Source organism: Bos javanicus, chromosome 19 (assembly GCF_032452875.1).
Source record: "Bos javanicus breed banteng chromosome 19, ARS-OSU_banteng_1.0, whole genome shotgun sequence".
In the NCBI taxonomy this organism is placed as follows: domain Eukaryota; kingdom Metazoa; phylum Chordata; class Mammalia; order Artiodactyla; family Bovidae; genus Bos; species Bos javanicus.
In genome coordinates, this window is record NC_083886.1 from 53,898,391 (window position 1) to 54,180,165 (window position 281,775).

The following is a 281,775-nucleotide window of genomic DNA, read 5'->3' on the forward strand; positions in this document are numbered from 1 at the left end:
GGCCTGGACCCTCACTCTGCTCAGACACTGGCCACGATGGCCTGGGCAGAACACTGGTGGCTCTAGGGCGCCCATCCAGGGCCATCGCACGAGTTCTTTCTCAAACGAAGTCCAGGGGCATAACCTCCTTCAGCTGCGATTTACCGCTAAAAATGATGGAAGTCAAATTCCAAACAGGCAAGTCCGTGTCTAGAGGGTTTGCTAAGTAAATTACGACGCATCTATGGAATAAGATACCATGGAGCCATTGATCATCATGTCTTCTCTATTTATTATCACAACGAATAATTCACAGCAATGACCGCATGAAACTGTGGGTCACAGAGCACCACGGATGAAATGATCCCATTTACATGACTGTAAACACACACCCACATGCTAAGTACACACATGTACATGTACGGTGGAGGTCAGAGGTCAGGAGCTATCGCCAAAGTGGATGGGGGAGGGGAAGATTTCCAGTAGTTTTTACAATAAGCATGTATGGATTTTACAAAAACACCAAAGCTATCAGTTTTTTAAATTTAAAAAACACAACAAAGTTACTTTTCATAGACACTTTTAAGTCTTTTGGCAAACCTTGGTTTTCCTCTCAACAACAGCACTGCCGCCGCCATCAAGAAGGGAACCAACCTGAGAGATGCCCACCCTTCCTGTTTCCCCCAAAATCCAGGAAAGCGCTGGGGCGAGAAGAGGGCTCCTCTCCTAGATCATGCTGAAATCCCCGCCCTTTCCTTTCTCACCTGGTCTGCCATTCTAGAAGGCTCTCTCCTAATCACTCTTTTAAAAAGAGTTCTTATACAGGGAAGAGCAGGGAGGTACCTTTTCGGTCACCTCAGAGGAAGGGGTGAGTCCCACCTGTGGACTCCACACCATTGCCCTCCCCCTCCTCCAGGTCACCTGCTCAAGTTTCTCAGATCCATGTGGAAGGCGGCATCCGGCATCACAGTGACAAGAACCTTCCGGGAGACCCTCTGATGTTGGGCGCCCCTTGGCAGCCCACTCAGGCCTTCAGCAGGGCAATCTTGTGTTCCGGAACAGAGTCTTCGCTGCCATTGTAGGGCTGGGTCCCTGGTTCTTGCTTCAGGTATTTCTCTGCAGAAAACACAAGGTTTTCAAACACTAAAAAAGCAGAGTGAGGATGGGTCAGTTCAGGGAATGGGATTAAAGGCTGGCATTTTGGGGGACCTTGAATGCAGAGAGTTAAGGTCCCTGGGCTGGTGCCCCCAGCCCTGGGCTGGTTTCACCTAAGTCTCCATCATCATCCTCACCACTCTCGGTGCCATGATAACCCTCCTTATTGCCGGGCAGGTTCCTTGGCATGGCTGGGCCCAACCTGCTTATCCAGCTCCTGCAGATCAGCTTCTAGCTGCTTCTAGCAGCAACATGGATGAATCTCACATATACCAGGTTGAGCTAAGGAAGCCAGACACAGAATCCCACTACACGAAGTTCTAGGACAGGCTATGCTGACGGATGATAGAAGAAATCAGAGCAGTACTTACTCCCAGTGGAAGTCAGGGGAATAAGGGAAATTTCTGGAATAATGGAGATGATCTCCACCCTAACTGGACAACCACTGCATTCATCTATCAGGACTCAAACTCATACTTAGCATCTGTGCATTTCACTGTTTGTGAACTATGCCTCACATACAATCCTAAAAGATAAAACCCCAGAGCAGAAAGGGCCCCTGACAACCTGCCCACTGTCTCACTCTCATCAGAGTGCGCCCCACTCTCAGACTCAAGCCCTGACCCTCCTGTCTCCCAGGGTTGCAGTCCTGCTGTCCTGGCCCCCAAGGCATGGGCAGCTGGGCTGCTGAGGCTCTGTGCTGACTGGCCGCACTCACCTGCTTCTTCCAGGGTGCAGAAGTACAGGACTCCCTTCAGGTCAGCAGACAGCAGGACACGGAGGACAGGGACCTGCGGGGCAGATGAGCACTGACTCCAGGCGGGAGCGCTGCCGCCCCAGCACGCCACGCCGCGGGCTGCCTCACAGCTCCGCGAGAGGAACCTGTCTTAAGGGAATACTCTCTGGGGGACAACGAGACGAGTGCTCTGCAAGCACAGGTTATAACGGAAGCGAGCAGAGCTCTGCAGCCTGAGGCCACAAGACAGGAGCCCGGCTACCTTCCTCACTGTGTGTCGCTGGGCAAGTCACTCAGCTTCTTTGGGCCTCAGTAGCCTCATCTTGACACGGGGAAGGTGACAACACAGCCCTCACTAGGCTACTTCCAGAGCAGGTGCCAATACCCACCTGCAGGCCAATGAGGGCAAGGGTGGCACCCCGCTTGTGGAAGTCCTCCAGGAGCTCCCCAAGCCCCAGCACCACCGTGTAGTCGATGCTGCAGATGTGGGTGCAGTCCAGGGCCACGGAGCGCGGCGGGGATGCTGGGGGGAGAAGAGAGGTCACACCGGGTGCAGGCCACCACAGGTGGCCCTGGCCAGGGGCCTGAGGCCATGAGAGGCCATCAGGAGCACGTCCCCAGTGTGAATGGGAAAGGACAAGGACCCGAGCCATTAGCTGTTTGGGGACAGCAGCAACTGTTTCCTTCACACGGCAGACCAACAAGCCCCTTTCTCCCCTAAATATCAACTCCCAGAAGCAGTGTGCCCTTAGGGACACATGGTGGGGACCTGCCACCCTTAGTGCATGCAGACGGCGGGGGTGGGGGTTTCACTGGACACAACTCTGAAATGCCCGAGACCCCCTGGACCCAAGGGCAGGCGAGCTCCTTCCTGACAGTCGAGGGCAGGATCTGGGGTTCAGCAGGAGCCAGGCTGGGTGCAGAGAAGGTGGTGGGGAGCTGGGGATGACCACAGCCCACGTGGCCACGTACTTTCCAGAGCCCGGCTCAGCAATGCCTCTCGGAGGGTCTCGATTGCAGGGAAGTGCAGGCCACTCGCCGGCTGCAGGACTAGCATTGGACCCTCTGACACCTGGAGACAGCAGGGGAAAGTCAGTGAGCCCCGGAGGCCAATTCAACAGGGCAGCTCTGCCAGGCTTAGGGTGGATGCAGAGTGCAGAGCTGGCGGGAGCCTCCACCCATGGCCCCATGCACCACAGGAGGACAGCGTGCGGTTAATGCAGGAGGGTCACACCACCCACCAGGTGAAAGGTCACTCAGCAGTGCCTCGGGCCACAATCACACTGAGAGCCAAAGTGTAAGACAGTGGGATCAAGGGGTCCACCCCATGGCATACTTCACCCCACTGGGCCCCGAGGCCGGTGGGCCCCCCTCAGGGAGGCAGATGGGCTACCTGTATTTTGGGTCTGGCCACGGAGTGCAGGAGAATCAGCACAGAAACCAGGGTGCCTGCCAGGATGCCATACTGGACTTCCCAGAAGCAGAGCAGGAACGTCACGCAGAGGGGCAACAGGTCCAGCCCTGGGAAAGGGGGTCCAGCTGAGAGGGGGATCCTCCTCGGCGAGCTCAGCTCCTAGCTACCTGAGCCCTCCTATGAGGACGCCTCAGGTATGGCTTTCATGTAACAAGTAAAGGTGTCTTGGACCCCAAGCAGCCCCCAAGGGTCCACCTCTCCCTGCAAGGACTTGGGGACTGATGCTGCTGACAGGCCATGTCAGCTCAAGGGTGTCAGAGGCAGGAAGTCCCTCCCTGTCCTGGAACGAGGCCACAGTGGGCACTTCTCAGGGGACCAAGGATAAAGGGATGCAGAAGTCACGTAAATCCCTCAACTCCTTTGAGAAACAAAACAGAGTAAAAACTTGTTATAGTAAATTAACTGCAGGTTCAGGGGACCTGGAGCTCCATTGACGGTGGAGAAGGGAGGCTGTGACGTGGGCCCTGCTGGTCACCCCGAAGCCCCCGCCTTGCCCCAACTGGGCTGGTGCGGGCAGCGGCTGACAGCAGGGGCAGGATCATTGATAAACCTCAGGGCCGACAGACAGGAGACACATACTCTTCACTCGCCAGAGCGTCTTCACGATCTTGGTGTCGAACAGGGGGACCACAGCCATGATGATGACGGCAGCCAGGGCAGACTTGGGGATATAGTAGAAGAGCGAGGTCAGGTAGTCCAGCGACAGCAGCACCAGGGCTCCTGCGGGCGTGTGGGGGCGCCGTGACCTTGTGGCCCTGCCACCCCGACTCCCACCCAGCAAGGAGCCCGTCTAGGGGCACAGAGCTGGGCGCCAGAGCCAACAGCACCCACACCCCGGGTTCCTTCCTCTTCTTTCCTCCCATCTCACTGCCGTGGACACAGGAGAACACAGTGTGTGTGCTCGAGGGGTGCTCACCCGTCATCAGGCCCCCCGCTGGGGTGCACACTCCCGACTGGGCATTCACAGCCGTCCTGGAAGGTGAGAGAAACTCATCAGTGGCTGTCAGTTGGACCAGGAGAGCAGCTGAGGTCCACACAGCTATGGCTGGTCTCCAGGAATGGGGGCTCCCGTGGCGGGAGGGGTGGAGGTGGGGGAAATGGGAGCCCTCAGCAACACTTCCACCTAGTGGAGAGACTTAAGACACTGGTGTACTGGGTCCTCTCACCAGGGAGACTCCTGGGCCTTCTCAACCCCAAATAACAGATGGGCATGTCTGAGAGAGGACTGGTTGTAAATCCAAATGTCCGACGCTGTAATTGTGCTCGATATCAGGGGACACAAAATATGACCTAACTAAACAGGTTCGCAACCCAGTTATGCCAACAAGCACATGTAAAAAGTTAACTTGAAAATTGGTTAGAGGTTTTACCTCACGAATGCTAGTATAGCACCTACCAAGTGACCAGAGATTTTCTTTAAACTCCCTAAATAATTTTCTGAGATAGACAGGGCTGTCATGACTCTACAGACAGAGAGAATGAGATGTGGGAGGCTGGGCCACGTGCCCTATGCCCCCTCAACATGGTGGTCCGGGGTATCAGGAAGGTTTAGTGCTCAGATAGGGTTGGGTTGGGTTCTAGGACTTGGCCTGAGGGCTGGGCACTGACGCCTCCTCTTCTCTTTCCAGCCATGGGCCTCCCTCCCACCCTGCCCTCCTGCTTTTCGGGGGTCCATATGGTGACCCCACCTGACAGTCTTCCCCTTCTTCAGGCAGAGCTGCAGTCTTTCTGCCCCCACTATCTTTCAGGAATTAACTCAAGCAACAAGATGCCAGGAGCATTTCCATGCATGGGCATGAGCATGCTCAGTCACTTCAGTTGTGCCGACCCTTTGCGACCCTATGGACTGTAGCCCACCGGCTTCTCTGTCCATGGGATTCTCCAGGCAAGAAATACTGCAGTGGGCTGCCACGCCCTCCTTCAGGAGATCTTCCAGACCCAGGATGGAAGCCATGTCTCTTACATCTCCTGCACTGGCAGGCAGGTTCTCTACTCCTAGCTATCACCTAGGCAGCCCACAACACTGTGTACTGTTGTAAAAGAAAAGCAGCCAAAGAGGTGGGAAGCAGATGGAGCCCCCCGTCCCGCGTCTGTGTGAACTGTCAGAGCTGACCGATGGGGAGAAGACGGATAGGGAGAACCATGAAAACGGCCTCAGGACATGGGAAGGACCCCACAGGGGAGCCGGTTCTTCAAGTCGGAAGAAGACCTTTTGTCCCAGGCTGGGACCTCCCTGGAGACACAGAGAGGGAGCATGTGGTCACTCACCGTCCAAAGCTGCCTGTAACCGGGTAGGAGGAGAAGAGGGAGCCCAGAATGTTGGTGAAGCCTAGGGAGAAAACAGAAGGAAAAGGTTCATGCAGGGGAAGGACCACGAAACACAGAGGAAAAGGAGATGTAAAGGAAGGACACAGAAACCAAACAGAAACGGAAGACAGGAGGTGAGAGGCTCTACCCAGGGGGGCACCCTGTATCGGGTTATCCCTCCCTCTAGCAAGGACAAAACAAACCACTATCTCTGCCAGTGTGCTGAGGTTGACTCCAGCTATGAAGCAATTCTGACCCTGGCCTTGCCTGTGTGAGTTAGATATGCCTTTTCCTGTGTATAACAGAACAAGAAACCCCACTGCCCAGAAGTGGGGCGGTGGCTGAATAAGGCAAGTGTGCACAGGCCCAAAGTGCCCAGTCCTGCTGGGGTCCCTCATGGTCTGAGTTCCTTCAAAGCCACACTCTTTTCATGAGATGACCAGCCAGAATGAAGCCTTGGATTAACCTGTACTGGACACACCCGTGCCTGGAGCCTGGCTGGGAACTCAGAATGGAGTTAATCAGCCCACATTCATCACCACTGGATTGTCAGCAGCCCCCTCAGTCAGTGGCCTTCACAAAGATGACCAGTCTCCTTGGTTCCGCAAAACCCACAGCAAGTCCATAGGTTCAAGGCCTGCTCTCAAGATAGCACAGATGACACTCAAGATACAGCCCTCCACAGTCAGGAAGGCTGGGGCCAACTTGAGTCCTAACTCATCCACAGGGTGGAGCAAAGGCAGCCAAGATCCTGTAGGATCAGCAGGCTTACCTGAGATCTTACCTGGCCACATTACTCAGCCATCTGATCCTCGCCCTGGAAAGCCCCTACCCCCAGCCCAAGAGGAACATTCCAGGTGTTTCTCGACCCAGAACAGGCCACAGCCCTCAGGGTCAGGTACACAGCAGGTACTCAACGAGCCTCAGTCAGACTGGACACCAGATGTCTGAACCCTACTCCTAGCGATTAAACTGAACCACCTGAGATGGGTGCAAGGCCCCCCGGGCCAGCTGTGCACCCGGCGTGTCAGCCCCACCACCACCCACACCCCGAGAGCGCCCGCTGCTGAGTCTTACCGAGGGCCAGCAGCTCCTGGTTGGAGTTAATTCGGTAATTATTTTGAGACGCTAAAGAGAATGGACAAAACATTGTTACTAGATATATATCACCGGGAAAATGTGAAACGGTAAAACAGGATACCAGTTTCTCCTTACAGCACTATGTTTCATAAATACAAACACAGATAAAATATATCCATATATGCAAAGGTATATGTGTCTCTGTGTTTACAAAAAAAACAACAAAGAGTAGAAAGACATAGAGTGAAATGTTACCAGCAGTTAATTGGGGTAGTGAAGGAGATTATAAGTGATTCATCTTTTCTTTATCCATTTCTGAACTGCCAATATTTTGTGCAACAAATATTGCTTTTATAAGGGAAGGATGTTTTAACTAAAAGCTCTCTGGTTACAGGTTACGATGACTAGAGAGTCTCAGATGAGGCCTAGAGAGATGAACAGAAGATTTAGGGGGAAACCATGGAGGAGCATCAATCTTAAGACAGCAGTTGGCAAACTTTCTGTAAAGTGCCAGACCGTCAATACTTTAGTTCTGTTTTAACATTTACTTATTTGGCAACATCAGGTCTTAGTTGTGGCACATGGGATCTTCTGTTGCAGCGCACAGAATCTCTAGTTGCAGAGTGTGGGTTTAGTTGCCCTGTGGCATGTGGGATCTTAGTTCCCCACCCAGGGATCGAACTCATGTGCCCTATATTGCAAGGCAGACTTTTAACCACTGGACCACCAGGGAAGTCCTCAATACTTTATGTTTTTTTTTCTTTTTTTTTAATCAAAAGAATTTTTTAATGCTTTAGGTTTTGAGGGTCACACCCTCTGTCATGCTGCTCAGCTCCCCACTGTAACACAAAGTACCCACACACCATGAACAACTGAGCGAGACCACCTTAAAGTAAAACCTTATTTGTGAACTCAAATAGGAATTTCATACACTTTTCATGTGTCCCCAAATCCTAATCTTCTTTAGATTTTTTTTCAAACATTTAAAATGCAAAAGCGATTCTTAGGTGATGGGCAGCCAGCCGTGGTTTACTAAGCCTTGATTTAAAAGTGCAACAAGCTTTGCAAATGAGCACAGAAGTCAGCGGACTTGAAAAGAAAACAGGGAGTTTTCTAAGTAATAAACAAGATGAGTAACAGTTGCCACATGCAGATTCCAAGATATGCCCCTCCAAATTAAAAAAAAAAAAAGGATCAGAAAAATAAAAACGAAACAAGAAAGATGTGAGCTGAACAGCTTGCAAACTGAAATGTAGTGTGGTCTTGAGCGATTGTTGGTGTTTGCAAAGGAAAACCCCTTAGAATGAACACTACTTTAGAGTCTCCTTGGAATGGTCTAAGGATCCAGATGCTGGAACTTCAGGGAAAGAAACAGAATCCTGGCACAACCTGGGCTGAGCAGTAAACACAGTTTAGGTAGTCATAATAACAAACATGTCATATATTTGAATTTTAACCTTTAAAGTCAAATTAGATCCAAACAAAGACTTAACCCTGTTACAGAACGGAAAGAGCACGTCATCCTCATGGACAACACAGAGCACAGTCCAAGAACCTAAGACAAACGCAGGGACACGTGAAGGGTTTGGCAGCCCCAGCTCAGGCAGAGGGAATCAGTATTGAGCGGCAAACACGTAAGTAGATTAACATTTCCCAGCCTCTGAGGGGGTGAGGAGGGGACAGACCAGCTGTGTTCAGACACCTGGAAAGGGTACCTTGTTAAATTTTTAGGAATTTTGCTAATAGGTTATCAAATACAGCCATTATTACCAATTAAATGAAAACTTTAAATTAAATCAATTACATTAAAAACAAAGATAATACTTAAAATGTGTCCGTTCTTAATGTACTTTACTAACTTTCATTATGACCAATGAAATTACTTAGCTGTATGCATACAATGGATAGTGGCTATTTCATATCTCATCACAAGACCTGAATGTTCAGACTCCATATTCAGCTTGAAATTAGCTGGCAGTGGAAGGGTGTATACCACACACAGAAAGTTCAACTGACAAAGCCTCAATGCAGGACCTTTTATGTCCAGAGAGTGGACTGTCAAATATTTCCAGCTACTGGAAGAGATTTTTCATTGACAATCCATTTCCACTAATTTTTTTCAAAAAACATAAACATGTGTTACTTGGATAAAAATTCAAAGTTTTAAAAATCAGAGCAGATAAAAGCAAGCAGGAGAGCAGGCAAGCAAGGCAGGCTGAGCTCCGGGTTGAGGTGCCAGGGAGGGCGTGGGTGGTGAGCATCTTACCAAAGGATTTGGCCACTGCGATGCTCTCCAGGAGACCCATCAGGGGTACCACGACCAGCCCGGCCCCCATTCCCTGAGAGAGGAGAGAGGGGTGGTGAGTGACCCTCTGAGGAAGGACAGAACAGGTCTGACCAGGCAGTGACCTGATAAGGCAAGCACTGGCTTGTCCATGTCTGACGGAAGCAAACATAACTCTAGCAGCAGGGCTGTGAGCTCACACTGCAAGGAGCAAGACACGGAGCAGAACACAACAAATTCCTGCTCTGCCAGCATCCATGATGGCAGAAACACCCCTGGGCTCAAGGCAGAAAAAATACCCGCCGTGTCCCTTGAGGCTGTGCCTAATCAGGAAGTCATTCACACCTGTCTCTGTACCAAAGACGCACCTTTCTGAGGATGCAGCAGTCTGAGCTGAGGTCAGAGCTGCCCATCACTAAGCTGATGCATCAGGAGATAGAACCAGGGCCAGGGGCACTGCAGCCTTGGCCAAACTGGCTGGGTTCCGTCCCTACCCACCTGTACCATCTCGGTGAAGGAGACTGTCCCATTGGCAGTGGTCACTGAGAAAGGGGGGATGTGGGCATCGGGGAGTCCCTCAGGTGTCTTCCCAGTTAGAACAAAAGGCTGGTATCCGGTCACCTGGAAGGAGTATGCGACCAAGGCAGCAAAGGAGACCACCAGGGCGTTGCGAGCTAGGATAGACGGTGAGAATGAAGGACATTAGCAGGATAAGGAGGGTCATCTCCAGAGAAAATTATTCCTACATATGTATGTACATACAAAGTTTGTTCTCTGACAATAATGGAGTTATATTAGAAATCAGTAGCAAAATACTAATTAGAAAATCACCAAATATTTGGAAACTAACTCCTAAAAGGCTCCTGGTTCAAAGGAGAAATGAAATAATCCACTCCTAAATAATCCACAATTCAAAGGAGATGTCAAAATGGAAATTAGAAAGCATTTAGAACTAAATGAAAGTGAAACTATAACCTATCAAAATTGTGGGCTGCAGTGCTGAACAGGGAAATTTATTATCCTGAACACTGCATCAGAGAAGGCAGGACTCAAAGACCTCAGCTTCTGCCTTAAGATTTTGAAAAGGAAAGGTATACTTAAGATCAGCCAATGCAAGGAAATAATATCAGAGTAGAATCAATGAACTACACAAAAGCAATGGAGAGATCAATGTTGAGAGAATAGAAAGAATCAAAACTTCTGTGACATAAATAAAACCAATGAACTTCTAGATTAGTCGATAAGGAAAAAGGGCAAGTGACCTGGGAGCAAGTCCTCACTCTGCCTCATCCTTCCTACGTGACCTTGAGAAGTCTTATCTGGTTTGTCTGTTTCATCTTTCAGAGCCTTACTTCCCTCACTGGCAAAACAGGGAAAATAATATCCTATCCTCAAGGCTGTGATGAGAATCCAAAGAAGTGATGTTTGTGAAGTGCTTTCTGAGAGTCTGCATTCCCAACAAGTTTCCAAGCTGCTCTGAGCCCACACTTTCAGTGTCAAACTTCTAGACAATAGAACCTATTTTCATTATCTTACAGATGACTAAAGTGCATAAAATTTTGAAAACAACTCATGCAAGTGCCAAGTGGCTAAGCTAGGACTTGAAGCCAGGAGTTTTTATTTTTTCTTAAACAACTTTTTTTTTTTTAAGTTACCTATAGATGGCTGGAGGAATACAGAAAAAGGTATCTTAGAAGCTCAGAGAGTTTTTTTTTATTTTTTGGCCACACCTTGCAGCATGCAAAATCATAGTTGCCGAATCAGGAACTGAACCTGTGCGCCCTGCAGTTTCCACTGAATCACCAGGTAAGTCCCCAGGAATTTTCAATATAAACCCAGTGCTCTTCCACCCTCCCCACCATCTGGAGTGCTCAACATTTAACCATGGTCTTCAGGCTGCAGAACAGGGTCTGGTGAGTGACTCCAGGGACCAAGAACCAGCTGGAGAATCTGGAAGTGACTCAAGGGCTAAGAATCTAGCCATCCCTTCTTCTCACATGTCTGGATTTCATGGCTGCCAAGGAGTAGGTCCAAGTGGGGTGATTTCTGTTCCCTTCAGCTCTGGGAAGGCCCACTAGATATCAGCACTTCTTGCTTTGCTATACTTGCCATTCTATCTCAGTGTCACCTACTGGTACCTCAGTGGAGAGATTTCTAATAACATCCCACTCCCATCCGTCACCCCCTCTACCCACAGATGGCCCTTCAACCAGCCAACGGTCTCATTAACTCTCATCTGGCAGCCTTTCATTTCAGCCTTTCTTTATAGATCCTCTGGTTGATTCCAGGCCCAAAGCAAAAGCTTTACCCTCTGAAGTGAAAAGAGAAAATCACGCAGTCGTGTCTAACTCTTTGTGACCCCATGGACTATACAGTCCATGGAATTCTCCAGGCCAGAATACTGGAGTGGGTAGCCTTTCCCTTCTCCAGGGGATCTTACCCAGGTCTCCCACATTGCAGGCAGATTCTTTCCAGCTGAGCCACAAGAGAAGCCCAAGAATACTGCAGTGGATAGCCTATCCCTTTTCCAGCAGATCTTCCTGACCCAGGAATCAAACCAGGGTCTCCTGCACTGCAGGTGAATTCTTTAGCAACTGAGCTATTAGGAAAGCCCTTACCCTCTGCAGCTGCAGAGGGACCAGTTTGTCTCAGTGGAACTAGTTTTCTCCCCCAGAGACCTGCCAGGGTTTCTCAGCCTTTGCACTGCTGTTTTGGGTCAGATCATTCTTTGCCACGGGCGACTGTACATTGCAGGATGTTTAGCGATGTCCCTGGTCTCCACCCATCACATGCCAGAAACAGCTCTGCCCTACAGGGCTAACCAAATATGTCTCTGGACATTGGCAAAAGTCCCACAGGTCGAGGGCAGGGGCATGATGTACAAAATCATTCCTGGCTGAGAACTGCTGCTGCTAAACCAGTTTCCAGGCTGGCTGCATATCAGAACCACCTAGTGAGTGACGTGAGAATCTCCAGGGGTGGGATTCCAGTTCCTGGGGTGACTACAACGTGAGCCCAGGTTATTCAAGACAGCTGTGGAAGTGCTCCCTCGGCTGGAAGGCTCCCTCACCTGTGGTGGCAGTCCAAACCAGCCCATGGCTGAGCCGCACTCCGGTGGGCATCTCAGGATGGACAGGAGGCACGTGGTCCCGCATCAGCTTCAGCACCAGCAGCAGCACCATGCAGACCAGCCCCAGCACTGCATCGCCCACCCTGCAGATGGACACCGGTCACCACCCAACCCCACGGACAGCACCGGCCTTCGGCTGCTGGAAAGTTTTCTCTCTCGAATGCTCTTTTTCCTAAGAAATCTGTGTCCCTATTCCACTTCAAATCTTTATTCAAAACTTTTTAGGTATGCAGGCCCTAGGGGTTGAGGGCCAGATCACAGTGGTAGTTGCACTACCTCTCACAGTTTCAGTTTGTAGCTCTCTGGACTACAAATGCCTCGTTGGTTCCAGAAGACTCACTTCTGACCAGTCCATCTCCATCTCCACTGCCCGCTGTGACCCCCACCAGGTATATCCTATGGGCCGGGAACCTCAGCAGCAGACGGGAAGACGACGAGGGTCACAGGGTTTCTCCCCTACTCCCTCCAAGTAGCTCCCCCTACAGCTCCCTCCAGGTCATTTCTTCCTCTTGCCTCTCCAGTCAGGAAAGGGTCCTGACCTGTGGCCAGGAGCATCTCCTATTTGTTCCTTTAACCCACTGGCCCTCTGGGAGACGCAGCTCCACCTGAGGGAGGTGCTTGCTGAGGGAACCACCTCTACCTGCCATCCATCCCTTGGGTACCTGCATATCTGCTGGCCTCGGCCTCTCCCTGCCCTACGTCCTCCTCTTCGCTGAACTATGAATTCTTTGAGTGACAGACTGCCTGCCCTTCCCTTTCGTGGTCTCTTCTTACTTCGACCATCCGAGAAAGCCCCGCATGGGGTCACGCTGACCAGCGCACTGGACTGACTGGAGCAGAGCGTCTCAAGCTTCAATCAATATGCTGGCCAATCACCTGGGGCTCTTGTCAACCTGACCAATTCAGCAGGTCTGGGCAGGCCAGAGTGTGTATATCTTACCAGCTGCCAGGTCATGCCAACGGTACTGCTCATGGGGCCCCTGTTTAAGCAGCAGGGCCCCAGAGGACTGGAATAAATGCCACCTGGGAGGGGAAATGGGGAGGGGACTGGGAGGGGGTCTACAAGGAAGAGCTTACTAATACAGGCGGTAGAAACTCAGCCGACCGAGTACCTGGTCTCTCCGATGTTGTGGAAAGTGTAATACACTTGCAGGAAAAACTGCCTGGGGATGTGCTGCAGTCCCAGCAGGTTCTGTTCAAACAGAGATTGTGGTTAGACAACCTTCTGCGACGTAAACCCTGAGGCCTCTCCCTTGCAGCATCGTAATACCGCTCTAAAGCTGGAGTCCCCTACCCATAACCGCCCTTCCTGAGGGAAAACACTTGCTGGCTCTACCAGGCTTATCTAAGTCCATTTCCAAAGCCCCCCACGGGCAGATGAAAGTCATCCCTCCCCAAGGGAGAGGGGACGCAGAGGGCATGTTACAATGTTCACGTTGTTTCAGGCCTTTGCAAATTATTTTCGTGTCCGAGGAAAATCAGCATGGGCGACCTCAAGCCAAGGAAACTGGTTCAACAAGTGCCCTGGTTAAGGGTCCAGGGTCGGGAGTCCTGGGGCCCAGACCCGCCCGCGCAGACCCAGCTGCCGGAGGCCGGCGGTCTCGTCCATCACCTAGCGGCCCGCCCTCCGCAGCATTGGCCCCGCCGCCATTGGCCCGAGACCGCGTCCGTCACTTGGAGGCCCGCCCTCCGGGAACAGCCCCCTACCGGAAGTAAAAATCTGCGCAGGCAGGCTGAACTGCGCGGGTGGGGCCGCGGGGCCCCTATCAAATCAGCAGTCCTAGTCATGGAGAAGGGGCGCCGCTCTGTGTTTTAGTTCTTTATCTGGCTGGGATCAGAAGGGGCAGTCGAGACCAGACTCCCAGGGTGGTCAGGCTCCAAGGACCCCAAAACCCGCTGTGCACACAGCCATTGAAGAGGAAGGACACTGAGGAGGGTGGACACAGAGAGGGGTCTCTGTCCTGGGCAGGGGACTCCTGTTTGGGCAGATCAAGAGGAACCCCACCCAATCCAGCCTAAAGGCTCTCAGAGGGCTGTCATGATGTAGTGAAGGTTTTGAAGACAGGGCCTAGGGTTGTCGAATAGGAATGCGTAAAGCAGATACCCTCTCACTGTGTTATGAAAAAAAGAGCATTCTTGACACTAAAAATGAAGGATAATGTTTCCAGAATAAAGGACACAGCATCCCACGAAACAGCATTTGCCAAGCTTACCCTGACATATGTGTGTACATAATCTATTCTTTGAATTTACCCACATTGTTCTAGGCTGTTTCCTCCCCTGTAAATGGAGATAATGATAAGCTTACCTCCCAGAGGACTTGTGAGAACTAAATGCAGGGTGCATTCAGTCCCACACCCAAAAGGGTCAGCTACCCTAGTCTCTCTCACATGTACCCCTCTGGGGCTTTGTGTTTTCACTTTCTTGCTTGGCCTCCATCCTTGAAGACTGTCACCGGCCAGACTGAAGCGGAGCCCGACTGTGGGAATCACACCATGGAGAGCCTGGTGTGTGCATGTGTCTGTTGCCCTGAATCTCTACGATTCAGCTCAGTTTCATTCTGCTCAGCACAGCTCGGGACAGCCACGGTGGAAGCAAAACAGTCCCTGCCCTCCAGGCACTCAGAACCCAGTGGAAGGAGAACAAATGATATCCTCAGATGACCAATGATTACTGATTCCAATACTTGCCACAGACGTTTAAATGGAAACATAAAGAAGCATGATACTTGACAAACACTGAATGAGAAGTTGGGGGTGGGGAGACATAAAAATGAAATCACCTAGCTAAATTAGCTTGGGGGAGCAATCTGCTTGTCAAAATTTTGGCAGTATGCTTGTGATCTGTGAAGACCTGATGGCTTAGTGTATATTTGAGGCTGCAGAACTCTGTGAGATGAACCAAGCACTTAGGCACGAAAACTCTGACAAGTGTGGGGGCTGTCATTACTGGTTCCCCAGTACTGGTTTACCTGTGGTAGAACTTGGCCATCACTCAAGATCTCCCCCAAAGGATGGTTTTATTAATGGAGACTCAGGTCAGCACCACAGGCTCTGGACCCTCAAAGAGCAGGTTTGACAGGCCCACACATATCAGGACACGGCCTCAGTCCTGTTAGCCGGTAGGTGCCCCAGGGCCAACTAGTGTGCCTACCTTGATCTGCCCGAAGCCGATGATGATGGCAGCAGCCGAGGTGAAACCTTTAATGACGGGACAGGAGATGAAGTCCAGCAGGAGCCCTGGACAGCCAAGAGGGAACACCACACTGGTTCCAGCCCTACTGGCTCAACATGGGCTGGGAGAGGTGAGGGTTGGACTGGAGCTAAAGACTAGTGGAGGGCATGCCCTGTTCGGGCTGGTTTGGAGAACCGGAGAGACCATGGACTGAGCCCCTGGGCACTTCTCCAAGTGTCCTGGCTGAGCATAATAGGGAAGGGCTGAGAGTCATCCTTCCTTAGACACACACACACACACACACACACACACATGCACACACACTGGGATAGCCCTTGAAATGCAAATAAGGAACTGCTAAAGGCATCGAATCCCCAGGAGGAGAACTGTAGCCCCCCACCCTCATGGCAGCAAAGCCTGAAAATCTTACCTAAGCGCAGGAACCCCATGCCTAACTGGATGCAGCCGGACAGAAAGGCCAGCAGCACAGCATACGCAGGCTCGTGGAAGGTGTAGAAGGAGACCAGGAGGGACATGATGGCCGTGGGGCCCAGAGTCACATCTCGGGAGGTACCCAGAAAGAAATATACGAAGCACCCCATGAAGGCAGAGTAGAGGCCGTACTGTTGGGCAGAGAGAGCAATGAATACCCAGGAGGCTCATGGCACACCCCCAGGGGTCCCTGGCATAGCTGACTGAGCAGAGGAATCTATGTTGTTTGTTGTGTATTCTGGGCACAGCAGTGTATACAGCAGGGCAAACTGCTTACCCTCTGTTATCCAAGGTTGTGGACCTACAGTGATTAGGGGCCTCTTTTCTACCCACACCCACCTGGGGCCTAGTGTTCTTATGTCTGAGTCTGTGAGCCTGAGAAAGGGTTCTTAAAGCCAGGATGAGTCATCTCGCTGGCCCCATCAGGCCATCCAGAACTAGCTTGGTGCCTGTGACAAGAGGGGTTACAGGGGCACGTGTCTGCCCAAGGGCCATCACATGCTCTAGGTTATAAAATAAGGCTTTGTCGGACTGGAGCCCAGGGTGCTCCCTTGTCTGGAGGGGATACTATGCCTTCTACTTTGCTCCTGGACGAGCACTAAGGTCTGGAGTTGGGTCAGGCTGAGGGGAAAGGAGGTGGGGGGTAGCAGGGGCAGCCATCTCACCTGGGGAGGCAGTCCAGCCACCTCGGCGTAGGCCAGCGCCTGGGGAATGACTGTGAGCCCGACTGAGATCCCAGCAATGAAGTCCATCTTCAGGGCGTACCAGGTGTAGTCAGGCAGCCAGCCCAGGAAAGGCAGCCACTTCTGCATGGTCTCAGTGGACCAGCAGCAGGACATAGGGGCAAAGCCCTTGGGTGGCTTCATAGGAGACATAGGAGGCGACATGTCTGGAGCGGGGGTAGGACACAGACCAGCAATCAGTGTCTGGGCTTCAGAAAAACCCAGCAATAAGGGAGGAGGGGGTTGCCCAGAGACATCAAGAGATGCGCCACTGGTCTACTCCCACGTAGGGGGGTGGAGCCAGACGGGTTAAATCTCCCCCACACCTTGCTGATCTGAGACAGGAAACCAACATCTTAGGTAGAGGAGCCCCCAATCGAAGGCGCAGTGCCCACTCCTCACCGACTGCTCTCCCTGAACCCCACCTGCCCAGACCCTAGGTGCCTTCTCTTCCGCCATCAACTCTGGCCCAAGGGGGAAAAAAAAAAAGATTTCTCAATGAGAAGCCTAAATACTAATGAGACTCAAGGTTTCGCTTCCCAGGAAAATTTATTTCCTTTTTTATTTCCCCCTCTCCCTGGAAATTTAACGGGGAGCAGTGCAGAGAAAAGCAGGTCCACGGTGACAGCCACAGCTGTCCGGCGAGTGGGAGGGGTGACTAGACGTGCGAGCGTCCTGAGATTTTCCAAGTGCGCACCATGGAAGGCTCCACCCACTACGGCAGACTGCGGCGCTGTGGTGGGGGGGCTCCCATCCCAAGGCTGCGCCTCACCCCAACCCCCACCTGTGGCGTTTCATCTTTAGAGGCGCCCTAGGTATTCTAGTAGGTTCTGAACGAACGTCAGTGGCTCCCCCACTAATTCGGGTCGCGCATTCTCTGGCGCCCCTGGCGCGCAAAGTCCGTCCTGGCGCCCCTGGCGCAAAGCCCGTCTCAGCCTACCCCCTACTCCCGGTCCCCACGAGGATGTTACGGACAGAACCTGCCCCCCACCCCCAAAGCCTCTTGCCCCGGACGCTGGGGTCTAAGGCGTGGGGATTCCACGCCGGCTGACCGTCTGTGGTCTGCTAGCCCCAGCAAGACGGAGGGTGTAGGGGACCTGGTGGGGATGAAGTGGGTGGGGATGAAGTGGGTGGGAGAGGGGTCCCCGTGGGAGGCGCCCCCACTCTCGGACCCCACGTTGCCCCCCGATTCGGCCGCCCACCACCGATCCCGACCGGTACCCGGGCGGCTCGCTCAACCCGGTCCCGGTCCCAGGACCCGCCGCCGTCCGCCGCTCACTCACCGGACGCCACAGCTCCGGGTCTCCGGTTGTCTCCGCAGCTCCGGGTTTCCCGTCGTCTCCGCAGCGAGTCTGCAGAAACCGGAGAGGGAGGGGGAGCGGGAGCGGGAGCGGGGGCGGGTCCTGGGCGGGCCTGGTGTACACGTGACCGAGGGTGGGGCGGGGCGGCTCTGGTGCTCACATGACCGCGGGGCGGGGAGCCGGGGCGGGGGCCGGGCTGGAGCCGCCACCATGCGAAGCTCTGGGCAGGGCTGCTGGGTGCTGCTGATCTCCGTGGGTCTCTGTTGTGTGCACCGGGCGCGCCCCCGGAACGTGCTGCTGATCCTCGGTAAGTGTTGACCCGCTGGCACCCCTGGTACTGCCCTCCACCGCCGCCGGTTGGCTCTCCCAGAAGCGGCCAGTGCTAACTCTCGGTGCCCTGCAGCCCCCATTTCCATTCTTTCCCCGTCTCCTTTATTTGCTGGCCCCAGACTCTTTGTGGTCAGCTCCTTGGAGAGGCAGGCAGAGGCGGCCCTGCCCACTGGAGGGTCTGGAGGTATCAGCACCAGCGTTCACACTCCTCTCCTGACCCGGGTTCTGACCCTGTACCCCGGAGCAGCCCGGGCTAGCCCTGCGGTCTCCGCCTCCGCAGGGGAGGCTGGGCGATTTTCCAGAGATTACGGAGTGGATGCCAGAAGAGGGGCTGGTGCCCAAGGCCCCAAAGACCAGCCAGGGTGCCCTAGGGCTCTCATCTTCTCTCCAGCAGTGATAACCCCCTGTTTGCCCTTCCTCTTTTAGACCCCAGAGCGCTGTAGCTCAGCTCTCCTCCTCCTGGCTGAGGAGAGCAGCCCCCTACCCACCTTCTCCACTAGCCCCCACCACCCTGAAACCCGAAGTTCCTCTAGCGCCCTGCTGTTCACGAGACTTCCTGTTTGGGTAACCAGGGCCCAGCTCTCACAAGACAACCCGATTCTTTCCGCTTTTGAGGTCTGGCTGTCTGCCAGGGTCTCGCTTTCTGATTAACATTGTGGTCTTGGGCAGGCCCTTCAGCTAATTGTAACACAAACAGCCCTGAGCTGAGGGACTCCCTTCCGCTCCCCCACTCCTAGGGGCATGGGCAGAGAACTTGCGCATTGATCCATATCCTCATGCATGTCTTCAGAACCCAGGACTGCATGGGCATCCCTACCTGGGTCTCAGGGTTACCTGAGTTTTCTCTCTGCCTCCTAACATGTTCACCCACTTTTCATACATGTCTGGTGGCATTCTTACTCAAGTAACAGGCCTGCTGAATATCATGGCCACCTGGGAATCACACCTGCTAGGTATCACACCTGCCCGGGTATCATAACCGCCTAGCCATCACTGGCCCAGGCCACTGCAACAGGACCCAGGTCTTTCTCCCCTATGCTGCTCCTTCTGAGCCCAGCCCACTATGTCCTTTGTTTTCCATCTTCCTCAGCGGACGACGGAGGCTTTGAGAGTGGCGCCTACAACAACAGCGCCATCTCTACCCCTCACCTGGACGCCTTGGCCCGCCGGAGTCTTGTCTTCCGCAATGCCTTCACCTCTGTCAGCAGCTGCTCACCCAGCCGCGCCAGCCTCCTCACTGGCCTGCCCCAGGTGAGGGCGGCAGGGAGGCAGGAGGAGGGAGTGCCCCAATGCCTCTGCTGCTGAGAACACTTCCCTTGTCTCCCTGGGCATTGTCCACCTTCCCTCCCTCACCCCCAGCCAAATAGTCCAAGTGCAGCCCTGCTCCACCACTCTGTGACTGTGAGCAATCACTTACCTCTGTGAGCCTCAGTGTCTTCGCCTGTAAGATGGGGTCATGATAATAGCTCACTCCTGGGATTACTGTAGGATTGGCCAAGTTAACACCCTATGTGTAAAGCTCATAGTAAGATGCCTGGCAGGTATTTGCTCAACCCAGTGTTCATTGTTGTCATGATGTTGTCCCAGGAGCTTGTGTGACAGTAAAAGCTGCCATTTAAGGCACTTACTCTATTTTTATTGAGCCGACACATATATATACACACACACACATATATATATAATGTAAAAGTTTACTATTTTAACTGTTTTAAGGATACAGCTCAGTGGCATTAAGTACATTTACATTGTTGTGTAACCATCACCACCATCCAGGACGTTTTTATCACCCCAGACTGAAACTCTGTCCCCATTAAACAGTAATTCCTTCCCACTGCACCACCAGCCACAACCACTAGTCAACTTTCTGTCTCTGTGAATTTGGTTACTCTTGGTACCTCACGTAAGTGGAATCACACAGTATTTGCCTTTATGTGACTGGCTGGTTTCACTCAGCATAATGTCCCAGAGCTTCACCTGAGTAGTGGCATGTGTCAGTAACTCACTACTTTTCAAGGCTGAGTAATGTTCCATTGTGTGATAGAGCATATTTTGTCTATCGATTCATCTGTTAATGGACACTTGGGTTGATTCCACCTTTCGCTGTTGGAATAATGCTGCTGTGAACCAGGTGTCCATGGGCACTTACTCTTAATGTGTTACCTCACAACATTATTTTATGGGAGCACAGCTGTGGTCCGTGCGTTTCTTTCTGAGAGCCTGAGCCAGTGAGGAGAAGGCCTACATGAAGAGGAGACAGTGACCGGAACACAGAAGCTTCCTGAAAGGTTAATCAGGCAGCTGTAGGCCATGCTCACCTCTGGACAGTAGGCTGCAGGAATAAGGACAGGGATTTACCTACTTGTGTCTCTATAGTGTGAGTTTGTAACATGTATGACAATTTCTTTCATGCTATAAAACGGCTTGCTGGGATGGCTTTCACTCAATAGTATGTGGTCTTGATAGAAAAATCGGAAAGTATAGATATGCAAAAAGAAGAAAATAAAGGCTACTCCTAATTTTGTTATACATCCTCCCAGTCTGTTGTATTTCCTGGGAAATACAAGTCCCAAAGTCCCATGGGAAGGACCTGTGGGCCTGTTCGGCGGGGAGTGAAAGACGGAGAAAACCTCTCCGAGGACGCTAAATCAGGGGCCTGTGAAGGGCCAGGTTGGTGAGCCTGGGAGAGCGGGAGTGTTGCAGGCGGGACGGAGGGCAGGGGTGGTAGGACCAGGTGGCATCCTGCATCACAGCATCTCTGCTTGCAGCATCAGAATGGAATGTACGGCCTGCACCAGGATGTCCACCACTTCAACTCCTTCGACCGAGTGCAGAGCCTGCCACTGCTGCTGGGCCGAGCTGGCATTCACACAGGTGAGGGGCTTCGTGTGGCCCCAGGGGCAAGAGAGCAACTTCCCATCCTGCCCCAGAGATCCTGACTGGGCTTTGGGCACGTGAGAACAAGGGTTCTGCTGCCCTCCTGGAGTCCATAGCAAGACACAGGGTCTGGGGAGCAGAGCAGGGGGCAGAAGGGAATGGGAGACCAAAGGGGCTCTGAATAGGCCTATCTCTCTGGCTCCAGGCATCATTGGGAAGAAGCACGTGGGGCCGGAGATGGTGTATCCATTTGACTTTGCATACACGGAGGAGAATGGCTCTGTCCTCCAGGTCGGGCGGAACATCACTAGAATTAAACTGCTGGTCCGGAAATTCCTGCAGACGCGGGGTGACAGGTGTGCAGAGACTCCCGCCCCCTTACCGCCCTCACCTAGCCAGACCTCTGGGCAGTTAATACTAGATGCAGCTCCCAGAATCTTTGGTTGGGATTCTTGGAGTCCTCAGACAGATGGGGTGTGGGTGGGGGAGAAGATTCCAGATACTCAAGTTGATCTGGTCAGAGGAAGAGGAGACATGGGGAGCCTGAGGTGGCACAGATCACAGGTTATCAGTTGTAGGGGAGTAGGCAAAGCTGAGGGGTGTTCCTTCCTGAAGGATGAGGCTCCCCAGGGTAGAAGTAGGGTGATAGTCAGCCATCTGACCTTGACCTCAACGCTCAAGCCCATCCCTCCACCTGCAGGCCTTTTTTCCTCTATGTTGCCTTCCATGACCCCCACCGCTGCGGGCACTCCCAGCCACAGTATGGGGCGTTCTGTGAGAAGTTTGGCAATGGGGAGAGTGGCATGGGGCGGATTCCAGACTGGACCCCCCAGACCTACAACCCGAAGGATGTGCAGGTAGGAGGGTCCCTCTCCATGTTTTCAAGAACTACTTTTCTTCTTCCGCTTTGTAAATCGGGGGACCTGTGCCCCTCCGGTGGGTTTGCAGCCCTGGCCCCACGTGTGTAAGAAGAGATTCTCTGACTCATTGGAGCCAGGTCCCCATCCATGGGATGGCAGAGAAAAGGGAAAAGACATGGATCATGTTCCCAGAAGCATGGTTCTTCTGGATTAATCCATTCAGGAAGGAAGGTGATTTCAGGCCCTGGGAGCAGGGCTGGCACCTGTATCTCCCACCCCAATTGAAGGACTGACCACTCTGTCTCCTCCCCAGCCCGTCTGTTCTAACCTTGACTTCCCACCCACCTGCCCCATCCCAGGTGCCTTACTTCGTCCCTGACACCCCAGCCGCCCGAGCTGACCTGGCCGCTCAGTACACCACCATTGGCCGGATGGACCAAGGTGGGTTCAGGGAGCCCAGGCGATGGGATAGGGCACATCTCGGGCTCCCGTCTTAGGCCAGAAGCCAGAAGTCCCAATGTTGCGGGGTTGTGTTTCCTTAGGGGCCTCTGAGGGAGAGTTCTTCTTGCCTCTTCCAGCTTCCTATGGCCCCAAGTGTTCCTTGGCTTGTGGCTGCTTCACTCTGATCTCTGCCTCTGTTATCATATGTCTTCCTCCCGTGTCTTTTTTTTAGCCTTTGTCCCTCCTCTTTATATAAAGACACTCATCACTTGATTTAAGGACTGCTTAGGTACTTTAGGATTATGTCATCTCGAGATCCTTGACTTAGGATCTGCTGGGCAGGAGGCCTGGCTGGTGGGAAGGAAGGCAGGGGTGACTGAAGGAATCGATGGTGCAGGGTCTGATGAAGAAATGCAGGAGTGCACACACATTCCCATGACTGCGCGTCTGTCTGTGTCTGAGCTCTGCTCTCCCCTCCACACCCTGCAGGGATTGGACTCGTGCTCCAGGAGCTGCGTGGAGCAGGTGTCCTGAATGACACCCTGGTCATCTTCACGTCCGACAATGGGATCCCCTTCCCCAGTGGCAGGACCAACCTGTACTGGCCAGGCACTGCAGAGCCCATGATGGTATCGTCTCCAGAGCATCCAAAACGCTGGGGCCAGGTCAGTGAGGCCTACGTGAGCCTCTTAGGTAAGACTCTGCATCCCATACAGCAGGGATTGGGTGGTGGGGGGGGTGGGGGAGGAAGTGAATGTTCAGTGGGACCACAATGTCCAGATGTTGCTCCTTACCCACTACCTTATGTGGTTGCTACTCCAGTGAGAAAGGGGTGGTCACCCCCATTCTGCAGTTGCAAAAATGAGGCTCAGAGATGTAAACGAAGAAGCCCAAGGTCACACAGCTTGTAATCACCAAACTTGGATTCTAATTTGGGTTTCACTGCCTTCACGCCTGTCATTTTTCCACTGGACCATTAGGGAGCATCAGTCACCTGGAGCACTTGCTAGGATCCAAATATCCCACTGCATAGAGTCTGATTCAGTAGGTCTGGGATGATGTCCAAGAATTTGCATTTCTGATAAGTTTCCAGGTGATTCTGATGCGCCTTGAACCCACTTTGAGGGGTCAGGGCAGTAACATGCTTGGGCCCCCATGGCTCAGGACTCACATCTCCCTTTGGCTCCAAGGTCAGGGAGTGTTAGGGCTGCAACACAGAGCAGGAATAGGTCCCTAGGGGCCTTCCTCACGGATATTAGAATTCTGGGTGTCACCAAATTGGGGCCTCCTGTTATATTGAAGGCATCATAGCCTGGAGGGTGATGCAGCAGCGATGGGTTGACCATAGCAGCTTCCCCCTGTTGGTGATTTGATGTGCGAGGCGGCCCACCAGCTTCCAGAGTGGTTTGGATTCACCCTTTCCAGGGGGCTGGACCTAGTGCCCTGGAGGGCCCACCCTGCTGAGATGCCATCTCCTTTCCAGATCTCACGCCCACCATCTTGGATTGGTTCTCCATCCCCTACCCTAGCTATGCCATCTTTGGCACAAAGACCGTCCAGCTCACTGGGCGGTCCCTCCTCCCAGTGCTGGAGGCAGAACCCCTCTGGACCACAGTCTTCGGCAGCCAGAGCTACCATGAGGTCACCATGTCCTACCCCATGCGCTCCGTGCACCACCAGAACTTCCACCTGGTGCACAACCTCCACTTCAAGATGCCCTTCCCCATCGACCAGGACTTCTACATCTCGCCGACCTTTCAGGACCTGCTGAATCGCACCACAGCTGGCCAGCCCACGGGCTGGTATAAGGACCTGCATCAGTACTACTACCGGGAGCGCTGGGAGCTCTATGACAGGAACCAGGACCCCCACGAGACCCACAACCTGGCTGCCGACCCCCGCTACACCCAGGTTCTGGAACTGCTTCAGACCCAGCTGGTCAAGTGGCAGTGGGAGACCCATGACCCTTGGGTGTGTGCTCCAGATGGGGTGCTGGAGGAGAAACTGGCTCCCCAGTGCCGGCCGCTCCACAACGAACTGTGAGGCCCTTCCTGCCCCTACAGTAGGGGGCCTGCTGTCCTGAGTCTGAGCCGCGTCCCGGCACATGAATTCCTGGGGGGTACCCAAGATGCTGCAGTATCCCCAACCTGTGACACGTGAGGATGGTCTGGGGACCTGCAGGGAAAAAAGGGGTTGGGACATGGGGCTTAAGACCCTCTTGGTTCTTTGGAAACCACAGACATTCTTGTGCCCCTCACCTGAGAGGAGATGGGTTTCCATATGCCACGAGGGTGGTGGGTAGGTGCAGACCACACTCAGTGTGGGGACAGCATCTGTCAATCCTGGTCTGGACAGGGAGCCTCTAAAGGACCTTTGGGCTTTCTTCTTCCTTCACTTTGCCCATAGTCAGGCTCCCAACCCCTGGGCTGGGTTTCTGTGAGATTGCTGATTCTTGGCAGGCTCCTTGAGTGATGGGTTTCATCCTGGGGTCTGTATGAGCAGAGCTTACCCTTCTTTTTGAGAGGGTCCCGGGATGAAGATGCCACTGCTGAGGCATGAAACTGCCCTATTCACTGGGTAAATCCTGGATGAACATGAGTCTGTAGCACAGACAGCACTCGTGGAGTGCTTCAGACTTTCCCTGCCTCCGCCCACCTGGGAGCAGAAGCTCTGCCTGGGAAAGCCCAGAAAAGGGGTGTTCTCTCAAGTGGATGGGCTCCTGTCACCCTCCCCACCCTTATCATCTCCATCCTGCGGAACGTGGGAGGGAAGCCACTGGCCTGAGCATTTTGTAAAAGCTTTTTATTTTAGTAAAATATATCAAAGCTCATTTTCTGAATTTGTTAATGACACAGGGGCCATCAGCAAGGCCTCTACTCTGTCCACACGACCTTCCTTTGCTCATCCGTGATGGCCAGGCGGACGCAGCCGAGCAGGGCATCCAGGTCACTCCAGCTTTCGGGGGCCAGGCTACTATATAGACAGGGCACTTTATCCAGCTCAGCCTCCTCCTGCCTGGCGGCCTCCAGGAGCTGGTCCTCTGTGGTTCCCAGCCGCTGCAGAGCCTTCCTGCCAGGGCCGGAGATGGGAGGGTGGCTTAGGGAGAGTTTTGCACCTGTCTCCCGACACAGAGCCCCAGAAATCAGCTGCCAGCTTGGAATTCTAGGGGCCTGGGTGGACCGATGATGCAACAGCTGTCTAGATGCCCTAGACATGGGTGGCCTGATTTGAGGTAACCCAGCCCCTCATGAAGAAAATACAGTTGGGGCCCTAGATGATGTTGTACTAATGGAAGGTGGTCTAGTTTACAAGTTCAGTTCTCAAATTATAAAGGAAGCAGCAGGACATCTGGGTTTGTCCCAGTTATGAACCAAGTAGTGTTTTTCAGTCTCTGTCCTCACCTAACATGGTTGGACTGTTAACTGTACCCCAGGAAATGTATGGACTTAGCCGAGGTCAGGTTCTAGGGTCTCACCTTACTGTCCTCTGGGTTACTCCTGGGGGCTGGCTGCAGGACCTTTGTCCTGGATGTTGCGGGGGAACTGATCTGTGACACTCTGGGGCTGGCACAGGGTGAGATCCTGGAAACCCCGACACAGGCTCTGGACATGTTCACCGTGGGCCTCACGGGGAGTTCCAGAGCCTGTTCAAACCCCACCACTGGCCCCCAGGGGTGCACCTACTTGAATTTCTTTGCCACCTTCTCATTGATGGAGACATGGATAATGATGGGGAAAATCTCCATCCTGTGCAGGACACAGACACTGTCCAGCTGGATGTCCAGGAGGGCGTGGGTGTTCTGGGGGACGTGGGGAGAGAAGTGAGCCTTAGCCTCAGAGGACACGAGGGGAGCCCACACTCAGGGGAAACATGGAGAGAAGCATACAGGCAGGACTGAAGTTTGCAAAGGAGATGGGGAAAGAATTTGGGCATGCCCCTTTGTATATGAGCATGTTTCCTGTACAGTTTTAAAAGTTTCCATCCATTTGACTTTTCACTTCTGAATTAAAAATCAGAGGCCACTGGGATTGAGGGAGGCTTTGTGTGGAGCTCAAACCCTAGGAGTTGGTGGCTCCATCAGCCTCTTTGGGGGTTAGAAGGAGATGGGGCCACTGGGCCTCTGGATCATAGCTGTTCCTAACTGCTTTGTATCAACAGAAAATTTTATCATTCTCCGTGAGCTTTTCATATATTTGTCTGAACCTTAAAACATGGAGTGTTATCTCCATTTTATTCATTCATTTAACAAATGTTTATTAAACATCTGTGTCAAGGAAACAGATTCAGGGAAGTTAAGTCTTGCTCAAGGTCACATGGACCTCACATGGCAGAAACAGGGTTTGATCTTTCTGTGATGGAGCCAGAGATGAGCTAAGCACCGATCCTGGGTGCTCCAGGGGTCTCTGGAGGTTGGCCCTTCCTGCCTTCTCCCCCCGCCCTCCTCTGGAGATGGAGTTCCTGCCAACCCCCATCCAACCCCTTACCTTTCCCATGAGGGACTCAACTGCTCTGCGGGTGACACAGTAGAGGCCACCGGATGCCTCTCTTTCCTGGATGATGTCCCCTCTCAGGCTGGAGGTGTCATACTCCTCCTGGCTCAAGTACTCTGAAGGTGACAGTTGATGGGGATGTCACACACCCAGCTGCTCCCTCAAGAGCCCGTGCTGAACACCCCCCACCCCCACAGACCCCTGTGAGCTCTAGGGAAAGCTCTTGCTAGGGTTTCCTCTTTATAAACCTGACCCTGCTCTGTCTGCTTGGAGGAGTCTGTGCCCTGCACATTCACCCTAAACTCAGACACAGCGGGTGCCCAGTCAATGCCAGGATGTGAGTGGATGGATGGAAGGTTGGGTGGAAGGAAGGATGGAGGGAAAGAAGGAAGGATAGACAGATGTAGATAAACCCCTCTCCCATCACTTCCCAAGCCCCAAACTTACATATGCAACTTCTTACACCCAAAAATCCCTTCAAGCCCTTAAATCAGTGGTTCTCAACCAGGGGCAATTTCGCCCCCAAGGGACACTTGGCAATGTCTGGAGACATTTCTGACTGTCACAGCTTTGGGGGAGGGGCTCTGCTCCTGGCATCAAGTGGGTTGAGGCCCAGGTATCTTACCCATCTGTGATGCACAGGACAGCCCACAATAGAGAAGGACCCTGAATGTCATGCCCAGGCTGAGAACTCCTGCCCTGTATAAACATGTTAGAACACACCCCTACATTTCCCTTCTTCCTGAATAGCACCCCTCTCCCAAGTGAGAATCGTATGTGCCATCCTGCTAGCTTCCACCCTCCAGAGCACCACCAGACCCTGCAGACAGCTCTCGGGACTACCCTCTCTTCCCTGCTGTGGCTTTGCTGTACCACCTCCGGCCCGAGTGTTCCCGTGGTCTTTAGCTTCTCCAATCTGTCTTCTATTCTGCTTTCAAAACAGGCATTCAAAGATCAGGCCTGATCCCATCCCCTAGCCCACGGCACTTCCAGGCACCCACCGCCTCCTCCCCGTCCTACTTCAGCACTTTGCACATTCTGCAAGGCAGCCTGGACTGCCTTGTTCTGCTCACAAACGCCTGCCTGTCATCCCCACCCTCACCCCTACCCCTCTCCAAAGAATTCCCCTCTGGGCCACTTGTGGAGCTTAGACAAGTCAGCCTGCCACGTGTTTAGGTGTCTGTCTCCAGAGGCGCAGACTAGACACCCAGGGCCTGCAACCCTCTGCACAGAGCCTGACACACAGCTGGTGCTCACTGGAGGAACTGTGTGGCCCACACTTGCTCCCCTCTGTCCCCTCTGTGAACTCCAGGAGAAAAGAACAGGGCCCTGTTCACCCTCACATTGTAACCCGACTCTCTGGACGGAAGAAAGTGCCAAGGAGCTAACTCCTGCCCTCCAGCCAGCTGAGCCACCTTTCCTGCAGAGCAGGGCCACTGGGACCCAGGATTCCCACTGGCCAGTTCATCTCAATGGCTCTATATTGAGTGGCTTTGGGTAGGTGGATGGAGCCCTTTGGTTGTATGACTCCATGAAGTACAAACCTAGCTGCCAGCAGAGCTGTGCTTTGCCCCACCCCTCCCCCATCCCAAATCCATGTCCATCTGAAACCTCAGATTTTCACCTTATTTGGAAAGAAGATCTTTGCAGATGCTGTTAGTTAAGAGGAGGTTGTACTGGAGTAGGGTGGTCTGAAATTCAATGACTGGCTCCTCATAAGAAAGTAATGTGAAGGCAGAGGGACACACAGATGAGGAGGCAGAGATCAGTGTTAGAGTCACAGGCCACCATCAGCCACCAGAGCAGGCAGAGGCAGGAAGGATGCCCTCCACCGCAGCCTTTGGAGAAAGGGCAGCCTGTGGAGACATTTTAACTTCAGACTTCCAGCCTTCAGAACACTAAGAGAATACATCTCTGCTGTTTTAAGCCCCCTGGTTTGTGGTCCTTTGTTTTGGCCACTCCTCTGTCATCCACCCCCTTGAAAGCAGATACAGCATTCTGCCAAGGCCTCGCCTTGCCACCTGACAGTCAGGTGGGACTCCCAGGTGAGAGCGTACCTGCTGGGCATTTCTTAAACCCTTGGAAGAGGCACAGCTTCTCAATCAGGATCTTCCCGACCACCCTGGGCACGAAGAGCACAGGCCGGGGCCGGCTGGGCCTGTGGGGGTGCACCAGGGTGTAGGGCACCAGGGTGAAGCAGCTCTCGGTCCAAAAGCACACGGTGGAGGGGTCTGTGGGAGGAAGGAGCCGCAAGTGGGCTGGGCGCCGGGCTGCAGCAGCCCCCGCCCCCAGGACGGCCTGTGTCTGCTTTGCTCGCTGCTGCAGCCCAGCCCCTGAAGTAACGCGGGTACACCGGGCTCCTGCACGATGCACCATGGCCTCCACACCTGCCCTGGCTGGTTTCTTTGTACTTGCTGATTAGATGTCCTGCTTCTCTAGGATCACCTTTATAGGCTGCAGCTTAAACTCTTTTCCCTGTCTGGCTCACAGGGAGGATAGAAAACCTGAGTTTATCCTTCCAAACAGTCTGGAAGCTTCCTGTGTCTTCTTCCTTAGCCTCATCCTCAGGGACACATGATCCCAGTCCTTCCCTCCTTCCCTCTCTCCTCTCCTGGTCATTTCAGTAATATTAGATGCAGGTTGGATTGGGAGGATCCCCTGGAAGAGGGCATGGCAACCCAGTCCACTTTTCTTGCCTGTGGACTGAGGAGCCTGGGGGCCATAGAGTCGCAAAGAGTCAGACATGACTGAAGTGACTAAGGACACGGGCACTCAAAGCACTTTTCAAGAAAATAAACTCAAAATGGTTTACCTTTCTCTAAATTCACTTCTGCTTATCTCATCACACAGTTTTACCTGCGCAGGGGTCTGTGCTGTGCTGGCCCCTGTCACAACCACTGTCCCCCACCCCAACTGCTATATTCCCTGGGACTTTTAAAAACAGCAGCTGTCTGAGGGCCCACTGGTTTGTGGAGTGTTGGGCATTTGGAGAGTATTTAGACTTTACTATTCTAAAAGGACTGCTGTCCAGATGACTGTACCAGGGGCTTCGGACCATCTTTTGGGGTAGGTTACAGAAGTAGGAGCATCAGTTAAAGGTCACTAAGAGTGTGTAACAACTGCTTTCCAGAAGGGCACATAGACATCCATTATGATTCTTAAAACAGATTCTGGCCTAGATGAGTGGTGGTATCCTGACCAAGCTGCCCAACCACTGTGGCCCCTGAAGACCCTCCACCAGCTCCACCCACCTCACCTTCTACCCGGCTCGGGTCCGACTGGCTCCCTTCAAAGCTTGACCACAGAGGGCTGGCCTTGGTTCTGTCCATACTGACAATGCGGACCAACTTCTGGGCTCCCCCAGACGACTGCTGGATGAGGGAGAAGGAACGTCAAACAGTGCTGGAGGCCTGCCCCCCCCCAAATTCAGGGTGATCTCTGGCCCCAGGCTGCGCCCACTGAACAATCAGGAGGCCCAGGCCCCATGGCAGAGGATGGGAGATGAGGGGTGGCCAAAGAGAGTCCTCAGGCTGAGCCCTCCCTACGGAAGGCAGGGAGTGGGAGGCAGGAAGGAAGAGTAGGGTTCCCCCAGGCTAGCCCTGCCACGATCCCGGGGGCTGCCCTAGTGCCTTGCTCAGGGGCAGCTGAGTGTTCTGTGTCGGGGCAACCTAATGGTGCCCAGCCTCAGTGGGGAATAAGAGTGGGGTGCACATAGTGGGCAAATGGGGTGACCTGGGAGCAAGAGGCAGGGAGCATACACAATATATCTGCACATAATAGATCTTGCAGGCTGGGCAGTATGCAGACCCAAGTGAAGGTTTGAACGGCGGGGAAGAGACACACCAGGTCAGCCCACCTCAGGTCAGCAGCCTACACTCTCCACGTGGGACCCTCAGTCAGTGCCCACAGTTTTCCAGCCCACCCCAGGTAGGGCTATGATTTTGCAGATGGAAGGAGGGGTTGACTGGGCCCCTCCCTCAGGATGATGTGAGTTGGGAGAGAAGGAAGGCCAGTCGGGGGAGAGGCAGAGCTCACCTAAGGGGGACCCCCTGTCTAGGACCTGGACTGACCGGGTGAGCTCCCCACCTCACCTTGCGGGTCACGGTGCTCTGATGAGCCATGTCCTGGAGGAGGGCGATGAGCAGCTGCTGAGCCCTGTGTGGAGGAGAACAACCCCAGCCCAGCTGCAGGGAGGGCTGGACGGGAGAGGTGGGCCCCTGCACAGTGCTCTGGGACATCCCCACTTCCCCCACCACGGTCATTCACCCCAGCAGCCCAGTAGTCCCCTGGTGTTCTTAAACACCTGCAGAGCCCCAGCCCGCCCCTGGAGATGCTAACTGAATTGTTCTGAGGGAGGGTCCAGGCAACACAGTCTGAGTGGGGTGGAGGCCATCACTCCAGGACCTCACTAGTCCCAGTGTGGCCTGAGGATTTCAGCCTGGCACCACCTAGAGAGGGCCTGGAAATGCAGAGTCTCAGGCCTCTCCCTGCATCTGCTGAGTCTGATCTCCAGGTGGCAGAATTTGCAGTGAGGCTTGAGAGGAGCTGGACGAGACACCATGCTTGGTGCCTTACGGTTGATCTACTACAGAACGTGATTCTGAGCAGGGGAACTGTTGCTCCCAGAAAGGGTGACTGGCTGTCCCAGTTGGCCCGGGACTGAGGGGGTTCCCCAGGACACGGGGCTTTCTGATAGTCCTGGACACACCTGCACGATGGGTCACCTTCCCCCAGGGGACACTGGCAATGTCTGGAGAGATTTTAGGTTGTCAGCACTAGCAGGGGTGGGGCGCCAGGGGCACTACTGGCATCCAGGGGTGGAGGCTGAGATGCTGCTCAGCATTCCAAAGTGCCCAGGACGGTCCCCCACAACAAACGATGAGCCAGCCCCAAACATCCATAGTGCTGAGGATGAGAAACTGGTCCCACATACCCTAGAATGCTCTAGGACTCAGGTCCATCCCTTTTCACAAAGGAAGCCCATCTAAGCAGTGAACCTGGCGGGTCGCACATTGGAGATTCCACTTCTTGGAGGTGCCCCACCCCATATCCCTGGGCAGTGAAGGGAGCCTCGGGAAGGCTGTTTCTCCAGGGCAGGAGGGGACCTCCTGGCTAAGCAAGGCCAGGCAGTGTCCCCTCCTCTCCCCCGGGCAGGTTCCTGGGCTCTCTCTCGGGTGTGGGAGGCCAGGACGACTGCTCACCGTGTGTAGTTGGGGATGGTGCCATGCTTGGTGCCCTTGGTGCTGTAGGGGCCAACACGGTGGGCGTGCCAGCAGCTGCTGCCCTGGAACAGGGTGTCTGTGACATGCAGGATGTCGTTGCAGCGCACCTGAAGCTCTCCCTCCGCCCGCCCCTCCAGGGCCAGATTGACCCGGATATAGAAGGAGTCCCCTGACGTGGCCACTTTGGCCTCCAGGTCCTGGACCAGCTTCTTATAACCTGATCAAAGAGGACATGGGAACAGGTAAGCCCAAGGCCGTGACGCCCCGTGAGGACAGTTCTGCTTTGGGGGCCACTGTGGACTTGGGGCGCAGCCTGGCTCTGCAGTGAGCTGGGAGCGTTGGCATCGGTGGCCTCTGGGGGAGGGTGGAGAGGATAGCGGAGTGTGTACCCTCCATGTTGACCTTCACTGACAGACAGCAGAAGCCATTCACCCTCTGGAGAAGTCCGACGGCCCGCTCCAGGGTCATGCCCTCCAGGACAGCCTTGGACGAGGGCTCAGTTGCCTCGTAATCCACCTGATGGAAGATCATGAGGGTTACTTCTGTTGACCAGGTTTCTGCAGCTGCGGTCTGAGTGCAGGCATGTGCCCTGCAGGAGACTCACTGCTTCCCAGACACCCATCTGCCCCTATCAGAGCCCTGTGTCAGGACACCCTGTTGCAGGGTCTCCAGGCTACACACATTCCCACCCCGGATCAGGTACTTAGATCGCCACTGGGCGCCTAGTTTCCGCTCTCCAATATGCTCCATTCTAGAGCATTCTGGAGCAGAGTCCTCAGCTTGGGACTGAGGACATCTGGGGCTGTCCTGGGCCCTGCAGGATGTTTCGCACCTCTCTGACCTCCACCCACCAGATGCCAGGGCACCCCTCATGTCACCCTTCCCCAGCTGTGAAATCCACAGGGCTCTTATCCACTCTTATCCATTTGTTCCCAGTGTTGTTTTGGTTTAGGAGAGTAGATATGTTTACAATGAGAAAAACAGAGATGTTTTTAATGCTATTAGAACGGAATTGGCCCCATTCAAGTATCAGGACTGTCTCATAAAGGGGATCTGTTGCTTTAACCACAATGTGAGCTGACAATTGAGAATCTCACCAGGACTGTTAGAAGTGTGACGAAGGGCTTTTGTGTTGGGTGGGCTGATGCTTACGTCAGGAGCTCTGTGTGTGATCATTCGAGACAGAGGAGAACTCAGCTCAGCCCATGGATAGTGGGGAGAAGCCGTGGGGTCCATGGAATCCTGATTGACAGTGCAGCCCCTCCCTCCCCCTCTCAGCCCTGCACCCCCTCTACACCCCCCTACCCTGGAAGGAATTGGTGATGCCTGTTTTTCAAATTTCCTGCTAATCTTAAAAGGCCTGATGCTTAATAATTCTGCTTTTGTTGTTGCTGCTGTTCAGTCGCCAAGTCATGTCTGACTCTTTGTGACCCCATGGACTACAGCATGCTGGGCTTTGCTATCCCTCACCATCTCCTGGAGCTTGCCCAAGTTCATGTCCATTGAATCAGTGATGTTTTTAGGTAACATCAAAGTGACCTCCCTGTCCATGTGCTCACTTAATAATAATTAGGTTGTACATTTTTGTTTTCTGCAGTTTAATGGATATTTTATAGTAAAAAAAGTTTTTGTGTGTCCCCAAGGGTTAAAATTGTGAATTTTAGTATGTGTATTTTAACACATACACATGAAGTGACAGTAAGATTATTACAATTAAAAAAAAAAAAAAAGCCCACATCAGAATCTTTCGTAATCTCTATCAGAAGATTCCTGGGCCAAGATTGCTTCATCTCCAAAGCCCGCTCAGCTGGTGCATAGTCCAGCCTTCAACAGCTTGTAGGTCACCCTCGAGTTCAAGGATGTCAGGGTGGAGAAGGGCACAGGGTTTTGATGAGAGTCACCAGGACAGTCTCTCTAGTCATTGTGTTACTCTGTTTTATGTCAGCCCAAGAAAAGAGCGTGGACCAATCCAGTAATCCATTGTCAAGTTGAATCCATGGCTGCCTGGGTTACCTGCCCCTCACGCTGACCCTACCCTCAAGAGGATGCTCGGGGCTCGAGGGGCCGGTGCCACACTCACCATGACAATCTGGGTGCCGGAGCGCAAAGCCATCTCATCTGCCGCAGAGCCCGGGGTGACCCGATGAATGAAGATGCCTGTGAGGTTCCCGCCAATAACACTTATCTGCTCCAGCAGCGCATCCCCCTGGAAGGCCAGCACGGTGACCTGGCTCAGGATCTTGCGGGCCGGCCTCCGCCTCACTGGGAAGCAGCTGCAGGAAGGGAGGGGCCGGAGCTCAGGTGTCCTTGAGCAGGAGCTTAGGTCTCCCCCTGGGTCCCCTCTAGTCCCAGCATTCTGGAATTCTCCTTCCCAAGCCTCAAACAGGCTGACAGTGAGAACACAGTCCTCACTCTGCTCTGCCACCTGCTAGCCCCAGCCCTCTGCTCACCTGGCGGAGAGATAGAGGTCCCCAGAAGACGGCTGCAGGCTGTTCTCAGATTCAGGGAGGTCTAGGAGGAAGCCAGGGGCTCAGGTATGGAGCTGGGCCAGCCCTCAAGGTCACCCCACTTTAGAAGGAGTTTTGGCTCACCCGTGCAACCTCAGTGTCACCTCTGCCCCTGCCGCAGGCACCCCCCCTACTTGTTCTGTGTTTTGCTGAGGCAGAACCTTCTCTTGCCCCTCCCTTCCTTGATGCCCAGAACCTTGATTCACCTCTGCTAAAATAGAGGAGGCTGGTGGGGAGATGCATTTGTCAGGGTTTAATCTACATTGTGTCCTTTTGCAGTATCTGAGTTGCTAGCATTTTACAAAATAGGGAATCTGGAATCTGGATTTCTGTCTTCACTTGAGAAATCAAATCTGGCATAACTCTGGGCCTGTATTTCTGTGTGGCAGCCACCACTGGCACTGGTCATTGGCTGCCTCCTGACTCCCAGGGCACCCTGCTCCCAAGCTGGCCACAGCAGGACTCTGAGTTGGCAATCTGCAGGGCTAAATGTCCTCAGAGTCTCCCCAAGCCCATCTGAGGCAGATGGGCTGCCCCTAGCCCAGGTGTCAGCCTCCCTGCACGTAAGGCTGCCCTTCTTGCCTCCTGAGCTGCTCAGAGAACCAGCGGGCTCTCAGACAGCTAGTGGTCGCCAGTTGCAGGCAGCCTGTGCCCAGCTCACAGATAAACATACACTCGTGCTCACATTCAAAGCCAAGTGAAATTATACACTCCCAATGAATTTGATAAACCAGGACTTGATGCACAGTCATGACAAAAGGAAAAAAAAAGAGCATTGACTCATCCTGTTTGTGATCTCACATCCAGGTTGGTTATATCTGGGGTGGAGCCTCTGTTATAAATAAAAATGGCAATGAATTTGTAAGAGGCAAGGTTTCTGGTCACGTGACCCACAGAAAGCCTGAGGCCATCAGTCCTGAAGGGGCTGCCAGGCGACAGCGTGGGGATACACGCACTCCCTGGAGGCCATGAGGTGAAATTCAGACAAGATGCTAAGCTCCCGCTCTGTGCAAGGCCCAAGGTGGGGGGCAAGGCCCGTGAGGGGCCTGTGCCTTGAGGAGACAGGACCAGTTAAGTGACAAATATGAGGAATAAGCCACAGGAGAAATGGGAATGTCTCAGGTGCCAGCATGCAGCAGAAATGTTCCCAGCAGGCACCTCAGCGAGGAGCAGTGAGGATGGAAGCCGGTTGCCCTCTGGTATCACTGGGAGGCCCAAGTGTCCGTGGGTCAGAGCAGGGAAGGACAGAGAGAGGACGTGTGTGTCTGGAGCTATCTGAACTTTATGCTGAGCTGGATGTGGAGGTGAATGCAACTCCTTTAGCCTCCAGGTGAAAACAAAAGGAAAGTCAGTAAACACAGCACATCTGGACACTGGTTTGAACTGCCAGGCTGTCTGGATTTTCCCAGAAGCTCAGGTTAGGGCAGGAGTCAGGTTCACTCCTCTCTGCCCCTCCCCTGGGGTGTATCACCTGCCTCCCTGAAAATCCCTGTCTTCTCCTTCCTGGCTCTGCCAGCCCAGCTAGGGGTGGTGGGGTGGCTGCAGAGGTTTGGGGGTACACTCACCTGCCCGGTCTACAATCTCAAAATCCAAGTCTGCATTGCTCTTCTTAGCACCCAGGGAGCCTCCCTGGTCCACCTCCAGGATTTCTGGGCAGCCGCTGCAAAGCATAAGAAGATGGAAGCCAATGTCCCAGGGAGCCACGGGCAGCTGGAGCCACCTGATCCTGTCCACAGCCCCACTCTACCTGGAAGAGCATGGGTCTTCCCAGAAGTCCTCTGTGGCCCGCTTGCACAGAGATTGCTGGCTGGGAGGCGCAGGGCTGCTGGAGCGGAAGCTGTCCACCAGCTCTCGGCTGGATGTGGCACTCAGGTCAGACCAGAGCTGAGACTGGGGGAGGACACAGCAGAAGTCACCACGGGGCTCTCATGGGGATCCCCTGGGACGCTATCCCTGTTGCCTCTACTGTGTAGAGTGTAATGATAATAAGCCACAGCCTCCCACTGACAGGGTAGAGGAGGCCAGAGGAGGGGAAGGAGGAGCAAAGAGCCAAGCCACATTACTTGAGCACCTACTCTGTGCTGGGTACTCTATTAGCTACTTCTAGATTTTACGTTGCTTCGTTCTTTATTTTTTAAGTTTTTTGGCCACCCTTTCACATATGGAATCTGAGTCCACACCCCCCTGCAGTGGAAGTGCAGAATCTTAACCACTGGACCATCAAGGAAGTCACCTGTATCACTTAGCTCTTAATGATAAATCTCTCTGGTGGGTAGCACTGTCCCACTTTGGGGTGTCCCAGGTGGTGCTAGTGGTAAGTAATGTGCCTGCCAATGCAGGAGACATAAGAGATACAGGTTTGATCCCTGGGCCGGGAAGATCCCCTAGAGAAGGAAATGGCAATCTATTCCAGTATCCTTGCCTGGTGAATCCCATAGACAGAGGGGTCTGGTGGGCTACAGTCCACGGGGGCCACACAGAGTCAGATGTGACTGAGCATCTGAGCACACGCACTGTCCCACTTTACATATAAAGCAACCGAGGCCAGAGAGGCTAAGTTGTTGGCTAGTGAGGGTCACGTGCTGACGGGGTGGAAACATGCAAGATGCAGAGCGTGGAACTGGAGGATGCAGGTGAAATATGTAGATCCAGCTGCAGCTCCCCTGTTCACTTGATAAGCCTTTAACATCTTTAAGCATCTCCTACGTGTCAGACCCTCTTCTGTCCTGATAGACGAGGTCTGGTCCAGCCCCAGCAGTGGTGGAGGCACCGGCCATACCTCAGAGGAGCTGCCGTTGCTGTCATCCCGCGGGCAGAGGGCAAACATACGCACCAGCCGCTGCTTCCCCTTCGGACAGGGCTCCCTGGCCCCCACCTCCTGCTTGGGCTGCCAAAGACCCAGACAGGCTGGTTAATTCGGGGAATATCCTAGGTTGCTCTTGGAGTTTCTACCGAGTCGCAACCCCTGTATCTCCAGCTTCCTGAGTGGTTTCCTTTCCTGGGCTTCAAGGCAAAACATTTATGTCCCCTTCTCCCAGCCTGGGACACCTGGCGCTGTGGGAGCTGGCCACCAATGGGACATGCAACAACCAGCTTGGTGACCGCATTTTATCCCCTTTGGATAATACATGTTATTCTCTCCTGGTTATACAAATAATAGATACTATATGTATATCTATACATAGTCCACAAAGAACATTGGTGGGGAAGAATAGGCCAATTAGAGAAGAAAGTAAAATTGACCCATCCTCCCACACTCAGAAATAGAGCAGCCAGCAGTTTGCTATCTATTCGTCAGTCTCTTTTCCATGCATATGTATATATTTTTTAACATGTTTGATGTGGCAAGTGGGGGAGGGAAGAACGGCTGGGACCCCTTCTTAGGGAGGGGAGGGTCTGGCTGTGCTTCCCAGGTGTCCCTGGGCACCTCTAGAGTCTTGCCCACCCACCAGGATGTCTGGAACTGGAGCTGCTGGCAAGACCATAATTAGAGGTTTTACAGTAATTTTAGTTCTTTGAGAATGCAGCTTCCTTCGTTTCTATCACTCAGCTCTCAGGTAGTTTACTTTCAAGCATCCCAGGAAGACATCACCCACTAGACCAAGTGACTACCTGCACAGCTTCCTAAGCTTGCTTTCTTCATTGAGTGCCGCACATTCCAGGTTCCAGAACCTTCCACCAAGCTAACCCTTCTATGACTTGCATAGTATTAGCATAAAAAGAGATGCAGAAGCAGACTCAGCCCACCCCACTGGATACCATCAACCTTTGATCACACTACACCTCACAGGAGCCAGCACTGTGGCCAGAGCTGAATCCGGTGGTGCCAGCAGGCCCGTGCAGCCGGCTCGGCTCTGCCCTGACACCTGCATCCTACCCCCAGCAGCGCTCACCCCCGGTGATGAGTCGGCCTGCACCCGCAGCCGCTGGACCTGCTGGCGCAGCTCGCAGACCTGGTCCATCAGCTCAAACACCTTCCTGCGGAGGGCGTCCTTCTCGGTCAGGTTCTGAGAAATCTCCATCTGGGCTCCATCCCTCGCCGAGTAGGCCTGGGAGCCGAGACGGAAGACAGAAAGGATCAATGTCCAGAGGATAAAGAGGGTGTGTCGCAGGAGTCCAGCCAGAGAAAGCCCCTGTTTCTGGCCTGTGTTTACCCTGGACTCTCTGGTGTGCAACACACACAGCTTGTTCTGTGGCTTACCACCATTTATGATTCATGTAAAAGCGAGCAGTTTCAGTAACAGTCAATAAGGGGGTGCACACAAACACCTCCTGCTAGAAATGAAAGGAGGGAAGATGATGTACAGCAGGCATGGCAACAGGTAACAGTGGCGGGGAGCTGAGAAACATCCTGGGGACCAAGGAAAGAGACCTCAAGTCTGGAACCTGCTGCCATTGAGGTCAGGTGACCTGGCTAGCCAGCAATAAGCCACACCCAGAGTGGCCTTCCCAACCCTCCTGAGACCCCTCGGGGACTGCACCTTCGGTCCTCGGAGCCCCTCAGCCCAGCACCCAGGCCAGCCCCTCACTCCTCCCGCCGGGTACCTGGTCTCGTTCCTTCTGCAGCTCGACCACTTGGCTCTGCAGGGCGTTCATCTTCTCCTTGTAGATTTCACAGTCCACCTTGGTTTTCTGGAACTGGAGCAGGGTCTGCTCCTTCTCTTCCCAGTACTGGACGGAGGGGGACAAACATGGCCCACGGAGGTCAGTGACTCCGCGGGTAGGGCTGAGGATGGGGGTGGGGGAGCCTCGGGGAGAAGTGAGGGAGGTGGTTCTCAAGAGGAAATAAGGTGAATTGACGCTCATTTCTTAAGTGCTAGATTTCAGGTGCATCTAGAGTTACTGTGTTGATTATATTTTAATTTGATCATCAAAATATGCATGGGTCATGCATGTCAAATTGTGTTTTGTTTATTCCATGTCCCAAAAGGCATACCTATTTTCCCTCTGCCCACCTCATTCTCTTCCACTGTCTCCTTTCTCTCATCCTCCCCTTGCTTTTTACAGCAACTAAATAAATCCCTGGCTCTCACCCTGGGGCCCCCACGCACTGGAAATCACTCTGTGTTTTAATCGCTTGTTTGCCTGACCTATTTTCTCATCACCCCACAAAGTGGACGTGGCCTTTAGCATTGGATTCTGAACTGGTGTCCAGTCTAGTTTGACAAAGGAATAAGCAAACAGGCCAATGCATTACTTGGGCAAAGTTGGTTTTAAGCTCAGTATAGATTAAAGAATCTGCTTCCTCATCCAAGCAGCCCGGCCCCTAAACACGGCCCAGCAGTGTCACCTGCTTTCGCTGTCTCTCAGCAGCCACCGCCCGCTCCCTCAGAGAGTGGATGCGGTCCACCAGCTCCTGCCTGCTCTCCAAGGCCTCATCCAGATTCTGTTCCAGAATGTCCTTCTCCGCCTGGCACAAAGAGATGTCAGCCCAGGGACCCTGACCTCCCCAAAGGCCCCAGGGAAACATCCCCATCATCTCGTCCCCAGGACAGGAGGCAGGAAGCTTCGAGTCCGGGTGTGGGGACGGATTTAGCTTTATTACTGCACGTCAGGCAGGAAAAAAGGCAAGGTCAGCAATCAAAATGGGGAACATGCATTTCGGGTCCACGTGAGCGTGGCTAGAAGACAAAGTACAGGAAGCTGAAAGCCTCTGAGGGTAGTATAGCGCCTCCTTCTTTTTGGCAGTTTCAGCCTGCTCCCAATAGATCCAAAGGCAGAGGCTTCCAGGAGGGCGAATATCAAGGGCTGAGGCATTCCCTCTTCATGCTCACTTTTCTGAACGATGGCACAGTTCAGGCCGGGTGACCCACACCCCATGAATGTCTGTCGAAGGGCTAGTTCAAAAAATAGGTATTTATTGATCGAAAGGGACTGCAGAGGAGAGGCAGATGATTTGCATAATTTCAGGGTGCTGGCGACACGAACTTCTCTGCATCTTACAGTTCCCCACTCCCCCGTGCCTGCCTGAGCAGGATGGTGGAATATTTTGCAGGCAGAAAGTTCCCCCCTTCCATAACCTTAATGCTAATCTCATTAATTATAATCAGCCTCTATTTACTCCAAAACAACGTAGCAGCAGCAAACGAGCTAAGACTTTTGAATACATGCACAATAGCTTTCAATTTTGCCAGCATACGGGGTCTGGAAAGAACAGGAAGGAGGGGTGTGAGAAGGGGTGGTGAGGACGAGTCACTAGGTTTCATCTCACCCAGACCTTAGCTACACCTCAGTGGAACCACCTGTCAGAAATCCCACAGTCTGGAGGCCACAGGCCAAGGCCAGTGACACTACCTGCTGGCCACCAGGGAAGGAAGCTGAGCCTTGGGGGGAGACCAGGGCAGGAAGTTGAACCTTGGGGGCACCAGGACCCACCAGGCTGAAGGTCAGGGAGCGGAGCCTCTCATTCTCCTCCTTCAGGCGGCTCAGCTCCTCGTCTCCAGGCTCCAGGTCGCTGGCCATCTTCAGGGACCGCTCTCGAAATTCCCGCTCACAGGAAGAAGACATCTTCTCTCGCTGCAGCTCTTGCTTCATCAGATACAGCTGCCAGAGAGGAGAAGGTCACTGCTGTTTCTCCACTAGACCAGGAGCCGGGTGTGGTCCTCAGCCTTTCTCCTTAGTGATGATGCTTTTCATACTCAAAAAGGTCCCTCTCCCAAGATTTCAAAATCCATAAAGGGTTTTACCTAACGAATAGTCCCTGTAGGATGATAAAAGCATTTTAGCTTTATCTTACTGGGAGGCGTAGGGGTTAAATCACTGAGCTGAGGTCCCCAGGAACAGAGAAAGGAGCCCTTGCCATCGGCTCTTGGATCTGACAGCCAGTGCAGCCAGGGATGAATGGCCACTAAGCCTCCTCCAGCATGGCCCTGCTTCTCCGCCTTTCCACATTCCGCTAAACATGTCAGGTGAAGTGGGAGGCAGCAAGAAGAAACCCCGGGGGATCTACCGGAATTAGAGGTTTGGGTGTGAACTCATGATATCTAAACTCTGCACATGTGTGTGTCCATGCATACCTGCATGCATATGTGCCTACGCATGTCTGTAGGTGTGTGTACTTGTGTATCTATGTGCATGTTTCCTAGTCCTCTCTGCTAAAACGGCTGAGGAGCAAAGACACCCCAGTAGCAATGAGCACACCTAGAGCCCAGTGGTCACTGAAAGGAACTGGGGCCCCTTGAAGAAAGGGTTGACTTTGGAGCTGAGGTGGAGTGGGTATGAGATGATCCTGGAATATCTTGTGATGATGCAAAGAAAGTCAGTGCTAAGAAAACTCAACGGCATGTCATGTCCCAGGACACAACATATTGAAGGGGTTCCCACTGCCAAATCTAGGACACTTTGAGCACCAAACCAAAGACAATAACATGTTACAGATTATTGGAGATAGGAATCCACGCATCTGTGCCAATAACAGATGCACAAGTGGGGAAAGGAAAGGCTACCTCTCACAGTCAGGATGCTGAGGGCCAACTGGTCACCAGGGGGAGCACTGGAGATGGGGCTCATCATTTTGCAGCCACCAGAGTAAAGATGTGCTCAGGCAAGAATCACTGGTCAGGCTAAGTCCAGGGGGAGGTGTCAACATGAAGCTAGGGTGCTTGCTGGCCTTAAAACACCTCTCCCATACCCCCCAGCTGCAGGGAGTAATAGTAAGAGTACTTTGTCAATTTTGGTACAATACCTGATCCTGGACTAGAGGGAAAATGCCATAAAGAATGTACTTTAGGTCAACTATAAAACTGGAACACATACAGTAGATTTAAGGATTATATGACTGTAATTTTATGAAGTTGGCAACTGCACCACAATTACATAAGAGAATATCCTATTTTTAGGAAATATACATCAAAATGTTTGGGGGTAAAGGACCATGATGCGTTCAACTCAAGTAGTTCAGGAAAAAGTGTGTGTACGCATGGGGAGAAAAAGAGAGAGAGCACAGTGATAAAGAAAAGGTATGTGGATGTATTTGTATTTGTATGTTTATCTGTATGTTTTTGGGTAAATTCAAAATTCTTTCCAAATAAAATTTAGAAAACTAAATCAAACAATGCCATAGTTAAAAGCAAATGCCAAAATGACAAGGAATGACTATCTTCCATAAAGAACTCTTGTAGATCAATAAGAAGATACAATAATTATCCCCAACAGAAATATGAGTAAAAGACTGTTGGGGTCTGAGGGGGCTTCACTAGTAACATTCCTGTTCTCCCATCTGTATCCAGGACCAGCTGAGAAAGATAAAGGAGACAATAGAAGTCCCTTTGGTTACTGATGCAGTTGGAGGGGAGCAGGGCTGGGTGGTTCCACTATTCCGTAACAGCCACCACTGCCAGAATAGCCAGACAGTCCCCCAGAGGTAGGACGGGGAGGAGGGCTCCCCATCGTGGGCACTTCACAGACCAGGTGATTGCAAGGCAGGGTGGACTTGAGACCACATAGCCTATTCGAGGGGACCCTGGTGGAGAAGTTTCCTGCAGGGGTGTTGCAGGGAGTGGGAGTAGGGGTTCCAGGAGATAGGCCAGCAAGTGCGAAGGCCCAGAGTGGGGAGCAGCAGGTCAGGATGGGCACCCCGAGCTGTTACCTCTTCCTGCAGGCTGCGGCAGCGTGTGGTGGCCAGCTCCTTCTCCTGCAGCGCGTTGCTGTAGTGCAGCGAGAGACTCAGCATCTCGTCCTTCAGCTTCAGCACCTCGTGGAAGTGGGCACTGACCTCGCGCTTCATGCGGCTGTGGTCGGCCTCCAGTTGACGCAGGCCTTCAGCGCGGGCCTCGGCCTGGTCCAGGCGCTCCTGCAGCTGCTGGCACTGCCGAAGCAGTGCCTCCTTCTGCCCCTTTTCCTGGCTCAGCTCCTCCTGCAGGCTCCCAATGGCTCCAGCCAGGCACTCGGTCAGCTTGGACGTCTCCATAAGCCCTGAGGGACAGGGCAGGTAGGCCAAGGGCTCCTCGTCCTGCAGGGTCTTGCTTCCTGCACCCACACTCTCAAGCAGGGCCCCCACCCTAATCTGTGGGTCACCGTAAATGCTTCCAGGCTCAATAGGACTCAATATTTTGGTTAAATAAATAGCATGACAGGTGATTTCTGTCCCCTTTCTTGGCTTCCCTGTGGGACCTGGCTGTTTAAACCTAACTCCCCATCCCCTGCCACCATCAGCTGAACCTTGCTCGATGTTCATTCTCATGTCATCCTAAGGAAAACATAACAAAGAACATGAATCTGTATAACAGAACCCTGAATCCCATAAATAGGGGCTGTGATGACAAATAGGCTGAAACACTTTCTTACCAACAGTTCTGAGTGATGTCGCCCTGCCCCTTCAAATACCTAAATCTCTCAACAGCTCCTCTAGAGAAGCCTAAAATGACTCAGTTAATAAACAAGACTTCGCCTCCCACCTGGCCGGTATAAGTCTTTACTTAGCAGCTCCTCTCCTTTTTCCCACCACTGGCCCCTCCCAAGAGCCAGAGCTGGGCGGGACTGGGCAGGACCGAGTGGGGACCGGTTCCCTTCTGCCTCAAGCACCTCAAGGTAAAGGTTTTCTAGGAAAGGACACACTACCTCTTTGCCTGCGCCTCGCAGATGCAGGTTTCATGCCCTGTGAGGGGTCTGCTCTTGGTGTTGGATAGTTAGAAACAAAGCTTTTCATTTATAACCCAAGGTCATGGACTCTGCCTACCCACCCTGACTAGGGTTAGTGTTTGTGTGGAGGGTCTCCTCACCCCCCACAGTCTGGGGGGTGTGGTTGGAGCACAGGGACAGGAATGTCTGCCCAGTTTGGAACAGCCTACAGTCAAGGAGGGACACCTCCTCACCCCTGGTTATATCACCAGATCTCACCACTGAAGTTTGTGAAGTCCACGCTGGGCTGCAGCCCAGTGACCAGGGTGTAGACATCAGGGTTGTGGAACTTCAGGCTCTCCAGGAAGGCAATGGCCCCATTCTTGCCTCGAGTCTTTAGCAAATCCAGCAAGTACCCTTGGGAGAGAGAACAGTCTTAGCTAGCCAGGTACTGGCTGGGCTTCCCATGAAGGAAGCAGAGTACAGCAGGGTGGTGGTCATCCTTGCACATCTAGGAATCAGGAGGTCAAAGCAGTTTTCCAGGGTCAATTTACTACTTCCATGATGGTGGTCAGACTCGAAAGGGGTCAGGCTGATATTTGTTGAGGAACTGCTACAACCCAAGTGCTAAGAGTTGAGAATAAAAGACTCAAAGGGATAATCGTTGCTCTCCAGACCTCTCCCAGGTGTGTTGTGGACACATGCGTACACACATGTACAAAGCAGGTGGGAGGAAAGAAGCAAGTAGCAGTGCCCAGGGTCCAGTCCCAGAGAGGCTCAGGCCTTCCGAGCCCACCTAGATTCCATCACTCTCAGCTTGAATTAATTTCTCCCGTATGTAATGGTCATTAGGCAACAGGCACAAATACTAGCATATTGATAGCTACCACTTACTGCCTGTTTTTGAAGGCCCAGGCTTTGAGATGAGTATCTGATAAAGAGTAACTCATTCCATTCTCCTAACAACTTCATATGATGAAGCTTTCCTGTTTTTGAACAAATAAACACAGCTAGTCAGACAATCAGAATCAGCTCCAAAGACATCTGGAGTGGGTTGAGTTGTGGCCCCCAAAGTTATGTCCACTTGGAAACTGCCAATGGGACCTTGTTCAGAAAAGGCTTTGCAGATGTAATTAAGGTAAGGATCTCAAGAGGAGGTCCCCCTGAGTTATGCAGGTAGGCCATAAATCCAATCACAAACATTCTTAGACAAAAAAGGAAAAGACAGAAAGAAGGACATGTGATGATAGAGGCAGAGACTGCAGTGATGTAGCCACAAACCAAGGATGCTGGGGCCATCAGAAGCAGAAAAAGGCAACGGTTTTCTCCCCTAGAGCCTTCAGAGGGAGTTCAGCCCTTCTGACACCTTGATTTCAGGCTTTTGGCCTCCACGGTGTGAAAGAAGATGCTTCTGCAGTTTTAAGCCACCCAGGCTGTAGTCATCTGTGGTGGCATTTCTGGGGCACTAACCCAGTCCCATGACCTGACCTCAGGTCACCTCAAGGTCCTTCACCCCCTGCCCTCACACAGGCCTTTCCAGCACCACCTGCGCCAAGCCGGCTCTGCAGTGGGCTGGGACACAGGTCCTCACCGACTCTCATGGCCGTGTTGTTGAACCTGGGGCTGTGCAGCACCTCCTCCTCATCCAGCTGGTCCAGCACCTTGGCCTGGCGCAGGTAGGGGGTGAGACGGCTGGGGAAGATGCTGCGTACAATCCTGCAGCGGTGGTCCTCCATCATCTCCCACAACACCTCCTCATCCAGGGAGGTCAGCGAGGAGTCCGTGCGGCACAGCTCTGCCATGGCCCGGCCTCAGGACCCTGGATGGGAAGGGTGGCCACGGAGGGCTGGGGTCAGAAAGACACAGCTTCCTGTCCAGGAGGTCTTTCCATCCAAACCCTCTTCCCCAAGTTAGCAGTAGGGAGGAAATGACCAATTCAGAGAGGTTATGACACTCGCTCTGGCCCAGGTGTCCTGTGACCAGCAGGAGGATGCTGTCCATCCTTCTTGTTGATATCAAGTCAATCCCTCAACCAGGAGCAGAGCAAGCAGAACGGGGTTTCTTTTGAATTCAGGAGACTGGATTTGCCTTTAAATCTCAGGAAGCTGCCCCTGGCCTGGGGAATGGGTGTACTGAATGAGGGTGACATTACAAACCATATGGATGGGGCTTTCCCTGGCGGTTCAGTGGTTAAGACTCTGTGCTCCCAATGCAGGGGGCCCAGGTTCAATCCCTGGTCAGGGAACTAGATCCCACATGCTACAACTAAAGATCCTGCATACTACAGCTAAGGCCTGGTACAGCCAAATAAACAAAAAATAAAATAAAAATCTGTCTCATTGAAAAAACAAAACAAACCAGATGGATCTAGAACGTGCATTCTTAATAGGTGTGACAGAGCCCCCAAGGGGTCAGAAATCGATTCTTGAGCAAAAATTCTTACTCTTCTGTGTACTAGAGTAGGTTGCCGTTTCCTCCTACAGGGGATCTTTCTGACCCAGGGATCGAACCCAGGTCTCTTACGTCTCTTGCTTTGGCAGGCAAGTTCTTTACCGCTAGCGCCACCTGAGAAGCCCATATAAAGCACAGATGTGCATAAACAGACAGTATATCTGTGAGGTTAATATCTCATGAAAGGGTGATTGGGGAAAGGGGAGACACAATCACATCCAAGCACAAGACCTTATGTTAAGAGGACCTCAGAGGACCCCCTGCCCAGACTGCCAGCCACAGAACCCACTCCAGATGCTCCCTGGCTTTGTAATGAGTCACCTCCACAGGTGTGCCCTCACCTGAGCCCCTCTCCTCCCTCCAACCCTGGCACAAAGTCACTAGCCCACTGATACATCTAAATAAGATGCTTTTAACCTGCAGCCTGTTTTAAGCATCCTAAAAACGTCCTGCAAATGATTTAAAATATCCATATACCAGTCACACAGATTCAACCCATCTTAACACTTTGTACCTGGTCTCCTTTTTAAGGACACACAGTTAGAGACAGCCCAGTTCTGTTGTCTCCAGGTCCTGTCCCTTGCTCTCTTCCCACAGGTAACTTCTGGACCATGTGATGCATATGAATGTGTCCAAAATAACACAGGGCATCTTGTCATATGCCCCCGGGAACCCCATAAACAGTGTGGTACTGGGCATGGCTCTACACTCAGCCTGTTTATTTTTTTGTTGTTTCTTTTTGCCATACCATGTGGCTTGTGGGATCTTAGTTCCCCCACCAGGGATCAGATCCGGGTCCATGGCAGTGACAGCCCAAGTCTTAACCACTGGATAGCCAAGGAAGTTCCTCAGCCTGTTTTTTGAGGTTTAGCAAATGGATACATGCAGCTTGATCTATTTTTAAACTGTGTACTGAATTCAATTATACTAAGAAACCACAGTCGGTGCTCCTGTGGATGGGCCTTAGGTTGTTTCGCCTTTTTCTCCAACACACGCAGTGCCACAGTGACTGTCCGTGTACATCATCTTGAGCACAGGCTGGAGAGTTTCTCTCAGACCTGAGAATTCATATGATTTGGTTCTTTTCATTTGGAATGGCAAGGTGGAACAGCTGGAGTCAAATACCTGTATTTTAAAAAAAGCTTTTGGCTGTACCACACGGCATGTGGGATCTTAGTTTCCCGACCAGGGATTGAACCTGTCCCCCTGCTTGGAAACTCAGAGTCTTAACCACTGGACCACCAGGGCAATCCCTCAAATACCTCTTTAAGAGGTCTATATACGACAAATGCTTGAAAACTACAGCAAATCAACCCTTGTAAACTAAGAAAACAAGGAGATGGTCACTGGAGGGTCCTGTCCCCATGGACAGCCCCCTACAATCCACGCGAGGGGCCCCATCTTTAGCGAGGACTCACCAAAAACTGCTCACATTCGTTTTCGCAGGCACTCCTCGCCGTGGGATGGGATCCCGGGTCCCCTCTGAGGCCAGGTGTGGTGCCGGCAGGACGGGGCTGGGCGAGAATAGCCTGAAAACCCGTGCGAAGATGATCTCATATCTATCTCAAGCCGCATGACTTGCACAGAAACTGAGTTTTGGCACCAAAGACTAATGCAAACTGTTCCAGGAAACAATTCGACAGATCTTTGATCCCTATCGTCTGCTCAGGAACTATAAAAGCTTCCTTGGGGCTTGGAAGCAGGCTTGTAGAAGGAAAGTGAGCTTTGAACCCTAGGAGACCAAGGAGAATGCGCAGGTGCAATAGTCACACAGTATCTTTGTCACCATGGGGCCAGACTCCACTGATACCCTTCCCCTAAGTCTTGTACTCAGAAGGAGGAATCTGCCGACAGTTGTGGGTGGGAAAGGGGCATGGGGATCTCACTGGTTGAGGAAGAAGAGGGAGCAAGCCAAGAATAGGAGTCCTGCCCTTAGGTGGTTCATTCCTGGTTTCTTCAGGGAACAGTTGATGGATGCTTAGGAATCAGGGTTTTATAGGTTGAACTTTGTCCATGAATTAGGGTTTTATATGTTGAAGTCCTCACTCCCAGTACCTATGAATGTGGTTTTATTTGGAAATCATGGCAGATGTGATCAAGATAAAGTTGTTAGGGTGGGGCCTTGAATCCCTTATGACTTGCTGCTGCTGCTGCTGCTAAGTCGCTTCAATCGTGTCCGACTCTGTGCGACCCCACAGACGGCAGCCCATCAGGCTCCCCCATCCCTGGGATTCTCCAGGCAAGAACACTGGAGTGGGTTGCCATTTCCTTATCCGATGCATGAAAGTGAAAAGTGAAAGTGAAGTCGCTCAGTCGTGTCTGACTCTTAGCGACCCCATGGACAGCAGCCCACCAGGCTCCTCCACCCATGGGATTTTCCAGGCAAGAGTACTGGAGTGGGGTGCCATTGCCTTTGCCCTTATGACTTAGTGACCTTATAAGAAGAGAAGCAATCCAGAGACAGACTTACAGGGAGAAGTCATGTGACAACCAAGGCAGAGATCAGAGTGATGCTCATAGAAGCCAAGGGTCACCAAAGATTGCAAGCAATACCTGAGGCTCAGAGAAAGGCATTGAGCAGATTCTCCCTGAGACCTTCAGATGGAGTCTGGACCTGCTGGCACCTGGATTTTGAATTTCTGGTTTTCAGAACTCAGGGCAAATACATTTCTGTCATTTTAAGCCATGCGGTGTGGTAATTTATTATGGCAGCCTTGGAAAACTAATACATATGTGCAAAGGGAATTTGGAAACTGGCTCAAGTCCTGGAGTGCCTGGCCACGTCCAAGCAGTCAACTACACACTTGAATGGAAGGCTCACGAGCTCCTGGGATCTCTACCCAGTAGAAGTCTGCATCTCTTTGGTTTGGCCTTTCAAATCGGGATGACCTACCTTGCATCAGGACCAGCTGTGCAATCCACAGAGCCCAGTACAAAATGAAAACATGGGCCCCTAGTTTTAAAAGTTTCCAGGAGCCCAGAATCCTGCTCCGGCGCCGCCGAGCACCGCCCGCCTCAACCGCCGGGCCCCGTCGGCTCCTGGGACTCACCGAGCCGAGAAGAGGGAAAGGCAGAAGAGGCTGCGTGGAGGCGGCGGGGGCGCGGGCGGAGGCGGCGCGGCCGGCCGCGGCTGCCACTAAAAAAATAAATAAATAAAAATAAAAGTTTCCAGAAGTTCTAGACAGTGACAGCAGAGTGTTAGACCAAGCACAGGGTCCTAGGGACAGGTTACATCCATGAAACTGGCCCTGATTTGCATGATCAAGGGGTCTCCAGGCCCTCATTATGTAATTTATGCCTAAATTCCTATCTCACCCAAGTGATTCTTTTGTGATGATCAATGCCCTTCTGTGAGGTTCTCTTTTAGATGTCACTCGGATAATAAGCATTCACTTCTTGGCACCTAGAGGTGGGTGGGCTTGTCAAGAGATGGAGGGCCAAATGAGACGCTTCTTCTCTATGGCTGCCAGACTGGTGACCTGGGGCCAGGGCAGGCTTTAACTGGTCAACCACCCAAGGACCCAGGACAGAGGATCAATTCCAGGAGCAGTCCTTCCCAGCCCCATCCAGCCCTGCCTCAAAAGGCCATAGTCTTTGTTTTCTCAGGCCCTGCCTATCCTTCTGAAAACCAGGTGTGGCAGCAATAATGTATCAGGTGCCCAGCCCCAGTGCTTGGCCAAAAGAGGCTGAATCTGCAGGCACGTGACAGCCCTTCGCCCCCAGCCAAGCACCCATCCCCTGCTCCGGAGGCCCCGATCCAGCTGAGTGCTTCTGCCCTCAGCCGATTTGTGTTCCCTGCCGGCCTCCTCTGTTCCACCCATGTGTGTGCATGCTTAGTTGCTTTAGTCATGTCCAACTCATTGTGACCCCATGGACTGTAGCCCAACAGGCTGCTCTGTCCATGGGATTTCCCAGGCAAGAATACTGGAGCGGGTTGCCACGCCCCCCTCCGGGGAATCTTCCTGACCCAGAGATCAAAGCTGTGTCTTTGCATCTCCTGCATTGGCAGCATTGGCAGATTCTTTACCACCAGCGCCACCTAGGAAGCCCCCCTACTCCACCCCTACACTGGTTCAGTCCAGCATCCCGTTCCCCTCAGTCAACCCCACTACCACCAGGACTGTGTTACACGGGTGCCAGGGTGCCTAGGCAAGGGGTTCCCCTTGTGCCTTTTCAGAGGACAACCTCGTGGTGCTGCAGCTCTCACCGTGTCCAGGGCAAAGGCTCTGGGTCAGATTCCACACATAGAACCAGTCCAAATGGGAAAGGTGCTGAAGGAAGAAACTCACAATCTCTCTTCGAGAACCTTGCAAAGTGAGTCAAAAAATGTAAACAAACAAACAAGAACAACAAAAAAACCCGCAGCCACAAAACACAAACAACGGAAAGGTAAACAAGTTTCTCCCCAAAGTTTTGAGAAATGTCGGAATATCAGATGAGCCCCAAAACGGATGAAGTGTTGCCAAGAGGCTCAGAACTGCCAGTGACAGAACCGCATCTCCACGGAAGCAGGTAGATTTTAAATAAAGTCTCTACCTTGTCATGGTTTTCGTAATCTCTTAACTTTAGCAGGAATTTTTAAAGAAGTAATTGTTCTTGGAAATGTTTATATTGCATTTAGCAATTCAACCATAATCTTAAATGTAAGTAAAGCTAAAATTTTGCTTTTAAAACAGGTGGGGACTTCCCTGGTGGTTCAGTGGTTAGGATTTTGCCTTCTCATGCAACAGGTTCAGGTTCAATTCCTGGTCAGGAAGCTAAGATCCCACATGCCTCATGGCCAAAAAACCAAAACATAAAACAGAAGCAATATTGTAGCAAATTCAATAAACACTTTAAAAATGGTCCACATTAAAAAAAATGTGTAACATTGTCAGTAATGTTTATGGTCTCATGTTTATGGAATGATGTCCGTGCGTCTGTCTCTCTAGCAGTCCCTCAGTCTATATTTTAGTTCATCCATCCATCTAATCTGTCCATCTTTCTCTCATTTGGTGTGTGTGTGTGTGTGTGTGTGTGTGCGCGCGCGCGAGCACATACGCGCACTCAAATGTGTAGGAGAGAAAGAAAGAGAGAGAAAGATGGAGAGAGAGAAATACAAAGAGACAGAGAGACAGAAACAGAGAAACACAGAAAAAGATAGAGAAAGAGAGCAGGTAGATTTTGGAATGCTGTTCACTGATGCTATTTGTGGTGGTAGAATTTTAGGAAATCAATTTTCTTTAATTGATTAAACTTTTTAGAATGAGTGAGCCTAGGTTCAATAAAAACCATAAACTCATTGTTTCAGAAAATAATCAATTCGGTTGATCAAATAGAGAAGGAAATTATCACAGATAAGGTGCCCATCAGCCCCAGAGCACCCGGGACACTTCTTGCCTAAACGTAATTATTCATGGCAGCCCCTGCCTTTCTCTCTCAAAATGACACAGTTCAGGTGACCAACGATCAGAGACCAGCAGAGGCATCCCCTCTTTTGCTTTCCCTCAGTTCTAGGAGGAAGAGCCAACCCTTGTGTGCCGGGCACAGAGAGAATGGGAGCAGACCAGGATGACAGGCGCTGGCTGAAGTAACTTCTGGAAAAGACAGAGACATGGGGAAAGAAGACTTGGTTGGCCCAGTTTTGCATCAATGAGGAAAGAAACTGCTTCTTAACCCCAAAACAGGATTTCTTAACATGCACTTCATAAAGAAGAGTGGAGCACATTTATAAAATCCTGTGTTTCCCCACAAATTTCTTATAAAATATCCGTCTTAATACAAATCGAGCCTGAGCCTAAAGGTTCAAAAACATGAGAAATAAATACACCAGCCCTGAACAATGACCCTAAATGCCCTCCTTTGATCGGAGTCAGTGGCCTGGATTAGTTAGCTCCAAGGAGACAGTGACCAAAATACTTGGGCTCATGGAATATTGACTTCTATTTTTAGCCAATTACACCCTGGCGTGCTGTCTGATATTATATGATATAGTCGCCAAGGGTTGGGGCCGGGGGCAGGGGGTTGCCTCTCCAGATTGCAACTCAAACTCTGGGAGCTCCAGATACCCAGGTCTCCATGGATGCCCTGTTGACAGGGTCTTGCTGGGAAGCCTTCCCAAGGCTGGGTCATAGTGGGTGACATGCTCCTGTCCTGGGAGCGCCTTCTGGCTCAACTGCCACTCCTGTCCCCTCATGCCCATAGCATTGTAGGACTCCCAAGGACTGCCTGTCTGTTCACAGAATCCCACTTCCACCAAAGGGAACTCGGAAAATCAGGGCCAGCTCAAGCGACAAGCTGCCTTACCAGGACAGCTGAAGACAGACCTCTCTGGGACTCTCAAACCTCAAGCAACTGCCCCTGACTCCTGGGACCTGTCAGCCACCCCAGGGTGTGCGTATAAGTAGGTATAATCGAGTAGAAGCCACGCTAGTCCTTGCTTCATGCAGTGAAGCAGCTTAAGACAGGTCCCCAAATGGGAATTTAAAAGGTGGGAGTTTCCTGGCAACTTAGCCTCAACGTAAGTAGGGGTTAGCTCTAACAGTAAAGAAAATTTAGCCCGGAGATCCTTAAGGATAGTCTAAACTCTATAAAATCCTCTTCTAACCCTACAGTAACTCTAGAGGGAGTCTTAAATCATAAGAGCCCTAAGCCTCTAAGATGTGGGTCCTCCTATTTCCCCATGTCAGTATTCTTCTCATAGCCCAGGGCACAGATTTTTGCCTGCCTGTGAAGTAGGGGAGAAGGAGCAGTGAACACACATATGTACCCACATATACACACGTACACAGAGGCACATGCAAGACTCCAGAATAGGGGGAGTAGGTTACAGGAAGCTTAAGGGAATTGATGACCCACAAATATGGTGAGTGAGGCAGAAGGTCACCAAACACAAATGGGGTGCTCCCTTGCACCCCTCAGCTAACATCCCGCACCAAAGTGTCATCGTAAATGTCTGGCTTTGCCCTTACCACCAACAGGAAGCAGTTGGTTTTATTTTATTGTTGTTGTTGTATAATCGCTGAGTCATGTCCAACTCTTTTATGACCCCATAAAAGAGTCGGGTTGCTTGCCGGGTTCCTCTGTCCATGGGATTTCCCAGGTAAGACTGCTGGAGTGGATTGCCATTTCCTTCTCCAGTGGATTTTCCTGACCCAAAGATTGAACCTGCATCTCCTGCATTGGCAGGAGGATTCTTTACCACTGAGCCACGATGGAAGACCTGGTCTTACTTTACACCTGAACTTAGAAACCTTCCTTTTCTTTCATCCTGGGTAATGATGCTGAGATAAGAGTACTAAACAGAACACTTCTCTCATCCAGCATGGCCTGTACTGTCTTACTTAGCAGCCAGAAGATGTTTGAGTAATTTAACCAAACAAAATGCAACAAGCTGATTTCCCCTCTTGTCCTCAAACCTGGCACACCTCCATGCCTTATAAGGAGGAAGCCAGCCCTTTCCATTCCCCCCTCTTCCCATTCCCCCCTGCCCCACAAACAGCTCTTGGACCCCATGCCTGTCCTGTCCACCCTCCCTGGGTATGCTGACCTGCTCTCCTAGAGGTAGACTCTGTACACTTGCCTTCGTCGTTCCTGAGAAGCAATAGCTGACCGGCTACAGTCTCACCTGAGCAGCAGCAGAAGAGCAGGTTTGACAGGTGCATCTGTCTGGGCCCTGCCTACAGAAGCAGCACCTCACTCAAGCCTCCACACATCACTGAAACTCCAATACATTCCCACAGCAGGGAGGATGGGTATAAAGGGTGTGTTTGCCTTTGCCAGAACCACAGGAACCTTCCGAGAACTGCCTGTGTATCTGGTCAACCCACAGAAGGTGGTGGTTGAGAAAATGATGGAAAATCTTGGGGCAGATGGAATCTTATATATGAATAGTCAGCCCATAATTCTCCAGAAAGATCCTAGGAAGTTTAGGGTAAACTCACATTAGCAATTCTGGGAAGTATCTAAATAGTTCCAATAGATCCATCTAAAATCAACATGGGTACTTACTACTTAGATTTAAATGAAAGTCTTGGTTCTTCTATGTTAAGACGTATCCAGAATCTGATCACTCTTGCCATTTGTACTACTGTGATCTGATCGGCGCCTACCAGGACAGCTGCAATGACCTCCTAGCTGCTTTATCCATGCCCCTTATAGTGAGTTCTCAACACAGCCAGCAGAGCCTCCTGTGTTGCTAGAGGATGAGTCAGGTTGTATCATTTCCTTTGCTCAAATTTCCAATCCTCAAGTCCTCACCCCACCCCACATGCTAGGCCCTGATTTCCTGGTGTTTGCTAATCTCATTAGCATTCACCTGCTCCTCGTATGGGGCCTCCTTGCTAGTCTCGGATGGCTCCAGGCACATGTCAGCCCCAGGGCCTTTGCACCTGCTATTCCTTTGGCCTGCAGTGCTCTTTCTTTCACCTCTTTCAGGACTTCACTCAAGGGCCACCTTCCCAGAGAGGGCTTTGCAGCCACTGTTTAAAATCATAGACTTCCCACACTACTTCCCCTCCCCATTTCCCTGTTTCATTTTTCTCTATTGGCCTCACTGCTCCCTGACATATTATGTATTCTAATTATTTATCTGCTTTTTGCCTGACTCTCTATGACAAGCCTGACCCAGAGGACAATACTTCTTTCCTTTCTTGTTTTCTGCTGTGTCCTCACTCTGAGTGATGCTCCATGAATACAGGTTGGGTGAATAAATAAACATTGGGTGCCTGGTTCGCACTGATGCAGATGATAGACAAGAAAGAAGGGACAACCATAGTTCCAGGACCTATATGAGTAAGAAGGATCTTGAGGATCATCCTTCTGACCAGGCAGGTTCCCAAGGTCACACAGCTAATTGATGGAGAGACAGCAACCAGAACCCAAGACTCCTCCTCCTGGTGAGTATGAGAGCTGGGACTCCAGCCGCTCAGGGCAGAGCAGGTAAGAACACAGATCTGACCTCAGACAAGGACACAAGTTCTTGGATCAGAGTCCCAACCCTGCTGCACAGCAGCTAACCTCTGGGCCAGGCTATTTAAACCCCTAAGTCTCAACTTTTTTATTTTTCCAGTGGAGAAAAATAGCAGTGGCTTCTGCTCATGGTGGGAAAGCACTTCTCTCCATGCCTGGTGCACAGAAAATTCTAGATAGTTATTCAAAAATGTCAAAATGTTGTCCTTCCAAGTAAAAGAGGCAGTCGGCCAATGGAATTAAGGTGGCTAAAGCCTCACTAAACCTCTGTTAAAAACAGAAATTCCTTGAGTTACAAGAACAGAGTTGAGGAAGCCCCAGGCCCCCAAAGACTGTGAGCTTTCTGAAGGCAAAAACCATTTCTGAGTCACTACAGGGGCATCAGGAGGATCCGACTGATAGTTATTCTGTATGACATGAGACCCTAGCTGGGTACACACTTCTAGGGTCAACCAGGTGGTACTTTGGTAACCTGGTTCAGTGGGAAGAGCATCTCCAGAGGAATTCCAAAGGGCTGGGAGGCACCAGGAAAGCCCCACCTGGTGAGCAGGGCCCAGGGCTGCAATCAAGAAAGGAGCACAGGGTGAGAAACAGATGGACATTGTGAATGTCCTGGTAGCTCTGTGGAGGGCCTCTGGGCGTCACCTTATCCACAGAATGTAGGGAGTTGTGGGGGGTGTTGTGGGTTTGCCTTGGAATGGAGATGCTGGAACCAGGTGCTACAGGAAAGGCCCCGTAAGAATAAAGTGCAAGTTCACAGCACAGAGTACCCAAGGACAGGGGTTCAGGTTTAAGATGGGGACCTCTAGCCCAGTACCCTGCATGGGTAGCAGCCAAATGGATGACAAGGGCATCATAAGTGGGGGGAAGAGATGCCTCTTTGCTCTTCAAGCTAATGCTCAGGAGGATCCCAGGGCTTCTGTGGTTTTGGCTGTATCAGGTCTTACTTGTGGCTCAAGAGATCTTTATGGCTGTGTGTGGGATCCAATTCCCTGACCAGGGATCAAACCCAGGCCCCTGCGTTGGGAGTGTGGAGGCTTAGCCACTGGACCACCAGGGAAGTCCTGACCCCAGGATTTCTACTGAGGCATTCTAAACAGGTTTTCAACAGGTGAGCCGGCCACCTGAGCAGGCATCTAGGGCTGGGCTGGGTGTGGCTCAAAGGCCTCTGCGTGGGAGCATGGACCCCTCACTCCAACCCTGGCCTGCATCAGTGCAAAGCGTGGGCCAGGGGAAATCAGGAAGCAGCAATTTCCACAGGAAGAGGTGACACTGCTCATTCCCTGCTTCTGTCTCACATTTGAACATGCAACTGCCTACCTAACAACTCCCTGGATACCTAGGCATCTCAGATTTAACTCAAGGAAATCAAATCATTCTTTTTTTTTTTTTTATCTTACAGTGGGGTCGTGCTAAATTGCCCAGGCTGGAGTGCAGTGGTTATTCACAAGCGCAGTCTCACTATTGATCAGCAGGGGAGTTTTGACCTGCTCTGTTTCTGACCTGGGCCAACTCACCCCTCCTTAGGCAACCAGGTGGTCCTCTGCTCTCAAGAGGTCATGATATTGATGCCAAATTTAGGCATAATATAGGCATATATTATGCCTATATAGGCATAATGTGTTACAGCTCAGAACTCCTGGGCTCAAGCACAGATATATTTTTTAAAAATGTTTGTTAATTGAGGTGAAATTCACATAACATAAAATTAACCATTTTAAAGTGAACAGCTCAGTGGCATTTAGTGCATTCACAATGCTCTGCAACCATCTCCTCTACTGAGTTCTAAAACATTCTTTCACTCAAAAAAAAAAAAAAAAAAAAAAAACCTTGTGTCCATTAAGCAGCTCCTCCCTCATTACCTGGCAACCACCAAATTGCTTTTTGTCTCTATTCAGTTCAGTTCAGTCACTTAGCTGTGTCCAACTATTTGCAACCCCATGGACTGCAGCACACCAGGCCTCCCTGGCCATCACCGGCTCCTGGAGTTTATTCAAACTCATGTCCATTGAGTCGGTGATGCCATCCAACCATCCCATCCTCTGTTGTCCCCTTCTCCTCCCGTCTTCAATCTTTCCCAGAATCAGGGTCTTTTCAAATGAGTCAGTTCTTCACATCAGGTGGCCCAAGTATTGCAGTTTCAGCTTCAGCATCAGTCCTTCCAATGAATATTCAGGACTGATTTCCTTTAGGATGGATTGGTTGGATCTCCTTGCTGTCGAAGGGACTCAAGAGTCTTCTCCAACATGAGTTCAAAAGCCTTAATTCTTCAGCAATTCTTTGGCACTCAGCTTTCTTTATAGTCCAACTCTCACATCCATACATGACTACTGGAAAAACCATAGCTTTGACTAAACAGACCTTTGTTGGCAAAGTAATGTCTCTGCTTTTTGATATGCTGCCTAGATTTGTCATACCTTTTCTTCCAAGGAGCAAGTGTTTTTTAATCTCATGGCTGCAGACATCGTTTGCAGTGATTTCAGAACCCAACAAAATAAAGTCTGTCACTGTTTCCACTTTTCTCCCTTCTATTTGCCATGAAGTGATGGGGCCAGATGTCACGATCTTATTTTTATTTTTTAATGTTGAGTTTTAAGTCAGCTTTTTCACTCTCCTCTCTCACCCCCATCAAGAAGCTCTTTAGATCTTCTTCAATTTCTGTCATTAGAGCGGTATCATCTGCATATCTGAGGTGGTTGATATTTCTCCTGGCAATCTCGATTCCAGCTTGTGATTCATCCAGCCCAGCCTTTTGCATGATGTACTTTGCATACAAGCTAAATAAGCAGGGTGACAATATATAGCCTTGATGTATTTCTTTCCCAATTTTGAACCAGTCCATTGTTTCATGTCCAGTTCTAACTGTTGCTTCTTGACCTGCATACAGGTTTCTCAGGAGGCAGGTAAGGTGTTTTGGTATTTCCATCGCTTTTTAAGAATTTTCCAGTTTGTTGTGATCCACACAAAGGCCTTCGAATAGTCAATGAAGCAGATGTTTTTCTGGAATTCTCTTGCTTTTGCTATGATTCGATGGATATTGGCAATTTGATCTCTGGTTCCTCTGCTTTTTCTAAACCCAGCTTGTACATCACAGTCTGTAAGACCTTTTATGATCTGGCTCAGCTCACTCCTTCTCCCACTCTCCCTCTGGCTCACATTCTGGATTCTGTAACCAGGCTGGCTTTCTGTCCCTTGATTGTGCCAATCCCCTGTTCACCTGGCAGTCTCCACCCTACCTGTCCCTTGTTCCTGGAACCTGGGGTGTTACTGTGGCCACCTCTTCTCACAATTCACGTGGTACCTTCTTCCAGTCACCTGGTAAATCTATCACCCACTAACTCTGCTACTGTGCCTCATTTTATTTGAATCACAGTAATTAAAAAACCTGCAATTGTCTGATTGCCCTTCTCTGGAACACACGCTCTGTGAGAGCAGCACTATCTGTCCTGTTTACTGCTCAATCCAGCCACTGAAACAGTGCCTGCATCAGGAAGGTGAGGCCAAAATGTCAGATGCCAGTCGTGTGGAGTCCCAGGTCTGCCTGGGTGGGGACCGGGTGGTGTTTAGTAGGATGCCCTGCCTGGCTGGGTGGGTTAGAGATGCTTGTGCCTACAATGGAACAGTGTTTGCCATTTCATACCAGGTGATAGATGTGGTTTCTGGTAGGAAATTGCTCTTTGGGGACAGTCCCTAGGATCTGGGACATCAACTCCTGTGGTGATGACTCATGGAAACCTAGCCCAGCCCAGGAGCACTGCACCCAAACCTCCACCTATCCCAGACAAGATAAGCTGCCTTCATCATCTACACCCTGAGTCCAATAAGGGTTCAGGGAAGAGGAAGGCAGGCTCCTCAGGTGCAGCTGTTCCTGTCTTGCCCACCACTCCGGCGTGAGCCACGTGTTTCTGTGTTCCTCCTGCCCTCTTGGTCTGGACATCCAGGCACACCACACTGGAGCCCTGGGGACAAAATAGACACAGGCCAGCCCTCCTTGAGATTAGTCTAATCAGGTGAGATAAATCCCTCTCCCAAATTTGGAGACTGTGGGAAATGAGACAGTGGGCTGAACCCTAACCTAACAGGCAGGTCCACCTGAGTGACCACTAGCCCTGGGACAAAGGGCATGGTAAGCCATATAAATACAGTTTTTCAGGGACTCAGAGTGGGGCAGCTTTTACCCCTTGCTGTGTTGGAGGTTACTTTAACTTAGCAGGCTGGGCCTTAGTTTTCCCAGCAGTAGAACGGTTAAAACAATATATATGACTGCACTCCTTAGTTGAAATGTGATGGAGGTTTCTGATAAGAATTGAAACATTAATCTGGACATGTAAGCAGTGAAATTATGTATTGACAGCTGAGCTGGGCTGTCAATTCCTGCTTTGAAAGTACGGTCTACTCTTAACAGCAGAACTTTAAACTGTGTGGGTAACATCTACAGTGTTTTGGATCATATAAGACAATATTGATGTAGATACCGAGAGACCGATAAGTCACCTTGTAAACCATGTAAACTTGGGCTATCAATAATTACAATACAGTGCTAGTAAATGTATTTTCTCTTCCTTATGATTTTCTTAAAAAAATATTTATTTAGGCTGCACCAAGTCTTAGCTGCAGCACGTGGGATCTTTAGTTGCATCATGTGGGATCTATTTCCCTGATCAGGGCTCTACCTTGGGCCCCTGCATTGGGAGCACAGAGTCTTAGCCACTGGACCACCAGGGAAGTCCCCTGCTGCTGCTGCTGCTAAGTCAATTCAGTCGTGTTTGACTCTTAGCGACCCCATGGACTACAGCCTACCAGGCTCCTCCATCCATGGGATTTTCCAGGCAAGAGTTCTGGAGTGGGGTGCCATTGCCTTCTCCAGGGAAGTCCCCTATGATTTTCTTAATAATATTTTCTTTTGTCTAGCTTACTTTATTGTTAAGAATACAGTGTATAATTCATAGAAATACAATATGTGTTAAAGACTATATTATGGGTAAGGCTTCTGGTCAACAGTAGTTGAGTTTGCAGTAAGTCAAAGGTTATATTCAGATTTTCAAGTATGCAGGGAGTTGGCGCCCCAACCCCCATGTTGCTCAAGGGTCAGCTTGGGTGGAAGCTTCGGTCCAGCATAACATGCCTACACAGAGCAAATATTTTAACAAGCGTGAAGAGCCAGGCTTGTTCCAACACCCTATTGCTTAGGTTATTCTCACCTTCTGGTAACAAAGCAAAGTGTGTTGCAGGGAATTCCCTGGTGGTCCAGTGGCTAGGACTTTGCGCTTATACTGCAGGGAGTGGGTGGTTCCGGCATCCTCATCAGGCACATTTAAAAGATCAATTATACGGACATATTCATACCTCAGGATAAGAGTGTCAGAAGTAAGACCCCCTTTACTTGTTTGCTGTGTGCTGTGCTTAGTTGCTCAGTCATGTCCGACTCTTTGCAAACCCATGGACTGTAGCCCGCCAAGTTCCTCTGTCCACGGAGATTCTCCAGGCAAGAATACTGGAGTGGGTTGCCATGCCTTCCTCCAGGGGATCTTCCCAACCCAGGGATCATTTGCTGTCAACATACTGCAAACCTCTGCTTTCTAATGTGCCTGGTTTAGTGGATAAAATGATTACCTAGTTTTCACTAAATTAACCTTCACAAGAGGCCAGCAGTTCAAGCAGTTCTGGAAAGAGGCTGTGGATTAAAGATATACCTAGTGACTGGAGGGGCTTCCTGGCTGGCTCAGCGAAAAAGAATTCGCCTGCCAACCAAGTTCCATCCCTGAGTTGGGAGAAGATCCTCTGGAGAAGGAAATGGCAGCCCACTCCGGTATTCTTGCCTGGGAAATCTAATGGACAGAGCAATCTGGCTGGCTACAGTTCATGGGGTCGCAGAGTCGGACACGTTAGTGACTAAACCACCACAGTGATGTAAGGCAAGCAAACAATGGTAAAGGACAGAGCTGGCACCTGAGCAGGTTTGTTTCACGAAGTTAAAGACGCTATTCTCTCACGACACAGAGGAACCCGCGGCAGGTAGCGACGGTGGTTCAGAAGCCGATTCTGAGGAGCCGGATTCTTAGAGGCACTTAGAGAAGTTTAGGGTAAGATGCCATAACTGGTAATATTCTACAGGGCAACCGAAAGCCATCACCTCCAGGGCCATCTCTTCTGCAGGGCGGGATTTATTAGCGCCGCCACCAGACACGCGAAATACAGGGACTCAAAGAACAAGGAGACGCAGTCCAAGGTCACGCGACCAGTCCTGGAGGCCCTGGAGCTGGAGACCATCCCAGAAGCCTTACTCTCCCACACTCGACCCCGGGTAGGAGCTTTTCCATTAGCAGGTTAAAAACCGGCCTGGGGGTGGGATTGGGGGGTGGTTAAAATGAGAGCTGAGAAGCAGGCAGTTAGATTCCAGATTTTTCAAAAGCAGACGATGTACAGTGGGGATTTCCATCAGAAGGCAGTGTTAACGAGTAATAACGCGTGTGCCGGTGCCGGGTTGGGGACGTGCGCCCAAGTTCCCACTCGAAGCAGGGCCACCAGGGAGATTTCGCATGGAGCACTGGCGTGGCCTACAATCCCGTCTGCAGGGGCTACAGGTTTAACGGTCCCGCACAGAGAACCCATGAAACGCGGGGCGGGAGGGAAACCAATTCAGCCCCAGAGCCCACCCAACAGGGCCACACGAGGTAGGCTCCTCGGCGCCCCGCTGCCTCCGCACCGATTAATCTTAGGAGTGAGTAGAGTTCGGCCCTGCGAGATCCCAAAAGAGGCCCTCCCGAGCGAGAGCCGCAGTACCCCCAGTCTCTCCGTGGCCAGCCTCCGTTCCCCTTTCACGTGACCAGGAACGCCCCGCCCCTTCCGAGGAGTGGCCCCGACGCACATTCGTACGCACACGCGATGGCGTCACTTCCTGGCGGCGGCGGCGCGGGGCCTTGCTTCCGCTTTCCGCTACGGCGCGCGCTCGGCTCTCAGCCCGTTCGGTATCATGGCGGCTACGGCCACGATGGCGACCTCGGGTTCGGCGCGGAAGCGGCTACTCAAAGAGGAAGACATGACCAAAGTGGAATTCGAGACTAGCGAGGAGGTGGACGTGACCCCCACATTCGACACCATGGGCCTGCGGGAGGACTTGCTGCGCGGCATCTATGCCTACGGTAGGTAGGTGGGCTCGGGCCGCGGACTGGATGCGCCCACGGAGAGAGCAGGGGCCCGGCCGGGGCTGGGGTCCGAGACTGGGAGTCCTGCGGCCCTGGGGGCTGGCGGTCGGAGGTGAGGCCTAGCCCGGGGGCCCTACCCGCGTTTGTGTCGGCTGGTTCAAGTGTTCTCTCGGCAGGGCGTCGTGCTGGGTCCCGCGAGGGCTGCAGGGTTCTCTGTGCACTCCCAAGTCATTCATTCAGTGGATGACTGTCTTGTAACAGATGCTAGAACGTGCGCGGCTGTAGGCACTGAGGGCTTAGCAGTGAACCAGACAGGCCTAGGGAGCTTAAGTTGCATTTGGGAAAAAGTGGTAATGGCTATGAAGAAAATAAAGCGGATTAACTGAATCAAGCATGACTGGGTGAGGAAAGAGTTAATAGGGTAGTTAGGTTTGGGACCTCCCAGGCTGGCATTTGACCTGAGACCTGGAACAAAGCCCGTTATGAGTAGATTATGGTAGAACCGAGCAGAGAGAGAAGCTGGTCCCAGAGCCCTGCAGCCTGAAGCCTTGTGTATTCCTGAAAGAAAAAGAATTCCCCTTGTCCTGGGAACCTAGGGGCAAGATTGGGGCGCGGGGAGGGGTACAGCCAACAAACGTGGTGCCAGATGATGAAGAATTTGAATTTTATTTCTGAGTCCAGTGGGAGGCCTCTGGAGGGTTCTAAACAGGGAAGTGGTGGGATCAGATTTACAGTTACAGAGGTGGTCCTGGGTATCTGAAAACGGGGGGAGGCGAGGCAGGAGAGGAATCAGGGAATGTTAAGAGGCTTTTGTTCCAGTCCAGAGAAACGATGATGGAATTGTGTTGGAAATGGGAGTGCTGACGGGGTTTGATTGTGGGTTGAATGTGAGGCTCAGAGGAAAGTCCTGGGTGTGTGAATAACTGGGTAGGTGATGATGCCCTCTCTTCTGGTGGGGGGCACTGGAGGGAACTCTTACTGGATGAGTGGAGCTTGAGGGACCTGTGAACTATCCAGTGGAACATGTAAGGGAGGCAGCTGGGGAGCCTGAGAAGAGGTAGGGTTGGGGATGCAGATGGGAGTGATCAACACTTGTGCTTAATGCCTGGGACTGGGACAGACATTTTTCTATCCAACAGTCTCTGACACTGTGACAGTTCAGCACAGAGAAAGTGCTGAGGGAATGGGAGTTGGAGAGCCATAGCAGCCAGGCCTGGTAGTGTGGCTGACAGCCCTATCTGCCTCTGGGCACCCAGGACATCGCTGCCCTAAAAACACTGTTTTTAGTTTCCCAGTCCATGTGCTGGGTCATCTTGAGGGGTTTAATTCATCTGTTATATTTGCTTTTGTGTTAGATAGGAAAATGTATTATATTTTAGAAAACTACCAGAAATTGAAGTATGCTATGTTTATTTTCTTGCACTATAGAGGGATGGTGTTGTAGTTCATGTAGCTGCATCAAGCAGGAATGTGATCCAAGCAGTAGATGAAATGGAGTTCTAGGTGATATGAACAACTTGCAGACTTACTACTGGTTGGGAGTGGTGACTACAGTACTGATTGGTTTATCCTCCTTTTTTACCTTAAAAAGTAACGTCACAGAACCCCCAGCAGTGCAGGTTATTGTAATGTAGCCAAACAACACACAAGTAATTGGAGTAAAGTGTGAGCCTCCCTCACCCCCATTCTCCAGGAGTAACCACATTCTTTTTTTAACCTCAGGTCTCTCTGTTTTGCAACAATGTTCCTTAGAGATTGTTTCTGTATAAATAAGATTATGTGTTGGTATGAAAATCCCCTTCAGCTTAGTACTTCATTCAGTAGTTTATTCTGAGCTTAGTATGTTGGACATTGGGTTACGAGTAGGTGGGGAATTTTAAAAAGATACCATCTTCCCCACAAGGAGCTCCAGTTATGGTTTTAAGTATGCTGTCCTAGTGGCTAGAGCTCATTTTTTTGTTTTAATTTACAGGTTTTGAAAAACCATCAGCAATCCAGCAGCGAGCTATTAAGCAGATAATTAAAGGAAGAGATGTCATTGCGCAGTAAGTCTGCTCATGCAATAGGAGTCAAGCTCTAGTCAGCGCAGGAATCTGTAGTTTAGTGCTTCTCCATTCAAACGCTTTTACCAGCTCTTGACTGGACTTCAGCTGTGGGCTGTTTTTATTTTTGTGTCCTCCACTCTAGAAAGCATTCTTTATTTTTCTTTAAGCCAGATTTACTTACTTATTGTTTGGCATATACATTAATACTCTTTTAATAGCTTTGTTTCTGATTTGCCTTATTTTTAAAGACTCATTTACCAAAAAAAAAAAAAAAGTCTGAAATTGTAGAAAAGAGTTATATAAAAAGGTAATCCTTTGCTGCTGCCTGGAACACCCATTCTACAGATTCTGCAGTTCTGTAACCCCCCGATGCAAAGGCCACTTTTACTGTCCTTAACACCTGTGATTTAAAGGTTGTGCCTAAGTCCTGCCCCCTTGTGGTTAAGATGTTGGTTAGGGCATTGGGGTCAGTGAAGGGGGGACTCTCCTTGGAAGAAGCTGCCTAAGTGCTTCTGCAGCCCACCGCCTCAGAGCACTGCTGCAGCAGGGGTTACATGAATGGGAGCAGAGGCATGTAGCCCAGCATTCTACATCCCATTTATCTGTGTTTTCTTTACTAGATCTCAGTCTGGTACAGGCAAAACAGCCACCTTCAGTATTTCTGTCCTCCAGTGTCTGGATATTCAGGTAATCTTAAACTTTAATCCTTGGAAATACTTCCTTTACCTTCTGTAACTACAGTCTTCAAGAAGTACAGTTCTTAAATATATCTAGTTGTACTGAATAAACATATTTTAAGAGAATCTTAATTGTACACTAGTATCTGAGCTAATATCCCATCAGAAATTCCTTTTTATTTAAACCGTTTTTTAAAATTTTATTGAAATGCAGTTGATTTGCAGTGCTACATTAGTTTCAGATGGACAGCAAAGTGGTTCAGATGTGTGTGTGGATATATATACACATATGTATATACTTTTAAAGATTCTTTTCCATTATAAGTTATCTATTTTATATATATAGTAGTGTGTATATTTTAATTCCAAACTCCTAATTTATCCCGCTCCCCAACTTTTCGCATATAATAACCACAGATTGTTTTCTGTGTCGTAAATTGGGAGGCTTTTGTTAACTAGTGGAAATCCTTGTCTGCAAACAAGAATCCTGACTAGTATATCTCATTATTGCTGCTTGTCTGGTTTAAGTAATATTCAGACTTGCTTACCTGAAATCAGATGTGTGGTTAACATGAGGTGATATTCAGAATAGATCTGAGTCTGAATATGTGCGGTCTACCTGGAGAAGGGAATGGCACCCCACTCCAGTATTTTTGCCTGGAGAATTCCATGTACAGAGGAACCTGGTGGGCTGCAGTCCATGGGGATGCAAAGAGTCGGACACAACTGAGCAACTAACACACACACACCCCTCGAAAATACTGAGGTTCTCTATTTTCTGACAAAAATTATTTTCCTAGGTTCGTGAAACCCAAGCTTTGATCTTGGCTCCAACAAGAGAGTTAGCTGTGCAGATCCAGAAGGTGAGGTGGTCAAAGATGGCAGGGTCGCATTTGCAAGTGCACTTGATCCTCGAACCACATGAGTTTGAACTGCATGAATCCCATTTATATGCAGGCTTTTAAAAATGAATGTGTACTACAGAACTGCCTGATCTGAACTTAGGTGGCTCCAAGGGTAGGGAGGGCTGACTGAAGTCGTGTAGATTTCTGACCAAGCTTGGGTTTGGGGTGTCTGGAGTCCGTATATAGGTATATCATCTGTATGTCATCCCTCTCTGCCATTCACACTGGTCAAGCCAACTGATTGACTTAATTGAATCTGTTTTGTCTCTTCTATTGGGTTTTTTCCCCCCTGATTCCTCATGTTTTGCCATAAATCACTGGTTTGTATGAAGTCATCTTTAGTTCTACTTGTATGATTCCCCTTAGTTTTTTGTAATCTTACAATTATAATTTTTTTCAAAAAAAAGTCCATCTTAATAAAAATAATTGTAACTATTTGGTCTTTATAGTGTAAACATTGTGGAAATGGAAATGTGTTTGTTAAGATGTTAATATTGTCTCTGGGTGGTAGGATTGTGAATTTTGCGTGTTTTCTTATTTTTCTATAGTTTCTAATACATACTGCTTTTATAATAAGAAAACAGTAAAACTAACTTCATTCTGGTGCAGAAAAAAATGGAAGGAAGAGACTTAGGCTGTCTGTAGTTTTATGGTAGAAGTAATAGCATGAATAATACCTGATGGTCGTTGTAAATTAGAATAGAAGCAGTCTTCATTTGGGGAGAATGCAGATGTTTCTGACTTTAGAGTGGTCTTGGCGCAGACCTTGGACATGAACCTGTGTTTTAATTCAGGGCCTGCTTGCTTTGGGTGACTACATGAATGTCCAGTGCCATGCCTGCATCGGGGGCACCAATGTGGGGGAGGACATCAGGAAATTGGACTACGGACAGCACGTTGTCGCCGGCACACCTGGGCGTGTCTTTGGTGATTAATTGCTTTTGTCTATAAAAAGAGCTTCAGTGATAGAGGACTATTTTCATTTTGATATGCTACCTGATAACTTTTTGCATTTGAGTAACTTTTAAGAAGTGGAGGGAAGGTCCCTGAAATGCGATGAATACTGGTTGAAATGGCTGGCTCTTTACTTATAACCTGACCTCTACTTATTTGGAAATCTAATTTCATAGATATGATTCGTCGCAGGAGTTTGAGGACACGTGCTATCAAGATGTTGGTTTTGGATGAGGCTGATGAAATGTTGAATAAAGGTATGAATAACAAGAGTTTTCTAGAATTGGGATGTGTTTCATGTATTTCTACTAAAATACATGAGGACAAATATGTGAGGACCCCCAAGCGACAGCAGTTGTGCTCTTAACACAGTGACTGGGAAATGTGTAATGACAGCTGTCACCGTGGCTCAGTAGCAGCTGTGACCAGTGCCTCAGAGTCTTCACGCCTCTGTTCCCTGCACACCCCTCTCCGCGGTCTTACTTCCACGTCAGGGGGCTGGGTGGGTCATCTCTAGATACTCTGGTCGCCCAGTGTAAAGGGAATAGTTTCCTTCTCAGGAGTCACCAGTAACTCGTGGGGTTCTTCCCAGGTGTTTTTCTGATCCCTGGTCCTTGAGCACTTCTCTTAGAACCTAGAGGCTAATGGTGTCCCTTGGAGCTGCCCTCCACCCCACGTCTGTCTGGGGCCCCTTACCTGGAGGTCCTGCTCATCAGCTAAGTTAAAGGTACAGTTACTACAAAGTGAGGTCTCTAGACCAGCAACATCTCTGTCAGTTGGGAATGCACTGGAAATACAGCGTGTGGACCCCTGGTCTCAGCAGTCAGGGCCTCGCAGCTGCCTGCCCCCTTCTTATGTGCTGTCTCCTAACCCCGTCCTGCAGAGATGGTGGTGTGGTGACCCGAGGGTGAGGTCCTGCTTGCCAGCAGATTTTATTCATCCTGTACCCTGTGAAATAATGTAAACTAGTTGCATTCTTTAATAGGGAGGTTTTTTAAGTCAAGATATCACTGACATCTAACATTTTCAGGTGTACAACATGACTCAGTATCTGTGGGAGATTGGTTTTGAATGGGAGGTTTTTAATTGAAGATTTTTTGGTGAAAATCCAGATCTCTGGATTTACTTAAAATATGGCAGGTTTGGCCACCATGGGTGTACATCCTCAGGGCACCAACAGCTGGAACTGAGGTATGACCACCTGGCAGAGGCCCAGGGTTATGGGCTCAGGTTTCTGTTGCTTTTAACTGTTGGCATCCAGGACTCTTGGGTGGGATCATGGTCGCCAGAGCACACCAGGGAGAGAAGAGGGGATGTGAGAATTTGGTCCAGCTCTGTAAGAAGATTCCTTGTGAAATCTCATACCTTAAAACCACAATGCTACACCTAATTAAATGAGCAATTGATGTGCGCCTTATGTCAGAGTGTACAGCCTTAAAAGTTCCTGTGTGTCTCATGCCTCATCCCAGGTTTCAAAGAACAGATCTACGATGTGTACAGGTACTTGCCCCCAGCCACACAGGTGGTGCTCATCAGTGCCACACTGCCCCACGAGATCCTCGAGATGACCAACAAGTTCATGACCGACCCCATCCGCATCTTGGTAAAACGGTGAGGACGCCCTGTTTCTCAAGAGAGACTAAAACATAGCATAGTTGTATCAGGTTTTCAGTTCAGTTCTGTTGTTCAGTCGTGTCCAACTCTTTGCGACCCCATGGACTATAGCATGCCAGGCTTCCGTGTCCATCACCAACTCCTGGAGCTTGCTCAGACTCATGTCCATTGAGCCGGTGATGCCATCCAACCATCTCATCTTCTTTTGTCGCCTTCTGCCCTCAGTCTTTCCTAGCATCAGGGTCTTTTCCAGTGAGTCAGTTCTTTGCCTCAGGTGGCCAGAGTTTTGGAACATTACCATCAGTCTTTCCAATGAATATTCAGAACTGATTTTCTTTAGGATTAACTGGTTTGATCTCCTTGCAGTCCAGGGGACTCTAGAGTCTTCTCCAACACCACAGTTCAAAAGGATCAATTCTTTGGCTCTCAGCTTTCTTTATGGTCCAACTCTCGCATCCGTACAGAACATGAAAATTCTTTTAACTTTTTTCTTTTGAAAAGCAAGCTTTTATATATTCTCCTTTGATTCAGTAATTTCAGGTGTAAAAATTTGCTGATAGTATTTATTTATCAGTGAGATTATTTGTTGCTGGGAATAAAATGTGTATTCTATTAAACAGCCAAACATTTTGTTTAGAACCATATACAGGGTGTGGTTAAAGGTTCAGCCTAACCCTGAGCTTGGGCTCATGCAGTGGAAGTGGTGACTCCTGGGAGGATGTGGCAGGTGGGCGGGGTGGGGATCTAATGACCAGACTCCTGTGCTGCCAGGGTTCAGGTTGGCACCTGGAATGGCACCTGGGCTGTGTGCGCCTCGTTTGTGTTGGAGGGATGAGTTGATAAAATTGTCTTTGTCCTCCAGTGATGAACTGACTCTCGAAGGCATCAAGCAGTTTTTTGTGGCTGTGGAACGGGAAGAGTGGAAGTTTGACACCTTGTGTGACCTCTATGACACGCTGACCATCACACAGGCTGTCATCTTCTGTAACACCAAGAGGAAGGTGCGTGGTTGTCCTGGCTCTTTAATGTCCTTGTGGCAAAACAAAAAACGAAAATCATAGAACTTAGACTTTTTCTGTTGAAGGCCAGAAGTACATGTTTTAGGCTCGTATGGGTACACGGTCTCTGCAGCATACACTTGGCTTTGCCCTTTAAATCAAGTTGCTATATGTGATGGGTGGACAAGCAAGTATGTCCAGAGAACACGTGTACAGGGTGTTGGTCTGGTCCCATGATTGTAGGCTCGGGACCACTAGTGTGGATGGCACCGGAGCCTGCATTCTCTGAGCTCCCAAGTGATGCTGATGTGCAGGTAGAGCTGAGAACCCTGGCAACTTTCCTTGGAAAAGGAGGATTTGGACTACATTCCAAATAAGATTGGAATTTAAATTTCTAATGAACATTGACACACATATATATGAATTTTTTTAAAGAGAATTTTTGCCCCAATATTTGCTGGGCAAATTTAAGTTTTCTACATATCCAGTGAAGATCGGTGTGAGTTTTAAGAACACTTGTTTTGTGAGTATTTGTATTGGTCCTGCAGGTAATTGACATGAAATCCTGAATCCAGTCTCTGGTTTGGTTTGTGAGCTTACGGCAGCACCTGTCTATTCCATCTGTAGGTTGACTGGCTGACGGAGAAGATGAGGGAAGCTAACTTTACCGTGTCATCCATGCACGGGGACATGCCCCAGAAGGAGCGAGAGTCCATCATGAAGGAGTTCCGGTCAGGTGCCAGGTAGGTTGGATGCGCCCTCTGCTCCTGTGCTGAGGCCACTGGCTAGCATTTAAGGGGTGTTACCTGAGCTCAGGGAGGTCGCTGACATGCTTGGTGAGCAGGGCAGCCACTGTGATGTGATAGACTAGGCTGAGGTGAGAACTAACCTTAACTAGAGGATCAGTTGTCTTATTTAGAAGCATATTTTTCTTGTTTCCAAAAAAAAAGGGGGGATTTTCTGTTTATCCTTTTTTATTGGTTTTAGCTTAATCCCACTGCAGCTGGCGAACCCACTTTGTATGATTTCTTTCCCTGAGTGTGTATTCAGAGTTGCCTTGTGGCCCAGCATGGGGTTGGTTCTTTGTGCTCGGACAGGATGGGTTCTGCGTTGTGCTGGCGTCCTGTGTCCTGGCTGTGCCTGTTGGCTTTCAGTGGGTTAATTGTGTTTCTCAGACCTGCATCCTTACCCCTCTCCCCTTGAGTCTGTTCCATCTGTGTTGAGAGTGCTGGTCTTTCTCTTGGGGGTTCTGCTTGTGTGTCCAAGTTCAGAATTACTAGACGTCTGGAGGATTTAGCCGTTACCTTGGAAGTACCTGCCCCGCTTTACTCGGGCCTCCGTCCTGAACCCTGCTCGTCTCCGCCAGCCTCCTTCGTGTACCTTTCTTCCTGCACATCTGGTTTCCAGACTTAAGCTTTGGATGGTTTCATGCAACCAGCATAGAGTTGGGTTTTGTTTTTCCTCTCCTTTAAAAAAAAAAGTTAGTTGGTTTATTTGGCTGCACCAGGTCTTAGTTGCAGCTCATGGAATCTTTAGTTGCGGCTTGTGTGGTCTTGTTCCCCGACCAGGGATTGAACCCAGGCCCCCTGAATTGGGAGCTAAGAGTCTTAGCCCGTGGACCACCAGGGAGGTCCCTGTTTTTCCTTTTCTTTTAATCTGATGATGATTGCTATCTTTTAATTGGAATATTTAGCCCAGTTTTGTTTAATGTAAATACTGCAGTTATTGTTGTTCAGTCACTCAGTTGTGTCTGTCTTTAAGTGTATTTTACGTGTTATTTCTTTAGTTTGGATTTTATTCTTGTTATTCCTTTCTTCACTTTTTATTTTGGAAAATGTTTATATTTTATTTCTTTGTGTTATTTAGCTGCTGATGATGCTGAAGAGTTATCAGCAACTGTGGTTGATGGTACTTTTATCATCTCCCCTGAGGGTATAGAGAACTTGAAATCCTTGACTTCAGTGACCCTCCAGACTTCTGTTGCTGTTTTCATGTGTTTTAATTTACATGTATTTCAACCCCCACAAGACGTTTTTGCTTCATATGATGAAATGGGTATAATTCATATCATAAATGCTTTGTGCCACACTTGTTATTCTTCTCTCTTTCCTTTATCTCTGAGCAGCTTCTGTCAGGGCTGCATTTCCTTCTGCCTGAAGAATGTCTCTGTATTTTGTGTCATCTGGTCTCTGAAAATGTCTGCTGCTGCTGCTAAGTTGCTTCAGTTGTGTCCGACTCTGTGCAACCCCATAGACGGCAGCCCACCAGGCTCCCCCATCCCCGGGATTCTCCAGGCAAAAATACTGGAGTGGGTTGCCATTTCCTTCTCCAATGCATGAAAGTGAAAAGTGAAAGTGAAGTCGCTCAGTCCTGTCTGACTCTCAGCGACCCCATGGACTGCAGCCCACCAGGCTCCTCCATCCATGGGATTTTCCAGGCAAGAGTACTGGAGTGGGGTGCCATTGCCTTCTCCACTGAAAATGTCTACTTCATCTTAAAACATCTCCTGATGTTGAAGGAGGCAGTCCAGCAGGGTTGGTCCCAGGAGTCCCGTGGACATCAGGCTCTGGGCGCTCGCATCCCTTACGTGAAGCACCTGGTGCAGTTGGCCTCCCGTGTTTGGTGTTGTCTTGGTTGCCGTTGTTCCCGTCAAGACTCCACTCCTATGAAAACGGTGTCTCTTCTGCAGGCTGCTCCTTAAGTCTGTTTCATTTGTGTTTTGTTTCAGTGGTTTTCACCCTCACGGGTCCATGTGTGATTCGGTTGTACTCCTCCTGTTTGGAGTTTATATGGCTCTTGGCCTCACCCCTCAGGTGGTGCTGTGGGTCCATTCTTTGCTCTCTCTCCGGGGCTCCAGTTCTGTGTGATTATCTGGTAGCAGCAACACCTCTCCTGTTTTTTTGAACTTTTTTTCCTGTTCTATTGTCCCTTGAAACTTTGAAAGTTTCTATACCAGTGATGTCCAGTAGGAATGTAAATCAAGTAAACGTGTTATTTAATTCTGTATATTATTTCAACATACAGTCAGCATTAAAAATATTAATGAGGTTTTTTTGCCCTCCCCCCCCTTTTTTTGTACTAAGTATCCAAATATAGTGTGAATCTTACAACTTCAGGCAATCTCATTTCAGACCAGCCACTCGGGTGCTTTGTGAGCTGGTGGCCTCAGCATTGGATAGCGTGGGTCTGTGGTGTGTCAGATTCTGTCCTTTGAGAAGGACAGAGTGGTGTGAGTTGCACTTCTAATTAGAAGACACTGTGTGTGTTGTGCACCAGAATCAGTGAGGCTGGTGTACTTGATGTTTTGCTAGACAGAAGTAAAATGTCCTTTCCAAGTAGTGGTGGCTCTAAACAAATTAAATGTAGTAGAGTAAAAGATAGCCTATATATATGTGTGTGTATATATTTTTTATTTTAATGAGATAAACAGATGATTTAAGTAAGTAAACCAAACACGCCTTCTGAATGGGGCTTTCTGGTGCTGTCCTGCACGCTTCAGCCTGCGGAGGGAACAGTATGAGGAGCCCTAGTGTGCTCATAGCTGGTCTGACCCTTTTCTGCTAGGCGATTGTCTCACATGCCTTTCTTTCTGCAGCCGAGTGCTCATCTCTACCGACGTCTGGGCCCGGGGGCTGGACGTGCCCCAGGTGTCCCTCATCATTAACTATGACCTGCCCAACAACAGAGAGCTGTACATACACAGGTACGCCATGCAAGCTTCTCCTTGGTTTCATTCTTGTTGGTGGATGTACTGAAACCTTCTTTGCTATGTTTACTAAAGTGATTTTGCTTTATTCTTAAAGAATTGGGAGATCAGGTCGATATGGCCGAAAGGGTGTGGCTATTAATTTTGTAAAGAATGATGATATCCGCATCCTCAGAGACATCGAGCAGTACTACTCCACTCAGATTGATGAGATGCCCATGAACGGTGAGACCCTAAGTCTGTCTGTGATTGTTGTAGGAAGAACTTCCTGGTTCCTAGTTTGGGGCACTTGAGGTTTTCCCATTTTGCTTTGTTTTTGTGAAGTCTTTTGTGAGCTTTTAGTTAACTTTATAAATTTTCATTTTGTTTGTATTATTTCTTATTGTTTATCTTTCTTCACTTTCAGTTGCTGATCTGATCTGAAAAATCTGCTCACTGGAGCCTCTTCATCTATTTTGTATCCATTTGGAAATATTTAGAGGCGGTTTCTATTTAATGGGGTTTGTGCGAACTCTATTCTCGAAGCACCTCCTTGCCCCCCACCTCACCCCAGAATGAACTCTGGAGATGGGGCCACCTTTTCTTACCCATGTGTAAATAATGCATTGCTTTCTTTTTCATTAAACATTTAAAATTTTTCCCATAAATTCTAATTTGTATTTCTTAAGGTGGACCCAGCTCTTACTGTCTGTATGATCTCCTTTTACTCTGAATTTTGACCTTTAAGATGGTGAAATAGAAATGGTAAGCTGCCTGGCCTCTCCATACTTCCCCAGATTGGTACTCGATCCCATTTCTTAAGGATGGCAGGTGTGGGAGTCAGACCATCAGCACTTTTCTTTGGGTTGGCCTGGGTCTGTGTGCCTGGGTGTAGAGAGCAAGATAGGATCCCTGGGCGGATAACTGTAAGGAACCGTTCACAGCCAGGCTTCTCTGGGTTAATGAGCCCACCTGTCATGGCTGAGGAGGGGCCAACAGGAAACCAGCCACAAGGGAAGACACCTGAGAAACTCAGCCTAAATCAGATGTTGTCAAATAAAGAAACAAATGCAGACGTCCATAGAAGTGTACCCTTGGGGATGATTCAGAAGCAGTATGTGATTTCCAAAGGTTTCATAACCATTAGCCCTGAGTGTTGGTGAAGATGTTGGTGCGTGATGTTCATGTGAGTAGGTACAGACTTTCTGGAAGGCAGCCGGGCTCTTGGGCAGTAGGAGCCGTTGGAATACTCCCCTTTGAGGGAGTCACTGCCATCGGCAGTGGTCTGGAGTGCAGGCTGCACAGGTGTGCTCACCAGTGTCCCCCGGCACCAGGGAAAGGCCTGAAAGGGCTGTGCAGTGCCAGGGGTTGGGGAGGGAAGCGACGTCCTATCTGCACTGATGCACATGGGCGGGGGTTCTTGGGCGAGTGTCTGGGACTGCTAGTGTCACAGGCCAAGTGGGTTCAGTTGCTCCCCATGGTGGCTAAGTGTTGGAGTTGGTGTGGAAATAACCCAAATGCCCACTGAACTGAAAGATGCAAGTACATATGATGGATATTGTTTGGCAACAGGAGGGAATGAAGAGCTGGCACATGTTGCGATTTGAACCTTGAAATAGGCTGAGTAGAACAAGCCAGTCACAAAGAGCCACACAAGTGCTTCTGTTTCTATTAAATGTCCTCAATTGGTAAATCCATAGAGACAGCGGATAACCGGTTTTCTGGGGGCTGAGAGGGAGTGACTGCTAAAGGGTACAGGGCTTCTTTGGGGGTGATGGAAATGTTCTGGAACTATAAGTATGGTTGCACGATTCTATGAATATACTAGAAGGTACAGAATTGTACATTTTAAAGTGGTAAATTGTGTGGTATGTGAACTGTATCAAAAATCAGGTGGGGAATCTAACACTTCCTCTAAATTATTCTTAAAAAGGGCATGAGCAAGAGGGAAAATACTTGTAAAGCATGTACTCGACAAAAGACAAACTGGAAAATACGAAGAATTTTGTGTGTAGGTAGAATGATTGTCCCCCCAGATGTGTGCTCAGTTGCTTAGTCATGTCCAACTTTTTGTGACCCCATGGACTGTAGCCTGCCAGGCTCCTCTGTCCATGGAATTTTCCAGGCAAAAATGCTGGAGTTGATTGCCATTTCCTTCTCCAGGGGCTCTTCCTGACCCAAGGATTGAACCCGTGACTCTTGAGTCTCCTGCATTGGCAGGCAGGTTCTTTATCACTAGCGCCACCTGAAATTGGGTTCTAACATGACAAACTCAGAACTGAGGGCTAAGTATGAGGGCTACTAATTGTCTATCAACTTCCATTTTTTTCTTAGGATCTCAGACAATAGTGAAAATAAACAAGGAATTACTGTCTGTCAGTGCTGTGGGCAAGAATACGTCCTAGATAAGAAGTCTCTGTTAAATCCACCTGAGGGTTTCCCTAATGGCTCAGTGGTAAAGAATCTGCATACTAATGCAGAAAACCGGGGTTTGATCCCTGATCCGGGAGGATCCCACATGGCTCAGAGCAAACTAAGCCTGTGCTCTAGAGCCCAGGAGCTGCAGCTACTACAGCCCATGCTCTCACTCTGAGAAGTCAGAGAAACCCATCCACCCCACCTCCAAATGCCCACATCTTAATCCCTGGAACCTGACTATCCCACATTAAATGGCCAGAGGGGCTTTGCAGGTGAGAATAAGTTAAAGGTTTTGAGATGAAGGGCTACCATGGGTCAGAGAGTGGTGTAATGGAAGAGGCGGAAGAGAGTCTCAGTGGTGAGGATTCAGCTCACCGTCGCTGGATTTGGTGCCCCGAGCTATGATCTGGAGTAGCCCCTAGAAGCTCAGGAGGATGTGTAAGTGACAGCGCACCTCAGACCTGTATGCTCAGGAGACTGGATTCCGGAGAGGAAGCAGTGGCCCTGCTAACACCTGATGTTAGCCCGGTGAGACCAAGTCAGACTTCTGACCTACAGGACTGTGATAGAATAAATCTGTAGTTTTAAGCCACGGAAGATTGTGGTAATTTGTCAGTAGCAATGGAAAAACTATTTTATAACTCGGGGAACAAATCCAAGTAAAAAAATCGGCAAAATACCTGAACAGACACTTCACCAAAGAAAATTTATGAGTTACATAAGTCCAAGAAAAGGTGCTCACCATCTTCAGTCATTAAGAACACAAATCGGACCCATGAGATCCACTGTCACTGGAATGACTGAAATTGAAGAGACTAGACCAAGCCGCAGCAAAGCTGGTAGGAGCACAGAGCGGGTCACCCACTTTGGAAAACAGTTCAATCATACACACACGCCCTCCATATGATCTGACCCTATCATGCTTGGTGTGTGCTCAAGAGAAGTGAAAACATGTCCATTCACACTGGTCCACGACTGCTGACCACATCTTTATTCCTAACAGTAAAAGGCTGAAAACACTCTTAACGCTATTCAGATCTGATAAACCATGTGGCACCTCCATACCACAGAGAACTATTTGGCAATGAAAAAGCACACATACAACACGGATGAATCTCAGAGCAGTTAGATTAATATTAGCACCCCCCCCAAATAAAAAAGCTGTATGATTCCATTTATAGAAAATTCCAAAAAATGTAAACTGATTTATAGTGACCAAAAGCAGACCAGTGGTTGTCTGGGAACGGGTGTGGGTGTAGCAGCTTTAGTCCACAGAGCCCTTGGGCAGGGTTGGGGCGGGCGCGCATCTCCCACCAGGTGATCGACACCAGGCCTGGCTGGCTGTTCTCCAGTCACCTGAGAGCGGATACTGGGGTGTGAGGCGATGGGCTGTGAGGGTGCTGCTCTGAATACACAGTGAAGCGCGCACACTGCCCAGAAATGTCCAGGGCCCATCAAGGATGGAGTCCTCCTGCATCAAGACCTTCAGGCGCATCCTTTTATTGAAAATAACTGCACTTCAGATTGAGGGTTCCCTGAGTCCTATGAACTCTGCTGAGTTGGGGGCAGCGGCCCAGAAAGCAGTCTGCAGCAGCCCCCAGTTCTGTGCTGTCATCGGGTCCCAGCAGCAGGGCCTCCTCCGGAGGTGGGGGGCCTTGCAATGCAGGTACCACCCTGTCCAGGCACCACCTCTGCGTCATAGGCGGGCAGTGGTGGCTGGCTGTGCACACATTGCAGTGACAGGCTACAGAGGAGCAAAGCTTCCAGTAAACATTTCCAGTACAGGGCACCGCTCAGGGCATTGATCTGACTGGCATCTGGGCAGATGACTCAGCCGAGCTGCTGGCCCAGAGCCCGGGAGACAGACTTGCAAGCGGATCTGGGTGTTCAAGGACGTCAGTGCCATGTGACTCAGGGTAAGCACTTCTGACCCAAGGCCCCTACACCGCCGACAGGGTGCAAGTGCTGGGCCACTGGGAGGTCTGTGAAGGAGCAGCACACCGCTGGGCCCCGGGTTAAGACCAGCTGATGACAAACTGCTCTCCCATGGTCAGCGAGACAGGGATGGCCAGAGTCTGGGGACAAGAAATAGGAAAACTGGGTTGGCAACTGAAGTGAGGCAGACGGGAGCCTGCAGTGTGGCTGGGCAGTGGACGTGGGGCCTGGCCCAGCCCTGGGAGTCTCGCTGTGTTCCCTCCCAGCACTCTTGGCAGTGGCCGCCTCAATCTGCTTTGGAAACGAGCTGCCCTTTAACCAGGGGCTGACAACGTGGACACGGGCAGAGGAAAGATGTGAAGTGTAAGGGACTAAACTTCCCACTCCCTGAAGTTCAGCTTCCTTTCTGCCCCTTGTAACACTCAAGTGTCCTCTCCATGCCGGACAGGGAGTCCCATGATGCCAGCTCAGCTGGTATTTCCCACCCCCTCACCCACCCTCGGGGATAGGCCCTCTGGACCCAATTGTGGGCTCTCTTGCCTCTGTGTCAGGGCTGAAGGTGAAGTTGGAGACAGGAACGCTGTTGCAGAGGACCTGCTGGGGGGCTGTGGCCACCCCCAGGACGGTCACATTCCTCAGCTGCAGGCTGGCCCCCTCACTGCTCACGTGCACCAGCTTGTTTACAAAGGTGTTCTGGCCGGAGCAGAGAGATAGGACAGGAGGTGTGAGCAGATGGTCTGGGGCAGCAAGCCCCACTCGGCCACGGTCTCTGGGCAGCACACCCCCTGCAACCCCTGGGATGCTGGCACAGTGCAGGGAACTCTGGTCGAGGGACTTGGCCCATGGGCTCTTCTCCCCTTCAGTCTGGTTGACCCGGAGAGGTGGCTATCCCAGGACCCCAGGCCCAGCTACCCTCACCGAGTCAGGATAGTCACCCCAAGTTGGCCCCCAGCCTGGGCGGATGTGACTCACGTTCTTGGCCAGAAAGATGAGCTGTGTGTAGTCCCCACCATCCAGCACTCCCAGGCTCTCCCCGTCGTCCCAGAACAGCTCCCCTTGGGCCTCCCCACTGGCTGTCAGGGCCACAGCCAGGGCCATGGGCTGCTTGCGGGACTCTGTGGTCGTGAGGGCAGGGCCCTGGGAGAGGGTGGCCCACATCACTGTCCCAAGCCAGGTGGAGGCCTCCAAACCCAGGTATGAGCAATGCAAGGCTAGGACAGTGCCGTAGTGGAAGAAAGCAAGATCTGCAGGACAGTCTATGGCCAAGTAGCCTGGAGGCCCATGGAGACCACTGACCCAGAGGGACACCTCAGAGGACACAAGGCCCATGGAGGTTTGCAGACTGACTGTTTTCTGAGAAGGGCCAATGAATCTCTAGGAGGCCCTCCCCTCTGCCTGGCCTGGGAGCAAGTCAGTGCAGGGATGTGTCCTTCCCCAGTCCAGGTCATCCTCACCCCCAGAAGAAGCATCTCTCCCTGGGGGTGGACCTCCAGCTGGACAGAGGCATGTGGGGGCCCAGCAGCCCCAGGGCTGGATGAATGGGCTCAGGGGCCCGGTCCAGATACCTGCATAGGGATGATGTGCCCGGCCCGGAGGTGGACGTTGATGGTGTCCAGCGGGGCGGACAGCGTCACCCACTGCCCCTTGCTGTGGATGACAGACGTGAGGGGTGCAGGAGGTGGGAGGCTGCCAAAGGCCTCCATTGGTACCTGGAGGGGGATGTCATGTCACAAAGGGTCCTGAGCAGTGCCAAGACCCTGTGCTGTTGTTGGGAGGCAAGATCGGAGACAGTGCCACAGTGGGGACAGAGCAAGAGAGGCTGGAGCCAGGGCTCGGGTGGGGCTGCTCAGAGGATGGGAGAAGGGGCAGGAGTGTGGAAGCAGGAGAACTGGAGTCCTGGCTCAGCTTGGTGGCAAGTCACCTATCCAGCCTCAGTTTCCCCATCTAAAAAATGGGTCCTGCAAGGATTGTACAAGATGATGCTAGTGGAGCAGCTCCAGGTGAGGGCCCTCATGTAGCAAGGACCCCTCCATACCAACAGTGCCAGAGGGAGGACCCCTCCACCATCTCCCCCACCCTCCCAGGCTTCAGGGCCCCAGGACTCACCGTCTGCAGGTCGTACCACGTGCCCTGGGGGAAGTAGCCAGTGACTTCAACCTTCTCAGCCTCGAGCACCGGGGTGATGAGCAGAGCCTCCCCCCACAGGAGCTGGCGGTCCACAGTCCAGGTGCTGGGGTCCTCGGGGAACCTTCAAACAGGAAAAACTGGCAGGGCGGTCTGGCAGCCTCTGAGGTCAGTGGGCTCAGGAGGCCCATGGGGAGGTTTGGAAGGGAGCTGAAGGGCCTGGGTTACACGTGGCAGGGCTGGTTCTGGCTAACTGAAGTCAAGGCAGGAGCCAAGAATAAGCTCTCCTTGCCTGGTTATCCGGGCATGACCTGTCTACATTTCCTACTTGCAAACTGTGCTTTTGCCCACGTGTTTTATTTGGTTCTTGATGTTAGTCTTACACTTGGTCTGAATTTCTGTACATTAGGGAGAGTGTCATTTTATTGACAAGTGAAAGTCACTCAGTCATGTCCAACTCTTTGCGACCCCATGGACTATGCAGTCCATGAAATTCTCCACACTGGAATACTGGAGTGGGTAGCCTTTCCCTTCTCCAGGGGATCTTCCCAACCCAGGGATCGAACCCTGGTCTGCTGCATTGCAGGCAGATTCAACTGAGCCACAAGGGTTTTCTGCTGTTCATTTGCCTTGACAATCTATGTTTAGAGCAGTTTGGTGTTTATTTTTCTGTTTATGTTCAAAGAAATGTTATTTTTTTTTTTTTTCTCTAAGTTAAACCTCCTTCCTTTGGTTTTTGCTTTTGATGCTTAGAAAGTCCTCTCCTGCCAGAGCAGAGGGAAACATGGACTTCTGTTTTCCTGGGGCTTTTTCTACAGTTTAATTTTTGACACTTAATTCACCTGGAATTTAAGTTTGTATGAGATGAGAGGAAAATAGATTTTTGCAAATAGCTGACTAATTACCACACTACTGAAAAATCCTTTAACCCTCTGATTCGAGGAGCCATTTTACAGGATAGTAACTTCTCAGGTATATCGAGTCCTATCTGGGGGATAGCTATTGGATTTCTTTGGTGGTCTTATTATCTTAAGCCCCAAACAGATTCAATCATAGTAGACTTACAACTTGTTTTGCCATCTGGGAGGCCTGGTCTGTACTCAGTGTTCACCATGGGATGTTCTGTTATCGAGGGCTCCCAGCCCTGAAATGGAATCCAGTGGGTGGGGACTGGGGGTGCAGGGGGTACCTCAGTGGGGAGGGCCCAGATTTTGCCACACCTCCTTCCTTTTGGTGCCTGGAACACCCAACGCAGAAGGGTGGCTGCCCTGGGGTCAGTGGGCCTGAGGCCATTGCTCCCAACCCAGGTACTCACTCCAGGAAAAGGGGCCGGGCCACTGTCTCGCCTCTGACGTGGGCCCCGTGGAACAGTGTGTAGAGATAGGGCAGTAGCACGTAGCGCAGGGTGAAGGCCTTCCTCATGGCTTGCTGCGCCGTCTCGCTGAACCTGTACGGTTCCTGTGGCTGCGGTGGAGGGAGTGGCGGAAGCACCTGGGATCTGGGGTGGCAGTGCCCAGTCCCTTCACCCCAGGAGACCTGGCAGTTCGGGGCCAGCCAGGGCTGGCACAGAAAGCAGCGTTCCCCAGGGCACAGCCTCCCCTGCCATCCCCACCCTACCTGGCTGTTCAGGGCATTGTGGTTCCGCATGAAGGGGTAGAAGGCCCCCAGCTGGGTCCAACGCACACACAGCTCCTCTGAGGTATTGCCCAGGAAGCCACAGATGTCAGCCCCTACCAGGGGCACCCCCAGCAGATTGAAAAGCAGGATTTCTGGAGGGCAGAGTCAGACAGGTCTGCAGATGCCACAGCCTGACCAGTCCAGGAGCCTGACAGACATGTCTGTTGAACTGGCGAGGGAGGAGGATCTCTCCCAAAGACCCTCCCACCCAGCCCCCACCCGATGGCTAGTGCATCCTGCACTTATGATTTCAGCAGAACAACCAGCTGTATCTGCTCCTTAACACCTAGAGTGTGCAGGGCAAACTGGATTGGCCAGGGATGAATTGAATCCCCTCCCCTCCCCACAAAGGTTAAGTTCTAGTCCTAACCCCCAGTTGCTGGAAATGTGACCACATTTGGAAATAGGGTCACTGCAGACATAATCAGGTAGAGGACATCAGGGTGGGCACTGATCCACCATGACTCGTTTCCCTATCAGAAGAAGGAATCAGATACAGGAAACCCAGAGGGTCCCAAACAAGATGAACTCAAACAGACCTACACCAAGACACAATTTCAATGGCAAAAGTTAAAGAGGATTCAGGCCTGACCCCCACGTTGGCCCCAGGGTAAAATTCAGAGCCAGTCAGCACCCGTGGGCAGAGCCAGCAGCGGCTTTGTGCAGGAAGAATGGACTCAGTTTGGCAGGACATCATATACAGGATGTCACATACGCATCACACGCGGAAGCAAGCCTGTGACTAGGAAAGCACTTCCAGGCTGGAGGGTTTGGCAGAGGCTCTCTTCAGCTGTGACTTCAGGGGGTCACCTCTACCCTCTCCCCAGGGCTCCTGAGCCATCCCTGGGCCTAATACGTCTGCAGCATCAGAGCTCTTGGAACAAGAATCAAAATTCTCTTTGCAAGGTGGAGCCAGGCACTGAGACAACAGGGGTGGGGGCGCCCTTTGGACTGAGCTCAGATGCAGTTTTCACACAACTCAGAATGTGGTCATCAGAAGGGATGTTCTAACAAAGCATGAATCCAAGATGGGATGCTGTAAAGAGGGGCACCACAGGTGAGCCCACTCGCACAGGTAGCTGACTTGCACAGGTGAGCCCTCTCACAGGACTTGGCGGCAGGCCCCACCCCATCGCAGCAGCATCTCTCTGAGGACCTGGCTCTGGACAAACTCCCCTGGAGGGGGCCCACCCTCTCCTCCTTGCCCCACCTCCTGACAGGTGTGCGCACCTGGCACGGAGTAGGAAAGCTGCTCCCAGTTGCTCCACACATCCCCTGTCCAGTGGCCGGAGTATCGGCCGTGGCCGGCAAAGGTTGAGCGAGAGATCACGAAGGGACGCATCCCTCGAGCCTTCACCAGGGCCCTGGGTGGAGAGAGCTGTGCTGAGCGGGGTCACTGGGAACCCCATCACTGCTGGCAAGAGTGCAGGGCAGTGCAGCAGGGAGGGCAGGCTGGGATCAAGGAGCCGGATAGCTGAGGCCTCCGCCCGTGTCTGCCAGGCAGTCAGCCCTGCCACCCAACTACCCTCAAAATGCATGTGTCCCAGGCTGGACAAACCTCCCTTGAAGCTCAAGGAAGCCAGAGGTCCTGACCAGCCCTGGCTCCCTGTCTTGTCACCATGCCCTTCCTCTGAGGCACCAGGCATGGAGCTGGAGGGCAAGAGGGGTTAGAATGGGGTTGGCAGGGGCCCTGGGGGAACCTGGGCTTCCTTCTCTCCTTCCCCAACCCTGGCCCCTCACCTGTGGGAGGCTAAGGCTTCAGTCAGGCCATACAGGTTGTGCAGGTCATAATGCGTGGACAGGAACTGGTGGCTGGAGGCACAGATGGTGGCTGCCCGGAGGGTCCCGCCAACCACCCCTGGAGAAGAGGGGGCTGTTTCCTTGGAGCCTCTGCCCAGCGGGCTGGTGCCCCCCACATCCTGGAGCCCCTTGGAACCTGGGTACAGTCTCCACTTCTCCAAGGACAGGACAAGGTGGTGCCACAGCCTGACCTCTGCAGACCTAGACTTCACCTCTGCCTGTTCCTAAACCAGCTGCGCCTGGAGCACCCCCTCTGAAGGGTCTCGCCTCAGCAGCACATGCCCGGTCAGCATCACATGGCTGGGGTCTCCCCACACGAACCTCACTCCTGAGGCTTCCCTCCCATGTCCCAGGCTCCTGCTATCCATCAGCTTCTCAGAAACCAGGGCTTCAAGCCTCCCAAACCAGAGAAGGGAAATCCCTTGATTTGAGCTATTAAATCCCCAGCTGACTAGTGCTGGGAATAGGCGGGTGGAGGCAGGCAGGGATCGGGGGACAGCTCACCTGGCAGGTAGGGCGGGTTCTCCAGGCTGTTGTCCGGGCAGCCATCCACCGAGCCCCTCACGAAATTGGATGGCTCGTTCATATCCTGTGAGAAAGCACCAGGGGGTGGACATCCTACGTGGTGCAGGGTGTGGGGCTGGTCCCCAAGGCCACAGGACACCCAGGGGCAGGGCCACACTCACGATCCACATGCCATCGAAGGGCACTTGGGCATGGAACTCGGTCACCATGTCCTGCCACCAGTCAAGAGCTTCGGGGTTGGTGAAGTCGGGGAAGGCGGTGAGTCCGGGCCACACCTGGACAAGAGGTCAGAGGGCAGACGAGGCCCCTGGAGCCTGCACAGAGGCCCTGGGCAAACCAGCTGCGGGCAGGGCTGCAGCCTCACTCATCTCCCCTGGGTGTGGGTGAACTGCAAGGGGGAGGAGCATGGGGAAAGGCCCCGGAAGCCACACTCCTGGGGGCCTTCCTCCTGGTCCTGGGCTTGCCCTCGGGAAGAAGCAGGGACTCTTCTGGATGCACCCCTGCACCCCCCACCACTCCGCCCCAGGAAGCCCCTGGGGACCCAGAGCACGTAGAGGACTCTGAGGTCTCTCTGAGGAGCTTTCGAGCTTGTGTCTGAACTGCCTGCAAACAAGGGCCCCTGACACAAGGATTCTAGGTGCCCTGCCTTGTCAGAAGCCACTATAACCCCCAGCTGTGAACCCCGCCTTCAGTACCACTGGCTGGAGACCACTCTTTCTCCCCCTTGCCCCCCAGGCCCCACTGTACCTGCCCAATCAGTGGCTGCCCAGTCTCATTGGTGATGAAGACCCCCCGCCTCAGACCCTCGTCGTAGGGTCGATAGGTCCCAGCAGGGCCTGAGCTGCTGATGGCAGGATCCTGGAGAGAGAAACCAGTCAGGATGAGAAGGAAATGCCTGAAACCTTGGCCCCATCGCTGGGAAAATGCTGTCCCTAAATGTTAGCAAGGCAGAAATGGATGCGGCTTCACGCAAGTCAACACGCTGTGCGTGGAGGTGCACGTGACCCGCCCCGGATGGCCAAACAGGGAGCGCCTGGATGCAAGTTACTTTTGCTTGAAGGGCCCAGAATTTCACAAATGCTCTACAGTGACCATTTATTTCATTTAGAAATAAAAATAAATGGTCTGGGAGTTTGAACCCCTTGAAAGATTGAAATCATGGCAGGTCCAGAAGCTGATGCCCAGTTCCATTTCACTGGTATCAAAAAATATTTCAACTCTTACACTCTCACAGGGAGAATGAATTGTGTGCTGGCCACATACGGAAGTATTGCTTTGATAGTCTTATACTTCAAGTTAAGGTCTAAAAAAACTCCAGCAATGAAAGCAACATAAACAGATTCTGAACTGTACATTATCTGTTAAGTTCCCATGCCTGAAGAAGCTAATGTCAACTCATCATGTGATACTCAATTTGTACAATAAATTATGAACCTGGAAAAATAAATAAATAAATGGTCTGCACCTGCCCTCCTTACTCTGAGTGAGTGGCCCTGGACACTGTTCCCTTCAGAGGGGCCTTGAGGATGGAAATGACCATCAGTCCAATTCCAAATGGATTTCCTCTTCTGAAGGGCATCCACAATGGCGACCACTTGGTTGTCTCCCCATCCCCACTTCCTCCTCTAGGCACCCCCCCCTCACAAGCTATACCAGCCCGAACCGCACCCCTCTGGCTGAGGGGACTGGCCTAGGGAAGTGCATCTTCGTGCTGAACCACTCAGAGCCTGCCCTGCTCCCCACAAGGCAGAGCTGACCACTGGAAAGAAAAGCAGGGGTCTCATGGAGCATTGCAGCTGCTCCGGCATACAGCTCCACCTGGCCTGCCCACAGCTGAGCGGTGTCAGCCGAGTAATGCCCTCACCACTTGCTTTCAGCGGTTCAAGCAACTTACAGCTGCAAGGATCCTAAGCAAAGACATTTCCAGGGACATCACTGGGTGGCAAAGGCCAAGCCTATAAATCTGACATTCCCTCAATACCAAAGACCCTCAGAAACGTCCTCCGTGCCCACGGCAGGTCAACGATACCACTGAGTTGGCACCACCGGACACTCAGACCCTTGGCTTCCAAAAGAGCCCGCTCCGAGTGGCACAGGACACAAGGGGCACTCACCACGATCATGATGTACCGCCGACCGCCCTGGTGGAGCTCCTGCACCATGGCCGGGAAGTCCCCGAAGTGGTCCTTGTTGAAAGTGAAGTCCCGTCTGGCATCCATGTAGTCGAGGTCATTCCACTGGACGTCCTGCAGCCACGGCACAGGGCGGTCGGGGCCCAGGCTCTCCACCCCCGCCCCCCAACGGGCCCCAGGCCCCTCCCCAGCACTCACCAGGGGGAAGGAGGCCCTGGTCATGTTCTCCACGACCTGGCGGGTGATGGCAGAGGTGGAGTAGCCCCAGCGGCACAGGTGGAAGCCCAGGCCCCAATACGGCGGCATGAACGGGTAGCCTGGGGGCCAAGGTGACCGTGAGTGGGCCCGAGGGGCTGGGGAGGGAGCAGCCGGGGCTGGGGCGAGGCCTACCCACGACGTCCAGGTACTGCTGCACCACGCTCTTGGGCTCCGGGCCCAGGAAGATGTACACGTCCAGGATCCCGCCTGTCGACCTCCAGCTGAGGGCTGGGCTGGGCTGCAGGACCACATCTGGAGGAAGCAGCCTTGGGGCTCAGGGACAAATACTCACCCCCCTTCCCCAGGGCCTTCAGCGCTGCACCAATGGGCCAAACACCTGCTGGAGAGGTCCTCCCGCAGGGAGCCGGGGGACCCAGGACAGTCACTCTGAGCCCAGCTCACTGAGAGACTTGGAGCAGGACAGGAAGGTCCTGAGCAGCCTGAGGCCCCCCTTTTTGGCCTTAGTCCCCCTCCTCACATCAGAGGTCTCACCTTAGGGGCACCGAAGGATAGAGCTGGCAGAGGCCATGGCCCACTGCTCATTTCTCGGAGAATGTACAAGGCCCAATCCTCTGCCCCCTCCTCTGAGACTGCAGCCTGTCAGGCAGGTACAGAGAGCCCCAGCACCCTCAAGGTAGGAGGGGGTGTAGCTGCACCAGGGAAACCCTGGCTGGGGGCTTAGAAGCAGAACTGGCCAGAAGATGTGGAGGGCCCCAGTGCCCCGTGCTTACCCATGGCATTGCTGTTCAGCAGGAAGACCCCGTGAGCCAACCCGCCATCCTCCAGGACCAGGTAGAAAGGGTGAGATCCATACAGGTTCACGTTGGGCTGGGACATGGCAGACACCCCACTTTACGTCCTGGCCCATGAGGCCCCTCTGATCCCAGACCCCCTTCTGCCACCCTTTTACCTCAGGGGCGATGTCCCGGTTCCAGAGGGTGATCTTGGTCCAGTTGGTGCTGAGCATCAGGGACCCAAGGTGTTCGGCAAGGCCTGTGATGTGCTGGGATGGCAGGGAGGTGGACAGCTGCAGAAACTGGTCCGCAAAGAACAGGGGGGCCACCGTGGTGTTCAGCCTGCCAGAAGAGTCCAGGTGGCCTCACATGAGAAGCTGACAGCTCCGTGAGCCCTGACCACAAGCGGCTGCTGCCCAAAACCCTTCCAGTCCTGGGAGTTGTGGCTCTGAGTACCACCTCCCCAGGAGGGCCAAACTGCTCCCAGACTTCATGGAGCTGCCCAGCCAGAGGCAGTTAGGGCACTCCGAGGTTCCACAGGGTCAAGAGAAAGGATGAGACAAGTTAATAACCGCAGTGTCTGGTAAACTGATATGTGCTGTGTGCTGTCCTCAGTCACTCAGTTGTGTCTGACTCTGTGACCCCGTGGACTGTAGCCCGCCAGGCTCCTCTGTCCATGGGGATTTTCCAGGCAAGGATACTGGAGTGGGTTGCCATGTCCTCCTCCAGGGGATCTTCCCGACCCAGGGATCAAACCCAGGTTTCCCACATTGCAGGCAGATTCTTTACTGGCTGAGCTACTAGGGAAGCCCACATTGATATGTACTATGTGCTAAACAAATAAATAATAAAGCAGAGTAGGGGGTATTGCCTGGAGTGGGGCTGCTCCTTTAGACTGGACAGGGTTTCTCAGCCGAGGCACTGCTGACGTTTGGGCCAATCCCTCTGTGTTCTGGGCCGTCCTGGTGCTGTGGGGAACTGGATGGAATCCCTGCTTCCCTGCCTTGGTGGTGACAATGTCTCCAGCTGTTGCCAAGTGTCCCCCGGGGAAAATCACTCCCAATGGGCCTCCCTGGGGTGGACAGTGTGAGTGGGGGGCCTTTGAGAAGGGGCCTTTGAAGGCTTGGGTGCAGGGAACAGTGAGCACCAGGGCCCCCGGGGGCCACGAACAGCAAGGAGGCCAGAGCAGGAGGGTGGACCACAACAGGGTCAGGGACAATGCTCTCCAGCTCCCTGACCCTCCCACCCAGATTGGGGTGGGGGGGGGCACAGAGACTAGGCACTCACAGCACCCGTCCGTCCAGCTTCCGCCGCACGACCACCCCAAAGGGCTCCTCCGAGAACTCCACGCTGTAGAGTGTGAACGGCGCCTGGCTATAGACACGCGGGGTCTCCAAGGGCACTTCATAGCGTCTGTTGGCAGGATCTTTGATCTAGAGGACAAGAAGAGTGTCATGAGGCCCTTGGTGGCTGGCCGCCCCTAACAGCTGTCTACTCCATCCTTCACCCTCCAGAGGAGGGAGGAGTCAGTTCAAGTCCCAGGGCAGCCGCACAGAGCCTGGAGGTGTGGACAGACTAGTCCACATCCCTGAACCTCAGTTTCCTATAGAGCCAGGAGAGCACCTCCTGTGGGCTGCCAGGTAAAATACAGAACACCAGGAAATCTGGGTTTCTGACACACAATTGTTTTTAGTATTAATATGTCCCAGATATTCTATGGGACTTACTTATGCTATAAAAAAAAAAAAGACTAATTCCTTAGTTATCTGAAATTCAAAATTGTATTTTTATTTCCCGAATCTGGCAACGGTTTTCAGCCTGGCATTCCTAGTCACAGGGTGAATGAGAAAACCTAATTCGATCACCCAACCATTGTCTGGGTACACAGTCATCGCTCAGTAATTCACGGCTGTTGTTAATTACTTTGTTAAAATAACTGGGTATTACTGAACTGCGTGCTGCAGGCTCTCTCACCTTTGTGTCTGGACATTCATTCAGTTGACAAGTTTTTACCAAGCGCCTGCTATGTGCCAGACACTGTCCCAGCGGCTGGGAATAAATCGAACAAGAGGCCCTGCCCTCAGTGGCTGGGATCCCACCCCCCACTGCCTGGAATGTCCCCCTTCCTGCCTCCTGCTTTAGGTCCCAGCTGGGATGTCACTTCCTGGGGGGGAACCTAACCTCTCACCACCTCACTTTAAGCCCTCCCCTCTAGAACACTCCTAGAGCCTGCCAGTCACTGTCTTAGTGACCCACTATCCCCTGAATGTAGATGCCAGGTCTGCTCACACCCAGACTCTGGGTGAGGGTACAGTACACATCTATGCATAAATAAACACCCCATAGAGTCCGTCTTCAGGCTTCCCTGGTGGCTCAGATGGTAAAGAATCCACCTGCAATGCAGGAAACCTGGCTTCAGTCCCTGGGTTGGAAGATCCCCTGGAGGAGTGCATGGCAACCCACTCAAGTATTCTTGCCTGGAGAATCCCCATGGACAGACGAGCCTGGCGGGCTACAGTCCATAGGGTCTCAAAGAGTTGGATGTGACTGAGCCACTAAGCACAGCAGAATCCATCTTCATCCACTGTCCACACACTCTCTCTGCCCCTGCCCAGCCCCTGGCCCCCATCCTGCCCACCGTGAAGTGGAGTCGGCTCTCGGTCTCCATCAACATGTCCAGCCTCAAGGTCATGATGTCCTTGGGGAAGAAGGTCGGGATGGCACGGGTCAGGGTGGCTGTGTACCCTGTCTCAGTGGTGGTCAGGTTCTCCAGCCTGTAACTGGGGTAGCTGGGAGGGAAGAAGCACCAGGGCTGCCCCATCTGGGCATCTGGAGGCCACTCTGCAGGCATGTAGCAGCAGCCACGGGCCTCACACTGCTGCGGGGTGATGCCCTTGTCTGGGGCGCAGTCGAAGCGGCTGTTGGGGGGCAGGTCGCACTGTGTAGGTGCTGCCCTGGGGCTGCCACGGCATTCTGGGCTGCTGGCTCCTGGCTGGCAAGCTTGGTGAATCTCGTCTTGGGAGAAGCCTCGTAGTTCTCGGGGGACCACCTCCAAGTCATGAAGCAGGATGTGCCCCAGGAGCGCCAAGGAGAGGAGGGTGCAGACCCCCAGCAGGGGGCGGGAGCATGGTGGCCACCTCATCATGGGTGGACAGTGGATCTAGGAAGCAGGCAGACAGAACAACCAGGCTCAACAGGACAACAGGAGGGAATGCCCAGGACCTCAGGGGACTCTCAAAGCAGCTTCCAGACTTGAACTTGGGGCTGGCCCAACAGCGCCCAGGGCAGAAGTGAGTGAGGGCAGACCTGGGGCAGGGAGGAAAAAGGGAAAGGAGAGAAAAGTCCCAAACAGGGAGTTGCAGAATTCTGCGCATTGTGAAGTCTTCTAATATGTCACAAATTAATGCATCTAGAATGTCTGTCCAAATGACTTAATGATTAACAAAGACAAAATAACAAAATGACCTAACAAAGACCCACGTGACAGATCAAGCGGAACAAGTTCCCACAGTAGATGGAGTAAGTCCCACTCTTGTATGAGGATTGTGGCTGAGGTGATTAGGTCTTGGCCAATGGGGCGGAAGTGCACCCTCTCTCTGTCCCTCTCTGCTGACCTGGATGTGGATACAGTCTCTGAGGGGTCTTGGGCACCACAACCCAGGGCAACACTCAGGGACGGCCAAGCACAGGAGAGAGGCCTGGCCCCCAGGACTTGGCAAGAGGAGCCCCTCCTGGCCCCTGCTGTCAGGTGTGCGAGAAACCTGCCCATGTGGGGTCTGGTTGTGAGTCTCTGCCATAGCCACTGCACTGGAGCCTCGCTCTGGTGACTCTGGTGTTAAGACTGTTATCACCTGCATCTTGCTTATCTTTATGTAAGGAACATTGTTTGTCCAGCTCCTCTGAGGATCAGTAGCCATGGATATGGGACTAAATATGCAAGGATTTTACTCAGAGAATCCTTTTTATCTGCTTGAGACAAAATGGGGAGGTTGGCAGAGAGGCTGAGACCACCCACATGTACCCACCCTTTTGACCCCACAGGAGAGTGGTGGCTCCCAGAGCCCCAGACTGTTATGCAGGTTAAAGAAGGTTGGGCAAGGCCATGGTGCTGGGAGTCCTCAAGCCAAAGCTGGTCCTTAGAGGGGTCCAGTCTCCAAAAAGAAGCCTGCCCTAGTGTTAAGGGCCAGGAGGTGGCCCCTTGCAGAAGATAGCAGTGATGATTTCAGGGCACAGGAGCTGAACCTCTGTCAGCAAAGCTCCTTGTGGCAGGAGGTCTGTAAGCTGCTTTCTCACGGCCTCTGGAAACATGCAGATACTGGTGGGGGTGGGAAGAAGTCACCCACCGCAGAAGTGCACCCACGTCATTGAGAGTCTGAGCCTGTCCCAAACACAGACCAGTTAGTCACCTGGAACATTCTGGCCACCATACTTCACCAGTATGTTAGGTGTAAGAGCAAACACTGCCGACACCAAAAGTATGGGGCTTTTTCACACTCAAGTCAATTCAATTCTGACAAGAACTACTGGATTAGCAAAGACCCTACAGGTTGAGGGCTCAGTCCCATGAACTTCCCCCACCTCAGATGCTAACTGCAAGTTCCAGACTGTCACTTCTGACCATGTGGCTATCAATTTCCAGGGTTCACACAACACCCCTCACCTCAGGTTCAATACCTGGCTAGAACAACTCAGAACAACTCACAGAACTCAGGAAAGTACTTGTTTATTATAAAAGATACAACCTAGGAATACCCAGAGGGCGGTATGGAGAAGGGGTGCTCAGCTTCTATGCCCTCTCTGGGCTGGCCACCCTCTGAGCAACAAAATGTGTTCACCAGCTTGGAAGTTCTCTAAACCCCAACTAGTTTAGGGTTTTATTATGTAGGCACGAAACGATGAGATCACTGACCACTGGTAATTAACTTAATCACCAGCCTCCTGAGGCCAGGTGAAAGTTCCCACCCTGGAATCCTACCTTGGTCCTTCTGGGGACTAGCTCCCATTCTGAAGCTGTTTACAAGCCCCCAGTCATCTCATTAGCATGAAACATACATTCTTATCACCACCAAGATTCTAGGGTTTTTAGGAGTTGTGTGTCAGGAACTGGAGACAAAGACGGGATAAATATAAATTTTTTATACCACACAGTGTACCAGCTCCACTTGACTCTGCCAGACACATCTGTGATGGTGATTATTCAGAAACTTGGGGAATTCAGAGTGGAAGGTCTTGGCCCTTCCCACCCAGACTTCAGAAGTTGAAGAGGTGGCCAGTGACACAGTCAGGGCAGCACCCCATCCCTTCCCTGTTTCCATTTTACAGACAGGGAAGACAGCCTAGAAGAGGGAAGAGATCCTACAATGGGGAAGGGCCACACTCATGGTGCTCGACAATTTAGAGAGAAAAATGGGGAAGGACTGACGGTCAGTAGGTTAAGTGGCGCCCCGGAGGGACTGTCGCCTCGTTTTCTGGGCTATGACTTTGAACCATTGCTCCCCAGGCCACAGTGGTGGTAAGGACAAGCTTGGTTCAGAGCCCAGCTCCACCACCGGCAGAGGCAGCTGAAGGATTTTAAACCTCCCGTGCCTCAGCTTCCTCCCTGTGAACGTGGGCAAGGACAGCCTTCCTCGCCCAGCTCGGGGGCAGGGAGTGGGTACCGTGGAGCTTCCGGGGTCCCCATGTTACCGAGATCACTGTCGTCACTGCTGACCGCTGGCGCGCGGCCCTGGCACGATGACCTCAACTTCTCCAAAAGGAAAGCACTGACAACCAACCCTTCTATCGATCGACCCCTCCCTTCTCGGGCTTGAAGACTTGCTGGATCCGCCAAGCCACCAGTCTGTGGGGTTGCCGCGGACCGCCCCGGCCCCGCCACTCGCTGGGACCACCCGCAGCCCCAATCCAGCTGTCGGGCCGGCTCACCTCCGCGCACGCGCGCCAGCCGCAGCGGCCACCTCGGGATCCAGCGCCCGCGGCGCAGTGGCGGCGAGTCACGTGACAGTTCCCTGCGCAGGCGCCCTTGATGAGTGCTCATCCCCGGTCGTGCGCCCTCTGGTCGTGGGGCGTGCAGGGGCATCCTCGCCCTGTTGGCCTCGGCGCCCCTGGAAAGTGGGAGGGGCCCAGTGGCCATGCACACTGCAGGAGAGAGGGCTCTGGGGAGAGGTCTGGCCTCACCTTTTGCGATCCGGGGAGGGTGCGACGCCCCCGAGTGAGCGAGCTCTCCGCGTTCTAGAGCCCACCAGGCCACTCCAGAGGCCTGACTGTGCGAGTTTATCACCCAGAGGCCGAAAATGTGGAAGCAACTTAAACTTCTTCTGAAAGGAAAATGTCATAACCCATAAAACCGACTGTCATGAAAATGTTCAATGACACGGTACTTTTCGTACAGTGAGAAAAGGCTGTTAGGAGGAGCAAGCTTGTACTGCAAGAAGCTAACACAACATTGTAAAGCAACCATGAGCTAAGTTGCTTCAGTGGTGTCTGATTCCTTGCAACCCCATGGCCCGAGACCACTGGGCTCTTTTGTCCCTGGGATTCTCCAGGCAAGAATACTGGAGTGGGTTTCCATGCCCTGTTCTAGGGCATCTTCCTGACCCAGATATCAAACCTGCATCTCTTCCATCTGCATTGGCAGGCAAGTTCTTTACCGCTAGTACCACCTGAAGTGAAAGTGAAAGTCGCTCAGTCATGTCCCACTCTTTGCAACCCCATGGACTATACAGTTCATAGAATTCTCCAGGCTAGAATACTGGAATGGGTAGCCTTTTCCTTCTCCAGAGGATCTTCCCAACCGAGGGATCCAACCCAGTTCCCCTGCATTGCAGGCGATTCTTTACCAGCTGAGCCACAAGGAAAGCCAAAAAATACTGGAGTGGGTAACCTATCCCTTCTCCAGGGGATCTTCCTGACAAAGGAATCCAATCCAGTGCAGGTCTCCTGCATTGCAGGCAGATTCTTTACCAACTGAGCTGTCAGGGAAACCAGCACTGCCTGGGAAGCCCAAAGCAACTATACTCCAATGGAAATTAATAATAAAAGAGGAGCAAAATTTTCAAGTGAAAAGTTGGATCCTGTGACCCTGTCAGGTGGAACCAGGCACAGAAAGCCCCACACAGCAGTGTCAGAGTGTGATTGAGGGCTTCCCTGCTTCTTTGTGGGGTTTGTGTAGAATAAATACACTTTTTCTCGCACATTCAGAAAAAAAAATTTATTTTCCTCCTGAAACATTTAAAATTATCTTATAGAAAATTTTCCCTTTAAACTGCAGGGAAGGCATAGGTACCAGGTGCTTGGGAGTCAGAGTGTAGGGGGAGGCGCCCTGGGTGGACGAGGACTCTGGAGAAGTGGGTAGACAAAGGGAGGTCTGTGGTCACACACCTGTGTGATCTCACCTCAGGCTTTAGGCCTCCAGATGCAGCCAGGGATTCACATCCCCCTGGACTTGCTCCCATAAGTTGGGAATCTGGATTTAACCCATGCTGGAGGTGGGGGCAGGAGCAGAGGCCTGTATTTCCAGTTTTACTAGGAGAAGTTAGCCCAACGTGGGCATGCAGGTTTGTGTTCACTGACACTGCCTTTGCAAGTGGAAGACTCACCAAAATGGAACCGCAACCGCAGGGATTTCCTACAAAAAATTCCTACAATGCCACCCTGTCTCTCTTAAATGGTGTCATTCTCTGAGGGTAGGAAGATTCCAGTTCTGATGACACACAAGACTGGTCTCCTCCTTGTGGGGGTTGGGGATTGGGGCTCTCTAGGACCCGGATGACTCCAGCCTTTTGTCGATGGACTGGCTGACCTTGAGCAGGGCCTCTTGGAACTGGGGGTACTCTTCCTTCACGTGGTGGAGGATGGTGCCGATGCTGACCAGCCTGTCGTGCAGACGCTTGAGCTCCATCAGCAGTGACTGCTTATTGCGGAGCATGAAGACGTACCGCCCGTCCTTCACGGCCTGCAGGTACTTGAGGCGCGTCTGCAGGGCCACGAGCTCAGAAAGATTCTTGGGAGGGACAAGAGACCCCATGTCAGGCTATGCGTGTTCAAAAGAGGACACCTGCTGGCCTGGCACGAACTCCGACTCAAGGATGCACCAGTGGAGAGCTTGGCAGATCCAGGGGAAGGGGCTGATGGACCCGCCCTCACCCACAGTCCAACCTGCCAGGTGCCCACCACACCCATCTCAGTTGATCGGGCCCAAACACTGCAGCCCTGAGTGACCCTTGCCTTCTGCTCACACCATATTGAATCCAGTAGAAAATCCCAGTGGGGCAGCTTTGAAATGACACACGGAGTCTGATGGCTTCTCACTAGCCTGAGGCTACCCTGGTCCATGCATCCTTCTTAAGAACTATGATGGCCTAAGACAGGTCCTGTCCACTCTTGGCCCTCACATTCCACACTCATCATGAGAACCAAATGATTGCAGTGATCCCAAGCCACTCCTCACCACCCCATCCCTGAGGGAGCAGCCCATGGTCACGGTGCTGCCCCCTCCAAGCCTTGCAAGCCTGGGGCCTTGGGCAGCCTCCACTCCTGCTGTACCTGGGGGTGCTCAATCCCTTGCCTCCCCTTCAAACTTTGACTCAAATGTCACTTTCCCTGTGTGGCCATCTCAGACCACCCTCCTTCCTAGTGCTGCCCCCATCCACCCGACACCCCTTCTGTGCTTCCTGTTTCTCCAGAGTTATCTGTCACCATCAGAAATGAGGTATCATTGTGCTTATTAGTTTGATTATCTGTCCTCCAACCCTCAGAAGGTGACCTCAGGGAGGGCAGGGGTTTTCACCTTTTCTGTTCACTCTACCCCTGGCACCCAGGACAGCGCTGGCCCGTGGAGCCTTCATGAGCAATGTGAGGTGGACGACAGCAGTAGATTGCTGTGATCAGCCTGGGCTTAGCTGGGCCAGAGCAGGCCTTGTTGCTGGGTTCCTGTGGCCCTGGGGCTTGCCTACCTGTCGCTTGAGGGTCGCCAGCCGGTCCAGCTCAACTTCAAGCTCGTCGGCCTCAACCTGCATCCTTGACAACTGCTCCTGTTTCTCCAGGAGGGAGTCACTCATGGATTTTTGAGATTCTTCCAGTTCCAGGATGGTTTGGGTGCACTCCTCGGTGGCCTGGGGCGGCGGCGGGGGGGGGGGGCAGTGGTGAGACAGGAGCATCCTGGGACCCTGCCCCCAGTTATTCAGCGGACAGAGAAGAGTCAGGCAGGGAGGACCCCCAGGACCCTCTATGCACACAATCTGGGAGGATTCCAAAGCTGGGGTGTAGGAGAGTGCCTCAGGTGGGGAGGCCAGCGAGGGAGCCATGGCCGGACCCTCTGTGGCAGTAGGGGGAGGATTCTGTTGCCAACCTGGGCAGAGGAGGCCCCTGGGGAGCAAGGAGGGGTGGAGAGGGGTGGATAAAAGAAAGTCCAGGAGTGGCCAACATGGCAGAGAAATGCACAAACCAGGACCAGAAAAGGCCCCTCTGCACCTCCAGGAACGTTCAAATAAGCAGTTGGATCAAATCCATCATTTTCAGCTACTCTTTCCTCATGCGGGACTCCCCTGACCAGGGCTATTCCAACATTCTCCACCTGGTCCTCTGGGTGACACCACGAGGTGAGGACCCATTTCACAGGTCAGTAAGCCAAGGTACAGAGAGGTTGGACAATATGCATGAGCCACAAGTAGAAGAGCAGGGCTAGGACCCACGGTGGGGCTCCAAGGCCAGGTTCTGTCTTGGACAACCCTTGCCTCTCTGGGAGGGGTCACTGCCCCGTCTCCACTGACAGATGAGGAACTGTGGGGATGGAAGATTTCTCACCCACTGAGATCACATAGCCGGCCAGTGGGGGCCGAGGGAAATCTGAGCTCAGATCCCTGCCTGGTGACGGCAAAAGGAGGCGGCACAGGGGCCATAGCTGGTCCCCTCCCTGGGCAGGCACACACCGAATGGTTGGTCAATGTGGCCAGGTGGACGGGGACACGGGCTCGAGTGGGTGCCCTCCACGTTCCCATCAGCCCATCCCCAGCACCCACTGGGCATGAGTGACACAGGGGCTCACACTCTTCACCAACACTCCGTGTTTCCCTGACGCCGTTTCTGTTAGAAGAGGGGGCAAAAACGGGGCCGCTTCCAGTCCTGAGCTGCACCTGCCTCATGGCTCTTCTGTTAAACCCAAGACAAACTCCCAAGCAAAGGCCTGATCAGAGCAGGGCATCAGGGACACCCAGGAAGCACCTGTGGATCTGGCCGCCACTCTGTCTTGACCCAGAACCAGCATGTGGGGTGTGGGCTCAGACTTTTGTCCCCCAGTCCAGAAGAAAGTGGCCTATCTGACTCAGGAGCTGAGCTCCTTCCATCCCCCAACCCCCAGTGTCTCTTCTCTTTCTCATAAAACAACCCCGACACAGCAGTTGGGATGGCAGCTCCAGGAATGAGGGCTGGGAGAAGAGGCAGTAAGGCGGATGAGCTGGGGAGGGACCCCCCAAGAAGCAGGCTGGAAGGACCAAGTGAAAGCCCAAGTCGGAGAAAGTGCCTCAGAAACTCGGCCCTGGCTGGTCACGCACGGACGCCTGCCAGTGGGGCTGATGACCCAGCTGACCACCCGTGGACAGGTGGCCCGAGGCGGGGCCCCTTCCCCATGGCCCGTCTCCCCTACCTTGTGAATGTCCCTGATCTTCCGTCGGAGCTCGGTCTGCTTGTGGTGGAAGTCTGTCCGGGTGAACAGCTTCTTGTCCATCTTGCTCTGCCCCTCAGCCCTGGTGGAGATGGTATCTCTTCGGGTGACGGCCAGCTCCATGTCCCGGATCATCTTCTCCTGCTGCTTCAGGAGCTGCCCGTGCTTGACCTGGGTGCACAGGGCAGGGGACTGGGCAGGAGAGGGGCCTGCGCCACCTCCCTCCGCACCCAACTGAACCAGAGGGGAACTCGTGAGGGTGATGCCCCAGGGAAAAAAGGAACGTGGGGGCTTTGTCAACTGGTCAGAATGATTTCAGTCCATGTCAAGAATACCAGGTCAGCAGGGCGACACTGAGAAACTGACAGAGACAGGGGTAGATGGGGACACGTGAGGACCACATGCAGCCTGGGGTTGGGTCCTGGAGTAGAAAAAGGACATTAGCCAAAACAACAGTGATCTCTGCTTAGAGTTCGTAGTTTGGTTAACTGTATCACACTGAGGTTAATTGCCTTGTTAGGAAAAAGGCATCGTGGTTTGGTGAGATGGTGGCCTGAAGGGTCTCTGGGGCCTGGGGCTGGGGGCTGGGCTGTGGTGGGAGTGGGACTGTGAGGGGTGTCTGGGAGCTTTCTGCAGAGGAGGGCATGGTCCATGTCTCCACGGGGTGGTGGCCACATTATGCACACTGGACATTTAAAGTAAGTTCACGTTACTGCATGTAAGTTTGTTTATTGTCTAGTCGCTAAGTCGTGGCCAGCTCTTCTGCAACTCTATGAACTGCAGCTCGTCAGGCTCCTCTGTCCATAGGATTCTCGGCACAAGAATACTGGAGTGGGTTGCCATTCCCTTCTCCAGGGGATCTTCCTGACCCTGTGATTGAACCCATGTCTCCTGCATTGCAGGTAGATTCTTTACTGCTGAACCACCAGGGAAGCCCTGTAAATAAACTATTCCTCAATAAAGTTGATTTAAAATAACAAGAGGGGGACTCCCCTGGCAGTCCAGTGGCTAAGACTCTGTGCTCCCAAGGCAGAGGGCCTGGGTTCAGTCCCTGGTCGGGGAACTAGATCCCATATGTTGCAACTAAAGATCCCATGTGTTGCAAAGATGACCCAGTGCAGTCAAATAAATATTTTAAAAAATCAAGATGGTGTGGATTTGGGCTCTTAGATCAGTAGACACAGAAGACAGCCCAGAAAGAGACCCCCAAAAATATGGATGCTGATTTCCATAAGGATGTCATTGTAACATTGTTAGTAGTGACAGACAGCAACAAACTGGAGACAGTCAGCATCTTCACATCCACCTGGGAAGGCTTCGTTAAATTATGTTGTATCCATAGGATATTCTGCAACTATTAAAGAAAGTTCATGTCTGGATCACTAAAAAAAGAATAAGTTGCTGAGTTATATGTACTATTTTGGTGAAGGAAAACAAAACCGAAACACAACTAGGAGGGAGGGGGCTGGCAGCCCATTTGTGTGTGTGTGTGTGTGTGTGTGTGTGTGTGCACCTATGTACGTATGTGCGTCTGTGTGTGTGTGTGTGTAAGCTTTGTGGTACAGTGTTTGACCTGCCGCAGCAACATACATGGCTTCTGTGGTTTGAAAAGTCAGTTAAATGAGTGTTTATTAAACTTATCATAGTGGATGCATTTGATCAGAATTCCTCTGGACTCAGCCAGCAGGGTTATTATGGACCATGTAATTGTAAAAGTGATGTCGTATTTCTTTTTATGACCTGCTGTGATTTGTATCCTTAAGTTCCTGAACCTTTGGCTCAGTGACAGCTTGTGATTTAATTACCAGCCTTTTTTTTTAAGGTAATGAAATCCAGCTAAAGATGACAGTAGAGAGAAAAACATGACTTGACGGGGAAACGTGGGTGTGTTCCTTGCACTCTGTTACGGAGTGAATCTTTTTGGTCCAATGGTGGGACACATCTCACAAGCGGGTCACAAGACTGGGTGGGGACTGGTCACAGTCAGCATTTAGAAATACTGGATGGAGCACGCTGCTTGGAGCGAGGGTAACAGTGCTTCGTGAATACTGTGCAGGTCGTCGTGTCCTGTGACCATTCTGGTGCAGTAAGAACAAGAACTGGACAGGCACTGGTGGAGAAAGTCCGCAGGGGGAACAGCGAGTTTCCTTGGCGTGCTTGGAGTGTAGGCTGCCGCGCCAGAGTGGTTTCTTCCCAGGACCCCAAGCTCCAGGCCCCCCACCTCCCTCCTTCCACCCACCTTCATCCTGTGTATCTCTGCCTTCATGGCCCGGATCTCCATCTGGCCTGTCTCAGAATCCACGGAGGCCCGCATCTCTTTTGCAAGTTGGATTTTTTTCTCCCAAAGCATGATCTGGTGTCTTTAAGGGGAGGGGAGGCAGTGTAAGAGCTGCAGAACAAAGGGGTTTTCTTTCTGACACTTCGGTGAGCATGGTGCACTGTGCTTGGGGGTGTGCTGTGCTTGGAATGGGCTCAGATATCAAAGAGCAGTGTGATGGGCTGGGAGACCCTTGCCTTCCTGATGACAGGGTGCCCTTGCTGAGCAGGTGGCATGCTTAATTTGCAGGCACCCAGGCAAGGGTTTAAATAGAAACTAATGTCCCCCATTTTGGGACCAGAAGGTAAACTCAACCCTAAGGCCCTTCACTCTCACCTAGAAAGGGGGGACGAGGGAGAAAGCAGATATGTAGCTTTAGGAGAAGCTGAGTAAGTCAAGTATAAGTGACAAAAGTTGACATAAGGAGAAGTCAAAAGCCTAAATAGACCAAGAGCCTGAAAACTATTAAAATGTTAGCAAAGACATATGCCCTCCACCCCTGTTGTCTGAATGTTTGTGTCCCCACCCTGCAAATCAACATGTTGGAATCCTCATGCCCGGTCTTTGGTGGTGGTGGTGGGGTGATGAGGTCATGAGAGTGGAGCCCCTATGAATGGGATTAGTGCGCTCATTAAAGAGACCCCAGAGAGCTTCCCTTCTCTTGCCACCCTGTGAGGACACAGTGAGAAGTCTGCAACCCAGAAAAGAGCCCTCACCCGACCTCACAAGTACCCTGATCTCAGACTTCCAGCCTCAACAACTATGAGCAACAAATTCCTGTTGTTTATAAAGCCCCAGCCTGTGGTGTTGAGTTGTAGCAGCCTGCAGGCACTAAGATCCCTTGAAAAAGTTCCAGGTAGTGTTATGTGTCGACTCTGTCAAAACGCAGGGAACGAATGGTCCCTTTGCCGCTCAGCGCCTTGGAGAGCACATGAGCCAATTAGGGCGCACACAGGGCGGCTCAGGGGTCCTCGCAGCTCGGAACGCAGACCCGTGCATCCCGAGGGGGAAGACATCCACAGAGAAATATAATAAAGGCTGCTTCAAAGGCAGACAGAGAAAATCGCACTATGGTTTAAAAGAAAAAAAAAATGAAAGAAACCTACAGAGAAAACCGTAAAGGAAGAGGGCTGGATTAAGTGTGATTCTCCTTTCTACTCTGCACTCATTGCTATGGTTTACAATGCTTACCGTTGGGTCTGGATTACTCTTATAATCAGGCACCAGAAAGATCATACAGTTTTTAAAAGGTCTGTGCGGAAGGAAGCCACTCCACTTCCAATGATCACCATCATGGCTTTGCAGAAGGGTTGCCCGGAGGCACAGAACTCCGCTGTTCCCAGGGATCCGGCTGAGGTGCAGGGCCGCGCCCCCCCGCCCCCTCCCCGCGCACCAACTGGTTTCCGTGAACCGTGAACCGTGGGCAGCGACCCTCCGGACCGGCGCCTGGGCACTCACTCCGCCTCCACCAGGCTGTTGAGCACGGCTGCCTTCTCCTCGCTCAGCTGGTTCAGCTTCTCCTGCATCTCGATGGTCTCCCGCTCTGAGGCCTGCGTGGAGAGGAGAGAGGGGCGGTGGCCGGGGCCGAGGACTGCGCGCACCTGCTTGCCCCGCCCATCCACTCTGAGCCCGGAGCGCACCTTGAGCGAGCGCACGAACTCGCTCTCCGTGGCCAGGTTGTCCTGCTGTAGCTCCTCGGAGCTGCACCGGTTCTGGTTCATCAGCAAGTTGAGCTTCTTCAGATCGTTGTCCAGGTCCTTCATGTGGCGCTCGATCTGTTTCTGCTCCTTCTTCTCCTGGTTGATCTTGTCTGTGGGGAGGGTGACCGGGGGTGGGGAGTGGCCCCCGGGGGTTGAGATCGGGGGTCTGTGCACACTGCACCCTCCTTCCCCGCTGACCTTCGGGCATCCCCACCCAGACAGCGGAGGCAGAAGGGGACGTGGTTGCCGCTCAGACACCGAGTCCCCAGGAAAGGTCAGCAAGCTCCGGGGCAGAGGGTGGAAAGCAACGACCCCGACCTCGCACAAGCAGGTTTGGGAGCCCAGAGGGCCGGACAAGAAGGCGGCAGGACCTCTGGGAAGAAACAGGCACCATGTGTCCAGGCAGAGTGGGCCCCGGACACCCAGCAGCACTTCCTGTGGGGCTGCCCGGCCCAGCTGACCCGGTGGGACCAGATGGCACCAGAAAGCCTCAGCAGGTGCTGTGGAGGGGCTGGGCAGGGGAGCTCACTTTCTATCCGTATTTTCTTCTGCTCCAGGATGTGGATCTCCTTCTTGGACATGTCCAGGGAGACCAGGTGCTCCTCGCGCTCCTGTGTGACCTTCACCATCTCCTGCTGCAGCCGCAGCCAGGTCACCTGGGCCTGCGTCACGTTGGTGTTGTTTTCCTCGATCAGCTTGGTCAACCTCTTGATCTCCAGCTCCAGGGGCCCCACTTCTTCCCCCTGAAAGCGATGTTCGCCAGAAAGCAGACTGAGTCCCTAAAGTCAGGGTGGGCTGCAGAGGGCGGGACACCTGAGATCATGCATCTGTATGCTGAGTAGGGGATCTTTACTCAGAGGGCCTAGGAACCCTGTCATTGTGTCCCCTCTTCTGCGTTCCAAGGCCATATGGCCTGACCTGCTGTGGGAGATTCTGTTCTGGTGATCTGCTGGTCTGCCACCAGCTTCCCTTCCTCCACTGGCCTGGCCCCACCACGCCCCAGTCTTGTGGGGCCTCTGTTACCCAAAAGGGCTTTGCAAATTGTCTTTTCACAACAGACTGTCATAGGTTAGGGTCTTTACTCCCTTGGAATCCATTCAAGTTACAGCTCTGAGACCATGCTCTGGTTGGGGTCTACCTAAGAGCATCCCCACCAACTGCCCCTGCTGCTCTGGGATTTGAGGCTGTTGTGGGGTCCTCAGGTCAGGGACACTGGATAACCTATTGAACTTCAAGCCTCAAACCCATCAGACCACTAAGAGCAGCGGTGAGTAAGATCCTGCCCGCTGCCTGCCTTCACATAGTCCACGGGACACACAAAATAGCAAAAGAAGACAATTTCATGCCAGGTGGAAGTTATATGGAATCCAGACTTCAGGGCCCATAAGTAAGGTTTCATCACACATGGACACACTTGTCTGTTTACCTACTGCAGTGGCTCCTCATAACCGCTAGGGTGAGGGGTTGCAACAGAGACCGTATGGTCTATAACACCTGAAATATTGACTATGTGTCCCCACAGAGAAGGTCTGCAGACAGCCCCTGAGTCAGCATTCTACACAGACATGTGCATTTCACCCGTAAGAGGGGTAGGGTGGGAACGCCTGTGTCCTACATGAGTCTGTCCCTGAACATAAGCAGTTTCGGAAATGGCCAGGCACAGATATCAACCCAAGTGGCCTCTCCTGATCCTGGGGTCCTACCCCAAGTTCAGAAACCATCTGCTCCAGCTGCTTGTTGAAAAAGTTGATGAGGCCTTGCTTTCTTTCAATCAGTATCGTGCGCCTGGAAATTTCATTTTCACTGTTGTTGATGAGGTCGTTGACTTTTTTCACTTCCTTATCCAGCTCAGCCAGTATCTTCTGATGCATGTCCAGCCTGCAGTTGGTGTTCGTGATGTCCAGGGTGGTCTGAGCAATGTCACCGTCAATTTTGGAAAGATGTGTCACCTGAATTAGCAGAAGGAAACAAGTCTGAACTTTTTTCCTCTTTCTGAGAGGCTCCACATGAGTTGGTTGGCTTCTTGTTTTCCTTGATCTGGGTATTCATCTGGAGAAATTCTAAAACAGAGGAGGATGTTGGTTTTTTTCTCCACCTTATGACCTGTCAAAGGACTTACTTGTTTGAACCCTAATGATTCCTCACAAAAAAAGAAAGCTGATATTATTATCTCTTCTTATCAAACAGTAAAATACATGAAATGGGGAAATGTAAAAATACAGATGATCGCCCGTAAATCTGCCACACAGTTAGCCAGCATTACTATTTAGAATCTATTCTGCCTTCTTGACTTTGTATATAAACCCTCTTCCTCCCTGCCCAAAAACAGGGTCACACTGTACATATAGCTTTGTAAGCCATGTTTCAATTTGACACGTCATGTCATGTCATTTTTAATGGTTGTATAATAGTCATATTTGTAACAGACATTGGGAAGCAAGTCACAGCTGTCCCTGGGAATGTCATCTGTTTCATAAGCACAGGGCCCCTGCTCTCAACAGCTCATGTGCTTTTGGTGAAGAAAACCAACATGCCTGCCCTCTTTGAGCTTGTCATCTGTTATCAACATTCCTACTCGAAATAATGCTGTGACAAATGCCAACTTCTAACTTCTATTTTATGGGACAAATGTCCTTTACATTTCACTAAAAAATTGGACACGGTCATGGAGAGAAAAGATTGTACTGTGGGGTGTCATTTACCACCTGGCCAGAGGCTTGTGGTCCTGGAACTTTTGCCAACCATGATTCTGGGGTTGGGAGCTTCAGCCCAGGGCAGAGCTGCCCAGGGCTCCTTGGACCTGCCCTCTGTCCTGAAGGCTGAGCCAGCCCACCCTGCCTCCTCTGCAGGTTTCAGAAGACAGATTTTCTCCATTCTTTCCTACAGTGGAGAGTTGATTGTAAGGACACTTGTGAGAATTAGGGAGGGAGGCAGCTCAGGCTCACTTTGGTATCAGGGCCCTTTTCCCTGGACTGTGGCTATGCCTTGACCTTGCCAGCCAGCCTCTCACTGTTGGCTGCCCAACGGCTCCTGCCCCTGCAAATCCTCAGCTCTCTATCAGCCTGTGGCTCCCACCAACTCCTGCCCATGCTCCAGTCATTTCTTCTCTTCCCCCACATGACCCCAGCTGGCTTTGTCAAACACCCACTCTCTGACCAACTATCATGCGTGGCTTTCCAGGACATCCCTAGGTTTAAAGTCAGACCTTGCCAGCATCTCAAGACACCCAGCTTCCTATGTAACACCTTGGCCCCTTTGGCTCCTCTGAGCTCTGGTTATCCACCCATCCCTTTCTTTGCCAAGATTATCCAAAATTGCCAGGTCTTCACAAGGACTCTGCCCATACTGGAAGGGCTTCAGTTCCTAAGTCTCCTTTCAGCCACCAAACAGGCCAACCAGAGCACCCTGACCTCCCCTCAGCCTCCTCAGGCTGTTTGTCCCGCATGTTGAGACCACCCTGGCCTCCTCCTGGGACATCGGTACCACTCCTTTATTAACTGTGTAGATCTCATGGTTCACCCATGCCTGCAATCCCTCTGAACACAGCTCTGGATGATTCTGTCCCTCTACAACTTCTGCTCCCTGTCCCAGATATCCCCTGTCTGCCACCAGGCCACAGGGGTACTGAGCAGTGGGAGAAGTGCCTCCTTTCAAGAGCTGGATTTGCTGTTGGCTATTGTTGCAACAAATGCTGGCCCAGGACTCTTTATCGCCCTCATGTGGACACGAATAGTAGTACACCTACTGCCCACAAAGCGCTCCAACAAATGCTGGGTTCAGGACTCTTTACTGCCATCCTGTGGACATGGGTGGTAGTACATCTGCCACCCACCAACTGGTCCAACAAATGTTGGCCCAGGACTTTACTGCCCTCGTGTGGACACAAGTGGTAGTACATCTGCCACCCACCAAGAGGTCCAACAAATGCTAGCCCAGAACTTTATTTCCCTCTTGTGAACATGGGTGGTAGTGCACTTTCTGCCCACAAATTTTTGCAATAAATGCTGGTCCAGAACTCTTTATTGCCCCCTTGTGGACATGGGTGGCAGTACACCTGCTGTCCATGAATTTTTGCAATAAATGTTGGTCCAAGTCTCTTTACCGCCCTCCTATGGACATGAGTGGTAATACTCCTACCCCACGAATTTTTGCAATAAACGCTAGCCCAGGACTCTTTACTGCCCTCATGTGGACATGGGTGGCAGTACACCTGCTGTCCATGAATTTTTGCAATAAATGCTGGTCCAAATCTCTTTAGCGCCCTCCTGTGGACATAGGTGGTAGTACACCTATCACCCACCAAGTGTTCCAACAAATGCTGACCCAGGACTTTACTGCCCTCCCGTGGACATGGGTGGTAGCACATGTGTTGTCCACATGGGTGACTGGGAAAGGGGGACACCCGGGAGCATGGGGATCAGCCTCTGTGATATTGCATCAGGGCTGGGCAAGTTTATTTCACACTCACCACACTGCATAACTTTTCCAGTGCACACTTGGGCCCCACTGTTTTGCTCCCAGCAGGTAGTCTTGCCCCCACTTCCTGGAATAAGAACTGGTAGGACTCCACTAGCATCAACCAGGACATCTCAAGGAGACCCAGGCATGCACAGTCTTGGCTCCAGCCCCCTCTCCTCAGTTCCTTGGCACAAGCAAGCCAGGAGCCAGCTCGTCTCCTCCCAGGTATCTGGGAGGCATGAGGTGCCTCAGAGTTCTAGCAAGCCAGGTAGACAGCACCCTAAGGCAGGGGGTCACACAGGAAGAACCAAAGAAGAAAAAACCTAAGTAGCAAATTGCTTTTTTCAGGACATAGGGACCCCTGCTCAGAGAAAGGCAAGACCCCTGGGGGAGCAAAAGAGAGCTCTTTCCAGGGATAGGGGTTGGGTCCTCAGTCCAGGAGGGCCAGTCACACTCACTCAGGACCTTTAGGCACATCGTGGGAAAGCAGAGGGTCGGGCTACTCCATGATTCATTTTCAATGCTCCTACCAATTTGACCAGGGTCTCTGCTGCAGCAATTTATCGTCAGACATGTGGACAAAGATGTGTGAACAAGTATGTTCAGTGCTGAGTTATTTCTAAAGTTTAAAACAACTTTAAGTGTCCGAAAAGAGAATTATTAAAGAAAACATGTATATTTGAAGGATAAAATGTGATGCATAAACCGACATGCACTTTTTCTAATAATATTTATGGAAAATGTTATGTTAAATATGACCAATAATGTAAAATAAAACACTGCACACACAGTGAAAAATTAATGGGCTCCTACACTTGTTTGTGCACTTTTCGCTCTGTGTTGCGTTTCAGTAAAATTAATGAAAATGGATTAGAGTGGTTTAAAGACTGATTATAGTAAGAGTCCTATGTCCTCTCAGGTTGTGTGTGCATATGCATCTTCACATGTCTGTTCATGTATGTGAACATGTTAAACAAATGTGTATGTGTGTGTGTGAATCTGTGTGCTTGTTTTTGCTCATGTGTGCATGTGGGAATGTGTATGTAATGTGTGTTTCTGTGTGTCTTTGTGTGTATGAGTATGACCATGTGTGTTTAGAAAAATTTCCAGAAGGAAATACACCTGAGTTTCAGAAGAGATTGTCTGTGGAAGGTGGGATTGCAGCTGTCTTATTTTCTTCTTATGCCTTTTTGTATTTCCAGGTTTTCCACAATAAAAATGCATTACTTTTACAACTAGACAAAAATGAAAGGTGAATGGACATGCTCCGTGCCCTTCCACCACATGTGGTCTGTTCCCACTAGAGCTGCCCCAATGCTTGAGCACCATGAAAGCATCCACCCATTGTGGCCCAGGTGTGTGCAGCTGGCGTACCAGGTTGGTCTTTTCCTTCTGGAGCTTCAGGATGAGCTGGTGGAAGTATTTGGTCATCTTGTTGGAGGTCATGTGCTCCTTCAGCTTCTCCATGATGGAGGCATCCATCTTCCTCCTCAGCTCCTGCTCATGCTGGATGGCCTGGTGGAGAGTCTGCAATTCTCCCACAGTTGCTGTGTATTCCTAGAAAGAAAGAGTTAGAGGGTGGATACTATGAAGTAGAGTGGGGAGGCTTGCCCTGCTGGTGGGGGACATGACCATACCACATGGGCCTTGCCCAGTGCATCCTCTGTGTCCAGCAGGGTGAGCCTGTAGGTGTTAAACTCATTCTGCAGGGCCTCCTCCTTAGTCAGGCACTGTGAGGTCAGTTTCTGCATCAGGTTGGCTTCTGTCTCTGCCCGGTTCAGGATGCTGGCCAGCTTCTCATTCTTTTCTTCCTCCTTCATGATGGATTTCTTATAGGCTTCAAGCTCAACATCCATGGACTTGACTTGATGCTGGCATTCACTGCCAAAATTGAAAGAGCAAAGCCAGGACATCAGAACACCAATGTGTATGGTGGTACCCTACTGGGAGGAAGCTCATAGAGTGAAGAGAAAGAAATTAGGAAACCAACTCTATTAGTATTAGTTGAATATTAAAAATTTTTTTTGCATGACTTTCAAATATTTATTTTTATAGCCACAGTACACACCATGTAGGATCTTAATTCCCCAACAAGAAATCAAACCCAGCCTCCTGCAGTGGAAGCATGGACTCCTAACCACTGAACCACCAGGGAAGTCCCAACAGTGGTTGAATCTTGACTATTATTTTCTAATGTGTTGGAACTACTACCCTTCTCAAGCCCAAGTCTTAAACTCTTCTAATATTGTGATGATAGGAGGAGGAAGGACAGGAAACTGTTGGCTTGTGCTTGGTGGTGAGGAGTGGTCACTGCCATCCCATCTCCTTTAGTCGTGATAATAATCTTGGAAAGAAAATGCTGCTATCTCAGTTTAGCACTCTTGAACATGATGCTCAGGGCATTTGAGTAAATGGTGTGGCTGGGAAGAACACAGGTGGCTGTCTCTTCAAATTCCCTCAGCATACTGGCCATGGACATGCCCATAAGTAATGTCAAGTTAAAAACTGCAGATCCTGGATAATGGAATTTGAATTTCTGTGTGTCAGACATTTCTTCCCTTAATTCTTTTCAATGACCAGATAGAACTCTAAATACCTCATTGGGATACAATTAGGCTCTATCCAGTTTTGTGGGGTTTTTTTTCCTCATTTCATCAGTGTAGCAGTAAACATCGTTAGTCAGTCAGTTCAGTCGCTCAGTTGTGTCCGACTCTTTGTGACCCCATGGACTGCAGCACAACAGACCTCCCTGTCCATCACCAACTACAGGAGCCTGCTCAAACTCATGTCCATCGCATTGGTGATGCCATCGAACCATCTCATTCTCTGTTGTCCCCTTCTCCTCCCGCCTTCAGTCTTTCCCAGCATCAGGGTCTTTTCAAATGAGTCAGTTCTTTGCATCAGGTGGCCAAAGTATTGGAGTTTCAGCTTCAACATTAGTCCTTTCAATGAATATTCAGGACTGATTTCCTTTAGGATGGACTGGTTGGATCTCCTTGCAGTCCAAGGAACTCTCAAGAGTTTTCTCCAACACCACAGTTCAAAAGCATCAATTCTTGAGCACTCAGCTTTCTTTATAGTCCAACTCTCACATCCATACATGACTACTGGAAAAACCATAGCCTTGACTAGACAGGCCTTTGTTGGCAAGGTAATATCTCTGCTTTTTAACATGCTGTCTAGGTTGGTCATAACTTTTCTTCCAAGGAGTAAGCGTCTTTTAATTTCATGGCTGCAGTCACCATCTGCAGTGATTTTGGAGCCCAAAAAAATAAAGTCTGTCATTATTACACATTAAAAAAAAAAAAAACCTGCACTCTGAAAACTAAAAGATGCTGATGAGAGAAACTGAAGATGACACAAATAGATAGAAAGATATACTGTGTTCTTGGGTTGAAAGAATCAATATTGTTAGGATGGCCATACTACTCAAGGCAATCTACAGATTCAATGTAATCCCTAACAAATCACCAGTGGCATTTTTCACAGAACTGGAACAATAACTTTTAAAATTTATATGAAAACACAAAATATTCTGAATAGCCAAAGCAATCTTGAGAAAGAAGAACAAGCTGGAGAAATCACACTCCCTGACTTCAGACTATACTATGAAGCTACAGTGATCAAAACAGTATGGTACTGGCCCAAACACACACACAAAACAGACACATAGATCAATGGAACAGAACAGAGTCCAGAAATAAACCCACACATGGTCAATTAATCTAAACAAAGGAGACAAGAATATACAATGGAGAACAGACAGTCTCTTCAATAACAAGTGCTGGGAAAACCAGACAGCTACTTGTAAAAGAATGAAATTAAAACATTTTCTAACACCATATACAAAAATAAACTCAAAATGAGTTAAAGACTTAAATATAAGGCCAGATACTGTAAAACTCCTAGAGGAAAATATAAGCTGAGCACTCTTTAACATAAACTGCAGTAATAGTTTTTGATCCATCTCCTAGAATAATGGAAACAAAAGCAAAAATAAACAAATGGGGACTTCCCTGGTGGTCCAGTGGTTGAGAATCCGCCTTGCAGTGCAGGGGACACCAGTTTGATCTCTGGTCGGGAAAGATCCCACGTGCCATGGGACTACTAAGTCTGTGCACCACAACTACTGAGCCTGTGCTCGGAGCCCACCAGCTGCAACAGACGCCTGCACGCCTAGAGCCTGTGCGCCACAGTAAGAGAAGCCATTGCAATGAGAAGCCCGCACACTGCCATTAGAGAGCAGTCCCGACTCTCCACAACCAGAAAGCACACGCACGTCAATAAAGACCCAGCACAGTTAAAACATAAAATCAAATAAAAAATAAACAAATGGGACTGAATTAAAATAAAGTTTAAAAATAAACAAATGGGACTGAAAAGTCCACATTTTTCACAGTGAAGGAAACCATAAACAAAAAAAAGACGACATACAGACTGGGAGGAAATATTTGCAAATGATATGACCGACAAGGGATTAACTTCCAACATATACAAACAGTTCAAATAGCTCAATATCAAAAAAACAAACAACCCAATCAAAAAATAGGCAGAAAATCTAAACATACATTTCTCCAAAGAAGGTATACAGATAGCCAAAGATGCTCAATATGGCTAATAATTAGAGAAATGCAAATCAAAACTACAGTGGCTATCACCACACACCCGTCAGAATGGTCAAAATCAAAGTGAAAGTGAAAGTCGCTCAGTCGTGTCTGACTCTTTGCCACCCCATGGACTATACAGTCCATGGAATTCTCCACACCAGAATACTGGAGTGGGTAGCCTTTCCCTTCTCCAGGGGATTTTCCCAACCCAGGGATCAAACCCAGATCCCCTGCATTGCAGGTGGATTCTTCACCAGCTGAGCCACAAGGGAAGTCCAAGTCTACTGGAGTGGGTCGCCTATTCCTTATCCCTTCTCCAGAGGATCTTCCCAACCCAGGAATCGAACCAGGGTCTCCTGCATTGCAGGTGGATTCTTTACCAACCGAGCTATGAGGGAAGCCCACCAGTCAGAATGGTCATAATCAAAAACTACGAATAATTGGGACTTCCCTGGTGGTCCAGTGGTTAAGAATCTGACTTGCAATGCAGAAGATGTGGGTTCAGTCCCTGGCTGGGGAACTAAAATCCCACATGCCGCAGAGAAACTAAGCCCTCGTGCCAAAACTCCCGGGCCCATGTGCTCCTGGAACCTGTATGCCACAACTAGAGAGCCCGTGTGCTACAAGGAAAGCCCCTACATGATGCAACCAAGACCCAACTTGCCCAAATAAATGAATACTTTAAAAAAAGTACAAACAATAAATGCTGGAGAGGGTGTGAAGAAAAAGGAACCCTCCTACACTGTTGGTAGGAATATAAATTGGTGCAGCCACTACAGAGAACAGTATGAATGTTCCTTAAAAAACTAAAAATAAAGTTACCATGTTATCCAGCAATCCCACTCCTGGGCATATATCTGGAAAAGATGAAAAGTCTAATTCAAAAAGATACATACACCCCAGTGTTTATAGCAGCACTATCTACAATAGCCAAAACATGAAAGCAATCTACATGTCCATTGACAGATGAATGGATAAAGAAGATATGGTGTATATATAAGTGATTCAGTTCAGTTCAGTTCCGTCGCTCAGTCGTGTCCGACTCTTTGCGACCCCATGAATTGCAGCACGCCAGGCCTCCCTGTCCATCACCAACTCCCGGAGTTCACTCAGACTCACGTCCATCGATACAAAAAAAGGATGAAATAGTGCCATTTGCAAGAACATGGATGGACCTAGAGATTATCATATTAAGTGAAGTAAGTCAGAGATCGACAAATGCATGGTATCACTTAAATGAGTAATCTAAAAAAAATGATACATATGAACTTATTTACAAAGTAGAAATAGACTCATAGACAAAAAACAGACTCAAGGTTACCAAGGGGGACAGGGGTTGGAGGGATGCATTGGGAATTTGAGATTAACAGATACACTCTACTATATATGAAATAGATAAACTAGCTCAGAGAACTTGGAGAAGGAAATGGCAACCCGCTCCAGTGTTCTTGCCTGGAGAATCTCAGGGACGGGGGAGCCTGGTGGGCTGCTGTCTATGGGGTTGCACAGAGTCAGACACGACTGAAGCAACTTAGCAGCAGCAGCAGCAGCAGCTCAGAGAACTATATTCAATATCTTACAATAAAATGTAAGATGTATGGAAAAGTGTATGTACTTTTCCATACGTATATGTGGGCTTCCCAAGTGGCTCAGTAGTAAAGAATCCACTTGCCAAGCAGGAGACATGGGTTCAATCCCTGGGTTGGGAAGATCCCCTGGAGAAGGAAATGGCAACCCACTCTAGTATTCTTGCCTGGGAAATCCCATGGACAGAGAAGCCTAGCAGATTACAATCTATAGCATCACGCAAAAAAGTCAGACACGACTTAGTGACTAAACGACAGCAACACAACAACACTATATATATATGTGTGTATTATAGATCTGAGTCACTTTGCTGCTTGGTGTATACCTGAAACACTGTAATCAACTATACTTCAATTTTTTAAAATGAGCAAAATAGACTTCATCAAAGAAGATATGACAAATACTCACATGAAAAAATGCTCACTATCATTAGTCATTAGGGAAATCAAATTAAAATCTCAACAGAACACCGCGACATGTCTGCTAACAACTAACATGAAAACGATGGCACTGCTAAGCATTGGTGAGGATGGGACTGACTGGGAATCTCAGTGCTGTGGAGGTGTTTCCCAGAGCGACCTGTTCCACTTTGCATTCCCACACCAACATCTGCACACAACAGCACTGCAGCTCTGGTCATGCCACCCTCCAGACTGGAAACAACCAGATGTTGATGTATCCACATGAGGGAATATTACTTGGAAACGAGAAGGAACAGACTGCTGACCCTGAAACGCCAGGAAGACTTTCAAAGCACTGTGCAAAGTGAAAAAAAGCCAGACAAGAAAAGCTGTGTATCGTGTGATCCCACTTATATGAGATTCTGGAAATGACAAAACTACAGAAACAGCAGATTAGCATTTGCTAGGGGCTGGAGGCGGGAAGAGGCAATAGATTCGGGGTTGCAGGAAATATGTGGTATCTTGAGCGTGTAATGGTTACTTGCCTCTGTCCATTTGCTAATCTGAATTGTGCTCTGACAAAGGATAACTTCTTACATAATAATAATGGTAATTGACATAATAAATAATTTACCTAACAATAATACTTTACATAATAAATTTTTACATAAGTTATCTTCAATAAACCAAAGTTTTAAAAGTCACTTATTTTCTTATACTTCTTTAGGAAGTAGAAGCCTTATAAGTATCTAGGATTTGACAATAATGATAAGACACCCACATTTTTTGTTTATTGTTTTTTTTGGCTGTACCATGCAGCACACAGAGCCTCCCCGACCAGGGGTTCAGCAGCGCCCCGTGCAGCGGAAGCATGGAGTCTTAACCACTGGACCCCCAGGGAAGTCCAAGATGTCCAGTTTTTACGACAGAAATTAGAACACTCAGTAAGACATGCCCTGGCAAAAAGACACCAGAATGCTAGCTAATAAACTGTCATTGTCACAAAAGGAGAAAGATGGTGGTATTTTAAATCTTTATTTCTGTTTTTCTAATTTCCTGGGATGTGGTCACTTATCCTGAATAAAAATTATTTTTAAAAAAGACACACTTGGGAACTCCTAGTGGCCCAGTGGTTAGGATTCAGTGCTTTCATGCCATGGCCCAGGTTCAATCCCCCAGGGGGAACTAACATCCCACAAGCCACATGGCATGGCCAAAAAGTAAAATAAATAAAAATTTAAAAGACACACTTTAAAATTGTCCTTCATAGAGAACAGACTAGTAGTTGCCGAGCAGGGGAGGTCAGAGGAGAGATGAAGTGGGAGGTTGGGGTCAGCAGATATAAGCTTTTATAGAGAGAATGGATAAACAACAAATCCTAATATATAGCACAGGAAAACTATATTCAATATCCTATAATAAACCATAATGGAAAATAATATTTAAAAAAGAATATATATATGTATGTATAACAGAATCACTTTGCTGTACAGCAGAAATTACTACATTGTATGTAAATCAACTATACTTCAATAAAAATAGATTAAAATGTCCTTGATTAACAGATACCAATAGAAAAAAAAAAAAAACATAAAGAACTGGTGGAGTCTAGAGTATGTCTGAAGCTTGACCCAATCCATCTGAGGATTAAGAGGGAACCTGCTGCAGGAGCTCAAGGCGATGAAGTGACCAGTTAACACCTGACAGAGGTGCTGAGCCCTGCCTGCCCCTGGGTTTCCTATCGGAAAGTATGGCAGAAGCAGAAACCCGGGCACAAGGGGACCAGTTTGTGTCCCTGACCTTGAGAGGGTGTGAATTCTAGGCAGGGTATCCTTCCTAACCCCAGCTGAGCACAGTATAGTCTGAATTTTCTGGCTTGTTCTGAGACGTTTCACATGGGAATGACCGGTTTGCTTCTTAACTTTTATTTTGTATTGGAGTACAGCCGATTAACAATGTTGTGATAGTTTCAGGTGGGCAGTGAAGGGACTCAGCCATACGCATACATATAAGTATCCGTTTCCCCCCGAATGCCCCTCCCATCCAGGCTGCCACATAACATTGAGCAGAGTTCCCTACGCTATGTAGTAGGACCTTGGTGGCTGTCCATTTTAAATGCAGCATTTAATGTGGATCCCAATCTCCCTAACTAGGCTCGTGGGCTTTGCAGGTGTGACTCTCAGTGTTTGCCGCAGCCTCGTCATGATTCTGTGGTTGGGACCCCTCCTGATGGGACTTTGCCACTAATGGTAAAGAGTTGGTGGGAATCTTGTCTTTCACGTCTTGCTGTAGCAGAGACCCATGTGATCTCAGGTCACCCGCTGGGTCCCAATCGACACGATATGCCCAGGAGTCCCAGGGAGCGAGGGCCACTTGGCCTCCCCAAGTGGGAAGGGGGGATGCGACACGGTGTGTCATCAGGGCAACCCCCAAGGGCCCTGCCCATGCCCTGTGTCTGCCCCATGTTAACCAGCTGCTCTCTGTGCCTGTGGCGGCCCCGGGTGTCCAGAGCTGCAGGCCTCCCTGGGCTTGGGGGATGTCGGCGGTGGTGGGGCACCACCTGCCAGACCCCGGGCCTGACGGAGGCCAGCCGGCGCTGAGGAGGCAGTCCCTGCCTCCAAGTCCCACACCACCTTCCACCTCCCTCTCTTCTCCCACAGCTAAGGCACTTCCTCAGCGCCCAGACAGCTCCCAGGAGGGTCGGGGGCAGGGGGATGTCTAGCTTCATGTCCAACAACTGGACCATCAGCCAGGAAATCACCGTTTTTGTTCATTTTCTAAAATGGTCTACACGCTACGAGCTTGTATTTGGTACTTTAGTTCAGCCGCTGACCTGGCCTGGAAGTCCCAAGCGATGCAATGTTCTGTTTTTGCAACGCCTTGACTTTGGTTAAACAGTCTCAGATTCCCTCCTTCACATCTATCCGGATGCAGCGCTGCAATCACAGTTCACAATTCTCACAGCATCCTGTGCAGTCAACAGGTTTGAAAGGAGGCCTCCCTCCTCCATGGCTGACGTATCTGGGGTCGCAGGAAGGCCAGCTGAGCCAGAACTAGTGCCCTATGACTTGTTGCTAGGGGAGGTGTGCGTTGCTAAAATGAACATTCAATGGGTGCCTGTTATAAACACATGATGTCATTTTTCTCATCAGTGAGATCAGCACAGTCCAACATGTGCTCAGTTGTCAGGGAGGGGACTTTGGAACACTGCTGGGGGAAGTGTTATCGTCTCAGCCCTCCTAGGAAATCCCTGTCCAGCCTGCTGAGTGCGTGCCCTGGAATCCAGAACTTCCCGGCTTGATAGGGAACATAATTATACAGAATGATATAGACTATGATAGCCCTGGATGTGACTCTGTACAGCAACACTGTGACGGGAAAGGCATGTGGATAACCTTGAGTCCATCAGAGGGTATGTGGCAGGAAAAGAAGGGACAAACAACCAGTATGTTTTGGAAGATCTCCAGGACACCCAGTGGAATGAAAAGAGCAAGGCACAGAACACGGCACAAAAGGGAAAGTGAAGAAGGTGAATTTGTGTAGTTTCTTTTGCTATTGTGGATGGCCTAGGGATGGAGACCCAGGAAACCAGGAGGAGTGTGTGTGGGGGAAGGGGCAGCAGGTCATGGAGGACACGGGCATATTCACCTCACTGAATATGAGTCTACAGATAGTTTAGACCAAGTCACTGTGTTATCTATTCAAAATACTGAATTTCAAAACAAGAAAAAAGAAAAGGAGTGACCGTCAAGCCATGCCTCAGAGGACAGGTAGGAACAGCCGGTGGGAGTGGAGGGGACAAGGTCAGGAGGAGGGTTGTTGGGGGATATCCAGGTTAGTCCTGGAGACACAGAGTGCTGGCCTAAATGCAGGGTGTCCCCCTGAACTCTGGAGGTCCCTGTGTGGGGGAGTCCACAGGCCATGAGACTCTCAGTCTTGACCTTACTCAAGGTCAGTGTTAGGCAAGAGGCAAAAACTGCTCACTAGCTAAGGCCTCTGCTCACCAAACATGGGGCAGCTCTCAGTCGACAGACACAGCGGAAGCAGGTAGACCAGCAGCCCCGGGGGGCCGGGCAGGGGACAGCCCAAGCCCACAGCCCTGGGACAGTCCAGTCCCTCCCTGCATGTTCAAAGGGAAGGCAGATTTTTAGCCAGACTTTGCCTGGATAATTCTGATTCTCCCTTTGGCTTTCTTTTTTATTTATTTATTTATTTATTTATTTCAGATTTTAAACATGTATTCATTTCATTTTGGCTGTGCTGGAACTTTGTTGCTAAGTGGGTTTTCTCTAGTTGCAGAGTGGGGACTACTCTTTGCTGCAGCACACGGGCTTCTCATTGGGGTGGCTTCTCTTGTTGCGGAGCACGGGCTCTAGGTCACACGGGCATCAGTAGGTGTGGCTCGTGGGCTCTAGAGCACCCGCTAAATAGTTGTGGCACATGGGCTTAGCTGCCTTGAGGCATGTGGGATCTTCCCAGAGCAGAGATCGAACCCATGTCCCCCGCACTGGGAGGCGGATTCTTAACCACTGGACCACCAGGGAAGGCCTCCCTTTGTCTTTCTATCGTCGACTCAGGGAAGTGAAGGAAATAAGTATTTTTAGTCTGGCATTACCCACATAAATGTGGCTTGCTTTAAAAACAGTCATAGGTATATGCCTCCATTTTTGTTTTTCTTAATCACAAGACTGAGAAGGAACGTCTCTCCTAGCTGTTGGGCTACCAGAGGCCATGCCATGGGACTGGCAAAGCAACCCAATCCCTCCTCCCCGTGGTCAGCAGGCCTCTCCTGGGCACAGCTCACTGCCAGGCTGCACGCTGAGGGCTGAGTTGAGCTATGACGCGTTCCCTCTAGGACCTGCTTCCACATCTGGACCCCAAGCATCCTGCTGGTTTGGGGAACTAAGGCAATGGTGGAACCCCCAGGCTCCACCACCCCACCCAGGGTGCATGTCCAGCCCTCGCTAGAAGTGAGAGGGGAATGCCAGGCGGGGCCTCTTCCTTCCCTTTTCGGGGAGATTAAAGCGGGATTTCGATTGGAACTCAGCCCTCGGCAGAACAATAGGTGAAGTTTCTGCACACAGGTGGTGAAACTGCAAATCAAAGGGACACCTTTATCTCTCCAAGATAAATACCCCTTTTTCTTTCCCTCTCTTTCTCACTGTTTCTCCTTAATCCTCCCAGGAAATCTGAGCATGAAAGCTTTGCAGCTCCCGGTGCCACGGAAAGTTTGAAAGGATTTAAGAAACACTGAAATCTGGGTGAACAATAAGGGGGGGTTTCAAGAACGGAAATTGGGGCCGCAGGGCTGCAGGTGCGCCCCTTTGTCCCAGGAGAGCTGGGGACGGGCGCTCCATGCTCGCCTGGGAGGAGGCGGGCATGGAGTCCACTTTGCACCTGCCTCCGAGTTCCCACATGTCACGAGTTCTCCCACCGCTCCATCCAGGGCCCTGCCTGTGGCCCTGAGACGCCTGGCCCACCTCTGTGGCAACCAGCAGGGCCGCCCGCACCTGAGCGCCTCCTGGATGGTCCTGTGAGCCTCGTCGCGATGTTTCATGCCCACCAGGCTGGTGGCCCACTGCTGCAGGATGTGCTTCTTCTCCATGCTGATGGCCTCTATTTCCGTGCAGGCCTGCAGTGGACAGTCGAGGTTACGTGGACGTTGGTCTCACGTCATTAAGCTCAGAGCCCCCAGAAGGACATCGGAGAGCCCCGAGCTTCCCAAATCGCCTTCCTTCCCCGTGACCCTAGCTTTTGTTTATATAGTTGCTGAGGCTACTCTCAGCAACAGAAGGACACACGTGAAATTAAACACGGCTCAAAAGGCCCATCCAGCACTTGCCTGAGCCTTGAGCCCCAGCCGTGACACGGGAACAATAACAGTAGCCACATGCTGGGCCATCAGATCAGGTGGGATGGTGCCTGGAGGCCCAGCACACTCAGCTCGACCCCAAGTGCTGGGTCTCGTGAATGTCCTTGAGTGTCGTTCCAGGGGAATCACTGCACTCCTAGCAGTCTGGCCTCGTGCTGATTCTTGGAAGGGGCACGGAGTGAAGGCTCGGGTGGGACCCTCTTTGGGCCACGAGCATCTTAGTGGAGATGCTGAGTCCGGTCAGCCTCTGCTCTTGCGGGATGTGCATGGCAGACACTGGAGGTCAGAGCGGCCTCGAACACTCACAGGGATGATAAGAGGGCAGAGCTGGATGTGAAAGGAGGCATTACACTGGGGAATCGCACTCCTGTCGTCAGGGCTTTAATAAATCATCTATTCATTACCATTATAGAGCATAAAGTGGTGTGAGTTAATTATACCATGACTGCTGAGACATTTCTGGATCTGGGTAAGTTATTAACTGAGAAGGCCGCTCTGTGCCATGGACCAGCTTGTGCACCCACGGTACCCGGCTGAGGCAGAAGGTGCCAAAACTGCTGGGCTCCTCCCCAGGCTGGGCTGAGTGGGGACGGTCAGCCAGGGGCAGGTGCCCTCCCACGGAACTCCCCAATCTGCCAGACAAGGGCTTGTTGACCAAGGTGCAGGCTGAGAGGTAAAGATTGAGCTGAATTCAGTTTTTAGTCGGACACGACTGAAGTGACTTAGCAGCAGCAGCAGTTTTAAACACAGTCCGCATTAAAAAAAAGTGTTCATTCTATGCAAATTAGAATATGTAAATAAGCAAAAAGAAAATAAAAACCATCCCATTATTTAAAGTTTACCATTCCTATCACCCTGATGTGTGTGTGTTGTGTTTGCCTGTGCGTGTGCAATCACATTCTATTATTGTTTTATAACTTAGTATTTAAAATAGCATATTGTGAATGGGTTTCCATGTTAGCAAATATTTTATTGGTAGTCCTCTACTGTATGGATATATCATAATTTGTTTAGCCAAAGTCCTCTTCTTGGGACTTTCTTTGCTATCACACACAGCACTGTGTCCCCAGGGACTCTCTATTCATTTTGTTCACTGAGTATTTAATGTACAAAAAGTTAATTTGCATGCCCATTTTCCCTGGAATGAAGGCTGAACAGTGATATTTTGGGAGAGTGTGCTAGGGGGTGGGGTGGGTGCCCGTGACACATGGTGCAATATTGTCCTTGAATAAAGATCCTGATGAAGGCACGCTGCACCCCCGCTATCAGTGTAGAAGCCCTGCTTCCCTTGCCTTGCTCACCTTCACCATCTTGGTTAGGAGAACCCCTGTCCTGCCCTTGTCTGTCATCAGTGTCTGTGGTGCACCTGCCATGGCCCCCACCTCCCCCCCGCCCCCTGGTTCTGGGTGCAGAAAGGCAGGAGGAATGAACGTGGGATGGCCCTGTCCTGGCAGGACACAGCCAGCAGGGAGCGGTGGGAGACACAGAAAGACACAATGGAAGGAAAACGACAGTGTCGTGTGTGTGTGTGTGTGTGTGTGTGTGTGTGTGTGTGATCAGCACAGAGCAGAAACGTGCGTGGCAGATTCTGGATTGATTTTCAAAATCTCTTTACACCACCAAACTTAGTGGTATTATGCTTAGAAAGCCCTCTCCAACCCAGGACTCTACAGATATTTCTTTTTCTTTCTTCTGGTATAGCTTCCCTCATTTCAATAGTTGAATTTGTTTTAGTGTGTGGTATGAGGAAAAGATGTGATTTTTTTCCCCAAATGATTAACCAAATGTCCCAACACCTCTGGGCGCATAACTCACTTGCTCACCATTAATTTACAATCCATGAAATTTCTATTCAAACGTTTCCTTGATTCTGGGCTCTCTCACAGGCTCCCACAGCCTACCTGTCTGTCCCTGACTGCAGTAAGTCATTATTTTAGCCACTTGGGCTTCATAGTATTTAATGTTAGGGGGGTACCCACCATCCTGGTTTGTCCTGGACTCCCCTGGTGTTAGCCCAGAAAGTCTCATGTCTCAGGAAACCTGTCATTTCCGGGCAAACAGCCTTCATGAACTTTCCTCCCTGGACAATTCTCTGCTAGTCCTCTGAATTTATATTTTAGGTAAACTTAAGAATTGCTTTGTTAACTAAAGAGCTTCCCTCTGCCAAGATTCTGATGGGCATTCATTCTAGATTAAGTATACTCATGGGTTGGTGAGAACTGGGCACTTTCCCATGTGGACCCACATATGTTTGTTTGTTCGAGCCCACCCATTTGTCTTTCCTTCAGTGAAAGTGTGTTGTTTCTTTCATGCCGTCACTGCATGTATGAAATAGATGGTGATTCACAGATTAAAAAGTGACAGCAATTTTGGTTTCCAGTGCCAGTCACTGAACTTGGCGTCGCATTGAGCCTGGGCTCTCTCTTACTTGCTATGGAATGGAGATGTGGGCACTGCCCAGGTGTGCCAGCAGTCCAGGCTGAGAATGGTTAGGGAAACTTCAGCTCTCCTTGAAAGAGGTCTGCTGTTGCTAAGAAGCTTGCTAAGGATGTCCCAGCAAGCAGGACAGAATGTCCCAGCTTCTGGGACATCTTCTAGTCTGTCACTGCTACGGTGAGAGTAAGAATACCTGCCATCAGTCAGCTGGTATCATCACCGTGGGTCAGTCAGGTGCTCTGAGATGCTTATGAGGACAGACAGATGTGCAGAGGGTGGGCCAGCTAACTGAGGGCTCAGTCAGTCTCTCAGTAGGCATGCAGGCACTTCCCGGGCACTGCCAGATGGCATGGGTGATGCTTACCTCACTCACTGCTTTCCTGAGCATCTGAGTGTCTTTAGCCTGTGCGTGGTACTGGGCCTCGAACAGGGCGGTTTGTTCTTCCAGCTGGTTGGCTCGGGTGGTCAGCTGGTCCACGTGCAGGTCCTAGAAGGGCAGGGATAAGATGCATGGTGAGACAATAAGAGAGAAGACGCATGGTTGGTCCCCACCAACCCAGACCCATGTCAGCGATCCCAGGCTGGACACGGCCCCCCCAGGGCTGCGGTATTCAAACATGGGCAAGGCTGATTGGGAAATCCAAGGGGTAGCTATCGTCACGTGGGCATCGTCTTTGCAGAATACCTGCTGCTTCTTCTCCAGCTCGGCCCGCATGCGCTGGGCTTCTGACTTCTTCACGACTTGTTTCATCACTTGGATGTCGTCACGCACGTCCTGGTCTATGTTCTGCATGTAGAAGAGATGCAGAGCCAGGGTCTCCATCTCAGTTTGCAGAGCTGCCACTGGGAAGAGAAGGGGAGGGTGTCCCAGCATTGCATACAGACCAACATGGACGCGGCACCCCTCCCCCCACTGTGGGATGGGCCTGAGAAACAGCCTTAAAACTACAAAGACCTGGACCATGCCGTCAAAGACCTTACAGTCTATTAATAGGTGGAGAGACAGAATATATGACCAACCTAGACAGCATATTAAATGGCAGAGACATTACTTTGCCAACAAAGGTCCGTCTAGTCAAGGCTGTTTTTTCCAGTGGTCATGTATGGATGTGAGAGTTGGACTATAAAGAAAGCTGAGCACCGAAGAATTGATGCTTTTGACCTGTGGTGTTGGAAAAGACTCTTGAGAGTTCCTTGGACTGCAAGGAGATCCAACCAGTCCATTCTAAAGGAAGTCAGTCCTGAATACTCATTAAAGGACTGATGCTGAAGCTGAAACTCCAATACTTTGGCCACCTGATGCAAAGAACTGACTCTTTGGAAAAGACCCTGATGCTGGGAAAGATTGAAGGCAAAAGGAGAAGGGGATGACACAGAGGATGAGATGGCTGGATGCTATCACCGACTCAATGGACATGAGTTTGAGTAAACTCCAGGAGTTGGTGATGGACAGGGAGGCCTGGCGTGCTGCAGTCCATGAGGTCGCAAAGAGTCGGACATAACTGAGTGACTGAACTGAACTGATGCCTATTAATTGCAACACGCCCTCCAACTCCCAGCACATGTTAGAGATTCTTCATGTCCAAGGATGTTCTGAAACAGTGTCAAGGTGATGAGGCCTTGTGTAAATTTTACAGATTTCTTACCACATGGAGTTGGCAATGTCAGGTTCGGTCCTAAATCCCCTGGGAGAAAAACCAGCCTGAAGGGGGTGCTGAGCACCACTGAAGTATGGGTTCCTTGTAACAAAACTCTCATGAGATGGATTTATAAGCTAAAACATCAGCTTATTTAGGGAGATAAACTTCCACCAGTAAGTAACTGTTCACTGGTGTAGAGCGTTCCTTATTCAGTGTGTAGATCCAAACAGAAAATCGATTTATAGATCAAAAGGCTGCTGGGTGAATATCATATTAGAGTCAGGTGTTTCTGAAGGATGGACTTAAACTTGACAAACACATTTTTTTAACATCCAAGATGATTTAAAAACTCTAACACTAGAGAATTCTTTCAGTCCCCTGTGGATAAGAATTATAGGGGAGAGGAACGGAGCGGGTACAGGGAAAAGACGGGGGAGTTCTGTATAAAGAGTGGTTGCTGGGTGGACTGTAGGAGTGTATCTGGGGAGAGGGTCTTTAAAGAGGTCATTAAGGTAAAATGAGGTCACTAGGGTGGGCCCAACGACTGGTGTCTTTAGGAGAAGAGGCGGTTAGGACACAGACACATAGTGGATGAGCCCCTGTGTGGACACAGGGGAATGATGACTGTCCACAAGCCCAGGAGATTGGCCTCAGGTAGAACCACCCTGCCAACACCTTGATCTTGTACATCTGGCCTCCAGAATTACAAGAAAGCAAACTTCTACTGTTCAAGTCGCCCGGCCTATGGCCCTTCGCTATGGTAGACGGTGCTGAATAACTCCCCTGACCTGAATCAGGGAGCTTGCCCACCCTTCCTCCAGGGCACTCACTTCTTCCCCCTCTTTCCTTCTTTCCTGGCTGAGTGACTGAGAGCCAATATTTCAAATTTTTTTTATTAAAAAAAATTTTTGTTCATTTATTTTATCTTTGTCTGCACTGGGTCTCCGTTGCTTCAAGCAGGCTTTTTCTAGTTGCGGTGAGCGGGGGCTGCATTCTAGCTGCGGTGCTCGGGCTTCTCATCGCAGTGGCTTCTCTGTAGCGGAGCACAGGCTCTAGGGCCTGGGGGTCAGTCGTTGTGGCTCAGGGACTAAGTTGCCCCACGGCATGTGGGATCTCCAGACCAGGGATAGAACCCATGTCGCCTGCATTGACAGGCAGATTCTTTACCGCTAGACCATCAGGGAAGTCCTCAAATATTCTTTTTAATTTGTATTCTTGCAACATTAGTGAAATCAAGTCTGTTTTCACAGTATGAAGACCGGCTGCCCTTTTCCCTTTTGACTTGCCTACTCATACCATCACCCCTCTTCTATAGCAGGATAGTAGTCTCACCTATTAGGCCTTGAAGGGCCCTTCCTGTAATAAGACAGGGTGGGCAGAGTCTTGAAAAGCCCCCGTGAACTCTGCCCCTGGTGTCACTCCTGAGATCAGGTTGTGTTTTGGGGCAAAAAGGGTAATTATCAGACGGGCCTGACCTCAGCAGGTGAGCCCTCTAGAAGCAGAGTTTTCTTGACCTGGTGTCAGAAAAGGATATGCAGGGTCAACAGGCTTTGCTTAGCATGAAATAGGAGTCTAAGTGTTCCTTTTTGGATGGTCAAATGAGCGAAAATATTTAGTGATTTTCAAGTGCAATCTGTACGTTCAATTTGCAATAAACAGATTCCAGATAAACTTCCTGGAACCCCTACTCTGCACCATTGATCTGTTTGCCCGTGTTTTCCCCGTGAGCCATTTCGTTTCTATTGCTGTAGACTGATACAGTGCTTTGATACCTGTTGGGACGATATTCCCTCATTACCCTTCTCTTTCAAAATTTTTTGGATATTCTTACGCATTTAGTATTCCAAGGGATCTTGAAAATCAATTTGTTGAGAATGGAGAGTTTTTAAGGTATTGCTCTGGAATAATTTCTAGCAAGCATTGATAAGGGGGAAAAAGCAGGGAACAGAGTGGTGGGCATAGCATACAGCTACTTGTGTAAAAAATAGAAAAAAATACCACACCTTTATAACTTTGCTTTTATATACAAAAATATCTTTAAAAGAATACACAAGAATCAATCATACCATTGTGACTCTGCAGAGGGGGCTGAACTGGGCCAGAGGGAGACTCCAGAGAGCTTCAAGTTTGTATTATTACTCCTCAAAAATAATAATTAACCATCTTAAATAAATTCAAGCTCACCCAAACATCCCATTGTGGATTTTAACTGGACTTGCAGTGAACTGCTTATTAATTTAGAGAAATAACATTTATATATTCTGCATCTGCCCATCCCATCACATGACTGTTGCATTTATTTAAATGTTTTATATCCTTTAGTAAAGTTTTATTGTTTTTCTTCCGACAGGTTTGCTTGCTTCCTTTTATTTATTTATTTGGCTACGCTGGGTCTTCCTTGCTGTGTGCGGGCCTGTTCTAGTTGCGGTGTGTGGGTTTCTCATTGCGATGGCTTCTCTTATTGCAGAGCACGGGCTTCAGGGCGTGTGGGCTCAGTCACTGTGGCACAGGCTTAGTTGCCCCAATGCATGTGGGATCTTCCAGGGCCAGGGATCTAACCCATGTCTCCTGCCTGGGCAGATGGATTCTTAACCACTGGACCACCAGGGAAGTCTGGTTCACTTGCTTCTTATTAGACTTATTCCTAAGTATTTTATGGCTGTTATAGATATCATGGATGAGATTTTTACAATTACATTAATAATTCATAATTGGATATGACTGGTAGAAAAGAAAATTATAACTCTGGTATTCAGTTACTTTATAGATTTCTTATTACTTTTATTTGCTTCTTTTTCAACAGTAATCTTGAATCTTCTAGGTAAACAATCATACCATTGGTGGAGAATGAGTCTCATGACATCATATCCAGAATCTATACTTTGTTTATATTTCCTGTTTTCTTTCATAGCTGGAACGTCCAAAACAGTGTATCCTCATCTCATTCCTCACGTTAGCTATGATCACTCCAGGGCTTTCCACTGAGTAAAACTGTCTTATCAGTTGCTGATAAACACTTACAAAGAAATTTCCTTCTACCCTAGTTTAGGATGAATAATGAGTTTTATTCAAACATCCACTGGGCATCCACCCAGAAAATCTTTTTGTTCTCTCTCCTTTAAGAAAAAAGTGCAATGAATCAGTAGATTCCTTAATTTCAAATTATTCCAGAATTAAGCCCTCCTTCACTAGGAGCTATTTTTTTCTTTTCATATATTGCTAAACTTAATCTTTTGTTGCTGAGCACAAGTTTAACATTTGCTAATATTTTATTTAGGATTTTCATATCGTGTAAGTAGGATCACTACGTTTTGTACACTGGAAGCTTTTTCCAGTAAGGATTATACTGAGAATTATAAAACAAGCCTGGGAAGCACTTCCCCAAATTTCCACCCTCTGGAGGGTTGAATCACATAGGGAACGTCTGGTTTTGTCCTGTCTGTAATCCTATGGCATTTCCCCCCCTTTACCTTTGGAATTTAAAAATTTCACCAACTATGTCTGGGCATGTTTATTTTTTCTTCCACCCACCTGGCCCTACATGAGTCTTTACACCTGAAAATCCATCTTTCTTGAACTCATGCAAACATTTTCCTCTGATGTCATTGGTTAATGCCCCTAATCTCCTGGAATTTCTATGTTATGGATGCTGACTTTACCAGACCTACATCCATGTCTTTTATCTCTTTCTCAGAATGTCCATCACTTTGGGGGTTTGCTCTGAATTCTGGATAGAATTCCTCACACTGGGCTTTCAGTACACAAACTCAGTTGCTCAATTTTCAGCAGTGCTGATTTATCTATTTTGTACTTTTTTTGGGAGGGGGGATGATGATTCTATTTTTTAATTCTAGTATCCTTTTCTCTAACAGTTGGTTTTCATTTGCCTGGTGAGATAGCCTCTAAAGTCTCACGTCAAACACAAGTTGGCACATGCTCAGTTTCAGAACCCGATGCTCGTCTGTGGAGAGGTCTGCTCTCCTGTCTGGGGATTGCTGCTGTGGACTCACACTTGGGTGTGAAGGTTACTGACTGGTGGGTTTCACCTCCCTCCCAAGTAAGGTGGGCAACCGTAGACACTGTCCAGAAGCAAAGGCCCATGTTTCACCTACAGGACAGGGCAGTGGCAGCACCTGGTGGGCAGGGCTGGGACCATCACCCAAATTGTTTAGCTCAAAGAAGGGAGAAATGGTGCTGTGAGGTGGGTCCTTGCTTGGTGGAACAAGCTCTGCTCCTGCTCCCTGGTGACCTCCAGAAAGGACACAGTGTCCATAAAGACAACTGGATCTTTCCAGAAGCCCATCTGCGCCTTTAGCCTCTGATGGGGGGTGCTGGTGGGCATGATTGCTCCTGTGTGGAGGGAGCAGGGGACCTGTGTCCTCTTTCAAAATGGTCTAACTTCTGTTATAACTGGAGGATGTGGCTCCACTGTTCTAGTGTGAGTGCCCTGCTCTTCTCCTTTTGGTAAAGTGAAGTCTCTCAGTTGTGTCCAACTCTTTGTGACCCCATGGACTGTAGCCTATCAGGCTCCTCTGTCCATGGGATTTTCCAGGCAAGAGTGCTGGAGTGGATTGCCATTTCCTTCTCCAGGGGATCTTCCCGACCCAGGAATTGAACCTGGGTCTCCCGCATTGCAGGCAGACGCTTTACCGTCTGAGCCACTAGCGAAGCCTTCTCTTTTTGGTAGATTCTGTTAACTTGGTGATAATCAGGGAGGAGTGCTCTCTAAGTGAGCACTTCCCCAACTCTGTCTGGAATCCTCTCCTACATTTCTCAGGGTCCAAAATGCTTCTTTCCATTGACAGTTGAGATACAGGTGTGATTCTGTTTTCTTTCAAATTCTTTTAGGTTACTTCCCCCGTTATAATAGTCACACAGAGGTGACAAAGAAAGTCGGAAACATGAAAAACACAAAAACTGAAATAATCTGCTGTGACCATGCTGTTCACTGTGGCCCACTGCCTCTCTCTGTGCAGGGCTTTGCTCTGGTAGGAACAGTGACTAGTCCTAGCCCCGTGGTCTCTTCTGCTCCAGAGTCACCTGCTCCCCTTAACCTGCCGCACAGCCTGGGGCTGCAGGGCTCTGGATCATGGGTCCCTGCACTTTGGGTTGGCCTCACCTATACCTCCCCACCTGTTTAAACCCTGCCCATCCCCACTCTTCCCTGCCTTCTGGAGACCCTATCTTCCACCCCAGCAGCCCAGCAGCCTCTCCCACTTTTGCCTCCATAAACCCAACCTGCCGGCTTTTAGTGTTTGCTGCTTTGCCTAATTAGGTGCATTTTAAGACAGGTCTTTCCTTCCCAAAAAGGATGGGAATGCCTCCAGGACATGAACACATCTTGCCTTTCATGATATCCTACAGTGGCTCAGGGTCATGACAGCACATGGGGACACCCCTTGGGGTCATGATGGCACTTGGGCCACCCCACCAGGTTGCAAAGGTATTCAGGGATTCGATGGCAGGTGAGGATCCCCTTAGGGTCTCTGTGGCATGTGGGGACACCCCCATGGACAGTTGCAAGGACACAGAGCTGCCTTACGCTTTTTGCGCTCCTCGTTGGCGGTCTCACAGGTCTTGGCGTACAGCAAGCGTACCCTCTGCAGCTCCTCCTCCTTCTGCTGCCTCGTGCACGCAGCGATGGAGTGGCGGTCGTGACTCTTCTCAAGCTGCATCTGCAGGCGGGCCAGGTGCTGCTGGACCCCGTAAAGGTTCACCCCCAGCTCCTGCCGCTGGACTCGGCTTTGCTTGGTGGCCACGCTCTGCACCAGAGAGAGAAACTGGGTCATGGAGATGCAGGAGGGAGCACAGCTGAGTGGGAGGTGGGACAGGTACGCACCAGTTCTTGAAGTTCCAGCCTCAGTTTCTCTATCTGCCGGTTAAGATAGCTCTTTAGGGCAGCCTGGAATCTTATCATCAGGGGCTAGAACAATGGAAAAGTATAGCCAGTTACTGTCCTGTCCCCTCCAGGGCTTAACCACAGCTCTTGGTGAGGTGGAGACAGAAATGACTTTCATACTGGGTGCTCCCCACTTCTGCCCAGAATTCTTACTTCAGAAGTCACTTGTGGTCTCACTGTAGGCACTGAAGGACCTGAGTGCATATTTTGACAAAATGACAGGATAAGCTGGGGTGGTGGTACTGGTTTAATCCCCAGAGCTGAAGGGCAGTGATGAGCAGAGCCTTGGATGCCAGCACCAAATGAACCTTGAGCCCCATTTCCCACTGCAACCTTAGCGCCAGTCAAGACCCGTCCTCCCGCCTTGCCAGAGCTGTGGGACATGCCAGGCGATGGCTCTCAGTGGAGGTCACCTTGCCCCCGCCCAAAGTCTGGAGACATTTCTGGCCATCACAACCAAGATGGTGCTGCTGGCATCTGGTAGGCGGAGGCCCCGGGGATGCTCCTCAGCACCCTACAGTGCTCAGGAAGCCCCCACCACGAAGAGAGATCGGCTTCCAGTGACTGAGAAATGCTGAGTCTGAGTGAATGAACCTGAAGGGAGAATACACTTGACAAGGTGGCAGCCCAAACCCTGCAGATAAACTATTCGGGGAGCAGATGAAACAGAGCACAGCATTTGCTGGGTAAAAGGCGGGCCATGGAGGCTCCAGGCAGAACAGGGCAAGTGCAGCAGTGTCTCTAAGTCCATCTTCGTCTGTGTGGGGCAAAAGCAAAACCCGCGAATGTCTTACGTGGTCTGGGTCCAAGACCACCAGCTGGGATCTGTCTTCTTCCGCCTCATCGCTGCCCTCAGATCCCACTGTCTCCACCAGGCCCCCTTCTTCCACCATGCTTAGCTGTTGGATCCTGTCCAGGAAGGAGGACGCGGCTCCCTCCCTGGGGTGGGTGTCGGGTTCTAGGGGGACAAGTAAGGGGGGAACAGCAAATGTTATTGAGGAGTTAATAGAGTGCTTATCTGGGGGAAGTTCATCAGAAAGCTAAATGCCCAGGCTTGTGCAACATGAGGGAAAAGAGAAAGACAAAGCCCCCGTTGGGTTAGGGTTCACAATGCTATTAATAGGGTCTTCTGCTCATGAATTTTCTACTAGCTAATTCAACATATTTTGTAGGAATGATTGAACTTTAAAGGTAGACAAGAAGCAAACACATTTTGTGGATACCTTTTAATACATAAATAATGAACAGAAAGGGGGCTTCTTAATGATGGAATAGATTTTTTTTTTTTTTAAGGAAAACAACTGATACGATTGAAAAGCAATCAGTGAGGCTCCAGTTTCAGCTTTTCTTCCTTCCTGGGCTGGAGAGACCCTGTTTGGTTTCTAACTCATTTAGATGAGTGCTGTCTGCAGGTCACTTGTAGGTGAGGTGAGGTTTTGTTGGCTGGGTCATCCGCACACCACCATCAAATGGAATACTTGTTGTTGCTGTTGTTTCGTCACTAAGCACTATCTCCCAGAGTTTGCTCAAACTCATGTCCATTGAGTCAGTGATGCCATCCGACCATTCATCCTCTGTCATCCCCTTCTCCTCTGGCCCTCAATCTTTCCCAGCATCAGAGTCTTTTCCAATGAGTCAGTTCTTCCCATCAGGTTATATACAGTATAAAACAACCCAATCTGCTTTCTCATGTACTCAACACTGGGATACCAGAACCAAGTGGAAAGATAGGGGTGTGCCTGAAAGCACCTTGGAAAACTCAGCCCACAGGGACATGTTTAGGGCCGAGCTCCCCTCTGAGACCAGAAGGCAGAGAGGGATGTGTAGCCAGGGCCGTGTCACCAGATTTTGGTCCAGGCTTGGTTCTGCCACTTACATGGGTAAGTCACTTAATGACTCTCATGGTCTGTAAAATGGAGAACAGTTCCTACCTCACCAGGTAAGTGAAAGGATTAAATTAGATAAAACAGAACAAATGTTCTACGTGTCTTATCCATTTCTGTTAATGACATTTTTATCTTTAGACTCAGCCCAACAGGAAACGAGGTAACAGGGGGCGAAGGAGTGGGAGCCCTTGCACAGAAGGGGATGGGAAGTGGCTTGTCCCGTAGTACCTGACTCCGGGGCAAAGGGCTCCTCTGTGCCCGGAGGCAGCTCGTCAAGACCCAGGGATGTGTCGCTGCTCCCTGGGCTCTGTCTGAGGTGATGCCCAGCCTCCAGAGGAAAGACCTTCTGCTGGAGTGCTCCCTGGGATTGTATAGAGCAAAAACAACCAAATCTGAATTTCTGAGGGTTTAGTCAGGACTGAGGCATTATTCAAATTTGATTATTACAGTGTTCAAAATTTAACACAGTTGGTAAAGCAATAGAAAATTGCTTGCATATCACTTGGCTTTTGCAATCGTCAAAACAAAAAACACCTACCTCCACCCCAATGAGGGATTTAGGAGTGGTCTCTGCCCATCTGGATCTGTAGCAAAGTGTAAACACTGAGGCATGGGCATGTGCTGGATGTGAGTTTCTTTATTCCCAAATACTGCCCTCCCCGAGGCTGGTAAACAGCATTTCTGAAAGCCTGAGGCCCGGCCAGGGTCTCCCAAGAGAGCTGTTTCTTCTCTTCTTTCAAACAGTTTCACTTTGGGGACATTTGCAGAAGAAAATGTTTTCCCAAACACCTGGCTCCGTTTTAACTCTAAAGGGGACTCTTGCAATGATTATCGTTGACAATAACTACTGCTGCTGCTGAACTGGTGAACATGAGTAAGGGCAGACAATGACCCTGCACGGGACCCTGCAAGGTGGATGCCAGTCGTTTCTGTCTCCTGCAGGGGAAGCAGTTCATGGAAGCTGAAGCCCTTGCTTAAGTTCGCCTAGCCAGCCAAGGGCTGTCTCAACGCCCAGCTCCTGCTCTTTCCAGCTGTTCTTCCTCAGGTGATGCTGCTTCTAGAAATGACTTCTGAGGCATCCAGAACCACAATGACATTCATGGGAGCCCAGAGTCCAAAGCCTACTTACTTCTGGGGGGTCCAGAAAGGGCTTTTCTTAATGACCACACTGGTGACCCAGCAGCTCCCACTCCACAGTTAAGTTACTTGAGCTGGGAGGAGGGAAATAGAGTTCGCTCTTAGGGTTCACTCTTAGAGTTTGTCTCTGCCCTTCTGGTTGATCAAATTTGGAGACTGTTTCCCAGTGAGTTTTCTTTTTCTTGTAAAGTAAGAGGTTTTATTAAGATACCAAGCCATACTGTTTTTTTTCTCTCATACCAATCTTCTTTTTAAAAAGAATTATTTATTTACCTATTTATTTGGTTGCTCTGGGTCTTAGCTGAAGCTTGAGGGTTCTTTAGTTGCAGCATGTGGAATCAACCAGGGATTGAACCCGGGACCCTTGCCTTGGGAAGGCAGAGTCTTAGCCACCGGACCACCAGAGAAGTCCCCCAGGTGAGTTTTCTAGAAACTAGACTTGAGGATGCAAACTGGGTTTACAGCCCAGCAAGCGACCTATACTTTGGTACTCCTGGCTGTGTGTGTTTGTTTTTTCAGGCATGCCATGTGGCTTGTAGGATCTTAGTTCTCTAATCAGGGATTGAACCCAGGCCCTTGGCACTGAAAGTGCAGAGTTCTAACCATTGGACCATCTGGAATTCCTGGTCCTGGCTATCTTATAAAGGAGGGCACTGTTCAGTTGTTAAAATCTTACAAGTGGTTTTGATATCCACTTGTCATTTGTAGTCATAACGCTTAATTGTGGTTCATCAAATATTGAATCATGTGATTCTCCAAAGTTATCTATTTTAGCTTTCACAGGGTGAGGAGGAACTTCACAGTTCAGAGCAAGCATAACTGCCATCATAGCTGCATGCCTCTGGGTAAGGAAGTTCTTTGGCTCCTCAGTTTCCTAATCTGAGCAATGGGGATAATAATAGTTCCCACCTAATGGGGTTGTTGTCACTGAGACAACACATGTAAAGGGCATGGAAGTGTCCAGCCCAGAGTACATGATGAATAAATATAATGTCTTCTCTTCCTGCCCTACCCCTCGCTTTCCTTCTAGAACAATCAAACCTAAAGCCAACAGTGGAGTTGACCCAGTATGGGGTGATGAGTCTAGACAAAATGAGGAAGGTGGGTTCCAGAGACTGTCCCCAAGGTGAGACACAGGCATCAGGCCTGGGCCTGGCGAGGAAGGTCTTGGCATGGAGAGTTACAGTCCAAACATTTGGGGGCTTGCCCATCAGTAATGGACAAGCTGAACTGAGGCACGGCCTGATAGAACACCAGGAAAACATGGCATCCTTCCGTGACATTCTAAACCTGGAGACCTGAAAATACCAGGCAGAACCAAACTGAGGGACCTGCTACAAAATAGCTGGCCTGTGACCTTTAAAAGTGTCAAGGTCGTCAAGGTCGACAGATTGAGAAGACTAAAGAGACGATACAGCTGAAGGCAGCAGGCGATTCTGAAGTGGAGCTCTACTATAAAAGACATCACTTGGTGATGGAAGGACACTTGGTGAAGGAAGCCCGAGGTGTATTTGGTAATGTAACACATTGATTTTGATAATTATCACATGGTCGTTTGCGGACAACATATATGAAAACATTGGGAGGCAACTTACTGTCAAATGCTTTTAAAAAACATTCTTAAAAGTTCTTTAAGGTACTCCAGTTTTCTGTGTGTACTTGATTAAAAAGTAAAAATAAGCCTATAACAATTATTATCCACAGCTGCACTGTCCAGTCTGGTAACCACTTATAACTGTTGGATATATACATTTAAACTAATTAGAATCCTCAAAAGGTTAAAAATTCAGTTTCTCTATCTCCCTGGCCACATTTTAAGTGCTCTATAGTCACATGTGACTAGTAGTTACCATACTGGACAGCGCAGATAAAGAGCCTTTTCATTATCATGTAGAGTTTTACCGGACGGTGTTGCTCTAGAGACTGGACACCTGGATGTCCTTACGTGGAATGTTTCCAACTTGGGTTTGGGAACACAAAGGAGGGTTCAGAAACTCTTGGACTATGACAGTGGCTCCTGAGACTTAAGTTTGCTAAGACATTTCTAACAGGCATTGCCATGTGAATTATTTATAGTGTACCCTGAGTTCCTCACATAGATTTACAAACCTCATGAGCAGTAAAACACTATAGACCTCAGGCTACTCACCTGGTTCATTTGCTCAGACAGGCCTAATACTTGCTGGGAGCTCTTTGTGGTGATGAACCCCATTCCTGTGGATTTGGATGGGTGGGGGGCCTCTCTGTCCTCAAGACCCATTTCCCTCCTTGTTCCTTCATACGGGGGTGTGCGTTCAACTTCATCTTCGGGCCCCTCCCCAAGACTGATGTCTGAGGAAGCCAGATCTAGAGAACTGACTTCCCCTTCAGGGGACGTGGCTTCCAAATCAGATTCTAATTCCTCTTCTAATTCAAATTCCTCTTCCATTTCCATTTCCCCTTGGCTTCCTCCATAGTCCCCCTGGGCTGTGACTTCCCCATCATTTTCAATTTCCCTTTCGGAATGCTCTGTAGCACCCTCAGCTTCTTCACTTCTCTGGTCATTGCTCTTCTCCATTGACGATACCTGTAGTTATGAAGCAGGAAAAAAAAAAATCAGGAGACAAAGTGTAAAGGATCTTATGAGATTTTATCCTTAATAAGGTAATTATACTGATGGGAAAACTGCATCTATACACTCTGAGCATCGCTAGGAGATTATGTTTCATAGTTTAGCTGATCTACTCTGTTTTTTCTTTTTTTGGTAATTATTTTGCATCCTTTGTTACAGAAAATGAGCTCTGAAAAACTCAGGGCGATCTAGGTGTGGGATATCCAAGGCATTCTTGACAAGCCATCAACACTTCAGAAGGAGGTGGAAGGAAATTAGGTTTCTCTGCAACTGAACTGAGTCTGTTCCAGAGCAAGGTCATAGGATCATCGTGCAATTTTCTTAAACAAATCTGAACGCTAATTCCTAGTAAATACAGCCTAGACTAATTTATCCCATAAGGAATTTTACCTTGCCGCCTTCAACATGCTGGTCCTCTTCTCCTTCAGAAGGCGATTTGCCACCCAAGTGAGACCTGGTGGCGGAGAAACAGTTGAACAGTTTCAAATAACATCTTTCTTTTTCTTGGCATTTATCCCCTCCTTACTGTCTGTATATCTAGTTATTATATTTACTTGTTAATTGTCTGCCTTCTCTCTAGGCTGATGGCCATGACTTTGTCACTAACACCAGCACTAGACCATGCCTGTCACATGGCACAAGAGTCACTCCAAGAATGAATGAAAAATGCAATGATTGAAACATTTAAGGAACAGTACAAGTAGATTATGCTAGAAAGTCACTTTAAATACACTTGTGTTTGTGACAAAATGGGGAAAATAGAAAACAAAATAAGAGAAAATTGCGCAAAAAGGACTAGAAACTTTCTAGTTTCCCCGTGATTTGGATAGTACAAGAATGTCACATTCTTAAAATTGCTTTTTTTCTAGTTAAAAGTTAAACTAATACAGCAATATGTGACACAGACAATGAAAATCCCCTGTGACTTCTCTCCTGTTCAAGATAACAAGACGTAATAGTAAGAGATTTAAGGATATTTTTTATGTATTATTTTTTACTTTTTAGATATTTATTTGGCTGTGCCAGGTCTTAGTTGTGGCACGTGGGATCTTTTTAGTTGTGGCATTCCAACCCTTACTTGTGGCATGGTCTAGTTCCCTGACCAGGGATCGAACCCAGGCTCCCTGCTTTGAGAACATAGAGCCTTAACCACTGGACCACAAGGGAAGTCCCAAGGATATCTTCTTTCAAATATTTTTCTGTGCGTTTAAAGCCACCCATCCACCAAATTAGAGATCACACTATATACACTGTTTTGCATTTAATCTTTTCATTTATTGTAATCTGGATTTTTCCATGTCAGTAGACGCAGACCTACCTTAAAAAAAAGAAAGAAACAATACAGCGGTGTCCAATGTGAAAGGTAAATTTTTAAAAATAGTCTCTATCCTTTTAAACAAAGTGTAAGAGAGCAGAGGCCTGGTGGTCCTGGGTTTACCTGACTACAGCCTATCTGTGTGCTCAAGGCATTCACGGTGGGGCTGCCTGGCCATACTGAACCCAGTCCGTCACCTGCCACCTCCAGCCCCGGTGAGGTTGGGCTGGTCTCCCTCTCACTGACCTCGCTGGGCAGCATCCAGCACAGAGACCCCTGCTCTCAGGGCTCTGCAGCAGGGATTACCAAGCATCGTGGTTGCCATGGTTACTGTGGACTGAGCAAGTCCCGGGTTTCAGAGAAAGGAGCGCCCAGAAAAGGGGGAAAAGGGAGGGTACGGGAGAGGACAAAGGGACGCGAGGTGAGAAGGCAGAAGGGCGTGCAGGAATGTGGGGGTGACCGGGGAGGTCAGGAAAGGCTCAGAGAGTGGGGAGGCAGGGGTACAGGAGAGGGGAAAAGGTCATGGAAGGGAAGGGGTGCCTACGGGGCTATGGGAAGGGGGAGGTGTGGGGGCAGCTCCGAGGCCCCAGATCCCTAGGCCCGTTTACCCGCCAGCGCCGCCGTCCGGCTCCGCCATCTCCAGTTGCTATGCGACGCCGTCAACATCCGGCGGGCAAGGACCACGCGCGGGGCTTGCGGGGCAGGAGGCCTTTGTGCCATTTGTGTACACTAGAAACACAGAATATTTAACTCTGTAAATGTATTAAAGGATAAATACGCATCTTCTCCATCTCTAAGTCCGAGCTCTACCCCGCCTGACTCCGTTTCTGTAAAGCGACAACCGTGTCAACGTGTGTCCTGCCGGCCACTCTGGAGCCCCAGGGGCTCGCGCAGGGCACCCGGGAAGCCGGGGACATGGGACGGCCAAGTGTCCTGAGGATGGCAGGAAGAGGCGGGGGCGCGACGGGGTCCGGAGCCGGCCGCACCTTCGGGGACCGAGCCCCCGCCTAGTGCCTGCCTGTCCATCTCCAGACCTGGGGGGCTCAGTACCCCCTTCCCGGGGTTCTTGCGAAGAATTCATGGCAGGAGAGGGATGCCCCGTGGCCTCCTGGTGGGTGTTGTTCTCTTCCTATCTCAAAATAGGAAAAACAAAAGCAGAGGGTGGGACAGAGAGGGCGAGCGCGCAGGTGGGACGTCCCAAGGGTCCTGCCTTCACTCCGGGGGCGTGGGGCTTCCCTCTGGGGCAAAGTCCCGGGGCCGGAGGCCCGGGCAGGCGGCGAGGCCCGGAATAGGAAGGGGTCGTCCGGGCCGGGGCCTGGGATGGGAGAGCGGAAGGTGACTGGGGCAGTTCCGCAACACGGTTGGGGCAGGCTTGGGACTGGGGCTGGCGGGGGTGGGGTGGGCGGCGGGTCTGATTGGGCCGGGGGCCGGGTTGGGCTGGGGGGCGGGCCGGGGGCCGGGCCTCGCCGCGCGTCCCCGCCCCACCAAACCTCACTGGCGGCGGCTGCAGTGGCGGCGGAGGCGGCTCCGGGAGCCGGCGCAAATCCGGCCCCGGGTGCGGGACCCGGGTGGGTATCGGGGACCTGCCGGGGGCCGCGGGGGCGGGGCCTGAGGGGCCGGCGGGGGATCGGGCAGCGCCCCTCGGCGGGACGGGCTGGGGGCGCGCGGGGCGCGTGGGCCTGCAGCCGCGGGGCCCGGGAGGGGCCGGGGTCTGGCCGCAGCGCAGAGAGGTGCAGGGCCAGAGCAGGAGTGGGGCGGCAGGATCACGCGGGGAGCTCCCTGAGGGCCCCATCCGCGGCGGGTTCTGGCGCCCTGGGCAGGGAGTGGGCCTAATTCGAGGAGACTCGGTCTCAGGCTGTCTGAATCTTTGGTCCGGAGAACTTGCGGTCTTTGTCTGGCTGGATCGTCAGAGCACGCGAATGAGAACTTGTAGGGGCCCGCTGTTTGCCGACACAGCCCCCCAAAGTGTGTGTTTCACCCGCACGGGGCGCGCGCTTAACATTCCTGGCCTTGGGGTGGGTGGTCTGGCTGTTTAAGAGCCTCAGGTCATGAAACTCACACCCTTTAGGCCGGAGCTCTTCCTCTTGATCTTTTCTTAAATAATAATAAAAGAAAGGAAGAAAAAATAAAAAGAAAGAAAAGAAAAAAGGAAAAGAAAAAAAACCCCCGGCAATTTAAGATTTCTAAATATAACCTAAGGCACGCTGCCAGAAGCCATGAATCTTGAAATCCTGTTATTCCCACACTCGGAAGTTGGTGTCATATGTTGGCCACAACCTAGTTCAGATTCTATTCAGAAACAGAAAACGACACAATACGTTCACTTTCTTACCATGAAGTTTGTTTTACTGCCTCCTCAAGTTCATAGGAGAAGCCAGGCCAGCCCCTGTGTCTGGTCCCATTGATCCTTCTTTACCACCTGCAGGCACCAATTCCTATGTCTGTAAAGAGGGAACTGGTTCTCAAAAACCAGCCATATGATGGAGCATATTATCAAAGGGCAGGGGCAAAGGCCCAGATTGGAGAATTCCATTCTAAATCTGTCACAGATTGATTAGAAAACTTAAAAAAAAAAAATCTGTGTGTTTGTTTTAGAAATTCCCCCACTGGAAACATCAATATTTAGTTGACTAGCAAACATTAAACACTTTTAAGAACCAGGAAAACTTTTGCAAAGAAAAGATTATTAAAGTGAGAAAGCCTCTTAGTATTAACTGTGAAACTCATTCACCGCCATGTGCTGTTGGTATCGGAAGGCTTGTTCTCTGCTGAGTGCACTTGGCTTGTAGAGCATTTGTGGAGAGCAGAGTCTCAGAATATGACTAAGGAAAGTTCTTGTCAGTGGAATTTTTTAATCCTCCAGCCATGATGATTGTTATGTAAATAGATTCTGATTATTTTGCATGAATTAAACCCATAAAATCAGGAACTGAAGTGATCCCCATTTTACAGGTAGAAACACCGACATTTAAATTCCCAAGTTCATGCATCCCGGAGTGACAGAAATACAGGCCTTGGGCCCAGGATGCTCCAACTCCACTGTACCACACTGTACCACAAAACCACTGTACCACACTGCCTCCCCTCTTGCCCCTACCACTCACATGCGCACATTCTCCCTGCCCTAGGGACTTAGAATAACATGGTTCACTCTGCCAAGTGATTCATAAACATTCGAGAGAGTGGGGACTAACCCATGTCACCACTAGCTGCTAGTATCAATTCAGTTGAGTCTATAAAAAGCCCCCCAGGCCTCAGTGTAAAGGCATCTGAGATGATAGCCGCTGGGTTTGTAGAACCCTACCTACAACTGCTGGTCTCCCTGGCTCAGGTTTTGGGTAGCTCAGGGCATGGGTTTAAAACATGGCCTCCAAATATAGACTGCTGGATTTGAATACCAACCCAGTACATAGGACTGACTTAATGCTACTGTGCCTTGGTTTCTCCATCTGTAAAATGGGAGTAATACAACCTGTCACAAAGTTCTGTTGCAACAGTTATCTAAAGTACCTAGTACCTGGCTCATTCAAAGTTCTTGTTAATTATAAGTGTTTAATTATTATTAATGACCACTGTTTGGATTTTTCACATTTAACTAGATTGGTAAAAATATTTGGTTTTGTTTTTTGGTTCCTTGTATATGTGGTTCATCAGGTGGAAAGCTGATCATAAGCAGAAGTGGAATTCTCCATTTAGATATATTTAGAGTCTTTCTTTTTTTTTTTAGTTTTAAAATGTGGGCATTTATTATTACAAAATCAACTGGTTTGATTTAAAAAACTACTATATTTTAAAATAATACAAATACAAGTTAAAATAATTGTAAACTGTGATTCTTTTGAGTGCAAACAATAGTTACCCAAAGAAGAAATAAAACTTCCTGTGTGCTCAGTTGTTAAGTTGTGTCCAACTCTTTGCGACCCCATGGACTGTATCCCGCCAGGCTCCTCTGTCCATGAGATTTTCCAGGCAAGAATACTGGAATGTGTTGCCATTTCCTTCCCCAGAGATATATTTACACTCTTTATATTGTGGGGTGCTGGGTCCCCCTGGGCCGACCAGGGACCAGGGTGACCAGGTTGCCTGGCCACGCAAATCTGGAGTAGAGATTTTAACTTGTCCCTCCACGTCCGGCCGAGGGTCCCCAGTTTTCTCCACAGGCCTGAATCCTCTCCTATAAAATTAGTGAATTAGCTTCCTACAGTGGTGCAGTTGGGGAGTATGACTTTAAACATGAAGGATCTGTAGCAGTGGAGGTTGGTTTTATTGGTGTACATAGTTATTGTACATTGTTCTATTGTATTTGTATTAGATTGATGAATGTTGATGAGGCCATTGCACAAAGAAAGCACGTACTTCTCCCAGCCCACCCCCACCTCCTCGCAAATGACATAGGGAATCTTTTCCCACTCACTTCCGTGTTGGTGGTTTTGATGCTAGCAACCACCCACGTGTCCTCTGGGCACTTGGTCTTGCATCTCTAATAAATCTGCTTTGATGATATGTGATCTGAAGCATGTCCTTTACTCCATCTTCTGAACCGATATAGCCATCCTCAGAGAGGAGAAATCAGGCACTTAAGACTTGTTAAAAAAAAAAAAAGATCAAGTTCTCCGTCTGCGTGTAGTAACCTCAGTTGTACGGCTAGCACAAGGAAAGAACTGAAAGAACCCAAATGCATTATCCAATCTGAATGGCATGCCCTTCTCTGCCTGAGCCTCCAACGGAGAGTCTTTCCAGGTGTTTAGAGCTGATTGGAGAAGGAAATGGCAACCCACTCCAGTGTTCTTGCCTGGAGAATCCTAGGGACGGGGGAGCCTGGGGGGCTGCCATCTATGGGGTCTCACAGAGTCGGACACAACTGAAGCAACTTAGCAGCAGCAGCAGAGCTGATATACAAGATGAGGGGTCTGTATGGACTCACCTGACTGCATACGGAGATGTGGTAGCCATGCTCATTCTAGATTAGCTCCTATAGAGACCACCATCACCTGGGTGCACCCTGAGCCTGTGTCTGAACCTGCTTGCACACTTTGGTGTTTGCTCTGGTTTTCCACTGAGTGACCCTGAATTCAAGTGGTTGATAAATTGCTTGTTACACTCTCTGGCATTGGAATCAGGACAAAGGACATATCTATCAGATGGCATTTGATACCTTTACGATTTTTCAATTTCTTCTTTTTTTTAATATTCATTTGGCTGTGCTGGGTCATAGTTGCAGCATGTGGGATCTAGTTCCCTGATCCGGGATCGAACCCAGGCCCCCTGCATTAGGAACACAGAATCTTAGCCACTGGACCACCAGGGAAGTCCTGGTTTTTCAGTTTCTAGAGCTAAAATGCTTTCCCTGAGCAAGATCAAGTGTGTTGCATTCCGGGAGTGTTGTCAGTATGTTCTCCCCTAGTTTGATTTCTGTTTTGTGGTGCATTACCTACTCCTTTGCCACAGACACTGAGAACCTCTCTGTGTTAAAGTTTATAGGCGCAATGTACAGGTCAGATGCCCCTCATCCACTTTGTGGTTGGTCAGTGGTTTCCTGGTTGGCTTTACCCTTTTCCTTGCTTTTTGGGTTTAGTCCTTCCTCCGTGTGGATCCTGACTCATCTTTAAGCCTGTTTCTCCTTGCAGGCCCGCCTTCCTTGGCGCGTTGGGGGAGGTGGTTTGAGGGTATTTTCTGTCCAGGGGCATGGGCAGCAGATGGTCTTTCTCTGGACAGGCAGAGGCTTTGGGGTTTTCCAAGGAGTGGGCGATAATCAAAGTGACAACTGGACAGTTGGGAGAGGAAAAACAGCTAAGCAGGCCACCAGATCTTCCCTCACCCTCGTTTCTTTAACTGTCTTCTCCAGTTACGGCCTCTTGAGGGTCCTTTTTCCTTATGGCAGTTGGCCCAGGGCCCCAGCTCTAGGATTTCTGCCCTAAACTTCGTTCCTTCGATTTAACTGCAAGTCGACTGTGTTGTCCTCACTTCAACACAGAGGGCCCCATGCACAGCAGCCCTATTTTTGGGCCACGATCTTTTCCATGTTAATCCTGAATGCAAAATGCAAGTGCAGCAAATATATTTCTCTTCTGCAATGATCCCATAATTTGAACTTAAATGCGAATAAGAAGAGGGGTGATATCAGCTCCCAGGTGTCTTATCTGGGCAATGAGACTGAAGGAGCCCCAACTTCCCCAAACTGTGCACCCCAAAGAAAAGGTTCCTGATCTGCAATATTTATATCACCTATTGAACTGCAAAACTGGATGTTTCCAAAAAGACTGCGGTGCATGTGCCTGGTTCTGGGAGAGAAAATCGGGGCCTCTTGTGAGGTGTATTAGCAGCAGATGTTTTATGAGAGGAAAACATTCCTTGTTTGCATGTGCCTGGCTCGTGTTTAAGATGGCATTACCTTGTCCCTGCTCTGTGTTGATTGGTCTTTGAGGGCAAAGCAGATGAACCAGTTTCTTCTGGTCATCTGGCAGGTGACCAGAGCTCAGAGCAGTTTGCTCCTGAGCAATGTGACAGTGGCAAGTTCGGGGGAAGAATCACCTGTGGGCTTTGCCACACAACACATCCCCCTAAGGGTTCATCAGCCCCACTCCCTACCTGCTTCCCCCTCGCTGCAATGGACAGCTGTCACAGGGGACGTGGGCTGTGGCAGGTGTGCGGGAACTGCCAGATCATGAGCTGCCAGGACCACACTTGTCCTGTTGACCCAGGGTGGCCTTGCGGCAGGGACATGGCACAGAACAGTGAACGGGAGAAGTCTGGGCAGAGCCTCCCTCCTGCCGGATCCAGGCTGCCCTGTTTCTTTCGTCTTCTTAGAAAGGTTCAAGAGGTGTCTGCACCTTTGCTCTATTTGTTCTCCATTTGGGAATTGATGCAGCTTCTTACAATAGCACAGGGGCTTCCCTGGTGGCTCAGTAGTAAAAAATTTGCCTGCAATGCAGGAGAGGTATTGGGTTGGGAAGATCCCCCTGGAGAAGGCAACCCACTCCAATATTCTTGCCTGGGAAATCCCATGAACAGAGGAGCCTGGCGGGCTACAGTCCATGGGGTCACAAAAGGGTTGGACACGATTTGGTGACTAAACCACCACCAGTGCCTTACAGCAGCACAGGAACCAAGGCTCTGGCACTTGTCTGTGCACAGCTTTCCTCTGTCCTGTCCAGCTGTCGCAGAGGCTGGGTCTCCCCTCTGCAACGTCTAGGCCCAGGTTCTCATCATATTGCTTAAAGGCTAGTTGCTCTGAATGGAAGTTTGATGGACAGTGGAGATGGAAAGTCCCCTGGAGAGTTAGAAGTCAGCTCTTTACAGTGTCCTTGGTGTGATGTGGTTGGCAGAAGAGCAGTCCCCAGATGTCCAGATGTTACTTCCTAGTTCTGGGACCTTGTGACTGTATTGGGTCATGTGGCAAAGGGGATTCAAGTTGCAGATGGAATTAAAGTTGCCTATTGGCTGACTGTGATGTGGAGAGATTGTCCTGGATTATCCAGTGAGGCCGTGTCATCACAGGGTTCTTGAAAGTGAAAGACCGGGCCAGAGTCAGTGTCAGAGTGATGCCCTATGAGAAAAACAGCACCTGCACTGCCGGCTTTGAAAGAGAAGGAAGGGGCCATGAGCCAAGGGATGTACGTGGATTCTAGCTGGAAAAGACAGGAGAATGGATTGTCCCTTGGAACCTCAGGAAGGAACCCAGCCCTGCTGACACCTGAGGTTAGCCCAGTGAGACCTGGGTTGACCTCTGGCCTCTGGAACTGCAAGATAATACACTGTGTTGTTGTAAGTCTCTATTTTTGTGGTGACTTGTTACAGTAGCCAATACACTGGGGATAGAAGTGCTTTGTGAAGGAAGCAGGAAGGGAGACTTGAGTCTTTTCTAAAGGATGTCATTTCTGCATCTGTGTTTTGCTCATTTCTGTCTTTTTTGGTGACTTTACCTCCCTATCTAGGAGGACTTTCGCTGGGTCTAAATCACTGAATCTTGGGGAATGAATTTGGGGTAATAGTTTCTTTTTTAAAAAAGAATTCTTCAGGCTTCTTTCGGCTGTGCTGGGTCCTTGTTGCTGTGCTTGGGCTTTCTCTAGTTGTGGCAAGTGGGGGCTACTCTTTGTTGCAACGCACGGGTATCTCATTGCAGTGACTTCTCTAATTGTAGAGCACGGGCTCTAGGCACACGGGCTTCAGTAGTTGTGGTTCACGGGCTTAGTTGTTCCGGGTCATGTGGGATTTTCCCAGACCAGGGATCAAACCCATGTCCCCTACATTGGCAGGCAGATTCTTAACCACTGGGCCACCAGGGAAGGTAATAGATTCTTAACTTTACCCCTGTAAATATTAGCTAGAGGAGAGCCCCACCCCACCACTGCCATGTGGAGTTAAAAAAGCCTCGCTTCCTCTGGGCCGAGTGTCAGTGGCCACGTGGCTCCTGGGGAGGGAGGAGGGAACATGTGTGGTTAACAGCAGGCCTGCTGCTGCCCACTGGCTCCAACCCAGCATGTCAGGGCCAGTTCTGAACAGGGCTGGGAGAGAAGAAATCTGCTATCCTTCCCAGGCCCCACCCTGCTTCTCTTGGGGCTGCTGCGGTTTCTGACATCTCTCTTCTATTGGCACCCTCTCCCCACTCTCCAACCACCTCAAAACCTCTCTCCTCCTGGAAGCAAACTTGAGCTACCTTCATCACCAGTGTGACTTACTCCTGCAAGTCACGGAGGACCAAGAATAGTTCTCAAAGATGTTCTAATTCTTAAGGAGTTGCAGGTTAATAGGAAGAATGACTCCCTAGTCTAGGAGTTTCTGCAGTCTTTTGTTTCATGAGCGTGTGTGTGTATGTGTGTGTGTGTGTTTTCTGAGGAGAGGCCAAGTTGATCTTTTCTTTCAAATTATACAATAGCCTATTTTGTAAAAAATGTGGTCCTACCCAGTGGTTTCCGATGGCTCAGAGCAGCACAGAATTCAACGTGTATTCATACATTGATCAGAGATGGTTAAAAGCCAGCACTGGCATTTTTATTTTATATCTTTTAAAATCATTGCCTTTTTTTGCATACTCAAGCTAATGCACATTCCAGATCTTGGCCTGACTCCATTTCTGTATTCCTTGTGCCAACTGCCAGGTTGGCATCGCTCTCCTTTCCATCAACAAAAACATGGCATTTGGAACTCTACTGAAGATAGCCCTTCATAAAAGGAACTTCTCAGAGATGTCGTGGGCTCAGGAGCTTATAATCTAAGATCAACAATACTGCTAAGAACGTAACCATTTTAAAAGTAAAAATATTAAATGAATGCATTCAAGGAGAATGAGATTTTGTTTTTTTTTTTTTTTTTTTAATCGTTGTCACGGTTCTACCTGGAGCTGTTTCTCTATCCACCCTTCATCTCTCAGGATTTGGGAGAGGATTTATAATATTGGTACGAAGTGCTTTGAGCATCTCAAGCTGCTTTTTTATTTCAATTAACACTGAATCCTTAGTAGAGATGCAAAAAGTCAGATAGCTGTTTCTGACTATAGACATCACTGGTTTTGTGTGTCTCAGGATCTCTGCTGGTAGCAGTTTTAGATTGTACAAGAGGGTCCCCTTGTACAGGTCCTCTCCGTACACCCTCTCCAGGTCCCCACCTCTATCCAGGTAAGGAGGAGAGTCAGACTGGCCCATAGAAAGACCCCAGATCTGTGAAGGGGACCTGGGTGTTCTGCTTGCTCCAGGTTCTGTACCTGGCAACCTTTCCGGAGCACAGTTTTCTGGTCTCCCAGTGGGGTGGGAATCTTTGTTCCCTGCAGGACTCCAGGTCCCAAAGACCCCGGGTATAAACTGCTCTGCACATCTGCTCAAGAACTGTTCAAGGTCATGCATCTTATGGATTCGGGGACATTAGAAGATCTGTCATCGGGTTGCTTGGTCTTTGCCAGGCCCTGGCATTGCTGCTGGCAGCCTGCCCTCAGTGCAGGGACCTGAGCTTCCTTTGTTACCGGCCTCAAGCTCCCTGTCCTTTTCCTTTCCTCCATCCATACCATTCCACTTCATCCTGGCCTCTTTGGCTGCAAGCTTCCTGGTCCCAGACGTTTTTTTTATTTTTTATTTATTTATTTATTTATTTTTTCTTTTTTTTTTCCAGACTTTTTTTAAAAGATTAATATTGTTATTTTTTTAGGGCGGAACGGAGAATCTGTACACCCTCTCCAGGTTCCACTATTATTACTATTTTTTCCCTGTGATAAAGTACACACAGCAGATTTTGAATACTGAACACTTTGAAGCACATAATTCTACAGCATTAAATGTATTCTCATCCTTGTGCGGCCATCACCCCCATCCATCTCCAGGACTCTTCCCTCCCCTCCACCCGGGCCACTCCTCTGGCCGGGAGCTTTTCTGCATACCTGTTCCTACTCCTCCCAATGGCTCCTTCCAAACAGCCTCCGTCATCCCAGTCCACGGTGCAGGGGTCAGGCCCTTGATTAGCTCTGCCTCCCTTCCTACCAGTCTCTCCTCCATTTTATGGGTCCCTAGGCATTGGGTCCCATCACTTCATGGGAAATAGATGGGGAAACAGTGGAAACAGTGTCAGACTTAATTTTGGGGGGCTCCAGAATCACTACAGATGGTGATTGGAGCCATGAAATTAAAAGACGCTTACTTCTTGGAAGGAAAGTTATGACCAACCTAGACAGCATATTCAAAAGCAGAGACATTACTTTGCCAACAAAGGTCCATCTAGTCAAGGCTATGGTTTTTCCAGTAGTCATGTATGGATGTGAGAGTTGGACTGTGAAGAAAGCTGAGCACCGAAGAATTGATGCTTTTGAACTGTGGTATTGGAGAAGACTCTTGAGAGTCCCTTGGACAGCAAGGAGATTCAACCAATCCATTCTAAAGGAGATCAGTCCTGGGTGTTCTTTGGAAGGACTGATGCTAAAGCTGAAACTCCAATACTTTGGCCACCTCATGTGAAGAGTTGACTCATTGGAAAAGACTCTGATGCTAGGAGGGATTGGGAGCAGGAGGAGAAGGGGACAACAGAGGATGAGATGGCTGGATGGCATCACCAACTCGATGGACATGAGTTTGGGTGAACTCCGGGAGTTGGTGATGGACAGGGAGGCCTGGCGTGCTGCAGTTCATGGGGTCGCAAAGAGTCAGACATGACTGAGCGACTGAACTGAACTGAACTGGACGCATCAGCCCCCCTCTGGGCTGGCAATGACCCTTTTCCTTGGCCTGAGCCCCAGCCCTGACGTCTTTGAAGGATCGCCTCCACCATCTCCTTCAGAGCCGTGACCCTTGTGTAGTGCACCCCAGAAAAGTTCCAGCTGCCCCTCCTGTTGGCTGTGATGTGGACCCTGCTCTGGAGCAGTCATGTGCTCCCCACGGACCCCAGGAGTGTACCTTGGAGGAGACAGGGGGCCCTTCCCAGGCTGCCCCCCTGTCTCGGCTTGGCTCCAACTCCTGCCCCGCCCCCAGCCTGTTGAACCCTCTGGGGGCTCCTAGTTAGGACATAGCCTCAGGGTCAGGAGAGGGTGGCAAGTGTTCAGAGGGTGCCCATGGGAGCTGTAGGTGCGGCTTGAAGGTGGGATTGGCCCCAAGGCCAAGACTTTTCCTCTCTAAGGCCAATCACTGAAGCCTGAGAGCCTGCAAGCAGAGGGGCTGGGAGAGGAACGTGATGTGGGCTCCGCCGGGAGACAGCTGGTCAGGGGAGTGGGGGGGCAGGCCCTCCTCATCCCCACCCTGCTCCACCGAACCCTCTTCCCAGTGCTCCCCCAGCCTCTGGCCTTCTAACTCCTCACCAAGCCTGTCAGAAGCCCAGGCGTGTGCTCTGCTCCGGACACAGCTTCCCCTTCAATGGTCGACACAGAGGAAATGATTCCGGCAGTGGACATTGAAGGGCCAGGACAGCCCGATGTTAGAAATCTAGGCGGGGGACTTAACAGTAGTACAAAGGGGCCCGCTGCTTCCCAGGGGTCTGGTCGGGTGGATCTGCTGCTGCTGGTGCTGCTAAGTCGCTTCAGTCGTGTCCGACTCTGTGCGACCCCAGAGACAGCAGCCCACCAGGCTCCCCCGTCCCTGGGATTCTCCAGGCAAGAACACTGGAGTGGGTTGCCATCTCCTTCTCCAATGCATGAAAGTGAAAAGTGAAAGTGAAGTTGCTCAGTCGTGCCCGACTCTTAGCGACCCCATGGACTGCAGCCTACCAGGCTCCTCCATTCATGGGATTTTCCAGGCAAGAGTACTGGAGTGGGGTGCCATTGCCTTCTCCCCGGGTGGATCTAGGGACCCTAAAGGAGCTGGACACTGCTCTGCACATGTGTGGCTTATCTGTGAAGCAGGAGCCACATGGCTCTGATCATAAACCTTTCCACCACCCCGGGGTCATAGGGACACCCCTGAGGGACAGGTGGGGACACGAGGAGCTGCTCCCAGCCAGCCCACTGTTCGTCAGGTCTCGTTGCCAGACCAGTGGGCACTGAAGCCCAGGGGCCTCCTCGCAGGAGGTCTCTGAAGGCCATTCTCCAGGCTGGCTCCTTCTGTTTCGCATCCCTAGACACAGAGCTGCACGTTCCTCTACTCTGGGTAACACGTGGGCCCAAGCCACGTTTATTAACCCAGTGACAGGTGCTGGGCTGCGGGCAGGGGACAGGCCTTCTGCAGTCTTGAATCCACCCAACACTTAACATCCAACTGGTGACACACCAGAGGAGGCGGTGGGGGAAGGCCCTGGGCAGCCACTGACATGTCATTAATTGTGCTGATAACAGCACAGCCTGAGCAGCAGAGGGGCTGGTCTGCCTCCTGTCAGAGCCCGATTCTCTGCCTTCCTTGGGGGTTCAGGGGAGTAGTAGGTGAATGGTTCCCAGTCTCACATGGTGATGGTGGCACCTGGGTGCCCCCTCCCGCAGATCTGCTGGGTCAGAGTGTAGGGATTTGTCCTCCGAGTTTCTTAAAGCCCCCTGTTTTGGAGAAGCACTTCATCAGGTAACCTTAGAGCCTCTGGACATCGGTGCTGTTCTGGACAAGCCCTGCTCTCTTAGCAGCTCTGCTCGATTTGGGGCAGCTGCACCCCAAGGGCGCTGTCCTGAGCTTTGTGCGGGGAGGGCCTCCATTCTCATCCGGGAGGTGGAGGCCTTTCAGCAACTGTGCTCTCTGGGATTCTTTTCCTTCCCTCTCTTCCGACAGGGTAGGGGTAAACTCAGATTTATGTTCACCAGCTGGAGGACTCGGATAGAACTGCCAAGTTAGGAATCTGCCAACACGGATGGTAGGAGCAGAATAGAAATTCACACCAAGCAAGGAACCCAACCTCTGCGGACTCGTGTGTTGCCTGGCTTCCCTATGGAGGTTGGCCACCAGACACAAGCTGTGACTGTGGAGCTGGGGGGCACTATGTAACAGGCGATTGTCACTCTTGGCCTGGGTGCAGGTGAGGGGCCCCTGGCAGGCCCCGCTGGGTGAGGCATTCTGGATACATGGGCCTTGCCTTCTAAATAGCAACAAGCCATCTCTTTCAACAGAAGCAAAATAAGGCAGTAAGGGGGATTCCAGGGGAAGGGACTGTAGGGGGTGGGGATGTGGGCAGGCAGGGCATGTTTGGAGAGCTTGCTCTGGGCTCCTTGCTTTGGCCCAGATGAAGAAGCTGTGGCTGGCGGATCCTGAGAAGGACTGCACTGGCTGGGTGCAGTCACCATGTCAGCTGCCTATGAGCAGAGCCTGGTTTACGGTACACCCGGGGGAGCTGCCAGTCCCCACAGAGGAGAGGGGCTTCCATGATCGATGGTGTGAAGGGAAGGCCATCGAGTTTCTGAAATTTACTGTAACGGTGGTGCTGCAGTGGAGTGGGGGTGGTTGCTGGGGAAAGAGGTTAACATGACCCTCCCCTTCCCCCATATCCCCCTCCCCCACCTTTTTAAAATTTCTCATAAGTTTGTATATGACAAGTATCCAAGTTTTATTAAGCTTTAATTGATCTCCCTATTTTTTAATCAAATAATAGTATACAATAAAAATGGGAAATAGTGATAAAAACAACACAAACACTCATTCAATGAGCTGGTGAATGTGTGATTTTTTTCAGGTAAATGTATACTTTGAATTAGACTTTTTGAAATATCAGAAGTAGTTCATTGAAAATGGAACCATAAGAAAATTAGATGAAAATATAAGCCAACAATTAATGGATTTTTGGCTTGGGAAGAATGATATAAAGTGTAAAACTGATAAAAAGAAATCACTAAGGGAAAGTTACCATCGGTTTGCCTAGATGTTTAAAACGTCTGTATTTCAAAATAGGTAACACGATTTAAAGGCAAACAACAGATTAGGGAAAATATACATACAGCAAAAGATTAAGATTAAGATCTTTGCTATATAAATATTTCTTTCCTATCAATAAGGATTCCGACACCCCAGCAGAAATATTGGCAAAGTACACCAATAGACAATTCACAGGTAGAACACAAATGTTTAATACAAATAAGGCAACCCACTCAAGCAAATGGATTATCAGAAAACCATTTTGCAATGACCAAATTAGCAAAAAGTCAAATCCCTCAAAACTCGGATACCTTTTTAGAAATCCACTGGGCATTATATCAGTTTGGCCTCCCAAGGAAATAGCAATCCCAGAAATTAACCTAGGAAAACAGAATACAGATGAAGATTTCTGCATAAAAATGTGAAGTTTATTATTTAGGTAGCCACTATTTGGAAGACAAATATCTGGTGACGGTGGCTGGTTCAAGGATGGTGCATTCTTGTAATATATTTACAGCGGTTAAGATGGAGGGTTGACATTTTGGATTTTTTAATTAGTTAATAATATGGTGTATTAGTTTTCTGTGACTGCCATAAAAAGTACCACAAACTGGGTGTCTTAAGCAACAGAAATCAGTTTTCTTACAGTTTCAGAGTCAGGAGACCTGAGATTTTGAAGGGTTGGTTCCTTCTGAGGCCTCCCTCCTTGGCTTGTAGAGAGTTGTCTTCATGTTCACGCTACATTCTCCTTGTATACCTGTGTCTGTCTCCAAATGTCCTCTTTTTAAATGGCACCATGGACTTCCCTGGTGAACCAATGGCAAAGACTTCAAGATCCCAATGCAGGGGACCTGGGTTTGATCCCTGATCAAGGAACTAGATCCCACAGGCTGCAACTAAAGACCTTGCGTGCGGCAACTGAGACCTGGTGCAGCCCAATAAACAAATATTCTTCAAAATAATAATAAAATAAAGGACACCAGCCACTGGATCAGGGCCCACCCTAATGACCTAATTCTGACTTGATTATCTCTATATAGAAGCTACTTTCAAATAATGTTGAATTATAAAGTGTAGGGGCTTCCCTTGTGGCTCAGATGGTAAAGACTCTGCCTGCAATGCAGGAGACCTGGGTTCGATCCCAGGGTCTGGAGAAGGGAATGGCAATGCACGCCAGTATTCTTGCCTGTAGAATTCCACAGACAGAGGAGCCTGGCAGGCTACAGTCCCTGGGGTTGCAAAGAGTCAGACACGACTGAGCAACTAGCACACACACACACATGAAATGTGGGGGTGAGAACTTTAATATGAATTTTAAGGGGACACATTTTTGCTTCTAACACATGGAAAAATATGTTATAACAGAAAGCAAGATATGATATAATTCCAGTAGGTGGTTTTGTTTTGTTAAGATAGACACAGAAGATAGTAGAAAATACACAGATATTTTTGGGTTGTTGTGAGTTCAGGGACATGTGTTCTTTATATTGACACTTCTCTGAACACTTTTCATAATTAAAAAAAGAAAAAGCTTTAAAAAAAATAGGTCAAGGAGTCTCCACTTCTAGTTTGAAAGAGAGCAGAGATTGGGAACCAGTTTTAATTGAGACGAAATAGGTTCATGAAGGAACAAATACATTGAAAAAAATAAATGAACATTTTCTGAAGAGAGTAAATATTTGTGGCTAATGTTTAACAGACTTGTGGGATCTCCGAGAAGCAGATTATCTCCCACCCTTGAACAGCCTTGCGGGTGGAGCTGGGGAATTGTCCTTGCTTACCCAGGCTGGGTGGGGGCACCTAGGAGCTGGAACTCCAAGCACAGAGGACAAAGTTCTCCCGTCCAGGTGTGTCGCTCACTGAGTGACTTGGGGTGTACAGTACGTGTTTTCTCGTTTGCAAAACTGTGCTGCTAGGACTCGTTTCCCAGGGCTGCAGTGGGATTTCACAGCCGATGTGGGGAAAATGCTATATTGTGAACACTTGTATTTTGGAATCCCCTTCAGAGCTTTCAGCACATTCTTTTGATTATCCTCAACGGTGGCAAACCGTCTTCACTTAAAGATGGTGTGGTTTTTGGAATCAGCTGAGCGTTGTTTGCAGCTCATTCTGGCAGTTAGGGCAATTACACTAAGTATTAGTAATACCATTTGAGGCTCAGAAGGAGGTAGGGCCCCAGCCCTGCCCCAGTCTTGCCCACCCGGAGGCTGTGGGCCCCAGGAGGCCACTAAGCACCTGGACCACGGCTGGTCTGAACCTAGGTGTGCTTATGTTCAAAATATAAACCAGACTCTGGAGATGTAAAGAATGTAAAATAGCTCATCAGTAATTTTTCCATATTGATTACACGCTGAAGTGATACTATTGGGGATATAATGGCTTAACTAAAAACATATTGTTAAAATGAATTTCCCTCATTTCTTTCTTTTTACTTTTTAAAAGTGCAGCTACTAGGAAATTTAAAATTGCATATGAGGCCTCACATTGTATGTCTCCTGGGCAGTGCTGATCTGGAGAGGGGAATTCATTTTCTTGAATGGCTCATTAACTGATCTTGTAATTCTGGAGTGATTCTTGAATTCTAAAAATATTCTAGACGAATGGAATGAAGTCATCATTAGAATTGGAATATAGCTTTATCAGGTGATTAATTGGAAAGAAAACACATATTCTGATGTGTAGGTTCCAGTGTGATTTAAGTTTCGAATCTTGGTCAGATGTTGTGTGTTCAGGCAGGAGAACTCAGTGGTTAAGACAAGGGAGACGCCCCCTCAACCTGGGGAGGACAGAAGGCTTCCCCAAAAGTTGGCCTGGAGGGGGTTTGGGTAGCAAGGAACAGCCCTACCCTGAGTCTCCAGAAAGTGGTCTGAGCCAGGGGTTGGCCACGTGTAGCCCGTGAACCAAATCCAGCCTTCTGCCTGTTTTGTACGGTGCACGGGCTAAGGCTGGTTCTGACATTTGTTTTTCATAATTTTATTTATTGAGTTTATTTTTGGCTATGCTGGGTCTTGGTTGCTGCGAGGGCGTTTCTCTAGTTGCAGTGAGCAGGGGCTATTCTCTCGTGGTGCATGGGCTTCTTCTCAGTGTAGTGGCTTCTTTTGCTGTGGAGCATGGGCTCTAGGGCGCTCGGGCTTCAGTAGTTACAGCATGTGGGCGCAGTAGTTGTGGTTCCCAGGCTTCAGAACAAGGCTCAGTAGTTGCGGCACACGGGCCTAGTTGCTCCGTGGCATTTTCCCAGATCAGGGATGGAACCCATGTCTCCTGCATTGGCAGGCGGATTCTTTACCACTGAGCCACCAGGGAAGCTTGGTTATGACATATTAAATGATTGGAAAAAATCGAAGGATTTTCCTGTGTGACATCAGAATTATATGGAACTGGCGTGAGTGAAATGAAGTGAAAGTGTTAGTGTCTCAGTCATGTCTGACTCTTTATGACCCCATGGACTGTAGCCTGCCAGGCTTTTCTGTCCATGGAATTCTTCAGGCAAGAATACTCGAGTGGGTAGCCATTCCCTTCTCCAGGAAATCTTCCAAACCCAGGAATTGAACCTGGGTCTCCTGCATTGCAGGCAGATTCCTTACCATCTGAGCCACCAGGGAAGCAAACAGTCTGGTGGGAGCACAGTCACAGCTGCCTGAGAACTGCCTACTTTCATCCAACAGGGAAGAGTTGAGTAGTCTCCATGGTGACCATTGGGCCCACAGAGCCAAAAATATTTCCTTTCTGGCCCTTTACAGAGCCAGCTTACCATTTCTGGGGCTGAGGGGTCAACTTGATTCTGTAACCCACATTGAAAGTGGGGTCTCAGGCTTGGGGGATGCCTGAGAAGGGGTGGATTCGGGACCCTGGACATGGCCGAGATGGAGGGGCTTCTGGGATGAGAAGGCAAGGACCCCAGCTGGTCCTGGGTCCCCAGGGCTGGTCCCTTAGGAACTTCAGCAATGACAGAGAAGAGAGTGGTGGATTTCTCTAGGTAAAGGTGCAGGGATGGAAGAGTGGCTCCGGGGGGTGGGGGTGCCATGGAACTGTGTTTGGGAGAGTTAGTAGCCCCAGACATAACTGGAAATATACAGGTAGAGGGGAGATCAGAGCAAGGGGCTCAGAGGAGCAACCAGAGAGCCATAAGGGGCTGAGGATCCAGCCTTCAGCCGCCTGGTCCCAAGACATTGAAGGAAATTAGCGCCAAGACCACCCCTCCCTTGCTGAGCCAGATGGCCCCCTCGTCCCTGCCATCTGCCCCAAGAAACTGTCCAAGCACTGGACACAAAGAGAACTCCATTTAGGGACCATCCTAAATCAGCCCTGGATTTAGGGGTAAGTGTACAAAATGCAGAAAGTGCGAAGAACGATATAATTTACCCTGAGAACCTCCTGCAGTTGATAATTTAAAAAAACTTTATTGTGGTAAAATATACATGACACAGGGAATTCCCTGGTGGTGAGGACTCTGGGGTCTTAACCATTTTCAAGTGACAGTTCAGCAGCACGGGGGACATTTGGGTCTATGTTGTGCAGCCATCACCAGCATCCATTTCCATAACTTCTTCATCTTCCCAAACAGTAACTCTCCCCATTAAACTCTAACTCCCCAGCCCTCACCCAGCCCTGGGCACCCACCCTTCTGTGCTCTGTCTCTGTGTGTTTGACTGTCCCAGGCACCTCATGTAAATACAGTATCTGTCCTTCTGTGACTGGCTGGTTTCACTGAGTATGTCCTCAAGTTCCATCCATGTTGTAGCAAGTGTCAGAATTTCTCTCCTTCTGAAGGCTCAGTAATACCCCATCATGTGGGCAGACTCTGTTTTGTTTATCTATTCCCAGTCAATGACTTTATCATATTGGCTTCAAGTCTTTTTTTTGTTTCTTTCTCTGAGAGTTGGAATTGCAGCCCATCTGCGACACTCCCATTCCAGCCACCTCACCCTTTGAGGCTGGCCTGCACCCTGCCCAGTGTGGCCTGGGTCTCAGACCAGGAACTAGCTTTCCAAACATCTGTTCATTTACACAGATGACATCTTGCCCATGGTAGGCACTCCCAGCTTGGTAGGCAGCCTTCATGAGCTCCATGGACAGGAACATTTGGTTGGTTCACATAGCTGCTGCCTGGGCTTCTGTTTCGTTTTTGCTGGAATTAACATTGCTTTTGCCAGTGTGTCAGGTGTTAGGTTTTCATTTCATGTTCTCAGTCCCTCCGTTTCCTCTTCTGTGAATCGCCTGCTTTTTCAGTTGGGATATTGCTCCTTTTTGCGGGGAGTCTTTAGGAGTTCTGTATATGTTCTCAAGCTGATTCTTTGATTCCTAGTTTATTTTTTTTAAAGAATGAGTTGGGTGTTAACTCGAGTCCTTTGTCTATCACTTGTGTCCCCTTCCCAGCAGAGGCGGCCAGCATGTGTTAGGACAAGAGGTTGGGCTTTGGGATGATGATACATGGGTCAGGTGAGGATGGAGAAGACCTGGAGGGGTAGGAAGGAAGAGGGATAACCAGGACACCCCCTGGGAAGCAGAGGGCTGAGAACCTTAGGAAGGAATGGACACAGTGGTGAACCCTGAGCAGAAAAAGCCTGGAGGTTTCCCTGGTGGCTCAGATGGTAAAGAATCTACCTGCAATGCAGGAGACCTGGGTTTGACCCCTGGGTTGGGAAGATCTCCTGGAGGAGGGCCTGGCAACCCACTCCAGTATTCTTGCTTGAACTGTGGTGTTGGAGAAGACTCTTGAGGGTCCCTTGGACAGCAAGGAGATCAAACCAGTCGATCCTAAAGGAAATAAGTCCTGAGTATTCATTGGAAGGGCTAATACTGAAGCTGGAACTCCAATACTTTGGCCACCTGATGTGAAGAACTGACTCATTAGAAAAGACCCTGTTGCTGGGGAAAATTGAAGGCAGGAGAAGGGGATGACAGAGGATGAGATGGTTGAATGGCATCACCGACTCAACAAACATGAGTTTGAGCAAGCTCCGGGAGTTGGTGATGGACAGGGAAGCCTGGCGTGCTGCAGTCCATGGGGTTGCAAAGAGTCAGACATGACTGAGCGACTGAACTGCTGTAGGAACAAGTTCCTCTGCTGCTGCTGCTGAGTAGCTTCAGTCGTGTCCGACTCTGCATGACCCCATAGACGGCAGCCCACCAGGCTCCCCCGTCCCTTCGATTCTCCAGGCAAGAACACTGGAGTGGGTTGCCATTTCCTTCTCCAGTGTATGAAAGTGAAAAGTGAAAGTAAAGTTGCTCAGTCGTGTCCGACTCAGCGACCCCATGGACCGCAGCCCACCAGCCTCCTCCGTCCATGGGATTTTCCAGGCAAGAGTACTGGAGTGGGTTGCCATTGCCTTCTCCAACAGGTTCCTCTAGACCAGTCCTTTTGTAGGAGGTGGACACTTTGGGCTTGTGGGATCTTAGTTCCCAACCAGAGATTGAACTTGGGCCCACAGCAGTGAAAGTGCCCAGTTCTAACCACTTCACTGCCAGGGAATTCCCTAGACTGGTTCTTCATGGGGTGATTTTGCCTTCGAAGGATATTTGCAATGCTGGAGACATTTTTGGTTGTCATAGTGGAAACGGGTGCTAGTGGAATCTGGTGAGTCGAGGCCACGGATGCTGTAAAACACCCTACAAGGCACAGGACAGCCACCACCACTAAGAATGGCCCAGCCCCGAGCATCCGTCACGCCACAGTTGAGAACCCATTTCCTCTGTATGGCCTTGTGCTAGCAGGACCCCTTCCGTGGTTGCATAGCTTCCGTTTACGCTTACTGGTGTGGGACACGATGCTGCCCCAGGAATGCCCCGTCCATGTTGATGACCTTGGGCCATGCCTGTCCTCTCTCTTCCTCCCCCAGGCAGGTCTGGAAGAGCCCCATCTGGGCCCAAGTGTGCGGAGGATGGAAACACTGCCTCGGCAATGTCTCTGGGCCGCCTCCTTCGCCGGGCCTCCTCCAAAGCCTCGGACCTCCTGACCCTCACCCCAGGTGGTGGCGGCGGCAGCGGGCCCCCCTCCGTCCTGGATGGGGAGATCATCTACTCCAAGAACAATGTCTGTGTGCACCCCCCAGAGGGGCTGCAGGGGCTGGGGGAACACCACCCAGGTGAGTCCGGTGCAGGGAACGTGGGGTCACGGGCTGGGAGAAGAAGGTTTGGGGTCCAGGCCCGGGGAGAGCTGGCTGATCTCTCTGAAGTTAGCAAGCTCCTGCATCACTTCCCTGTTTGCCCTAATTTCCCCATCTGGGAAGCACACCAGTGACATTTGACTCACGGAGGGGAGGCAGGACGGTCGAAGGGGAATTAGCTGTGTTTGCAATGGAAGAGGGCATTCATGTATACAGGGCTGCTGTGAGAGGGCTGCTGGGAGGCGGGAGCCCCCCGACTGCAGGGAGGGAAGTGGGGCATCGTCTTCTTCAGGAAGCTGTCTGGTGGGGGGGATTTCCCCCAGGCCCCCTTGAGTGTGGGTGGGAACACAGCCCTCAGGTCAGGCTTGGTGGTTTCATCCCTTCCTGCAGCCCAGAGTGTGGGATGAGGACCGAGCAGGTTGTGAAGCAGGCCTGGGATGCTGGGGACATGGAAATCATTGATCCTGTGCACCCTTTGTGCTTAAATCCACTGTTTCGAAATGGGGGAAGGAAGCTCTTCGCCTCTGCACAGATGGAGATGGAGAGTTCTTTCCTGGCCCTCCACACCAGAGCCTGGAGTTACCAGTCCCTCTGGGCTGTTGGAGGGACACTCCAGTTCTGTGGCTGTCCCGAGTCCCAGGAGTGGGCAACTCTTCCTGTGGTGACAGTGACTTTGCAATCTTTTGCCAAGCCTCAGAGAAGGAGACTGCATTTTTTTCCAGGGCTCCAGTTGTATTCTGAGCCCCCAGATAGCAAGCTCTCTTGTGCACTAAGGGAGTGGGCACAGATTCTCTTAGGAGTGTCACTGATTGTGACTGTTCTTGGGCAGGGAACCTGGGGGTGTTAGACCTGGTTAGCGCACCACCCACACCTGAGTTCCTCAGCCCTGCTGCTTCCAGGAAGCATCCAAAAGATGGATTAGTGATACTAGAAGCCTGTGTGGTCCTTTGTTATTTGTGCAAATGTACAAGATAAATGTATTGCTTTATTTAATTTGTACAACAATCTCATGAGAATGCCAGAGCCTGGGCAGGCCTCTCTCTTAGAGAAGGAGGCTGGTGTTCAGAGGAGCTCCCCAATACCAGCCAGAGTAGAGGCAGAGCGAGGGCAGGCCCTGGGCTCTTCCTGAGGCCTCTCTAGGCTGCTGAAGGGTGCTTCTGGGTCCCCAGTTCCCGTGCACCTGCAGCCTGGCTGCAGCCCACCCGCGTCCAGACAGAAAGTCTCACATCAGACGTCAGTACATTTAAAAATGACAAGTTACAATCAGATCTGGGCACTTCACTGCATACAAATTAGGTGTCAACAAAGTACTGAATAAATAAATTTATTTTTAAAAAGACAAAAAGTTTAACTTATGCTAATGAACTCTTCGGAAAGTATTCTGTCGTTCTGCCTTGATAAGCATGTCTTTACAGTGGACAGTTAGGTACAGATTTAGAGTCATCAGACCCTCCAGGTTCCAAAGCAGGAGAGCTGACTTCCAGCCCCAGCTCTTTCCTGGATTATAAGGACCCCGAGCCTTCTCCAGGGGACATCATAGGTCAGGCGGAAAGTCCTGAGCAGGTCCTAGAAGCAGATTCTGAACTGGGAGGGTGAGGGATTCCAAGGTCCTGGTCCCTGAACTGTGCTCTAGAAGGCTGAGTGGCATGTTGCCTTGCCCCTGGGGATGCCTGACCACGGGCCCAAATTCCGAGGACTCGGGGGCCGGGAGCAGAGGTCCTAGGCCTGGGTCTGAGGGTGTTGCATGTTCTGGGCATAAAGCAAAAAGAAAAGCCACAGCCTTTGAAGGGCTTCTGGTATCATCCTTGCCTGATGGGAGGCAAGGGAGAGGGGGCCAGAGGTCTCTGGGTCCCTTCCCAACCCAAAGCCATGTGGAGACACTTGACCTCTCCTGAACATTATTCTTCTGGACAACTGGTTGGCAACCCCTGAATTCCCCGCTGTTGTGGAAGTGGGAGCTGGGCTAAGGATTCTGGGTTGGGTCAGAGCCCTGCGGCATGACAGGGGCCCCAGCTCCTGCCCCAGGGGCTTCTCAGAGACCCAAAGGCCTGGGAACCTTGGTGCCATAGGCCTAAGAGTCAGGACATCCCAAAATGGCAGGTGTCTCAGGAGGAAAGACCAACTTCCTCCCAGACTGAGCATTCAGGGGCCCTAAGAGCCCACCCATGTGCTGCTGGCCTCAGAGAACTGCTCTTCTCTTCTTTGTCAGCAATCCAGGACATGACATTGAAGATGGCCCTCCTTCCAAAAAGCAGTGTTAAAGAAGAGATGCTGAGAAGCCTCAGCCGACAGGGAAAGGCCCAAATGCTACTCATCTTGGATTTATCTTTTGTGTGACATAGCAATAAAGTCTGCAGCCCGGGTCCCTCCTAAGATTGCAATGAAGCTGGTGGTATTTCTGGGTCCCTGGGCGCCTCCCCAGCCACCTGGGCTCATCTGGACCGGGAGGCTGATGGAGGCAAGGGAGCCCTGGGGCCCCCAGAGCCGTGGACAGGGTGGGGCTCTGAACAAGAGGAGGAGGGAAGGCACAGGACAGACTGCTGCTTGAGGGCTTGCCCCCCCGGATCTGCTTAGTGTGTGTGCTTAGAAAACGCCCACAGCTCTCATTCATCCTGAGTTCAGCTGTATCCCTCAGGTGTGTTTTCTTAGGGCTGGGCTGCACAACCCCACAGTTTTACTCGCCCAGGTGTGGTTTCGGGAAGAAACCAGCTAGAGGCACTTGGTACATGGCCCTCCCTAACCGTCTGTGCTCCTGACCCCTCATAGGCTACCTGTGCTTGTACATGGAGAAGGATGAACTGCTGGGGGCCACTCTCATCCTCGCGTGGGTCCCCAACTCCCGGATCCAGAAGCAGGACGAGGAGGCGCTGCGCTATATCACCCCCGAGAGTTCCCCCGTGCGCAAGGCACCCCGCCCTCGGGGCCGGCGTGCCCAGAGCTCAGGGGCCCCCCACCAGCCATCCCCCACGGAGCCCAGGTCCACCCTGATCCCCAGAGACGAGGACATCCTGGTGGTGGCCCAGAGCATTCGAGACACCGAGTGTGTCAGCCCTTCGCCCGAGGACGGGGAGAAGCTGGCCCCGGGCTTGGGGACAGACGGCCCCCTCCCGGCCTTGCCACCGGCCCACAGCGACTCAGGAATCTTGTCAGCAGTCAGTTCGCAAGACGGGACGGAAGAAGGCCGGGAGCCCCAGCCCGAGGTGGGCGAAGAGGAGGGTTCCTTGGAGCTGTCGGCTGAGGGTGTGAGCAGGGCCAGTTCCTTCGACTCGGACTCAGAGGCCTTCTCTTCGCCCTTCTGCCTCTCACCTATCAGCACCGCCCTCGCGGAGAGCAGCAGCTCCGTGTTCCTGGAGAGCGAGAGCGGGTGAGTTCCCCACTGCCCCCTGCGTCTCTGGGGCTGAGAGCAAGGGCCTGTGTCCCTGCTCTGCTCACTGAGTGTGGAGGACACCTGCATGCCATCCCATGGGTGCCAGAGTGCCTTCACTTCATGCCACCCCAGGGGGTTGTGAAAGACACACAGCCTGGGCTGGGGGGCTGGGACTTCCCTCTTCCTTCTCTCCCCTTCCCTAGGACTAAACCTTCCCAGCCAAGTCTGACCAGCCCCGTACCCCAGTCCAGACCCCCCAGGACCAGGCCTCAGCGTCCTGGCGTCTTCTATGCTCATCACTGGAGGGACTGAGATGGTCCGTCAGGCAAACCCAGGCAGGCCAGGGTGGCGGCAGAAGGCTTGTGGGGGAGGCCTGGTCCCCAGCCAGGCTCTGTGCTCTGCCTGGGGCCAAGCCAGGCTCGGAGCCTGGCCCGCCAGAGGGGCCCTTAGCCTTTCTACTTCTCACACCCTCAAGCTATAAGAGGCTGGAACGCAGCCCCAGGGGGAAGTTGGCAGCGTTTACTGTACAGCTGAGAGCCCAGGGGAACCAGATGCCTGGGCACATTAGCGGGCTCACTTTACTTGCCACACACACGCGGGCTGGGAGGAGCAGCAGTGAGATGTTGCCTGAAGGGGGAGGGTTATCATAATGTCATATGGTGTCGTTGTTAGGGGGCCTCGGGGCCTCCCAGAGGTGGGCGCGCACAAGGCTCACGAACCACAGGCTTGGGCTAACTCAGAGCAGCCGGGGCAGGCGTGGGATGGGCAAGCATGAGACTTCTGCAGCCCCTTCTCATGCTTGGCTGTGGTCCTTGTTCTCATTAATTTCCAGGCTAATGATGGTGATGACAGTAAGTACTGACGTTAGTCAGCATGTAATTCTTGAGCTCATGATGTGAGCTGGGCATGTGATCAGTGTGGATGTCTGGGTTTTGCCTGGGTGCAGGGCTTGTGGGCCATGGATTAATTCTTTTTAGGTTCACAAGAACCCCAAACCCTGTGACGTAGGTGCTCACATCACCTTCTGTGTGTCGAAGGGAGAAGTAAGGCTCAGAGAGGTTAAGGAACTTGCTGGAGGTCACCCAGCCAGTTCAGGAGCTGAGCCAGATTTGAACCCTGCTGGGTTTACAACGGACCTAGAGCAATAAGGTCACAGGAACTGATGTGAGAAAAGGAACAGGATGGAGGAATGTGGAGCGCTTTGCTGGTTTCAGAGGGAAGGAATTTGAGACGAATTCTTTCCTGTTTTCTTCCCCAGTAAGATGTGGTCCATTAAAGCCCAAGGGTGAACTGATAACATTCTTCTCGCATACTGAAGCGTGCCATGTAAGGGAGCGGTCAGTCAGCTGCAGCCAAGGACTCCAGTGCCCCATGAGATTCCCTGAGCCGTGTGCCCGTTTCCCACTAGGGAACCAGGCTCAGAAGGAAATTTGAAGCCCTGCCTGAGTCCCGCTGCCAGTGGGGCTCTGTCAGAGCTCCCCCTGGTGGTGCCACGCTGCCAGTTACTCCTCATCAGCCCTTCTCAGCCACTTTCTGTCTCTATGGATTGCCTGTTCTGAACATTTCACGTCAATGGGATCATGCAACTTGTGTCCTTTCGTGTCTGCCTCCTTTCACTGAGCATAATGTTCTCAAGGTGCATCCAAGCGTGTCAGGACTCCATTCATTTTTATGACTGGCTAATACTCCCAGCAATTTTCACCTCCTGTTGGATTTGGGAACATTATCCTGTACCGCGTGCAGACTCCTAACCTGAAGCTGGGTGCCATCTGTCAGGTGTGGGAGTTTGGCTGTCCCGTCATGAGTCCTTTCTGTGGTCATGCTTTGGAAACCCAAGTTACATCTTCCAGACCCCTGTTCCACCCAATTTAGCTTAAGGTTCATGTTTCTGCTTAGAGCTGCAGGGCATGCTGGGAAGGAAGACTGTAGTGTCGTGAGGGAGATCCCTCCCTTACTGTGGAGCCTCAACAATTCCATATTGCTTGCTTTTCTGGCTCAGTCTGTCCAGTTCCGCCAAGGCTTTGGGCTGGGGCAGGATGGCCATGAACGAGGTCCCCCTCCCTGCCTCCTGGGAGCGTGTGCTTCAGTCAGGGGCTGATGTGAAAACAGACTGTTTTTGAGATGCAATGTGAGAGGTATTACATGGAGGCACCCTAGTTCCTGACCCAGCCACGCTTGACAGGTTGCTGAAAGTTTAAAAAAAATAAAAAAGCAACTGTGGATTTCAAGAGGGACTGGGTGGCCCTGGACTCTGCATTTTCTGCCTGGCTGCTCCTGCTTCTTTGCTCCTGGAGTTGAGTTGTGATTTTCTCTCCCCACCACATTCGAGATCTGAAAGCAAAGCTGGAGTGTCTCCGCTCCCTCCTGCCCCCCACCACCCTACAGCTCCCACCCAGTGATGGGCCTGAAATCTGGACTAAATGGTCAGTAGCACAGGGTGCTATAGAGCAAGGCTTCCCAGCCCAGCGAAAAATGAGAATGCCCCAGCAGCTTTGAAGGTCCCTGATTCCCAGGCCCACCCAGACTGATTGAACCAGAATGACTGGGGTGGTGCCTGGGCATGGGCAGGGTTTGGAGACCCTCTCCAAGGGTCTCCAAAGTGCTACCGCGCTTGAGAACCACTGTTGTGATAAGGGGAGCTTCCCTCATAGCTCAAGTGGTAACGAATCTGCCTGCAATGCAGGAGACCACGGTTCAATTCCTGGGTCAGGAAGGTCCACTGGAGAAGGGATAGGCTACCCACTCCAGTATCCTTGGGCTTCCCTTGTGGCTCAGCTGGTAAAGAATGTGCCTGCATTGCAGGAGACCTGGGTTTGATCCCTGGGCTGGGAAAGCCCCTGGAGAAGGGAAAGGCTACCCACTCCAGTATTCTGGCCTGGAGAATTCCATGGACAAAGGAACCTGGCAGGCTACAGTTCAAGGAACACAGAGAGGCACGGGCCTTGTAGAGAGGACATCCGGAGTGAGGTCCTGGAGCACCAGCTTCTGCTGGACCAGACTCCCTACAGGGAGCTTGTCTTTGAGGACTTGAACGTGTTGGTAGTGGCTCCAGGGGCAGAGGCTCTTCATTTAACTGGGAATTGGCTCCCCTCGGGGGAGCAGACAGGCTGGCTCACGGGATCCCTCTAGTGGCAGAACTTAAGAACTACATGTGGAGACTGAGCGTGTGGCTGGGCAAGGGTGGGAGGAGCAGCCCCCCATCTGAGAGTCCCTTAAACATTTTGTGATGTGGCAAATAGTTTACGGAAGGGTCGAGTGGTTAGAATGACAGTGTCCACTTGTGTGCTACCTGTGGGGTTTAGCCAGGCACAGCCTCATCCCTAGATGAGGCCACCTGCCATAGCCACCCCAGCATAGTGATGGCTGGAAATTCTTGACCACGTGAGTGTCCAAAGACTGTTGGGAAGTGGGTGGACAAGGACGGCTATGTGACTGACTTGCCATCATGGACCCTCCTCCCACTGAGGACTGACTTCTACAAGCAGGGTTTAGGGTCTGTGGCTGTCTCAGTCCCATGCCTTCTATACTGTCAGAAGTCAAGGCTTTGGGTCGGGATGAAGGTGAGAATAACCACCAGACAAGATCAGTGGCCAGCCCGTCATTCGTTTATGTCCTGAGAGGTACCTGGTCCAGTCTCTAGGGCTAGTTGGATGAGGATGTTGTATAACAGGACCCCCATGTGGACCCCTACGTGGCATCTCAACTGCCCCCCACCTGGGGAAGTATGTGGTGACATTTATGAACTGATAACACAGCTCCCACTCCCTAAATCAAAAGGTGTCTTCTGGAACTCATCCCAAGAACCAATCTAAATTACAGAAATAAAGTATATTTGCATGAAGATATCCATCTTGCTCTTCTTTATAATGGAGGGGAAAAGGGACGAATCTACAGAAAGAGATGCATCCATTACTGTTCATCATCCAGGTTAAGGGGTTTTATTGGGGGCCTGTGAGCCCCCTGAGGTCTTTCACCACTTCCTGTATGTGTGCTCATGGGTGTTCATTTACCTGAGGAGGAGGCACTTCTGGCCCCAAAGGTGCAGAACCTTAGTACTGCCAGACAGAAGATTGTGCAGTATTAGTAAAGGTTATACATCAGTGTGGAAATTAATGGTGTTTCAGTAACAAAGCAGGTAGCAAATAATGTACACATTTTGACTGAAATCCATGGGAAGGCCTGATGAATGAATGAGGCCATCCAAGCAGCGCTGCCTACTAGAACTTTCCTGATCTGTGCCATCGCGATAACGCCACTGCCTTGCTTACCTGGGGAATACGTGAAAGGTGGCTAGTGTGACTGACAAGCTGAATTTTTAATTTACCTGATATTGATTGAGATAAATTTAAGTGACACATGTGAACACCGTGAGTCATTTTTTTCTTTCTCAAGTTTCAAAAATGTTAGTGTGTGACTATATTAATCATATGATGAAAACAAGTTTTAAAACTAGATAGCCAGGGACTTCCCTGGTGGTCCAGCGGTTAAGAATCCACCTTCCAACGTAGGGGATGTGGGTTGGATCCCTGGTTGGGTGCTGCAGCTAAGAGTTTGCATGCCGCAATTAAAATATCCCACGTGCCCCAACTAAAGAACCTACACACCGAAGATCAAAGATCCCGTGTGCTGCAACAAAGACCTGATGCAGTCAGATAAATAAATATATTAAAAAATAGATCACAGAGCTCATAGCCGCTGCATAGCTCAGACTAGCTCACCCCCGTCTGCTGTCTTGCTTGCTTGTTAATAAGAAGGCCCCCTAGGACCCCGTGAGGTCCTCCCCATGAAGCTGATGCTCGCCCCCACCCCCAGGGTAAATGTGTGCCGAGTGAAGGGTGGTGTTCAGGTTACAGAATGAGCTGGGTGGCCTTGCCACTTCAAGGCTCTCACCTTGGCATCATTGGGGCAGTGGTCCAGCCAGTGCAGACACGGGTCTGGGAGAGTCAGGTGCAGCCATGCGGGGATGACAGCTGCCTATCCCCGGGGTCCTACTTGGATGCTCACCTTCCTGCCGACGTCTCCTCTCCCCTTTTCCCATGCTTGCTGTGGTTCAGCCAGCTGTCCCCCACAGCCTCACCCTTCCACAGCCTCCCTCCAGCTGGAATGTGCTCCCCTCCCCTGGTGAAACGCCAGCCAGACTGTGGTCTCCTCCATGACCCCAGCTTGTTCCCCAGAGCTCCTGCCACTTTCCCCAGGCATCTTGTTTATGTGGCATTTAACATATGCTGCCTCCTGCTGTTGCTTTTCCTTGAGCTTTACCGTTTTCTGGACCAGCGCCGTCCTATAGGACTTTCCATGGTGATGAACGCTGTCCAGTGCGGTAACCACTGGCCACATGTGGCTGTGGACTCCTGGAAATGTGGCTCTGGAAACCGAGCAACTGGATTTTTAGTGTTTTCATCTTTAATGAATTTAAAGTCCAGTAGCCACAGGTGGTGAGGGCTTCCATGTTGGACAGTGCAGGCCCAGAAGAAACTGTGCTTCTGGAGGGTGGGAGTCACCCTCCTTGCAAAGAGGAGCCCCTGAGTGCTCTGTCGAGAGAGAGAAAGGGGAAAAGGCCAGAAAAGTGAACAGGTGTCCCCGCCCCCCACCCAGGGGCTGGTTTCCTAGGGGGTGGATGGTAGGAGGGGTCACAAGCAGAAGCCAGTGAGGAGGGAGGGTAACGGTGGAGCCAGCCCCGAGGGCAGTGACTGCGACAGCATGACGGCGCCCACCCCGCAGAGGGAGCCAGGCTGAAATAAATGACATCTTAAGTGCTTTTTGCCTTTAGGAGGAAAAGGCTCTGTGACATGAGGGTATCAGCCGTAAAGGCTGAATTATTCATACCGTCTCGATGTCGCTGGTGTAACTGGCCCTGCTTCTCCTACCCTGCTCTGGGGAGAATCCAGCCTCAGAAGGACCTGAAGCCTCTGAGCTGGGTGGGCCAGGGCCAGGTTCTGTCACTGATTGTGGGGCTTCCAGGAGGGACCCAGAGAGGGTCATGCTGGACACCCAAAGCCTGGTGAGGGGGCAAGCTGTGCAATGCCATGTGATTCTTAGTTGCTTTGGGCGGTTTTCATAAATAGCCTTATCATTCCTTTTCTGTCCAACCATCTCGGGGCAGGCGGGCAAGCCTGCAAGAGTAGAAACTGCAGGGTGTGAGGGGTGATATAAACAAGGAAGACACTTTTTACCCCTTCCCACCCAGAACAGCTAAAGCAAATAAGAACCCTCTCCCAGAGGTGGGAGATGAAGGAAGAAGAGGAGGAGGGGCCAGAAGGATGGGACCCTAAAGAGATGAAGAGGGGGAGCAACAGAGAAGGGCCAGTGGCTGGGCCAGTGGATGTCCTCAGAGGCCATTCCAGCAGCAGTGGGACTGGGGATGGGGTGAGGGAAGGTTCCGGGGCTGTGCCATCCAGGAGAGGAGGGTAATGGCTGGAGAGCATGAATGTGGGTCCTGGAGAGATTTAAGAGGTGGAATGGCCAAGAGTTGGTGAGAAGAGGGATGGCCAGGTGCTGGGGGGCACACCCCCCAAATTTCCAGAAAATATCTCTGGGCTAGCTCAGTACTGGGCCGGCCCAGGTGCCCCAGATGCCCTGACGATGCTCCTGGAACACCCACCCTCACCCCCTGGGGGCCCCCAGCAGCAGCCTGGCAGCCGAGAAGCTGGCAGCTTCCAAAGATCTGTTGTTTGGGTTTGTTTGTGCTTCTGTAACCGGGAGCTGAGATTTATTTCTTTAAAACATCCCATCTCCCGACACCCTGCAATCTGTTCTGTGCGTCGTTAAGACTAATCTTGTCTTATGTTTCTGTAGCACTCGGCAGGCTCTGTGCGGCATCTCTCCCTCCACACCGCCCCCCTGCACCCACATCCCTGCTCCATGTGCGGCCCCCCAGCCAAGGTGGCAGTCACTCACCACTGCCCTGCTCCATGCCTGGGGCTGGCCGATAGCAGGGGTCCAAAGGAAGCCTATTCGAGAAGGGCAGCTGGTGGGACTGAGCCCTTGGACCAGCCTGGGAGCCTCACTGCCAGGCAGGGAAGCCAGGCGCTGCCTAGGGCGGAGGATGGCCCTTCAGCATCTACCCTGCAGCTCTGGAAGCGCACTGGCGGCCAGCTGCCACTGGCTCCAGGAGCTCGGAGGGGCTGCCAGGGAATTCAGGCTGGGTCTCGACGGTGCCCAGTCATTTGATGTGAGACTCAGGGTGGCTGTTTGGCTCAGACATGCTGCCTGGGGAGGGAAGGGGCAGGCCATCTGGGCTGGGCCAGGTCTGCCGTCAAATGTAAACCAAGTCCTGTGTGATCCCCGGGGCAGGAGCTTGTCAATGTGTTTTAATCTCTCTGTCTCAGTTTCCTCATCTGTGCGGTGGGGCCACTGTGAACACAAAGGTGATGAGTAAAAGGAGCTCCAAAGGCTCAGCACAGAGTAGGCAAATGGCAGTCATTTACCAGGACGCTAAAAATAAAAGTGGCATTTTTATGGCACCTATCAGAGTGCCAGCCCGAACCTAAGAGGTTTGTGTTAGTTTCTTGGGGCTGCTGTAAGGAAGGACTGTAAACCCGTTGACTTAGAAAATCAGAAAGAGATTCTCACGGTTTTGGAGGCTGGAAGTCCGAAATCAAGGTGTTTGAAGGTCCAAAGAGGTCCTTCCTGCCCCTGCCAGCTCCTGGGGCTCCAGCTGTCCCTCGTGGCCACACCCCTCCAATCTCTGCCTCCATTGTCACGTGGTTTCTCTTCTTGGGAGGACATCAGTCCTTGGATTTAGGGCCCACTCTCAATCCAGGATGAGCTCATCTTGTGATCTTTAACTAATTACATCTGTAATTTGTTTCCAAATAGGGTCACATTGAGAGATGAATCTGGGGAGACCCTATTCAATCCATCTTAGGCTTTGTGGGCACTGACTGTTTAACCCTTGAAACAATGCCCAAGGTTAGGGTGTTCTTCTACCATTGTAGAGAAGGTTGAGGCACAGGGTCACAGAGTGAGGCTCCTAGCTGAGGTACCAGCTATGATGTTAAAAACAGAAAAGCAAAACAAAATCCAGCCCTGTTTCCATCATCACTTGGCACATGAGTCACCCCTCCGGCCTAGTCCTATTGGCCCCTTGGGTCTGTTTGGAACCCCACCCCCATCAGAGGCTTGTGGGGCTGGAGCAAAGATGCTGTGGAAATCTACTTGTGACATAAGTAATATATGTCCATTTTAGAAATTTGGGAGGAAAGGCATAAAGAAAATATTTATGGCCATCAGTCCTTCCAGCATTACTATTATCATTTTGGTTTACTTCTCTCTGGCCTTTTGAAGATGGGGATTGTAATTGTCCATCTGAAGAGTTGACAGATCTTCTCTATAAAGGGCCATGTAGTGAGTATTTTTGGTTTTTTGAATGGCACAGCCTCTGTGTAGCTTCTTAACTCTGTCCATAGAAAACAGCCACTAGCAATATGAAAGTGATTGGGTATGGCTTGGTTCCAGTAAAACTTGATTTATGGATTCCTTGTATTTCATATAATTTTCATGTGTCATGAAATAGTTCCCTCCTTTTGTCCTTTTCAACATTGAAAAATGTTCAAACCCATTCTTCGCACAAAAACCTGCACATGGATGTTTGTAGCAGTTTCCTTCATAAATGCCAAAACTTGGAAGCAGCCAAGATGTTCATTCTTCCATAGGTTAAGGGAGAGATAGACTGGTCTATCTAGATAATGGAATTCTATTCAGCACTAAAAAGAAATGAGCTATCAAGACAGAAAAAGACATGGAGGAAACTTAAATGCATGTTGCTAAGTGAGAGAAGCCAATCTGAAAAGGCTACAGACTGTGTGATTCCAACTATATGACTTTCTGGAAGAGTCAAAGCTATGGATACACTAAAAAAAGATCAGTGGTTGCCAGGCATTAGGGTTGGATAGAGCACAGAGGATTTTTAGGTAAGTGAAACTTTTCTGGATGATGCTGTGATGCTGATACATGTCCTTATACATTTGTTAAAATCTAAAGAATGTACAGGGCTTCTCTTGTGGCTCAGCAGTAAAGAATCCACCTGCAATGCAGGAGACACAGGTTCGATCCCTGGGTTGGGAACATCCCCTGGAGAAGGAAACGGCAACCCACTCCAGAATTCTTGCCTGAGAATTCCCATGGGCAAAGAAGCCTGGCCAGCTACAATTCATGGGGTCACAAAAGAGTTGGACACAACTTAGTGACTAAACAACAATAACAATATAGAATGTACAGCATCAAGAATGAACCACAATGTAAACTATGGGCTTTAGTTAATAATAATGTATTGATATTGTTCATCGATCATAACAAATGTATCACACTAATGCAAGATGTTAGGGGAACATCTGTGTGAGCAGAAAGGTATCTAGGAACTCTTTGTTCCTTCTGCTCAGTTATTTTGTAAATCTAAAACTGCTCTTCAGTTCAGTTCAGTCGCTCAGTCATGTCCGACTCTTTGGGGCCCCATGAATCGCAGCACACCAGGCCTCCCTGTCCATCACCAACTCCTGGAGTTCACTCAGACCCACGTCCGTCAAGTCGGTGATGCCACCCAGCCATCTCATCCTCTGTCGTCCCCTTTTCCTCCTGCCCCCAATCCCTCCCACCATCAGAGTCTTTTCCAGTGAGTCAACTCTTCGCATGAGGTGGCCAAAGTACTGGAGTTTCAGCTTTAGCATCATTCCTTCCAAAGAAATCCCAGGGCTGATCTCCTTCAGAATGGACTGGTTGGATCTCCTTGCAGTCCAAGGGACTCTCAAGAGTCTTCTCCAACACCACAGTTCAAAAGCATCAGTTCTTCGGTGCTCAGCTTTCTTCACAGTCCGACTCTCACATCCATACATGACCACTGGAAAAACCATAGCCTTGACTAGATGGACCTTTGTTGGCAAAGTAATGTCTCAGCTTTTGAATATGCTATCTAGGTTGGTCATAACTTTCCTTCCAAGGAGAAAGCATCTTTTAATTTCATGGCTGCAGTCACCATCTGCAGTGATTTTGGAGCCCCCAAAATAAAGTCTGACACTGTTTCCACTGTTTCCCCATCTATTTGCCATGAAGTGATGGGACCAGATGCCATGATCTTCGTTTTCTGAATGTTGAGCTTTAAGCCAACTTTTTCACTCTCCTCTTTCAATTTTATCAAGAGGCTTTTTAGTTCCTCTTCACTTTCTGCCATAAGGGTGGTGTCATCTGCATATGTGAGGTTATTGATATTTCTCCTGGCAGTCTTGATTCCAGCTTGTGCTTCTTCCAGCCCAGCGTTTCTCATGATGTACTCTGCATATAAGTTAAATAAGCAGGGTGACAGTATACAGCCTTGACGTACTCCTTAAAAATAGGCTATTAAAAAACTCTTAGCTCATGGATTGTACAGATAGCAGGCCATTACGTGCTGACTCCTGGTCTAAGCCAGCACTGCTCAGTAGAAATGTAGTGAGCCACATATGTGATTTAAAATTTTCTAGTAGTCTTGCTTTTAAAAAATTCCATCTTGAAATAACTATAGAGTCACAGGAAGTTGCAAACTATGTACAGGGAAGTCCCATGCATCCTTCACTCACCCTCCCCTGATTGCAGTATCCTGTGTTAAACCATGATACACATTCCAGACCGGGAAATGAAGTTGGGTACAACGCACAGATCTTGCTGATCTTTCAAACTCCATTTGTGTGTACCTGCATATAGAATCCCGTGCAATTGTGCCCCACGTGTAGCTTTGTGTAACCACCACCACAATCAAGGTACAGAACAGTTCCATCGCTGCCTGGCTGCCATACGCTCCCCCTCATAGTTGCAGCCACCACTATATTCTCTGTCTCTAGAAGACTTCCATATAAGTGATACCACATGCTCTGTCACCTTGAGATGGGCCTTTTTCACTCAGCATAACTCCCTTGAGCCCCATCCAAGACACTGTATGTATTTGTAGTGCTTTCCTTTTTATTGCTAAGTAGTATTCCAAGGTGTTCATGAACCAGTTTGTTTAAGTATCCACCCTTTGAAGGAAGGACATTAATGGGTTGTTTCCAGTTTGGGGCATTTATGAATAAAACTGTTGTGAACCTTTCTATATGGGTTTTTGTCTGAATGTAGTTTTCATTTTTCTGGGAGAAATTCCCAAGAGTGTAATTGCGAGGTCATATGTATGATGGTTGCATGTTTTGTCTTAAAGAAATTGCCCAAATTTTTTTCCAGAGTAGCTGTGCCATCTTATATTTTCACCAGCAATATAGGTGAGTGGTATAGTTTCTTTGAATCCTTGCCAGCATTTGGTGTGTTCAATCCAAGGAGATCCAACCAGTCCATGCTAAAGGAAATCAGTCCTGAATATTCATTGGAAGGACGGATGCTGAAGCTGAAACTCCAATACTTTGGCCACCTGATGTGAAGAACTGACTCATTTGAAAAGACCCTGATGCTGGGAAAAATTGAAGGCGGGAGGGAGGAGAAGGGGATGACACGACAGAGGGTGAGATGGTTAGATGGAATCACCGACTCAATGGACATGAGTTTGAGTAAACTCTGGGAGTTGGTGATGGACAGGGAGGCCTGGCACACTGCAGTCCGTGGGGTAGCAAAGAGTCGGGCACGACTGAGTGACTGCACTGACTGACTGACTGACTGTTTTGTATTTTGGCCATTTTGGTATGTGTGTGGTGTCCCACTGTGGTTTAATTTGCATTTCCCTAATGATTAGTTGAGCATTTTTACATGTGTTTCTCTGCCATCTTCTTTTGCATTTCCCTAATGATTAGTTGAGCATTTTTACATGTGTTTCTCTGCCATCTTCTTATTGTCTTTGGTGAAATGTCTCTTCATGTCTTTTGCCTATATTCTGATCTTCCTGGTGGGGTTTCCTGGTGGTCTGTCCTGGTGGCTCAGATGGTAAAGAATCTGCCTGCAGTGCAGGAGACCTGGGTTCAATTCCTGGGTTGGGAAGGTCCCCTGGAGGAGGGCATGGTTATCCACTTCAGTATTCTTGCCTGGAGAATCCCCATGGACAGAGGAGCCTGACAGGCTACAGTCCATGGGGTTGCAAAAAGTAGGATATGACTGAGTGACTAAGCACACAGGACACACAATCTTTCTTTTTAACTGTTATATGTTTGAGAGTTCTTATTTTCTACATACTAGTCTTTTGTCAGATATGTGATGCACAAGTGTATCTCTGAAGTTATCGTTTCATCCTCCCAGCAGAATCTTTCACAGGGTAAAATATTTTAATTCTGATGACACCCAATTTATCAATTTTTCCTCTTGTGACTCTTGCTTTTGTTGTCAAGTCTAAGAACTCTTGGCCTAGTCCTGAATCCTAAAGATGATCTCCTATCATTTTCTAAAACTTTGGTCATTTTCATTCTACATTCAAGTCCATGACTCATGTGGAGTTAATTTCAGTATAAGGAATGAAATTTAGGGCAAGGTTTATCTTTCAGCCTGGGAATGTTTTGTTGCCCCAGAATCATTGAAACAGGGTACCTTCCTCCATGGAATTGCTTTTGCACTTTTGCCAAAAATCAGTCGAGCATAAATGTGTGTATCTAATAGCTGAATTTTAATGAGTAAAAAAAAAATATGTAAAATCAATTTGAATAATTACCCAGTATACCCCAAATATTACCATTTCAACGTGTGATCAGTATTAAAAGTTGATGGAAGATGTTCAGTATTCTATCTTTGTACCTAGTCTTAGGGAATCTCGTGTGAACTTTAACCCTAGAGCACATCTCAGTTTTGTTTTGCTTTTTTAAAATGTACTTTTAGCTGCGTTGCTACACGGGCTTTTCTCTAGATGCGGAGAGCAGGGGCTACTCTCTAGCTGCAGTGTGCGGGCTTCTCATTGTGTTGGCTTCTCTTGTGGAGCATGGGATCTAGGTGCACGGACTTACGTCACTGCAGCACATGGGCTCAGTAATTGTGGCTCCCAGGCTCTAGAGAACAGGCTCAGTAGCTGTGGCACATGGGCTCAGTTGCTCCTCAGCATGTGTGATCTTCCTGGATCAGGGATCGAACCTGTGTCTCCTGCATTGGCAGGCAGATTCTTTACCTCTAAGCCACCACATCTCAGTTTTAATTTGCCACATTTCAAGTGCTTGATGCCACGTGTGGCACAGGACCATGGAGTTGGCCAGCTCTAACCTCTACTGGTTGGTGTCCTGATACGGTTTTATTGGTTTTTGTCTTTTTTTTTTTTTCCTAGTGTTCTCTGGCTAACCCTCTTCCTTTGTCCTTGATGGCTGGGCAGCTTCTAGGGGGAGGTCTGATGAATGACCTGTTGCCCCTGCTTGGGGAAGGTTCTGTAGCTCTAGCCCCTCCCTGACTTGGAGCAGAGATTCTGGAAGTCACCAGTGTTACCCAAGGAAGCAAGATTCCAAAAAGACAGGTACCTTGTGGAGCCCTTGCGTGGGTCGACCTTGAAATCATGATATTGTTGACTGTCCTCTCAAGGACTGTCAGCTCTCTAGAAAGCCGGCCTCTTTCTATTAAATCTGTCAGGACAGTGAGGAAATAAGTGCATCAACCCTCCCGAAGTGAAAAGAAAGAAGTTCAGCCTCCAGGGGAGGCCACACTCCCGAGGGAATTGACAGTCCCAGTGCAGGATGACTGTTGAAGGACAAGGAAATGAAACAGTTGTCAGCCTTTCCCCCTCAGCTCACAAACCACACAGCCCCTCTGGGGGTCCTTGATGCAACCCTCACTGATTTGTTGCAGGGGGTAGTGGGGATGCTCTCCAGGGGGCTGTGTTGCTCTGACTGCACAGAGCCCCGCATGGGAGCAGGAAGCCAGAGGCCCTGGGGGCCCCGGCTCTTGCATCAGCAGCCCTGGCAGGGCCTCTGCAGGGCCCACGTGAGCTTCTGAGAGCTTTGAGCATAAGGTCACAGAATAATGACATGGCAGTGTCTCCCGGGTGAGCCATCCTCTGTCTTTGGGGAACCCCCCCTCAACTTGGCTGTTGCAACGTAACCCAATACCTGATGAAATCCTCCCCCAAAGCAAGAGGGAGGTGACCAATGACCTTTGTCATTTGATGGGAACGTTCCTGTATCCTCTGCTGTTTGCCTTAACGTTCATTCCCAGCAAAGTAAACAAAGCATTTTTACTTGGATTTTCCGTTCAATTCAACCAATGTTCCCTAAATGCCTGTGGTGTGGTGGAGAGAAAGGGCTCCTGGTGGCCCCTCCACCATATCCGGAATGTGCTTCCTTGCTTCGGGAAATCTGTTTTGGGAACCTGAGAGTATGGTTTCCCTGACGATCTAACAGCCGAAGCCCAGCCACACTGGTCATCGCAGAAACGCCTGCCCTTTGAAAGTCATGGGCCAGTGGAAGCAGGCCTGAACTCTGGTGCCAGCAGGTGGCCTCAAGTACATTCCCGACCTTCCTTAGTGGCAGGCAGTGACACAGATGATCCCTAAGTGTGGCCACCCTGGAGCCGAGCCCCTGGCCCCCTCCCAGCTCTGCCCAGCTCTGTGCCCTCACACGTCTCCATCCTCATTGCCCCACCTTTTACCCCACACAGTGACCATCCTTGCCCACTAGACCATCACAGGTGAGTGGCTCCTAAGTGCCCTGGAGGTCCCCAGGAGGAGGTGTGGAGATGAACCTTCAGGTTTAGATAGCCACATGCCTCTTCTGTTACATTTTATTTGATGGTTTCCAAGATGGGGCGCAAATCCTCTAAAGTTGGGAAGGTGCTTTCCTGAGAGGCTTTGGGGCCAGCAAAGGGTGCTTGCCAGGGTTGGGGTAACATGGGGCTAGGAAGCCAGAAGTGGAAATTTTCTGGAAGGAGGGAGGGTGGCTGTCTCATGGGTCACAGAAAGGGAGACCTGCACACGTCTGGAAAGGAGAGGGAGGGAAGGAGACCTGGGACCCAGCAAAAGGGCATAGATGTGGCCTCTTCCTGGAGCCCCAGGGCTGGCAGTTAGGGCCGGACCCTGTAGATGGTAAGACATCAGGATCTGTCTTGCTTCTGTAAATATTTAAACACTGGGAGGATTATTTTTGGTAGCTACGGTCTCTCTCCGAGCCTGGCGGGCTGCCGGGCTGCCGGGAAGGGTGTCGAGTGACAGCGGGCTCTCTGCATGCTCCCCGCGCTCCGCGTGCTCACGGGCACAACGGCCACGACTTAAATAGGGTCACAGTTCTCCTTTCTGGGAGAGCCTGACCAGGCACAGGCTCACAGGCTTCCACATTCGGGGTAAGACCGACGTGACCAACACGGATGTCAAGCTCCAAAGTTTCCCTGATGATAGTTGAAAGTGACAGTGCCTTGAGCTTCCAAACCGCGAGCATGAAGTAGCAGGGCCCGCTGCCCGGCCGGACACCCCCTGGGGAGGTGGCCACGCTCCACCAGACCCACCGAGGGTGAAAGGACTCATTGTGTGCCCCCACAGAGCACGAGGGGCTGTAGAGAGCCGTCTTTGTCGGGCCCACGGGACTGACGTGCAGAGGAGCCTGCTCCCGCGGCGGGCGTGGACGTGGGGTGCCGAGGTTCACCGGGGCCCAGCTCTCTGGGAGCGGCGGCCAGTTTCCCCCGGCCCCAGCATCAAATCTGTCTGGGCATCATGGCCCTGCTTCTTCCCTGTGGAACACGAGGCTGGCATACACCCTCCCTTGAAACTCCATTTTCCTGGAGGTGGCACTTCAGCTGAGGAGGGCTCTGTGTGTGCCCAGCAGATGGCAGGCTTCCCCCAGATCAGCCAGGGGTGTGCCTTGCCCGCTGAGCCCGCCCCGCCTCCCGCCCAGAGAGGAAGTTCCATCTGCCCTTTGTTGCTCACCTGTCCCCGCTCCCTTCTCACCGCCTGTTCCCGAGGGGCTGCCTGGATGTGTGCTGCTGAGGAGGGGACACAAGCTCCGGCCCAAGCCAGACTCCCTCGGCTGTGGGCTGCCAGACACGCCTTTCCTGGGTCCCGTCTCTATTTTCAGCTGGCCTCCATCTCCCCGCCGACTTTCCATCTCCTCTCTTGGGGGTCTGATAGGTGGAGAGTTGCCAGCATGCTGCCCCACACCACCCCCAGCCTTGTGCTATCCACCGCCTCCCCAGAGACCAGATGGCTAGACAGACTTGGCCTCTGGCCCCAAATCAGAGACACATGGCGGACATTAGACCTGGGATGCCAGGCAGCAGTCATCCCGGGATGCAGACTGCTTACTGTCCTTCTCACTGCCCCTGTGGACATGCTGACCCCTACCACAGCCCAGCTGAGTCTCAAGGGTGGTCTTGTTTGGGATTTACTTTGTTGGACACTCTCTCTTTAAAAAAAAAAAAAAAGTTAATGGTTTTTATATAAATAATATGTAGTTAATACAGATGTGTTAGATATAAAGGAGTGGTACCCCAAGGAATTGAAAGCAGGGACTCAAAGAGTTATTTACACACATCTTCCATGACTTTTGAGAACCTACTTTTTCAGATTAGCTATAAGGCTATGTTGATTGTTCCTTACCCCAACATTCGTCTGGAACTCCAGTCACACTGCTATGGCCCGGGACTGCTGGCTGCGGGCACCTCTGCACCAGCTCTGGTGCAGCAACCATGCACCTCTGTCTGGTTTGGAAGGAAAGGCCAGCAAAGCTACCCGTGGCACCAAGGCCAGGGGGCTAACTGTGGCCTGGGCTCCCACCGCCTGGTCTCCTTCTGGTGAACAGGGCCTGAGGCTGATCACCACACACACCTCCCTGTAACAGGGACCTACGCCTGCTCTCAACATGGCTTGTTCAACCCAGATCTAAGGTGATTGAAAATCAAATCCAGTTTTAGGCCCTGAAAGCAGGTTCTTCAGAGACTCCGGTGGGCGGGGAAAATTGGAGGAAGCTCTGGGAGGCTTGTCAAGGTCAGATCAGGAGATACTGCTGCCCCAGCCTTTTCCAGAACTTAGAAAACTAGACTCTCCCTGTTGTCTTCTGGGAACTGGGAAAATGAACACACCCTTCTGAGTGCCTGGCACCGAAGGGAGGGTACCTAAACAGGACCCAGAGTCCCTGGCACACACCCCCCACCCCCAGAGGATGGGAATTGACACTGGGAATCCAGGAGGGGGCATCAGGGAGGGACTAACAGGGCATGCCAGCCATGAGGGTCCCCCTGCCTGCCCCTAGGAATCTCTACCAGTAACCTGTGGTGAGATTGGCCAGGGCCAGTGTTTATACCCCTCCTCTTGGGCTTCCCTGGTAGCTCAGACAGTAAAGAATCTGCCTGAAATTCAGGAGACTTGCATTCAATCCCTGGATTGGGAAGATCCCCTGGAGAAGGGAATGGCTATCCACTCCAGTATTCTTGCCTGGAAAATTCCATGAACAGAGGAACCTGGAGGGCTACCATCCATGTGTTTGAAAAGAATCGGACATGACTGAGCGACTAATATTACTTTCTTATAACAAAAGCACTGGTTTTTCTATTAATGAAGCTTCTAGAGTCCTCCCAGCCTGCAGCAAAGCAAAAGGCAGCTCAGGTCACAGGCAAAATGAGCAAGGGTCACTGGGGAGGCGGGCCTGGCTTGTGGGAACTGGGCTAGTAAAGCCGGCCTGCTTTCCTGTCCCTGCCTCCCTTTAGCCTCCTGGGCCCTGCGGGCCAGCTACTATAGAAGCCCATAGTCCACTCCTTCTTGCCCTGGGGCCAAGTAGCAGGAGGTGGCGTACCTGTTGGGACAGGTCCCCAGCCCAATGCCGACTGGACTGCCCAGAATGCATGCCTGCCTTCTCAGAGGAACCATACACAAAGTCCAGACCTCCAGAAACAGCTAATACATGGAGTGACCTTTGAGTTTGGCAAGTGCTCAGCCAAAGCGCAGCATGAACTTGGCCCAAATGGCCAACGTCCCTAATGGCACAGGTCAGGACCTCCAGGCTGCCCTGGGGCCCATGCCTGGGGTCATCGCTCACAGGATGGCCTAGGCAGAGTCTGAGCCCTGATGACTCAGCACCCTTCACCTCTGCCGGGACAGGGCCACATGCAGACGGTGCCTGTGCAGACTTGCCAGTCTGCCCAGGATGAGAACAGCCCTGCCTACCTGGGGATAAGCCTTTAAAACAATCCTGAACTCTGCACAGGCCCTTAGCCCTGGCGAGGAGAGGAGAGAGGTGAAGATAGCTGGACTCATTCAGACTTACTCTGCAACAGGCAAAAAACCATGTCTTTTCATCCTTGAGAACACCCAGCACCACATTTATTTTGGAAGCACCTCTGTCATTCAAACAAAGCTCAAAGCCAAAGGGTCACCTGCACAAGGCCACACCAATGGAGATGATGGGGACCTGGTTAAAAGGCTTTGGGCGTTTAACCGCATCCAGAGCAGTAGCCCCCAGCTCTGAGGACTCTACTTCGATTGTTTATAGGGCAAAATTCACTCCTTGCTCACAGCACGTCTTCATCAGGGGAAAGCAGTGCTGCTTGTGAGGGGTCTTAATGGTCCCCCACCTTTGGGCTGCCCTTGGGGCCACCTTGAGTCCCACCTGTGAGCGAGATTGCAGTTCACCACTCCCTGGCTGCTCACACTGCTTTCACCCAGAGCTGGCGTTCGTGTAATGGGCGGAAAACATCTCCACTCATCCCTATGCCTTTTCCCTCATTTTTAAAGAAATGTCCTTTGGGGAAACCTTTTTCTCTCTTATTGACTGAAAGACTTTTCCTTGGTGGAACTGAGGGTACCAGGTCCCCAGAAAGGGCCCAGCCTGGCGGCAGGTGTGGGCTAGGATGTGGTGACACCGCCAAGCCTGGCAGGAGGGGAGGCATGGCTATGACTGGGCTTTTCCACGGGACTGGCCAGGGCACACTTCATGGTGCTTGGCTGAACTGAGCTTTGATACCGAGAGGTTTTAACTGACAAAGCAAGCAGGGACCACTAAGTTTTGCTTCATGGCTGATTAATGATTAAAGGACCAACAGTCCATGCATAAAACCTTCCAGAAAAGCTCTCTTCATCCCTAAAGTCAGTGGTTTGGGGCTTGTCCTCTTTGCAGTGGAATGGGTGTGTTGAGTTGCTGGCATGCGCTGACAGAACTCTTGGTTCGGAACACAGGGGAACAGCCCCAGCTGGTGGAGCCGGGAGCAGGCGAGCTGTGCATGTCTGACTTCCCACCACCATCTAATGATTGAGCAGACCCGGGGAGCCCCATCGGGTGGTGCCCGCTGCACCCCTTGGTAGCTGACGGTGTATGGTTTGGATTTAACACACAGCTCTCTGTAGTTGACAAAGAAAAACTATTTCCAGTTTGCACAAACTGGCCACAGCCGTTGCTGAAGCTGGGAGAGGGGCCGGCTGACTGGTGTGACTTCTCGGGTGGTAGTGTTTTGTTTTGTGACTTTGGAAAGAACATGAAAGACTAGGCGGACATCCACTTGCCAAGGAGCCCAGGGCTGGTGGCCAGGCCAGCACCTCCCTGGTAGGTGTCAGGGAAAACGTTCAAAGTAAATAAACACTGTGATTTCTGGGCCTGCATAATACCTTTCCCCTCTCTTTCCTAATCCCAACACCTGGGGCTGGAGCCCCACAGGAGAAGCTCTTGTCCTTTCATAACTGAAGGTTGAGCTCGGCCTGGATGGTAACAGGGATCCTGACTTAAAACACACATTCACACACACATAGTCACATGTATACAGACATACCACGTATATACAACCACACATACATACACCACACACCCCACACACATACGCACACGGTTTCAGGGAGAAGAACTGGAGCGTATTTTGCTGGAGTCAGAAGGAAATATTCAATGACCTCTCATTCTCCTCTGTATGTTTAGTTTTCCCTTTTTTTTGAAAAAAATCACTTTCAGAATTGCCGGGCTGGTTTTTCCAAACTTGAGATAGAGTCAGCCCTTTATATCCACCAGTTCAGCATCTGCTGATCAACCAACCTCAGACTGAAAAAGCTTGAGAAAAAAATTTCCAGAAAGTCCCCAAAAGCAGAACTTGAATTTGCCACATGTGAGCAATTAGTTGGGCTTCCCAGGTGGCCCAGTGGTAAAGAATTAGTCTACCGATGCAGGAGACACGGATTGGATTCCTGGATCAGAAAAATCCCCTGGAGGAGAAAATGGCAACCCAACTCTTGCCTGAAAAACCCCATGGTCAGAGGAACCTGGCAGGCCACTGTCCATGGGGTTGCAAAGAGTCAGACACGACTGACTGAGCGCACACAGCAATTATTTACATGGCATTGACATTGTAGCCTTGCCATTAAATTAGATATTATAAGTCATGATTTAAAGTTTATGGGAGGATACATACACCCCAGTGTTCATGGCAGCACTATTTACAATAGCCAAGAATGGAAGCAACCCAAGTGTCCATAAAGAAGATGTGGTATATATACAGAGGAGTATTACTCAGCCATAAAAAGAATAAAATAATGCCATTTGCAGCAACATGGATGGACCCAGAGATTATCATACTAAGTGAAGTCAGTCAGATAAAGAAAGGCAAATATCATGTGATATCACATATATGTGGAATCTTAAAAATGATACAAATGAATTTATTTACAAAACTGAAATAGACTCACAGATGTAGAAAACAAACTTACAGTTACCAAAGGTGAAAAGAAAGGAGGGATAAATTAAAAGTTTGAGATTAACAGATATACACTACTGTATATAAAATAAGCAACAAGGACATACTGTATAGCTCAGGGACCTGTGCTATATTCAGCCTCTTGCAATAACCTACAATGGGAAAAGGATCTAGATATATGTATGCATGCATGCATGTATATATATTTAAGTATATCGGGCTTCCCAGGTGGCCCTAGTGGTAAAGAACCCACCTGCTAATTCTGGAGGTATAAGAGACACAGGTTCAATCCCTGAGTTGGGAAGATCCCCTGGAGAAGGGAATGGCAACCCACTCCAGTATTCTTGCCTGGAGAATCCTATGGACAGAGGAGCCTGGTGGGCTGGGATCCATAAGGTCACAAAGAGTTGGACACAACTGAAGCAACTTAGCACAGATACACACGTATGAATATAACTGAACCATTTTCCTATACATATGAAAATAACCCAACATTGTTAATCACCTATACTTCAATATAAAGAAATAAATAACTTATCTGGGAGGAAGTGCATAGGTTATACGCAAATACTTGCCATTTTATACACGGGACTTGAGCATCCTCGGATTTTGGTATCCTCGGCGGCCCTGGAGCCCACTCCCACAGGTACTGAGGAAGGACTGGATGCCTCCTAGATCTCATACAGACATAACATTCAAGACCCTCGGAGAGCTCCAGACAAGTGGGCCTCCAAACACGTGTGTTTGCTCCATACTGAAAGCTCCCCAAAGGAAAATCCCTCACCCACCTGTAAGCCAGCCAAAGTTGAAAGAGTCCCCAAACCCCTCTGAACCCAAATCTCCTATTCCTACTTTACATCCTTCCTCCTGAGAAGTGGCTTGCAGCAGTGCCCAAAGCTCTCCCTGTGGAGTGAGGCCACAACCACAAAACTGGGGGAAAGAACTTCTCAGGGACACTCTCGGCCCTAGCCTCCACCCTCGGAGAGAGTGATGGCCCCTGGTCACCGGGCACATGCCTGCACCTGTTTGTTCTGTTTTTAAAATAACCATGCTTAAAGAAATGCTTGTTCGTCACCACACCCAGACCAAGATGTTCTGGACAATTCCCTCCTGGTTGGGTGGAGCCTGCAATCCTGCTCCTGGCTGGAGACCTCAAATCCAGCTCCTCCCAGTGGTCATGACAGAGGCAGCCCAGGCTCTGCCTGGACATCCCCCGACCCAATCCTGCCCAGCCTGCCCAGGAAGGGCATCGGACACTGGGCTGGCTATAGGCTTCTCACTGAACCAAACCTTCTCACTGATCTAACAAGGGTGATGTGTCCCACTGAGGATGCAGGACACAGGGCTCAGTCACAGCCTCTTGCAGGGTCAGGTTTGCTGAGCCATTCCTTGTGAATGGGAAACTCACCTGGGATGCTGAGTTTAAACCCACTGACTTGCTGGAGGGGACCCGCCCTTTTGTAAGATGCAAGGAATGGGGGATGGGGGACATCCTCATCCTTCAAAACAGGAGTTGCCACCCGGAGCCCTGCTTTCTCAGGTGGCAGGGACAGCCTTTGTCCTCTGACACAGACCTCAGAGTGAGGATGTCCTGCTGGCAGAGGCTCTGGAAAATGTCCTGGGGGCTGTGAAGCCACGGAGTGGTGTTGAGAACTTGGAGCCGAGGGGCCTGCTCTTTAGCTCTGATTCGAAACTCTGTGTATTTGTGACGATCAAAAACATCTGCTTGGGCTGGACGTCCATCTGGGAGGACGATCAGAGATCTCACATTCAAGACACGAACGTACCCTTGCAATGTGGAGCGCATGCACAACGTGTCCTCGAAGTACAAGGTCTGAGACCCATGTACAAAGCTAGTGATGACTTTGGACCTGAAGTGGGTGGGGGCAAACCCAACGGCATCATTGCTGCCTCCCCGCACCCCACCCCCTGCATTGGGACTGTGCAGTAATTGGCACTGCGGTGATTTATGCAAGTGCTAATCAAAAGCTTTTATTTTCTGATTATCTCTCCGTTTGATGGATGGCAGATGCCAATGCAGTCAAAATATAAACACGTTCCAGTCTGAACGTTTCAAAGAAGAAACTAGCCATTCCAGAGAGCAGAGGAGGGTACCCCTTCTGCTGCCTGGCAAAGAGTTTCATTGGGGAAAATTATTTTTCATCACCTTTTTGCTTTCTATTTAAATTAAGCTTCACCAAGCAAGTTTGGCAGCAGTGGAGGGCTCCTAATTTGGTCCCCCTTGACCTCTGCTGCCTTGATTGGCGGTTTGTTGCCGGGCGGGAAGTTGTGCCCACGAGGTAGGAACAGCAGAACAAATGCCCTAGGACAGCTCTGTGTCCCCCGAGGACCCCAGCAGAGCGGGGAGAGCGCGCAATTAGAGAGGTCTTCACACAGAAAGTTAATTAGCTACTAAATAGCATTTAGCACAGTTTACGATGGGAAATGCATGTCTGAGAAGCAAATGGAGACCAGTGAATAATGGTGGCCACAAGACGGGGGGTCCTGGCCGCTGACGCTTTACTCCTCCGGCCTGACTCAACGCCAGGGTCTCAGGGCACAGGGCCTCTGTTTCCTCGAGGGTGGAGGGAGGAAAGGAACCTGAGATGTCCTGGTCCACGTGCCCAGGAGCTGTGCCCCCAAGAATGAGGGCCAAGCACCCCAGGACCAGGCAGGGCAGGAGGCATACCAAGAATCCGCCTGGCCTTGGAGTGGCTATCCTGCCTCCCATGTACTATCCAGCTTCTCAGTTGTGGAAATGAGTTCAATATGCCTTCAGTTACTGGGAACCGTGTGTGTGCTGGGTTAAACGGTGTCCCCCAAATTCATGTTTCCCCAGAAGCTCAGAGTAGACCCTTATTGGGAAGGGTCTTTGCAGGTAAAATTAAGGCAAGAATCAGGATGAGATCATACTGGATTAGGGTGAGCCCTACATCCCAATATGTGTCCTTATAAAAGATAGAAAAGAACACCCAGACAGGGGGCAGAGGCCGTGTGACGTGGAGCCAGAGACGACAGTGATGCAGCTGTAAATCAAAGAATGGGAAGGGTTTTTGGAGCCACCAGAAGCTGAGAGAGGTGAGCAGGATTCCATCCTGAAGCCTTCAGAGGGACCACGGCCCTGTGGACACCTTGATTTTGGAATTCTGGCCTCCAGGACTGTGAGAAAAGAGATTCTGATGTTTTAAGGCTTCCAGTTCACGGTGGTTTGTTACAGCAGCCCTGGGAAACCAATAGTGTGGGATCACATGACAGCCCCTATTTTAGTCCCTGGGAGGCCCGGCGTGGGTGCTGGTGTCTGAAGCCAGAGAAATCCAGGGACCCCCGGAGGCTGGCAGGGAGCGGGGGTGAGTCAGGGCCTTCGTGTTCTGTTACCGTTCCCGTGCTGACTCTGCTGTGCTTATTTGACCCACTTGATTCATCTGCCTGTTGAAACCATGGGTTGATTGCTTGGGGCAATTTTTATTTTTGCCTTTTGTTTGTTTAGTTGGGTTTCTTTTTTTACCTTTGATGTTTCTTAATGATTTGGAGGGTGTTTTCTTTTTAATTATAAAAGTAATACCTGCTTACTAAAGAAATTTTGGAAAATAGGAAAAAGATAAAACAAGGGGGTGAAATCCTACCTACAGCCAACACAGCCATTGTCAGCATTTTAGTGTACTTCCTCTAGCCTTGCGATTATTTTTTTGTTGGTTTCTGATGCTTAAGTTAATTTACAGAGTTGCAGACACACTGTAAAATTTGGTTTCTTGGTTTTTAAAATAATAATTTAACAATTTTTTATATATATTTTAACTTTTAATTTTATATCAGCGTATAGCCAATTAATGGGCTTCTCCGGTGGCTCAGCAGTAAATAATCTGCCTGCAATGCAGGAGACCTGGGTTTGATCCTTGGGTCAGGAAGATCCCCTGGAGGAAGGCATGGCAACCCACTCCAGTATTCTTGCCTGGAGAATCCCACAGACAAAAGAGCCTTTCGTGCTACAGTCCACAGGGCTGCAAAGAGTCAGACAGGACTGAAGTGACTGAACGTGCACGCACACATAGCTGATGCCATAGTTCCAGGTGGACAGCAAAGGGACTCGGCCAAACATATACATGTATCCATCCTCCCCCAGACCCTCCTCCCATCCAGGCTGCCACAGAACGCTGAGCAGAGTCCCTTCTGCTATACAGTAGGACCTTGCTGGTCATCCATTTAAAATATAGCAGTGTGTACATGTCGATCCCAAACTCCCTAACTATTCCTTCCCCTCATAAATTCTGTTATATTTGATACACACAAAAAACATGTATAACATGTAAATGATGCAGCATAATAATAAAATGCACCCACATTACCCGTCACGCAGCTATATGACTAAATTGATTCAGCTACTGGGCTTCCTCCCTGCCCTGGAATCCAGGCTCCAGAAGGGAATCACTTTCTGGAATGCTGTGGGCATCATTTCCCCCCTCTTTTAAGGCAGACGGTCCACATTTGTATTCCTTTCCCAACAATACGTGTTGGGTTCAGTCTGATTTTGAGAAGTATTAAAATGTCAGCATCCTTTGCCACCTTCTGTGACCCAGGTCAGTGTCTAAGGTCACATGGTTCATTTCTTATAACTGGTGAGGTCCCTAACCCTAACCCTAACCCCCAAGCTGCAACTACTCCGCAGCTTGTCTACCCACGTTCCTGGCCATCACCACTTGGTGTGTTTTCAGGGATTTTCTCTATGACAATCCTGGTGCCCGTCTTTGGTTCATGGAGCAAAACCCCTCTGAGATGTGTATGCTCAACTCCACAAGATGCGAGTGTTGTTTCCCACCAACGATGGGCCAGCTTAGGTTACACTCACCCCTGCCAGGGTTGTGTGAGTTCTGTCTTGCTATTTTCAATTCATGCTTTGAATGAATGTCTTCTTTTTCAAAAAATTGTATTTATGTATGGCTGTGCTGGGTCCCTGTTGCGTGGGCTTTCTCTAATTGTGGTGAACTCCATTCTCTAGTTGTGGTGGTTTCTCTTGCTGCAGAGCATGGGCTTCAGGGCCCGTGGGCTCAGTAGCTGTGGCACACAGACTTAGTTGCCCTGTGGCAGGTGGCATCTTAGTTCCTGAACCAGAGATCCAACCGGTGTCCCCAGCATTGGCAGGCAGATTCTTAACCACTGGACCAAAGGAAGTTCCTTCCCATGTCTTCTTAATAGCAATCATTTTTAATGCCTACTAAATATCCTATTGGGTAGATATACAACTTTTCACTGGTCCATCTACCTTTCATGGACATTGAGTTGTTTCCAATTTTCTGTTTGTCCTGTGAGAAACCTCACTGGGCTTCTACTGTGCTGGTGTGCAAATAGGATTATTCCTCCAATGGGCTCCCAGAAACAGAATCAAAGAGGGGAATCTTTTCAATTCTTGAGACACGTTGCCAGTTGTTGCTTTAAAGATTTGAGCCTTGGTTGTGGAGAAATTGACAGATGTGCACAAAGGTATAAATATTTGTGTACATACACACAGAGGTCCTGCATATACGTGTGTACAAAGATCTGATGTGTAATTTTGTGCATGCACAAAGGTTTAATGCACACACTTGCAGTGAAGTTTGGTGTGATATTATTTTACAAAATAATAAAAACAGGAACCATCCCAAGTTTTCATCTATAGGAAATGTTTAAATAAATACACAGAACCTGAAGCAACACTTACAAAAAAGTGTGATTGACCCAAGGTACTGCCAGGACAAAGGCCATGAGTAGGGTGACAGAAAGATCCAGCTGTAGCAATATTGCAGCATGCTCCTATTTCTGCTTTACCACATGTGCATGTATGTGCATATGTGTGTGTGCATGCACAGGACACCCCCACTGTTACCCAGAGTTACTATGGAGGAGCAGGATTGAGTCTGGGCTGAAGCTGGTGAAGGAACAAGAGACTTTGCAGTTTTGCTTTACACGCCTCTGAGTGTCTGAATTTGTATCAAGGGCATTCCTCTTCCCATGAAAGAAGGGCTCATGGAGAGGATTGAGATTTGACTGCTCACCCCACCTGGGCAGGAGGAGGAGCTGACTTCATGGTACATCTCCCAACATTGGCTTCCACCCCTTTGGAAATAAATTATTGCTGATCCATGTGCTAAAAACCATGCTCATTTGCATTTTTTTATGTTTGAGGATTTTGCATATATTTCTGTATGTTAATTCATGTTGTTTCTTCTTTTGTGAAATATGTGTAATTGGCCCATTTATCTCCTGGGGTCTTTGACTTAATGGAAAATAACATCAAGGAGAGAAGGCCCTCATGTGAGGGTCCCCAAAGCCTCCTGCCAGTACCACCATGTGGGGATTACATGGAGACCAAGGGGCAGGAGATATACCACCTCTCTTGGATTTGCCCCTCATGATGTCCAGTGTCCATTGTACCCTGTAAACCAGCTCCAAGGAGGGATAGTTGCTCGGCAGTCAAGGCTGACAGCAAGCTTTGGGCTTGGGCTGAGCCAGACCGCTGGAAGATGGCTGTTTCACCCCAAGAAGCAGAGTTTCCGAAGCCCGTCCTCCCCTGTTGGTAAATACCCGTTTTGCTCTAAGAAAATTCTGTCAGCCAGCATCCCAACCCTGGTTTGCCTTAAATGCCCTGAGCCAAGCAAGCAATGGCTTGGTGCCAAAGGATGCTCTGGGTCAACCTGGAACCAGGCCCAGGGGACAGAGGAACAGAAGGGAGGAAAAGGATCCAAAGCGGTGCTGTTTTGATATCACTCATGGGACGTGGTGCTCTGAACAGAATTCAGGTTTGTGGGGTCTGCCGTGTGGATGGAATTTCAGTGAATGTAAATGAGTAGCCAGCACCCCACCCAAGAGTGAAAGGGATTTTTAATTAACTGTCATTATGATTTGTGGTCTTGGGTCAGGAGTGGTAGAGAGTGGCAACCAACATTTCCTCCGAGGCCCCTCAGCACCCAGGGCCCAGTCATCGGTCCCTACCCTTGATAGCAGCCCCTGGTGTGGAGTCCTGAGTCACCCACGACTCCCCTTCCAGCCTGCAGAGACTGAGGGTGCCGAGCCAGACATGGGAGGGCACGGCAGGGCTACCCCTGGGCCGTCATCAGTCTGAGCGTCCCAGACGGCGTGTTGGGCAGAGTCTGTCAGGACGGGCTGTCTCTGCCTCTGGGGCTCCTGGATGGTTCACGGGACTGGCTGAAAAACGAGAAGGAGCCACATGGAAGGTGCAAAGCCCAGAGCTCAGAATCCAGAAGGTTCTGGCTCCCAGCTCCTCACTCCCTCCCACCAGCTGTGCTTCTCAGCTGGTCCCTCAGTGTCTTCATTAGGAAAATGAACCCACTGGCTTCCTGATCTTTGAGGTGCTTCTATGACCTCAAGCTCTTTCTCTGAAGAAACCTTACTTACCCTGACTCATGCCGCAGCACTCCAACACCCCATTGCCCTTCCCCCAGAGGCTTCTTTCTGGAAGGACACTCCAGCCCAGCAGGTACAGTCCACTGATTCATGTGATGGCCAAGCAGTCCTTGCCTGAAGCTGAGAGAGAAGGCGAGCTTGGGCTGAAAGCCTGAAAAAGAGTTCATGAAATTTAATCAGATGCCTAAGGGGAACACCTAAATTTAGTCAAATTATTATTAGTATTCATTCCATTTTTAAATTGCCTAGAGGAACGTCACCGAAAAAGTTGGGAACCACCAGCCTGAGTGGTGATGGTTTTGTTCTGCAGACCTGGGGGACCTGCCAAGGGACTGCAGGGGTCCTGACCTACCACACAGGGCTGCCCCCAGTACCCACACTGTGAGCCACTTTTGTGGGTGCAGGGATACATGACCCAGAGGGTCCAGGTGGAGTGGGTGCCAAGGTGGGGTCAGGCAAAGCTTATATATTTAGCCATGATAGACACATACAGACTCACAGGGACCTAGGCTTCACCAGCTCTAGGCTCTGGTCAGCAGAGCCCCCCTGCCCACCCATAGCAAGGTCCCTGGTCAGCGAACCCCTAGCCCCCAGGAGTCCACTTCTTGTTACTGAGTCTCTGGCCTCCACCTCTACTGGTTCTGCAGGCTGGGCTGGGTTTTTGGAGGAAGACCATAGAGTCCCTTCCCTGTGTGACTCGGGCCCAATAGATGGTAGGTGACTTTTAAAGGGTGATGGCCAGTTTCAAGAGTTTTTGCAGGAAAACCATACAATATTAATGTGATGCCTTTTTAAAATTAAAAAAAAATAGTTGAAGTATAATCAATTTATTATATTGTTAGTTTCACGTATACAGTGTAGTAGTTCAGTATTTTACAGATTATACTCCTTTATAGGTTATTACCTATATTAGGGCTTCCTTGGTGGCTCAGAGGTTAAAGCGCCTACCTGCAACGCAGGAGACCCGGGTTTGATTCCTGGATTGGGAAGATCCCCTGGAGAAGGAAATGGCAATCCATTCCAGTATTCTTGCCTGGAGAATCCTATGGACAGAGAAGCCTGGTGGGCTACATACAGTCCGTGGGGTCGCAAAGAGTCAGACACAACAGAGCAACTTCATTTACTTTATAGGTTATTGTAAGACAGTGGGTATAATTCCCTGTGCTGTACAGTATATCCTTGTTGCTTATGTATTTTGTATATAATAGCTTGCATCTGTTAATTCCATGCCCCTATGTGTCCCTTCCCCCTTCCCTCTCCTCTTTGGTAAACACAAGTTTGTTTTCTATACCCGTGAGTCTATCTCTGTTTTGCATATGCACTCCTTTGTATTATTTTTTAGATTCTACATATAAGTAATAACTTGCAGTACTTGTCTTTCTCTGGTTTATTTCATATAACATAATACTCTCTGAATCCATCCACGCTGCTGCAAATGCAGGATTTCATTTTTTATAGCCAAGTAATATTCCACTGTGTGTGTGTATGTGTGTGTATCTCACATCTTTTTAATCCAGTTGTCTGTTGATGGGCAGTTGGACTGCTTCATGTCTTGGCTATTGTAAATAGTGTTGCTATGAATGTTGAGATGAATGTATATTTTTGAATTAATGTTCTTGTTTTTGTTTCCGGGTGTATACCCAAGAGGAGAAGAATTGCTGGATCATATGACACATTTATTTTTAGTTTTTTTTTTAATTTATTTTTTGACTTTTTTTTTTTTAATTGAAGGATAATTGCTTTACAGCATTTTGTTGTTTTCTGTCAAATGTCAGTGGAAGCTCTGTACTGTTTTCCATAATGACTGCACCAATTTACAAGGTGGCTTTTTTTTTCAAGGTGCCTTTTTATGACACTAAATTACCTGACCTGCGAGGTTCTTTCTACTCCCAGCCAGCACTTAGATTACAACTGAATGTTGGTCCCATAGAAACGACACAGGAACATGTCTCACACCCAGGTGTTTGTGACAACCTATGTTTCCTCTCCTGTCCTGCCCGTTCCCCCCATCTTCCTCTAACATCACTTAGTTGGTTTGGGCTGGTGTCGTGGTTTCATTTTGAAAGGGTCATGTGACTGGCCGTGAGGACTGGGCTGGGCCTGACAGTGAGGATGCCCCGGCCTGTGAACGTGTGTTCTCTGCCTGTCTCTGCAGCTCAGGGTGTTGTCTGGATGGCTGCTGTGGGCCTTGCCTTGATCAGGGTCTAGGTCTCACCGGAACTTATGTCGCTCATAGTTTTCTGGGTCCTACAAAACTTCCCAAGTGCAACCATCAATGGGCTGAGTGTATGTGGCTAATAAGAGCACTTGGTTTAGAAATATCGTCTTTTCTTACCCATGTGAAGTTCCTATAAAATCTAGGGGAGATGTGTGTCTATGTTTTGTCCTTTTTGTGTTTAGAAAGCTGTCTCTGCTATTGTCTTCTCAGTGAAGTCTGTCTCTAGGATGAAGTCAGTTGGGAATGAAACAGAACAATTGGTTCTCAGAAGCCTGGTTCGGGAGCAGCTAGGAATGGTCTCTAGGCTGCTTGGGCTATTAATTATTTTGCTTTATTTATTAGAGGTACCCAGCATCCCTTAGCCTCCAAGCATATTTGCAAAATGCCTTAAGGGAAAAAGAAAAACAAATGATTCCTGCCATCAGAGTCTCCAGCCCATAATGAATGATGCTGTATAATAACGTTAAGTGGGAAAAGCCCCAGAATCCCGTGTACATCCTGAGTCTACCTGTGTAACCATCATAGATGCATGTGATACATGGACGCTCAGAAACTCAGGAAAGCAGTCGGCTTGGCTGAGTGAAATTTTTCTTAGTTTTACTTAGAAATCTGATGATGTCGTGCTATTTGACTCGGAAAAAAAAAAATTAGAAGAAAAACAGCACCCAGAGGACTAGTGGGTTCTCCCCTCCTACCTGCCAGCACCGCTCCCCCTGGCTGGCCAAAGGAGAAGAGAGGCCTAGCCTGGTTATCTTTTCCTAAATTGTGTTGGTAATAAACCTGAATAACGTGCCTGCTCTCCTCCTCCCCGTGATTTACACCTTTCATAATTAGCCCTGCGCAGCATCAGAGCCGCCCAGCAGAGTTAATGGCCTGAGCTCAGCCACTGTCCTCCTGGCTCCCAGCAGAGCTGAGCTCTCTGCACCAAGAACTGTGATTGAAGTCGGGCCGGCCCGTCCTTCCTGCAGCTCTTGAGCCCCTTGAGAGGGACGGGAAAGCTATGTTGGTCTCAAGTGTGGCTGATGACACCCCAAGCTCAGCCAGGGCAGGTTCTGGGGGCTGAAATAGCAAGATCCAGGGCTTCTATTCTGATAACTTCCCATTTCCACTTATGTCAGAGATGACCCCTTGAGCCCAACAGAGCTAAGTTCCTGTGGTGATCGTCAGCACCAAGGTCTCCTAAAAGATTGGGAAGGGAAGTTGCCATAATCGCTAACGTTTAGCTCTGGCCGACCATTCCGGAAGTGACATTGATTGACTGTCTCTGGGTGCACAGCAGGTGGCAGGGGGGATCTGCCAGCAAAGCCCAGAGCAGGGCCCCACAGTGTCCGGGGTCAGTAGAGACCAGGCGGAGTCCACCCCAGAGGGTAGATTCAGCCGCCACTATGTGTGTGCGTGTGTTTGTGCGCACGTGTGTGTGATGTTAATTACAGCAGACGTGCTTACAGTTTTGCTTGCAACAGTCAGCTTAGAAATGGCCAGAATTTGAGAGCCTAATAGGGTCTCAGAGATCAGAATCCAGCCACTGTCACCTCCATTTTACAGAGCGAGGAATTAAGGTGCAGAAAGTAAGACTTCCTTTGTCATCCACCTGCAGCCTCCCCCTGCCAGGCCCTTATGGGGTGAAGATTACAAAGACGGTTAAGACAGCATCCCTGCTAGAGGGCATGACACGTCAGGAGTGGCTCAGAGGCTGGGAAAGGGCTCAGGGCCAGGGGGATGAGGGGTCAGGGAAGGTGGGCTCCCTGTCAGTGGTGGAGGGCAGCTGCCCCACACCCACCGTTGCTGCCCCATCCCTCCTCCTGGTTAACAGAGTCCTAGTGAGGCTCCCAGAGTCAGGGTACAGGGAACACAGATAAGACAATCTCTCCCTGAAGTCGTCACTCACGGAGGGCTCTGCCAGACCCCAAAGAATGAGGAGCAGAGAGGTGTAGGGGACATAAGGGTACAGGGGAGGAGGGTGTGTGTGTGTGTGTGTGTGTGTGTGTGTGTGTGTGCGCGCGCGCGCGCGCTCTCTCAGTCATGTCCGACTCTTTGCGACCCCATGGAGTGTAGCCCACCAGGCTCCTCTGTCCATGAGATTTTCCAGGCAAGAAGACTGGAGTGGGTTTCCATTTCCTACTCCGGGGATCTTCCTGACCCAGGGATTGAACCCGCATCTCCTGCTTGGCAGGCAGATTCTTTACCACGAGCACCACCTGGGAAGCCCGCAGGGGAGGGAACATGAGTGAAAAAGCAAGGACTCGGGTATGGGGCTGGAGTTGGAAACAGCAAGAACTCTGGAGCCTGAATTTGCAAGGAGGTGGCTGGGCTGGCTGCACTGTTGGAAGGCAAAGGACATCCCGCCCGGTACTGACCTCCCAACAGCCACAGGCTGCTGGCAGAACAGCAGGCTGCACCTAACAAGCAGACAGAACAGCAAAGTCCACTCAGTGTATCTCGGGCCCTCAGCCCTGTCCCAATGCTTTCCTCTCCCATCTCCGCATTTTATGGCTGAGAAGGCCAGGGCCCAGTAGAGGAGATAACTGGCCCAAGACCACATAGGCTGGCTGAGGAGCCGAGCCAGGACTTGTCCCAGGCCTTCCAGGATCGACGCTGAGCGAAGGGAGGATTTCCCATCCAGTTTGTCTTTGGCAGAAAGGATGTAGCCATACCCCAAACATGCCTGACGTGGCCGTTCATGTTGCAGTACTTAAACACACATGTGTGCGTGCTGCCATGACATGTCCTCCAGTATCCTCCTTCTCTTTAGAACTCTCCTTCCTGTAGTTTTAGTTGGCTGCTTGTCAGTCAAGCAACATTTGGAAGCCCTATGTGAGTAAATGCCATGTGATTAGTACATGATAGAGGATAAAGAGATGCTTTCTGGGGACTTCCCTGGTGGTCCAGTGGCTAAGCCCCTGTGCTTCCAATGTAGGGGGCCCAGGTTTGATCCCTGGTCGGGGAATTAGATCTCACATGTCACAACGAAGACCCGCACAGTCAAATAAGTAAATAAAAATAAATATCTTTTTAAAAGAGAGAGATGCTTTCTACTGCTGCACAAGAGATAGTATAGTGGTCAGGGCCCAGCGTGGCCTTGCGCAATGACTGGGCCTCTCTGGGTGTCAGCTGTCACAGCTGAAAAGTGGGCATGCTAGCAGCGATGTAGTGGGGGTGCTGTATGTATCTTTAGGACCTAAACTGCTCTGTACGTGTTGGTTCTTACTTTATCCTGTCCTCTAGGCTTTGTCTGGGCAAGGTACAGTTAGTAAGGTCAAGGTCACAGGTTGATCTATATGTAGACTAGTTAGCTTTTTGGAAACAAAGCAGAACTCAGAAACGCCCAGTGTAGTGAAGCTGGCATCATGGACCACCCTGCATGATGTCCCCCATGCCCTGGCTGGCTGCCTGGCCTAGGAATGTGTGGAGACTGTGGGGGCGCAGGACATCAGTCCTCGTGACCAAGCGAGGACTGTTGCCCTGAGACCCAGAGGCTTAGCCAGGTCGCTGCAGAGCCCCATCCAATCCAAAGTAGCTTTGAAACAGTCCCTCGCTCGCCATAGTCCAGAGTGGTACTCATCTCCCCATGTGTGGGCAGAGGCAGGCTTCGTCAGAAACTGCATCTGTGCTGAGGGCTCTAGGGACAAAACTTCTCAGCTGTCAGTGGCAGGTTTGGGTAGTTGAGGGCTTGAAGCTGGTGACACGCAGACGGAGTTGGTGGCAGACTAGAGTAAAAGTGATCTTTGTCTTCCCCAGTCACAGTGGACCTGTTGTGGCCACGGCTCTGAATGCCCTCTCCTACCTTACTCATCCTTTAAAATCAGGAGCCTGGGGCTCCCAGAACATCCTGGTTGCCCAGGTTTCCTTCTTTTAAGCAATCTCTTTGTCTGACAATCGAGTCTTCACAAGGGCCCTGGCAGCCCTTTAAGTAGGCGCCACAGGATGCGAGAGTTCTGAGGAAACTTCGCTGCTAGTGGGGCCAAGTGTGTGACTGTGCAGTGCGAGTGCCACAGCTATGTCAGCTGGCCGACTCTCCCACCGGGTGGATTACACAGGATCGCCTTGTTTGTTCTTCCTCGAACCCCTCAGGCGGATTTCTAGACTTCGACTTTACCGAGTAGGAAGACAAAAAACCAAAGCAAAAACTTGCTTCCCCGAAACCTGAAGCCCTGTCGATGGGGAGGGAACACTGCCCAGACGAAGGGGCCTTTCTGGGCCTTTTTGTTTTTTAAAAAACAATATTGGTTTCTTTTTAAAATATTTATCTATTTTTGGCTACTCTGCTCAGCTTGCGGGATCTCAGTACCCTGATCAGGGATTGAACCAGGTCCGCAGCAGTGAAAACCTGGAATCCTAACCACTAGGGTATCGGGGAACTCCCGTTGGGTCTTTGTGAGCTTTGCCTTCTCTCAGGGTCCCTGAGGACAGAGCACATCATGTCGTGAAGCAGCGGAACAGCCCAGCTTCTGCCAGGGGTCACTTTAAAGAAGAGACAGTAGATAGGGGGAGGGAGGTTGCCCCAGGTACAGTACAGAGGTCCCCCCCGCCAACCAGGTCAGAGATGGAAATAGGACAGGAGTTCCACAGGGAGACGTCACGCATAGTCACTTTGGAAGCAAAGCGACAGCCTTCTACCCACTCTATTGATGTTCTTAAACTTATTCCACAAACTCTTCATTATCCTCAATAACGTACCTCCGTGGCAGGGTTTCCTTCCTTCCCACCTGTTGGTCTGCATGGCCTTTGCATGGGTCAGGGGCTGGCCAGTCCTACAGCTGATCCAGCATGGGCATCCACGCCAGGAAGATGAAGGAAAGATAAAAAAATATTATTTGGAGTGGGGGGAACTAAGAATTCTAAATCAGAAAACCATTGGGTTTTTTTTTTTAATATTATTACTGGGATAAAACACAATTTACTATTGCAATCATTTTTGGAGTTTAAAAAATTTTTTTAATTGGAGGAAAACTGCTTTACGGTGTTGTACTGGTTTCTACCACATAACAATGTGAATCAGTCATAGTTTAAATATATATATATATATATATATATATCTGCCCTCTTGAGCCTCCCTCCCCTGCCCCATCACACTCCTCTAGGTCATCAGAGAGGGTCAAGCTGGGCTCCGCATACTATAGAGCAACTTCCCCCCATCTCAACCATTTTTAAATGTACAGTTTGTAATATGAAGTACATTCACACTTTTGGGCCATCACCCATCTTTAGAACTCTTTCATCTTGTAAAACTGAAGCTCTATTCATTAAACTCTTAACTCCACGTTCTCTCTCTCCTCCAGCCTCCAGTAACCTTAATCTGCTCTCTGTCGCAATGAATTTGGCTCTTCCAGGCACCTCATTTAAGTGAAATCCTATAGTATGTGTCCTTTTGTGGCTGGCTTACCTCGCTGAGCATAAAGTCTTCATGGTTCATTCATACTGTAGCCTGTGTCAGGATTTTGTTCCTTTTTAAGATGGACTAATATTTCATTGTATGTGGTGACCACATTTTGTGTATCCATTCATCTGTTGATGGATACTTTTTTTTCATATATTTTAGAGACATGGGTATTATGAATAAGGCTGCTGTGAACATTGGTTTGCAAATATCTGTTTGAGTCTCTGCTTTCAATTCTTTGGGATGACCTGATTAAAATATCAACGAAAAAAGGAAAGTGTTAGTTGTTCAGTCATGTCTGACTCTTTGCAACCCCCATGGACTATAGCCCACCAAGCTCCTCTGTCCATGGATTTCCAAAATACCATTGCCAGGGCCCTTCTTAGAATAATTCCAGCCAGCCCTTCTGGCTTCCTTATTATTCCTTCTGCTTGTGCCCAGGCTCTTCCTTCTACCCAGAGATACTCAGGACCAACCCCTGTGCCAGTGCACTGGGACTGAGCGTTTCCAGGGGCCACAGCCCCTGCTCTGGGTGATGCCTTCCTCTGACACCTCCAGTTCTTTGGGACTCTCTGACAGCAGCAGCTGGTCCGTGTGGTGTTATCATCCACGTGCTCATGGTCCTCAGCTTAGCTTTCCTACGAGATTCCCATCCTCTGGTGGGCAGGGGATCGGCTTCTTCTTGTCCTCCTTGAATGAAGTCAAGTGTTGTAGAGAAGAGCGACTGATTGACTGTAATGAAAGGGAAAGAAAGTGAAGTCACTCAGTCGTGTCCGACTCTTTGTGACCCCATGGACTGTAGCCTACCAGACTCCTCCATCCATGGGATTTTCCAGGCAAGAGTACGGGAGAACAGTTGGAGAAGGCGATGGCACCCCACTCCAGTACTCTTGCCTGGAAAATACCATGGATGGAGGAGCCTGGTAGGCTGCTGTCCATGGGGTCACAAAGAGTTGGATACAACTGAGCGACTTTACTTTCACTTTTCACTTTCATACATTGGAGAAGGAAATGGCAACTCACTCCAGTGTTCTTGCTTGGAGAACCCCGGGAACAGGGGAGCCTGGTGAGCTGTTGTCTATGGGGTCACAGAGGCTGACATGACTGAAGCGACTTAGCAGCAGCAGCAGCAGCAGCAGCAGCAGTACGGGAGTGGGTTGCCGTTTCCCTCTCCAGGGGATCTTCCCAACCCAGGGATTGAACCCTGGTCTCCCACATTGTAGGCAGACACTTTACCATCTGATGATGCTTTACTATTAATGACTTCCTAGGGGAGTCATTAATGAGTCCAGGTGAATAAATGATTACACTGTTCTTTTGTAATTGTGCCTGAGCCATTGTAAAATGATGTCTGCAAGTTACTTTTTAAATACATGAACACGTGAAGCAAGGTAAGAATCCCCAAGCTGCCAACAAAGACGGCTTCTTGGAGGGCACACTGGACAGGATAGCAAGGTGTTGGGAGGGGCTTTTCCACTGCTGATTTTGCACACTTTAGTATTTTTGAATTTTTTACCACAAAAATGAATTTATTACTTACAATATTAAATAATAAAAAAGCAAGGAGTATATTTTTAATGTAAAATTATTTATAATATGAGATCATTTCCATTCCTTCACTAGGAGGAAAGTTAAACTCAACAATGTAAGAGCAAAATGAATCTCTCTTCCCAGGGTAACGCCATTTTCCCCATAGTGATGGGCGCCTTTTCCAGCGTGCGTCGCTTACTTGACCTATTAATGCTCTCTGCACTCTCTGCTTTACTGGCTTTTCTCCCCGCCTCAGGCCTCACCCAGGCTCCCCAAGACCACCCTCAAGAATGTCAGCCCCTGAGCCTCCCACCTCTGTGCCCACGTCCCCATGACACAGTCACTTCCTGACGTGTCTGCCCCTCGTTCTCCACCAGAATGAAGGTCTAAATGTCTGGCAACATTCAGCCATCCCCAGAACTGGGAGGCACTGAGAACTTTGTGTTGAGTAAACAAATATTGGCTGAGGTCACGCTTTGTGCCTTTGCCAGGAGATGTTCAGGCTGAATCAGACAGGGGAGATGGGGGACACAGGGACTTCTTTTTATTGAGATATCATTCATGTAAAGTAAAACTCACCCTTTATTTCTTTTTAAAAGATATTTTATTGTAGTTCATTTTTCATGAATTGAAACACAGAGATCTTTTTTACTTTTCGGCCGTGCCACTCGGCATAAGGGATTTTAGTTTCCTGATCAGGGATCGCGCCCGCACCCCCTACAGTGGAAGCACAGTCTTTACCAGTGGGCCACCAGGATAAAGTTCCAAAATTCACCCTTTAAAACTATACAAAGCAAGGGCATTTAGTTCATTCACAAAGTTGTACAACCATCCCCACAATCAAGTTCCAGAATATTTTCATCATTCCAAAACAGTAACTCCGAACCCATCACAGTTAAAACTCACTCCTCCCTTCCCTTGGCTTGTACCAGCCACTAACCTGCCTTCTTTCTATGGGTTTTTCTGCTCTGGATATTTCATATGAAAAGTGAAAGTGAAAGTCACGTCTGACTCTTTGCAACCCCATGGACTATACAGTTCATGGAATTCTCCAGGCCAGAATACTGGAGTGGGTAGCCTTTCCCTTCTCCAAGGGATCTTCCCAACCCAAGAATCGAACCCAGGTCAGGGAAGCCTAGGTGTGTGGCCTTGTGTAACTTGTTTCTCTCACTTAGTATGTTTTCAAGATTCCTCTATGTTGTAGCACATATCAGTATTTCAGTAATTTTATATTCACTAATTTTACTAATTTACTAATTACTAAAATTTCACTAATTTTGTGTTTCATTGTATGGATATACTGTATTATGTTTATCCATTTTTCAGTTGATGGACATTTGTGTCATATCCCCTTTGGGGCTATTATGAATAATGCTGCTATGCACATTAATTCATATACAAGTTTTTGTGTGGATATATATTTTTAATTTTTTAGGAGTGGAACTGCTGGGTCATATATGGTAAATCTGTATTTAACTTTTGAGAAACTTCCAAAGTATTTTCCACAGTAGTTGCACTAATTTTTATTCCCATCAGCAATGTATAAGGGTTCTAATTTCTCCACATCCTCACTGATACTTATATTTTCCGTCTTTGGTTTTTATTATAACCATCCTAATATGTGAAATGGTACAATATTTCACTGTAGTTTTGACTTGCATTTCCCTCATGGCTAATGATGTTAGGCATCTTTTTATGTGCTTATTGGTCATTTGAATATTTTCATTGGAGAGACATCTATTCAGGTAGATCCATTGTTTAGTTGGATCAATTGTCTTTTTAGTGTTGTATTCTAAATTTTTCTTTTTTAAAATATAGCCCTTTATTACATATGTGATTTCAAATGTTTTCTCCCATTCTGTGGGTTGTCTTTTTATTTTCTTGAGAGTTTTCTTTGAAGCTCAAAAGATTTTAATTTTGACAAAGTCCAATTTATCTCTTTTTTCCTTGGATTGCTTGTGCTTTTGATGTCATTGAATAAACCACGGCCTAATCCAAGGTCATGAAGATTTATGCCTATGCTTTTTCTAAGAGTTTTATACTTTTAGCTCTTCCATTTAGATCTTTGATCCATTCTGAGTTAATTTTTTGTAATGGGATGAGATAAGGGTCCAAATTCAATCTTTTACACATAGATATCTAGTTGTCCCAGCACCAGTTGTTGAAGACTATTCTTTCTCCCACTGAGTTGTTTTGGCAACCTTGTTGAACACCAATTGATCATCAATGTATGGGTTTATTTCTGGACCATCAGTTCTATTCCATCGATCAATATGTCTTGTCATTATGGCAGTACCTCTTTATAGTGAGTTTTGAAACTAGGAAGTGTGAGTCCTCCAACTTTATTCGTCTTTTACAATATTGTTTTGGCTGTTCTGGGTCCCCTTGCATTTCCATATTATGTTTAGACCAGCTTGTCAATAACTCCAAAAAAGGCAAGTAGGATTTTGTTGGGGATTGTGTTGAGTGTATGAATTAATTTGGGGAGTACTGCCATCTTAACAATATGAAGTCTTCCTATTCGTAAGCACGGGATGACTTTCCATTTCTTTCGGTTCAGTTCAGTCACTCAGTCATGTCTGACTCTTTGAGACCTCATGAACCACAGCATGTCAGGACTCCCTGTCCATCACCAACTCCTGGAGCTTACTCAAACTCATGTCCATCGAGTTAGTGATGCCATCCAACCATCTTATCCTCTGTCTACTCCTTCTCCTTCTGCCTTCAATCTTTCTCACCATCAGGGTCTTTTCCAATGAGTCAGTTCTTTGCATGAAGTGGCCAAAGTATTGGAGCTTCAGCTTCAGCATCAGTCCTTCCAGTGGATATTTAGGACTGATTTCCTTTAGGATGGACTGGTTGGATCTCCTTGCACACCAAGGGACTCTCAAGAGTCTTCTCCAACACCACAGTTCAAAAGCATCAATTCTTCAGCACTCAGCTTTCTTTATAGTCCAACTCTTACATCCACACATGACTACTGGAAAAACCATAGCTTTGACTAGATGAACCTTTGTTGGCAAAGTAATGCGTTTGCTTTTTAATATCCTGTCTAGGTTGATCACAGCTTTTCTTCCAGGGAGCAAGTGTCTTAATTTCATGGCTGCAGTCACCATCCGCAGTGATTTTGGAGCCCAAGAAAATAAAGTCTGTCACTGTTTCCATTGTTTCCCCATCTATTTGCCATGAAGTGATGGGACCAGATGCCATGATCTTGGTTTTTTGAATGTTGAGTTTTAAGCCAACTTTTTCACTCTCCTCTTTCACTTTCATCAAGAGGCTCTTTAGTTCTTCTTTACTTTCTGCCATAAGGGTGGTGTCCATTTGTTTAGGTCTGTGCCTCAACAATACTTTGGTAGTTGCTATGCAAGTCTTTTACTTCGTGTGTGTGTATGTGTGTGTGTGTGTGTTGTAAATGGAATTGCTTTCTTAATTTGGTTTTTGGATTGTTCATTGCTAGTGTATAGAAATGCATTAATTTTTGTATATTGATCCTGTATCCTTCAACTTTGCTGAATTCATGTATCAGTTTTAACAGGTTTTTTGTGTGTGTGTAGATATGAATTCCTAAGGATATTCTATATGAAAAATCCATCATCTGCAAATAGAGATGATTTTACTTCTTTCCTTCAGTCTGGATACCTTTTTGCTTCTTTGCTTTTCCTTGTCTAATTGCCCTGAATATAACCTTCAGTAGAATAGAAGGGGTGAGAGCAGACATCCTTGTCTTGTTTCTGATCTAAAGGGGAAAGGTTTCAGTCTTTCACCATAGAGTATGATGTTAGCTGTGGGTTTTTATAGATGCCCTTACTAAGATTGAGGAAGTTCCTTTCTATTTTTAGTTTGGTAAGTGTTTTCATCATGAAAAGGAGTTGGATTTTTGTCAAATGTTTTTTTCTGCTGCTATTGAGATGGTTGTGTGGTTTTTGTAATCTTTATTAATCTGGTTATTACATGACTTGATCTTCATATGTTAAACCACCTTTGCATTCCTGGCATAAATCGCACTTGGTCATGGTGTATAATCCTTTTTAGATGTTGTTGACTTTGGTTTGCTAGTATTTTGTTGAGAATTTTGTGTCTCTATCATGAGGGATATTCATTAGGGCCTAGAATGCTATGTTCTTGTGATGTCTGTCTGGTTTGGGCATTAGGAACTGACTTAATGCAAAGTCCAAAGCAAAACACACCAAAGAGAATGATAAATTTCTAAGGATTTTGCAAGAAATAAGAGAAAATCAGCATGTTTGGGGTACCTGTGATACATCAGATACTCTCCTTAGCAGCTTCCCTAAAGTCAAGGGAAAACAGAGAAACTGGGTCTTGGAGAGTGAAAAGAACAGGAATAGAGGCTAGAGAGCAGGTAACCCAGGGGGAGGAACCCAAGGAGGCAACTGCATGGAGGGAGGGCCTTATAAGGTAGAAAGGATATGAGTTGTCCAGTTTGCCTGAGATATAGTGGGAGCATATAAAGGGGTATAACTTGATTGAATAATATTCTCCTAAATCCATATCCACCTGGAACCTCAAAACTCAGCTTTATTTATAAAGAACATATTTACAAATGTAATTAGTTATGGGGAGATCATTCTGGATTAGAGTGAGCCCTAATCCAAAGACTGGTGCCCTTACAAGAAAATAGAACAGAGACACAGAGAGCCACACCCAGAGGGAAGAAGGCCATGTAAAGACAGAGGTAGAGACTGGAGTGATGTGTCCATGCCAATGAAAGCCACAGACTCCACCAAAAGCTGGAAGAAGCAGGGAAGGATCATCCCCAAGACCTTCACAGGGAGCTTGGCCCTGCTGACACCTTGACTTCAGACTTCTGTTCTCCAGAACTGCAAGAGAGAAATTTCTGTTGCTTGAAGCCATTCAGTGTGGTGCAGTGATACAAGGAGGTGTGGGCAAAAATGACCTGATATTACCGTGCACCAGGCTGAGGACTGGGGCTTCACTGGTGGACAAAACCTGATTGCTGACGGTTTGAGATCCAGGAGCATGGGGCAACGGGGAGCAGTAGGTATGTTTTCAGGGGCATTCTTTAAGAGATAGTTTTTAAAATAGAGGTTTTTTTTTTTCCTCTGTATCTTCCTTTATTTTCTTTTTAAGTCATTGCCTTTGTCTCTGGAAGTCACACATCAATAGGTGTCAGGAATTTGAGCTTTGGATGAGCCATGCCTGGTCCATCCCTGCTCTGCCATTTACCACCTGTGAAATTTGAGGATGATGTTCCTGGTCTCAGTCTTCTTAGCTATAAAATGGAGTTAATAATATCTCCTTCATAGTGTTAGTGTGAGAAAATCTTTAAAGCAATCAGCAGAGCTCCTGGCACATAAGAAACCTCAAATAAATGGTAACCGAGATAATGATTGGTTATTGATACCTGACTTTTTCCTTTTTTTCTTTTCAAAATTATCCTTATTGGTTTTACAATATAAAGGTTAATATGGACTTGTTTAAAAAAAGATGGAAGATCAACTTATTATTTCTGAGTATCGAAATGACACATTATTCTTTTTAGAAAATATGTAAGATAAAGAAGAAGATGAAAACAAACTATAATGCCACCTAGAGATGATTTTTATTGTCATTTTGGTGTGGTTTTCTATTTATCTATTTAATGTAGATATAAAATATTTTTAAATATACATTATATACAAAACTATGTTGTATCATATTTCATATAATTTTCACCCTACTTTCTTGATTCAACATAATAGCATTTTCTTTCATCATTAAATACTTTAATAAAATGTTTCATACTAGCTTAATGGCATTGTATCATATGCATGTGCCACAATATATTAAAATATCCCTGGGACTTCCCTGGTGGTCCAGTGGCTAAGACTCCACACTCCCAATGCAGGGGGCCAGTTAGGGAACTAGATCCCAGATGCCACACCTGAGAGTTCACATGCTGCAGATAAAAAAACCCATAAATAAATAAAATATTTTTAAAAGCTTAAAAAAATAAAATATTCATTTTTGTTAGAAATCTGGTAATCATATTGAGTATTGGTATTTTTTACAACTTTATTGAAGTATAACTGAGTTACAATACCTGCATATATTTAAAGTGCACAGTTTGCTGAGTTTTGACATATGTGTACACATTGTGGTTTCCGTTTCCATTTCTCTTGTAATCAGTAATGTCCTATGCTTATGTGCCACCTTATTTGGCGAAGTGTCTTTTCAAATCTTTTGGCAATTTTAAACTTGTGTTGTTTGTTTTCTTTTTACTGGGCTTTGAAGGATCTTTATATATTCTGAATATAAATCCTTCATCAGTTATATACTTTACAAATATCTTTTCCCAGTCTCTGGCTTGACTCTTTTATTTTTTTAACAATGCCTTTCAAAGAGCAGTTTTTCATTCTAATGAAGTCCGATTTTCACTTTTTTCTTTTATAGATCATGCTTTTGGTATCACATCTAAGAAATTTATCTAACAGCACTATTGAATTTTAAGAGTTCCTCATACATATTCTGAATACAAGTCTTTTATTGGATATGTGTGTCATGAATATTTTCTCCCAGGCTGTGGGATGCATTTTTGTTTTCTTAAATGATGTAATTTGAAGAAAAGAGTTTTCAGTTATCTAATCTATTATTTATTTTATGTTTTGTGCTTTTTGTTTTTTAAGAAAACTTAGCCTATTCTAAGATCACAAAAAGTATTCTTTTATGGATTCTTCTAGAAGTTTTACAGTCTTGAGTATTATATCTAGGTCTGTGATCTATTTTGAGTTCATTTTTGTTTATAACATGAAGAAAGTGTTGATGTTAATTTTTTCATATATTCAGATATCCAGTTGATTTAACAACATTAGTTGAAAAACCGTTCTTTTCTCCACTGAATTGTTTTTTCATTTTTGTCTAATTTTTTTTTGTCAATTATATTGGCCTATTTCTGGGCTGTCTATTTTTTTCCATTAATTAAAAAATTTGCTCTTTAACCAATACCAAACTACACTGATTACTGTAGTTTTTAATAAGTCCTCCAACTTTCTCCTCTTTTTAGAGTTGTTTTGCTTATTCTAGGACTTCTGTATTTCCATATGAATTTTAGAGTCAGCTTGCCAATTTCTACCCAGAAAATTCTTCTGGAATTTTGATTGGAATTGTGTTGAATCTGTAGATCTATTTGGCAAGATTACCATCTTAACAATGTGACCATTTCAATCTATGGACATGGTATATCTCTTCATTTATTTAGTTTTCCTTTACTTTCTCTCAGCAAGGTTTTGTGTTTTTCAGTGTAAAGGTCTTGAATGTCATTTGTTGCACTTATTCTAAATATTTTATATGGGCTTTTTGCTACTGTAAGTGGAATTTTTTATTTATTACATTTTCCAGTTATGTGTTACTAGTCTTTAATAATGCAATTAATTTTTGTATAATAACCTTTTATTTTTTTAACTCTGTTAAATTCACTGATTAGTTCTGAGTTGTTTTGTAAATTCCATGGGAATTTTTTCATGTAAACAATTATATCATCTGCAAATGGGGAGTTTTACTTCTTCTTTTCCAATATTTATGAGATTCAGTTTCTTTTTTGTCTCTTACAGAGCATAGAACCTTCCAATCATAGGGGGAAAAAATTCAGTCTCCTACTATTGAGTGTGATGTGAACTGTAGAATGTCTGCAGGTGCCCTCTATCAGTTTGAGATGTCCTTCAATTCCTAGTTTGCTGACAGCTTTTCTTCTGAATGAGCATTGGACTTTCCTCGGAGGCTTTTTTGTGTCTATTCACATTAAGTGTTTTTTGTAGGTAACTATGGCTGTTTTCTTAGGTTCAATACCTGGAAATGAAAGTAAAGGATGAAAATAAATAAACATTTTTAAGGCTTTTGCATTAGATTTCCAAATTGCCATTGAGAGAAATTTGGCTGGCATACAGTGCCCCCAGCCATGCAAGAGTACTTTCCCAAATCCTTACCTACACTATATTTTATAACCTTTTAATTATTGCCAACTTCATAGACCTCCCCCTAAATTGTATCTTGCTTCCATTTGCCTTTATTTCATTACTCTGAATATGAAAATGTTACTGGTTATTTGTGTTTATTCTCTAGTGATTGTTTTTTCATGTCCTTTTGCCATTTTTTTTTTCCTGTTGGGCACTCATTTTTTAAATTTTTACATACCTTTTTTCATACTAAGGATATTAACCCTTATCATATATATGTCTCAGTTTGTTCTTTGGCTTTTCATTTTTTTAAACAGATTTTATTTTTTAGAGCAGTTTTAGATTCATAACAAAATTACGAGGAAAGTACAAAGATTTCCCATATGCCCCCTGCCCCAACAACGTGCAAAGCCTCCCCATGACCAACATCCCCATGAGTGGTATGTTTGTTACATTTATAACAGTGACATCATTACCCCCCCCCCAGTTTACATTAGGATTCATTTGGTGGTGTGCACTCCATGGGTTTTAACAAATGTATAATGACATGTATCCACCACTATAATCTCACACAGAGTAGTTTCACTGCCCTAAAATTTTTCTGTGCTCCACCTGTTCACTCCTTCACAGTCCCAATCTCTGACAGCCATTGATTCTTTTACTACTATCTACATAGTTTTGCTTTTTCCAGAATGTCATAGAGTTGGAATCGTGTAGTATGTACCCTTTTCAGATTGACTTCTTTCACTTTCCTCCATACCTTTTCCATGGCTTGATAGCTCATTTCTTTTTCTTGCTGAATAATATTCCATCATCTGGATGTACTGGTTTGTTTATCCATTTATCTGCCAAAGGATATCTTGGTTGCTTCCAAGTTCTGGCAATTATGAGGGGCCGCCAAAGGGCGGCATTAATTTCAGCCTCCCTCCCCCAGTCCTCCCCACCTCTACTCCACATGCACACAGCACGATTTCCAAAATCTCATGCGCTTCCCAAGGCGCTGTGTCCTGTGCACCCCATGGGACAGGCTAAGGTTTACGGAAACCAGATCCAGGATGGACACTCACTCTGGCAGAGTCCAGGGTGAAGGCTTCTGCTCCCCCACTGTGGTGGAAGGACTGGGGCCCTGAGGGGAAGAACCCTGGAAAGAGGGCCCCTCACACACCTTCCGGCAGCAACTTGCCTCTAGGCAAAAGTCTACTTAAACCCTTTTACAACTCCTGCGGGGGAAATTATTTGCATTAATTAATTGACTAATTAATTCCAGGCACTATACTTGGAACCTACAGCTGGGGTCCCATTGACATACTGTTCAACTGACTCAAAGGCTTAGGAGGAACAAAAGCAAGAGCCAACTTAGAAGTTTGGATATTTAAAAATGTCAGAGTCTGGCCGCAATGTCTCTTTGACCTTGAGAACCACAATTCAATAATTTTGGAGGAAGGGAATTCCCAGGCAATGGTTAGGACTATGCTTCCACGTCAGGGGGCCTGGGTTGGATCCCTGGTTGGGGAACTAAGGTCCCACATGCCTTGAGGTACAGCCAGAAAAAAAACCCCAAAATAATAATTTTGGAGGTTTCTTCCCTCCTGCTTGAGCTTTTTCTGAAAACAGACACTTCCGGTATGTATCAGTCATCTATGGCCCTATAATGGAGGACTCCAAAACTTAGCAATTTAAAACCACTGCGTTTAATTTGTTCACAGTTCTTCTGGCTGGACTGGGCCAAGTCTCACCATTCTACTGGGTGCTCTGGGGCTTTCTCAGCAGCTGTCACCAACTAGGGGCTCAGCCAGGTACAGGGTCTGTCATGGCCTCTGTCCATGAGGTTTGGAGACTGTGGTGCTGTGAGCTGGGTTTCTCTCTCCTTGTGGTCACTCATTTGTACCTGCGCTTCCTCTCATGGTGGTAGGAGTGTGCCAAGACGGAGCATGCAGAAGCCTCTTGAGGCCAGGCTCTGGAGCTCATAGGATGTCACTCACACCATATCCTATGGATTAAAGCCACTCAAAAGACCAGCTCAGTCTCAGAGGTGGAGGAATGGACACCACCCTAGGAATCTGAGGCCATATTTAAACTCCCAACTCTGTGCCTGACATTGCTGTGATTATCAGGTAGACAACACATCTGCTATGTTTTGCGATAACAGAGTTGACTTTTCTTTTTCATTTCTGTTTTTGCATGTTGGTGATCCTCAGAAAGAAAATTCTGTATTTCTTAGAGTTTAGCATCTTCTAGTTGTACCTATAAAACAGTTTTAACTTCTAGCATATTGAGAGTTATTGCCCTAAATAAACCTTCCTTATAATTTTAATGTACCACACATAATAATTTTATGAACAAGCCAGGTTATATGCAGCACATATGAATATTCCTAAACCAAAGGGCTTTGCATGTATAAAAAGACAAAAAAATAAAAATTATACATATTTCAAATTTCCCAAGATTTTATTTCCATTTTTTTTCTATGACTTTAAAATTCCCAGACATTTAAAATTTCATCCAAGGCATGGGTATTAAATCTTTGTGTCCTGTGCCAGGCCTGTACTGGGAGCTGGAGGTGCAGAAGAGCAAATGAGATACAGCCCTTAACCCCATGGCAATGGATCTTGAGGCAGAAACAGATGTGGCCCTTGGTGACCTAGATGACTGTACGGACATCTGTTACGACAGGCCCAAAATAACGAGAACCAAGGCTTCCATCAACTTTGCTCCAGTTTGAATGGTGGAACCCCAGCTGTAGGTCCCAACACAAGGTCTTGAATTAATCAATCAATCAATTAATTAATGCAAATAATTTCCCCCGCAGGAGTTGTAAAAGGGTTCAGGCAGACTTCTGCCTGGGGGCAAGTTGCTACAGGAAGGTGTTGTGGGGCGGGGGCCCTCTCTCTGGGGCTCCTTCCCCTCAGGGCCTCAATCCTTCCACCACAGCAGGGGAGCAGTAGCTTCAGCCAGGACTCTGCCAGAGCCGGTGTCCATCCTGGATCTGGTTTCTGCAAACCATGGCCTGCCCCGTGGGGTGAGCAGCACGCAGCATGTTGGGAAGAGCATGTAGATTTTAGAGGATCGTGCTGTGTGTGTGTGTGTGGAGTGGCGGTGGGGAGGGCTGGGGGAGGGGGGGCTGGAAATAATGCCACCCTTTAGTGGCCCCTCTCTGGCTGGGCTTGGAGGTAAGCCCGGATGGGCCGGCCCAGTCGGGAAGCATGCCAAGCACATGCTCTCTGGCCACTGCGGCCTCATTGTTCAATAAGCAGATTATGAAATGCTGCAAGAAGCGGCTTGGTGGGGGGCTGTCTTCAGCCCTGCGGCCTGCCTTGTTTTGCAAACAATCATTGCATAGTGCAGCCCGGTCAGGGTCCCCTCAGGAGGACAGGGAATCCCTCAGCCTTTTTGGGTCTGAGTTTGTCGTGTGGCCGCGTGCTTCAGCTTGTCTGCCTTCCTCCCAATCCGGCTGTCTGTCTTCACCTGAGTCTGTTTCCTGGGAGACCCCAGGTGCCCCTCAGAAATGGGGGGACTTGGCTCCACCCACCTCCTTAGGCAAGTAGGGAAGAACAGCACACCAGGCCCAGTGCTGTTCTAGAAGCAGCAAAGGTTCTAAGGCCAGTCTTCCTCTTTGAGGAAGTTCCGAATTAGACAGATGGTGCGTCAACAATCTCGGATAGCTTCCTTGGGAGACCTGGTGCCCATCTGAGGGAGAGGTGCCTTCAGATTAATTGCCTCCGACACTTTTATGTTCTTGGTTTAAACAGGAAAAGCGGGATAAAGCGACTGCAGTCTTAGCTCTGCAGGATGTTGGGGTTGAACCGATGTTTGCCTTTACTCTGACTATATTTTAGCAGTCATCTGCTAGAGTTTACTATGAAATCTCAAGAGACATCATTTTACCTGCAGTGTAGCTGATTCCATGAAATAAAATATTTTGCAACCAAGGGTCCAAATAAGACAATGAAGTTTTTAAAGAGGCAGAATAAAAGAATGATGCGGTATTGCTGAACTTTGAACTGAGAGGCCATCGAATACCCTGGTAAAGATGTATGCCACAAAGCTTGGGTTCAAATCCCAGCTCTACCACCTGCTAACTGTGTGACCTTGGACAAGTTACTTAACCTTTCTGAGCCTTAGTTCCTGTTCTGTACAGTGGGGATAATAACCACTCATTTCCTAGGATTATTGTGAAGATTATATGTGATAAAAAGCACAGGGCTAGTGGTTAACACAGAGCCAGGCTCAACTAAGTGTTTACTGGTAGTATTAATAGGATTGCAGCCGAAATGTTTCCTTATGGAACCAATATTTTTTCAGGAAAATACTGAACCAGTGTGAACCCAAATGGAAGCCCCATGCTGTCTAAAATGGTCATGAAACAAGCTTCTTTTAGCAAGCCTTGAAAACCAGGGTGCCCAGCACCAAGCGCTGTTCATTCTACTAGAAGGCCTGTTATTATCCTCACTTTGCAAAGAAGGAAACAAAGGTTCAGAGAGGCTTGCTAACTTCCCCCAGGGTCACACAGCGAGGGCTCAAACCCAGTCAGTAGGACCTCAGCTGTCATTATGACAGCCTAGTGCCTTTACAGAGGTAGGACAGAATTTGGTCACAAAAGTGTTTCCCCATCCACATTAAAGTACCTGTGATGGGATTCATTCATTCATTCATGGATGTTCATGGAGAACCTCTCTGCACGATGTGCTCCGGTATGTCTCTGAGCAGACACACATGTTTAAACGGTTTCCCCAAGCCCTCCCTGCCTGCCCTTCCCCCCATGACTGCACGACAGACATGTGTAGTCCTCACATGACTTGCTCCACCAGCTCCCCCTCCAGCATGGATGCCCACCTGCAGTTCCCGGACGGCAGCGGCCTCCTACAGCCCCAGCGCTGGGATGAGCCGCAGAGGGCTGGCGCCCTGGAGCAGATCTGTGGTGTGTTCCGAGTGGATTTGGGCCAGATGCGCTCCCTCCGCCTCTTCTTCAGGTGAGGCCCTCTTGGCCATGTCCAGGAAGCTGCCTGTGCACCTGCCGTGTCCCCGGGGGGCCATGCTTGGGTCTAGGAGCCTGACGTTCCCAACTGTCTGCTTCCCAACATCACTAGTGCCCTGTAGGCAGTGCCCCACAATGGCTGCCCCGCAGGAGCCCGGTCTGGGTAGCTCCCAAACTGTTTCCTCTGCCTTCAGCGTGATAGTAGCAGCTGTTGCTTGCGCTCTGGTTTGGGGGAAGATGACAAACTAGGGCTACAGAGAGAGCAGTGCTTGCAGGGAGCTCCCGGTCACCCAATCAGAGGCCCAACCACTCAGTGCATACTCAGGATAGGCTATGGCTTTCTAGAGGCAGGCACTATTTTCTTCATGATGGGGGACCATCCCTTTCAGTTCCCCACCTCATGTCTCTCTTCCTGAAAGCTGCAAGACAGCACCAGCCAAAGACCAGTGCTTCAAAGAAGCAATTGTGCCTCTGGGGGCATTCCCAGACCCAAAGCCCCATCCTGCCTTTCAGGGAAGGCCAGTCAAGGTCGGGCGATGGTCCTGAGGCACATATAGTGAATTTCCCTGGAGGATTTTCCCAGAGTGACTTCTGTGCTAGATGGAAAGCCCACTGGAGGGGAGTTCCTTAGTGCCCACCCATCTGGGTTCCAAATCTGATTTCATGTCAGGGCATCCACCCCTAGGAGATGGATGATATGATATCATGATATCTCCATGGTATCCAGGACAGAAGGGAGGATGTGACCTGGCCGGCAGGGGTGGGGACTGAAGGCTGCTCTGGCAGATCTCCCGGGGGCGACGACAGTCCCACCTGGGGCCTCCCCAAGAGGGAGCTGCTTTGCCTCCTTCAGCAAAGAGGGTGATGGCTTCTGTGAGGGCATAATTCTCTCTGCTTCCCGCCAGCAGCCAAACTCCTGGGGGACTTTCTGTTTCCTGCCTCTGAGGTCGAGTGATAGCGGCCTCTGATTATACTTGGAAATAAAAACCCGTGTTTACATATTCATGGGTCTGTTTTCTTCCCCCCTCCAATGGCCGCTCAGCGATGAGGCCTGCACCAGTGGCCAGCTGGTCGTCGCCAGTCGGGAAAGCCAGTACAAAGTGTTCCACTTCCACCATGGTGGCCTGGACAAGCTGCCTGACGTGCTTCAGCAGTGGAAATACTGCGCTGAGACGCACCTAAAAGACCAGGTAGCTAGGGAGGGGGGAATGGGTGCTGCCCCACCCCTCCCCTCCCCTTCCAACCCAGACCAGAACACCCACTCTCTCCCTTGGAGTCCCAGGCCTCAAGGGTGTGACCCGTGGTCGCTGGGGGCAAACAGAGCAGCAACTTCGGGTTTAAAACATGTGCCCAGGCTTCTAGTAAAGGCAGTACTCCACACTTGAAAAATCATGTTTTGACAAGGCTTCCTGCCATATTTTCCTCAATCTACATACAAATGTAATAAGAGCTCTTTAATTATCTGTTTAAGATAGTGTATGTGCTTATTAGAAACGGGCTGACTTTAAAATTCCTTTCCTTCCCACAGAGCCTCCTGCTGGCTTCCCTTATTACAGTAGCATGGCTTTTTTTTCCCCCTACATTGAACAACCTTTGATTTTTGAATTAAATGTCAGCTGCAGTTTTGCCCTGGATCCGTGACTGCCCGTGGAGACAACCTGACAGGCGGGCTCCCCGCTCGCAGAACAGCCATCCCTTTGTATGTGGCCAATCACATGTAATTTATTGCAGGCCCTCCCGGCAGAGGGAAGTTGGCCGTCCCAGGCATTAATTCCGTCTTTGCGGCGGGGCCGGAGGGAGAGTGGAGGGGAGAGGCGGTCGGTGGGAGTGGGCCGGGAGCCGGGAGCGCGAGGGGGGACCATGGTAAGCGGACGGTATTTTCATTTTAATTACGTCTAATTACACTTGCCATTTAGGGGTTTGTATGCGGGGGAGAGGCGTCCCCCTCCTTTCAGAAGAGGGGGGGGGGAGGCGTTTACATCCCGCGAAGAGCGCGGGCTGGCTTCGAAAGCCGAGCGTCTGAGCCACTGTTCCATACCCCCGCCCCCCCCGCCCCGACGGTCCTCGCGTCCAGCAGGTCGCCGACGAAAAGACGTGTATGCAGTTCTCCATCCGGCGTCCCAAGCTGCCGTCTTCCGAGACACACCCCGAGGAGAGCATGTACCGACGGCTGGACGTGGCGGCCTGGCTCCGCCACCTGAATGCGCTGGGGCAAGTGGAAGAGGAGTACAAGCTCCGCAAGGTGAGGCCCGGCGCGCCCGCGGGCCCGCGGCTTCGAGGCCAGGGGTCGGGGCCGCGCCCACGGGCCGCAGCCTCCGGCCGGGTTTCGGGGGCGGGGGAGGGGGCGGTCGGTCGGTCGGTCCGCTGACGCCAGCGGCTGTGTGAACGCGCCCGATAGAGCGATCAAAGCCGCTGCGATGAAAAAGCAACCTCCGGAGCGGGTTCGGGGTACCCCGCGACAGCGTGTATAGAAGAGCTCGCAGCCCGCGCCCGCGATTCCAAAACCGGGATTAAGGCCCTGACGTGAGAACGACAGGTTAATCTGAGCGCCGCACCAGGGGGGGGCATTGACATTGAAATGAGCCTGGTTTGTGTCCTGTATGGGAATGGGGGGCCGGCATTTTCCCCTTCTAAACATGTGCAAATTGCAGCGATCTGAATCAAGGCATCAGTTGTCAAGAAGGCGCAGCAAAGCCACCAAAACACAGATCTCCGGGGATTTGGGGGTGCTTTGAGCGGTCCTGCTTTGGCCCCTCCCCAACTTTTGCCGCTTCCTCCAGGCCATTTTCTTCGGCGGCATTGATGTGTCAATCCGAGGGGAGGTCTGGCCCTTCCTGCTGCGTTATTACAGCCACGAGTCGACGTCGGAGGAAAGGGAGGCGCTGCGGGTGCAGAAGAGAAAGGAATACGCCGAGATCCAGCAGAAAAGGTGACCGCGGCGGCCGACCGGGGCCCCCCTCGAACCGCGGAGGGGAAACCCCCGCCTCCCCCCCTCCGGAGCCGCGGAGGGAGATGCCATTTGGAAAGGCAATTTGAGGTGCAATTCAGCATTGATAATATGTTCCGTGACCCATAGTTTCCTTGGAAAATGGGTCTCCCAGGACCGTGAGCGATGGGTCTGGATAAGTGCAGTCATTACCCCCGCACCCGGCCCCGGGACTGGCTCTCTTTAGCTCGCATGTCAAGGTTTTAGAATTCTTTTTCAACATACTTAACGAGGCGCTGACATCCCACCACTGAACGCCGGGGTGGCAGCGGGGCGGGGGTCGAGGGGAGGGCAGCTGGGAACTGGGATTGCTGAGCTCTGTTGGGCCTCCCTGACCCTGTAGTTTCGGTGAGCTCTCCCCCAGAAGCTGGGACCGGTGAGACCGAGTTAATTTGGGAAAGCCTTGTGCCCAGCGCCCCTACCTTGCCCAGAGTAAGTGGCAGCTGGAGGGTTGGCCAGCGACCCCAGTTCCCATCTTTGAGCGGGGCGGGAAGGGGCGCCCCTGGTGGCCTGGAGCGGGTGGGACTCTTGCTGACCTCCCAGCGGGCTCTCTGCTCCGTGCCAGGCTCTCCATGACCCCTGAAGAGCACAGAGCTTTCTGGCGGAACGTGCAGTTCACCGTGGACAAGGATGTGGTTCGGACAGATAGGAGCAACCAGTTCTTCCGAGGCGAAGGCAATCCCAATGTGGAGAGCATGAGGTACCACCTCCCCGGCCAGCAGGGCTCCTTTCCAACTGGGTTTCACTCCCATCTGCCGCCCCGAAGCCTCACCTCACCCCTCAGGTCTCAGCTGACCCTCTGGGAAGTGGACCAGCCGCAGAAGCTTCTGCAGGGGTCAAGGATCTTTCTTCTAGGCTCAGTGCCCCAGAATCAGAGAGTCCTTAGCTATTTCAAGCAATGTCAATGGGCCCCTTATTGTCCTAGTGACCCAGGGAAGGCCTGAAGCCCCTCCCAAAGGTACCAGCAAAGGCCCCACCCTCTGGGCATCCACCAAGCCAGTTGGTTGGCCCACACCAGCTGTGAACCCGCCTCCCCCGAGTGTCTCCCTCTCCCATTGGGTGGTCCTCTGGGAGATCAAGCCACACAGGGGCTGAGGCTGGCATCTTTGACATTCTGTTGCCTCCTGGCAAATAATTGCACAAAATTAGCAGCCCATAAAAAAAAGTCCCTGCCAGCCCACCCTTTGTCACAGGCAGTCGACCATTAAGAAAATCAGACCCACATTCCTCCTTGCTCTGCTCCAGAGAATTGGGGCTGGTGAGTGCCTAAGTGCAGGCCCTTACCTTCCCCAAGCTCTGGAGATGATCCCAGGAGCTACTCTCTTTCCTCTAAGATCAAGGTGAAGCACGGGGGCCTGGAGAACCCAGAGGCTCCAGCCCGGGGTTCTACTGGCCTGGACAACACACCGCTATGTTATAGCCACTCTCCACTGACCTCCCTGCTCTCTGCACTGCATCTCCAGGAGGATCCTGCTGAACTATGCAGTGTACAACCCAGCCATTGGCTACTCCCAGGGCATGTCGGACCTGGTGGCGCCCATCCTGGCTGAGGTCCTAGACGAGTCAGACACCTTCTGGTGCTTTGTGGGTCTGATGCAGAACACAATCTTTGTCAGCTCTCCTCGGGACGAGGACATGGAGAAACAACTGGTGAGGCTCTCAGATGTGTGTGGCTTGGCTGTTGTGGGCCGCCAAGCAGTGGGAAAGCCAAGGTGGGCCTTGCTGATGGACTATGGGGGGCTTAGCCCTGGGCTCGTGGACTAGGGCCAGCTCCCCCACGAGGGATACATGCTGTTCCCAGGTCCCAGGACACATGCTGCCATCCCCACCTCACACTCCTGTAGTCCAGAGGCTCCTCATGTGGCCTCCCTCCTCCCTGCATGTGGCATCCTAACCCAGGTTCCCTGGGGGGAAGGGGTCACCATCACACCTGGCCCTGTGCTTTATAAAACGTGTTCTTAGGTCTATCTGAGTCCCCCACAGGGGACATAGCCAGGGTTTCTAGGGATGGGAATCAGAGGGGCTCTTGAAGCCGCCCTGAGGCCCACTGTATAGTCATCACAACCCCACCTTGAGGGCAGCAGGCCTGTTGTGCCCAGGCAGCTCTCCTCCCACCATGACCCCTGCTAACCTACACAGACCAGACAGCACTGAAAATTGGGAGTGAGGAGGCAAAACTGGGTAATGTGGGGCCGGGAGTGCCCACTCTTTGTGCACTCCAATCACCTGTTAGGACGTGGTCTCAGGTCCCTAGTCTGAGAAGTTCTCAGCCTGGAAGCTGATGGTGCATGGGCGGGATGCTGAGTGTGCTAGGGAGTGATACAGAAAGAGCTCTGGTGATAGAGAGGGAACCAAGACAGCAGTCCCAATGTCTCCTTGGGCCAGGCTGACTCCACGGTACACGGGGTCTGGCCATGAACATTGCCAGGCCTGCCAAGACTTGTCTGAGCAGGGATTTTTGGGCAGTGACACTGGGTGGCCCAGTCAGGTTGGTGGCTCACATGCAGTGAGGGTCGAGCTGAATGGAGGGCCTCGAATGCCAGACCAAGGAGCACTCCTGTCGACTAGCCATTAGGAAGCTGATGAAGACTGTGGATAGGAGAGCAGAATGCAGCAGGGGGATTGGAGGAGAGGGAGCCAGGAGCAGGGAGGTGGGAAGGGAAGGGGCACCAGAGCAGGGGCGGGGGGCACCCATGAGGGAGGGAGGAAGGGGGTCAGCTGCCTGCCTGGATTTGTTGACCCTGCTGTGGGCCACTAGGTGAAGAAACTGGCCAGTCTGGAAGGATCCTCAGAATCCGTTTCCGTGCCACCCCAGTGGCTGTCTCAAGTAGGAACAATGGGCTGTTTGTGTGGGAAGGGGCCTGTGAGTCACCAAGACCCCCCCCCTTAGGATCCCCCGGCTGCGATCTCAGCCGAGCCTGCCCACTCCCCGCTCTCTGTGTCGGCCCTGTGATGTCAGGTTTCCACAGTACCTGGGGAGGCAATTACGGGCTCTGACGTGATTCGCTGCTGACGGCTCCACAGCACATGGCCCCGTGACTCGTTAGCTGCTGGAGATCGATTTTACAACGGTGCTGGTGAAGTCAGCAGCCCAAGCCAGACGCTGCCAGAAATAGCCTTAATCTGGTCCCACGTCACTGGGTGGTGACCTGAAGCGCAGAAATCAAACCTCTCGGGGTTCAGAAATGTCTCCTCTCTGCTCTGAATCAGCTATGGGAGATGATGAATCTAGGTGATAGGAGTGGAAGGTGGTTGAGTGGGTGCGGGGGAGGGGGCATTGTCAAAAGGATGCTTTGCTCGACATCTCAGGAAGGAGGGGGCATCAGAAACAGCCCATGTGGTGCCTGAGAGCCAGGGGTCTCCCTAGCCTCAGACCTGCCACCCGCCTCCTGGGCCACAGCAGGTTGCTCTTGCTGTCCCTTGCAACAGCCTCCAGAACAGTCCAAAATCTGGGCTAAACTGACCAAGACAGATGTGAGTCAGACTTCCAGTGACAGAACAGAGTAAGTGGGTGCAGACCCATGAAGCAAATAGAGACCTCACGTGTGGCACACCTGCTCTGAGGGTGGGGAGCCTGACGAGGAAGGGCCTCGGTGGGAGTGGGCTTCTAGGGCCAGGCAGGCAGGCCTGCTCGGGTCTGGGGGGCTCATTCATCTTGGCCTCGCCCCCAGCTGTACCTGCGGGAGCTGCTGCGGCTGACCCACGCACGCTTCTACCAGCACCTGGTCTCGCTGGGCGAGGACGGCTTGCAAATGCTCTTCTGCCACCGCTGGCTCCTGCTGTGCTTCAAGCGGGAGTTTCCCGAGGCCGAGGCGCTGCGGATCTGGGAAGCCTGCTGGGCCCACTACCAGGTGAGCCAGGCGGGCACGCCTGGCATACGAGCAGGGCAGGATGCCCGCATAACCGGGCACCTCCTCTGGGGTCCCCTTGCTCCACCATGCTTGGCCCCCCACAGACCACATTCAGCCCCTCACACGGCAACTGCCTTCTAGTCCCACGTGGCCAGCCTCCGACCCTCAACTCGCCTCCCAAGTAACTGAAATCGATGCAAATTGCCCACTGACTGCACTCATTACCACGTTCTGGGGTTGAGCACGCTCCTGTCACAACCAATCAGCATGAAAGACATTGCGGGACAAGCAGGACGCTGGTGCCCACATGCCGGACCCAGCGCCCACCCGCCTGCCCTCCTCGGGATGGCTCAGGGAAAGGGCCCTGAGATCCTGCTTCCCTGCCAGCCCCTCTGAGAGCCCAGGCACCGCCCACTGTCGCCTCGCAGGGACGTGATTTCCCCTTGCCATCCTTCATTATCAGCATCTCCTCAACAAATTCCCCTGAGAGCCTCTCGCTGGCCCTGTCACACGGCTTTAACACCCAAATTAGCAACAAGCAGGCCATGTTAAAGGATAGGCAAGTCTCTCTGAATCCATCAGCCTTAAAAAAAAAAAAAAAATAGTATTGACGCATCCAAGAGGTGGCCGGGACCATTTCTGCAAGAGCAGCCTCCATCCTTCCTACGGCAGCTGGCGCAGCTTGGATTAGACAAACCTTGCTGATAGATGTGCACGCCCACCAGCCCTCAGAAATGTGCATCAGCGTCTGCCCTCCTTACTAGTGTTGAAGAAGGATTATGTCTGATAGAAGTGAGTCTGAAGAAGCCTGCTGCTGGTGCCACGGGCTGTTTTGTATTCATCCATCCTCGCCCACCTCCTCCTGCTCCCTCCCGGCCCAGGTCTGGGCTGCATTTCCTGTATGGATTAGCCTGCTCCGTGTGTACTGCAGGGTGGAATCTAGGAAGCACTGGCAAGGATGGTCCAAAACACTGGATCACATTTAAAAGAAAAAAAAAATTGTGTCCACTTTGCACAAAGCCTCATTGCATCTTTTCTAGCAGCAAATTTGCCACCTTCGAGACAGCACATTTAGGCTAATGTTACATGTGAACCCAGAGCATCACCCAACAGATGGGGCCATTTCTCAGGCTAAATTTAGCCTCATTTGGCCCCACCCCTTGATCAAATTAGTGGCAGAAGGTTGAGGCGGGGGATAGTAGGATGGTGGTAGTGGGGGTAGGCTAATTCATTAGAGTGAGCTCTGGCAGGAGGTGGGGGGAGGTCACTACCAGCTGGTTTAACTTTAAAGTGTCCCCAGAGTGTGAAGGGCTCTGTTTTATTCATTTATTATACTTCCAGTTTGCCCTCGGGGGATGGGCTGCCCTGGGCCTGGTTCAGTGAACTGGGGTTAGTCCGGTACTGCTGTCCAGGCCCCTTTAGAATGTGCCCCACCTTTTCTTCCCCATAATCCTGTCCCAGAGGAGCTGGACATGAATCTTCCTGAAACTCCTCCGCTGTGCCCCCCCACCCCACCCCACCAGCCCCCGCCGCAATTCAAATAGCTGCAGAAGGATCATTCTGAGCCGCAGCAAGACCATTCCGGATTAATTCAGAGGAAGGGGCTGGGCAGTCTGGGAATGGCCTTTCCAGAGTGGGTGGTATGTGGGGTGTTTGCTGCCCGTAACCTCTGCCCGCACATCCAAGGCTCTGCCTGGCTCTGTTTGGGAAGGAACAGGGTTCTGTCTGGCTGGGTGGCCGATGTCAGGAGACTAAACACAGGCTTCCTGGTGGTCCTTGTCCTTCCTCTGCCCCCAGGAGCTAGTGTGACTCAAAGGCAGTGTGCCCTCAGAGCATCCGGCCGGAGAGGACACAGGATGTACCCCGTGAGGACTAAGCGCCAGCATCCTGCTGCAGGCCCGCCCTTGCTGGGTAGCAAAATGTGAGGCAGCCTCCAGGGAAGGCAGCGGAGTCCTTGATGAGGCCTGAAATCTGGTTAAAGAGGGTGGGCTCATTGTAGGGAACTATGGGGAGCTGCTGTGCTTGGCTCTGAGGCTCTCCTCCCCACTTTTCTTACCAACAAACCTAAGACATCTCTGGGGCACAAGTTGGGACATTTGGCCTCAAGGCAGGAGCACAATGACCAGTGGGTGGCTGCCGGAAAGTTCATCTTCCTTGATAGCATGTTCCACCACCCACTGGAGCGGGGTTCTGACTCACTGTCTCTCAAGACCCCAGAATGGGTAGTAGCCAGGCTTCAGAGGAGTATGTTCTTTGCCCACGTGCTGGAGAGGCTCCTAGAGGGCTCCCCAAAGGGGACCAGCTGCCTGTCAGTGACCAACCCCAGCATCGCCCTTTTGCGCGTCACAGCAGTCTTTGGGTGTAGGTGCTGACACTGGTCCATTTGCAGGTGGGGAAACTGAGGAGGCTGCTGGGCTTGCCCAGGGCCACACAAACCCAGACGGCCTCACCTGGGACCCTTGAACCCATAGCTCTGCTTGTGGCCTCTACTGGCAGTCAGGACCCGGGGCTGGGTCAGGGGCCTTATCTGAACCCACTCTCTACCCCCCAGACAGATTACTTCCACCTTTTCATCTGCGTGGCCATCGTGGCCATCTATGGGGATGATGTCATTGAGCAGCAGCTGGCCACCGACCAGATGCTTCTGCACTTTGGAAACCTGGCCATGCACATGAATGGGGAGCTTGTTCTCAGGAAGGTGAGTGTGGCTCCCCCACATGCAGCCCTGCCCTCCCTTACACAGAGCCCCACCTCTACTTCCAGAGCTCCACCCCTACAGGGGCCCCTATAAGCTCCACCCCCCACATTTATCAATTCCTGCCCACATGCAGAGCCCCGCCCCCACCCTCCATCCTGGGAGCTCCCCACCAAGGTCAGAATGTCTGGCAGCTGCTCAGGGCGCCCATCAGGCTGACAAAAGAGGCCCCTCTCCTCATAGAAGGAACAGATTACCCATTTTGACAGACAGGTCCTCCACTGTGAGGTACCTCACTCATAGCCCAGAGCTGGGAAAACTAAGCAGGAGGCTTAGGGAGGGGAGGTGGCCAAACTTTCATCCAAGGTTAGTGGGATAAATGGGGCTTTTGCCACCTCCCTACTTCCCAGGCTTCTGCTGGAGACACCACTTCTTAAAGCTTTCTGGTATTTTCCAGGGGCAGCGAGGAGGGCCTGGGGTCAGGGGTGGAGTGGGCAGGAAGAGGGCTTGAAGAAGTCCTTCAGGGCAGAGAGGTGGAGCCATGGGGCCAGGCTGAGCCAGGGAGGGCCAGGGTGGGCCCTGTTCCACTTTTGGCTGCCCTGTTCACCTTCCATATGACTGTTGGGGGAGCCGTCCTTGGGTCAAGCCGGATGGGAGCGCGGCTTGTGAAACTTTATAGCCCCTGCCTTCAGCTGGATCAGGATGTCAAAAGGGATGAGGCAGGCGGAGCCCTGGCCCTGACCTGGCACAAGGAGCAACCTCGGGTGCTGGCTATTGTTGCTCTTGGATCACTAGCTGCCCACTGTCCCTCATCACCACTGTCCTCTCTGTTTGCAGGCGAGGAGTTTGCTGTACCAGTTTCGCCTCTTGCCACGGATCCCCTGTAGCCTGCACGACTTGTGCAAGCTGTGTGGGACTGGCATGTGGGACAGCGGTTACATGCCTGCCGTGGAGTGCACGGGCCAGCACCCAGGGTCAGAAAGCTGCCCGTACGGGGGCACCGTGGAGATGCCTTCCCCCAAGCCCCCCAGAGAAGGCAGGAAGGGCCCAAAGACGCCCCGAGAAGGCTTCAGTTTCCGCAGATAGGTTGGGCTCCCTGCGCTGGACAAGGGGTGAGGGGACCTCTGCCAGGTCCCAAGCATGGGGGAGGGGGTGGGGATGGGTGTGGAGGGGACAGGATGGTAGAAATGGAAGGAAAATGCCCTTGAGCAACATGAAGGGAAACTTATATTAAGGACAAAATTGGAGTCTGGAAGTGCCAGAAGTAAAACCCACCAGCTGCCCAGAGAAAAGTTGGCTCCCCAAACAGCGGGACCAGGATGTATGACCACCCTACCTGGAGACGCAGGCTTGCTGGGTTCTCATGTTGCCCACCTTTGATGGATCTCAACACAACCCAGGAGTTCTTCCAGTTTCATCAGCCACCAAAGGGTATTATTGCCAGGCACTGGGAAAGGCAGAAACAGAGACAGAAGGAGAGAGACAACACTGGGAAGCCCAGAACAAGGGGGTCCCATCCAGGCCCAGAGACATCTTTGTAAGCTGGGCACACCCCCTCATCAGACTTCATTCTTTGAATAAATCAAACAGATTCCACAGCTTCTCCAGCCACAGCTGCAAAGCTGATGTGAAGACATCTGCCAAAAAAAAAAAGGCCCCACTGATTTCAGGGTAGAGAGGTGTAAGAGCAGGAGGCTGGGGGCTTTCATACTGTCTGTTTCAACACCTGACCATCTTGGTATGTGAAGGAATCTGCTGCCCGTGAGCCTGAGCACGGGCTGTTGAAGTGTCGGATTCTTCTCCCTTAGTTGAAGAATCGTCTACATTTGGCAATGTTGAAGGCCATTTTCACCAAATACTGTGACCAACTTGGGGTTGGATGGGTCGAGGTGTGTATGTGTGTGTGTGCACACAAAATTCTCTGAAGGGAATCTGTAATGTTTGAGGGAAGGGGCACATGTGAACTGACCAACAAGACAAAGGCAGCTGAAAGTGCCAGAAACACTCCCACTTCCCTGCGGGGTCTGCGTTCTGCCGTGACCGCCAGTCTTCTGTAAGTCAGCGTCTCTGGTGGTCAGCTGCGGGAGCGACCACAGTACAATAGCCGTCACTCAGGGCAACCCTGCTTTCTGTGTGGGAACCAGGTCTTCCCAGCACACTCTCCCTGCTCCCAGAGCCTCCCCAGTTGCTCCTTCTGGGGTTTAGAGGAGGACAGACAAGGACACGGAAAGCTGCCCTCTTGAACTGACAGGAACAAGGAGCCTGGAATCGTTCCTAGAATCCTCCTGAACATCCTTCTGGGGAGAAAAATCCTTGAAGTGCTAGAGTCATCACAGAGACACAGCCCAACCAAGGCTTCTTCCTGCCCTTAGCTTTTCTCACTTAGAGTGGACACTGCTGGATGGCGCCACTTTAAAAAGTTGTTTATCAACAGGAAAGAGGAAGTTATCAGCCTCTTCCCGTCTCAGCTTCTCTATGAGTCCATGTCCTCCAGTGGGCAGAAGACTGACACTGGGACTTCCAGGTTCCTGACACCTCGGTCCAAGAGCCTTTTGGGGAGACTGTCCTGGAGCCCCATCAGTGCCCAGATCTTGGAGTACCAACCATTATAGTCCAGCAGCAGGGTCCAGGCTGCATAGACTTCTCATCTGCTCAGCTTCTGGGAAAAGAGGATTGCCTTCCCATCCAGAGGATGGCTCCTGATCCGTTATGGAGGTGACTTGAGTTACCAGGCAGTATGTTGACCCTCCTCTAGAGACCACATCTCCATGAACAGGCGTATCAATTACCCATTGCCACAGTAATGCTGCATAACAAATAGCCCCCAAACATGGCGGCCTCAAATAGCATGCACTTAGCTAGCCCGCAAGTCTGTGGGGCAGCAGCTCTGGCTGGGTGGTTCTGGTCTGGGTTGGACTATTAAGTTCCAACAGGGTGCTCACACATGTAGAGGTGTGTAGAGGTCAGATGTGGCTCTGCTCCATGCCTCTTGCATCCTTCCCACAAGCCAGTCCCGGCCAAGGCAAAGGTGCAGAATCAGAAGTGTGTAGGCACCTTCCCAAGCCTTGACAGATGCTACCCCTGCTTACCATCCCATTGGCCAAAGCCAGTCACCTGGCCAGACTCAGCATCTAAGGGTGGGGAAATGGACCCTCCTCTGCAGTAAGAGAAGTCAATGCCTAGGGGCTGGGGACTCAGGGAGGGGTGAGGAACCAGGCGGCTGGTAGGGAGCTGGAATTGGGAGTCTACCATTACCGCCACAGAATCCTGGTCTAGATAACACTGTTTTGGAACTCGCCTTTTACCAGGGGCATGACTTTCTACTGAAGGGACTGGAGATGCCTAAGCAGGGAAAGAGTGCTCCCCTCCCTTCCTCTGTAGCCAGAGTGCATCTGCACATTTTCTGATACCTTGTGCCTTTGGGCTGCTGTGTGGGGTGGAGGGAAAGGGATCCTGTGTTCCCTCACTTTGAGGGTCCTGGGTGGAAAGCACTCATTCTGAACCTCCCGGCTCCCACAGCCCCTCACCCTCACAGCTCCCCAAAACCTTGTACCAAGTGCCACCCCCGCCTTTACTGCTCCCACCTCACACTCTGTGTGCTGGGCTGGGCCCCAGTGTGGTCTGGGCTTCGTGGAGCAGCCAGGACCTCAAAAAGCCGAAGACCTGGGTGTATGGGCTCTGTGAGGTCCCATTGCTCCGGAGGGATGGAGAAAGCCCGCCCTTATATGGCTCCCTTAATCTGGATGCAATTAGAGGAAACCAGCCAAAAACCCTGCGGCAGCTGTTGCCCCAGGATTATTCCCAGCCAGCAAAAGGCATTAGGGTGATAATTCAGTCATTAGACTTCTAGCCTTTCCACCACCAGAACGTGCAAATACGGGATAATCAGCCCGGCACAGCCATCTTCCGCGATGCTGCTTATTTAACCCATTTTTTTTAAAATGACACTTAATATTATTGGCTGGTGTGCGTGTGCACGCATACTTACAAGTTTCCCCACTGCTAATGTCTGTGCTGACGTTACCTGATGTCGTCGGGGCCTCTGGGAAGAGAGGGCAACTTTGATGTACACGTGCTGGCGAGGAAAGGGCAGAGGGGCACAGACTCACCAGCCCAGTGTGGGGTTCACCCTCCCAAGGAAGGGGAGACAATGGCAGGATGAAGCTGAGCCCAGGGAAGGTGGGAGATGCACAAGCTGGGGAAACAGTGGGATTGGGGTCTGATTAAGTGCAGAGGGGAGCAGTGTGCTATTCCAGAAGGTTCTGACTTAAGTCCCAGCAGGGAAAGACTTGGAACTCACAAATCAAGGGAATCGGTGTTCTTGAGCCAATTAGAGAGGGAGGGATGGGCAGGCTGGGGAGGACCCGCCTCCAGCCCAGTCCACCTCTGCTGAGGAGGAGGGTCTGCAGTCTAGAAGGGCAGTTCCATTGGCAGCCTTGGGCTGGACGCTATTATCAAGCAGCATTGTGTTGTCTTGATCGGACAGGACAGTGTCAGGCACGATGGAGGTTTATGAATCCAGGACCTTTGAGTTTTCTGTCAAAGCCTGCTGGGGGCAAACAGCTAGGATGAAGATGCTGGTTCTGAAATGAGGGCAGAAGTGGCTAGCAGAGGTCCCCCAGCTCTGACCTTTGATTAGGAAACGGGGCAAAATCTGTGAATGGTAGTCGGGGTGGGGGGGCCTCTGTGGCTCTCCCTGGTGTTTTGTGAGGTCCCTCTGAGCTCTCTCATCTGAGTCTTGTTTGGTAGAAATAGCTGGGAAGCAGCAGCCGCAAAGTGGGGTGGGAACCTGCTCAGGGCTGTGCCGTGGCCCTGCGGAAGCCTCCATCTCCTGTTTAGCCTCTCCTCCCCTGTGGAGGGAGGCCGAGTGGTAGCAGGAGGACCTGGGTTCACCCTGCCGAGGGAAGGAAGCCTCTTCCAGTTTGTCTGCCCAGCAGAGGCCCCTAGAGGCTGCCCTGCCTCAGAGGAAGGAGGCGGAGTGTCCCCGGGAAATCCCACACACACGTGCAGGGGTGTGGCCGGCCTGGGAGCTGTGCCATGAACCCACAGCAAGGGGAGGGAGCCTGTGGGTCTGGCCTGAGCCTGGGCGCTTCCCCTGGAGATCCTGGGGAACCAGATGGCCCAGGATCTGATTAGCCTTGGATTTCTAAGCTGGGCTGCAAGGCCTTCCCTTTGAGTGAAAGCATTCTGTCCCCGGCCATCCCTGGCTCAGAAGAGGGACCTGCCACCACAGTTGTGAAGCCTAAGGACAGGGCTCTGCTACAGATGGTGAGCAGTGCTGTGTAGAAGGAAGACACTTACCTAGGGGTCAGGAACCCGGTTCCCGTCCTGCCTCTGACCCTTTCCAGGTGCGTGACCTCCCCACTCTGAGCCTCGGTTCCCTCATGTGTAGAATGGGAACACTGCCTCTGGCTTAGCCCACCTCACAGGACTAGTGTGGGGACTCTCCAGGTGAAGGTGTCATGAAGATGGTTTCCCAGTCCTGGGGACCTCACCTGCCACTCAGGGAAGAGACCACTGACCTTGGCCTTGCAGCCTTGGCTGAGAGGTGGCGTGCTCCCAATCTGAGAGCTCACCCTGCTTCAGGAGTCAGCAAACCCCCTCCCTTCCACACGTCCGCCTGACTGTGCGTCCCCAGCTAGGGGGACTCCTCTGTGCCTCTTCTGTGTAATTCACCCCATGCCACCTCACTCCTGCCACAGGGAAGACTCACCATGAGCCATGACCTTGGTGACCCCGAGAGACGTGTCTGTGTGCAGCATGCCTGGCTCTGAATCAGGACGTGGTCCAGGCCTCAGGGTCCTCCCCTGGGGCTGTGAAACCCACTCGAGCCTGGGAGCAGGGAGGGGGCTGTGGCCCCCTGAGTCAGGCTGTAGAGACTGGAGAAGGATGTCCCTGGGCCTCTGGGGGGCAGGGCGGGTGTGCAGACAGGCTGCAGGCATCTGGCCGTTAAACACGTTGCGCTCAATTTCTAGGTAGGAAAGTACGTTTCCAGTTGAGAGATCAAGTCACTTGGTCATCTTCTCTGTAGCACCTTGGGTTAGTCAGAGGGCAGGGTTTCCGTTGTCTTAGGGAAAGTTTAAAGAAATTTCCACCATTACCAGGAGATCACTGATGTCCGTGGCAAGCAATTCGTTCTCTGTATTTTATTTTGTTTTTTAAATACGATCGCCTGTTGCCCCAGGCTCGGGACTGGCCACTTTGACCACTGGGGCCCCAGCCCCCACAGTGCTTCCGGCTCTCGTGGATCCCACTGCAAAGTAAATAAAATCATACTGACAACAAACATATGCTCTGTGGCTCCTCTGAGGTCTGACAAGGTTTGTTAGGTCCAAATGTGGCTGGGTGAAGAGGGCCCCCATGGAAGAATAAGGAGGGCCAGAGGGCTGGCCAGTGGCAGGCCCTGCTCTGGGAACCTGGCCGGCGGCCCAGGGGTCCATCAAGCATCTGAAGGGGACAGGCACTTGGCCTGCTAGAGCGGAGGAGCTATTTGCCTCCCTGATGGAGAGTTAGTGGGCAAGTGCCCATGAACCCCAGTAATTGGGGGCCCTGAGACCGGCCGCAGGACCTGGAAACACACAGCGTTTTATTGAGATTTAGCTGCTAGGCCTCCAGTTTCAGGAAAAGCCAGAGTCTTGCATTTGTAAACTTTTTGCGGAGGCAAAGAAGATGAATTTGACCTTGTTAAGGGTGGGATTCAGGCATGGGGCTTCTCTGATCTCCATGCCCTGGAGCCCTACTGCAGGGAACATGCCCCAAGGATCACAAGGAGGTAAGCAAGGGGGCAGGGGCCCATCTGGTTCTGGAGCATGCTGGTGGGTTATGGGCCCCAACATAGTGCCTAAGGGCTTGCAAATGTTTTCTTTGGTTTTCTATGTGCCTTTCCACCTTGCCTGAGAGGGGAGGAGGGCTTATGTGCTACCATCTGAACGTTGGCACCAAGGGTCTCGTGTCTTCAGGGTCTGTCTCACCCTCCACCCACCTGGCCTTGGCTGAGACCACAGAGAGCTTCATCACCTCTTCTCTGCAGACATACCCCTGCCTGAGGCTGGCTGACCACACAGCCAGGAGGGGCAGCAGGCCCAAGTGATGCTTCAGCTGCCGTGCATGGCTGGTGGCTCCACTTAGAGAAACCTTTACCTGTCCTTTGGGGGATGGGAGGTGCCACTTCTCCTGCATGTCCCATTCTAACCTGGGAGCTGAAGTCACAGCTGATGGCCGAGTGCAGACAAAGAGGGCGCTTGGAGTTCAGGGGCACCGACAGTCCAACCATCACCACCCTCCAGGGCATGGCTATAGGTCAGTTTGTCCTCAGAAAGGGATGGTCCCAAACCCACAGAGCAGCCATGCAAGAGGCCCATTATGTTCCCCACCCCCACCGCCCGCCTTGGGCCATGGCCTTTCAAATCTGTCTGGCCACTGATACCCTGGGTCTGCTCCAAGCAGGAGCTCCATCAGGTGTTGGTTCTGCTCTAAGTCTCCCTGAAATAACAGCCATATAGTCATGGCCACAGAGATGTGCCACCCAAGAGCCAGACTCTTCAGGGCAGCCTCTAGAATGGCCCAGCCTCTGCTGTCCTGTGGTCCTGAGGATTTCGAATGTGCCTGGGAGCAACCTGTCTGTTGCAGCACGGATGGGCAATCTGCATGACTGGCAGTCTTTACATTGCTGCTAGCGGCAGAAATTCTCTTGAGGTCCATTCGCTTCAGAGACACCATCCTGTGCACCGTCCAATCCCATCAACCCTCCATGCATCCGTTCAGCAAGTGTTCAGCGAACCCTACCAGGGAGACTGGTACCATTGTCCCAGGACCCGCTCCACGGACCCGAGGCCGAACACACTGGGTCACAGGTTTCTGGGGCAGCAGTATGTACACTTCAAACCCTCCAGGAGCATAACTGCCTTGCCAGCCCTAGGAGAAGCCACTCAATGTTCACACCTTTGGGGCCCCCAGGGTAAACCCTGAACTCCCCAGGTCAGAGTGGCCTTTGGCTTCAGAGACTCAGAAATGTCACTGACATGATTTTCTTTCAGTCAAGTTGAATTCCGTTATGAGCCCTATCAACCCAGTTCAGTCTCGGTTATTTTTGATGTCTCTCCTTACCCCCAGCACCCACCTGAGGACGTGTCATGGCAAGGGTGGGAGCAGTCCCACACAAAACGTGTCTGGTCTTGGCCTAACGTTGCCACTAAGACACCCTCTGTCCAAACCCAGAGAGTCCGTGAGGTCTGGCTCTTTCCTTTAGTTGGGGCCCTAATGCTCAGGCACACTGCATCTCTATCCCCATCCTGTCCCTGTGCTGAGAAGCCACCACCGCCATACACACACATACACACATGCACACACAGCCAGGAGGTCTCAGCCCAGCCCCCTCCTCCCCGGTTCAGTTAAATCACTGGCTATTAACACCAAAACATTTTGTATTGGGGTAGAGCCAACTAACAATGTTGTGATGGTTTCAGGTGAACAGTGAAGGGACTCAGCTCTACACATACATGTGTCCATTCTCTCCCAAACTCCCCTCCCATCCAGGCCGGCACATAACACTGAGCAGAGTTCCATGTGAAGGAGCACTGGCTTTTAGAATAGAACCCACAGGAGGCTGGCTGCAGGCTCCTTCCCACCACTCAGCAGAAACCTGGAGCACCAGGGCTTGACAAGCCTGGGAGACCCTTGGAAGAAAAATTACAGTGAGATCAGGGTCCCAGTCATCTCTGCAAGTTATCAGGGAGCACGAGTGATCTCACCATTGAAGTAAATGTGTCCTCATTACCACCCCCCACCTCCTCACAGCCATCGGGGAGGGTCCCACCCAGCCACTGTCATGCCCTCGGCAGACTGGAGGACACCTGCCAGTGGCCGCATGGACCACATTCAGATGCTGGCCATAGGACACCCCTAAGGTCATCCCTCATCCTCAGTCTATCCCTCCCTCACAGGTGAGGCTCTCCCCTCTCTGCATCTCAGGAGAGCAGCCAGATCTCTGGGCTCCTGGGGCATGTCCATGTGATTTAGACAAAGTGGTTTGAAAATATGCCATTATTCTCTGAATATGATAATACATCTGCCATGATAGGTCAAATGCCACAAGCTCTTTCATCAGCAATTTGACACTGAACAAAAGAAAGCACTTTATATTTTGACTTATTAGAGAGAATGGCTTAATGGTTTTCTAAATGGACCTTTGGGTGCTGAAATTAAGATGGTGCAACAATGGGATAGTGCCATAGGCTGGGTATAGCAGCCCCTCAGGAGGAAGAAGCAGGTTCAAACTCCTCTCAACCAACAGGAGACATGTGCAGTTCAACAAAGTGGGAAACCTTCACCAGGGACCAGACATAAAGTTCACTGAGTTCATTGATTCCTGGCCATGAGTAAGCACAATAGAAAAAGACACTGAGGGTCCTAGTGGCCACAAGTTTATGGTGAGTGAGCACAACAGTCTGGGAACTTTAAAGCCTAAGAGTAGACTACAGCAATGGACAAGGACCAGGAAGCCTTCTGGAATAAGACAGAGCTTCAGATCAGTTCACTGGAGAACTATGGCCAATGCCTGGCTGGACACCAGCTACAGGGGGATGGGTAGAAGATTCTGAGAGGCACACAACAAAAGACTAAACAGACCTCAAAGGGTAGAGGACGGGACCCTGTCTAAAAGAAAGACTGAAGGATAGTAAATGTTATCAAGAGTTTATGACTTAGTGACAAGAATGCCAACTAGCTACTCTCCACTTTTCTGGTGAGAAGAGCTGGGCAGAGCCACCTGTGGTCACAGGAGGCAGTGCCGAAGGGCTGGGCATCGGGAAAGTGAAAGTGAAAGTTGCTCAGTTGTGTCCGACTCTTTGTGACCCCGTGGACTAAACCGTCCATGGAATTCTCCAGACCAGAATACTGGAGTGGGTAGCCTTTCCCTTCTCCACGGGATCTTCCCAACTGAGGGATCAAACCCAGGTCTCTCGCATTGCAGGCAGATTCTTTAGCGGCTGAGCCACAAGGGAAGCCAGGAGCTCACTCTTAAGTCACCAACCTCTTGATGTCCCATCCCCTCTGCCCTCCAGGACTCTTGGTGTGGACTCGCCCTTCATGGGAGAAGCCCCTCACTTGCAGGGTTCCTCACTCTGTCCAAGGTGCATAAGTATAGGGACTGTGAATGAATGGAGCATTCTGGCTTTTCAAATAAGCTCAGCCGGGAGCCTGCTTTCTGTGGGGTCTTAGTGTCCTTCTGTAAAGGAAATCCAAGTGTACTTAAGGCAACCAGCTGGGACAAATAACCAACGAAGCGTGTGCACGGTGGGGGGAGGGGGTGAGAAGTGGACGGCATTACTCTGTGATGACAGTCCTCCCAGGGCCTGGTCAGGTATCCAGGCCCTGCCCTCTGTTATGCCCACCTCCTGTCCCTTTTGGAAAACTTTAGAAATTTTAGAAGAACATCCCTGGGATCCTCAGACCTCTGGGCAGATGTCCTCTGGGGGAATCCCACCCATCTACCCGTTCTATTTCCAGGAACATTCTGCCTTTCTCCAAAGCCCGAGCATCCTTTGGGCTTTCTGATAAATCCCCAGGTTCTGTCAAATGATTAATTTAGATGGGAGTTCCCCGCCCCCATTCTTGGTCTTACTGCTCCATGGGGCCACATGACTGCCTGAGCTGTGCTGATAAATAGCAGTGAACTTTCAGGGCTCAGAGTCAGCAGCCTGAGGCAGTGGCAAGGAGGGGGTGGGAGGTGTCCGGTGCTCAGGGACGTGGGGGTGAGGGCATTTCCAGGGGAGGTGAACCACTGGCTTTGAAGTGGGGTGAGATAAAGAGCTAGCTCTTACCCATGTTTCCTGGAATGCACACTTCAGAGCTGTTGGTGGTGGGGAGTGGGGGAGTGGTTCAGGAGGGTGAGATCCAGGAACTTGACTCAGGCTAGTTCATGTAGGAAGAGGCACTGCCCTCACAGGTGTTTCTTCAAGAGCTGGCAGGTGGGACAGCACAGCAAGGCTGGGATTTGGTCCCCTACTCCCTGATTTCTGGCCTGCAGCTTCTCCCAACCCCTCCGCAGCCCTCTGCATCTGCACCCTCCCCCATGCAGTGGTTGAAGGATGCTGGAGGTAAGGGGTCTTACCAAAAAGACCACTGCCCCTCAACCCACTAGACCAGAGTGCAGTCACTAGGCCAGCCCCAAAGAGCTTACCAGGTCCCCAAAATAGGGCGAGGCCCCCAGGGTCTGAAATGGTTTACCAAACCAGCCTGGTCTTCTGGATCCTTGCACAGACCTCGACTTCCATCACAAGCCTGAAACTGACCCAGAACACCATGGTCTGCTTGTAGAATGAGGTGCTGAGCCCACAGAATGTGGCTTCTATTAGAGGGGACACCCCACCAGAAAATGTCCCACCAGTTGATGGGTACAACTCCTTTGGCTCCTGCCCCGGCTAAGGTTGGGCACCTAAGAGACTGCCAAAGCCTGGATGGAACTGAGCTCCCTAGTGGGTTTTCCTTTCCAGAAAGCAAGTTCCAAAGTTTGGGTGGAGGCCTGCTGGGCATACCCTGCCCCCTAGGCCCGAGGGCACCAGGTAGGTTGCACGAGGCTGGAGGTGGGCTGCATGGGCTCCCCACTCCTGTTCTCAGCTGTCCTGCTGGATCTCAGACACAGACCTGGCTGAGGGATTCAGCAACACAGTGGTGTCTATGCAAACCGAAGGCTCCTCACCAGGAACTGGTCTTCCAGGAGGGAGGGAAGCTGTCGGATGCTCCCATCCCTGCCCTGCCCATAAGAGGCCTGGGGAGCGAGGGTCCCTGAGCCTGGGGCCCCACTGTGGTCTGGTCAGAAGGTGGCAAGTGTGGGCACAGTGGGGCCCCCCAAATCCTCAAAAATAATCCTCAGCGCTAATTCCCATTTCCCCAGGAAGAGGGCCAACATCGCTCAGATCCATCCCATTTTCTGCAAAAAGGCTTTTGATTTCACACCCAGTGGACCTTTTCTCTGAGTGGGAGTGCTGCCCTACGCCTGGCACACACCTCAGGGGCCACCGTGTGGATGGGTTCCTGCCCATGCTGGGGATGGGAGAGGCACCAAGGGAGAGGGGCATACAGGACCAGACAATAGCTGGAGGTTCAAGAGGGAGGGGACTTAGGGCGTGGAGGGGGCACTAGGGCAGGGGGCTGGGGTAGAATGAGGGAGAGAGAAGAGCAGGAGGGAAGGGAGAAGGGGGGCAGCCCCCTCCAGCCCTCCCGGGCCCACTGATCTAATCACATCAGGTGTGCTCCAGATAAATATTAATAACCCGGTGACAGAGGGAATTTGGGGAAATCTAATTAAAAGGGCACCATGCGAGCTGGCAGCTTTACTAAGGAATCACTCCCGCTGAAACATGCGCCAGAAGAGGACACACAGTGAGCTCCCAAGGGCCCGAAGACGGAGATGAAATCCCCCCCCTCCACAGCTGCCCACCCAGGGCAGCGCGGGCAGGACCTGACCTTTGGCAGGGCAGGCGCCTGGCTCCAGCGTCCTCCGAGTGCCCCCACCCACGTGGCCCCGGCCCGTCACTCCCAGGCACCAGCACCGAGCGCCATCTTGAGGCTAGGGCACCTGGCCGGCCCCTCATTCCAGCGCCTTCACCCTCAGCTCCTCAGCTCCCCCGTCTCTGCGTCCAGCCGATGGTCTGAACAAAATCTGAACAAGTACCCCATGTCCCCTACCCTCCTCCAAAGGCCAAGAAAAGGCAACCTCGGGCCTCAGAAGGGCTCCCTGGGTACCTGGGTTTCCCTGGTGGGGGCACCCGGACCTCTCAGTAATGCAGACCTGATCTCCCCAGCAAGGTCCTAACCCACCACTGAGAGCTGCCTATTCTTACCTCAGACAAAGCCCTCACCCCAGGGCCAGAGGGGCTCCGTGCCACGACCCCAGAGCCCGGCCTGCTTGGCAATATCTATCTGCCTGGTGGGTCCCTTGTCATGGGATTCACAAGCTCCCAGGGCCCATTTTCTCTGGAAATCAAAATTCATCAGGGCCCCCTGTGTGAGTTAATGGCTCGCTTCGGCCTTCATCAACTTGGGAGTTGAGATCCCTCCTGGGCTCTGCCATCCGGCAGCCCAGCCCCCACCCTCCCCTGGCCCCTGGCCCTGTCCCTGACAGACAGATGGATGGCCTGTCCCGGCAGGTTGCACAGCTCTTGGACCTGAACAGCAGCATCGCTGGCTCTTTATTCTGTATTTAGGGTAAACAGATCTCTCTTTCCAGGCCCCTCTTTCCCTCTAAGACTGCCTGCAGGAGAAGCCCCTGGGAGGGGTGGGTCACCGCTGACTGTCTGCCTGGCTGGGAGCAGGCCACATCCAGGAGGCCCAGGAAGAGAAGGGGTTAGTTCATCCAGTACCACTCCAGACAGAGGCTCCATCCTCCCAGCCATGTCTTGTCATCTGGAATACCCCCCATGATGGAAAACTCACTACCTGTCAGAAGAAGCTGCTCTTTGGCCAGGAGCCATGGGACCTCTATGCGGACTAGGCAGGCCTGAGCAGGAGGCCAATGAATACCAGGGAGGCAGGTGTTTGGGACACAGACCCTGCAGGGCCCTTTCCATCCACTATAGCAGTCAATACTCACCGCAGCCAGATGGGGGCAGTGCTGGGTTTACCCTATTGCCTAGAGGAGAAAACAGAGAGGTTAAGTAATTGGTCCAAGGTCACCCAGCCAGTAGATGGCAGAGCCAGGACTGGTGCCCAGGCTTTTCTGATTCTCTTTTCCCTGTGCTTGGACAGTCTCTGGCCAAGGGCTTGGGGCCATCCTTCTCCAAGGGAGGGGACATCTGAGCACTCAAGTGGGCACCTTGAGTCTCAGTTTACCTGACTCTGAACTGAGTTGCTCCTGTTGTCGCTGGTTTTTCCCTCACGCCCACCCAGGGAATGATGGATAGGACGTGTGAGCTGGCATTGCTGCATGACCCTGAGCACGATGCCTCCCCTTTCTGGGCCTCTGTCTGGGAGCAGGATGTTGGTGTGTGATACCCGGCCAGAGGAGGCAAGTCGTCAACCCCTCTAGGGGCTTACCGGCCTCACCTTGCCTCACCCCTTTCACTGGGACCCCAGCGCCCAGCAGGGAGGAGCCAAGGTCACCCAGATCCAGGCTGCCAGGAGATGCACCCAGGAGCCAGCTCCTGGAGCTCCACCCCTTGCAGGCTGGTGAGAAATGCAGATTGTCCTGCCTGCCCAGCTGGGAGCCCACAGAGTAGAATAACCTGAGTCAGATGTACCCTTGGGCTTGGTTCTAAGGTAGAGGAGGAGGTGGGGGCCGAATGGGGCAGCTCTGGGATGGAAGGAGCAGCTGCTAGTGTCTGAGTGTCCCTTGAGGCAAGAAAGGCGGTCCCTTAAAAAAAGGGGAAGCGAGGCCAAGTGGGAGCTTCTCTTCAGGGGGCAGAAATGGGGAAGGGCGGGCCTACAGGGAGTTGATTCTGAAATAACAGAGGCCCTGCCTCTCCCCCACTGGAGGGTGCAGCCCAGGCCTTCGCTCAAGCAGTGCAGTGGGGAGTGGAGGAGAGTGAGCTTCAGGCTCTGTCCTAGTCTCCCCAGGTTAACAATTCAGCTGCAAAATGGGGCTCTTTATCTGCCTTCCAATGCAGGGGATGTGGGTTCGACCCCTGGTTGAGGAACTAGATCCCACATGCCATGGAGCAAGTAAGTCCATACCCTGCAACTTGTTAGCTCATGAGCCACAACTAGAGGAGCCAGTGCACCAAAACGAAGACCCAGCACAGCCCCCCATAAACGGAGCTCTTAGTGCCCCCCTCCCGGGGAGAATAGCAGCGACCATGCGTTGAGCATCTGTTGTATACCAGAACCCTGGTCCAGGTAGAGGATGGGTTTTCAGGGAGAAAAAGGCTGAGGGAGGGGAACTGCTTGCCTGAACCCACAGGGAAGAGCCACAGGCAGATTCGGAACCAGGGGGTGGGCCCTTCACAGCACCCTGCACCCCTTTCCTCCTCCTGCCTGCTTGTTCCCCACTCATAGGGCTGCTTCAGGGGGCCACTGGCCCCCGCCCTCGTAGGACACTGTCAGGTCCGCCGTGTCCATAGTGTGGGGCCAGGAAGAAAGAGACCTGGGTCAGCCTGAAAGGTGATCGTCACAAAAATCACATAGAGAATGTTCAGGGAGCGTGACAAGCTCCACTGATGGCACAAGGGCCCAGAGTGATGAGTCTGAAACTGGGGGCCGGGGGGCTGTGATGGAGGGTGCAGCTTCTGCACTTTGGAAGATGCCTGCATCCTGCATCCCTCCCATAAAGTGGCTCGGCTACCCGACGTCACCTCTTCCAGCCATCCGGGAACTGAGGCACGCACACCTGCCTTTAAGGGATCCTGCATCCTGGGTACCAGGAGGTGGTCATGTCATTCTGCAGGGTCCTCACCCTGACCAGATATGAAAATCACGTGGGGACTTAAAACCAAGGGGTCTGGACCCTCTCAGCTGTGCAGGGAGATGGGGGAAGCCCTATCTGTTTGTCTGAGGGGCTTCCCTAGTGGCTCAGGGGGGTAAAGTCTGCCTGCAGTGTGGGAGAACCGCACTTCCCCTCCACGCCCTGAGTCCCCTCCCTCTTGAAGATCCCCTGGAGAAGGAAATGGCAACCCACTCTAGTATTTTTGCCTGGAGAATTCCATGGTAGGAGGAGTGTGGTGGGCTACAGTCCATGGGGTCACAAAGAGTCAGACACGACTGAGTGACTAACACTATCTGTTTGAAGGTCCCTTGGCACCTCAGAGTGGATGCCCCACCCCTGCCCTCTAAGGGGGCTGCTCCCCACTAAAGCCTGGTGCTCCCTCACTGCCCCTCCCTCCTCCTCCCATCCACGCTGACCTTTGAGGCTACATGGAAGTACCCACCCTTCTCCCTAGGGAGGTACTGGGAGAGGGTATCTGGCACCCAGGACTCCCTGGGGCTCTTTTCTTCTCACCCCACCCCTGCTTTTCTATCCTGGAAACCACAGAAGTAGAACCTCTCTACATCTGCAAGCTTAGATCTTAAATCCACAGACTTGCTGACTTTCCAAAATGCTAAGCTGGTGTGACCACATGATGCTTCACCCTTATTAGACAAGAACCAGCCCCTAGTGAGTCCTTGGCGGCCCCCAGGCCAGGCCTGCCAAATCTGTCCTGCCTACCTTCCCTCCCGCTTCTCTGGGGCCACTGATGCAGGGCTCTTGGATCAGAGCATGCCTGGGAAGCCAAAGCTGGACCAGGCGATGCAAGGGGGCATTGAACTGCTCTCACCTCCTCCCAGCCTGGGCATCAAGGCTCAGCCCAACTGTCCCACATGCCCCCCAACAGCAGGGGCCACTTCTCTCAATCTCTGTGACTCCACAGCACCCCAGATCTTCAGGCCCTGGTCCCCATGAAAAGGAGAGCAAAGAGAGACTGGGTTTCCAGGGGTACCAGCTTTGGCTCTAAGGCCATCTTCTGGGGGGGCTCCCAGACCCAACCCATTTCTAGGCAACATGAGTCTCCCCTAATTTGGACTTTGAGTAAAAGAGTGGGTGGGATCCACATTCTTGCATCCAGCTGTAGGAATGTGGGCACATCACATGAGCTCTCTGAACTTGAGTGCCAGCAACCAGGACATTGGTTCTACTTCCCAGAGCTGGCTCCTTCACCTCCACCCTCCAGGCCTTGGACTTCCTACTGGGACCTCGCCCTCAGCAGTGGGTCACTGGCATGGCCCCGAGGCCCCCACATTCAGCATGGAGCCTGGCCAACAGCAGCCTCGTGGTCTTTGAAGATAATAAATTAATAAACAAGTGCCCCTCCCTGACGCTCAGCAAATATTGCCAGAATGAAGGCACGTCTCTACCAATATGGACACATGTCAGAGTACACAGACCATAAAAGAGGCCGTGACAAGTGCTGATGGAGAGATAAGATTAGATCCCAGACGTAGAGGCCGGCCCAGCAGGTCGCTGAGGGGTGCACAGGGTGGAGTCTGAGAACATTCTCGCTGCTCTCTGGAATCCTCTGTGCACTGAGAGAACTTTGGTTCCAATCCAGTATCTCTCGCTGTGTGACTTTAGGCAAATTGCTCAGCTTCTCTGAGCTTCATTCTGCTCACCTATAGAATGTGAACAGTAACAATACCCAACTCCCACACTTGTTTCAAACTAAATGAAAAGCATGAGGTCATACAGATCATGTCACATGTGCCTGGCCTGTTAGAGGCCCTCAGACTGTGGCCATGTCATTAGGGTCTGCCTCACCTCACGTGGAGAGCACAGCTACAGGAGAGACTGAGTGGTTTGTTCCCGTGTCCTCAGTTCTGCTGCCCTGTGCAAGCCCCTGCTACCCATGACACCATTTCTGGGCTTCCCCCACCAAGGTCTCAAAGGTCTCAATGCCTGCCCCACGGCAAAGTCCAGGGCACTGCCTTGTGGGCCCAGCTGTCTGTCTACTGTTTGTCCAGCCCTCACGGCATCCTGCAGACAGACAGGTCCTGGACCACTTCACAGATGAGTAGGCAGAGGCCCAGAGAGTTGTGCAACATGCTAAAGGCACTTGGACTGACTGGGGCCAGCCCAGAGGGAATGGGGTGGGGGTGGGGAGTGTGAACACAGAGGGGCAAAGGGGATGGCTGTCTCCAAGATGGGAAGGCCACCTGAACCTAACCACAGTTTGGGGTTTCTGCAGACTGGTGCTCAGCCCCATTGGTTGGGGCGGACCGCTGGGATGTTCGGGTCTCCTACTCCAAGGCAGCACTGGTGCCTGGGCCCCTGTGCGCCCTGCTCTGGGTGAGGGAGTGAGGGTCCCAGGAAGCAGAGACCATCTACAGCACAGATCAGCCTCTGCTGGCTGCAACCCAGGGCCGGGCAACTAGCACAGGCTTCCCACAGTCTCACAGGATTTGTATCTTTCACAGGCTTTGATTTCACCTGAGGGACAGGGCTGTCAAAGCATTTGGACGGTGGTGGTTTGGCCTTACCAGGCTAGGGGAGGCGGTGGCAGGGGAATGGGGGTTCCTGGAGCTCCACGGAAGGATGAGGTTGTCAGAGAGGAGCACCTCCTCAGGAAGGTCTTATATCCCTGGGGGAGGGCCAGAGAAGCTGGGTCCAGGCCTCCAACCTGGGGGACGGACTCAGTGACACGGGGGGTGACAGGGTTGCTGGTCAGGAGCTACCATGCTGGGGGAGGGGTGCTGGGGTCCTAAATTTAGGAGGCTAGTATTGACTTAATAAAATACCCAGGAATTTTAGCAGCAAAATGGGTTTCTTTGGGAACAGCAAAGAATTGCAATTTGGGACATGTTATCCATGGCAAACCACAGGCAAGTCAGGAGAACAAAGCAGGGGCACTTTCTTTTATAGAGGGGAAGGGGGATTGGGAGGGGCTGTTATAACCAAAAGAGCTCATTGGAGGAAACTAGGAGTTGGAAGTGTTGTGGCTTTTCATTGGCTGAGTTGTGGCAATCTCTCAATGGCTGGGTTGTTGCCAGGCCAAGAGAAATTCTTCCTTTTCTTGCTGGATAGAAAAGTAGTAGCCTTCTTGATAGAAATGTGAGGTATTCTCTTCCTGTTGGGTCTGCAACTGATGCTGAATGGTAGACTATAAGAGCTCCCCCTCTGGCCTCCCAATTCCATTTTATTTTATTTTTTTCAAAAATTTTTTTGGCTGCACCTTGTGGCTTTCAGGATCTTAGTTCCCTGACCAAGGATTGAACCTGTGCCCTTGACAGTGAAAGGCTGAATACTAACCCCTGGCCTGCCAGGGAATTCCCCCAATTTCCTTTTAAATGAAGCTTCTGTTTATTACATTTCACACCATAGAGCTGAGGTATGATGTCACAACGCTTGATTGGAAGTGCTTTCTCTGCCGCTCTTCAACCTCTCTACGCACGGTGGAGGGCTCCCACACTGTGGCAGTCATCCGGGGACCCAGCTGCTTCCCACTTCCAGAGGGAGATTTGTGCATGCCAGGGGAGAGCCGAGAGCCTGGCACGATGTGATGGCAAGAGCACAAGATTCAGAATAAGGAAGGCCCTGAAGTTCCAGGCCACAGTTAGTCTATACGGTGACAGGCTTCGGCTGAAGTGAATGCTTTGGCAGCCCCCAGATGGAACAGGGATCATCCAGGCACCTTCTGTTGTTCCTCCTAGTGACCATACAGGGTAGGGCTATTATTATCCGCATTTCTTCAATTAGGAAACTGAGGCACAGAGAGGTTCAGCGACCTGCCTGAGGTCACACAGCTGCTAGTGACCAGCGCTGGATCACTGCAATTCCTCGTGCCCTCACCTTCTGCCCTCGAGGTTGCTAATGCCAATGGGAGGATGACAACTCAAGGACAGGTGTCCCAGGGAAAGACTGGCCAAAATCAGCTCCCAGAATGGGGGAGGGGTGGCTCTCACCAGGAAGTAATGAGCAGGAAGGCAGCACGGCCCCCCTCTAACCTGGCCTGAACCCCACGGATACCCTTAGACAAAGTCCCGAGGGAGAGACTGCACGAATTGGATATGACCTAGGACACTTGAGGAGGAGTTGGTCCTCCCCACAATCTGAAGGAACAGGCTTTCGGGATAAACGAGAGGCAGTGGAGTGGGGTTCAGATCCCAATCTGTGTGCCTCGGCTGCCTGCCCATCCAAGTAGGAGAGAGCTGCCACCTTCACAACATGGGTGTGAGGGATGAGATGTGCCAAGTCGTGTCCGACTCTGTGTGACCCCATGGACTGTGGCCTGCCAGGCTCCTCTGTCCTTGGGATTCTTCAGTCAAGAATACTGGAATGGGTTGCCATTTCCTCCTCCAGGAGATCTTCCCGACCCAGGGATCGAACCCGTAATTCTTAGGTTTCCTGCATTGGCAGGTGGGTTCTTCACAACCAGTGCCACCTGAGAAGCCCTGAGAAATGAGATAATTGAGGTAAATACAACAGGTGCCTGGCACCAGGCAGGCCCTCAATGGTCCAAAGCTGCTTTAGAGAATTTCGACAAAACCCAAGCTTTCTGATGTCCTGGTCCCTCAGGGGACGGGGGTGGGGTGGGGTGCGGGAGACGGAAGGGGGTGATTGAACTAGGCCCCCCTTCCTGTTGTCAAGGGGCTGGTCAGCCTGAGGCCTGTCTGAGGCCTGGGGGCTTCCTGGAGGGGCTACTCCCTGTTCTCAGCTATCTCTCAGCCTTGAACTTTCTATTCTGTTTTGCAACCCACTCAGAAAGCGGCATTTCTAAACTCCCTTCTTATCACCGGGAAACTTCTGACACAACAATAGCTGATTGTACTGCTCTCCTGGGTGCGGCTAAATTCCTGGACCCCACCATCCTCACCGCGCCCCCAACCCCCTACAACACGCACACCTTTTTTTTTTGGTAGCTTTGGAACTATAATGATGCCATTGTGATTGGTGTGTTCAGGTGACAGTGTGACCCTTGAGTTTAGAGGCATGAAAGAGTGGTGGGGGCTGGGAAGAAAGGAGCAGAGGAAGAGAGAGGGGACCTGGAGGCAACCAGTGAGACAATCAAGGGAAATCTTCTTAGAGCCACGAAAGGACATTATCTTGCATCAGTCACCTGGAGATAGCAGCGACTGGACTGGCTAGATTCGAAAATAGGTACTTACTTGTCAAAATACCAATTTTTTTCAGTTATTATAATTTTCTCCTTCTCCTTGAGCCCAGCCAGTAGGACTCAGCTGCATAGAGTTGATACAGATTCATCTGAACGGAAACTAATAACAGACCATCAGATAACAACTCTTGGTTGGCCACATGCTGCCATGGGGAGTGAGTCAGTCCCAGCCCCTGGCCAGCGGAGCTCTGTGGCCCTGGGAACGCCAGACCTTGAGCTTTCCAGAGCTCAAGGTCTGTAAATAGAGCAGGTGGGGAACCCTTGGTTCAGGGGTAGGTGCCGGCCACTGGCAGGAGCCCCAGGACTGGGCCTCACACTCCTGCCTCCAGTTCACTAGCCTGCACCCCCAGGAGATGGCCCCTACCCAGAGCTCGGGTGCCACCTGCTACCACTGTCCCCTTGGCCCAGGGGACTTCCTGCCTCACCCAGGCTCCCAAGAAAACCCCGGGAGGCATTTCTTAGAATGTTCGGCAGTTGCTGCCCATTCAGAAGGACTTGGCAGGGGCCCAGTAGCCGGAACAGAGAAGCAGATTGAATTTTGAGACCTGGAAGCCAGGTGCACTGGTGGTGAGACGGACAGGGCCAGTATGGTGCCCACATGGACACTAAGACCTGTCACTTTGTGGGAAGCTCCGGAACCCTAACTTCCTGTGATGCTGCCCCCCAGGGCCTCTACCTGCAACGTGGCACCTCCAGGACTAACCCTTCCTTGGCTGGTTGGTCCAGGGAAACAGGGAAACAGGTAAACAGTGAGTTGGCATTCAACACCGTGAGTAGGCTCACAGAAGGGAGTCATTCTCTTTGTTAAAGAAACAAATACGCTTAAAGACATTGGTATTTGCTCTCTTCTGAGTGTTCACTAGCTTTGTCCCACTCAGCCTTCCCCACAGGATCTGACTGGGAAAAGGGGCACTTGCCCACCGCAAGGCCCTGTTCAGTTGCCTGGCCAGTTTCATGGCAGGCGCTGAATAAGCATCTGCTGACTCCAGGAACACACCACCAGGGCTCAGGCATCCCAGGCTTTATTTCTGCCCTGAGACCCCTTCTCATCCTGGGTGAGGCTCCCCAAGGCCTGTAGGACAAAACTTGGACATCAGAAGAGAGACCTAGCTCACTGTCACCTTCTCAAGTGGCTGGACTGCCCTGCCCAGCAGAGGGCCTTCAAAGGTTTGGGCTCCAGATGGGCGCTGCATTGGAGAGCAGAGAAGAAAGATTTGCCAGGCTGGGAGGGGCTCACAATTGGGAAGAGCCCACATTAGGGACATTCAGAGACCACTGCAGTGTGGGCTGGGAGCAACCTTCACAGGTGTGCCTGTCTCTCCTGGAGAGAGGAGACATGGCTTGTTCTTCCCTGGGCAGGGTGGGCAATTTAACCCTAGAAAGGACTTTCAGATGTCCTGTGAAGGGAGTCATGAACTCTCTGTCATTGTGCCATGCAAGCTAGCCTGGAGAGGGTGCTGGGTAGCAGGCTTGTGGGTCAACCAGATGACCTCTGAAGTCCTGAGAAAAGGCCAAAGGTTCTGAGACCTGGGGCTGAGGGACAAGAGAATGGGCTCAAGTCAAGGAAGGACCAGGGGTTAAGGGAGCCTCCAGGAGCTCAAGGGATGTTGGAAATGTTTGTGCATGGGTCCTATCTGACAGGGAGCCAGGCACAGACACACTCTGTGTGCTATAAACAGAGCCAGGAGCCACAGGGCAGAGCCACAGGGTAGGACCACATGAGAGAGGGACAGAGGCCATGGCAGTTGGGAGGAGCCATCTGAGCAGGTGAGGTCAGCCAGGAGGGCTCTCTGGGAGAGGTGACTCTCCTGCTGGGCAGGAAAGACATCTCTGAGTCTCTCCTGCTGTCATACTTCCCCCAGGAGAGCAGAGGCAGGCCACGCAGCCTCTTGCCGAATAAGTGGCAGAAAAACCTAAGCCTTTAAAGAAAACCAAATTATTGAAGCTTACATGACCCAAAACCAAGCATGTTAAAGTGTACAGTTAAGTGGCATTTAGCACATCCATTATGTTGGGCAACCATCCCTTCTATCTAGTTCAACATTTTCATCACCCCAGGAAACCCATGCCCATTGACCAGTTCCTCCTCATGCCTCTTCTAACAGCACCTGGCAGCCATCAATCTGCCTTCCACACCCATAGATTTGCCATTCTGGATATTTCATATCCTAAGCCATTTTTAAAAGAGAAAACAAAAAACAGATAGTTGGGATCTGGTCCTTCTGCATGTTTCCAGCTGTGCGGTCTTAAGCATAAAATTTTGTCTTCCTCTGCCTCAGTTTCCTCATCTGAAAAATGGGCATAAGAGTGTCTCATAAAAAGGTTGTCGTGGGCAAAAAGGGGTCATCTGGGCAGTGTGTTGAGTGCAGGTCTGCCCCTGGAAGCCTGGGTGCATTTTAGCTGCTGTTGCCACGGGCGTCAGATGTTAGGATGGTGTGGGACAGGACAGTGGGAGAGTGGAAGGGCAAAGCCAGGAACAGGAGATGTGTTTTCCACTGGGCAAGGCTCGTGTGTGTCCCCTGGGCAGGTCCCAGACCTGTTTCCAGTCTGCATCTACTTCTGTGATATTGGGCCTTAGTTTTCCCATCTGGAATGGCAGGGTCTCACAGTGGGTGGAGCCTGGCATGATGCTGAGGGTTGGGAGATACTCAGGAAGGAGTATTCTGTCCCCAGGCAGGGCTGCAGTGGGGATCATGATGGTCTCGAGAGGAAAGACCTGGACTGGGTGACAGCAGGCAGGTGCCCAAGGCAACAGTGATGGGGGTTGAGAGCAGGCAGCCAGGGCCCTGGCTCCTCTGGCGTGTCCTCTGGAGCCGAGCTTTTGAACAAGTGGCTGGATGCTTCCTGCCCTGGCTCCCCTTACAGGCGATCCATCAGCTCAGCTGTTACTGTCTGGGCCAGCGAGTGGCCGTAAATGCGCCCGCCACCTCCCATCAGCCCCCACCCCCACCCCCGCCCCCGCAAGTGGGCCAGGTTTTATGTTGTAAGAACACTGTGGGGCGTCTCAAACACACCGCTAATGACAGGCATCATGAAGCAATAAAAGTGATGGGGCTGGGAGGGGGCTGGCGGGAAGGGTGGGGGCTGCCAGTCCCCAGCTCCCCTGGCGGTGGTGGCAGGAGCTCTAGGAGAATTGATTAGTCTTGGACGTGCTGACCTTTTTGTTCTTGAAAAATTGCTTTTGAGCAGCTGAGGCAATAAAAGTAAATTGATTCAGAGAGTACGAGGATGAAATTTGCGTTAGGCAGGGAGGGGCAGATAAACGCCTCTTGACGTCAGCACTCCTCCCCGGCCCCCCCCCGCCCCAGCCCCAACCCCTGGGCAATACAAGGGCAGGACCTGAGGAGCCTGGCAAGGTGGTGCTGGGGGCAGCAGGGCCTGGCACACACTCAGCAGAGCTTCACCAAATGTCTGGACAGAGAAATGAAACTGATAATGAAGAAGGGAGAGCTGGAGACGAAAAGAAGTCAGACTGTGGGGAAGGGAAGGAGGCAAAAAAGAGAAAAACACCAAGGGGAAACAGCTAGGGGAATTCAAGCTAGACAAGAAGGCAATGAGGACCCAGAAGGGAGCCAAGGAAAGGAGAGAGGCGATAAGACTAGCCCAGGCTCTCCTGAACACTGCCTGTGCCTGACCATCTCATCGAATCCCCACAAAGCCTTATATTTGTCCCCATTTTATAGAATGAGGAAACTGAGGCCCAGGGAGGTCATGTCACCTGTTCAAGGTCATTTAGCAGGACAATGGTAAAGCCCACTAAACCCCTCTGAGGCCAGGCAGGGGGATCCCAAGGGTGGACCTGTTACTAAGTCATTGTCAACACCAAGGAGGCCCCCATTGCAGGGTGGTGGGCTGGGTGTCAGTCGTCCTGTGCGCCCCTCACCGCCTGGAGCCCATTTCTTCACTGAGGGCCTTGGGGAAATGGCATGAGTCCATGTTCGGGAAATCCAGAGCTGGTTGTCCAAGATGCTCTGGGGAACTGACCCTAGTTGCTGGCCCAGGAGACATATTTGATCTCTGCAGTAGCCCAAACCACCACCCACCAGGGTGTCTCCATTTTCATGAGCCACAATCCTGGATTTGGGTTTGGGGGGTTGAGATGTGGGATCCTGTGACTTTGGGGTTGTAGTGTGCAGCTTCAAATGGTGACTAAACACCAAATCAGGCCCGTGCAGTAAAGGTTGATGTCTCTCTAAAATGCAGGCACCCCACGGGGTGAAAAAAACCTAAACACATCCAGACTCTGTGAGTGATCTTGTCCTCAGGCTGCCCTCTGCCCCCAGCAGGCTCCAGAGGGACCAGCCCCCAGCTAAACGTCATCTCAGACGTTCTGGATTCCACACCCTGACATGACTTTCCCACCCGCGGGCACAGCACCCTGCTAGTCTCTTCTCTGCCTCTGTCTCACCACGCGCTCACATCTGCGACCTTCGCCCTCCTCTCTCTCCCAGCCTCGGGAGAGGGCCAGGAGGCCTTGCTGCCTCGATATCCCCGGAGGGAAGGGGCTTGCCAGAGTCTCCGCGAGGTCTGGCTTTCCAGCCTCCCTGGATGCCAGCACGGGACCGTCTAAGTGCCCCAGCCCCCACGCACAGCTCCAGCGAGAGGCAGCCGGGGTCTAGAGTTGGCCGTGCGGGTTCGCGCTGCCGGTCCCAGAAGGGAGGGACTGCGCGGAACCGCGGGGCGCCCCTCCCCCTCCCCCTCCGGGCTCCCGGGTTGGGGGGGGAGGGGGGGGCGGCGGGCCTGGGGCGCGCGGGTTGCCGGGCGACCGCCGTTGCCAGTGGAGACGCGCACGCACACTTCCCCCTGGGCCGCAGAACTAACGCAGGCTGCTGCGGGGTGGTGGGTGCCTGCGCTGCGGGGCGCACAGAGGAGCCTGCAAGGAGTAATCGCGTGGGGGATCCTCCAACCCTTATGGTTCGGGGATGGAGGGCGACCTCTGGCCCCCATTACCTAGTCGGAGGCGGGAGGACCGCAGGACACCCACCCAGCATCTCCTGGCCTGGGTGCCAAGCCTCCCCATGCCCACCGGCCCTGAGCGAGTGCAGGAGAAAAGGCGGGAGTGACTCCACTCATGCTTCCCAACCCGACTGCCATCCGCCTGGCAGTTTGCCTGCAAAGGTCCCAGGAGGATGGAAAGGTAGATTTGTCACGGGAGATGGGTTATTTCCCTACAGGGAAACTCTGAGTGATAGGGAAACTTACCTGAGGTTTTAACTGCTAGCGATCCGACCAGCTGTGCTAGGATTCGAACCCAGACTCCTCATGCTGCCAACTTTGTTCCGAAACTTGTGGGTAACCGTGAGCGGCGCTCTCACCCTCTCTGGTTGCCCTCTTCCTGCTGTAAAAAGAGGTGGTTCCTGGATACGCGAGTGCAGCCTGGGGTGCAGGCTGGGGCCTGGCGCTGGGCCTGGAAGCCACTGCGGGCCCGCCTCCCTCCCGAGCGGTCCTAACACTGCCAGCGCATGAATAAGGCCTGGCAAAGCGCCGGGGAGGGTGTGCAGAGGTCAGCCGAGAGGGCTGTGCAGGCAGCCTGCTTGGGACTTCATGCCAGGTGCAGCCAGGCGGTTCTGCCTGGGCACAGCCTGTTTCACTTCCTCTGGAGCAGGGGGCAGCCGGGAGCGAGTGGTGGGGGCTGGAAACGGGGGACCCAGCCAGCCACGTGCTGGAGCTGAGAGCCGGGAACTTACTGAGGTCAGGTTTTCACCCCTAGTCCCCTCCCCCTGAAGACTAGTCTAGGGGAGCTGGCAGAAGTTGTCATGGGAGGTCCCCTCCCATGTCTGGACTGGTGGTCCAGCCTGTGGCATCCAGGCTCCACAGCAAGATCCTTACATGGCTAAGTTCTAAAAGACTCCAGGAATCTGTGCCCACAAATATGGCTAAAGACCTACCAAGTGTCTAGTCTATGATTATTCATTCATCAAGATTCACTCAGCATTATTCAGTCAGCTCAGTACTACTGTGATCCAGTGCAAATTCCTCTGAAAGTGTTCTGGACTTCAGAGTAGCCGTGTTCAATATTCAATGGGCCATCTGAAGCAGATCAGTGACTATAACATTGAAAGGGCCCCTTTCTGGGGAAAGGGCATCACTGCCACTTGGATAATGTACCCACCACCACCCAAATTTTGTCTTTCTCCCCAGAACCTGAGGCTGGTAGAAAAGGAAAGCCTGCTCTGCAGGGCTGTCCCCGTGGTGGCCCGTGAGCCGTCCACTCAGCACGTGTCCTGGCTGTGATGGAGAGTGGCCAGGAACGCTGACTGCACAGGCCAACTTGCTCTACAAGGACGGGAAAGGCACTTGATGTGTGTGCAGCAAGGCAGGCGGCAGCATGAACAGTTAGGGGAAGTGTGCCTTCTCAGAGGAGCCACCACACACCTGTGGATGATGACTGGGGGGTGGGAGTGTGTCTATGTGTTCACCATCTGCAGGCACATAGTATGCAGTGTGCACACACAAGGCAACACCTGGGTGAATGCCTTTCCTGGTGAGCTGGTGACACAGTACGTTGGAGGGAGATGACTTTCCAGGGACTCCGAGCAGTGTCCGTGCAGAGAAGCAGGTAGTCTGTGCCTTGTGGCCAGAATTGTTGTCTTCGTTGTTGTTGTTCAGTCGCTAAGTCGTGTCTGACTCTTTGCAACCCTGTGGACTGCAGTATGCCAGACCAGAACTGACCCCCCTCCCCAATCTGCAGGAGGGAAGTTGTCATGGAACCCCAACGATCCCAACTTCAAGTTCCCCAGAAGCCAACACTTTGGGGAGATCTGCTGAGGCTTTAGTGGTCTGCCCACCTGAGAATATCTGGGTAACTGCCTTTTAGAATCAGTGGACAAGACACGTGAAAACTCCACTCCTGTTACTTTGCAGCCTCCTTCAGGCTTTTGTCTTGGTTTGGCTTGTGACTGTCCAGCAAATTCCAGCATGTTGGATTGCTCACTTTTCCCACCAGATCTGGGTATCTCCTAACAGTCATCTCCATCATCAGTGAATGGAGATTTCATGCCCGAAAAGGCATCCATCCTGGTAGCGTTTGTTGGGTTTTGAAGGGGAGCCCACACCTGTTCCTGAGCGTGGGCAGCTCATGATGCCACGCAAGCAAAGCCAGACTTACTGGAGAGGTGACAGCCTTGGGCTGTGTGTGGTCAGCCACCATCCATTGTGTCCCGCCATGGGCGGGTCCCGGCAGCACTGGGGGTAGCTGCATGAGCCTGGAGGGGGTCCCTGTTCTCTGGAAAGAGCCGAGTGACCGTGTGCTCCTCTCACAAGGTAACGTGCTGTGTACAAAGACGGGAGAGCAGCTCATTCCAGCTCAGCCTTTATAATCCCACCTTTAGATCCTCCAGTGGGGGCAATGGGTGGTCTTTTTCAGTGCAGAGGAATGTTTGAGACAACTGAACTTCCCCACAAGGAGACGTGGTGTATCCCAGATCAGAAAGTGCAACACCTATTTAATTCAGGGCTTCCAAAAAATAGACCTTCATGTAATTCTGTTTGCATGGAATGTCCAAAATAAGCACCTCCATAGAGACAGAGGATTAGTGGTTGTTGACTGGAGGGAGGGAGCAGAATGGGGAGTGACTGCCAATGGGCACAGAGTTCTTTGGGGTCTAGGAAAATATTCTGAAATTAGATGATGGTGGTGATTACACAGCTCTACATGACTGAAACCATTGAATTTTACTCCTTTCAATGAGAGAATTTATGATATGTTGATTATGTCTCAGTAAACCTGTTAAATATTTTAAATAAGTCTCATGGGCAAATGTTCCTGATGGTAGTAACCAGTACGTACATAATTTCTTCTTTATTTTAAAAATATATGCACAGGTATATGTAGTGGGAAGACAGACAGGAAATACACTAATAACACCAGCAGTGACTTTGGCTGGGTAAAGGGATCAGAGAAGGTTTTATTTTTCCTGCACAAACAGCCAGGGGCAGAATCCATCTAGACTTGGGGGTGACGCTAAAGCCCCAGAGCCAAGACCCTGGACCAGCCCATCCCTGCCCACGGCGGACCCCGTGACTCACCAGCAGAGGCATCATGCATTAGGCAGCCAGGGGTCAGCTCCTCCCTGGGGAGGGAATGCTGCAGGGCTGGCCGGTGAGATGGGCGGGGCGGGCGTGGTGGGCAGGTTGACTTGTGAGCCCCACTCTGGCTGTGAGCTTCAACTGGTTCCCCTCCAGGCAAACAGGCAGGAGAGGTCAGGCAGGAGACCAGCAATAATTACCCGCCGGGCAGGCAGGCTTGGCACCGCTCCTTCATTCCCGGGCAGAGAGGTCACCCCTGGCGCCCGGGCCTGCCCTGATGCCACGGCCCAGCAGCAGAGCTGACAGATGCGCTCATGACCCTCCAGGACGGTTCAGGCGGTTCCCCAGGACGGAGTCCAGCAGGGGGCCCATATCAGGGCCCTGGGCCTGACTCTCATTCTAGACTCCCAGCAAAATCCTTAGCCCCTTGAATCTCCATCTGGAGCAACTGTAGCCCTGTGTTTTGCAAAGGAACTGGCTCCATAAATAGTGGTAGATGAATGGATGGATGAAGTGGGACAGCAGCCTGCCTGTCACCTCCGGGTGGCCGGAGGAGCACACTGCCTTGTAGGGGAAAGTGCCCAGGGAGCAGGGTCAGCACCACGGGCACCGCCTGAGTCACTTGGTTATTCCTGGCTGCGGAGGAGGCGGGAGTGGGGCTGAGCAAGGAGGCCACCTGGCTGCCTGGGGGCTTGGCGAAGCTGCTGTCAGGGAGTTCAGCCCTGCGGTAAGTCGAGCAGGGGTGTCTGTGGCTGGGGTAGGAGGTTTTCAGAAGGCTGCTGGACTGGGCTGGAGGTCATGTCCAAATTAGGGCCTGAGTACGTGGATGCACAAGCTGGCAGCTTGGTGTGCTCAGCACCGTGCAGCTGGTCAGTGAATGCTTCCTCAGGCCCTGACCTGCTCAGGGGACTGGGATGTGACCATGAATAAGGAGCCACAATTAGCCCTCCCTTTCACTATCCTGATGCTGGTCTGGCTGGTGCTCAGGGATGAAGGGCTGCCTCGCAGTGCTTGTTGCCTCCAGAGCCCAGGGGAGCCCAGAAGATCACACGTTCGGCCAGCTGTGGGTGCTGGCCCAAGGGAGGCCAAGCCGATGGAAAGCTCATGGCATGGATGTACCATAGGCTCCCCTCAGCACAGAGAGGCCACGGGAGTTAGTGCCAGATGCCAGAAACCCAGGATCAAGGCCCAGCTCTGCCTCTTTCTGTGTCGCCTCAGGCAAGTTACCTCACCTCTCTGAGCCCTGGTCTCCTTCACTGTAAGATGAAGTTAAAAATAGTGGGTTCCAGAATCCATGCAAGGGCTTGGTGCAATAAACACTATATGCAAAGTGCTTGGCATGTAGTCTGTACTTAAAAAGTGGCAGCTGTTGCCACAATTTTTCTATTATTAATAGAAATAATATTAATATCATTACTATTACTGTCCAGTCTTAATATCTTTAATCCCAAGACGAGATCAGTCCCCAGGGCTTTCCCTCCATTGTTCAGCCTGCTCCCCTTTCTACACACCTAACTCTGGTGACTTAGGGTATGTTAAGCTACCTGGAGGGTGAGGCCCATCTCACAGAGGGGATACTGTGAGATGGGCCTAAGCTATTCATATTCTCATGAATATGAAAGGTTTTGCCCCAAAAGCTCTTCTGACTTGGCAAAAGTTCCAAGTGCCCATCCTCAAACTTGTCCACTCGCTTTGTGACCATGGGTGTCCCTTCCCTCACTTTGGTGGCCTCTTGCGTGACCCCCACTAGTGCCTGGTGCCTGGTTCCCTCCCCAGTCAGCAGGGACCCAGAGCAGAATTGGTGTGAAGGGGGGTACTCCAGGCTCTGTCTGGGGGCCTCTTACACACTGGCAAGGCCCAGCCAGGAAGGAGGAGGCAGCAGGATGGGGTTTAAGGAAAGGCCAGGGAAAGAGGAATCTCGGCTCTTGAAGTCAGCCTGTCTATTTTTACATCCCATCTCTAAAGGGGCCAGGACGGCAGGCCCATGGCCGTCACTCAGCATGAATTTAATCCCCAGGGAATCTGGTGTCTTTGGGAAATTGGACCCAGGCTGGGGATGCTCAGAGGCCCTCAGTCCCCCTGGGGGGGCCTAAAACAAGGGAGATCCTGGCCTCTGGAATCAGACGGCCTGGCCTAAGCTGAGAGTGGGGCAGGGGCTCCACCTCTCCAGACCCCAGCATCCCCTCTGTGAGATGGGCCTCACCCTCCAGACCTGTTGAGAGCTGAGGGGGTGGAGCTGCAGGAGGGCTTCTGGGTGGGGTCTGCTGGGAAGCAGGCTGAATAGGCCAACGGCTGCAGGCCTTCTGGAAAGGACTTGCCCTGGGGGAAGGCCCTGCTCCCCTGGGGAGGGCCCTCTGAGGGCATGGGTCAGGGGCCAGCGCGACAGTTTGCTCAAACAGCAAAGGCCTCACAGCCTGACCGGTGGAAGTCAGGGAACTTCAGGGAGTTGGAGGGAGACTACCCGGATCTGCCTTCAGGAATAAGGGGCTGATTTCCAGCAGACAGCCTGGAGCTCTTGGGCCACCGTGGAAGGTTCTGTCACTCAGTGGAAGAACGGTCCTCAGCCAAGGGCATATCCTTCCCAGGGCAGCGGGCATCCAACGACCAGAGAGGCCCTGCCAGCCCCGCCTAGCTGGGGCAGCCCTGAGCCCAGGTGTGGACTCTTCCTCGGGGCTCCCCGAAGCTCCGCCCCTTCCTGCTACCACTCCCTCCTCAGGTGAGACCCCCAGCTGCTACGCCTCCTCCTGACCACAAACAAGCCACTCAGCTCCACACAGCGGGCTGGGCAGGTGTGAGGTCCTGAGAGACCCCATGTGGATGCCTGCCTCCAGTTCCCCAACCACAAATCCACCTCCAGGACTTCTGGAATGGGTTGAACTGTGTCCCCGCAAAATTCCTGTCTATTCAGAACCTCAGAAGAAGAAAACACAGGATTCATGCTGGTGTCATTAAATTAAGGATCTTGTGATGAGAGCCTCCTGGATTTGCGGTGAGCCCTAAACCAGTGACTTCCATGAAGAGCAGACACAGAGAGAGACATGCAGAGGGGGCTGAGGGAGACGGAGGCAGAGACTGGGGTGATGCAACGAAGGAATACCAAGGGTGGCCTGCACCCCCTGGGAGACAGGGTGCCCCCTCAGGGCCTCCACGGGGAACTGGCACTGCCAACTGTGAGCGAATACATTTTTGCTGTTGTAAGCCGCTCAGTATGTAGTGATCTGTTACAACTACCGTGGGAAACGAATTCAGTTTAAAGACAAAATGGTCTAAAGGCACAGGGATCGCGGTCCGTCCCTTGCAAGCTGCCTTACTCCCCAGGTGCTCTGGGGCTGTGTGGTACTTTTATTCTGAAGTCACTTTGGCGTCTCAGCTGAAGAGAAATGAGATGAGATTTCAGTTAAAGGAACAGGCTTGTAGCTGTTAGGGAATATTTGTTGGAGGGGAGCTGGTGTGGAAGAAGGGACACAATTGCAGGGTGACCCAGCCCCCCGTTTTAGCACTGAAAGTCCCACACCCCAAGAAACCTCAGTGCTGGGTGAGATGCACCCAGCCAGCCTTGTGGCCTGGAGGCCTTTGCAGTCCAGTTGGGTGAGATAAGGAGGCCAGAAAAGGAGGGAGCTGGTCTGGGGATGTTTGGGGAGAATCGGTGGGTCTGAGAGGCGTAAGGACAGGAGACACTAAGGCTGAGAGGGGCCAGTTCTCAAGAATCATGTTTCGCTTGGGATGTGTAGGTTGATGTCTGAGTGGGTTGTATGGCCTGGGAGCTGCTGTGCAGCCCTCCCAGACCAGCTAGGAGGCTAGTGTTAGAAGCAGAAGTGAGAGACCAGGACGCCAGGGGACCTCACTCCAACCATGTGGAGAAACAAATGCCCCAGAGCCCTGAGGGCAGGGGGTGATGCCAGCAGGGTGGTGAGAACCCTGAGACCACAGGACCCAAATGCTGGACACAGTGGGCAAGGCCAGCAGGTGCAGAGAGGAAACCGCAGCTCGTTCACCCTGTTAAGAGGCACAGCAGGTGACAGAGAGACCCAAAAGCAGCAGAGCAATATGAAGAGGGGAAAGAGTCAGGTCACACAGAGAAACCTGATAAACACAACTTCAGCCCGGTGGTCAAGGTCGACACCGGCAACGATGGTCAGATGCCCTTGACATGACAAGTTGAGCGAGGCCCTTTATCTCTGCAGTCTTCCTCCCCTAAACGCACCACCCAGTCCAGTCCAGAGAACGACATCAGACTTATCCCAGTGGCTGCGCTCTGCAAGGTATCTGAGCAGTGTTCCCGCAAAGCACCAAGGTCATCCAAACAAGGAGAGTCTGAGAAACTCGCAGCTGAGTGGTGCCTGAGGAGATGTGACCAATAATGTAACGTGCTTCCTGGATGGCGTCCTGGAACAGGAAAAGGACATTAAGGAAAAACTACAGAAATCTAAAGGAAGCACAGGCTTTAGCTGGTAATAATACGTCAATATTAGTTTGTTAATTGTGACAAATGTGCCATCCTTATGTATTAATTGTCCAAGAGAGCTTCCCTGGTGACTCAGACGGTGAAGTGTCTGTCTGCAATGCAAGAGACCTGGGTTCGATCCCTGGGTTGGGAAGGTCCACTGGAGAAGGAAATGGCAGCCCTCTCCAGGATTCTTACCTGGAAAATCCCATGGACAGCAGAGCCTGGTAGGCTACCGTCCGTGGGGTCGCAAAGAGTTGGACACGACTGAGCGACTTCATTTTCACTATGTATTAATACTAGCAGAAACCTGGGGTGGGGGTGTATGGGAACTCTGCACTGGCTTGGAAGCTTTTCTATAAGTTTCCATTCTAACATTAAACGTCTATTTCGAGGACTTCCCTGGTGGTCCATACTCCCCAATGCAGGAGGCTCAGGTTCAATCCCTGGTCAAAGAACCAAATCCCACTTCTCCAACTAAGAGCCTGAAGATCGTAACGAAGACGGAAGAATCCGAGTGTCGCAACTAAGACCTGGCGCAGCCAAGTAAACATATAAACAAAATAAATATTCTTTAAAATGTTTAGTTTTTTAAAAAAAGAAAGAAGCAACATTCAAAGAGTACAGATAATCAGATTACAAAGGAAGAAATATAAATGGATGAATAAATATGAGAAAATCCTTGATCTTTCTGATCACTAAATAAAAGTAAACAATGAGATATTTTTGCCTTATCCTATGGGCAAAGATGAAGACTCTGATGGTACCAAATGTTGGTGGAGGAGTATTGAAACAGGCACGTGTTGTTGAGAGCAAAGAAATTGGTAATTTGTCCCAACCACATAAACACAAGGGGAAAAAAGGTAATTTGCTGATGTCTGTTATAATATTCACATCTCTGTATACTGTGAACCAGCAGTTCCAATTCTAGAAACCTAGCCTCCAGAAACTGTGGTGAAAAAACATTTGCTTAAGGGCACAAAGATATTTGAAGCAGTATTGTTGGTAAGAGTGAAATTGAGGGAAAACGTCTATGAATAGAATATTGATTAAATATATTTTGATACATTTAATGGAATTTTAAGGATCCACTTTAAAGGACTACATACATTTTTATAGAATATATGAAGTTTATAGAGAAAGTTTTCCAAGATAGATGATCAAATCATAATGCAAAGGATTTCCCTGGTGGTCCAATAACTAAGACTCAATGCTCCCAATGCAGGGGCTCCAGGTTCAGTCCCTGGTCAAAGAACTAGATCCCACATGCCACAACTAAGAGCTCACATGGGGGAACTAAGACCTGATACAGCCAAAGAAATAAATACTTTAAAACATGATAAGTGAAGTGTAAGTTGCTCAGTCATGTCCAACTCTTTGGGACCCCATGGACTATACAGCCCATGGAATTCTCCAGGCCAGAATACTGGAGTGGGTAGCCATTCCCTTCTCCAGGGGTTTTTCCCAACCCAGGGATCGAACCCAGATTTCCCCCATTGCAAGCAGATTCTTTACCAGCAGAGCCACAAGGGAAGCCCAAGAACACTGGAGTGGGTAGCCTATTCCTTCTCCAGGGGATCTTCCCGACCCAAGGAATCGAACCAGGGTCTCCTGCATTACAGGCAGTTTCTTTACCAACTGAGCTTTCAGGGAAGCCCTTAAAACATGATAAGGCATGTTGTAAAACATTTACATGACTACACATGCACACACACACAGGTGTACATAGACACAAACAGGGCTGGTTTCATGGAGAACTACTTCTGAAGCCACACAGGGCCGCGTGCTCAGAGGAACCTCTGCTTGGATTAAGGGTCTTAATAATTTTATTTTTGGACACGTGTTTTGTAAGTGAAGTCTGTGGGATGTTAGAGTGTGTGCATGAGCAGATATTTGGAGATATGCCCCCTTGCATATAGCGTTGGCAATGCCCCATGAGCACAGAGTTCTGTGGACCTGAAGGAGTTCAGTGAGATTGAGTGTGAGAATGAGGCTCATGCATTATGCCTACAACCAATGAGAGGGAACATTGATGACTTCCAAAGGCCACACCTTCTGTTCAAGCCAGAACTTACTTTGAATGCAGAAAGAATGCAACATGGTTTTAAGAAATTGAATGACCAGGAAAACCTATCGTCTACTTTCTGACCTGTGTTCCTTCCTTGTATCAGTCAACTACTCATGCTGAAACAATGACATGAAAGGCAAAGGGAAAGTAGGGCACCCTGTCACTCCTTTTCCTCCCAGCCCTTCTCTACTTATTGCCCTCCCAGAGCCCCTTTTCCTCACCCATCACAGGGAACAGGACTGGCCAGTTGTAAAGCAGTCAGGTTGAGGGTGAGCAGGGCCCTTGATAAATCCAACTGTTCTGTTGGAGTTTCCATCAATCTCGGTCAGATGCAATAGTACTGGGTCCAGGGCTGGGTTCTGTGTCCCAGCCACCCTGGGTAGGGCATCACTTTCTTGCAGAAAGTGGTGAGGGGAGGAGCAGCTTGGGCAGGCTGTGATGGGGCTGGCACCCATGCAAGGTCTCAGAGGACATCCCTTGCACAGACCCTCCTTAGGAAGTGACTTGGATAGGCTTAGCCCAAAAAAGGAGTGCCAAGAAGTAATGGGGCTTCTTCCAGCAGTTACACAGGGAATCGCCCATGACCCAGTAAGTCCACTCGCAGGTGTGTACCCAAAATAACTGAGTACAGGGACTCGAGCAAATACTCCTACACACATGCTCATAGCAGCTTCACCCACCATCGTCAAAAGGTAGAAGCAACTCAGGCGTCCATCAGCAGATGAATAGAGACACAAAATGTGGTCCACCCATCCAATGGAAGAGTATCCAGGCTTAAAAAGGAAGTTCTGAGCACGATCCAACCCAGATGGAACACTGAAAACACGACTGAACGATGGAAGCCAGACGCAGAAACCACATAGAGTTTTAAAATTCTATTTCTATGAAACGTCCAGAATAGGCAGAGTCCCTGGAGGGAGAAAGTAGAGCAGTGGTTTCCAGGAGATGGGAGAACAGAAAAACAGGGAGTAATGACTTAATGAGGTCAGAGTTTCTTCCTGGGATGAAGAAAAGTTCTGGAACTAAATAAAGGGGATGGTTGCCCAACATTGTAAATGTACTAAATACCATTGAATTGTAGACTTTAAAATGATTCATTGAGACTTCCCTGGTGGTCCAGTGGTTAAGATTCTGTGCTCCCAGTGCAGGGGACATGGGTTCAATCCCTGGTCATGGAAGTAGGATCCCATATACTGCACAGTGCAGCTAAAAAAAAAAGAAAGAAAAAAATTAATAAAAAATGAAATTAAATCTCAGGCATCAACTTATAAAAAATAAGTAAATAAAGCAATTCATTTTATGCTATGTGAATTTCACCTCAATTTAGAAAAAGCAGAAATAGTAGTGCCGATTAGCAGTAGGGCTGGTGGTGGTGCTAGTAGTATTGTAATACTAGTAGTACTAGTACTAGTAGCAGTAGTAGTAGTACTAGTAGAACTGGTAGTGCTAGTAGTATTAGTAGTACTAGTTAGTAGTAGGAATAGCTGGGCCTGGACTCCTCGATTCTACCCCAGGTGAGGCATGAAGGGAGGTCATCCCCAAGATGCCAGCTGAGCAGTGGCACCCATCAGCAACCCTCCAGGCTAGAGCAGGAGCAAGAATTCCAGAGGGTTTTCTCCCTAACAGAGGCATTCCAGTGACTTTGTCTGTTATTGATGAGTTGGAAGAACTCCAGCATGAGATAGAGGCAGGCAATTCCAGCAAGAAGGAAGACAGTTAGAGGCCCGAGGAAAACACCAAAGTCGTAATCATTATACGCCACTCAGCTGTGCACTGAATTTTTATATACAGTCATAATAATATAACGTTATTGATCATCTACTTTTAGTACCAACCTATAAAGAAAGCATCGACCATGAGTGGTTACAGAGTAGACGACCGATATCAGCAGCCTTGGCAGTGCCCAAGAAGCAGAGCTGTGGGGTGGGGTGTGTGGGAAGGGGAGCCCCAAAGGGCAGGGCAGGAATTCTAATATCCTTCACCTTCCCAGAGGGAAGCTGAAACATGCTGGGACAGTCTTTTGTGGCTCTAGAAATGGAGTGGGACAAAGTGACATGGATAAAGAACAGGGGAGCTAAAAGCAGTGGTAGAACTGAAGGGCCAGCAGCAAGAGGAGACAGAGGACTTCACTCATGCCTGACACGGATGGAGCGCATATCTGCATCTTTGAAAGTCCGCAACTTGGAGGTTTGTTTGTAGGGGACTTCCCATAAAACCAATTGTACACAAGCTTTTTCATAAAACTGAAGCAAGAGAACATTTGCCAATTCATTCTATGAGGCTTATACTACACTGATACAAAAATCAGTCAAAGATGTTACAGGAAAAAAAAAACACAGACTTGGGAATTCCCTGGCAGCCCAGTGGTGAAAACTTGGCACTTTCACTGCCATGGTCTTGGGTTCAATCCCTGGCCAAAGAACTAAGATCCCATAAGCTTTCCAGCACAGCCAAAAAAACAAACAAAACACAAAAAACAAAACAAAACAAAAAACACAGATCAATATCTTTCACAAACAAGGCACAAAATCATTAAGCAAAATTTTAGAATTTTAATGATTTATTAAATTTATTAAAAATGTAATTATATATTAAAAGAAAAATGCAACATTACAAGGGGGAAACCCAGGAACAAAGACTGGTCCAATATTCGAAAATCAATCAATGCAGTCCACCATTTTAACAAACTAAAAAGACTTCTAGTCAACATCACATTGGAGGTTCTAACCAGTAAAGTAAGCCAAAGGAAAAAAAAAAGCATTCAGAATGGGGAGGAAAAAACCTAAAGTGTCATTATTTGCGGACGATACTAACCATCTATGTAAAAAATCTAATGGAATCTACAAAAATGTCTGCTAGAACTTATAAGGGGGTCTAGTAAGGTTACTGGAGAAATATCAATACATTAAAAAAAATAAACCGTATTCTATATAATAGTAATGACCAGAAATTTTAAAAGTTTAAATATCATAAATAGCATCAAAAAATACAAAACACTTAGGGATAAATCTGACAAAAAGATGTCTAAGAATTGTACACTAAAACCCACAAATCATTGCTGAGAGCAATTTAAATGATTCTAAGTCAATGAAGAGAGACACTTTGTTCATAGCTTAGAAGACTCAATATCATTAAAACTATCTCTTTCCCCCAAATTATATATAGATCCAAGGCAATCCCAATCAAAATCCCAGCAGGCTCTTTTTGGTAGAAATTGAGAAACTGATTCTAAAATTCACATGAAAATATAAAAGAACCTAGAACAGCTGAAACAAATTTGAAGGAAAAAAAAAAAAGCATAAAGTTGGAGAGCTAACGTTACCCAATATCAAGACTTCCATAAGCTACGGTAATTGAGGCTGCATGGTATTAGTGTGAAGGGGAACAAATAGATTGATGGAATGGAAATAGATTTGTACATCCCTGTACAACTGATTTTTTACAAAGGTGCAAAAGCAATTCAGTGAGGAGAGTAGTCTTTTCAACAAAGGAAACATTTGGACATCCATATGCAAAAAGAACACTCCAATTCATACCACCCACCACTACAGAAAGCAACTCAAAATGGATCATTGACCTAAATGGAAACCAAAAACTACAAACTTCCAGAAAAAAAAAAAAGAGAGAGAGAGAGAAAATTTTGTGACCTTGAGTTAGGCCAAGATATCTTAAATACAGAAATACATAAAAAGAAAAAATCAATCAGAGTCATCAAAGTTAATAACTTTTATTAGGAGTTGCCTAGGGCTTAGGGTGGGGTGATCGCTAATGGGGATGAGGTGATGAAAATGTTCTACAAATTTGCACATACCTGTGAATTTCTAAATATCTTTGAGTTGTACACTGTAGTGGTATTGTATGATGCGTGTGTGTGTGTGCTCAGTCACTCAGTCATGTCCTGCTCTTTGTGACCCCATGGACTGTAGCCCACCAGGCTCCTCTGTCCATGGAATTTTCCAGGCAAGGATACTGGAGTGGATTGCTGTTTCCTTCTCCAGGGGATCTTCCAGACCCAGGGATTGAACCTGTGTTCTCTTGCTTCTCTCGCATTAGCATGCAGATTCTTTACCACTGTGCCACCTGGGAAGCAATATGGAATGTGAAGTATATCTCAATAAAGTTATTATAATTTTTAAAAGAAAAAAATTAATACTTTTGCTCTTTGAAAGACTGTTAAGGGAATGGAAAGATGCAAACAAGGAAAAATATTTGTAAATCACATATCTAATGAAGGTTGCATATGAAGAATATAAAAGAAACCTTCAGTGTTACGGAACCTAGGAAAACAAACAACCCCCTTCCCCTGACCACCCAAAAAATCCTCATATATGACTTGAACAGACACTTCATCAAAAAAGATGTGTATGAAAAATAAGTACATGAAAAGATAGTGAGCATCATCAGTTATTTGAGAAATGCAAATTAAACCCAGAGTCAGATACCACCACACACCTATCAAAATGACTAAAATTAAAAATCTGATGACATTGATGATGATGTGGAGAATCTAGACTTCCCAACACTGATGGTGAAAATACAAAATGGCACAATTGCTTTGGGAAAGTTTGACAGTCCTTAGAAAGTTAAAGTATATCACATGACCTACCCATCCCATTCCTGGGTAATAAAAGCATGAATACAAATGTTCTTAGCAGCTTCATGTGTAATAATCAAAAACTGAAGACAACCCAACAACAGGCGAATGGATAAAGAAGCTGTTATTTCCATGCACTGGGACACGCAATAAAAAGAAATGAGCTATTCATATACACAATGGTGTGAACCAATCTCAAAACTAGGCTGAGTGAAGGAAGGAGAACAAAAAAGTATGTACAGTATGATTCCATTTATATAAAACTGTCCAAAATGCAAACAAATCTTTGGTGACAGAGCAGCAGATCAGGGTTTGCCTAGGGAAGGTCTGGGTGTGAGAAGGCAGGGAGTAGGGAGGAAGCATAGATTGGGGGAATGTTCACAGATGTGTTCACTATCTTGAATACCTATGTCAAAGTTTATCAAATTCTGCCTTTTAAATATTCGCCTGAGTTTTTACATGCCAATTATACATCACTAAAGCCATTTTTTAAACAGTAATGTATCTTCATTTTAGCAAGTGAAACAATGCAAAGATAAATAAAGAAAACATAATCACTGTCTCCTCCTTCCCTCCATTCTCTCTTCTCTAAGGTTTCCAGTGGGCTTCCCAGATAGATCGGCCTTCCCTCATAGCTCAATTGGTAAAAAATCTGCCTGCAATGCAGGAGGCCCCGGTTCGATTTCTGGGTTGGGAAGATCCACTGGAGAAGGGACAGGCTACCCACTCCAGTATTCTTGGGCTTCCTTTGTGGCTCAGCTGGTAAAGAATCCACCTGCAATGCGGAAGACCTGGGTTCGATGCAGGAGGCCCCGGTTCGATTTCTGGGTTGGGAAGATCCACTGAAGAAGGGAAAGGCTACCCACTGCAGTATTCTGGCCTGGAGAATTCTGTGGGCTATGGCCCATGAGGTCACAAAGAATTGGACACGACTGAGCGACTTTCACTTGTCACATGCCACTTCCCTGATAGCTCAGTTGGTAAAGAATCTGCCTGCAATGCAGGAGACCCTGGTTCGATTCCTTGGGCCGGGAAGGTCCACTGGAGAAGGGATAGGCTACCCACTCCAGTATTCCTGGGCTTTCCTTGAGGCTCAGCTGGTAAATAATTCACCTGCAATGAGGGAAGCCTGGGTTTGATCTCTGGGTTGGGAAGATCCCCTGGAGAAGAGAAAGGCTACCCACTCCAGTATTCTGGCCTGGAGAATTCCATGGAATTTATAGCCCATGTGGTGGGAAGAGTCGGACTGAGCTACTTTCACTTTTTCAGGGCTGCTCTGTAAGCCATGGTGTGAATTTACTGCAGTTTATATAATCATCCCTCTAAAAGCTGCCCATTTCAGTTGTTTCCAGTTTGTTTGCTTTGCTTTGGTTTTGCCCACCACCACCAATGCTGAAAGCGTTCTTTTATGTCGATTTTCATAGACTATTATTTTTATTTCTGTAGAAGAGGCTCCCACAGTGGGATACTGGGTCAGAAGGTATGTGAATTATTTTCTTCTCAGTATATATTGGCAGATTATTTCTGCCAGGCATGTGTGAGATGTCAGCATTCTGCATGGTTTTGCCTCAGTGGATCTTAGCGTTTGTATAAAGAGGGAGCAATATATCATTTTGAATTTTCCTATCAGTGAGGTGAAATATTATTTAATTTTGCCCACTAGACATAGTGTGATCATTGTATCCATATTCTTTAATCTGGTTTTCTTTTGTCGGGGTTTACATGTACTTGAAACTCAATTGACCATTTAAATCTTATTTTCTATGAATTACATTTTTCTATCGTCTTTTTTTCTGTTGGGTTGTTTAGCTGTTTTTTATCAAATCATATTAGCTTGTTGCATATTGAGGAAATTGAACATATGATACACATCTATATACACATACATTATATACATGTAAGCACAAAACGCACATGTCATGCATGTGCACAACCATTGTATATGCACACTTGTATCACACAGTACATGTAGGCATGCCTACATATATACACATGCATTATACACCAATATATATATACATAAGTGCATGCACACAGATTTACACATGCACATATTATACATATGCATGTACCAGCATCCTATTTACATATACACATACACATGCTCATACAAGACATATATACAAATACATGCCTGCAGGAGTTCCCTGGTGGCCTAGAGGTTAAGATTCCAGGCTATCATTACCCCAATTAGGGTTGAGTCCCTTGTTGGGTAACTGAGATCTTGCAAGCTATACGACTTGGCCAAAAAAAAAAAAAATGTCTGCATACACATATATACACACGCATGCGTAATAAACATACACACTCATACACATGCATCACATGCACACCATGGGGAGAAGGGTGGGTCCCGGGCCCATTCCAGCAGGAAGATCCTGAGCCTGGACAGGGTGAGGGGTGAAGCCACAGACAAGCAGGGGGCAGGCAGATGGGCTGTGGGTGGACTAAGCAGCCACCCTAGCCCTTGGAAAGGGTTTTGAGAACCACTTGGCTCTCTGTGACAGCCTCTGCCACCTCCTGGCACCCATATGGTGAGGCTCTGGGGTTCCTGCAGTCCACACCCCAGCACCTCCAGCCAGTCACACCTCAATTCCACCCTCCTCACCTCCTACCAAGAAGATTGCTACAGCACTGGGTGAGCAAGTGGGGCTAGGTCCTCTGAGGAGCTTTGATGTGGACTTCTTCCCTGCCTGATGTCTCTTTGAGGTGTTTTGGGTGAGCAGTTTTTGACATGTTAAATGAGAAATTGCTTTTTTTCCCCTCCCACTCATAAGACTGCACTCTTAAGACTTTAATTGCAGAGGCTCTGGGCTGACAAGTGCTTGTCTCAGCCTGGCAGGTGCAGGCGATGTAAACTTGCAGCGTCTGGCAGAGCTGAGCCAGGGAGCCTTGGTGAGGATGCCAGCTTCTCCCGCCACCACGTGGCAGCTCCAGGGGCAATGTGGGGCAAGGAGGGTCCCTCAGGTGTGGGCACTGTTATGTGCCAAATTCACACCATCATCTAATTCCTTCTTGGGTTCTCAGACCTCCCAGCCCATCTAGAAAAAAATTTTAAGGAGAAAAGTAAAGGCATCTAAGCAGGAGGGAGTTGTCCATGCTTCACTGAAAGTGTTAAAAAAATTTTTTTTCTGTTAATTTTTAAAATATCTATTTATTTATTTGGCTGTGCTGAGTCTTAGTTGTGGCAGACAGGATTGCTGAGGTGTGCAGGATCTAGTTCCCTGACCAGGGATGGAACCCAGGCCCTCTGCCCTGGGAGCACAGCGTTTTAGCCACTGGATCACCTGGGAAGTCCCTAACATGTTGACACTTTAAGATAAATTATGAGTGCATGTTGTAATACCCAGAGCAACCACTAGGAAAACCATACACATAGACTCACCCAAAGTGAAGTCGCTCAGTCTTGTCCGACTCCATAGACTGTAGCCCACAAGGCTTCTCCATCCATGGAGTTTTCCAGGCAAGAATACTGGAGTGGGTTGACATTTTCTTCTCCAGGGGATCTTCCCCACCCAGGGATCAAACCTGGGTCTCCTGCATTGCAGGCAGATGCTTTACCCTCTGAGCCACCAGGGAAGCCCAGACTCACCCAAAATCACTACAAATAAATCAAGATGGACTCCTAATGTTCAAGTAATCCACAGAAAGGCAAGAGAAGAGGAGCAGAGAAAGCAAACAGAAAATCAACAATAAAACAGCAGACTTAAGTTCTAACATGTTAATAATTTGCCTTAATGTAAATTATTTAAATACACCAATTAAAAGGAAGAGATTGGCAGAGTCTGTTTTTTTAAGTGATCCAACAATATGCTGTTTACAGGAAACTCACTTCTAATTCAACTATGACATTTCCCTGAAAAGAATCCACAAATGGCGAATGAACATAGGAAAATACCTTCAACACTGAAAGCCACGAGGCAAATGCAAATACAGATCACAATGAAATGTTGCTACGGCTCAAATAAAAAAATAGTGACCACACCACACGCTGGCAATGATGCAGACACACTAGGTCACTCATGCATTGCAAATAGGAGTGCAAAATGAGACAGCCCCTCTGGAAAACAGATTGGCAGTTTCTCACAAAGCTAAACATGCATTTGCCATATGACTCAGCAATTGCACTCTTTAGCACTTACCCTAGAGAAATGGAGGCTTATGTTCACACACACACACAAAAACCTGTCCGTGAATGTACATGGCAGACTACTTCTAATAGCCCAAAATTGGACCTTCCACAGGCAAATGGTTGAACAGTATATCCACACCATGGAATACTACTCAGCAATAAAAAGCACTGTTGATTTACTCTTGGATTAATCTCCAGGGAATTATTTTCAGTGAAAAAAAGCCAATTTCAAAAGGTTATGTAGTATATGATTCCATCTATATAACATACTTGAAATGACAAAATTATAGAAAATGGAGTGCAGATGAGTAGATCCTGGGGGGTGGGGGGTGGGCGGTGCATTGGAGAGTGGAGGAGAGAGGTAGTAGTGGTTATAAAAGGCGATACCAGAGATCCTTGAGGTCATGGAACCGTTCAGTATCTTGGCTGTGGTGGTGGATATATGAACCCACACAGGCGATAGAGTTATTGAAACTAAACACACACACAGATGAGTACAAGCAAAACCAAGGAAACAGTAAGATGGGGCATTTATATCAACAGTGATATCTTGGTTGTGACATTGTGCCATGGTTTCATGAGATGTTACCACTGGGTGACCCTGGGTAGTTGTGCTACATGGGATCTCTCTAGGTTGCTTCCTCCAACAGCATGAGAATCTACAATGATCTCAACATAAAAAGGTCAACTTAAAAAAATAAATGAACAAAAATAAACAAAAACCAAACCAAATTCCCTCCGGACTGCCCTGACCTTCAGTCCTGTCTTGTGACTCCCCCACTCCCCCCACCCTCATCACTGCTCCTCCAGCCTCCAATGACCACAGTACGTCACTAAATTCAAGGTTATGACTTATCCTCGAATCTCCCAAACAAAACGCTTGTCGTGGGGTTGGCTCGATTTGCAGGTGTTTTCTTTGGAAAAGTGATCCAGGGAGCAGGAGTGAAGAGGAGAGAGCATGAAGCAGGGAAGGCCATGACCCAGGGAGATGCTGTTTTATGGAGTTGCCATTGCAACGGCGCCTGACCCTGGGGGTGCAACGGAGCACAAAGGGGAGAAGCATTTGTTTGCCGTAGACGCCTTGTCTGTCAAGGATGACTCTGAGAAATGTACTCGCGGGGTGCACATGTGTGGGTGCCGAAAGGATTCCTTTGGATTCCCCCACCTTGGACAGATGAGAAGCAGTAGGATTGAAAGCCCACCTCTGGCCTCTGACCCATCCGCCTCTCACGGGACCCCTTGGAGCCTCAGCACATGGCATATCTGGCAAGCTCCTCCCACAAGCCTTCTACCTATGGTCAAGCTCAAAGCCAGCGATCTCTCTCCCCATAGTCCATGGCTCCAGGGTCTGGGGGTGGGCTTTTATCCCACTGCTGGTAAACTCCAGGGATGGAAAGATATGGGGCCCAGCTGAAATCTCTGTGTGTCCGCCTCCCACCTCCCACCCTGGCCAGCACATGCCTAGCAGCTCTGGCCACCCAGCTCAGATAAAAGTTCAGAGAGAGATCAAAAGTCACCATGCACCTAGCTGGCAGAATGGAGGTGCACACAGACTGCCTTTTAGGAAAAACTAGAAGGCCCGCAGGGGCCTGGCAGAAGGAAGTCACTGAATCGATGCCTGTTGGAGGGCTGTGTTCCCAAAGCACACGTGTCAAGGACGAGGGTGGACCGTGCTCTGGCCGCAGCACCGAGACCAGAGCTTCCCCCAGGTCATGGGTCATAGCCCCATCGGGGAGGCAGTTGGGGGAGGTGTCCGGCACCACCGAGCAGGATGTGGGGTTTCTATTACTGATCTGTCTCTACACTCTATGTCTTTCAGACTTGGTGTCCTTCACAGCATGGCAGCCAGGACCAGGAGTCCTTGGTGAAGGCTACCCTAATCCAGGATGCATGTGTCCCGAGAGAAAGGAGGGGCCTCCACTTCACCCCGGGCCCTAAATCACTCCAGGGTTTCCCAGGCATCTTTCTGCAAATCCAAGAAGAAAGGGTGTGTGGAGATTGCAGGCCACTAGGTAACTGTGGAGTCCTGGCCTGAGGTCACCTGGGGTCATCTAGACTGCCCCCACTCCTTTCTTCATAGCAGGATGGGGAATTTGTTCCTCTGAATCACAGTTCACTGCCCTGGCTGTCATGAGAACCACCTGGGCAATTCTGTACAAAAAAAAAAAAAATCCACCCAGATTTTGAAGCAGTTGGTCTGGTCAGGACCCCAGGGTGGTATTATTTTAAAGCTCCTTCATGATTCTCCTGTGCAGCCTAGGTGCACAGTCCACTCCAATCTCCGGGGCCATCACAGTGAGGGCTACTGGTACCACATTACTGATGTCTCAAGGCCTCCATGTGCTTATCTATAAAATGGAAACATGAAAAAAAATAAAATAAAATGGAAACATGATGCCTACCTCATAGGTATGTCATGAGGAGTAAATGGGAAAACCCTGGCAGGTGTCAGGGGCCCCATAATGAGTGTCCCTCTCTTGAAAGCCCTCTTCCTGTGTTGTCCAAGTCCCAGCCTCCACTATGCTGTTAGTGGAACTGGAACTGTCGGCCTGAGTTCAAATCCTGTGATGCTGCTTCCCAGCTGTGTGACCCTGGGCAAAGACCATGGAAGGCCCCAAATCTAGAGAGCTCCTAAAATTTGAACCTCACATCACATCGCAGACCTATTCAGTAAGGACTCTCTGGGACCAGGATGCTGGCATTTTTATTTTAACCAGAACACTAGGCACCGGAGACAGCCAACCAGACGCCCATGCTTAGGGTCCACAACCTTAGAGCTCCAAGCTTTTGTTTTCCCCTCTGGGAAATGGGGTAATAACAATGATCTCATTTTTCACAGCACTAAATGAGACCACAGGAGTGAAGGGGCCTCGAGAGTGAAAACACAGAAACAGGTGGGGACGAGCGGGGTTCTGCTTCTTCCCCTTCCCAGCTTCATGATCCCTCTGAGGCTACACCTGCCTCTTCCAGGTGGCTTCAGGCACAGTTAGTGTCAGTGGCTGCTTAGGCCCCACCGTCCAACTAGATGGTCTTCCCTGTGGTAACTCTCCTGGCCTCTGGCCTGCCTTCGGCTCCTGCAGGTGGTCTGGCTGGTGAGTTCGATGGAAAGAGAGAAACACATGACTCAGCCTCCCACTTCCCTCCTTGGGTCCTACCAGCTGCACCGGCCACACAGGAGCCTCTGCTTCCCAGGCCAAGAAAACAGGCAGGGCCCCCAGGGCAGGACCAGCTGCTGGATTTGAGGGACCCAGAGCAAATGAAACTTTGGGGCTCTTGTTCAAAAATTATGGACAATTCTAAGACAGAAGTTGTTGTTGTTTAGTCACAGTTGTAAGTCGTGTCTGACTCTTTTGCGACCCCATGGAAGGTAGCCTGCCAGACTCTGTCCATGGGATTTCCCAGGCAAGAATACTGGAGAAGACAGTGAGGGCAGAGCACTAAACCAAGGGTGGCGAGGTTGGGAGTGCTTGTCCCACTGGGCAGGTCGCCTATGGTGAAGCCACCCTGCCCCAGGGGAGGGCAGGGGTCCAGCTCAGCTGTCAACACAGTGGGAAGCGAGCGACGAGCAGACCAAGCCACCTTCTTCACCCAGCGTGCCTCCCTCAGCCTTTCAGAGCCTTACCTCTCACCCCCCGTTCGTGATATTTAAGTGGAGTTAAAAGGAGCTCCCAGGACACTGACAGTCTGCAGGGAGACTTGACAAGGGAAAAAACCACACTCAGAACCTGTCTTCTAGATATACATGGTCCAGAAGGCAAGGCCTTTGCTTAATCCCACTCAAATCCCTCTTGCTGCAATGTCAACCTTCTCCTCTGGCCCAAGAGGTGGGCGGGGCTCTCTCAGAGGGCCAGTAACACCGCTTAGTCCGGAGCCTGGATCTGAGGTCTCAGCGCCTCCCGGCACAGAACTGCCTCACCTTCTGCCCACTGTACACGCCCAGAGCAAGGGTGCTGTCACCCTGATTCCTCCCTACCTTCTCATCAGCAAACCCTGCAGAAGAACCCACTCCCTGGACTTCTGTCCACCCCTTGCCCTGGTTCCAGTCACAAGATTCCCAGGTTAAGCTGTTGCAATATTAGCCTAACCACCTCCCTTGCATATCCCTCTAGAATATTTTCCAATAGAGCTCAGGCCCCAAGCAGTTTGGCACACCCTGTAGGGGACAGACCCCAATTTCAGGGCCCTGGATTAAAAGCCCCTGGCTGCTGCAGCTCCTCAGAGATCTGTGGCCCCAGACCAAAGGGACCAGTCCCCAACACCCCCACCCCATGCTGACCCTCAGTCAGAGCTGGGCTATTTGGCTACTTGGTTTCCAACCCACTGATGGTCCCTCTTGCCCTGTACCTCCAGACTGAGGCTGGCAGGCGGCCAGGGTCATACTTGTTACTGAGGGGCAGGGGTTGGTGGAATTAGACCCCCTTCATCTCCCTCTCTTTAGTGGTTGCTGAGAAAAGAGGAGGAGAGCCGCCAGGTCAGAGTTTCCTTGGGAGGTACCCACCCTGACAGTCTGCTCCCCCAGAGACCTCCAATCCTCAAAATCAGGTGGGCATCTCCCTAAAGGAGGGAAGGAGGAGGAGGATGGGCTAGTGGGTGGAGGTATAAGGTAAGCTACCAGGCAAGGTCTCAGGGACAAACGCTTAAAGAAGAGGCTCTTCTTCCCCACACTGTACCTGCCTCTCTGCGAGTAACCCACAGATACACCCATGTTTAAGAATCTTGGTGAGGACCAGAGAGAAAAGGGTACCAGGAGTCTGCCTGATGGGAAAAGCAATGTGAGGGGCTGCAGGGGGCGGGGGAGAGTTGGGAGACAGAAAGACCAATTCCAGAGCCTTCCAAAGGTTTGCCCATCCCCCAAGCCAGCAGTTAATCCTCCACCTCTGCTACTTAACCTCTCCCACTAGGGGCCGGGCACTTTAACTCTATTTAAATAAGCCCTTGAGGGCCCAGAAGAAATTGTTGCCAGCAATTCAAAAGCCCTGAACCCTGAGGGCAATCAGTGGCTTACTGTCCAACTGCCCTGGGTTCCAGGCTGTCACCAGAAGCCTTCCCATGGCTCAGAGGCCCAAGCCTACTATCCAGGGGAGGAGGATCCCCCAGGAGGGTGATGTCAGTACCCCAAAGCTTGGTATAGGCCTTGCAGGCCCCACTCCACTTGGCTTCAGTTCAGTTCAGCTCAGTCTCTCAGTAGTGTCTGACTCTTTGCGACCCCATGAATTGCAGCACTCCAGGCCTCCCTGTCCATCACCAACTCCCGGAGTTCACTCAAACTCACGTCCATCGAGGCGGTGATGCCATCCAGCCATCTCATCCTCTGTCATCCCCTTCTCCTCCTACCCCCAATCCCTCCAAGCATCAGAGTCTTTTCCAATGAGTCAACTCTTCGCATGAGGTGGCCAAAGTACTGGAGTTTCAGCTTCAACATCATTCCTTCCAAAGAAATCCCAGGGCTGATCTCCTTCAGAATGGACTGGTTGGATCTCCTTGCAGTCCAAGGGACTCTCAAGAGTCTTCTCCAACACCACAGTTCAAAAGCATCATTCTTCGGTGCTCAGCTTTCTTCACAGTTCAACTCTCACATCCGTATATGACCACTGGAAAAACCATAGCCTTGACTAGACGGACCTTTGTTGGCAAAGTAATGTCTCTGCTTTTGAATATGCCATCTAGGTTGGTCATAACTTTCCTTCCAAGGAGTAAGCATCTTTTAATTTCATGGCTGCAGTCACCATCTGCAGTGGTTTTGGAGCCCAGAAAATAAAGTCAGTCACTGTTTCCACTGTTTCCCCATCTATTTGCCATGAAGTGATGGGACCGGATGCCATGATCTTAGTTTTCTGAATGTTGAGCTTTAAGCCAACTTTTTCACTCTCCTCTTTCACTTTCATCAAGAGGCTCTTTAGTTCTTCGCTTTCCGCCATAAGGGTAGTGTCATCTGCATATCTGAGGTTATTGATATTTCTCCCGGCAATCTTGATTCCAGCTTGTGCTTCCTCCAGCCCAGCGTTTCTCATGATGTACTCTGCATATAAGTTAAATAAGCAGGGTGACAAGAGGGCATCAGAGGGAAGTCAGAGGAAGGTAGGAAGGTACAAGGCCAAAGCAAAGAGTCACCTGGAATTAGGTGTGAGCAGAATCAGTCCCTCTAGGTCTGAACAGACTCAGTCTTCCAGGTGTGGGGCGACTTTCACTCTAAAATGCTTGAACCCCAGTGTCTGAAGCCACCCAGCACTTAGAAGTTAGGCTACCAGACAAGACATAGAACACAGCTAAATTTGAATATCAGATACACAATAAATCATTTTTTAATATAACTATGCCCTGGACTTGCATGGGACAGTCATTGTTTATCCAAAGTTGAAATGTAATTCAGTGTTCTGTGCTCCCCCACGAGGGTAATATCGGTACCCCAAAGCCTGGTATAGGCCTCGCAGGCCCTACTCTCTGTCCACCTGGCTTATCTTCCTCTAATATTTTCATTCGCAAAATCCTCTGTATTTTCATTTGCAAAATCCTCTGTATTTTCATTTGCGAAATCTGTCAATTGTAACTGAAGGCTATCCTGTAGCAGGGGTTTGCTTTCAGTTTATTAAATCCCCTGATGGGAGGAGGCAAGATAAGAAAGTTAAGTGAAAAGTTGGATACAGATCTATAAACACACTATCATCATTACTTGTTTTTAAGTTTTAATGTGTATTCGCCTAGAGAGGAACCCGCATATAGACACTGTCCAAGCCCAAGACAGAAACAGAGGAGATGGACAGACATGGAAGAAAGGATGGGAAGAAAGTTCCAACAAGTTAACGGTGGCTATGTTAAGCAAGTGACTGCAGGTTCCTTGCTTTCACTTTTTAAATTTTTCCAACATTTTTCAGTAAACATGTGTTACTTGATAAAAAAGACATTTTAAGTTCATCACTTAGGTGGAGAATCTTTTAAAATTGCTAGTGCATTGTTGGCTTCCCCAGTGGCTCAGTGGTAAGGAATCCGCCTGCAACGCAAGAGACTCAGGAGACATGGGTTCTATCCCCAGGTCAGGAAGATCCCATGGAAAAGGAAATGGCAACCCACTCCAGTATTCTTGCCTGGAGAATCCCAAGGACAGAGAAGCCTGGCACGCTACAGTCCATAGGGTCACAAAGAGTTGGACAAAACTGAGTACATTGTTAATGGCCAAGTGAATAAAAGACAGAAAAATATTCACACACCATCCTTTCCCCATCTGCCCCCTCCCCACCCCCGCCCCCACCCCCACCCGCGACACACACACACATCTTAAACAGCCTTATAAAATGCACGGTGTTTCCCCAGCCAAAGGCACCAACATTCTTTATCGTGCTCTTGAAGGGTTTTTGTGGTGGGCACCAATAGCGCGCCAGGACTGGGCCCTGGTGCTGATGACCTCGGGGTCCACAGAGCAGGGGCTGACGGGGCAGGGGGTGGCTCGCCCTGTGCTCACAGCCCCAGTCCCTCCTCCCCACTCCTGCCTATGCTTTTTGAGCCTTGCACTTTCCTTTGTTTTTATAGTTTTCAGTTTCCTTGATCACTGTCAACTGTCATTACTCACTGCCGTCTGCATGCCTGCCCCCAACAGCCATTCTCACTTCTGTGTTTTCCTTCCAACCCTCTGTGAACGCCGTGGTTGAGACTGTGTGAACAATTCGGGCAGGCAGGCTCAGAGTGGAAGCATAATTGCTCTTATAAAAAAAAAAAAGTGGGGAGACTTGAGGGCACGACTTCATGAATCCTTCTCGGTTTCCATAGTCACACAGCAGAGGTAACAGTCCACAACTCTGAGCTGTCAATGGTGTTAGGTTATTGCGTTTTTCCAGAAGCATTTGCCTGATAAGTGTACATATTGAAAAGATTTTTTCTAGGTCCCATCTCAGAGTCTACACTCTTTATATGTATCACCAAATCCCACTAGAAAGCACATGGACATACCGCATGGAGCTAGGGGTTCCAAACCTGAATGAAGGTCGCAGGACATGGAATTTGAGGTGACCATGGTGAGAAAGTGTGTCCGTCGGGCTTCAGATGAAGACAACAAAAGCCACTCTGGCGACGTCTGGCAGAAGATGAAACTAGGTGCTTATAAAAATCCTTGGAAGGACTGGAGAAGCAGACTATACTTTGCTTCCAAAATGGGCCCTAAGACACCACCAAACTGGCCCAGAAAGCTAACCCTCCCTCCTCATCAATAAGGTGGGGGACCAAGACGACAGCTCTGGGACCACTGGCTTCAGAATGCCTGGAGCAATCAGAACACCCACTGGACCCGCACTGACCAAAGACTAGTCCTCAACCTGCCTCTCAACATCCCCAGGGCTGGGGCCCAGCCCACAGAATGCTGCCTCACATGCCCACCACCAAACATGCCAGGAAAAAAAGCAGAAGCGTGGCCTTTCCGTTGCTTCCTGCTTCCAAATTCCCAAGAAGGCATCTAACTGGCCAAAGTGAGTGGCAAAGAAGTCTTGGGATAGCTGGGTTTTGCCTTCCTCTCTGAGACAGAGGAAGGTAGCAGAATGGCTGCTGAGTGCCAGCCTGTACATCCTGCACAGAAGGTTCAGAGAAGGATGTGTGGGAGAGAACCGGACTGAGAGATAGAATCGACCACCTGCCAGTCTAGGAAATGTCCTTCAGGAGGTGGGGGTGGTGGCCCTGAGCTACTGCTCAAAACACCCAGGCCTGGGGCTGCTTCTATAATCCATTTGCTATGTGATCTTGCCTGGTTCCCATCCATTACTGAACCAGGATCCAGAAGGTTGCAAGTCAGCTCAGGGTAAAGACAGGCCATCTGGAGATCCCACCCCAGAGGTTAAATTTTCAGGAATTTGCTGGCTGGTAAACTTCATGTTGGGAGCTTGAAATTGGCCATGTGGGAATATTTACACCACAGAAATTGGCAAATTATATAAATTGGGGGTTTTGTCCTCATCACCCAGAACTGGTTATTAAACACTTACTGGCATGTCATTGATTCAGGCAATAAGGATGAGTGAAATGTGTAGGAGGCTATGAGCTTGGTAGGTCTGCACCCTGACTGCAGGTGAGGATCACCTGAGGAGTCTTTGTCAAATCTCAGACCCCAGGCCCCACCCTAGACAACTTGAACCAGAAGCTGAAGGAAGCAGAGGAACAAGGCAGTTGGCCAGAGAGTCATGGGATGACAGGAGGAGACTCCCAGTGTGGATTAGCTTGTGAACAGAAATCCTCCTACTGGGACTTTCCTGGTGGTCCACTGGCTAAGTCCCGGTACTCCCAAAGCAGGGGACAAGGGTTTGATCCCGGGTCAGGGAAATAGATCCCACACGCTGTAACTAAGAGTTTGCATGGGGCAACTAAAGATCCTGCATGCCGCAACTAAGACCTGGCACAGCCAAATGAATAAATAAGTATTTTCTTTAAAAAAATCCTTCTGCTGGGAGGAGCTGCTGATGCAGACAAGAGAGCAGGCAAAGGGCAAAGTCCTCAAAGGATTGAGAAGGAAAGAGAGAGCAGAGCCAGGCAGGCTAGAGGGTGTGCGGAGCGGGAATGGGATGGGCAGGTGTGCAGGCAGTGCAGCGTTCCTGCCCCGGACGCCTATTTCTCAAGGAGGGGGCATTTTCATCTAGGAAGCGCTGGAGGGAGGGTGTTGCTTTCAGGGTGATGTTGACTGCCCCCTCCTCCGAGTTCACTTGCCCACAAGGACCCGCGAGGCTCCAGAGTCCCTCAAAGGTAACAGAATGTGTAATAATCAGCAGAGGCAAGAAGGTTCACCTCCCAGTTCAATCCAAATGCTGGGACCTGAAGGGGAGGTCTTAAATTGTTTTATTGTTTGTTTGGGGGGTAAAAAAAAAAGCAACAACGGTGATTGGTGGTTGTAAACTAAATTCAAAAGTGCAAGAGAGGGGATTCCCTGTCACTCCAGAAGTTTGCACTCTGCACTTTCGCTGCCAACGGCCCAGGCTTGATCCTGTTTGGGAAACTAGGATCCCACAAGCGGTGGGGTGCGGCAAAAATAGAAAAAGAAGAAGCCACTTTTAAAAAGTGCAAAAGAGAAAAATAAAAATCACTAGATGGCACCGCCCAGAGGTGATGACAAAGGGTGAACATCCCTCCAGGTATGTACCTCTTTGTGTGAACACACGCGTAGACAATGCTACTCGCACTCCCCTCAGAGCTCAGCCTGATTGCTCTGCTGGCAGCCTGAGTCCCAAACAGGCAAGGAGAGGAGAGGAGAGAGGGAGCAGGGCCCCTTCCAGCCCATCGCAGTGTCACCCAGGCTCCTGGCCCCTTGCACTCCAGCCTGACCAGACCATTGTTTCGACCTACCTCGTCCACTTGGTCTGGAGGTCGCTGGTCTTTATAGGGGATAGTGACTATGTATAGATTCCAGCTCAGCCCACCTCCCCTACTGAGCAGGAAGTCTTCCCCTAATCTCCTGGTGACCCTGACTGCAGCCCCATCTCCCCTAAACCACCCCACAGACAATATTATCTCCAGTTTTTCTCCCCACCCTATCCCATCACCCTCCCCTCCCCAACACCCTCCCCTCCCCAACACCCTCCCCTCCCCAACACCCTCCCCTCCAGGAGCTCCAGAACATCAGGCCTCACCCTCTCCCCTTTTAAATAAATATTTTAAAAAATACTTATTTATTCATTTGGTTGTGCCAGGTCTTAGTTGCAGCGTGCAGGATCTTTAGTTGCCCCCTGCAAACTCTTAGTTATAGCATGTGGGATCTAGTTCCCTGACCAGGGATCAAACACTGGTCCCCTGCTTTGGAGTACAGGGTCTTAGCTGGTGGACCACCAGGAGAGGTGGTCCTCATTCCCTCTCCCCTCTCCCCACCAGTCTCTGCACTGGCCACCCTTGTCCTCTCCCAGGTGGACCCCCACCCGTGCTCCCAGCACCACTTCCCCCTGATCCTTAATGCCTCCTCTACCCCCACCCCCACACTCTCTCCTGCCATAAAACACACACACCTTTGGCTCCTACTGGCCGCTCCAGTCTCAGCCCTTCTTTCACATTCTCTTAACGGACACTACCCTGACTTGGTCAGTGGTTGAGCGTGCAGCCTGCATACATGTGTGTGTGCTCGCGCATGCAGTCTCTCCCATCCTGCTCAACCTACGTCCATCTCAATGGAGACTGCCCATCCTCCAGCATCCCCCAAAAGAGAAGCCTCTCTTTCCATGCTTTAAAAAAAAAAAACATTTTATTTATTGATTTAGTAGTGTTGGGGTCTTAGTCGCGGTACTTGGGATCTTCCGCTACAGTGCATGGACTCTCTCCAGAGCACCTGGGCTCAGTACTGCAGCCGGTGGACTTAGTTGCTGCCTGACAAGTGGGATCTTAGTTGCCCTGAGACATATCTGATCTTAGTTGCCCGACCAGAGATCGAACTAGTTAGCGTCCCCTACATGGCAAGGTGGATTCTTAACCACGAAGGAAGTCCCATCTTCTTTCCTTGCTTTTTGAAGAGTGACTCAGTCTAGAGCTTCAACCTGTTCAGGAATTCTGACAACAGCACAGTCCCTAAGGACTGATCATCCTCCCATTTCTGACTCTCCCAGATTCCTGGGAAGTGGGCCCCCTGGCATCCATTTCACAGAGAAGGAGCCTGGGGTCAGGGACCCCCACCTGTGGTCAGGGACCCCCACCTGTGGTCAGGGCAGAGACAAGACTCTGGCTCACGTAGTTCCTAACCATCCTACCACACAGCCTTCCTCACTGGCTACTGCTGACTGCCTGGTCACTTCACCTCCCACCTGCACATGACCACGTGCTCTCTCGGTGACCTCTCTGCTCTGCCGGTATTGCCCCATTCTGCTGATATTGTCCCCGAGGCCTGTTACCTCTACCCACACTGTCACCCAGTTCAGCAGGGATGCCTTTAGCCTGTGCTGTTGCAATAATCTGCTCTTGTCTGCCTTTTCTTGTCCACCCCACCCTCTGTTCCCAATTAATCTCCTGAAACACTGTCAAGGCATTGATTGCGTCACTTGTCAAGTGTGGGGTTGCAGCTTGGCTGTGGTCAGCGTCTGGGGAGCTCAAAAACATCCTTTGGAATTCTGAAGCCATTATCCCCGAAACTGTGTGTGAAGCTTGAGGCTTCTGCAGACAGAGCTGAATGTGAGGGACAGCCTGCTGAGGACGAGCCTCAGCAAACCTAGAGTAGGGTCGGACGGAGGGATCCTCCTATTGTTCTGGGGTCCAGCCCAGCAAACAGGCTGGGGTGAGTGTCCTAGGACTGCTGTAACAAAGGGCCACTCACTGGAGGGCCTGAACAACAGGAACTGCTCCTCTCACAGCTCTGGCGGCCAGAAGTCTGAAATCAAGGTGTCAGCAGGGCAGGGCTCTCTCTAAAGTTTCCTGCCCCTTTCAATTTCTGGTGGCCTCCAGCAAGCCTTGGCATCCTTGACCTCTAAATGTATCACCCCAAAGTCTATCTCCATCTTCATGTGGCTTTCTCCCCAGTATCTCTGTGTCTGTGTCCAAATCTCCCTCTTCTTATAAGGAATCCAGTCATAGGGGGTTAGGACCCACTCGAACAATCTTGTTTCAAGTATATCGCATTTGCAAAGATCCTCTTTCCCAGCAAGTTCCCATTCTGAGGTTCTGGATAGAAATGAAATGGGTGGGGTGGACTATTAAACTCAGTACTGTGACTGCCCCAGCGATAAACCAGGAGGATCCAAACGAGGCACGCAGGCACAACCAGCAAAGTGCCAGGAAAGGAAGAGGCTGGAAAAGAATCAGAGGAGAGTGGAGCTCTGAGTGGAAGGCAGAGAGAGGAGGAGAGAGGATAGAAAACTGTGGAAAGAGGCCAGAGGAACGAGGACAGAGAGAAGCTGCCAGGGACAGACATCCTGGGGGCAGAGTTTGTGCCTGGAGGCTGGAGGTCAGCACCCACCAGGACTGCCTATCGATGTCACCATCCCTGAGAGGAGGAGATGTCTCTATCTCCAACAGATTAGGCATTTTTATCCCAGGCATCTGGATGCAGTGAATGGAGGCCCTGCCCAGAGTCCCAGAGATTCACAGCTCGCTGAGCAGCTGACGGCCACCAGCCCCACAGGAGACACATGCGCAGAACCATCCTCAAGGACGAAGCCCCATAATTACCTTCAGCTGCCAGCAAACAGCATCCACTTGAATGATAAGCAGACGCTCACGGCCCCTCCTGGGTCTACTCCAGGCAGCATCCCACAGGCACCTCGGAGGTGCACCCTGTCCTGCCGATATCAGTGGCTTCCTACCTATAACAGAAGCCCAGACCAAGCACCCAGGAAGAAGACACCCTTCTCCAAAGAAACTCCAGCTCCAGCTGCCCCCTGCCAGCTAGCCAGTCTCCTAGGCTGTTGGAAAACTGCTGTGTCCCAGGAAGGCAACTTTGAAGTGAGCCGAGTGTACAGGGGACACATTATTGATGTGAATGTCCCATCCCACAGGTGTCTGTGAAGGCCACTACCCACCCTGGCTCTGATCTCACTTTTTAAATCAACCTGGGTGGGCCTCCAGGGGGAGGTGGGCTGGAGGCAGCATTCTTGGTGGGCACTTGCTTTGGCCCAGAGGAAGCGCCCTCGCCAAGCCTGATACCAAGCCTGACCACACTGAGCACATAAATGACGACACGACCCCAGACACTGGGTCCAGCCACTGGCCTGCCTCAGGCCTGCAGGGCTGTGAGGGACATAAACCAGGGACAAATCATAAAGCTCTCACAGGTCAGATGCCAGAGGGGTTTGCTCAACTGGGATTTGGGAGTTATCACATCCAACCCCGAGCCTGCTGTGTAATATGGGGCCACAAAGCCTCATGTGGCCTTCGAGAACATGAAATTCACCCAATGCAAAGGAGAGGCACCCAAAGTGCAAAATCCTAGCCCAATTTCCCAGACTAACAACAACAGACATAAGGTCAAATACTTCATTAATAACTTTTCATTGGCCACAGGTTGAAGTATTTTGGATATGCTGGGCTAATACACTAAATAAATTTTACCTGTCTCCTTTTTCTTCTTTCACGTGGCTACCAGAAAACATAAAATTACAGACATATCTCCCATGATATTTCTTTTGAACCGAACTGCTCTAGACCCTCACGATAAACAGAAAAGTCCAGTGGCCCACCTGACCCTCACAGAGCAGCCTGCCTGGCCACCTGCTGAGTGACACTGAGCGTGGGCTCCTCCAATCCTGCGAAAAACGAGGAGTTTTGTAAGATCCTCAGTACCCAGTACCGCGACAAACCCTGTAAAGGCATTTGGGCCTGAAATTCAGTCCTAGAGGTCAATGGCACTGTTTGCTTCACATGGTATGCATTCCTTCAAAATGAATCGCCACATGCTTGCCTGAGTGCCTGCTAGAGACACGGGAGATGCTGAGGAATTGCAGACTTGTCCCACCAGCTCCAAATTTATAGTCAAGCGGGGAGATAAGACCTGCTTGTGCACAGACACGAAAGCCTTACGTCACCGTCCCACACCACGTGTTGAAGTGTCAACACAGAGCTACAGATGTGAGGGCCGTCAGAGGGAGCACAGGGTCTGCGTGTCCCCCTCATGGGGGGAGGGGCAGTCTACAGAGTAGACAGTACTGTGCCGGACTGCCTGGCATGCGATAGGCAGCCATCAGAAGCACAGACCTTGGGTAAGTGTTTGCAACCACAAGTCTGGCACGTAGCAGCTGCATGAAGCTATTTAGTCAGTATCTGAGCCTCAGTTTTCTCATCTGTGAAATGGGGATAAGGTTACCCGTTAGGGCTCTCAGGAGGAACCAGCATGCAAGCGAAGGGTCTCATGCCAATCCTGGGATGAAGGGAGTACAGGAGTGCTTGGTAAATCTTTGTCCTCTCACTGCTTGCCCCAGAAGAGAAGGAGCAAGGCCTGAACAGGCCAGGGCCTGAAAGGAAGTGAGGGAAGACTGCCCATCTGTGACAGGGATCCCCAAAGAGAGCAGGGTGACAGATGGGGGAGAGGAGAAAGGGTTAGACTGCATGTGTGTGCCAGGGAAAACCTCTGGTGCTCCAGTGAGAGGAATGGGGTGATTCGGATGAGAATAAGTAATGAAAGAGAATCTGAGGGACTTACCTGGTGGTCTAGTGGCTAAGACTCCATGCTCCCAATGGAGGGCCCTGGGTTTAATCCCTGGTCAAGAAACTAGATCCTACGTGCCGTGACTGAGACCCAGTGCAGCCAGATAAATACATTTTTTAAAAAAAAGGAAGAAAGAAATGGGAATTTGAGAATTTGGGGCACATTGGGAGGGAAGACAAGAAGCAGGGAGGCCAGAGCCACAGTGCTTGCCATAAATCCAGACATTTGGAGATGAGGGTGGGACCCAGGGCTGGAGCCGTGGGAAGGGAAAGACTGGTAACAACCCCAAGAGGTATATCTTTCCAGACCTTTCCCTGGGCACATGTGTTTAGGGGGAAACTGTGGTGTCATAACAGCATCATGCTGTCTACTTAGTGACACTCATCATATCTTGCCTTTGTAGGGACATTTGGTGGAAGCAAAGGACAGCTCTTGGGATCAGAGTCCTTCTTCTGTGAGTCTGGCCCTGAAAAGGGGGACCTCTCATGTATAAAATGGATTATAACAGGGCCCTCTCATGTATAAACTGGATTATAATGGAGCTGACAGGCTGGGCATGTCAACTGTGTGAGAAGACATACCCCAGCACTCAGCCCACAGCAGGAGCACAGACAGACTAGCAGTCCTTCTCTTTCTACCAACAAGAAAAGGACATGGGACTCTCATGCCAGGATCCCCCTTGGCCAGCAGAGTAATGGAGAAATGAGGCTTTGTGGCAGACACACCAGACTCAAATCCTGGCTCCACCCCAGACTGAAGGGCTTGAAGGAGCAGTTTATTCTCTCACAGCTCTAGATCCCAGAAGTCAAAAATCAAGAGGTGGGCAGGGCCGTGCCCCCGCCTCCTAAGGTCTAGGGGAGGACCACCCCTTACCTCCTCCAGCTTCCGGAGGCCCCAGGCGTACCTTGGCTTGTGGCTCCATGATCACGTGGCATCCTCCCCAGATGTAAGGAGAACATCTTTGTGTATCTTCTCCTCTTCAGTCTCTTTTAAGGGCACTCGTCCTTGTATTTTATGCTAATCCAGAATGATCTCACCTGGACATATCTGGTGCCAGTGAGGGGCTACTACTCAACCCATTACAGTCTGCCCTTTGCCCCCACTCCAAGTTCACATCCATCCCATATGCAAAGCACACTACCTCTCTTGCATATCATTACCTTCTCTTTGCCTCAGTTTCCCCACAGAGCCGAGGATAATACGACCACTTTATGTGGATAAGGTAAGAGTGTGTTCACCAATGTATGGCAAAAAACCACTACAATATTGTAAAGTAATTAGCCTCCAATTAAAATAAATAAATTAAAAAAAAAAAGAATGTGTTCACCAGGACCCTGGCCCAGAGCTTGGTGGGTCCAAGTCACCAAAGCCACCTCTGTCTAGTCCTCAGCCCTTACTACCTCTCCCGGCTCCACCTTCTCAAATGATAAACTCCCTGATAATGGGAACCTGTGTCCGTTTAATTCACTCCAGTCCTCACCACAAACCCCAGGCCCTCCTGAGGCTGGTCACCAGGTGTACTAGGTGTGAAGACCCAGGGCCTGGTCATGACTAGGGAATGAAAACGGCCTGTGGAGCACAACTTCCGGCTGGAAGTGTGGAGATGGTTGGGCGGGGCCACCGTAGGCAGGGGCCCAGCCCTGCTGCCACTGCATAACCAGTTAGAACCTTCCTTGTCTGTAAGTGAGGGACAGGGCGTCACCTCTCAAAATGAGCTGCCTGACAGTCCTGACATGCTGCCATCGTAGGCACGTAACCCAGTGGGTCCCTGGTCCCACACACAAGCCAGGAAGTGGCTCCCCTGGAGCTGGGTGGCACCCTAGTCCCCTTTTCATGGCCTCCTAGCCCCCTCCTTTGCTCTTCCAGCCAGGGCGGGGTATGCATTAGTCCAGCCCCTCCCAGGTGAGCCACCCACGCCACCCCCAAGTGTCCAAGGCAGGCACTGGGCTTGGTGTTCAAAGACCCTCTTCACACGCAGTGACCCAAAGACCCAAAACTGACAACACAGATGCCAGAACCCTGACGCCAATTCTCAGAGAACGCCGGTCCCCTTCACACCTCTACCAAGACCCATCTCAGCTCTGCCCCTGCCCCCTGGGCCAAGACAGCTCATTTCCCTGCACAGAGGACTTTCTAGGGCCACATAGACCTAGTAAAGCATTCAATTCAAACTGAAAATAAAGGCCTGCTCCCTGTAATCCACGGTCATCCATTGAAGCCAGCAGGAACGGAGGAGCCCTATGTCTTGAGGACCCAGGAGTTCCAGGGGCTCCATGGGCCCTGAATGTGAGGCTTCTGGAGCTCATAACACCTGCTTCCACACCTCACTTGTAGTGAAGTGTGTAGCTTCAAGCTCACCTACCCACCAGTCAGCGTAACCAGCTTCCATGACCCCAGGCATCCTTGTCCTGAGCTAGGGTTCTGACCTGGGCTTGGTTGCCTGGGTGCCTCTCTGTCTTGACAGCAATCATGAAAACAATAAAAATAACAATAATAGCTAACATGTGTTGTGCCTTCCGCCTGGCAGGCGCTGTGCAACGCTTTGCCTATTGATCCAGGTAACCTCCAAGACTACCAACTGTTTTATCATTAGCCTCCTTTTCAGGATGAGGAAACAGGCGCAGGATGATGAATCAGTTGCTCAAGGTCACAGGGGAGAGGGAGTAAATGCCCCACCTCCACGCAGACCTATGCAGCCTGGTTCCTGGAGTCTGTGCCTTTAGCCCTACCCTCTATTTTTAGTGTTTAAGTCTTCAAATCCATGCTGCTAACAGGGGGAGAGATGGTACTTCTGTGATGCTGCTTAAAAGATGACCTGGTAGAGAACAGGTCATCCAGGAAAGCTAAGCACGCGACCCCTTCTCAAGGCTTGGGAACTTGCTCCGTATCTAGGCCTGACCTGGTTCCCCTCACTTCCCTGCTTAAAACCTCCAAAGGAATTCTACCCGATTAGAATCAAGTCCAAACTTGTCATCACAGCCACTAGGGCAAGGCCTGACCTTGTTCCTCTCACTTCCCTGCTTAAAACCGCCAAAGGACTTCT

The 281,775-nt window shown here is 50.4% G+C and overlaps 8 protein-coding genes, 2 long non-coding RNA genes and 1 other non-coding gene across 27 annotated transcripts; 5 read left to right on the plus strand and 6 right to left on the minus strand.

Moving 5' to 3' along the window:
• Positions 1-251: 251 nt before the first annotated feature.
• Positions 252-17,903, minus strand: SLC26A11 (solute carrier family 26 member 11). The gene is made up of 17 exons (XM_061392643.1): positions 17,817-17,903; positions 16,477-16,700; positions 15,750-15,942; positions 15,299-15,384; positions 13,258-13,337; positions 12,086-12,228; positions 9,514-9,689; positions 8,998-9,070; positions 6,729-6,779; positions 5,613-5,673; positions 4,261-4,316; positions 3,924-4,064; positions 3,264-3,391; positions 2,843-2,942; positions 2,260-2,393; positions 1,853-1,925; positions 252-1,095 (listed from the first exon to the last, which is right to left on the minus strand). Exons 2-17 carry the CDS (start codon positions 16,696-16,698, stop codon positions 1,004-1,006), a joined length of 1,809 nt encoding a protein of 602 aa, XP_061248627.1. The 5' UTR covers positions 16,699-16,700; positions 17,817-17,903; the 3' UTR covers positions 252-1,003.
• SGSH (N-sulfoglucosamine sulfohydrolase) lies at positions 17,625-25,169 on the plus strand. Of its 2 annotated transcripts, none has more exons than XM_061392644.1 (8): positions 17,625-18,141; positions 19,255-19,415; positions 20,930-21,035; positions 21,244-21,394; positions 21,739-21,895; positions 22,258-22,339; positions 22,829-23,032; positions 23,823-25,169. In XM_061392644.1, exons 1-8 carry the CDS (start codon positions 17,640-17,642, stop codon positions 24,380-24,382), a joined length of 1,923 nt encoding a protein of 640 aa, XP_061248628.1. In that variant the 5' UTR covers positions 17,625-17,639; the 3' UTR covers positions 24,383-25,169. The 2 variants fall into 2 exon arrangements, with proteins under 2 accessions (XP_061248628.1, XP_061248629.1); XM_061392645.1 differs by having other exon boundaries at positions 17,640-18,141; positions 23,765-25,169.
• Positions 25,170-25,212: 43 nt separating this feature from the next.
• CARD14 (caspase recruitment domain family member 14) lies at positions 25,213-49,526 on the minus strand. 5 transcript variants are annotated; one of them, XM_061392641.1, is made up of 21 exons: positions 47,986-48,787; positions 45,708-45,962; positions 44,396-44,533; positions 43,146-43,471; positions 40,934-41,101; positions 39,849-39,968; positions 39,104-39,229; positions 38,452-38,607; positions 37,338-37,445; positions 36,306-36,448; positions 36,124-36,218; positions 34,502-34,562; positions 34,132-34,324; positions 32,441-32,567; positions 32,031-32,268; positions 30,921-30,984; positions 30,086-30,200; positions 28,887-29,060; positions 26,824-26,945; positions 26,023-26,138; positions 25,213-25,408 (listed from the first exon to the last, which is right to left on the minus strand). In XM_061392641.1, exons 2-21 carry the CDS (start codon positions 45,916-45,918, stop codon positions 25,213-25,215), a joined length of 2,997 nt encoding a protein of 998 aa, XP_061248625.1. In that variant the 5' UTR covers positions 45,919-45,962; positions 47,986-48,787. The 5 variants fall into 5 exon arrangements, 3 of the variants coding, with proteins under 3 accessions (XP_061248625.1, XP_061248626.1, XP_061248624.1); XM_061392642.1 differs by having other exon boundaries at positions 30,086-30,197; positions 45,708-45,935; positions 47,986-48,786; XM_061392640.1 differs by having other exon boundaries at positions 45,708-45,935; positions 47,986-48,785.
• On the plus strand, positions 46,289-46,361 carry TRNAG-CCC (transfer RNA glycine (anticodon CCC)). Its single transcript has one exon. It is a non-coding gene; the product is annotated as a tRNA-Gly (tRNA).
• Positions 49,527-61,660: 12,134 nt separating the features above from the next.
• LOC133232794 (uncharacterized) lies at positions 61,661-62,310 on the minus strand. Its single transcript, XR_009731457.1, has 2 exons — positions 62,223-62,310; positions 61,661-61,855 (listed from the first exon to the last, which is right to left on the minus strand). It is a non-coding gene; the product is annotated as an uncharacterized LOC133232794 (long non-coding RNA).
• An 89-nt stretch (positions 62,311-62,399) lies between these two features.
• On the plus strand, positions 62,400-74,198 carry EIF4A3 (eukaryotic translation initiation factor 4A3). The gene is made up of 12 exons (XM_061392660.1): positions 62,400-62,658; positions 64,634-64,706; positions 65,327-65,393; positions 66,184-66,246; positions 67,083-67,215; positions 67,419-67,499; positions 68,712-68,853; positions 69,719-69,857; positions 70,482-70,597; positions 73,450-73,557; positions 73,658-73,785; positions 73,967-74,198. Exons 1-12 carry the CDS (start codon positions 62,490-62,492, stop codon positions 73,981-73,983), a joined length of 1,236 nt encoding a protein of 411 aa, XP_061248644.1. The 5' UTR covers positions 62,400-62,489; the 3' UTR covers positions 73,984-74,198.
• A 2,729-nt stretch (positions 74,199-76,927) lies between these two features.
• GAA (alpha glucosidase) lies at positions 76,928-93,172 on the minus strand. 5 transcript variants are annotated; one of them, XM_061392651.1, is made up of 20 exons: positions 93,065-93,172; positions 89,781-90,302; positions 88,430-88,575; positions 87,319-87,484; positions 87,140-87,236; positions 86,541-86,660; positions 86,349-86,467; positions 86,133-86,264; positions 84,766-84,876; positions 84,180-84,293; positions 83,998-84,082; positions 83,434-83,551; positions 82,924-83,057; positions 81,634-81,785; positions 81,332-81,480; positions 79,999-80,140; positions 79,458-79,601; positions 78,865-79,029; positions 78,433-78,585; positions 76,928-78,032 (listed from the first exon to the last, which is right to left on the minus strand). In XM_061392651.1, exons 2-20 carry the CDS (start codon positions 90,285-90,287, stop codon positions 77,973-77,975), a joined length of 2,814 nt encoding a protein of 937 aa, XP_061248635.1. In that variant the 5' UTR covers positions 90,288-90,302; positions 93,065-93,172; the 3' UTR covers positions 76,928-77,972. The 5 variants fall into 5 exon arrangements, with proteins under 5 accessions (XP_061248635.1, XP_061248632.1, XP_061248637.1 ...); XM_061392648.1 differs by having other exon boundaries at positions 78,390-78,585; positions 89,781-90,448; positions 93,065-93,147; XM_061392653.1 differs by having other exon boundaries at positions 89,781-90,448; positions 93,065-93,146.
• Positions 85,122-85,472, plus strand: LOC133232792 (ATP synthase membrane subunit K, mitochondrial-like). The gene has a single exon (XM_061392661.1). The coding sequence runs from the start codon at positions 85,177-85,179 to the stop codon at positions 85,351-85,353; it is 177 nt and encodes a 58-aa protein (XP_061248645.1). The 5' UTR covers positions 85,122-85,176; the 3' UTR covers positions 85,354-85,472.
• A 1,162-nt stretch (positions 93,173-94,334) lies between the features above and the next one.
• CCDC40 (coiled-coil domain containing 40) lies at positions 94,335-136,739 on the minus strand. Of its 2 annotated transcripts, XM_061392646.1 has the most exons (21): positions 136,652-136,739; positions 136,274-136,394; positions 134,741-134,804; positions 133,889-134,305; positions 130,831-130,963; positions 129,511-129,674; positions 128,657-128,740; positions 128,360-128,579; positions 121,863-122,020; positions 121,542-121,664; positions 118,380-118,501; positions 107,912-108,155; positions 107,649-107,831; positions 103,520-103,765; positions 102,346-102,559; positions 101,757-101,926; positions 101,575-101,666; positions 100,039-100,159; positions 97,782-97,970; positions 96,094-96,252; positions 94,335-95,141 (listed from the first exon to the last, which is right to left on the minus strand). In XM_061392646.1, the coding sequence occupies exons 2-21, from the start codon at positions 136,300-136,302 to the stop codon at positions 94,896-94,898; spliced, it is 3,378 nt and encodes a 1,125-aa protein (XP_061248630.1). In that variant the 5' UTR covers positions 136,303-136,394; positions 136,652-136,739; the 3' UTR covers positions 94,335-94,895. The 2 variants fall into 2 exon arrangements, with proteins under 2 accessions (XP_061248630.1, XP_061248631.1); XM_061392647.1 differs by lacking the exons at positions 94,335-95,141; positions 96,094-96,252; positions 136,652-136,739 and having other exon boundaries at positions 97,884-97,970; positions 100,039-100,188; positions 136,274-136,396.
• Positions 136,740-136,900: 161 nt separating this feature from the next.
• TBC1D16 (TBC1 domain family member 16) lies at positions 136,901-226,099 on the plus strand. Of its 6 annotated transcripts, none has more exons than XM_061392654.1 (12): positions 136,901-137,233; positions 156,740-156,981; positions 159,769-160,366; positions 210,113-210,274; positions 211,322-211,469; positions 212,354-212,521; positions 213,060-213,208; positions 213,831-213,965; positions 214,729-214,915; positions 216,937-217,116; positions 219,668-219,814; positions 220,649-226,099. In XM_061392654.1, exons 1-12 carry the CDS (start codon positions 136,986-136,988, stop codon positions 220,895-220,897), a joined length of 2,613 nt encoding a protein of 870 aa, XP_061248638.1. In that variant the 5' UTR covers positions 136,901-136,985; the 3' UTR covers positions 220,898-226,099. The 6 variants fall into 6 exon arrangements, with proteins under 6 accessions (XP_061248638.1, XP_061248639.1, XP_061248641.1 ...); XM_061392655.1 differs by having other exon boundaries at positions 212,357-212,521; XM_061392657.1 differs by having other exon boundaries at positions 219,672-219,814; positions 220,649-220,737.
• A 2,117-nt stretch (positions 226,100-228,216) lies between these two features.
• LOC133232793 (uncharacterized) lies at positions 228,217-246,493 on the minus strand. Of its 2 annotated transcripts, XR_009731456.1 has the most exons (5): positions 245,590-246,493; positions 233,403-233,441; positions 230,991-231,097; positions 230,632-230,771; positions 228,217-228,486 (listed from the first exon to the last, which is right to left on the minus strand). It is a non-coding gene; the product is annotated as an uncharacterized LOC133232793 (long non-coding RNA). The 2 variants fall into 2 exon arrangements; XR_009731455.1 differs by having other exon boundaries at positions 228,217-230,771.
• Positions 246,494-281,775: the final 35,282 nt, after the last annotated feature.

Bases quoted from the DNA above. Each gene is read 5' to 3' on its own strand.
- SLC26A11 (XM_061392643.1), bottom strand. From the start codon at position 16,698: ATGTCGCCTCCTATGTCTCCTATGAAGCCACCCAAGGGCTTTGCCCCT. The intron at 15,385-15,749 runs GTAAGATTTTCA...TTGGCTGTCCAG, and splicing joins CATGGGGTTCCTGCGCTTAG to GGCTCCTGCTGGACTTCATC. The intron at 6,780-8,997 runs GTAAGATGCTCA...CATTCTCTTTAG, and splicing joins CGCAGTGGCCAAATCCTTTG to CGTCTCAAAATAATTACCGA.
- SGSH (XM_061392644.1), top strand. From the start codon at position 17,640: ATGAAGTGGGTGGGGATGAAGTGGGTGGGAGAGGGGTCCCCGTGGGAG. The intron at 19,416-20,929 runs GTGAGGGCGGCA...CTCTGCTTGCAG, and splicing joins TCCTCACTGGCCTGCCCCAG to CATCAGAATGGAATGTACGG. The intron at 23,033-23,822 runs GTAAGACTCTGC...TCTCCTTTCCAG, and splicing joins GGCCTACGTGAGCCTCTTAG to ATCTCACGCCCACCATCTTG.
- CARD14 (XM_061392641.1), bottom strand. From the start codon at position 45,918: ATGGCAGAGCTGTGCCGCACGGACTCCTCGCTGACCTCCCTGGATGAG. The intron at 38,608-39,103 runs GTACCCGGCGGG...CTCGGCTCCCAG, and splicing joins TGCAGAAGGAACGAGACCAG to GCCTACTCGGCGAGGGATGG. The intron at 30,985-32,030 runs GTGAGCAGTCGT...TCCTCCACACAG, and splicing joins ACCATCCCCAACTACACACG to GGCTCAGCAGCTGCTCATCG.
- EIF4A3 (XM_061392660.1), top strand. From the start codon at position 62,490: ATGGCGGCTACGGCCACGATGGCGACCTCGGGTTCGGCGCGGAAGCGG. The intron at 62,659-64,633 runs GTAGGTAGGTGG...TTTAATTTACAG, and splicing joins GCGCGGCATCTATGCCTACG to GTTTTGAAAAACCATCAGCA. The intron at 67,500-68,711 runs GTATGAATAACA...GCCTCATCCCAG, and splicing joins TGATGAAATGTTGAATAAAG to GTTTCAAAGAACAGATCTAC.
- LOC133232792 (XM_061392661.1), top strand. From the start codon at position 85,177: ATGGCAGGTCCAGAAGCTGATGCCCAGTTCCATTTCACTGGTATCAAA.
- GAA (XM_061392648.1), bottom strand. From the start codon at position 90,287: ATGATGAGGTGGCCACCATGCTCCCGCCCCCTGCTGGGGGTCTGCACC. The intron at 84,294-84,765 runs GTACAGTGGGGC...CCTCTTGTCCAG, and splicing joins GGCAGCCACTGATTGGGCAG to GTGTGGCCCGGACTCACCGC. The intron at 78,586-78,864 runs GTGAGTCACATC...TGCTCCGGCCAG, and splicing joins TCATCTTTCTGGCCAAGAAC to AACACCTTTGTAAACAAGCT.
- CCDC40 (XM_061392646.1), bottom strand. From the start codon at position 136,302: ATGGCGGAGCCGGACGGCGGCGCTGGCGG. The intron at 134,805-136,273 runs GTAAACGGGCCT...CTCCGCCACCAG, and splicing joins CCGGACGGCGGCGCTGGCGG to GTCTCACTTGGGTGGCAAAT. The intron at 96,253-97,781 runs GTAGGGGAGACG...CCGCCGCCCCAG, and splicing joins AGATCAGGGACATTCACAAG to GCCACCGAGGAGTGCACCCA.
- TBC1D16 (XM_061392654.1), top strand. From the start codon at position 136,986: ATGGGAGAGCGGAAGGTGACTGGGGCAGTTCCGCAACACGGTTGGGGC. The intron at 211,470-212,353 runs GTAGCTAGGGAG...CCTCGCGTCCAG, and splicing joins AGACGCACCTAAAAGACCAG to CAGGTCGCCGACGAAAAGAC. The intron at 214,916-216,936 runs GTGAGGCTCTCA...CCTCGCCCCCAG, and splicing joins AGGACATGGAGAAACAACTG to CTGTACCTGCGGGAGCTGCT.